This window comes from Silurus aristotelis, assembly GCF_946808225.1.
Source record: "Silurus aristotelis genome assembly, chromosome: 23".
Lineage (NCBI taxonomy): Eukaryota > Metazoa > Chordata > Actinopteri > Siluriformes > Siluridae > Silurus > Silurus aristotelis.
Genome location: NC_139596.1, coordinates 8553643 through 8842000, shown reverse-complemented (window position 1 = coordinate 8842000; position 288358 = coordinate 8553643). Strand labels below are relative to the sequence as shown.

Here is a 288358-nt window from a genome sequence, read left to right as displayed (position 1 = left end):
GAACCTTCAGTAACCACTGATCAGCAGTTAAAGACTACTCGGCCTAGTCGGTCAAATTCCTCTCCTAGCTCTACTGGTTGCTCCTAGTCATACCCAACAAATTGCACTGGTGAAAACCCTTAGTCCTTTGAAACAGAGGGTATATGTTCTTTAGTTGGGAAAGATCAAACTCCCATACCTGTTAAAATTCTTCGTGATACTGGCGCTACTCAATCATTTATATTAGCTGATGTTTTATCTTTTTCAGACAAGTCCTTCTGTGTAACACATGCATTTTGTAAGGGGATTACCATGCAGTACATTAAAGTTCCTATTTACTATGTGCACTTGAGCTCAAGTCTAGCTACAGGGATATATAAAGTAGCGGTATGTCAGTCTTTACCTGTGGAAGGTGTTACTTTCATATTGGGGAATGACATAGCTGGAGGTAAAGTACTTACAATCTTAGAAGTTCTGGAGAGTCCTGCTGGCAGTCTCTGACCAGATGGTCTGTAGTGTGATCACCCCACAGTGTTACCTGTAAGTACTGTGACTAGTGCTAAAGCTTGTTTTTTAAAAGCTGTGGTGTGTGTGTGGAGTCTGCTGTGTTGACTCCTCCCACTGCTTGTTCTTTAGACCCAGTGACTTCAATGAAAATTCAGAGCACAGATGCTCAACTTGGTGAGTTACCTATTAGTCGTTTACAACTTCCATCCATCCATCCATCTTCTCCCGCTTATCCGATGCCGGGTCGCGGGGGCAGCAGTCTAAGCAAAGATGCCCAGACTTCCCTCTCCCTAGACACTTCTTCCAGCTCTTCCGGGGGGACACCAAGGCGTTCCCAGGCCAGCCGGGAGACATAGTCTCTCCAGCGTGTCCTAGGTCTTCCCCGGGGTCTCCTCCCAGTGGGTTTACAACTTGTTGAGACTTAAATGGCTGATCCTAGCCTGAAAAAGCATTTTTCAACTGTGTGTAGTCAGGAAGAGTTGGCAAAGTGACAAGTAGCTTATTTTGTAGAGAACAATCTCATTGCGGAAATGGTCTTGCATTGATTCACCTTTTGACAGTGTCTTTAAGCTTGTGGTACCTTCAGATTATAGGCAGGGTGTACTTTAGGTAGCCAATGATCATCCTTGGTCAGGACACTTAGGCATCACAAAAAACTTATTCACGTGTTCTCAAACATTTTTTTTTGGCCTGCACTCAGGAAAGATGTTGTGCAGTTTTGTCGGTCTTGTCATGTTTATCAGTGTACTGGGAAGCCAAATTAAGTTATTCCCCCAGTAGAATTACTACGTTAGTGGTGATCAAAACACAAAAGGGGTTTAGAAAATGTTGTTGCTGATGCACTGTCACGCATTTAAATATTGTATTGTGGTTGTTAGTTGCTAGTTGTGCTGGTTGCTAGTTGTGCTGGTTGCTAGTTGTGCTGGTTGCTAGTTGTCTCTGTTATACTAGCTCACCTGGTTTGAGAACAGGTAAGAATGTGCACGCACATACATTCCACCACATAGGTTTTACCATTGTTTAGACACCCTAGGTAGAGGGAAGGTGCCACTGATTGTATTTTTCTGGTAGCGTAGCCTAGTGTAGTCAGTTAGTCAGTTGCTGTTTGTTAGTTAGGTTAAGCTTCCAAAATACAGCCTAGAGTAGACCTTTTTCTTATGTTAATTTCTTTGGCACTGTCTTTGTTCTATTGATGGTGTGAGTCTAGTCTTCTTGACTCTGTTGAATACTTCTGAAATCTGTTTGTTTCCTTACTGCACTTGACCATTAAAGCAATAACTGGTCTAAACTCTGGTCCTACTATTTTGTCCAAACAACCTGCAACAACTAAATGGGTATTGTTCCCACACTCCCCTAGGCCTAGCCAAGGTGGAAACATAACAAGCGTATATCCTGGGCCATCTAAACGAAGCAGCAGACCCCCAGTCGAGACAGGGCTTGAGACCCAGGGAATGGCGGCTTCACCCTCATGTGGTGGAGCAGATCTGGGATCAGTATCACTGACAATCTGTGTGCCTGCTATTTGGAAATTGGAAATTACATTTCCCAAAAGTTGTTGCATTAACAGGTAATTGCATTACAATCCACATTACAGTCGGTAATTGATCTGCTGAATTAGTCATTTGGACTGCATTTCATTGGTTTAATCTAATCTAATCTAATCTAAAAGTGATTGTACAAAATAGCATCATTCTTAGAAATAATGTGTAATTGCAAATCATAATAGATGAGGTTATTAAGTCACTTCTGACAGTCAAACAGAAAACCAATGAATAACTTCGAGAGGAAGTGCGACTGAAAAAGTAAATTTAACTAAAGATAAATCAACACTGATATGAAAGTGTATAAGAGGAGTAAACACAATCACACATTCAACTTATTCAAAGAATCTTCAGAGAATCAAGTGTGTTCAAGAGCAAGAGGAAGATGTCTTAATCCTCACCTACACCATTTTTAATGATATACAGGAATAAAGGAGTTGTAATCCTTTGCAAAATATAAAATTTTCTTCTGTTTACAGCAGGGGTTTTCAACCGGTGGGCATTGCATGTGGTCCGTGACAGCCTACATAATTTCACTATTAAAATCACTTTTTTTCCATAATTTATTTTTCCAAACATTTCCAGAATATTTGCACATTAGTGGGAAAACTAAATTCAATTTAATTTTAGCTTTTGTTGTTGTATCATTTATTTAAATTCTGACCTTTTACTATAGCAAAAGCAAATGACCTGGGAAGTCAGTTCTAGTTTCATTTCTTGCTTTCATAAGACAAAAACTTTCCCTTCACTTAAATTACACCAGTGAGCGAGCAATAACTGTTCCACTTTCTCTGTAATCCTATTATTTCTTAAAAACCCCAAGCAAACAATTTCCACTGTGAAATCAGTAGAGTAATAAATGCAGATAAATTCCAGAGCTATGAAAAGAGATATGAAAAAATATATGAAAAGATAAAAACATGTTTATTATACTATATTTATTTGTAGATATGTAGATAGCACTATAATTATAACATATTAAATGACAAAGTTTTTCTCCTATTCAAGAGAATGAATCAATTAGATTTATTTCTGCACCAAAATCATTAAACCTGGTATAAAAAAAAGCAGCAGTTATGCCCACACCTACTTGGGAATAACATTTTTGAAATATTTCACTGGGGATTTAGGCCCCATCATAAAACAGAAAGAACTGGTGACCTGCAATGAACTGCTAGGACCTGAGTCATGGATGGATCCTCCTTGCTAGACTAGAAAATGTTGTTGGAATTAAGAGAATAGCTCTCTCCTGACTCAGGTCTTATTTGACTGATTATCATCAGTTTGTTGATGTAAATGGTGAGCTCTCTATAAAAAAAAAAAAAGTTTGGTGTTCTGCAAGGATCTATCTTAGGCACACTGCTTTCTTTCTTTATTTTTGCTGCCTCTCAGTGAAATTATACATCAATATGGTATTAGCTTCTATTGCTATGCTGACGATACCCAGTTGTACGTTTCAGAAAGCCAGATGTGAGTGAGAGACATCAGCTTAACAATGTAGAGGAGCATGTAAAGAATATTAGACAGTGGATGGTAAGTTAACTTCTTTCTGCTTAACTCTGATAAAGCGGAAATTCTTTTACTAGGACCACATACAATTAGAAGTAAACTTTCAGATTACGTAGTACCTCTGGATAGTCTTTCTGTCTCAGTGTGTACAGCAGTCAAAGACGTTGGTGAAATAATTGACTCTAGCCTTTCCTTTGAGGCTCATATAAATAACATTACCAGGATCGCCTTTTTTCACCTTAAAAATATTGCTAGGATAAGAAATATGATGTCATTACAGTATGCAGAAAAAGTACTTCATGTTTTTGTTATATCTACTAGACTATTGTAATGAGAGAGAATTATGGGTGTATTCAGCCCAGAATATAGCATGAACTTAAAGCAGTCCTCCAATTTGTTCTTCCCACTTCCTTCCATTTGGCTGTTGTCTTAAGGATCATACCCAAATGTAAGATTAACTGTTGCCCCAATTTCTCCATGAAGCTAGTTCATATTCTAGAGGTAAACTGTGGGCCTTGGTTCTTCACAATTTTGTCTGAGTTGGCCAAATACCAGAATACATGTTTGGAGTTCTGCAGTGCCGATGGAGACTAGAAAATGGGAGCAGGTGCAGGGAAGTAAAGACTCAGTCTGTTATCAATCTGGCAGGTATAGCATTCCAGTGGGGCATGCTTTTTTTCTGTTATTTTCTGGTCTACTTTCCACTCTATGGTTTCAGTACCACATGCTGGAAAAAAAAATTTGTTCGGTTTCTCCTTTTACTTGGTTCACGTAGTGCATTTGATAGAGTGCATCTGTTTTGATGTTTTTGGAACCCCGAACCCAGATGTGAAAACAGTTAACTTTGGGCAAAAAGCAGGGAGCAGCATGCTTGGCATGGGGTACAGTGGGTCTCTTACCTGAATATTAGTAGTCTAGGTTTTTAATGATCAGTGTAGAAAATGTGCAGACTCCATTAAATACAAACAAAGTGAAAACTTTTGCCTCAGTAAATCAAAGACTAAGAAACACACCAGTTACAAGAAACCGAAAATGACGAGTAAGTGTGACTGAAAGTGCATCAGGGGAAGCAGGGGAAACACCGAACTAAGCGTATAAAAGAGGAGTTAAGCACACTTAGTCATTCACATCAACAGCAAGCATCAAGAAGAAAATCATTCAAAGAACTTCAGAGACTAGAGTGTTCAAGAGCAAGAAGAAGATGAAGACTGCTGCAGTTTTTGTTGTCTTTGCCTGCCTACTTATTCTACATGTACAAGGTAAAAGTCTTAATCCTACTTCTCTTTTAATGATATACAGGATTACACAGATTTGTAACCCCTCATGAATCATATCATTTTCTTCTGTTTACAGGACAGGCCAAGACTAGCGTAAGGAGGTGTTTGTGTCAGGGTCCTGCAGCTAACGTAGTTCGCATTAAAAATATAGAAAAGATTGAGTTTCATCCCGCCAGTGCATCTTGTGAAAATGTGGAAATCATGTAAGTTCAGTAATTCTGATATCTATAATAATGTACAATACAACATCATTTAGTTTTACTGAGTTATTAAACTTATTCTTTATCTCTGTAGTGTCATTATGAAGAACGGTGCAGGAAAAAGATGCTTGAATCCAAACTCTAAATTTACTCAGAAATACATCATGACAGCATTAAAGAAAAAGTGGGTACATTTGATTCAAATATAATAACATTCTTATATTATTATATTAGCTAAGTTTTTGATTCATGAAAACCCAAAATGGACAAAATAACAGTTTGTGAATCTCTGTGTGTTTTTGCAGGAATGCAGAGTAAAGCATGCAGTGTGTCATTACTGAACAGAAGTGAAGGAAGAAAGGAGAGAGGCAGCTCGCTGTGTATATATGATATATCTGATCGCTGTGTATATATGATATATCTGATCGCTGTGTATATATGATATATCTGATCGCTGTGTATATATGATATATCTGATCGCTGTGTATATATGATATATCTGATCGCTGTGTATATATGATATATCTGATCGCTGTGTATATATGATATATCTGATCGCTGTGTATATATGATATATCTAATTTATTAGATTTAGTTCTGTAAATAGCTGGATGTATATTGTTTTGAAAAACATTATATATTGTTTTTGTATACATACAAACATACTAAATTATAATAAACTTTATAATACACTACAATGTGTCAATATGTCTTATTAGCAAGATATCAAACACTTTTAATAATATTTGCCCGAAATCAGATTTCTGATCAGTAATACTTTTGTAGACTGAGATTAAAACTGAGGAGAGATACTGTAACCAAATCCACACAAACACACACCTACAGTACAGGAGAGATTCAGCAGTAAGCGAAACATGCCAATGCAACTTTAAAAAGGATATTAAAATGTAACACAGTTATGGGTGTTAACACGATACTGGGTGTTATGTTGGTGATGAGAATTCTTACTGTCTCACAGCTTGAAATTCTGCAATATGTATTAAACTACATTGAGATTTGATTTCTGTGAAGGTCATGTCCTATGACTGACATCATTTTCATCATCATATCCGTTTCAGTGAGTCTCAGTGACTGTACATGTGGGGGAGCATCATAGCAGGAATTTGAAACAGAAGATAAAATTTCTCTAAAGCCCTTTAGTGGCTGTCTGTAGAATTGTTCAATTAATTTTCAATATTTGACACATCCCAAAAGCTTTAAAGCTGTATTGCAGATGTATTTCTCAGGGTCTGCACTGCCTGCAAGTAGTAGGGATGTCTTCATGAATTCTGACTCTTACTCCAGTTGCATCTACAGTACATGCTCTGGGTCCAATTTTCTTAAAATAGTCAAATTTAATCCCAAGATAAATATTTGATACTGCACAGTGAGAGTGAATAACACCATGCTGTCCACTCATATATGCAGACACTGGTGACTCCTCGTGTATTGTAGACAGAGGCAGAGTCATTCTGAAAGAAAGCTCAGATTAGCAGAATGTTTGCAGACTCACAGACACCTGCTTTGTTAATCAAGACCCTGCTCCCATTGCTAAGTTTGGCCAGATGTCTAATGATTTTACAAAACCCTGTCTCTGAGCTCTGTAGGCATTTTCATTTGTAGGCTGTAGGCTTCTCTGTAGGCTTCTTTTTTGCTGTTATGCATTTTCAGCTGTAAGACCTTACATAATATAGACAGGTGTGTGCCTTTCCAAATCATATTCCTCCACTTATATTTTACATTTCAAATATACTTCCATTTAATTCAAAGCTTTTAGAATTCTACAATCTTAATTATTATTTTCTATTAACAGTAATAAATCCTGAATTATACTGGTATGTGATCCCAAAATATGATCTGGTATATGATATAAAATGTTGAACTGTAAAGGACACAAATGTGCAGTTTTTGGTAACCCAGTTCATTTCCACTAAAGAAAGAAAACAGGAAGTTCACATGGAAATTGATTACGCAATGGGAAAGTATGAATGCGTTGTTGTATATATATATATATATATATATATATATATATATATATATATATATATATATATATATATATATACATCACCATTAAAAAAAAAGTTGGGGCACTGTAAATTGTAAATTAAAAAGAATACAATGGTTTGTAAATCTCATAAACCCATTCTATTAAAAAAAAAAAAGTTTAAACAAAGAATATATGCTATTTAATGGAAAATTGGGGTAATCTTTTTCTGCCCCATTTCAAATATTTTATAACATGTTGCAGCCATCAAATTTAAAAATAATTATTTTTTTTTATTTAAAATGGTATGTTTCCTCAATTCAAACAATTTATGTTTCTCTGTTCTATTGGGATTGAAATATGGGTTTATGAGATTTGCAAATCATTGCATTCTGTTTTTATTTAAATTTTACGGAATATTTTAACTTTTTTGGAAATGGGGTTGTATATTGAAAATTCCATGCCTACATTTTTAAATGCATATTGTACATGTGTGTGTTTTACTGCTTTACCCATTTCACCAAAAGTTTTAAAATTATAAACTTGCTGTTCACTTACATCCACATTCATAGTGCAAAGAATTTAAATATAACCTTTTGCCACATTTGAGCTCTAATAAAGCTGCAAACATACAAAGTTTATAGCTCAGTGGTTAAGGCTCTGGGTTATTAATTAGAAGGTTGGGTTTTAAGTCACAGCACTTCCATGCTGCCACTATACGTCCTTTAGCAAAGCCCTAAACCCTCTGTGCTCCAGAGGCACTGTATCATGCCTGACCCTGAACTCTGACTCCAGCTTCCCAACAAGATAAAAAAAGAATGCAATGAAAGAAGGCCAGCATCTTCCCCACTGAGCTATACATCCCTAAGAGCTGATACCATGTTGAAGAATGTTCTGGTTAAAATGTCTATGGATATGACACCATTATGTATTGTGCATTTTGTCCTTCAAAACACACTATCTACATGTACATACTGTGTGATTTCAGAAAATATAATTACACACAGGTTCATCTGATTATTAACATGAGTGTTAAACAAATATCCCTTGAAAGTTTTTTAAAGGAGGTAAGAAAAAAACAAGTGATGTGATAATGAGCAAGAAAATATTTGAACTCATATCAAAAATACGATTTTATCTCTACTGGTCCATGGCATTGAAAAAGCTGGGGACCCCTGGACTAGAGCAAACGATTTAAAAAAAAATGTTTAGTTCAAATCTGTGACTACAATTATGGTTAAAACGAATGTGCATATTGAATGACCCAGTTAATTTCCACTGAAGATAGAAACAACAACGTTTCAGTTTCATTTGCCACTTTCAAGAGACACATAAAATTTCCACATATTTCCATTTCTCTTCCACGTAAATCACAGCAGTGAGCCGGCAAAAACTGTTCCCCTTTCTTTGTAATCCTAATATGATACTAAAGAAAAAAACAAACCTACAATAAAAAAATAAACCTAAAATAAAAAAACCTACAACAACCAGATTGCATAAATCTGCACACCCTTTAATAATGTGTGCCTCAATGTCCTTGAGTGTCAATGACCAGTCACATTCCAAATTAGATCTGTAGGTAAATGGCATTAATCTGCCATTAATTAAAGTGATTCTGTTAAAAACGAGATAAAAGTCAGCTGTTGCTTGGATGTTTGGGGTTGCATTCCACTAAGAGTTGCCAAAGAAACTGCAAGACTTAATTGTTAAAAGGTACCAGAAGAGGGATATGAAAGAATATCAAGTGCACTGAATGTAACATGAAACACCATCAATAAGTGGAGGAAATGTGGAACCACATAGACACTACAAAAATCAGGGTGACCCTCTAAAGTTGAGAGGATGAGGAGAAAATCATTGAGGCTCTCAAGAGGCCAACAGCAACACTAAAGGAAATACAGGGATTTTCCCAAAAAAAAAAAAAAATATGGAAAAAGTGAAAATAATTCAATCATAAGTTACCACTGACTTCAATTGAAGACAAACAAATATTAAAGTCAGTTTAATTTTTTACTTAGTTTGATTTAATATTTAAACATGTGTATATTTTAACACTTTGTATAGAGGAAATGAATCTGCCTATTGAATGACAAGTTCATTTCCACCGAAGAGAGAAATAACGATAATTCAGTTTCATTTGCCGCTTTCAGGAAGCTTATGCAATTACCCTCATCCACTTTATTTGCAATGCTTAGTCAGCAATAACTGTTTTTCTTTCTCTGTAAATCTACTATTCGATTAAACATTGAAACAAACAATTTCCACAGAGAAATCAAAAAAGAAGTAACTGCAGATTACATTTCATAAACAGTTTGAATGTGTGAATGTATGATTTACATAAGTAGATTATAAATGTATACATGGCTGTATATTGTGTTGAACTATTTCGAATGCTAATGAAGTCATTTCAAGCAAAATTAAAAAATCTGCATAATTATTTGCAGGAACTATTAGGAACTAAAATCCATGTGGGGATAATTTATGAATATTTTTAAGACTTTTTCTTACATACTGTAAGTAATTATTAATCATTTTTTACATTTCTACTTTAAAGTGAGTAAATAAATTGAATTGCTTTTTTAAGGCATTTTCTGTAAGTAATTGTGCTTTTTTTTGTTCTTAATTTTTATTTGTTTTACACTGATGAAGTCTAACAAAATACTCTAGATATGAAGTTTTGTCTTGCATCAGTTTAGCTAATAAAGGTGCAGACGACATTAAATGAAAACCCAAACAAACTGATGAACCTTTGTTTGGTCATGACTGATTATCAAACACACCAGTTCCAAGAAAACAAAATTTAGTTTGAGGAAGTGCGAATGAAAGTGAATTCAAGCCACAGGGAAACACCAAACTGAGTGTATAAAAGAGGAGTAAACACACTCAGTCATTCACATCATCAACAAGCATCAAGAAGAAAATCAATCAAAAAGTTTTTAGAACATCGAGAGTGTTCAAGAGCAAGAAGAAGATGAAGACTGCTGCAGTTTTTGTTGTCTTTGCCTGCCTACTTATTCTACATGTACAAGGTAAAGTCTTAATCCTACTTCTCTTTTATTGATATACAGGATTACACAGATTTGTAACCCCTCATGAAATATTTTCTTCTGTTTACAGGACAGGCAAAGACCGGTGTAACCAGGTGTTTGTGTCAGGGTCCTACAGCTAACGTAGTTCGCATTAAAAATATTGACAAGATTGAGTTTCATCCCGCCAGTGCATCTTGTGAAAATGTGGAAATCATGTAAGTTCAGTAATTCTGATATCTATAATAATGTACAATACAACATCATTTAGTTTTACTGAGTTATTAAACTTATTCTTTATCTCTGTAGTGTCATTATGAAGAACGGTGCAGGAAAAAGATGCTTGAATCCAGAATCTGAATTTACTCAGAAATACATCATGACAGCATTAAAGAAAAAGTGGGTACATTTGATTCAAATATAATAACATTCTTATAATATTATATAAGTTTAACTTTTGATTCATGAAAACCCAAAATGGACAAAATAAAAGTTTGTGAATCTCTGTGTGTTTTTGCAGGAATGCAGAGTAAAGCATGCAGTGTGTCATTACTGAACAGAAGTGAAGGAAGAAAGGAGAGAGGCAGCTCGCTGTGTATATATGATATATCTGATCGCTGTGTATATATGATATATCTGATCGCTGTGTATATATGATATATCTGATCGCTGTGTATATATGATATATCTGATCGCTGTGTATATATGATATATCTGATCGCTGTGTATATATGATATATCTGATCGCTGTGTATATATGATATATCTGATCGCTGTGTATATATGATATATCTGATCGCTGTGTATATATGATATATCTGATCGCTGTGTATATATGATATATCTGATCGCTGTGTATATATGATATATCTGATCGCTGTGTATATATGATATATCTGATCGCTGTGTATATATGATATATCTGATCGCTGTGTATATATGATATATCTGATCGCTGTGTATATATGATATATCTGATCGCTGTGTATATATGATATATCTGATCGCTGTGTATATATGATATATCTGATCGCTGTGTATATATGATATATCTGATCGCTGTGTATATATGATATATCTGATCGCTGTGTATATATGATATATCTGATCGCTGTGTATATATGATATATCTGATCGCTGTGTATATATGATATATCTGATCGCTGTGTATATATGATATATCTGATCGCTGTGTATATATGATATATCTGATCGCTGTGTATATATGATATATCTGATCGCTGTGTATATATGATATATCTGATCGCTGTGTATATATGATATATCTGATCGCTGTGTATATATGATATATCTGATCGCTGTGTATATATGATATATCTGATCGCTGTGTATATATGATATATATAATTGCTGTGTATATATGATATATATAATTGCTGTGTATATATGATATATATAATTGCTGTGTATATATGATATATCTGATCGCTGTGTATATATGATATATCTGATCGCTGTGTATATATGATATATCTGATCGCTGTGTATATATGATATATCTGATCGCTGTGTATATATGATATATATAATTGCTGTGTATATATGATATATCTGATCGCTGTGTATATATGATATATATAATTGCTGTGTATATATGATATATCTGATCGCTGTGTATATATGATATATATAATTGCTGTGTATATATGATATATATAATTGCTGTGTATATATGATATATATAATTGCTGTGTATATATGATATATCTGATCGCTGTGTATATATGATATATATAATTGCTGTGTATATATGATATATATAATTGCTGTGTATATATGATATATATAATTGCTGTGTATATATGATATATCTAATGTTTAATTTATTAGATTTAGTTCTGTAAATAGCTGAATGTTTATTGTTTTTGAAAAACTTAATATATTGATTTTGTATAGATGCAAACATAAATTATAATAAACTTCAGAATGCAATACAATCTGTAAATATGTCTTATTAGTAAGGTATCAAACACTTTAAATAATAATTGCCCAAAATCAGATTTCTGATCAGTAATGTTTTGTCGACTGAGATGAAAACTGAGGAGAGATACTGTAACCAAATCCACACAAACACACACCTACAGTACAGGAGAGATTCAGCAGTAACACGCCAGTGCAACTTCATAAAGAATATTAAAAGCATCAAATGCTTGTTGCATTTCTGTCATAATCAGTGATTGGGGTCTACACTACAGGGTCTACACTACCTGCAGATAGAAGGGGCGTGTTCATGAATTATGACGGGGAAAAAAGAAGTGGACCCCCTCTTCCTCCAGCTGCATCTACTGTATATGACTCCAGTTTTCCCAAATTAGCTCATTTTAACCCCAAAAAACTTTGAAAGTGCACAGTGAGAGTAAATAACACCATGCTGTCCACTCATATATACAATGGTGATTTTTCATGTATTGTAAATAGAGGTAGAGTCGTCCTGGAAGAAAGTACTAACATCTGGACAGAAATGATTCATCATAGGAAAAAGATGATCAGTGAGAAAAACTTCTTTATTAATTTTTGTATTGACTTTTAATTACATTACAATATTATTATGGAGTTTTCTGATTTTCCTTTCTCACATATGTGCATTCAGACATTTCTAAATATCTGATCATGAAATATATTTAAACAATTTCCTGTTTCAAAAAATTCAGTGCACAGGAATTTTATCCATAAATTGATCGTCTCTTTTTCAGTAAAAGAATTTTAATAAACTGCAGTCCATCAGGTTGAACAATGGGATATGCAAACACGATAAAACACAGAAAAAAAATCATAAAGTCCAAATAATTAAATCATTAATTACCGCTGACTAAAATTTATGACAAACAGTCAGTTTAAATTTGTGACATTTTACTTAGTTCTATTCAATATTTAAATATGTGCATATTTTAACTTCTGTTGCTGTAAGATTTCTATTACATTTTGAACACTTTGTATAGAGGAAATGAATCTGTCCATTGAATGAAGTTCATTTCCACCGAAGAGAGAAATAACGATGATTCAGTTTCATTTGCCGCTTTCAGGAAGCTTATGCAATTACCCTCATCCACTTTATTTGCAATGCTTAGTCAGCAATAACTGTTTTTCTTTCTCTGTAAATCTACTATTTGACAAAACATTCAAACAAACAATTTCCACAGAGAAATCAACAAAGAAGTAACTGCAGATTACATTTCATAAACAGTATGAATGTGTGAATGTATGATTTACATTAGTAGATTATAAATGTATACATGGCTGTATATTGTGTTGAACTATTTCATTTTGAATGCTAATGAAGTCATTTCAAGTAAAGTAGAAAAAATCTGCATAATTATTTGATTAATTTCTTAAATCTTCAGTAAACGCTTTATGTGACTGAAGTCACATTGGGAACACTGTATGTAAATCATAAAGTAAACTAAATCATAAAGTATCATAATAAATGTAATCTTTTACAGATATGACAGCATGAGAACGGAGCTATTTTTTAAACCATTACAGATATTTTAATGAGAATTAACTATTTTTAGTTAAAATGTTCACAAACTGATTTTTTGGATTAAAAAAAAGTACTAATTGTCTATCAGGAACTAAAATCCATGTGGGGATTGAGGCAGACATCTTTTTATATTATGAATATTTTTAAGACTTTTTCTTACATACTGTAAGTAATTATTGATAATTTTTTACATTTCTACTTTTAAGTGAGTAAATTAATTGAATTGCTTTTTTAAGATATTTTCTGTAAGTAATTGTGCTTTAATTGTGGTTAATATTTTATTTGTTGTACACTGATGAAATCTAACAAAATACTCTAGATATGAAGGTTTGTCTTGCATCAGACGACATTAAATGAAAACCCAAACAAACTGATGAAACTTTGTTCGGTCATGACTGATTATCAAACACACCATTTCCAAGAAAACAAAATTTGGTGTGAGGAAGTGCGAATGAAAGTGAATTCAAACCACAGGGAAACAGGGGGAAACACCAAACTGAGTGTATAAAAGAGGAGTAAACACACTCAGTCATTCACATCATCAACAAGCATCAAGAAGAAAATCAGTCTAAGAAACTTCAGAGCATCGAGAGCAAAAGGAAAATGAAGCCTGCTGCAGTTTTTGTTGTGTTTGCCTGCCTACTTATTCTTCATGTACAAGGTAAGAGTTGTGATCCTCATTTACACCTATTTTATTGATATACAAGACATTTGTAATCCCTCATGAAATATTTTCTTCTGTTTACAGGACAGGCAAAGACCGGTGTAACCAGGTGTTTGTGTCAGGGTCCTACAGCTAACGTAGTTCGCATTAAAAATATTGACAAGATTGAGTTTCATCCCGCCAGTGCATCTTGTGAAAATGTGGAAATCATGTAAGTTCAGTAATTCTGATATCTATAATAATGTACAATACAACATCATTTAGTTTTACTGAGTTATTAAACTTATTCTTTATCTCTGTAGTGTCATTATGAAGAACGGTGCAGGAAAAAGATGCTTGAATCCAGAATCTGAATTTACTCAGAAATACATCATGACAGCATTAAAGAAAAAGTGGGTACATTTGATTCAAATATAATAACATTCTTATAATATTATATAAGTTTAACTTTTGATTCATGAAAACCCAAAATGGACAAAATAAAAGTTTGTGAATCTCTGTGTGTTTTTGCAGGAATGCAGAGTAAAGCATGCAGTGTGTCATTACTGAACAGAAGTGAAGGAAGAAAGGAGAGAGGCAGCTCGCTGTGTATATATGATATATCTGATCGCTGTGTGTATATATGATATATCTGATCGCTGTGTATATATGATATATCTGATCGCTGTGTATATATGATATATCTGATCACTGTGTATATATGATATATATAATTGCTGTGTATATATGATATATCTGATCGCTGTGTATATATGATATATCTGATCACTGTGTATATATGATATATCTGATCGCTGTGTATATATGATATATCTGATCGCTGTGTATATATGATATATCTGATCGCTGTGTATATATGATATATCTGATCGCTGTGTATATATGATATATCTGATCACTGTGTATATATGATATATATAATTGCTGTGTATATATGATATATCTGATCACTGTGTATATATGATATATCTGATCGCTGTGTATATATGATATATCTGATCCCTGTGTATATATGATATATCTGATCGCTGTGTATATATGATATATCTGATCGCTGTGTATATATGATATATCTGATCGCTGTGTATATATGATATATATAATTGCTGTGTATATATGATATATCTGATCGCTGTGTATATATGATATATCTGATCGCTGTGTATATATGATATATCTGATCGCTGTGTATATATGATATATCTGATCGCTGTGTATATATGATATATCTGATCGCTGTGTATATATGATATATCTGATCGCTGTGTATATATGATATATCTGATCGCTGTGTATATATGATATATCTGATCGCTGTGTATATATGATATATCTGATCGCTGTGTATATATGATATATATAATTGCTGTGTATATATGATATATCTGATCGCTGTGTATATATGATATATCTGATCGCTGTGTATATATGATATATCTGATCGCTGTGTATATATGATATATCTGATCGCTGTGTATATATGATATATCTGATCACTGTGTATATATGATATATCTGATCGCTGTGTATATATGATATATCTGATCGCTGTGTATATATGATATATCTGATCACTGTGTATATATGATATATCTGATCACTGTGTATATATGATATATCTGATCGCTGTGTATATATGATATATCTGATCGCTGTGTATATATGATATATATAATTGCTGTGTATATATGATATATATAATTGCTGTGTATATATGATATATATAATTGCTGTGTATATATGATATATCTGATCGCTGTGTATATATGATATATCTGATCGCTGTGTATATATGATATATCTGATCGCTGTGTATATATGATATATCTGATCGCTGTGTATATATGATATATCTGATCGCTGTGTATATATGATATATCTGATCGCTGTGTATATATGATATATCTGATCGCTGTGTATATATGATATATCTGATCGCTGTGTATATATGATATATATAATTGCTGTGTATATATGATATATCTGATCGCTGTGTATATATGATATATCTGATCGCTGTGTATATATGATATATCTGATCGCTGTGTATATATGATATATCTGATCGCTGTGTATATATGATATATATAATTGCTGTGTATATATGATATATCTGATCGCTGTGTATATATGATATATCTGATCGCTGTGTATATATGATATATCTGATCGCTGTGTATATATGATATATCTGATCGCTGTGTATATATGATATATCTGATCGCTGTGTATATATGATATATCTGATCACTGTGTATATATGATATATCTGATCACTGTGTATATATGATATATCTGATCGCTGTGTATATATGATATATCTGATCACTGTGTATATATGATATATCTGATCGCTGTGTATATATGATATATCTGATCGCTGTGTATATATGATATATCTGATCGCTGTGTATATATGATATATATAATTGCTGTGTATATATGATATATATAATTGCTGTGTATATATGATATATATAATTGCTGTGTATATATGATATATCTGATCGCTGTGTATATATGATATATCTGATCGCTGTGTATATATGATATATCTGATCGCTGTGTATATATGATATATCTGATCGCTGTGTATATATGATATATCTGATCGCTGTGTATATATGATATATCTGATCGCTGTGTATATATGATATATCTGATCGCTGTGTATATATGATATATCTGATCGCTGTGTATATATGATATATCTGATCGCTGTGTATATATGATATATATAATTGCTGTGTATATATGATATATCTGATCGCTGTGTATATATGATATATCTGATCGCTGTGTATATATGATATATCTGATCGCTGTGTATATATGATATATCTGATCGCTGTGTATATATGATATATCTGATCGCTGTGTATATATGATATATCTGATCGCTGTGTATATATGATATATCTGATCGCTGTGTATATATGATATATCTGATCGCTGTGTATATATGATATATCTGATCGCTGTGTATATATGATATATCTGATCGCTGTGTATATATGATATATCTGATCGCTGTGTATATATGATATATATAATTGCTGTGTATATATGATATATCTGATCGCTGTGTATATATGATATATATAATTGCTGTGTATATATGATATATCTGATCGCTGTGTATATATGATATATCTGATCGCTGTGTATATATGATATATCTGATCGCTGTGTATATATGATATATCTGATCGCTGTGTATATATGATATATATAATTGCTGTGTATATATGATATATCTGATCGCTGTGTATATATGATATATATAATTGCTGTGTATATATGATATATCTGATCGCTGTGTATATATGATATATATAATTGCTGTGTATATATGATATATATAATTGCTGTGTATATATGATATATCTGATCGCTGTGTATATATGATATATCTGATCGCTGTGTATATATGATATATATAATTGCTGTGTATATATGATATATATAATTGCTGTGTATATATGATATATATAATTGCTGTGTATATATGATATATCTGATCGCTGTGTATATATGATATATCTGATCGCTGTGTATATATGATATATCTGATCGCTGTGTATATATGATATATCTGATCGCTGTGTATATATGATATATCTGATCGCTGTGTATATATGATATATCTGATCGCTGTGTATATATGATATATCTGATCGCTGTGTATATATGATATATCTGATCGCTGTGTATATATGATATATCTGATCGCTGTGTATATATGATATATATAATTGCTGTGTATATATGATATATCTGATCGCTGTGTATATATGATATATATAATTGCTGTGTATATATGATATATCTGATCGCTGTGTATATATGATATATCTGATCGCTGTGTATATATGATATATCTGATCGCTGTGTATATATGATATATCTGATCGCTGTGTATATATGATATATATAATTGCTGTGTATATATGATATATCTGATCGCTGTGTATATATGATATATATAATTGCTGTGTATATATGATATATCTGATCGCTGTGTATATATGATATATATAATTGCTGTGTATATATGATATATATAATTGCTGTGTATATATGATATATCTGATCGCTGTGTATATATGATATATCTGATCGCTGTGTATATATGATATATATAATTGCTGTGTATATATGATATATATAATTGCTGTGTATATATGATATATATAATTGCTGTGTATATATGATATATCTAATGTTTAATTTATTAGATTTAGTTCTGTAAATAGCTGAATGTTTATTGTTTTTGAAAAACTTAATATATTGATTTTGTATAGATGCAAACATAAATTATAATAAACTTCAGAATGCAATACAATCTGTAAATATGTCTTATTAGTAAGGTATCAAACACTTTAAATAATAATTGCCCAAAATCAGATTTCTGATCAGTAATGTTTTGTCGACTGAGATGAAAACTGAGGAGAGATACTGTAACCAAATCCACACAAACACACACCTACAGTACAGGAGAGATTCAGCAGTAACACGCCAGTGCAACTTCATAAAGAATATTAAAAGCATCAAATGCTTGTTGCATTTCTGTCATAATCAGTGATTGGGGTCTACACTACAGGGTCTACACTACCTGCAGATAGAAGGGGCGTGTTCATGAATTATGACGGGGAAAAAAGAAGTGGACCCCCTCTTCCTCCAGCTGCATCTACTGTATATGACTCCAGTTTTCCTAAATTAGCTCATTTTAACCCCAAAAAACTTTGAAAGTGCACAGTGAGAGTAAATAACACCATGCTGTCCACTCATATATACAATGGTGATTTTTCATGTATTGTAAATAGAGGTAGAGTCGTCCTGGAAGAAAGTACTAACATCTGGACAGAAATGATTCATCATAGGAAAAAGATGATCAGTGAGAAAAACTTCTTTATTAATTTTTGTATTGACTTTTAATTACATTACAATATTATTATGGAGTTTTCTGATTTTCCTTTCTCACATATGTGCATTCAGACATTTCTAAATATCTGATCATGAAATATATTTAAACAATTTCCTGTTTCAAAAAATTCAGTGCACAGGAATTTTATCCATAAATTGATCGTCTCTTTTTCAGTAAAAGAATTTTAATAAACTGCAGTCCATCAGGTTGAGCAATGGGATATGCAAACACGATAAAACACAGAAAAAAAATCATAAAGTCCAAATAATTAAATCATTAATTACCGCTGACTAAAATTTATGACAAACAGTCAGTTTAAATTTGTGACATTTTACTTAGTTCTATTCAATATTTAAATATGTGCATATTTTAACTTCTGTTGCTGTAAGATTTCTATTACATTTTGAACACTTTGTATAGAGGAAATGAATCTGTCCATTGAATGAAGTTCATTTCCACCGAAGAGAGAAATAACGATGATTCAGTTTCATTTGCCGCTTTCAGGAAGCTTATGCAATTACCCTCATCCACTTTATTTGCAATGCTTAGTCAGCAATAACTGTTTTTCTTTCTCTGTAAATCTACTATTTGACAAAACATTCAAACAAACAATTTCCACAGAGAAATCAACAAAGAAGTAACTGCAGATTACATTTCATAAACAGTATGAATGTGTGAATGTATGATTTACATTAGTAGATTATAAATGTATACATGGCTGTATATTGTGTTGAACTATTTCATTTTGAATGCTAATGAAGTCATTTCAAGTAAAGTAGAAAAAATCTGCATAATTATTTGAATAATTTCTTAAATCTTCAGTAAACGCTTTATGTGACTGAAGTCACATTGGGAACACTGTATGTAAATCATAAAGTAAACTAAATCATAAGGTATCAAAATAAATGTAATTTTTTACAGATATGACAGCATGAGAATGGAGCTATTTTTTAAACCATCACATTTATTATCATGAGAATTAACTATATTTTGTTAAAATGTTCACAAACTGATTTCTTGGATTAAAAAAAAGTACTAATTGTCTATCAGGAACTAAAATCCATGTGGGGATTGAGGCAGACATCTTTTTATATTATGAATATTTTTAAGACTTTTTCTTACATACTGTAAGTAATGATTGATAATTTTTTACATTTCTACTTTTAAGTGAGTAAATTAATTGAATTGCTTTTTTAAGATATTTTCTGTAAGTAATTGTGCTTTAATTGTGGTTAATATTTTATTTGTTGTACACTGATGAAATCTAACAAAATACTCTAGATATGAAGGTTTGTCTTGCATCAGACGACATTAAATGAAAACCCAAACAAACTGATGAAACTTTGTTCGGTCATGACTGATTATCAAACACACCATTTCCAAGAAAACAAAATTTGGTGTGAGGAAGTGCGAATGAAAGTGAATTCAAACCACAGGGAAACAGGGGGAAACACCAAACTGAGTGTATAAAAGAGGAGTAAACACACTCAGTCATTCACATCATCAACAAGCATCAAGAAGAAAATCAGTCTAAGAAACTTCAGAGCATCGAGAGCAAAAGGAAAATGAAGCCTGCTGCAGTTTTTGTTGTGTTTGCCTGCCTACTTATTCTTCATGTACAAGGTAAGAGTTGTGATCCTCATTTACACCTATTTTATTGATATACAAGACATTTGTAATCCCTCATGAAATATTTTCTTCTGTTTACAGGACAGGCAAAGACCGGTGTAACCAGGTGTTTGTGTCAGGGTCCTACAGCTAACGTAGTTCGCATTAAAAATATTGACAAGATTGAGTTTCATCCCGCCAGTGCATCTTGTGAAAATGTGGAAATCATGTAAGTTCAGTAATTCTGATATCTATAATAATGTACAATACAACATCATTTAGTTTTACTGAGTTATTAAACTTATTCTTTATCTCTGTAGTGTCATTATGAAGAACGGTGCAGGAAAAAGATGCTTGAATCCAGAATCTGAATTTACTCAGAAATACATCATGACAGCATTAAAGAAAAAGTGGGTACATTTGATTCAAATATAATAACATTCTTATATTATTATATAAGTTTAACTTTTGATGAATGAAAACCCAAAATGGACAAAATAAAAGTTTGTGAATCTCTGTGTGTTTTTGCAGGAATGCAGAGTAAAGCATGCAGTGTGTCATTACTGAACAGAAGTGAAGGAAGAAAGGAGAGAGGCAGCTCGCTGTGTATATATGATATATCTGATCGCTGTGTATATATGATATATCTGATCACTGTGTATATATGATATATCTGATCGCTGTGTATATATGATATATCTGATCACTGTGTATATATGATATATCTAATCACTGTGTATATATGATATATCTGATCACTGTGTATATATGATATATCTGATCGCTGTGTATATATGATATATCTGATCACTGTGTATATATGATATATCTGATCGCTGTGTATATATGATATATCTGATCGCTGTGTATATATGATATATCTGATCGCTGTGTATATATGATATATATAATTGCTGTGTAGACTTTTTCTTACATACTGTAAGTAATTATTAATAATTTTTTACATTTCTACTTTGAAGTGAGTAAATCTAACAAAATACTCTAGATATGAAGTTTTGTCTTGCATCAGACGACATTAAATGAAAACCCAAACAAACTGATGAACATTTCTTTGGTCATGACTGATTATCAAACACACCATTTCCAAGAAAACAAAATTTGGTGTAAGGAGCGATGAGAGCGCCGCATCCAAACCACTAGACCACCAGGGAACCTAAAAAGATTATCAACTACAACCCCAAATTATTTTTTTGTTTAATGATCAGTACTAGTCATGTAGTCAAGTCAAGTCAAGTCAAGTTTATTTGTATAGCGCTTTTCACAACAGACATTGTCTTAAAGCAGCTTTACAGAAAACAACAGTGAAGGTGAATGGTGTGCGTTTGTCCCTGATGAGCAAGCCGTGGCTACAGTGGCAAGGAAAAACTCCCTTAGATGATATGAGGAAGAAACCTTGAGAGGAACCAGACTCAAAGGGGAACCCATCCTCATATGGGTGACATCAAGAGTTTGATCATAAATCTTTCAACAATACAGAACAATTTGTGATCATCATAGATCCAGCATCAGCTTCTCCATGCCAGGGCCTTTAAACACTCGGCATCTACTTCTCCATGATCATCCATAGGTCCATAATCTTCACGAGGTGGGACGTGACTGGAGCTGGCCAAACCTCAGGATGCCTCGGGATGGGGAGAGAAAGAGAAGCAGTGGAGAGGAATTAGCGTAGCTGCTGTTCATGATATTAACAGCACAAGTTAATAATGTGCATGTGTGTGATGTGTGTTATGTGTAGGCTTTGCTAAAAAGATATGTTTTTAATCTGCACTTAAACTGGGAGAGTGTATCTGAAACCCGAACACTGTCAGGAAGACTATTCCAGAGTTTAGGAGCTAAATGTGAAAATGCTCTACCGCCTTTAGTGGACTTTGCTATTCTAGGAACTACTAGAAGCCCAGAGTTTTGAGATCTCAGTGTAGTAATGGAACATTTGTGCATAAATCCCATTTAAAATGACAAGTAAATAAAAGTAGGCAGGGTAGAAGCAACACTTATATCCTAGTCTTTTTTTGTCCTGTTCTTTCGCATTAGACAGTGCAATCATTTGTTTGTGTTGAATCAAAAAATACAATTACATTTAAAAAAATACATTAAAATTCCATCTTGCACGCCTCTGAAAATAAGACAGAACATTTCCAAGAAATCTGGTCAGATTAAGAACACAGAACTGCATTAAAACCGACTTCCTTCAATCAGATAAAATGGAATGTACAGTTATGAGGGTATTTTTGGAGTAAACATTCTTATGCAGTTCCTGTTCAAAGTAGCCTGAGCCATAATAAAAACAATGAGAAAATAAAGTGTGTTTCAGTGCTTTTTTTGCTTTTAAATAACAATGTTGTTTTCATTTGATCTTTTACAAGTTACTTCAATATAATGTAGCTCCTTTAATGATATAAAGTATTAAATGAATGTCAACTAATGACATTTTCAAGACCAATGCACGGAAAGATTCACTAAAGTTCAGTGGTAAAACTAGTCTATAATTATATAACAGTGTAAAAATGAAGTAGGCCCAATAGTTTTAATATTCAGAATATATATAGATATATGAATTTTTTTTACTTAAATATATTCCTAATATATTTAAGTATACAGTAATCCCTCAGTTAACACACATACAGTGCTGTACTGTATTAACATTTTACTTCATTTTATAATTATTATTTAAATTTTTATTTAAATATTTCATAATTTTAACATAAACCTCCATAAAAACAATTCCCTATAAGTATTTTGCTCTATCTTGCTATCCACGAGAGACCGGGAAAATCAAACAAATTAGAAATTTTGGCAAATGCAATTTTTTTCAATGGTAAAGTTGGGGATTAGTGTATTAAGATTGAAACTGATTGATTCATTACAATTTTTATCTTTATGCTTTTGCTCATATTAAAAAGGATTTTAAGTGAATGCAAACTGATCAATTACATTTTCTTTTGCTGGAAATGAGCAAATTCGACACCAATAAAGGAAATGTGCATCATCTTGACTATACAGCATTTAAAATGTTGCAGAATGTCTGGATTACTATAGAAATGCAAACAAAAGTGTGATATGTTTGCACCAAAAAAAGGGAGAAAATCTTTAATGAAAGTGTTTTTGCTGGACAACAATAAACACTAGGCCGGATGTCCTATTAAACCTGTAATTAATACATTTTCTTGTTCTGTTTGAGGGTAATCTGCAGAGCATTAGAGGTGTGTACAATATTGCATAATTCCTTCAGGAAATTAATTTTTTATGATGTATATTTTATGATGAGTGTAAGTTCTGCAGTAGGTAGGTTCAGTTGACTGAAAAAGTATTGTAACTCAAATGAGTACTCTTTAAAACTGTGGTGAGCTGAACAGCATCTCGGAAAGAACACCGAAAATTGAAGTGGATGATTTACAAACCAGAAGACACAATAGTGGTCACAGGTTCACCTCAGCTGGACAGTTAAAGATTTTTTTGGGAAAAAAGACCTGTTTTATTTCCCTGTTAATATACAGTTAATATATTTTAGTTAATTTCTACCATGTAGAATCCCTAGCTATACAGTGTAACAAAATTAATTTTTTGGTTGTTCCAGATGTGTTGCTTTCTTTTTAATGGGTTTTTTCCCATGAGGAAGAAAAAGAGCATGTGAAAATATCGTTCTCTTGTAAAAGTGACACAAATATTATCATCCTTCACACTGCCCACTCCTTTTGCTTAACTCCCATTACTTGACATTTTCACTCACATTATTTGTCCAGCCTCAAAATGAACAGTGCAACTCTCACAATGCTGCCCTTGATCATGTTTGCATTGACTACAATGCTTTGTGAAGGTAAGATAGTCTTTATCAGTATTCTTAATAAATATATTTATCTACTATTTCTATTGTGTACATTGCATTGATAAGATGTGGGAATTTTGCTACTGCAGGAAGGATGGGCGGAAAAGCAGAACGTTGTTTGTGCCAAATGAAAGGAAAGGAGAGGGTAAATCCTAAACTTGTGGAGACTTTTAAGATATTCTACCCAAGTGCCTCCTGTTCAAATACTGAGATACTGTAAGTATTCTTCAGTCACTGTTTAACTATTCACCCTTACTCATTCTAATGCTGTTTACACTTTATTCGGCCGTGTTGCCTAATACGCAACAAATAATAATGGGCTGATGAATTATAGTCTGTTATCACTTCTGTGCTCATCAGTTTGACTCTGAAGCAAGGAATGAAGGTCTGCCTGGACCCAAAAGGAAACCAAGGACAGAAAATCTTATTGTGAGCAGAAATAATACCATTATTACAAACTGAACAAAAACAAATGTATTGTGTTACTTATTAGGCTGATGCTTTTATCCAAAGAAAAAAGCTACAAATGAACATTTGATGGCTTTTTCAAGTAATAATGAAGGCAGATTGGTGCTGGGATTTTCCCAAAGCCCCTATCAAGACATACTGTACTGTAAATGACTAATGAGACCCAAATATTCTTAATATAAAATGCTAAACACAAAGGCATACTCATCATCTTTTTCTATTGCTTTCAGTGGATCGAAGCTAAAGAAAAACGCCAAGGGATTATAAGGCAAGAAGGAGAAGAAGAAATTTACAGCTGATTTTACAATACTCCCACTTATGTGATTATTCAATCATTATAATCTCTACTAATCAAAAGAAATGACAGTGTATTAATTGATAGCATGCACTTAGTTACGGTATGCATAAATATGTTACACACAGTGATATTACACAATGAACATTTTAACAGTAAATGAATTATTGATTGCTTGTTTGTTTGCTTGATTGATTAATTGATTGATTGATTGATCGATTGATTGTTTGATTAGTTGTTTGTTTGGTTTGTTAGTAAAATAATGAAATAAAACCCTATAGTTATGCAGTTGTAATACTGAAATGAACTGTGCTTTATCTATCTATCTATCTATCTATCTATCTATCTATCTATCTATCTATCTATCTATCTATCTATCTATCTATCTATCTATCTATCTATCTATCTATCTATCTATCTATCCATCTATCCATCTATCTATCTATCTATCTATGTTTTTGTGTTCCGATAATGTTGTCACATAATATGAGGGAAGTGGGTCAAAGTGGCAAAAAAATTGTTTTTTATAAAGACAAAAACATTGTAAAGTTAGAGATTATAATCACTAAAATAACGGAAAGGCATAGAAGGATTTTTCTTTCTTTCATCTCACAGCTGTTGTCACTCAAGGCAATGTTGTGTACACAAGCGTGTGATGGCACCCACACCTCCACACAACCATAACCCAAACAGTGTGATGTAATTTGAACTTAAAAACCACTGACTATAAACCAGCACATTTTATGGGAAAAAAATTAAACTGAACGGCTCTGGTGAAGCACAAATCAAAGCCACCTACTGGTGTAAAATTTGTAAATAGTCATCTTGTGGGATAATATTTATTTGAAGAATTGAGAGAATTTCTCAAATAACGGAGGGCAGGAGGGATAAAGGGATGTATGGATAGATTGATTGATGAATGGGTTTATTTAAAAAAATTTAAACCAGTGACTGTCAATATATCAATAATTTAAACAAACTTAAACATAAAACATCACTGTCTTAACTTCAAAATCTCAAAAGAGGAATCCTGCCATGTGCACAGATGCAGTGGCTGGGAAATAGAGCTGGGATTATCTGATTTGTGAGTTACTAAAAAGCTGAAAAGAGCAGAGTTTCCCGATAAAACAGGAGCCATGCCAATGGCCAATGGTGCTCAATTATGAGCCCAAAAAAATATAAAAAATTAAAAAAACAACAACAACAGAATAATGGATTAATTTTCAGTTGCTCCTGTTCATGTCCTTCACAGTCAAAAAAGTACAAGATGTACACTCCATGGTTTAATGAATAACAGCACTGAAGATGTTCACCACCAGTACACTTGTGGTGATGGTGAAGTGACAACCAATGTGACCAATGCCCATTATGATTCATTACAAATGTGATATGTGATGTAACTTCCACATCAATCCAGTCCATATAGCTAAAAAAAAATCACAATTAAAATACTTTCCAGGAAAAACAAACTATAAAAGGTAAACAAAATAGTGTTTATTTTATATTGTAATATTTCATCATAATGTAATACACATTCAAAAACACTGTAAACAATTTAATAACCAATTTAATAAACAACAACCAATGATTTGTAAATAATGAAGATCTTCCAAAAAGAATTACAAAATCTAAATCATAATTTAATAATTGTAACTTTTAATAATAAATTAATATTAAATCAAAATAAGGACTAAACTGTAATTTAGTCATTAAAGTAAAAAAAAAAAAATCATCAGTTCTCAGATTTATTCCTTTTACATGTATATGCTACACATATTTGCCTGATAGCCAGAAATAGATTGTGTACAGTGAAAGGAGGAATCACACTGTTTCAGTTTCCTTAGTAGTTTTTAGGAGAACCATTAAATTACTCACTTCCATCCTGGAGAACCCACCAAAGTAGTTCTTGTTTCTTAGTAATCATACTATTTGTTAAGAAATCCCATATAAATATTAATCCCCTTTGAAAGTCAGTTACACAATTGTATAGGACGTCTTTGGCATTATACAGTATTTTCCTTTTACTTGAACTTCACTTGAATTGTTTTTTGCAGTTTCTCATCAATGAAAAAAAAGTTCTATGCTAAGTTCTGTGGTAATATAAAAGAGATTGGAAGCTTGAAAACTTCATTACAAAAAAGATGACATGTTCATGGCATGTTTTGTCATTGCCTATTCAGCTCCATCTTTTGAAATTTGACAGATTTTTTCCCTCCTAAATGCATCTGTAATCAAATTTTTTAATTTTTATCCCAATCATTATAAGTAATATAAATTCTTATTACATTAAAATATTTTTTGTATATAAATAATATATGTATGTTATATTGTAAACATTTCTTGTGCAGTATTCTGTTTTATGAAGCTGCTCCACACAATGCATATCAAGTGAAAGTTAGCAGTAGTCACTTCTGTATGTAAATTTAAGCCTTTTCAAAGAAACAAGAAGCTGAAAGTGAATGTGGGCTGGAAAAAAAAGGCCAGGAGATTGTGAAACGCTGACCCGAGCGCATATAAAATGAGGAGCAAACACGCTCATTTGTTCACTGCTTCATACTCCAGGCTTCTGGACGAACATCTCCGAGAGAATCAGTCTGTCTGAGCAAGATCGAGAGGAAAATGAAGACTGCTGGTGTTATTATTGCAGTTGCTTGTCTACTCTTATGTACTTATGTACAAGGTAAGACTTATCATTTCATGCTTCAGATCACAGTCATTTCGCCTGCAACTGTTTTGTTCATAATAATATACCGGCATTCAACAAATTGGCATTTCTCTGCAGGTCAAGCAAGGACCAATTCCAAGAGGTGTTTGTGTCAGGGTCCTGTAGTCAACGCAGTTCGTCCACAACGGATCGACAAGATTGAATTTTATCCTGCAAGTGCAACTTGTCAGAATGTGGAAGTCATGTAGGTTCAGTAATCAAATAATATCTATAACAACATGTCTTACAACATATATACATTTCATACAGCTATCTAACTTGCTATTGTATTTGTTTAGTGTCACTCTGAAGAATGGTGCAGGACAAAGATGTCTGAACCCCGAATCTGACTTTATGAACTACATCAAGAAAGCTGTTAAAAAAAGGTAAGACCATTTTCTGCTATTAGATACTGCTACAGCATACTTTTATGAGAAAAAAATTACATTCTATTTTAAATACAGGAAATGTACAGTAAATTATTTTATTAACAATCTCTTGTTAATTTTGCAGGAATGCCGAATAAAGCATGTGCTGCGACTCAACTGAACTGATGTGAAACGACTCTGTGTGTGTGTTGATATTTTCAATTCCTGACCTGATAAATCTTCATTTATTACGATTGTTGATTGTCTATGAAGATTGTACAAATTGTACATTTCTATATCTGCTGTTCACTTTATAAGTCACACCTGTACATTTGTCCATTGCACATTGTACTGTAAAATATCTTTTAAATATTTCTTGCACATAATTGTTTTGTTTTATAATTATAATTTATTCTTTTGTATCTTCTATTGTGAACTAAGATACATGTGTGAATTAAATAAAAAAATACAAATAAACACAGTGGTTTCTTATCTTTTTTGAATTTCTTGCTAGTTCTGTTCAATTAGCAATAAGATTGTAAATAAAAAATAAACATCTTTTATGTTTTGGAAATAAATCATTTATAAATTAGTCTTATAAAGTACCACTAGAATTTTTTTTTTTTGTGGATATAAGATATGAAACATATTTAGCTTATTTTACTCTGTGCTAAATAAATAGTGTATATAAAACCAGTTTATATAAAACACAAACTGTACTTCATACATCTTTCTAGAACAAAATGCCTCATGTAGAAGTTCTTTTATTGTTCATTTTTCCTAGCAACTAAAGTGTTGGGACCTCTGACATTTCCAGCCATATGTGATTCTTTCTTAAACTGTTACCACAATGTTGGAGACACACAATTTTACAGGATGTTTTTGGATGCAGGAGCATTACATTTTCCCTTCACTTGAGCTAGGAGAGCCAAGCCTGTTCCAGCATGACATTACTGCTGTGCACAAAGCGAGCTTCTTGAAGATATGCTTTATATGGGTTGGAGTGGAAAATCTTGAGTGGCTTGCAATAGAACTCTGACCCCAACCTTATTGAACATCTTTGGAATGAAGTGGTGCACTGACTGCACCCCAGGCCTCCTCACCTTATATCAGTGGCTGACTTTACGAACGCACTTGTTGTAGCTGAGGGCGCACAAATCTAAACAACCACACTACAAAACCTAGAAAACCTCTTCCCTTTAAAGTGGTGGTTCACCTTATGACCAAGGTGCATAAATAGTGAAACGCGAGAGTAAACATTAAACATAACAGAGCTGTGGTGTGATAAATATGAAGTTATGTAGGTTATGTAAGAGTAAAGAGTAAAGTGCGAGTATGCGGTCAGAGGTAACCGTGTGTAAACGTATTCAATGTCCAATGTGCATATTTTAACAAAATCGAGCGAATGTATATAGAAAACATTTAAAGTCCCAGATTGTAGATGTCTGCAGGTGTTGCTAAATGTCCAATGTGGATTTTAAGTGCACAGTAAAAGTGGCTGAGTGGGGGCATGTTAATGTTCATTGAATGACCATCAATGTCCACAGTTCTTAGTTAAGCAGTTAGTAAGTAAGGTGATGGGTGGCACCAGAGTGTTCAGGGCTCTGTTGCAGAACCTTGTAGTGCGGGTCCTGATGCTTCAGAATCAGGCAGGGGCTTGTAGAGACTGTGATGCAGCTGGCTAGGATGCCCTCCATAGTTCCTCTTTAAAAGGTGGTAAGCATTGGTAGTGTGGGGATGGCTCCTTAGTCTCCTCAGGAAGTGAAAACATTGTTGATCCTTCCTCACAGTGGAGTTGGTGTTGCTAGTTTAGGTGAGATCGTCAGAAATGTGTAGACCCCGAAGCTTGGTTACTACTGACTCTCTCAACTACTGAGCCACTGATGAGCAAGGGAAAGTGGTCAGTTGATCCTTTCCGAGTGGTGTCTTTGCTTTGTCTACATTTGAAGACAGGTTATTGTTGTGACCCCAGCTCAACATTTGTTAAACCTCATCTCTGTAAGGGGTCGGACAGCACTGGGCTGAGCACACAGCCTTGGGGGGCACCTGTGCTCAATGTGATGGTGCCTGATGTTCTGCTGATGATATGCACTGACTGTGGTCTTTCTGTCAGTAAGTCTAGAATCCAATTGCAGAGAGGTGTGTTGAGGCCCAGTAGAGAGAGTTTACAAAGTGCCTAAAAAAAGTGCCTCAGTTCAGAATTTGATTTTACTCAGAATTACATAATCACACCATACACTCAGTAGTGATAATAAAATGTTAAAGAACATTACTTTTACGTTCATTATGCTTAAGATACATGGTTCTTTAGTAGCTGGTGACCAGGAGAGCCTTTATTTTGAATGTCAGACAAGGTGATCTATCAGTTTCAAGAGCATGACCTGTGAAAGAGCAACTAAAAAAATTAGGGTTATTTTAGGGGATCCTAAGTGGCATGGATATCTGTATTTTGAAAATAGGAGTTAACACTTTGCTCTTTGTCTTAGAGGAACTGTGTATTACCCATGTCGTCTCTCAGCTGATAGCTGTTGTGCAATTTGGGATAGCTGGTGAATGGGTGGGAATTGGGTAATAGGGATTTTTTTAAAATGCAATATTATTCGTATCAATGAGAAAACTACATGGGTCATGAATGATATACACAAAAGTCATGACATGAGGCAGGAATACTATTACAATCTTTGTATAGACTATAAAGGACTTTTTTCTTTTCTTTACAAAGAACTCACCTCTACTAGAGTCAACAAATCCTATGTGAATTTACATTGCAGATTGATTTTCTTGCTGATCAAAGTTAGGTTAAAAAAGTTTTTAATGAGGGCGTCACGAGACACAGGCGTCAGTATTACAGAGCGAGTGGAGCAAGGACAGAAAGTTACATTTGCAGTGTCATCATGCAGAAATCATGAGGCTGGGAAAAACTCTGCTATGTGACAGCAGAACATTTTCCACACTTGAACAAGGAAAATTAATATTTACAGAAGGTAAACTTTACCACCCTTTTTTTTTTATTATCTCAATTATAATACATTTAAAAATATGATTAATTATTATTCACTGATGAAGTATGGATTTGTTTTCATGAACCCTAAGTATATCTCAACATATTCTGGAGTCAAATTTTTACAGGGTCCACTTGAATAAACATGACAAGAATGTGGAAAAGAGGTAGTGAGAAGACACTCCGAACTGCAGAAATAAATCTTTCATAACCATTACATGTCCTAATAACCAAGAGATATAGACTACAGGCCGTATAGACACCTTAAGCAGGCATATGTTACTAATGGAGATATAGCTTAGAGTAAAGTATCTCAGAAGTTCCACCAGATGGCATCTCTTTTCATGGCATATATTTATTTATTTGCTTGTGTGTGTTGCATTTCCTGTCATTTGTTTGAGTTCTGGTCACTCTGCATCACTGAAATAGAGAGACCTGTACAAATTATTAACTAAAAAAAACATAAACTGTTGTGCTAAATAAAATATGTAACAAATGCTAAATTAATGTGTATTTTATAATATATACATGCAAATAAACATGTGTATATGCTCAATAATATTATTATTTTATATTGTATTATATTATTTATCATGCAATATTAATGTGCAGCACAAACATTAATTATTCCCCTGAACCTTCTGCAATTCATTCTTTATTAATTTTTTTTTTTCTTTTTTTCTTTTTTTTTTTTTTGCAACTCATATGCAGTTTGTCTAATACAAACACTACTTATAAGTATTATCTTCACTTTTTGTCTATGCAACCACAGCCTGTCATTTTGTTCTTTACTCAGTGTCAATAAATCTGTTTTTTCTCCACGAGGAAGGAATGTCATATTTAAATCTACGCTATCAGCTCTTAAAGGGAAAAAAGTGAAAGAACAGAAACGCCCTCCTCCCTGTTTTCTCCTATTGAACTCCAGGTCCATCATTTTTTTTCCCTCATAAACAACTAACCGTCACAATGAATGCTGCAATTTTTCCACTGGTGTTCCTGATCATCTTTGGAGCAACTGTAATGTTTTGTGATGGTAAGTTAGTCACTTACATAGAATAGTATAGATTTTAATCAAACATGTATGTTTACACCATTTATATACATTTATATAGCTTACTATTATACTTCAAGTGAGAAGCTAAAAAGAAAGCCACAGTGTTTGTTTGTTTTTTAAATCAAATCTTTTTCCTCAGGACGGATTGGAGGAATATCAGAACGATGTTTATGCCAAAAAACAAATCTACAAAAAAGAGTAAAGCTTCAACTTGTGGAGACGGTCCAGGTCTTCAATCCAAGTGCCTCCTGTTCAAACACTGAAATGATGTAAGTAATTTGTGCATCAGTCACTTTCATACAGTGGTGGACGAAGTACAAAAATCATGTAGTTGAGTGAAAGTAAAAGTAGAGATACACTCGGTAAAATATTACCCAAGTGAAACTTTCACTTGAGTAAAAGTACAAAAGTATTTGCCTTTAAATGTACTTAAGTATCCAATGTATGATTTATTATCTCTTTAATTTCCTATAGGTGTTGTGTCAATTTTGAGTCAGGAGTTTCTTCCATCATTTATTCATCTCTAAATGTTTTGTTTGCTGTTGAACTGATGCTGAACTGTATGTCTGTGCTAAGTAGATACCACCAAGCACCAATCAAAACAGAGCGCACGCTCTACCCTGATTGGTGACTTTGAAATGTAGTAAAGTTAAATAAAAATTCTCCCCAAATAGAAATACTTTAATAAAGTACAGATACACGAGAAAGCTACTTAAGTATAGCAACAAATTACATTTACTTAGTTACTGTCCACCACTGCTTTCATACAATTAGGCAAAATACATACAATCACTCTCATACTGACTCTATGTACCTGTTGTTTCACTGTACAAATGCAGAGTATGAACAGTGTATTTATACATTTAGTCTAGACAATGTTTAATATTTCTGATTATGTTGTACAGAATCACTTTGAAAAATGGAAGAAAGTTCTGTCTGGATCTAATAGGAAGACAAGGCAGAAGGATTTTGAGGTGAGAAGCTGCTACTGCTTGTAAGTCACATGATGCCTGGTTCACCATACTGTACAAGCCAGCGCTCAAAAGAATATAATTGCATGAAGTGCTCATTGCCCTTTTCTGTATGCTTTTAGTGGAAAAAATCAAAAGAAACAATCCAAGGGAAAGACAAATCCAAGACAAAAAGGCACGAAGCAGAAGAAGAACAAGCAGCAAGTCTAAAATGCACATCTAATCACCAAAGAAGTTTTTTTAGTGATTTAGTTTGATATGATTTTAACAAAAAAAAGTACAAGATGCAGTAACCATTTTAATTTTGAAAATATAACAGTGTACAATTGACAATTCGCTTGTTTAAAGAGAGAGAATAACTGAGGTTGTGTGTTTCTTGGTTTTAGCTAATACAACCTGTTTTTTTTTTTTATGTCTATAATACATGTATTACATAGTGTTATGTTTTTGTTACCCAGAAATATAATAAGATATAATAAAATGTGTTATAGCCAACATCCAAAATAGATATTCACTTATTATAATTAACGAGTTAGTTAGGCCAGCACATCATGGTACATATTAGTATAATGTAGTAATTGTATTTGATGGCTATGAATGCTGTAACAATAAACTCTAACATATTGTAAAATGCACAAAAGAACACGGATCTTATGTTCAGCTGTGTGCAAACTGACATGACTTATTTTTTATGTACAGTATATCCATCACATGTCGATTTTTGTTTTTTTCCAAATTTCATTATATCTTCTGATCCAGATTTACTTGGAAGTACCTGAATTTACCAATCCATAATAAATCACATGACTCACAAACAGAAGCTTTTCTACACTTTCCATTTATTGCACAATGGGAAATAGCTCTTGGATATTGCTAATGATTTATCTAACAAAGGCATAAGTAAATAGATTTAAATACAGACAGTATATAAGTATCCAAATGTAGCAGGTTTATATTTGATTTCTTTGAACTTGTGTTACTTCCATGTGTTTAGTTTATCAATATAAAAAATATTAAACAATAAATTCCATTTTTTTATTTGTAACCTTTTCTGAAATACAATATATTTATACAATTTCTTTTTAATTACAATTTCTTTTTGGTGGAACGAAAGCCAAAATCTTTTTCAGCGTGACACTGTAACACGCCTGTGTACAAAATAAGATCCATGAATACATGGCGTGCTCAAAGATAGAATGGAAGGACTTGCACCACATATTCACTAAGCAACTTGTGTTTGTGATTGTCAAGTGTCCACAAAACTTTTGCCCACTCGCTAGCTCTTTGTTACTTTTTGTAGATAGGAAATTTGTAAAATATAGTATATTGTTTCTTGAATCTTGTTTGTTAACATTAGCTTTTTTTGTTTTAAGGAAGCACATCATGTGTAGACTTTCATTACAACTAAACTCTATCACGGGGAAGTGACATCAACATGTGCATTATGTTGTTTAGTTTGTGGGTAGATGAAACTCTCTTTCATGCTGTAGCATGTAACTTGTTATGTTTTTACAATGTTGTCATTTAAGGTTGAGCATTGTAAACAGGATCAGCAGTTGTAAACAAGCTGCAGATGGTTCTTAAAGCCCACTTACCCACATCCTAAACGCCAACATGCACCACAATAAACCCTAAAAACAACTGACAATGAATGAATGATTATCATCAAAATCCATAAAGTCCTACACATTTAATGGGAACTGAAATTGAAATTGTCTTTCTGCCAAACAAGACCACTTAGTGGGGTGGGTGGGGGGTGGGGTTGGGATGGGGGATGGGCAGGAAAAGCTTTATGTGTAAATTCATTCAGTGGTAATCTCTAAAGCACCCTCTTAAATAATATTAAGAGCATACCAGACCATTTCTAGTACATTCCATACTGCAGTACTTACTTAAAGTGCATTTAAATACTTAATTTTATTGTATCACAGAAACTCTTTTTGCTTACGCAATCGTCCCTTTACATTGAGTAAATTTCTATTTTTTTTATTATTTATTTTGCTCAAGCTGATAGTTTAAAATGTTTTTTTGTTTTTTTTTTGCAGGGAGTACATCTAATTCTAGATATGTGCATTCATATGTGTTTTAGTCACTGGTGAGGGTAAAGCATTAGAATTTCCAAGAAATAAAAAAAAAAAGTAAAAGGGAAGTGAAAGTAAAAAGTGAAACAGGAAAGTGACGTAATCACAACGTTGTAAAATGGAAAACACCGACCTTGAAGCATATAAAAGAATCTCAGCACACTCATTCAGTTAGTCGATCAGATTCACTCATCAGATTGACTCTTCAGCTCCTCATCCAGAAGTGTGTTCAAAAGCAAGAGGAAAATGAAGTCTGCTGCAGTTTTTGTTGTGTTAGCCTGCCTGCTTTTTGTTTATGTACAAGGTAAGGTTCTTAATTCAATGAGATCTTAGTAAAGGTTTTTTAAATGCACAATGAATCGGATTTGTATCTGATTCTGATATCCGATTTTAAAAGTATTCATTTTTATTTCCTTCTGTTCCCAGGACAGGCCAGGACCAGTGTTAGGAGATGTTTGTGCCAGGGTCGTGGTATGAACAGCGTCCGAATCCAACGTATTGAACGGATGGAAATTTATTCTCCAAGTGCATCTTGTGAAAGTCTGGAAATCATGTAAGTTCAATAGCAGCTAATCCATATGTTCAACAATATACAGTAGTACAGCTTCATTTGCTTTGATATCTAAAGTATTTATATTGTTGTTGTTGTAGAGTTGTTCTGAAGAATGGTGATGGTAAAAAATGTTTGAATCCAGAGTCTACTTTTGTCAAGAATTACATCAGGATGGCCAGACAAAACAGGTAAGCACTTCATCAGTGTCATCAAAATTCATTTCTTATTGTTTTGACTTTGATCTGATTATATTGACTATAATAGGAGAGACATAACTCATTCTTCTTATCTTTTCTTAGGGCTCAAAGCAACAGTAAAGCAGCACTGCTCAGATATTGAAGGAAAAAAGACATGAATATATATTTTTTTAATTTCCCAAAAGCCAGTGTGTTTTATTTATTTTGTATATTTATTCTGTATTTATTTGGTATGTTGTATGCATTTTGTATGATTGATTTGATGAATGTGTAATTTATTAGCTGTCCCACTCGATATTATATATATATATATATATATATATATATATATATATATATATATATATATATATATATATATATATATATATATAAAAAATATATATATATATATTTTTTTTTTATTATTTTTTTTTTTTTTATAAGCTTGCATGTTAACTGTATAATGTGCTATTTTGTGTACTTGTTACTTGTGAAAATAAACGCCTGAAAAAAAACATCAGCATTCTCAGTATCATTTTTAACTACATTTTGATCTGATATTATTAATATTTACTATTATTTTCAATATAAAGATGAACGTTTATATTAGATTAGATTTATCTTAGTTGTGTATATATATATATATATATATATATATATATATATATATATATATATATATATATATATATATATATATATATATATATATATATATATATATATATATCTTCTTCTTCTTTCGACTGCTCCCATTAGGGGTCGCCACAGCGGATCATCCGTCTCCATACCACCCTGTCCTCTACATCTGCCTCTTTCACACCAACTACCTGCATGTCTTCCCTCACCACATCCATGAACCTCCTCCTTGGCCTTCCTCTTTTCCTCCTACCTGGCGGCTCCATCTTCAGCATTTTTCTACCAATATAATTCATGTCCCTTCTCTGCACATGTCCAAACCATCTCAATCTCGCCTCCCTCACCTTGTCACCAAAACATCCTACATGTGCTGTCCCTCTAATAAACTCATTTCTAATCTTGTCCATCCTCGTCACTCCCAACGAAAACCTTAACATCTTCAGCTCTGCTACCTCCAGCTCCACCTCCTGTCTTTTACTCAATGCCACTGTCTCTAATCCATACAACATCGCAGGTCTCACCACAGTCCTATAAACTTTCCCTTTCATTCTTGCAGATACCCTACTATCACAAATCACTCCTGTCACTCTTCTCCACCCACTCCACCCTGCCTGCACTCTTTTCTTTACTTCTCTAACACACTCTCCATTACTTTGCACTGTTGACCCCAGGTACCTGAACTCCTCCACCTTCTCCACCTCTTCTCCCTGCAACCGCATCACTCCACTGCCCTCCCTCTCATTCACACACATGTACTCTGTCTTACTCCTACTGACTTTCATTCCCCTTCTCTCAAGCGCATATCTCCACCTCTCCAGGCTCTTCTCAACCTGCTCTCTACTCTCACCACAAATCACAATATCATCTGCAAACATCATAGGGACGTGTCTGACCTCGTCCGTCAACCTGTCCATCACCACTGCAAACAGGAAAGGGCTCAGGGCCGATCCTTGATGCAGTCCAACCTTCACCCTGAACCAGTCTGTCGTACCTACTGCACACTTCACTGCCGTCACACTGTCCTCATACAAGTCCTGCACCACCCTCACATACTTCTCTGACACACCTGACTTCCTCATACAATACCACAACTCCCCTCTCTGCACCCTGTCGTACGCTTTCTCTAAATCCACAAATACACAATGCAGCTCCTTCTGTCCTTCTCTATACTTCTCCATCAACATCCTCAAAGCAAATAAGGCATCTGTGGTGCTCTTCCTCGGCATGAAACCATACTGTTGCTCACAGATGGTCACCTCTTCTCTCAGCCTGGCTTCCACTACTCTTTCCCATAACTTCATGGTGTGACTGATCAAATTAATTCCCCTGTAGTTACTGCAGGTCTGCACATCTCCCTTATGCTTAAAGATCGGTACCAGCACACTCCTTCTCCATTCCTCAGGCATCCTCTCCCCTTCCAGAATCCTGTTAAACAATCTGGTTAAAAACTCCACTGCCATCTCTCCTAAACATCTCCACGCTTCTACCGGTATGTCATCTGGTCCAACCGACTTTCCATTCTTCATCCTCCTAATCGCTGCTCTCACTTCCTCCTTACCAATCCTCTACATCCTGCTTCACCAACTCCAACTCCACATCCTCCAACCTTCTCTCTCTCTGATTTTCCTCATTCATCAGCTGCTCAAAATACTCCCTCCATCTTCTCAACACACTCTCCTCATTAGTCAACACATTTCCCTCTCCATCCTTTATTGCTCTAACTTGCAGTACATCCTTCCCAGCTTGGTCCCTCTGCCTGGCCAATCGGTATAAATCCTTTTCCCCTTCCTTAGCTGTTCCTTATACAGCTCCTCATATGCCCTTTCCTTGGCTTTCGCCACATCCCTTTTTACCTGCTGCCGCATCTCCTTGTACTCCTGCCTACTTTTCTTATCACTCTGTCGATCCCACGTCTGTTTTGCCAATCTCTTTCCCCTACTGCTCTCCTGCACTTCCTCATTCCACCACCACGTCTCCTTGTCTTGTTTTCTATTTCCAGATGTCACACCAAGTACTTTTCTAGCTGCCTCCCTCATCACTCCTGCAGTAGTTGCCCAATCATCCGGCACCTCTTCACCACCACCAAGCCCCTGTCTGACCTCCTCCCTGAACCTCACACTACACTCTTCCTCCTTCAGTTTCCACCATCTTATTCTTCTTTCAATCCTTACTTTCCTCCTCTTCTTCTTCGCCTCCAAAACCATCCTACAGATCACCATCCGATGCTGTCTAGCTACACTGTCCCCCGCCAACACCTTACAGTCTCCAATCTCCTTCAGGTTGCATCTCCTACACAGAACATAATCCACCTGTGTGCACCTTCCTCCACTCTTATACGTCACCCTATGATCCTCCTTCTTCTTAAAATACGTGTTCACCACTGCCATTTCCATCCTTTTAGCAAAATCTACCACCATCTGCCCTTCCACATTCCTCTCCTTAAAACCATACCTACCCATCACCTCCTCATCACCTCTGTTCCCTTCACCTACATGCCCATTAAAGTCTGCCCCAATCACCAATCGTTCTTTCCTAGGTACACCATCTACCACTTCATCTAATTCACTCCAGAATCTTTCCTTCTCCTCCATCTCACAGCCAACTTGTGGAGCATAGGCACTGATGACATTTATCATCATCCCTTCAACCTCCACCTTCACGATCATCACCCTATCAGAAACTCTCTTCACCTCCACTACACTCTTACTGTACTCTTCCTTCAGAATCACCCCTAAACCATTTCTCTTTCCATCCACACCATGATAAAACAGTTTAAACCCACCTCCAATGTTCCTGGCCTTACTCCCTTTCCACTTGGTCTCCTGAACACACAGCATATCTACCTTTCTCCTCTCCATCATATCAGCTACCTCTCTTCCTTTACCAGTCATAGTACCAACATTTAAAGTACCAACCCGAACCTCTACTCTCCTACACTGCTCCTTTTCCTGCCGTCTCTGTAGACGTCTTCCTCCTCTCCTTCTCCTCCTTCGGCCAACAGTAGCCCAATTTCCACCGGTACCCTGTCGGCTAACGATACCTGTGGCGGTCGTTGTTAACCCGGGCCTCGACCGATCCGGTATGAAATTCTCATTTGTGATCCGCATATTTGATTCGGCACATGTTTTACGCTGGATGCCCTTCCTAACGCAACCCTCCCCATTTACCCGGGCTTGGGACCGGCACTAAGAGTGCACTGGCTTGTGCCCCCCTAATGGCTGGGTTATATATATATATATATATATATATATATATATATATATATATATATATATATATATATATATATATATATATATATATATATATGCCAAATATTGGCTCATTTTGGATTTCATGAGAGCTACACATTCTAAAAAAGTTGGGACAGGTAGCACTAAAAGGCCGGAAAAGTTAAATGTACATATAAGGAACAGCTGGAGGACCAATTTGCAACTTATTAGGTCAATTGGCAACATGATTGGGTATAAAAAGAGCCTCTCAGAGTGGCAGTGTCTCTCAGAAGTCAAGATGGGCAGAGGATCACCAATTCCCCCAATGCTGTGGCGAAAAATAGTGGGGCAATATCAGAAAAGAGTTTCTCAGAGAAAAATTGCTAAGAGTTTGAAGTTATCATCATCTACAGTGCATTATGTCATCTAAAAATGCAGGGAATCTGGAACAATCTCTGTGCGTAAGGGTCAATGCCGGAAAACCATACTGGATGCCCTATAATACACAGTAACTGTCCACTAAGATTGGCCCAATGTTTTTTAAATTAAATAGCTAAAATCTTATATATCAATAATTATTACAAATGTGAGGGTGTTATGTGGTATTTAAAGATTTGTGGTTATATACAGTATATCACAGTGGTTCACCTCAGTAAATGTGGAAATATGTGGAATACTGAAAAGGTTGTGTTGACAAAAATTTTTGCGTCAATTTTGTAGTTTTTCAAAATAGACCCTTATTCCTCAGCAATCTGAATATTGCCATAGATTGTTACAATTACAGAACAAAAGTGTAATGGTAAAGACATTAGATTAGATTAGATTACATTAGATTACATTAGATTAGATTAGATTAGCGATACTGACAAGTAGACAAATACAAAGTAAATCTAAGTAATAAACCATGTCATAAACATGGCAGGGGTTCTGTTATTAATACTTTGATTTTACTTTTAGAGAGTTTTTTTGTGTCAGATATGCATTTAAACTATACTAGGATTTTACTTAAGAATATTTTAAATAGTTTCTGTTAGAATCTTTCGTACTCGAGTAAAGCCTCACTTGTATAAATTAAATAATTGTACATCATGTGGGATAACAGTGACAAATAAAATAAGTAAAATGCAGGTAAGTAATAGGCTTGTAAAAACTCAACATATATATAATGCTAAAAATATAAAATGCATGTATTTTAACAAGCTTTTGCTTATTTATTATGGCCCAAGGCAGGATAAAAAAAAAACATTCAGGAAAACAAAAGAAAAAAAAAAGAAAAAGGAACAAAAACTATAAACAGAAACTCTGATGCAACCTCATGAAGGGATTTGGAGATTACTGATCACATGTACATGATCAAATGTAAATAACACACACCTGAAACCATTTCTTTCCATCACCACTGTAATAAGATAAACTGAAAAGTACCAACTGGGCAAATTCTTTAAAAAAGTTTCACTTTGACACTGAACCGCTTCTTGTAGAAAAAATGAGGTCATTTAAGTACTGCGAATATTAGAATGAAAAATGTTCACCTTGTAGCAATACACGCATTTGTTTTCCATGGAAAGTGTCACTCTGAAGTAGGGGCAGTAGAGCAGAAATTATTGACCCCCAGAGTCGACAATAGTTCAGAATCTAAAAAACAAAAGATTTAAGCATATTTATGTGAAATCTATTCTGGTGGTGGATTTACGTGGCACAAACAAGCTTCATTATCACCAGTGAACATTCGGGGAAAGGACATTGTGAGAGTGGATTCTTACCAATACCTGGGCATCTGAACAGCAAACTGGACTGGACAGATAATACTGAGGCAATTTAGAAGAAAGGACAGAGCAGACTCTGCTGAGGAGACTTAATTCTTTTGGAGTGCAGGGAGAGCTACTGAAGACCTTTTTTGACTCAGCCATCTTCTATGAAGTGGTCTGCTGGTGCAGACAGGAAGAGACTGGACAAGCTGATCAGGAAGGCCCGCTCGGTCCTGGGGATTCCCCTGGACACTTTACAGTTGGGAGAGAGGAGGATGGTAGCAAAACCATCATCACTACTGCAGAACTACTCTCACCCACTGTATAAAACAGTTACATCTCTGAGCAGTTCCTTCAGTGACAGACTGTTACATCCTAATATATACAGATGGTTTTTCCTCCCTGCTGCTATTAGACTTTACAATCAGAGCTGCTCCCAGTGAAGCAGTCACCAAAATACATACTTTATTACGGTTTAACTGTGCAGTAAAAACAATAACAAAGTTTTATCTTAGCTTATCTTATTCATATCCTATGAAATTTTCTTGAGATATTTTATCTAAAATTAATGAATTCACCAAGTTTTCTTACACTAGTACTATCCATTGTTGATACTGATCTCTCTTTTTAGACTTCCTGAGAACATCACAAAGACGTAAGCTGCTCACGTCCTCATTTTCAAACACAGGCACTTGTTTGGAAATGTTCCACTGCCAGTTGAATAACTTCTACGATCTTTGTGAGAACAAAGACTCTGTAGACAGCACGGCCTTTTAAAACTAGGACACTAGTAGACAATACCAGAAACAAAAAACAAATAAGATCAGCAGACATTTCTTCTCACACTTAAATGCTCATTCATGCAATTCTCCTTAAAAATTAAAGGAAGGAAAAACACTGCCTGGTCCTTTGCCAATCTTTACTCTGCCTCCTCCACAAGTTTCAGCAAAGAGTGACCTTTTAACAAGACTATTCCCAATGCTCTTCACCTCAAACTATTTGTGTTCCCAACCACTGGCTTCCTGCATCTGTCCACATCAGATTGAAACAACTAAATCCAAAACTAAATTTACAAAATGCAATACAGACCCACTCCTAGCCAATTATCAAACCCTGCTGTGCACCACGTTTCCTTCTAGTCTTTATTCTCAACGTCTCATCTAGCCAGGGCATTTCCAAAAAACTCCCCATATTAAAATTAACCATAGACAGCATATCTTTTTGCCTGGACATTACGTCAAATCATATGTAATTCTCTACGGTATATGTCACAATAGCAACCCACTGCTATGAAAGAAAAGAGAACTAAAACCTAAATAATATTCTTTTAATATCATATGTCAATGTAATGGACACTGTGCATGTGTGTGTGTGTGTGTGTGTGTGTGTGTGTGTGTGTGTGTGTGTGTGTGTGTGTGTGTGTGTGTGTGTGTGTGTGTGTTTGGAGGGAAGTGCTGACTAATTGTTTACTAGTTAATGTAAACATGTTTGGGCTCTGACATGTAAGCAAAAAGTAGCCATTACTACAAGCTGTTTTAGTGTCATGCTGTTAACTGGACCTCACGTCAATTTAATATTAAGGCTGTCAATTGATTAAAATATTTCATCGCTAATAGTCACATGATTGCATGAGTCGACTCACGATTAATCGCACATATTTATCTGTTCTAAATGTACCTTAAAATTATACTTTTCGCGTTTTCAATACTCTAAGGAACATGGGCATGGAGAAATATGGATGCTTTATGCAAATTTATGTTTTTTATTAGTGAGACCAAACTCCACATGAAGCATGAAAAGAAAATATTCTTGTAAATGTATTAAAGTAATTCCCTGGTGGTCTAGTGGTTAGGCTGCAGCGCTCTCAACGCTGCGGCCCGGGTTCGAGCCCCGGTCAGGGAACCAACCCCAGCCATTAGGGTTGCACAAGCCTTAGTGCCGGTCCTTAGTGCGGAATTGTTCACAAAGCTTTGCGATGCAGCGTCTGGGTGCGAGAGCCAGGAAATGATTCACCAGTGGATAGTTTAAAACTAAAGTAAAGAGCCTGTTTTAAAAATGTAAGAAGTAGAAATGACAGATATTTGTGTAAAAATGTAATGAGTGAAAGTAAAAAGTTGTCTGAAAAATCAATTATGAAATTAAAATACTGATACCAGAAAAATCTACTTAATTACATTAAAGAAGTATTTGTACTTCATTACCTCCGACCACTGCATGTAAGACCAGCCTTTTAATAACACATTTATTATGCCATTTATTTCCTACCAAATTGTCAAATTCCAATTATGACTCTCATATTTAATTGGTTTTATATTTATTCTGTATTAAATTTGTATGTTGTATCAAACACAGAATGAATGATTTCATGAATTTAATTTGAGCTGTCACACTGGATATTGAATGTAAAAATATTGTATTTTTTTAATGAGCTTGCATGTTAACTGTATTTATTTATAATAATAATAATAATAATAATAATAATAATAATAATAATAATACTACTACATTAATGTACTTGGTTGAACAATACAAATGCCTGAAAAGAACATTAGCATTCTCAGTATCATTTCTAAATACATTTTAATATCTGATTGATATTATTCATATTTACTACTATTTTCAATATAAATTTTAATTTAGATCAAGATATAAAATGCCTATGCTTATTAAATCAAAGTATAATAAGTTTATATTAGATTAAATGTATGTATACATACATAGACATACGGTGAGAAAAATAAGTATTTGAACACCCTGCTATTTTGCAAATTCTCCCACTTGGAAATCATGGAGGGGTCTGAAATTGTCATCGTAGGTGCATGTCCACTGTGAGAAACATAATCTAAAAAAAAATCCAGAAATCACAATATATGATTTTTAAACTATTTATTTGTATGATACAGCTGCAAATAAGTATTTGAACACCTGTCTATCAACTAGAATTCTGACCCTCAAAGACCTGTTAGTCTGCCTTTAAAATGTCCACCTCCACTACATTTATTATCCTAAATTAGATGCACCTGTTTGAGGTCGTTAGCTGCATAAAGACACCTGTCCACCCCATACAATCAGTAAGAATCCAACTACTAACATGGCCAAGACCAAAGAGCTGTCCAAAGACACTAGAGACAAAATTGTACACCTTCACAAGGCTGGAAAGGGCTACGGGGAAATTGCCAAGCAGCTTGGTGAAAAAAGGGTCCACTGTTGGAGCAATCATTAGAAAATGGAAGAAGCTAAACATGACTGTCAATCTCCCTCGGACTGGGGCTCCATGCAAGATCTCACCTCGTGGGGTCTCAATGATCCTAAGGAAGGTGAGAAATCAGCCCAGAACTACACAGGAGGAGCTGGTCAATGACCTGAAAAGAGCTGGGACCACCGTTTCCAAGGTTACTGTTAGTAATACACTAAGGCGTCATGGTTTGAAATCATGCATGGCACGGAAGGTTCCCCTGCTTAAATCAGCACATGTCCAGGCACGTCTTAAGTTTGCCAATGACCATTTGGATGATCCAGAGGAGTCATGGGAGAAAGTCATGTGGTCAGATGAGACCAAAAATAAAACTTTTAGGTCATAATTCCACTAAACGTGTTTGGAGGAAGAAGATTAATGAGTACCATCCCAAAAACACCATCCCTACTGTGAAGCATAGGGGTGGTAGCATCATGCTTTGGGGGTGTTTTTCTGTAAATGGGACAGGGCGACTGCACTGTATTAAGGAGAGGATGACCGGGGCCATGTATTGCGAGATTTTGGGTAACAACCTCCTTCCCTCAGTTACAGCATTGAAGATGGGTCGAGGCTGGGTCTTCCAACATGACAATGACCCGAAGCACACAGCCAGAATAACCAAGGAGTGGCTCTGTAAGAAGCATATCAAGGTTCTGGCTTGGCCTAGCCAGTCTCCAGACCTAAACCCAATAGAAAATCTTTGGAGGGAGCTTAAACTTCGTGTTTCTCAGCGACAGGCCAGAAACCTGACTGATCTAGAGAAGATCTGTGTGGAGGAGTGGGCCAAAATCCCTCCTGCAGTGTGTGCAAACCTGGTGAAAAAAATACAGGAAACGTTTGACCTCTGTAATTGCAAACACAGACTACTGTACCAAATATTAACATTGACTTTCTCAGGTGTTCAAATACTTATTTGCAGCTGTATCATACAAATAAATAGTTAAAAAATCATATTGGATTTTTTTTTTTAGATTATGTCTCTCACAGTGGACATGCACCTACGATGACAATTTCAGACCCCTCCATGATTTCTAAGTGGGAGAACTTGCAAAATAGCAGGGTGTTCAAATACTTATTTTCCTCACTGTACATCCATGTATGAAGTTAACTCAGAAATTGAAGAAATAAAGAATGGAAATAAACCAGTGAAAAACCAGTAAGAAAATCCAGTGATTATCAGGTTACAGTTACACACAGTAACTGTCTGCTTAGTCGTATTGGCCCAATGTTTTCAAAATTAAACAGCTGAAATCTACAAAAAAATATTATGTGATAAAAATGTTCATGTTTAATTGTGTTTCCCATGCTTATATTCCTGAATACTCTTGGGATAAAACAGGAAATATATTCAGTCTAATTTTATGAGGCTGAGGAACACATTAGGAATTTCCCACACTGACAGTGATGACATACATTTACAGAATTGAACAGACCCCCCTTTTTTTTACAAAAGTGTGCATTCAGAATTACCAGCATCTCTGCCCTGACTTTAATCAGGAAAAGGGTGGGTGAAAATCCATCAAGGACATGAATGCTTTATTCATGAAACAAATGTCCTCGTAAAATCTGTAGAATTATCAGAAAACACTGAAAGGATTATATAAAGTCTCTTAAGATGTAGGTGTTTCTGTATTTGGCCTAGAGTAAAGAAGAGGTGCGATCCAAGCTAATAAAAGCACACTCAATTCTTTACACAAGCAAACGTGCAGTTACTCTTTGTTTATTAGAAATACATTTTATCATTGAGGACAAGCTTTAGCTTCATATTTTTTTCCGACATGTTTACGCAGAAAATCTGGGCATTTTTCCATTTACTTAAAACAAATACATACAGTGGTGTGAAAAAGTGTTTGCCCCTAAACCTAATAACTGGTTGGGCCACCCTCAGCAGCAACAACATTACTTATAATCACACACTCCAGTGCTCATGTTAGTTCTCAGTCTCCAGTGTTCTGTATTGTTGAAAGATTTATGATCACACTCTTGATGTCACCCAAACGAGGATGGGTTCCCCTTTTGAGACTGGTTCCTCTTAAGGTTTCTTCCTCATTACATCTAAAGGAGTTTTTCCTTGCCACAGTCACCACAGTTTGCTCATCAGGCTTTCAGACCTAGTTATTAGGTTAAGGGGGCAAACACTTTTTCTCACAGGGGCATGTAGTTTTGGATTTTGTTTTCCCTCAATAATAAAAACCTTCATTTAAAAACTGCATGTTGTGTTAACTTGTTATCTTTTACTAATATTTACATTTGTTTGATGATCTTAAATATTAAAGTGTGACAAACATCCACAAAAAAAAATCAGCATTTTTCCATTAGCCAGTATGCCAGTGGGATGTCCCTATGTGCTCTACACTGAAACAGCACACTATAAATGTTTCTTACTTTCATTGTTCCCAGGCCAGTCAGTCACGTCTACTGTTTGCAGCTGAGACCAGAGAGTGAAAGTTTTAACCATGAGCCGATTCATTTTGTTGCTTATGCTTGTGTGTTGGATGTGTGCTTCATTGTGCATGGGTACGTCAGGCATCTTACTTATATTTATTTATTTATTTATTTGTGTTATGAATTTTTTTGATTGATATAACTTTGAAGATGTATACTAAAACATATTGGTAAATTAATTCCAACCCGAGTGTGTGCCAATTTGTATGAATTTCTGAGCTACAAATAGCATTAGAACACAGAAAGTAAATTAATAAAATGTATCTGGGATGGCTATTTTTTCCTCTGCAAAATTAGAATAAAAATAAGAAAATTTACTGTACTAACAAGAAGTTATTTTTCTGTGCTTCAGCGTTCCGAATGGAGAGGTCAGAGCGCTGTTTCTGTAAGAAAATCTACAGGATCCACCCGAAAAAAGTCTTTGAATGGAAACTGTATTCTCCTAGTGCTTCATGCAAAGCTTATGAGATTGTGTAAGTTGGTCCAAGACCTGATCTGTCATTTTACTACAAGTGTAGAAGAACCTGAAAGTCTGATTTATGCCTATTTTGTCCTTCTACAGGGTGACGACAAACGCTGGTCGGAAAATGTGTCTCCATCCAGACTCGAAATTATGGAAAGTCATAATGAAAGGAGAGCGTGGAGCAATATAACGCCTAAAAGCCAGACTCTGGGTGTCAATGTCTAAGCCCAACATTCAGAAAATAGTCAACACTGCTGAATTTGATTATACAGTATATAAGTACTTGTTATATGTGGTGCCCTTATAATACTGCTATGTGTTTATGTTTATATGTATGGTTGAATGCAATGTGCTTGTTCGTGGCAGCTACACAGTCAAAATATTCACAAAACATGAAAGCATGGAAACCACCCAGAGCCACAAACAGCCCAAATAAGTTACATAACTATGCAGATCTCATCACACAGCTGTTGTGTCTGGAATAATCAGTATATAATTACATAATTGTGGACAACATTTAAACACAACATTTTCCTTTGTCTAAATGCATACCAGGGTTTTTCTATATGTATAATTACGTATACTACATATGTATATTTAAGTGTTATATGTGCAGTTACTCTTTGTTTATTAGAAATAAATTCTATCATTGAGGACAAGCTTTGGTTTCACATTTCTGCTGTCATGTTTACACAGAAAATCTGAGCATTTTTCATTTACTTAATAAAAATACATACAGTGGTGTGAAAAAAGTGTTGGCCCCCTTCCTGACTTCTTATTTTTTTGCATGTTTGTCACACTTTAATGTTTCAGATCATCAAACTAATTTAAATATTAGTTAAAGATAACAAGTAAACCCTCCATGCAGTTTTTAAATGAAGGTTTTTATTATTGAGGGAAAACAAAAACCAAAACTACATGGATTGTGTGAAAAAGTGTTTGCCCCCTAAACCTAATAACTGATTGGGCCACCCTCAGCAGCAACAACTGCAATCAAGCGTTTGCGATAACTTGCAATGAGTCTGTTACAGCGCTGTGGAGGAGTTTTGCTCCACTCATCTATACAGAATTGTTGTAATTCAACCACATTAGAGGGTTTTTTCGAGCATGAACCGCCTTTTTTAAGATGGATGTTGTTGTGAAGTCTTTTGTGACCTCTTGGATGAGTAGTTGCTGTGCTCTTGGGGTGATTTTGTTCGGCCGGCCCCTCCTGGGAAAGTTCTCCACTATTCCATGTTTTTGCCATTTGTAAATAATGGCTCTCACTGTGGTTTGCTGGAGTACCAAAACTTTAGAAATGGCTTTATAACATTTTCCAAACTTATTGATCTTAATTACTTTCTTTTTAATTTTTTTCAAAATTTCTTCGAATCTCGGCATGATGTCTAGCTTTCTTGATTGCGAACAGGTGTGGCAGTAATTAGGCCTGGGTGTGGCTGGAGAAATTTAACTCAGGTGTGATAAACCACAGTTTTAATAGGGGGGGCAAACAATTTTTTCACACAGGGCCATGTAGTTTTGGATTTTGTTTTCCCTCAATAATAAAAACCTTTATTTAAAAACTGCATATTGTGTTCACTTTTACTTATATTTCAATGAGTATGATGATCTGAAACATTAAAGTGTGACAAACATGCACAAAAATAAAAAAATTCAGGATTTCTTCCACCGCTGTAATACATCTGCCAAAAGTCACACATTAAATCCAGTTGCTAATGATAAGTTAAAGTCACCTTTCCTCAAAAAACAAAAAAAAAAATCTAATAGCTAAGACTGAATAACAGTCAGTGATATAAGATATTTAAATATTAGCTACTATTGTAATACATCCGTTATTAGCTGTCATTAAACAAATTAGCTTGTTGAATACAGTTTTACACTCCTAAGGGGAAAAAATAGGCCAAAACCAAAATGGCAAAATGTGAAGGCTTTAATGGTCTTAACAACAAACAATCAGTCAAGAATGTAACAAATAGATAAAGTTATTTAATAGAGAATAATGTCAATGTTGTTCTATTCAATGAGTAGTTGAAAACCAATGTGTACTCATACATGGGATGAATTTTACATCAAACATTACAAGTCCATTAAATCTTAATATTTTTTTAGTTTGGCTTGGCCCACTTGAGGTTGTCTAATGCTTAAAAAAAACAGTCACCTCTAAGACACCTTGAAGTGTCTGGAAATGTAATGAAAAGAAAGTGAATAGTTTGATTTGAAATATTGGAATTGATAAGAAAGCATGGAAGCAGTAGAAATATTTATGAATCCGATTGAATTACAGCAAAATTATTGTGCTTTATTGTTTTAAACTATCATTGTAATGTTGGTTTTATGTGATCTTCAGTGTCTATATTCTTTTATCTACGACTACACTAAAAAAAGGACGCATTGACAAATTTGGAAGCATGACAAAGGCAGGTCTATCACTCATATTGTGTGTGGATTTTTGTTTGTAGATGCCAGTTCTCCCTCACAAACCACAGCTTTAACACCTAAGATCGCTGAGCAGCTCAGAAACGTGGATGCTAATAAATTACATTTGAAAAAATGAGAAACTTACAGTCGGAATGACACAATATAGGCACCCCCCCAAACACACACACAGGCTATTTCAGAATTTTCACACTTTAATGGAAATGGAATGCATGTTGGAAAAAAGAAATTTTCCTTTGTTTGTACAATGTGGCAAAAAGATAAAAAAAAAAGTTTTATATTATTTGTTCTTCTTAGGCAAAAAGTATTTTTATGGTGCAAGATATGACAATAACAACCATTATACAAATCAGGGAAGGTCAAAACATATTTTAAAATGTGTTTAAATGTTATTGTGGGTGTCACTGAATCTGGAAGTAGCTTGACCATAATCTTCCTTTCTTGCAACGTGGATCGGAAATCATTTTTCCATTAGCCAGTATGCCAGTGGGATGTCCCTATGTGCTCTACACTGAAACAGCACACTATAAATGTTTCTTACTTTCATTGTTCCCAGGCCAGTCAGTCACGTCTACTGTTTGCAGCTGAGACCAGAGAGTGAAAGTTTTAACCATGAGCCGATTCATTTTGTTGCTTATGCTTGTGTGTTGGATGTGTGCTTCATTGTGCATGGGTACGTCAGGCATCTTACTTATATTTATTTATTTATTTATTTATTTATTTATTTATTTATTTATTTATTTATTTATTTATTTGTGTTATTAATTTTTTTGATTGATATAACTTTGAAGATGTAAACTGAAACATATTGGTAAATTAATTCCAACCCGAGTGTGTGCCAATTTGTATGAATTTCTGAGCTACAAATAGCATTAGAACACAGAAAGTAAATTAATAAAATGTATCTGGGATGGCTATTTTTTCCTCTGCAAAATTAAATAAAAAAAAAAAAAAATGTACTGTACTAACAAGAAGTTCTTTCTCTGTGCTTCAGCGTTCCGAATGGAGAGGTCAGAGCGCTGTTTCTGTAAGAAAATCTACAGGATCCACCAGAAAAAAGTCTTTGAATGGAAACTGTATTCTCCTAGTGCTTCATGCAAAGCTTATGAGATTGTGTAAGTTGGTCCAAGACCTGATCTGTCATTTTACTACAAGTGTAGAAGAACCTGAAAGTCTGATTTATGCCTATTTTGTCCTTCTACAGGGTGACGACAAACGCTGGTCGGAAAATGTGTCTCCATCCAGACTCGAAATTATGGAAGGTCATAATGAAAGGAGAGTGTGGAGCAATATAACGCCTAAAAGCCAGACTCTGGGTGTCAATGTCTAAGCCCAACATTCAGAAAATAGTCAACACTGCTGAATTTGATTTATATATATATATATATATATATATATATATATATATATATATATATATATATATATATACAGTGAGGAAAATAAGTATTTGAACACCCTGCTATTTTGCAAGTTCTCCCACTTAGAAATCATGAAGGGGTCTGAAATTTTCATCGTAGTTGCATGTCCACTGTGAGAGACATAATCTAAAAAAAAAAAAATCCAGAAATCACAATATATGATTTTTTAACTATTTATTTGTATGATACAGCTGCAAATAAGTATTTGAACACCTAAGAAAGTCAGTGTTAATATTTGGTACAGTAGCCTTTGTTTGCAATTACAGAGGTCAAATGTTTCCTGTAGTTTTTCACCAGGTTTGCACAAACTGCAGGAGGGATTTTGACCCACTCCTCCACACAGATCTTCTCTAGATCAGTTAGGTTTCTGGCCTGTCACTGAGAAACACGGAGTTTGAGCTCCCTCCAAAGATTCTCTACTGGGTTTAGGTCTGGAGACTGGCTAGGCCACGCCAGAACCTTGATATGCTTCTTACAGAGCCACTCCTTGGTTATCCTGGCTGTGTGCTTCGGGTCATTGTCATGTTGGAAGACCCAGCCTCGACCCATCTTCAATGCTCTAACTGAGGGAAGGAGGTTATTCCCCAAAATCTCACAATACATGGCCCCAGTCATCCTCTCCTTAATACAGTGCAGTCGCCCTGTCCCATGTGCAGAAAAACACCCCCAAAGCATGATGCTATCACCCCCATGCTTCACAGTAGGGATGGTGTTCTTGGGATGGTACTCATCATTCTTCTTCCTCCAAACACGTTTAGAGGAATTATGACCCAAAAGTTCTATTTTGGTCTCATCTGACCACATGACTTTCTCCCATGACTCCTCTGGATCATCCAAATGGTCATTGGCAAATTTAAGACGTGCCTGGACATGTGCTGGTTTAAGCAGGGAACCTTCCATGCCATGCATGATTTCAAACCATGACGTCTTAGTGTATTACCAACAGTAATCTTGGAAACGGTGGTCCCAGCTCTTTTTAGGTCATTGACCAGCTCCTCCCGTGTAGTTCTGGGCTGATTTCTCACCTTCCTTAGGATCATTGAGAGCCCACGAGGTGAGATCTTGCATGGAGCCCCAGTCCGAGGGAGATTGACAGTCATGTTTAGCTTCTTCCATTTTCTAATGATTGCTCCAACAGTGGACCTTTTTTCACCAAGCTGCTTGGCAATTTCCCCGTAGCCCTTTCCAGCCTTGTGGAGGTGTACAATTTTGTCTCTAGTGTCTTTGGACAGCTCTTTGGTCTTGGCCATGTTAGTAGTTGGATTCTTACTGATTGTATGGGGTGGACAGATGTCTTTATGCAGCTAACGACCTCAAACAGGTGCATCTAATTTAGGATAATAAATGTAGTGGAGGTGGACATTTTAAAGGCAGACTAACAGGTCTTTGAGGGTCAGAATTCTAGCTGATAGACAGATGTTCAAATACTTATTTGCAGCTGTATCATACAAATAAATAGTTTAAAAATCATATATTGTGATTTCTAGATTTTTTTTTTTAGATTATGTCTCTCACAGTGGACATGCACCTACGATGACAATTTCAGACCCCTCCATGATTTCTAAGTCGGAGAACTTGCAAAATAGCAGGGTGTTCAAATACTTATTTTCCTCACTGTATAAGAATTTGCCCTTATAATACTGCTATGTGTTTATGTTTATATGTATGGTTGAATGCAATGTGCTTGTTCGTGGCAGCTACACAGTCAAAATATTCACAAAACATGAAAGCATGGAAACCACCCAGAGCCACAAACAGCCCAGATAAGTTACATAACTATGCAGATCTCATCACACAGCTGTTGTGTCTGAAATAATCAGTATATAATTACATAATTGTGGACAACATTTAAACACAACATTTTCCTTTGTCTAAATGCATACCAGGGTTTTTCTATATGTATAATTACATATACAACATATGTATATTTAAGTGTTATATGTGTTGTGTTAATAAAATAAAAAAAACTAAGAAAACTTGTCATCATGAGCATCATTTAGAAATATGAGCAGTCTGAATTGATTTTACTACTCATCTCGAATATTATTCAAACAAAAAAGCTGCATTTCATTAGACGTGGGTCTGATAGTAAAGCATGTGACTATGAGTAGACTGTTACAAAAGGTGCAGAGTTCAGAGTTTACAGTGGCATTGTAAAGTACAGTAAGGGAAATCCCAGCTACCCTGCTCCAACGAATGCTATGAATCAGTGGGTTTTGTGCCTGACCTTAGCTTTGATTTGCTTCCACAAGAGAATAAGGGAGCTGTTGTTTTTCAGTAACAGAAACTGAGCTGTTCTCAGCTATCAGTGCTGCGGAAAACCATTTTTAATGAGGCCTAGAAATGTACCAACATATAAAGTATGCACGTATTGTTCCACAATAAAAGAGTACAATACAAAAAGAATAAAATTTTATTTAGTGATGGTATTAATGTTATTAGAGTATTTATTAGAGTATTTATTAGAAATTATAACAAGGTTATAAAGGTTTAAAACACGCACAACACAGGACACTTGTTCTAGAGCTTATTAATCTGGAAACCAGAACACACTGTAAGAAAAAATGATGCGGACAACGAAGATCGTAATGAAGAAGGAAGTTTATAACAGCGTAGCAGTGACAAAATACATGAAGCACTTTGGGGTCAGAAAGAACCCAGAGCAAACTCTGCCCAGATATTGTATATTGTTCTTTCATTTGAAGTGTAGATATGGTTTAGCTTTTAAATGTAAATAAAGTGTAGGAAATGAGTAAAGGAACACATGGCTGGGCGATCGAGCCGGAGGTAACTGTTGTTTTCACCTTTGCTGGTGCCAGTCCCCCAGAAGGTCAGGATAGGTTATTGTTTAAATGATAATGATGGTCTCAGACTTGATGGCTTGCTGCCTTTCCCAGACTTATTAAATTAAGACCATGATTAAGATTGATACAACTGAAATTCTTTATCAAACTACTTAACTACATTTGATCAAATTTAAGCCGTTTTGCAGGTGAGCTATATTTGATATAGCATGGGGTGGAATCTGAGTTGAGGAAGACTGTAATTCTTACAACACCTAAGTGCTTGGCTTCTCATCCCTTCAGCTCATTTATTTAATGGATCAGCAGTGTTATAAAATGTTGCAATAAGGTTAGACTGTAGTCATGCTGCAAACATATTCTTTGGGTTTTGTGGGCAATATTGTGAATTAAAGTTGTGAACCTGTCTTTCATCTTGTATTTTATTTGGAATATCTGTAGTAAATCTTTGTCTAAATAATTTTGGACCTTTTGAATGGGTGGTTTTGAATAAGTGAACTTTGCCATCATGATCAGATGCCTCACTTTCATGATCAAACTAATAATAATAATAATAATAATAATAATAATAATAATAATAATAATAATAACAATAATAATAAAAATAATAATAATAATAATAATAATAATAATAATAATAATAATAATAATAATAATAATAATGATAAAATTACAGGCCACCGAATGGAGCTTTAAGTCTAGGCTAAAAAATCAATGAAACTTTAAACTAAAAAGATACTACGCTATTTCAAGCATAATAACTACAATATTGATTTAAAAAGAAATCACATCCAGGTTTATAACTGTTTATAAATGCACAATGGCCTATTCTGAATGTGTACATATATTTGTAAATTTGTAGATTACAGACTGTTTCTGAGGACAAAAGAATTTCAGTATTTTAGTCCACGGGACTGTGCTACTTGAACAGAAGATGGTGCTGTTTAACTACACAAATAGTTTTCTTATGAAAGTAAAAGAAGTGGAAAGGGGAACTGGCTGAGTTCAATGAGTTGATGACTTTTTGCCCAAAACTTATCTGAATGGTGCACAGTTCCCAATTCTGCATTAACACTAGAATTGTTGCACTTTTTAAGATTTTAAAACACTTTATAACCAAATTGTAAATGTGAAGAATAGAACCTCAGGGCTGTAAACAGTCCACAAACCAAATGCAAATGCATCTCTATAAATGGATAAAGTAGTGCAATAATGCTGCAGAGCTGTAACTGTATAACACCCGCAAACACGTTATAGTCACCAGAGTAACGTCTGAGGGTCCTATGTGGCTGAGTTTTTGTTAAAGCAACGTCTTAGTAGTGAATTTTTAAGCCGCATTATTGTCTAATCTCACCCCCACACAAACAAAAATAGAAAGCTAATTAACTGTGAGGGTGAAATTTTTATTTGCATTGTTTACTGCAATAAAAGTGTGTCACAAAAATGTATTAGGTTTAAGGTGGGCTACAGGTGGACCTGTAATTTAATCGACTGTTTCTTTTTTTCAGGTCACACGTTTAAGGTTTTTATCTGACTAATCTTCACAATTAACAAGTAACTGAAGCATGATTTTTCATGGTATTATCCAATGTGTTCTTTAAATGTTAACAATTTGTTCTTGTCAAAAAACTGCCACAAATCAGTTAATGTTTAACATGTACTATATGGATCAAATATTGGGACACCTGACTTTTCCAGCCATATGTGACGCTGTATGACAATTCCCTGTATGAACAGATTTTGGTATGAATTGGCAAGAGGACTGCACCTCAGGACTCACCATACCACATCACCTGACTTTACAACACCCTTATGGCTAAATGAGCACAAATCTCTACACAACCACACTCCAAAATCTACTGGAACATCATTCCAGAAGAGTGGAGCTTATTAAAAACAAATAGGGAATAATTGTGGAATGGGATGTTCAAAAAGCACATACAAATCTTATCCATAACATCTGTGCATATAGTAGATAAAGCCCATTATCTAAAGGGCATCCCAGAGGATAACAAAACTTATTTTGATAATTGATTAGTCAGATGTCAATTTTTTATTTCTTCTTCTTCTTCTTCTTCTTCTTCTTCTTCTTCTTCTTCTTCTTCTTCTTCGATTAATCAGAGTGCATGGGGGATTTCTCACAAATTTCACAGAACAAATTCATTAATGCTGAGTTTCTCTTTTCTGTAAAAATAAATAAATAAATAAATAAATAAATAAATAAATAAATAAATAAATAAATAAATAAATAAATAAATAAAACAGCACTTGAGTATGCAAGGTGAAGCAATTTGTGTAAATCAGAATTTGTATTGTATTTCGCAGATAGCAAGTTGACAACCAGGCTTAAAAATCTATATTAAAATATAATACAACATTGTTTTAACAGTTTTTGTTCAATAAATACACAAATATTTTGTCCATTTGTGAATATATAAGCATTAAGAATAAATTATTCATTTGATTATGTATAATAATTAAATGATATATGCATAAATTAAATATACACACATTAAAAAGAAGCATGTGAAGGTAGTAAAGCCGCAGTAAATCAGGTTTTTACATACAGAAGTTACTGTTGTAGTAGAAAAAATGCTATCAAAAGAGAATGGAACGGAGAAACGCAGCAAGCTACCAGGCTTGATAAAAAAAGGGGAAGAAATGCATTGGTGTACAAATGCATAAGCATTCAGTCGAAACTACAACAGTGACCAAAAATGTGATCGATAACTGCTGCTGTTATTTGCTGCTTTTAGATGTAGTGTTTGTTCACGCGGTTTTAATTGAATCCATCACTATGCTCTGCTTTACATAACTTCCGGGTACAGTTTTCTTAGTTTCCATGAGTTGGGATTTATATCAAATGTTCTAATGGCTTGGATGACTCGGGACACACACTTTTCCTGCTGTCGGTTCACCCTGTACTGTCTGGCATTTTCGCACGTGGGTGTGTTCTCTTAGCGTTCTCGTAGCGTTCAAACCATTCACTCTTGCTTGATAAAAAATGCTGAGAAACTGCCTTTAGTTGCTCATTCTTATGAAATGACAAAACAAAAAACATAGGGGTGCAATGATTTTTGGTGCATCTGAGCTGGTGTGTAATGTCTAATCAAATGTAAAACCCTGCTGCAAATTATAATTATAGGATTGACTCACTGCAGCTCAGGAAAATCAGTGTGATTTATAACTGTTTTTTTTTTTGTTTTTTTTTCAATAATCATGTTTTCAGTTTTGATGCTTAGTAACTTCCCCCTTCTGACAAGACAAAAGTACGTCTATCATTGCCACAGGCAGGTAGAAGAAATCTGCAACAAGACTTCATGGCCTTTTGAGTGCATAAATGTACAAATGTTAACATTTATTTTTATTGAAAATCCCTCCCTTAGCATGAAACAGCTAAACACACTCTTGGCACCGTGGCTTAGAGTTTCTCCAAATATTTAGCTAAAATACTTGGCCATGCCTCTTGTCAAACCTCTTGATCCAGTTCATCCCAGAGCAGATCAATAGGATTTAGGTGCAGTCACTGGGCAGGCTATTCCATGATAGATAACACTCCAGACAACTGTTTGCTCTCTAAGATTTACAGAGCTTGGATAATTTGGATCATTCTCTTGCAGTTTGGTGAAGTTGGTCATCATTAGCAGCAGTTCAGATGAAATTGCATGGTGCTGAAGTATGAAATGGTAGCCATGTTGAGTCAGTATTCCTTTTACCTGCTATACCGTCTCTTTTATTAAAAAACAACCCCAAACCATAAAGCTTCCACCTCCATGTTTGACTGTAGGTGTGAGGCAGTCTGCTAACATCAGCCAAAAATGTCCAATTCGGACTCATCTGTCTACAAAACTTTCTCCAGAAATTCACTGTCCATTTCTTTCTTAGTTTCTTGCAAAAAAAAAAAAAAAAAAACATGCATATGTATCAACAAAAACAATAAAGAATTAGGTATGCATGTCCAAAGTAACACTAATAATATTAGAATAGCTTTGAAACTAAGTTGGATTAATTTCTGAGCTCCCATTCATGAATAAATATTACCCTAAATGCATTTCTTCCACAATTAAATTCACATGCCATTTTGCACAATTTATCGAACTCTCAGATCCAAAAACCATAAAACTCCTTGGCTAATTGTAGCCATAAGATACATACAACATCTATATCCTTATAATACAGTTCTTTTGAATTAGCCTTTTAAGCTGCACTGGAGATTCCCCTTACTGAACTGGGTTCAGGACTTATTCAGTACAATCACAGAAACCCTGTATGACCACCTAAATTAAAGGTAACCAAATAAAAAAGTTGTAGGTCAACTACAATCCATGCTACACACTTGATATGATAAATTACATCCTATCAATTATAATGGTATGCAGCTAAAAGAAATAGTGTTGCTCTATGCATAAAAGCGTAGCAGGCAACTACATAATAAGAGATTTACAGTTATAAGCTTATTTTATTAAATGCATTAGACTTTACTATTCTCATAACGGGGTAAGTGATAGAGTTTACACCTTTTTTTCATCCATAATTTTTATTTGGATTCAGATCTCCTCACTGACGTGACGTCACCCAACGCTTTTCTGAGTGGATGAGCGAGGGAACTTCTCTCGGTGGGTGCCGACCAGGTTAGTTCACCGTGACATGATATAATCATTGAAGCAACCATGCAAATAAGCAGTAAATAAATAAATAGAAATTACTATCATTTTCTTTTTGAACGCCCCGTGCCACTGCCAAGCAGCAATCAAAACAATTGAAAAACAGAGCGCACGCTCTAACCTGATTGGTGACTTGCTGTGTAATTGACCTTTTAAGTTTTATCCGCTCATAAATAAAAAGGAACGCTGATTTTGCGAAATGTAGTGGAGTAAAAAGTACAATATTTCACTTTGAAATGTAGAGAAGTGAAAGTAAAAGTAAAAAAAAAAGTGAAAAAAACCCAAACGAAAGCACTTGAGTAAAGTACAAATATGTGAAAAAATTACTTAATTGCATTTACTTCGTTACTGTCCACCACTGTATTATTCAAATTTTTATGCAGAGTAGGTGCCCAATTATTTGTTTCTAAAAAATGACATTCATGAATACCACACTTCGTGTAAATGCTGAAATAAAGAGAAAATTTAAATAAACTCATCTGTATTCAGCTTGATATATGAGGCTCGTTGTTTTTCTAAAACATGGAATGTTCCTACAAAATGTAACACAAAAACATTTTTTTAACAAAACTATACTATTCGCAGCATGTGACTTAAGACAGTAAATGTCACAATGCACTTTACATCAAAGGATATTTACTCATAGACTGTTGTGTTTTTTTACATTTGCAATCCTATAAATTGTTCCCCCGCAATGGTTAGACCACGTCTTTTCATCGTGCAGTACCTTCCACCCACACTTTCCCATCTCAATACACTCCTTTCCATAGAAATTCTTCCAATAACATGCTTTCATTGCATTTTTTAAATCAACGTCACTTCATTTTTTACTTTAAATAATGGATTATTACAAATGTATTAGAGGAAAAAAAAAAGAAAAATGTAATCTAATTAAAAAATCTAATTTATATATATATATATATATATATATATATATATATATATATATATATATATATATATATATATATATATATATATATATATACTAATGAATTTTGAAAAAAATTTCAATGAATTTTGAATTAATTCATGCACCTTGCACACATAAACTCGGGGAAATTAAGCACAGCCAATTTTTAAGAGATATTGGAAACTGTAGAACCCAAAGGGAACCTACAGAGACACAGGAAATAAGTTTTGAGAAACTCCATGCAATCAGTTCATGATCAGCCCTGAATGCTGTGAAGTGACATTTTCTATTTTACACTGTTTTATATTTATAGAGATAACAGTAAGCCCAAACATACACAAATCTCTTTGTTCATTTCTAAGTAAAGAAAAAAGGCGATTTCCTCTTTCCACATTTTTGTGTAATTTTATGTGTTGCAAATCGGCTGACAAATGCAAGTAAGCAGAAAGCTCTAAATGTGCATTTACAGCATGTTTGCCTTAGCTCATGTGCCAAGCTTTAAATTTTAGTATATTAAGTAAAGCACTGCTAGAAAAATATGTGCACTTCACTAGACCTTTCTTTGCCACAAGGGTGACAATTACATAACATACAGCCATTATTGTTAAAATAGTTGACAACAAAATTGAGTTTACCTTAGTGAACATGTCAAAACTGTGTCCAAAGTGTGAATATTGTGTGTGAGCACCATTGTTATCCAGCACTGCCTTATTCCTCCTGGGCATGGAATTCACCAGAGCTGCACAGGTTGTTGCTGGGATCCTCTTCCACTCTCACACTGGATGTTAGATACATGGTGCTTCCTCATCTTCCTGCTTGAGGATGTTCCACAGGTGCTCAATAGGGTTCAGGTCTGAAAACATACTTGGCCATTCCATTACCTTCACTTTCACCTCCTTAGCAAGGCAGTTGTCATTTGGCCTTGTGTTTGGGGTTATTATTATGTTGGAAAACTCCTATTCGGCCCAGTTTCTAAAGGGATTGCATCATCATGTTCTGCTTCAGAATGTTACAGTACATGTTACAATCCATGTTTCCCTCAATGAACTTCAGCTCCCCTGTACAAGCAGCACTCATTTACCATTTAGCCCCAGACCATGATGATACCACCACTATGCTTGACAATAGGCAAGACACAATTTTCTTAGTTCTCCTCACCAGACATGCTGGACACCATCCGAGCCAAACAAGTTTAGCTTAGTCTTATCAGACCACAGGACATGGTTGTCTTCAGAAAACTGTTAGTATGCTTTCTTGTGATCCAGATACAGAAAAGGCAATTTTATTCTCAAACCCTCTGAAAGTCATTTTGAACATTTAGTGGTCAGTATGAGAGATTGTACCCAAAGCACCAGATTTTAACTGCTGATATACAAGATATACAAATTTGTATGGTCCTGTCAAGCAGACAAAAACATGAACATGATGAATAGGATGAATAGGACATGTGGCTTTTCATTATATGACCTACACCTGTTATCACAGGGGGTACTAACCTTTGTTGCCAGTTATTTTGAGAATAATTTAATCATTGCTGTATATTGGTATTTTCAGAAGACAGTAAATCTCTACTGTTGTTCAAGCTGCATATTGACTACTCTAAAATATATCTAAGTATACATTTTATGGTATGTCCATATATATATATATGAAGAGAGAAAGAGAGAGAGAGAGAATTAAGTCAGTTCAAACTTATTTACAAATGTGTTTAAATATCAGTTTTGTTGCATCTGTGTTGTAATTTTCTGGACTTTCACTCATTGCAGTTCTCTGAAGTGTCCAATGCACGCTTCTGAGATTATTGTAATATACACACCCGATTCCAAAAAAGTTGTGACACTGTACAAATTTTGAATAAAAAGTTTACAAATAATTTACAAATCTCATAAACTTATATTTTATTCACAATAGAATATAGATAATATATCAAATGCTGAAAGTGAGACATTTTGAAACGTCATGCCAAATATTGGCTCGTTTTGGATTTCATGAGAGTTACACATTCCAAAAAAGTTGGGACAGGTAGCAATAAAAGGCCGGAAAAAGTTAAATGTACATATAAGGAATAGCTGGAGGACCAATTTGCAACTTATTGGGTCAATTGGCAATATGACTGGGTATAATGATTCTGTGTGCAATATTACCTGCAATACGTGCGTAACCAATTACTAGTGGTCTCTTTTTTTTCCTTATTTGTATTTATACATTGTGTTGTGTATATACTGTATAATATAGTATATCTCTATTCTTTTATATATTTGCATTTATTTTTTCTTTGCTGCTGTAACAGAGAAATTTCCCCACTGTGGGACGAATAAAGGTATATCTTATCTTACCTTATAAAAAGATCATCTCAAAGTGGTGGTGTCTCTCAGAAGTCAAGATGGGCAGAGGATAACAAATTCCCCTAATGTTGTGGCGAAAAATAGTGGCGCAATATCAGAAAGAAGTTTCTCAGAGAAAAATTGCAAAGAGTTTGAAGTTATCATCATCTACAGTGCATAACATCATCCAAAGATTCAAAGAATCTGGAAAAATCTCTGTGCGTAATGGTCAAGGCCGGAAAACCATACTGGATGCCCGTGATCTTCGGGCCCTTAGATGGCACTGCATCACATACAGGAATGCTACTGTAATGGGAATTACCACATGGGTTTAGGAATACTTTCAGGAATCATTGTTGGTGAACACAATCCACCGTGCCATTCGCCGTTGCCGGCTAAAACTCTATAGGTCAAAAATGAAGCCATATCCAAACATGATCCAGAAGCGCAGGTGTTTTCTCTGGGCCAAGGCTCATTTAAAATGGACTGTGGCAAAGTGGAAAACTGTTCTGTGGTCAGACGAATCTAAATTTGAAGTTCTTTTTGGAAAACTGGGATGCCATGTTATCCGGACTAAAGAGGATAAGGACAACCCAAGTTCTCTGATGGTATGGGGTTGCATGAGTGCATGTGGCATGGGCAGCTTACACATCTGGAAAAGCACCATCAATGCTGAATGGTATATCCAAGTTCTAGAACAACATGTGCTCCCATCCAGACGTCGTCTCTTTCAGGGAAGACCTGGCATTTTCCAACATGACAATGCCAGACCACATACTGCATCAGTTACAACATCATGGCTGTGTAGAAGAAGGATCCGGGTACTGAAATGGCCAGTCTGCAGTCCAGATCTTTTACCCATAGAAAACATTTAGCGCATCATAAAGAGGAAGATGCGACAAATAAGACCTAAGACAGTTGAGCAAATAGAAGCCTGTATTAGACAAGAATGGGACAACATTCCTATTCCTAAACTTGAGCAACTTGTCTCCTCAGTCGCCAGACGTTTGCAGACTGTTATAAAAAGAAGAGGGGATGCCACACAGTGGTAAACATGGCCTTGTCCCAACTTTTTTGAGACGTGTTGATGCTATGAATTTTAAAATCAACTTATTTTTTTTCTTAAAATTATCAATTTTCTCAGTTTAAACATTTGATATGTCATCTATGTTGTATTCGGAATAAAATATTGAAATTTGAAACTTCCACATCATTGCATTCTGGTTTTATTTACAATTTGTTCAGTGTCCTATTTTTTTTTGTATTATATTAAATATGTTGCAAGTCTGGAAAATTAGAAACAGGGAAATTCACTTCTATAATCCTTTTGTTTTCACAAGTAATGCTATGATAATAATTATATAATGTTAAATTGAACACATTATTTGGTTGAAGATTAATAAAAGCTTTGTTGTTTCACAACTTTATACTTCAAGGCTAAAGTTCAGCACTTTTAGTGATTGCTTTTTCTTTTTTTTGCCTCATCGTAATAAAATAGACGGATCAGCATAGTTGGCATCTTTATCTTCCTTATTCTAAAGACAATATAGGAAAAGGGACTTCTTACAAGAGCCCCACCTTTGTAACATGTTGAAACATTATTTGAAAATAATCTTGAATTTCTCTGTGCACAATTTTTTAAGCTTTTTCTTTCATTACATGCTTCTATGTAAAAGAAGAAAAAGTGCAAACACTGCAACAGGAAGCCAGCCTAGACACAAAACATGAAAAAAAACCAAATGGGTGTCCTATGAATGCTCATATCTGAACCCTGACCACAAATTTGTGGTGAATATTTTTAACACCTTGTTAACAATTTGAAAATTGTAGACGTATACAGAAATATTGATTTATAAAAAAAAATTTGATGATAAAGACATTATTCCTAAAAGCTACTGCATTGCATATGTGATAAACAACATAAAACTTATCATTCAGTTATTAGAAATACTTGCATGTAATTAGAAATACTTGCATTTATGGAAAGGAGTGTATTGAGATGGGAAAGTGTGGGCGGAATGTACCGCACGGTGAAAAGACGTGGTCTAACCATTGCGGGGGAACAATTTATAGGATTGCAAATTTAAAAAACACAACAGTCTATGAGTAAATATCCTTTGAGGTAAAGTGCATTGCAAGTCATGTCAATCATCTGGCAAAAGAAATAAATGTTCCAAAATGCTGAATGGGACATTAAGGACTGTGTTAAGCCTAGTCAGCAAAATCTTTTCCAAACCAAAAAAAACCCAGATATACAGTATATACCTGCCCCTGTCTGTGCCTGCCCCCTTTTCCAGTCAGAGGCTCCCTATTTGGTCTTTCCTCTATAATTAACAGTAATTTGCCTTACTTCCTTTTTTGAGCATTTTATAAACCGAGCAAAGCAGCTTGTTCGTCCCAGATCCAGTCTTCTGACACCTGAGACATCATGCCACTCAGTGCCCACCTTCTGCTGGCTGTAACTGCCCTCTTCTGCTTTGCCAGCATATATGGTAAGAGACTATTATGCATTTATTTATTCTCATTTGTTTAGTGTATTAACGATTGCTTGAAAACAATTATGAGCAATGGTTTTATAATTCATCTGCAACATTAATAATGTAATTCTGACAGATTTATAGTCATTTGTTATTACATTAAGTAATTGATGATTGCAATGAAATGCTACTTTTTGACATTTGGAAGACTTCTGCAACTGTGCCTTTTTATTGTCTTACTTCTTTTTGTAGCTATACCAATGGGAATGACCAGTGGGCACCAGTGCCGCTGTATAACCACCACAGACATCCGAATTAACCCTCGATGGCTCCAGAAAATGGAGATCGTGCCTGCCGGGCCGCACTGCCGCAACACTGAAATTATGTGAGTCAAGAGTAATTTTATAGGGCATACTTTGGAAACACTGTTTACAATACTTCCAATGTTGCACATCAGTGGACTGATATATTTAATATTACAGAATACGATTTTGAACATAGTCAATTTTAGTCAACTGTTGTGGTACAATGGGTTTTTTTTTTTGTATACCTTTTACTATATAGTACATGCCAATCTAGTGGTGTACTATTCGAGCTAGCTTAACTAGCATTAGAGTAGCTAGCTTGAGAATTACAATCAATGCTAGGTATAATTGATGACTTAAGCAAAACTTAAGCAAAACTTAAACAACTTAAAACTTAAACAAAACCAGTCTATTTCAAAACAAGTGTGTTGGACGTTTATTTGTGTTTATCTAAATCCATTGAATGTTAGCATTCATAGCTTTTTAAAACTTTTTTTTTATCTATTTCCAGAATCACGCTGAAGGACAAAAAAACGGTGTGTGTGGTCCCAGAGACTCAGTGGGTCCAAAACATCATCAATAAATTATATAAAGGGTAAATATTTGATACTGGAAATAATTCTGTCAACAGGTTTGCCAGTATTGTTCAGATACTTAGCAAACATCATACAAGCTTCGGCTCCCATTCAGTTCAAAGTAAAGGCAATCAATCATGTTTCTTACTATTTTAAGCAAAAACATTGATTGATTGATTGATTGATTGATTGATTGATTGATTGATTGATTGGTTGATTAATTGCAAATTATGGCAGGAGTCTCAAGGATGAAGTTCTTCACATTAAAGTCTTCAGGATGGGGCAAATTTTTGGTTCCTCAATAACATGACATTTATTTTGTTTTATTAACTTAAATATTAAAGAAAATATACTTTTTACTGCTGTTAGAGCATAGGTGATACAAGGAACCAACTTGTTTCATGGACATTACAACATTTTAAACTTTATATAGCAAACAGTATACAATGACATTATTTAATAAAATAATAAATGCTAGCTATGGCAACTTGCTGTGGTATAAGAGGTATAAAAATTATAGGATGCACTGCTGCTGTCATGTCAGACTGTAGGTTTCATGTGATAGACATTCAGTGGTGTAACCAGGGACCAATGTATAAGTGACTTTTTCCCTTGTTGTTCAGTAGCTAATGTGAGTTTCTTTTTTACGCAACAGCAAAGGTGTGAAGAAATGAGAGACGCCGCCTGCGCAGCCTGTAGATGAAAGTGAATTGTACAATTTCTCTTTACTCAAAATGAAAGCAAGCTGAGAATTTGATTAAGTATGATTAAGTTGAAACTGATGAAACCTGCTTTTGCGTTTTAAAATACAGCTACACTGCTGAAAATGGTTTTGATTTGATGCAATTAATAAAAAACAATTGAAAAAAATTTGAGTGACTACTGAATATGTTTTAAGACAGATGCAAACATATTGGGTCTCTGTTTATGAGAAAAAGTATTAAACTATACATCATTATAGCTTCCATGTAAATCACAAGCACATTGAAAAAAAAAAAAAAAAAAAGAAGTATGCACTTATCTTCAATCTATAACTGAGTAAAGAATTTTAGAGAAAATGCAAACATGGATAGACATCCTTTTATAGTACAATCTCTTTATATAAGATAAATAACTTCAAATTTGAGATATATATATAAAGTCTTGTGTATTAGTATTTTATCACAAAAAAAGATGAAAAAATAGGTGCAAGTGAACAACAGTGATATAAATAAGATGTGAAGCTACCAAAGTATAAAATACATCATGCACATTAAAGATTCAGCACAGTGTATATGCAGTGAACTGTTCATCGACTTTGGTTCTTTTATTAATGAGAGCTACAGGAACTTTGTTCTTTTGCATCTCATTGCTTTGTAAAGTGCCTTTAAAACCGCACATAATACCACATTAAAAATTCATTAAGCAAACACTACACTATTTCCCAATTTTTTCTCTCAGTGGTACAATATCACTTTGTGCTCATTTGCTGCTGTTTGTTTATTTTACCGTCTGGGCATTCTGGTGCTATTTCATATGGCCCAAGTTGTAAAGATTGGCTGATGATCTCATCTCATATATAAAATACACACTATTGGTGAAAGTTTGCGGACACCTGGTCATTAATATAAGTTTTCTGAGCATCGCATTCCACATTTAGTCCCAATTTGCTCTTATATTACCTCCACTTTTCTGAGAAGATGTTCCACTAGGTTTTGAAGTCTGCTTGTGGAGATTTGGACCCATTGTGCTTAAACAGTTTTAGTAAAGTCAGGTACTGAAGAGGGTTTGGTGAGGAGGTCTGGGGTGCTGTCAGCATTTCAAATCATCCCGAATATGTTCAATAGAGTTGAGATCTATTCTCTACATCAGGAGATCTTCCACTACAACCCATGTAAATCATATCTTCATTGAGTTACTTTGTGCACACAGGTATTGTAATGTTGGAACAGGTTTGGGTTTTCGAGTTCAAGTGAAGGGAAAATGTCACCCTACTGTATCCAAAGACATTTGTGTGCCTTCAGCTTTGCGATAACATTTTTGGAAAAGAACCACATATGAATGGGAAAGTTAGGTGTCCCAATACTTTTTTCCATAGAGTGTATCTCGATTATCAGACCCAAAAGATTTTGTTATATTAAAAATGATGACCACTTTCCACTGGTACTTGCTACTGGGAATTTAGCGATAAAGGTTTGTGGACACCTGACCAATAAGATTTGTATGTGCATTTTGAACACTTCATTCCACATTTACTGTGATAATAACCTGCAATTTTGTGGAAGATGTTCCACTAGATTTTGGATTGTAGATTTGTGTTCATTTAGAAGCAAGGGCATTACTAAAGTAAGGTATTGATGTAGGATGAGGCCTGAGGTGCAGTCAGCATTCCATTAGATCCCAAAAGTGAACAATAGAGTTAATGTCAGATTTATTTAGCAGGCAACTCAAGAACTTACAATCCAATCCATGTAAAGCATATATTGAATGGTGGTGTGGTGGGTCGTCTCTATAATCTATATCCTTCTCTTCCTGTCACCCTCTTTTCTCTCTCTCTCGGTCGAGTTAAACATGCTCCTGAGGTTCCAGTGACCACTGTTCCAGCCCCTCTTCCCTCCGTGGATCTTCCCACTTCGTCCAGGCCTGCCTCTGGATAGTGTCCTCTACATTTGGAGGCCACTCTGTGCAGCTGGACACGGTTTCTCATCAACACCTTGGGTGGTTCCATGAAATTCCGAAGAACGGGTGCTTTGATTATGGATTTGGACTGTAGTTAATGTCAACAGTCTCCTACACTGACTCAGGACTACAGTTTGCTTCTGATCACCATCACTGTACTCCGCAACATCGTATATATGCAATAAATGGACATTCAGTGCAACCCAGATGAGGATGTGTTCCCTCTTGAGTCTGGTTCCTCTCAAGGTTTCTTCCTTATGCCATCTCGGGGAGTTTTTCCTTGCCACAGTCGCCCCCGGCTCACTGATCAGGGACAAACTTACTTATAAAGAACATATAACATTTTTATCACCACATTATCTGTGTAAAGCTGCTTTGAGACAATGTTCATTGTTAAAAAGATATAATTAAAAATATCTTCAGGGAGCTCAATTTGTGCACTGAAACATTGTCATGCTGGAACAGGTTTGGGTCTCCTAGTTCAATGCTACTGTATCCAGAGGCATCCTGTAAAATGGTGTGCCTCCAACTTTGTGGTAAGAGTTTGGTGAAGAACCACATATAGCTGGAAATGTCAGGAATATACTTACACTTGTCTATCTAGTGTATAATGGAGTTGACAAACTATATCAGGCTTACCTAAAAAAAAAAAAAAAAGACTACATCCTCTCCACACTATAATCATAAACTAACATGACCACAGTATAGGTTTGGTGACAGACAGCTGTTTTTTACTATTTCAGAATCTGCAGGTTTCCTGGCAGTTTGACACACAGCTGTATAAAGTTTTCAGAGAATAACGTGAAAAACAAAAAACATCCAGTGAGCAGAAGAGCCTGTTGGTGGGAGGTTTCAGTTTGAGCTGACAGAAATGCTACAGTAACTCTTTACAATTGTGGTGACTAGAAAAGCATCTCAGAGCTCAAGCATCTCAAGTCATCAAAGCTTGAGGTAGATGAGCTTTAACAAGAGATAATTAGAATCGCTTTTTTTTTTGCCTTTATCTTTGATTGGAAACAAACTCAGTGCTCAGAGCCTAGGTGTAGATCCTAAAAAAGATTTGGCCCATGGCCAGACTGTATAAAGGAAAAAAACAATTATTGGTCAAACAGAAACTTAAAAAAATATATTTTCAGTTACTTCCTATAATTAAATCTATAGACGTTCTTAGAAATGCACAGGCACAGTTTATGGGAAACACAAAAACACACACAGAAAGACATAGAGCAGCTAGGTTAAAATCAGTAGGGCTGAGTTCCTTTTTAATGGTGTCCATATAGGACATCACAAAAGATTTTGCATAATTTCTGACATTGCAAATATAGGAATCTCTCATCTTGCTTTGTCCCGTTTCAGGCACGTATCTACCATAATCAAAGACAGAGATAGATGGGGGATTTTTGTAAAGTACCGGATGCTACACCAAACAGAACATACAATAATGCCATTTTTGTTTTTTTGATTGTTTTGCATAAATTATTTTACAAACGGCATTTCTTCTATTCCAATGGATAAAACACAAGAGGACATATAAAACATGATTCCTGACAAAAATAGAAAACACGTTGCACACTCTTTTAGTGGGATGTTTTGCTACGTAAAAGACATTTCCATCTTTAAATATATATGTGACAAACACGAACACTGTATCAGTGTAGCATATTTGATCTCAGAACAGACATTCAAGTCATCGACATGGACATGAGAGCTGCTTTTGGATTCAGTCGTTGGTATCAAATGTAGAACCCCAACCCTAATTTTAGTATCAAGCTTTTTTCTTCTTCTATAATGCTGGAAAATGTACCAGTACAATTCTGTGCAAGGGTTAAAAAAGGAGTGATTGGGGGAATTTTCACTCCTAAGTGACGTCTGTAGAAATTTTGGGATATGTCCGTTAGCGGAGGGTGTTCTTCTTCCATCACTACCTGTGGATGGGTAGGTGCAATCCGTTGAGAGACGATAAGGGAGGGTGGTACTCCAGCTGAGCCAAGAGGGAGAAGTGATCGGAGGGGATGTGCGGATGGGGGCATCCGATAATGCAATTATCCACCAACCATTGGGTGTCCAGAGGACCAAGCAGGCCCAGCACATTCATGTGGGTCTTGGAAAAGAAAATATAATCGATCACACCCTGGAACGAAAGAAGTGATGGCTGTTAAAGAATCGGTTAATGTATTTTTATTTTTATATTATTTATTCATTTATTGAATTATTTGTGAATACCGCTTTCATTATACTACTCAAGTACTGATGGTGTGTGAAAAAGAAGAACTCTACAATACAGTGATACAGATGCAAATAAATAAATAAATAAACAATGGTGACGGGATAAAAAAATTAGACATCACCAAATTGAGCTAATTGGACAAAAATTCTGGCAAACAGGCTAAAACTCTTTTAACCCTTTTTTACGCGATATGGATTAATAGCATATCAGCATTCTGGAAGGATTTTACAAGGATTTCTTTGAAAATATCATGAGGAGCTATCACAGATTCTTCCTATCGTTCGTTCCTACCAACATGCAGCGTAAAAACGAGAAGTTGCTATAGCACACATCAACAATCAGTGCTGGAGAAAATGTTTGCAAGGCAAGCAAAATCAACACATCAGAACTACCAATGTGGTTAAGGTTGAATTAATCTCTGTGGTACATCTGATCAAAACGCAACAAAGCATTTGAGGTTTGCCAGTAGTTGTGTGTGGGGAGCAGGTTTGTGTGTGTGTGTGTGTGTGTGTGTGTGTGTGTGTGTGTGTGTGTGTGTGTGTGTGTGTGTGTGTGTGTGCGCGATTTTAGAAACAAGTAGAAACAGTATATATCAGTACTTAATAATCATAAGCATAACAAAACAATAAACAGTAGCAAATTAACAATATCAATAGTTAGAAAGACAGCAACTATTTTCAGAAGTTACATTCTTCACTTTCAACACCTTATTTATAAGCTATTTAACTTTGGTAAAGCCGGGAATCGAACTCGGGGCCAGTACGCTAACGACGTCATAACGAATAGTTCACGCATAGCACAAAAAACTAAACATTTCCTAGCGTAGTCAATGTTGTCAAAAGGCACAAACAATTTATGAACGTACATAATGAAAACAATGACACTTCATGACACGCTTAAAATAAAGAGGACAAATAAACAATTATAATCATGCCACCAGATAATAGATTTGGTTGGCCCACATAAGCCATATTACTATACAACTTCCCGAATCGTAATTACGGTTATAACCCCTAAACATCATGTTAAGGTAAATATGATCAAAAGCTAATTTTCAGATGCACACATTGTTGCATTTTGATCAGATGTACCACAGTGATTAATTTAACCTGAACCACATTGGTCACTTCGTAACATGCCCTTTTACCCAGTTTAATGTTCTTGATGAATGGCTACTATTGGTCCTTAACAGCAAGGGATTCTGATGCAAGGCGTTAAAAACATAGCCAATCTAACTTAATAGACTTGTGTATGAAGACGTGTATGCTTTACATGGCATTATTAAATTGAGCGGATATAAACAGAACTAAATGATATCCCTGACTGATAAATACTAAGTAGGTTACTCACTTTGGTATGAAAATCAGTATTGATGAGTACCATGTACTTGTACTATAATAACAGATTTAATACTCAAGACAGTATGGAGGACACGGCTTTGAGATTTCAGTTCTGGAGACCCAGAGTCTAGCTCAGGTTTCAAACTTCAGCAGATACTGTATGTATGAAGGTGGAAACCAGAATTGGGAAGCCCTGATATATAACGCGGCCCTTCACCTTAAAGTCATAGGTGTAATTAGTGTAAGGCATCAGATTGCTCTCATAAGCGCTTTTCAGCTGGAAACTGTGAGTGATGCTGCCGTCCGGTTTGCCGTTCTTGCCGTTGCAGCTGAAGTTGTTCAGGCATTCGCTGTAGCGTAGCTCTTTGAAGTCTTTGTGATTCTCGGCGACCCCGCCGTTGCTCAGGTATTCCACCACACCTTAAAAAGCATGACAAGTAACGCATTACAGCGCAATCCAAAGCTAGAATCCAGTTAAGCAACAAAAGGCAATTTTTAGACAAAAAATATTTAAAAAAATTAAATCCAGTTCTAGTTTCATTACAAAAGGAACATGAAATAGAGAAGCACCACAATTTAGAGCAGTTAGTTACACTAGTGGTTTTTATTGTGGTTTGGTTTAGTCAAGTGGGGTCTAAATAAGGCTTGGAAATGTCCCAATATCCAGTAACACATGCCCTTATGTAATACTAAACACCACAAATTGCTATAAATATGGCAAAAGGAAGATTTATAGTCCAATGTACTTTTGTCATTTACTGAAACATGCTGCCTTGCAATAGCTACTCAAATAAAAAAACTTTGTGTTTTGTGGTGCAGGAGGTGGCCTTTCCTTGCCCATATAAGATCATCTTACATCTATTTTGATCATACCAGAGTCTGGGAGTGAGTTAAGGTCAGCACACAGGACAATAGGAATGGAGCTGGAGTCGGAGCTGCCTGAGGTAGACCCAGTGGAGCTTAATGCACTCTCTACGATGCTCTTCAGCTCTGACAGGAACATGACTGTCTGGATGAGTTTGACGTCCGAGTACTCGGGGTCCCAGTGCATATGAGCGTTAGCCACCAATAGAAGCTGCTTGTCTGCGGGTGCTTTCGAACCTGCAGTATAAAATTAGTACAATATCCTTAAAAAGCACATGGACAACATGAAGTGTTCGAAATCTGTTAAAGGAAACTCCTCATTGACTACAATACTCTTTACATCAGGAGATTCCAGAACAATCACATTTCCTCCTCGTTCTATCAAGAAGGAGATACAGGAACATACGCACCAGAACCAGCAGGTTAAGGGACAGCTTTTTTCCATCCACCATCACCCTACTGAACTCTACACTACACCATTAGATCACTGTATAAACACTGAATATAACTTCTGTACAATTAAACATTCAATGTACATATTACATACTGTATTTCTTTTATACTCCTCTTTCTCTACACATATTGTGCTTTACGTACTTCTGCTTTATACACAATGCTCAGGTCTTACCACAGTCCTGTAAACTTTCCCTTTCACTCTTGCATTCTCTTCTATCACAAATCACTCCTGCTATCACTCTTCTCCACCCACTCCACCCTGCCTGCACTCTTTTCTTCACTTATCTAATACACTCTCCATTACTTTGCATTGTTGATCCCCTAGGTACCTGAACTCCTTCTCCTTCTCCACCACTTCTCCCTGCAACGGCACCACTCCACTCCCCTCCCTCTCATTCACACACATGTACTCTGTCTTACTCCTACTGACTTTCATTCCCCTTCTCTCCAGCGCATATCTCCATCTCTCCAGGCTCTTCTTAATCTGCTTCCTACTCTCAACACAAAACACAATATAATCCGCAAACATCACAGTCCAGGGAGACTCCTGTCTGACCTCGTCCGTCAACCTGTCCATCACCACTGCAAACAAGAAAGGGCTCAGAGCCAATCCTTGATGCAGTCCAACCTTCACCTTGAACCAGTCTGTCGTTTCTACTGCACACTTCACAGCTGTCACACTGTCCTCATACATGTCCTGCAACACCCTCACATACTTCTCTGACACACCTGACTTCCTCATACAATACCACAACTCCTCTCTCGGCACCCTGTCATACGCCTCCTCTAAATCCACAAACACACAATGCAACTCCTTCTGTCCTTCTCTATTCTTTTCCATCAACATTCTCAAAGCAAATATTGCATCTGTGGTGCTCTTCCTCGGCATGAAACCATACTACTGCTCACAGATGGTCATCTCTTCTCTCAGCCTGGCTTTCATTTCTCTTTCCCATAACTTCATGATGTGACTGATCAACTTAATTCCCCTGTAGTTACTGCAGGTCTGCACATCTCCCTTATGCTTAAAGATCGGTACCAGCACACTCTCCTCCATTCCTCAGGCATCCTCTCACCTTCGAAAATCCTGTTAAACAATCTGGTTAAAAACTCTACTGCCATCTCTCCTAAACATCTCCACGCTTCTACCGGTATGTCATCTGGTCCAACTGACTTTCCACTCTTCATCCTCTTAATCACTGCTCTCACTTCCTCCATACTAATCCTATCCACTTCCTGCTTCACCAACTCCACATCCTCCAACCTTCTCTCTCTCTCTCTCTCTCTCTCTCTCTCTCTCTCTCTCTCTCTCTCTCTCTCTCTCTCTCTTTATTTCCCTCATTCATCAGCTGCTCAAAAAACTCCTTCCATCTTCTCAACACACTCTCCTCACTAGTCAACACATTTCCATCTCCATCCTTTATTGCTCTAACTTGCAGCACATCCTTCCCAGCTCGGTCCCTCTGCCTGGCCAATCTGTATAAATACTTTTCTCCTCCCTTAGTGTCCAACTTCTCATACAGCTGCTCATATGCCTTTTCCTTGGCTTTCGACAACATCCCTCTTTACCTGCTGCCGCATCTCCATGTACTTCTGCCTACTTTTCACATCACTCTCTCAATCCCAATTATGTTTTGACAACCTCTTTCTCCTTATGCTCTCATTTCACCACCATGTCTCTTTGTCTTCCTTTCTATTTCCAGATGTCACACTAAGGACCTTTCTAGCTGCCTCCCTTATCACTTCTACAGTAGTTGCCCAATCATCCAGCACCTCTTCACCACCACCGAGCCCCTGTCTGACCTCTTCCCTGAATCTCACACTACAGTCTTCCTCCTTCAGTTTCCAGCATCTTATTCTTTTTTTTAGTATTCACTCTCCCCCTCTTCTTCTTCACCTCGAAAACCATCCTATAAACCACCATCCGATGCTGTCTAGCTACACTGTCCACCATCAACACCTTACAGTCTTCAATCTCCTTCAGGTTGCATCTCGTACATAGAACATTGTCCCCCTGTGTGCACCTACCTCCACTCTTATACGTCACCCTATGCTCCTCCTTCTTCTTAAAATACGTGTTCATCACTGTAATTTCCAACCTTTTAGCAAAATCTACCACCTTAAAGCCGTACCTACCCATCATCTCTGTTCCCTTCACCTACATGCCCATTGAAATCTGCCCCAATCACCAATCGTTCATTCTTAGGTATAACATCTACCACTTCATCTAATTCACTCCAGAATTCTTCCTTTTTCTCCATCTCACAATCCACTTGTGGAGCAGAGGCACTGATGACATTTATCATCACCCCTTCAACTTCCAGCTTCAAGTTCATCAGAAACTCTCTTCACCTCCACTACACTCTTACTGTACTCTTCCTTCAGGATGACCCCTACACCATTTCTCTTTACATCCACACCATAAAAGAACAGCTTAAATCCACCTCCAATGTTTCTGGCCTTACTCCCTTTCCACTTGGTCTCCTAAACACACATCATCTCTACCTTTCGCCTCTCCATCATATCAGCTACCTCTCTCCCTTTACCAGTCATAGTACCAACATTTAAAGTACCACCCCGAACCTCCAGTCTCCTACATTTCTCCTTTTCCTGCCGTCTCTGTAGACGTCTTCCTCCTCTCTTTTAAAGTGTGACAAACATGCAAAAAATAAGAAATCAGGCTACACCACTGTATATACCTTACTGTACATTCGGCCTAATATTTTACATTAATGAATTATATAATATATATATGGTGGACTTGTTTATTCAGCTTGCACATTTTTTATGCCATAACCTTAGAACCTTCTACTTGTACTTCTCAACAATGTCCTCACATCTCTGCACTGCTATGGATTCTGTCTGTCTGTCTGTCCTTTTGAAAATGTCCAAATTGCTTTTTGTACTTATTATCAGTAATTGGAAAGCATTTACTTAACATTAAAATGTTTTAACTATGTCCATAAGAAACTAAACACCTTGTCTTTATAATTCTTCTCATTTTCACATCAATTACATTATTCTTCTCTGTTCTGGAATGAACCGGTGGTGGAATGAACTTCCCCTAGATGTCCGTACAGCAGAGTCCCTGGCTATCTTTACGCGAAGGTTGAAGACCTACCTCTTCCTGAAACACTTAAATTAGCACTTTCCAAGTTTGCTTACTGAAAATCAAGAGTTATAGTCTGATTTATATTAAGTTTGTAATCTAGTGTACCAGTGTGGATTTATTCATTGCTAGAGACTTAAAGCACTTTTGGACAAGGACGTCTGCTAAATGCCGCAAATGTAAATGTTTTATTCATTTATTTTTTTTATTTGTGAAAACATTTTTTTGATATTATTCATCATGATGATGATGATGGTGCAGATGAAAGCACCATAGTCTCATTTGTGAGAGTGACACATTCTTCCATATCAGAACTGATCATGAGTAATTATCATAATGGGAACTGCTGAAAGCCCATAAAAGAGTAAAAAAAAAAAAAAGCATACATAAAGAACTACCTTTACCACATTTCTGATCAAACTGAAGTACCACATTGATACTAGATTGAGGCAGATGATTTCACCAAAGAACTTGATTCTTCCCTGAAACCAAAAGTTCCACTAATAAACCAAGCTGTCAACCGTAATGCTGGTCTACAGACAACAGTTATTTCCTGTGTGGTCACATTATTATAGCGATCTGATGAATCTGATGTGAATGTCAACACTGATTAGCAGAGGAGGTGCTATAAGTGGTTCCTCTGTGGTTCTAAAGCAGGATGATTACCAGAAGTTACACAAAGTGTTAAATGACTCAGTAATGCCTGAGACAAACGGAGCAGGTTCACACCTCTTCATCTGATGCTGATCAAGTATGTGTGAAACCTGCTTAAAAATGTACAGTTGTCATATATATATATATATATATATATATATATATATATATATATATATATATATATATATATATATATATATATATATGTCCCCAAATTTCTAACTAATTCACCTAAAATTCCTGTAATTTCCCATTAATTCCTGGTAAGTTTTCAACTATTCAATATTTCCAAAATTCACCAGCTGAAGTTCTTACCCCTTTGTGACCCTACTCCGCACCTGACACCAGTGCCTGACCTCAGTAATGCTCCTGTAGCTAAATGAGCACAGATCCCCAATCATCTAGTGACAAAATGCAGTTATAATAACCAAGCAAAGACTAATCTATAATGGGATGTTCAACAAGCACCCATTAGTGTGACTGGTCAGGTGTCCACATACTTTTGCTATATAGTGTATGTGGTTAGATTTAGCAAACATTATCCTATTCATCATATAATCAAAAAGACAGTGACCACCCCTAACTAAGGTCAACGACACAGAGGTCTGAGGCATGCTGATGTTACCTACTAATGAAAGTTTTAATAAGAAATGCTGGAGATGTTATTTACTGCCATCTACTGGGAAATAAAACAATTACAATATTAGCAGATGTCACAGAACAAAAAAAATGGAAAGTAACCATCCATAAATTCACACAGCCAGTCAGTCACCAACAGTCATGACACTGATGTGAACATTATCCAAAGCTTGATTTTATACACTGCATAATAACTAATAACATAACTAAACTCCTAATAACGTTCTGGGTGAATTTCTTACTCTATTCCTGCCTGGTTTAAACTGCATGACCCTTTTGTAGGTCTTGATTAAAATCGTTCCACGAGTTATATGCGTACCTCCAAACAGCTCTTTCTTCACCTCCAACACCACGGCTACTCCGATGTTGTCTTTGGTCATCACCCGATTCAGCATGACCTCTGAGCCTTCCGAGTTGGCCATGGCCACTTGATTAAACTCTACTGTGTGTTTCTGAACCAGTGCAAATCTAAAAATGACCAATTTAAAGAGAAAACATCAATAAAAGCACTGACATTTCCCCCATAATAATAACAATATAATAACAGCAAAAACATGGACTCACTTTTCTGTTTTGAAGAACACAGCACAGCCGTCCACATGCTTCCTTTCCTGCTCGGACACGAGTTTGGCACGAGACTTCGGACAAAAATACCCGTCATATCCACGCTCCTTTAGAGTTTCCAAAAAAAATGTGTAGTACTGCTCTGTTTCCACCTCCTGCACAAGACCAAACGATTATGGGCAAAAGCTCAGATGCTTCGAGAATAAGGCATATCTACTATATTTGGACAAAAGTTTGTGGACACCTGACCAGAAGATTTCGACATTTACAATTTCTATTGTTATAATGACCTCGATTTCTCCAGGGAGATGTTCCAAAATATGTTTGGAGTGTGATTGTGGAGATTTGTGCTAATTTAACCACAAGGGTTTTAGTAAAGGCAGGTACTGATGTAATGTGAGAAGGTCTGGGGTGCAGTCAGCGTTCCAATTCATCCCAATGGTGTTTAATAGGGTTGAGAGGTCAGATATTTATAGCAGGACACTCGGGATCTTCCACGTCAACTCATGTAAAGCATGTTTTCATAGAACTCGCTTTGTGCACAGGGTCAATGTCATGCTGAAACACGTTTGGGTCTCCTAGTTCAAGTGTAGGAAAAATTCAAATGCACATCCAAACACGTCCTGAACAATTGTGTCCAACTTTTGGTAACAGTTTGGGGACGAACCACATACGGCTGGAACTGTCAGGTGTCCCAATCCTTTTTGTCCATATCATGTATATTAAAAGATTTACTTTACAGCTAATTATTTACAATTTTTCATGGGCTTTATATCCACCGAAGCTCATGCCTATAAACTTTAAAATAAACTTTCTTTCGGCTTCTCCCATTAGGGGTCGCCACAGCGGATCATCCGTATGTTTGTTTTGGCACATGTTTTTACTCTGGATGCCCTTCCTAATGCAACCCTCCCCATTTATCCGGGCTTGGGACCAGCACTGAGAGTGGCTGGGGTCGGTTCCCTGACCGGGGATCGAACCCGGGCCGCAGCGGTGAGAGTGCCACATCCTAACCACTAGACCACCAGGGGACCTTAAACTGGCTGCTTTAATAATTGTAATTATTAATTATGGGATATATACAGCTGTTTTTATTTTGGCTCACATACCTGCAAACTGATGATGTCAGCATCACAGCTGGTGATCTCCTCCATGATGCCTTTCTTCCTATACTCCCAGTTAAGAGCCCAGGAAGGACAGTAGCCGTACAGCTGCCTTGTTGCATATTTATCACAAAGCACGTTGTAGCACATTACAGTGAAAACAGCTGGAGAAGAAAAGTTCAGAATATGATTTTTTGTCCTTTATCATTTAAAAAACATGTAAATAAAGTAATCACAAGAAATAAAGCACGATAATACAAGACACAAGGAAGAAAAACAGTGATGTAGACATGCCCCTGTTATTATAGATTAAAAATTAGACATCAGCATTTACTGAAGTCCAGTTAAACCGTAATTGGATGATCATAAGCAACATAAAGATCTTATCATAATATGCTTATTAAGATAACAGAATGCAATAAATACTATAAATAATGTTATATATTGTCAATCTACTCTATGGTGCTATTGCTTATCTACTTCACACTATTATACCCAAATCAGCCACATGTGGTGAAATCTTTTGAAAATTTGAGCTATTTAATATTTTATATTTATGACATTTACATGTTTTATTGCTCTTCACTACGATGTTAAACCCCTATGTAGTAAACACGTACATGCACAGGAACTCATTTGGAAATCAACTATGATGGAGGAGCGCAAACAAACAAACAAACTGCAAATAAAGAATTTCATACAAGCGAGAATTAAATTAGAGAGCAATGAGCGTAAGTACAAAGACGAAAGCATTAGGGTACTTTGGTTAGGTTGATAACTAAATTACAGTGGCTATTAAAAGTTTGGAAACACCTAATGTTTTTTTTTTTTAGACACAAGTATCTGCAAGAGTAAAAGGGAAAGTTTACAGGACTGTGGTGAGACCTGCGATGTTGTATGGATTAGAGACAGTGGCATTGAGTAAAAGACAGGAGGTGGAGCTGGAGGTAGCAGAGCTGAAGATGTTGAGGTTTTCGTTGGGAGTGACGACAATGGACAGGATTAGAAATGAGTTTATTAGGGGGACAGCATGTAGGACGTTATGAAAACAAAGCGAGGGAGGCGAGATTGAGATGGTTTGGACATGTGCAGAGGAGGGACATGGGGTATATCAGTAGGAGAATGCTGAGGATGGAGCCACCAGAAAGAAGGAAAAGAGAAAGACCAAAGAGGAGGTTTATGGATGTGGTGAGGGAAGACATGCAGGTCGTTGGGTTGAAGGAGGCAGATGTGGAGGACAAGGGGTTTGGAGACGGATGTTCGACCCCTAATGGGAGAAGCCAAAAGAAGAAGAAGAAGAAGAAGAAGTATGTTCCTTTTGTTGATATACAACAAATAAGGTAACACACAAAAACTGGACAGTGAATGAAATTTCTTTGGACAGATGAGAGCAAATTGGACATTTTTGCCTCTGAGAGATGAACTTATATAAGACAGAGATAAGGAGATAAGACTCTTACACCTACAGTCAAACATGAAGATAGAGGTTTAATGTTTTCGGGTTGTTTTGGAGCAGGGAAGGTTGGAGACATACCTGCATAAAATAAATACTGAACCAACTGGACTGTGGTTACTTCATCATACAGCAAGACAGTGATCTGAAGCATACATCCCAGTTCTATAAGTGTTATTTAGAGAGCAAACAGTCATTTTGTGTGTTATATATCATGGTATGGCCTTCCCAGTCCTGGTATGGCCTTCCCAAATCCTACTGAACTGCTCTGGGATGAACTGGATCGCGAAAAACGCGAAAAACTAGTGAAGAAAACTGGTAAGTTTTACAAGAGGCATAGCAAAGTATGTTCAATGAATATTTGGAGAAACAAACTGTCTGCATGCCAAGAGTGTATAAAGCTGTTAATCATGCTAGAGGAGAAAAAGTATAAAGTATAGCATATGTTTTGTCAATGTAAAGCTTCATACTGTTAAGTTACGTCTCTTACAGTGATAAAACACTGGGTGTTTCCAAACTTTTTACAAGCAGTGAAAATAAAAACAAATTTAAAATGAAGTTTTATGAAAATAAAAAAATTACAGGTTATTACAGGTTAAATAATATGAAACGCTCACGAAACAAATGCGTAATGTATTTAACTATCTACAGTTAAGAAGCTAACTCTTATGCTTCTGTTGTTGAACTGGTGCTGTTATGTAAAGGAAAACAATTTCACATAGCAGAAAAAAACATCTAAATACTTACTAATCCATTAAACTTTTTGGATTTTTAATGGATTTTACTCAAAATAATTGTTTCAATAAAATACATACTGAAATGTTTTAATTCAGTATTAATGAGAGTGTATTTCCCGTTTGTTTGTTTGTTTGTTTGTTTGTTTGTTTGTTAAGTGTGCTATAGGTCCTCCCAACAGAGTTTTAGGCTGATAGTAATCCAAGTTTGCGATCTAGTGGATCGGTGTTGATACGTCGCTCTGGATAAGGGCGTCTACAAAATGGCATAAATGTAAATGTAAATGCAAATTTAATGGAGTCAGCAAAGTTGTTGTTGAGGAACATATGGAAGAGCTGGCAGAATGAACCTGTGGGCATTGTTTGGTCTCGTTCCCTCAGTGTGATCCAAGGTCTTTGAGGGAGTTGTTCTGGGTGGACTGATTTAAAAAGAAATAAAACCACACACACACACACACACACACACACACACACACACACACACACACACACACACACACACACACACACACCCCAAAAAGTAAGTATTATTCATGCATAATTAAAACTAAATGACCACTGAAAAGATCTGCCTATTGTTAAGTATGTAAACTCATCAACAGAGACATCACCTGCAAGATTGTCTAGCATGTAATTCAATAATTTTCTTGTTCCATCAGGCTCCTGGTAGAGGTTGAGAATATCCTGGGACAGTGGGTTACCTGGGATTATTAAACACCACATTAAAAAATTTGTAAAATGATTAAAGCTGCACATAAGCTTTAATAATATATACAGTAGAACCCCGATGTACGAGATGAATTCGTTCCTGAAAAACGCTCGTTTTCCCATATTCTCATACTCGCATGTTAATTTTCCTATAAGAATTAATGTAAAAGCAATTAATCTGTTCCCAGACCTCAGGCGATCGCTAATTTCAGACCTTTAAAAAATGGTTTATGCTCAATTTAACACACAAATATACTTGCGACAAAGTATAAACATGAAAAATAATACATTATAAACGGAGAAATAAATAACTTTTTGTTCTTTATTTATTTTAGTACTTACTGTTGAACCCTATTTATTTCTTAAAAAAAAAAATTTAAAAATGAACTACACTTTTTGGGAATCTATGATGCAAAATTTATAGTGAATTAAAAAAAAAACACTATAAAAAGACAAAAAGCATAATATTCACACAAGAGAACGACGAGAACGCACTCGAGACGATGTCTATGAAGCGAGTGGGCATGAAGCGTGGGGACGGAGGTGACGAGCGACGTGCAGAACCTGTGACTGGAACCAAAGGCGTAAAAAAAAATGCTCGTCTTCCCGAAATACTAGTAACTAGTAACACTAATACTAGATTTTTTACTAGTAAAACGGCTCGTACACCGATATTCTCATACTACATGGCACTCATACACCGAGGTTCCACTGTATACAGTTTCTAAGTGAAATAGGAAAAGACCTGCCTTTGAGGCCGAGAGTTTGTAAGCGAAACAGTCGCCCAAGTTCGTAAGGCAAAACCCGTAAACAGTTGTTGTTCAAAAGTAATTCCCTGTGGAAATCATGAAAAGAGCTTTATAACATACACAAGAAAGCATTCATCAGGAATCCAATGGTTCTTTTTGACTGTATCATTAATTCATACAATTTTCCCCAAACCCATTGACTGTTATGAATATATCAATATAACTAAATTAAACCGCTGTTTTCTAGATGGGTTTTTTTTTTGGTGTTTTTTCAAAGCAGCACAGTGACTATAACGGGTATGCTTGTATGACATATAAATGGCACACAGTAATCATAACATGTTCATGCACGGCCTTTAATATGAAGCTGTCTCTGGAACGTACTCGACAAGAGACAGACTAAATACTGTGATAAGTCGCTCTATCAATCATTAGAGATTAAGCTGTTTGTACTGTATTTGGTTTACTGGCAGATTAAACAGCAAACTTACTGTGACTATTTTTCTGTCTGAACAAGTCCTTTCTGTCCATAAATACACTCCTAAACATCCCCTTAATATATACATGATATTTGCTAGTGTAATATAAAAAGTATTTTAAAAAAATATTTAATATCCTTTCATTATTTCATTTCAGCATAATTTCCTACTGGTCCAGCATTCAGGAGATGTGAGCACATGTCCTAAATAATTGATATAATATATCCCAAATCAACTAAATGATAATAGAATGTTGATTATGCTGAACACTAAACGATCTGCTTGTACCTGAGAGACACCATGTTGCCAAGTTCAGCTGGCAGGCTGCGTAGTTTGTTAGAAGACAGGTTCAGATAGACCAGGTGAGGGAGCTTGGCAATTTCAGGTGGAAGTCGGCTGAGGTTGTTGTTGTTGATGTGCAGCGCGGTCAGATGGGTGAGTGTCCATAGCGAGCTGCTCAGGTTTCTCACACGCCCTGTGCAAAATCATCGATGGAAGAATTGAACTTTAACAGGCTATGAATTAAAAATGAAGAATATTCTGACATAACAGAAATGTAAGTCGTTTTATCAATTCAGTACAAGTTAGATTTTACATATCTAACAAATGGACTCGAATAGAAAACAAAAAACAGCAGAAGTACTAACCGGTAATCTCTAACTCGGCCCAGTACGACTTCTTCCCACTGGCTGCCTCCTCTGCTGACATGATAGTGTACAGCCTGCGTGGGTCTGGAGGCTCATATTTCTCCTTTGGCATACCTGTTAATCTGAACAACGAAAAGAACATAAAACCTGTGCCATGTGCACACATAATCTATACAAGTTCTCTGCTTAAGTCTGCAATCAGACAATAGATAAGACAAACTATGTGTTTCTAAGAAAGTTCATTATACATATTAATGTTTAGTCCCAGCCTTGGATGCTTCAAACCCAGGCCACAGATTGTCACACCTTTCTGGCTACTCTGGCTAACGCTGCTATATGACTGACTCTAGGCATTTACGTGTATACAAAACTTTGAACATTTGTTTAAACAAAATTCTGGTGTGGCAGGGTGACATTACAATAGAATAATTTCACAATATAGAACTACATATTGAACATTCTGCCTTCAAGTGCTGGTTAGATCAACAGTAAAAGAGTTGGAAAAATGGAGAGCTATCCAGGTTAATGCAAGTAAATTATGGGGTGCCACAAGGTTCAGTTCTAGGACCCCTGCTTTTCACAATATACATTCTTCCCTTGGGAAATATTATTAGAAGGCATGGGATTAGCTTCCACTGTTTCACATTTAGCTCCTAAACTTTGGAGTAGTTTTCTTGACAGTGTTCGTGGCTCAGACACACTCTCCCAGTTTAAGTGCAGATTAAAGAAGTATCTTTTTAGCAAAGCCTACACATAACATACGTCACATATCATAAACTTGTGCTCCAGTAAATGTGATTAAATGCACATTATTAACTTGTGCTTGTTAATATTATGAACAGCAGCATCTTCATAAGTCCCACCTTATGAAGATTGTGGTCCTTTAAAGAAGTAGATGCCGAACTCGCAAACATCCCGAACCATCTAGAGATGTACCAGTGCCAATTAGATCCCACTTCATGTGGAGTTTGGACACTGGACCTCCTTGAGTGTTTAAAGGCTCTGGCATGGAGAAGCTGGTGTTGGATCTGTGATGATCGCAAATGTTGAGCTATTTTATGAGTTGCTCAGTAGCTCCTGGTTCCATAATCTCAAATGACTGTATAAGACTGTAGAAAGAAAATTACTCATAATCTTACATTAAAGTGCTCATGTTAGTTCTCACTCTCTGGTGTTTTGTATTGTTTTTAGATTTATAATCACAGTCTTGATATCACCCAAATAAGGATGGGTTCCCCTTTTGAGTCTGGTTCCTCTCAAGGTTTCTTCCTCATAATATCTAAGGGAGTTTTTCCTTGCCACAGTCACCATGGCTGCTCATCAGGGATAAATACACATCGTTCACCTTAACTGTTACATTTTCTAAAGCTGCTTTGAGACTATGTCTGTTGTGAAAAGCGCTATAGAAATAAACTTGACTTGGCTTATCAATACAATCCAAATAAATACATTTTCCATTACACTGTTCATTATGTAAACATTTCAACAGCTGGGATTTTGTTCATTCGATCTCGAAAGTTTATGTTTATGTACTTGCACATTACATGCATGAACTAACAAACTTCTTGGTAATTTACAATCAGGTATTCTGAATTTTCCGAGAAGATGGTGTAAAAGTGGAATGTAATATTACGCAAAATGAGAATAAGTTAATGCACTTTCGGAAACCAAAAACTTCATAAACATTTTGCTGGCTGTAAGATAATAATCCACATCTTGCTAGGAAATCAGAACGGGCTCAAGATACACATAATTCCACACCCAAGTCAGGTTTTATCTTATAAACTGAGGTCTGACATCTGAAAACCTTAAAGAAAAAAAAGGTACTTGCATGCATTTAAATGTAGTAATGTATTACATGTGTAATAAAAATTTACTAGGCACAGCAGACAAATAACTTGCAGTCGTATCTCTTTCTGTATTTTCGATTAGTTAAGCAGCAGGCTGCTGCTACTACAACTGTCCAACTGGTCGATATGCAAGAAACTACAAACAACACTTCTAAACACTGCAAGTAATTGCCTCATTTGGAAACAGGGGAAGCTCATAAAGCAGTTTGAGCAATATGAGCTCATTTACTATGCGGCTCTCCAGGAGTCGTTGCATAGCAGAACAAAAAATAGACGCAATTACAGGAGGCAAAATCCACGCTCAGCTTTAGGCCATGTGAAACGTTTCCCCAACAGACTCGTTTCATCTGTACACACTGTAACCTGATTGGCCGGATACACACACTGGGCACTAATGCTGGACGACAGCTGAAACCTGATCGCAGGAGTTTCAACAGGTCAGGGGGCTTAAAAACAAGCCCATGTAAAGAGTTATATATAGATTATATATAAAATATCAACATATAAACTACATATTACTATCAGTAGTCCTTCACTTACTCTTAGAATCCTATATATGGCTTTGTGTTCTGTTTTAAACAGATGGTCAGCTTTTACCATTGCACATATGCTTTAAATACATTCAGCTACTAAACCTTTAAGATCCAACACATTGTCAGTGGTAAATGTTCCTCAATTTCTAAAACAGGGATGTGATTGTGGATCTGCAAGGCTCTGGAACAAACACACGTATTTCTCTTTGTTATTTGTCAAAACATATTCCATATGCTTATAGTCTTTGGGAAAGTGTAGCTCATATGTGTTTGTATGATTTATCTGGTTATTTATTTAGTGCATGCCAAGCTGGTAGGACTATGTTGACCAGCTGATAAAGTGCTGGGAGAATTAAAAGCAGTTTTGTATTACTGCTGTGAACACAGGTTATGGTTAATAAATATTATACGACGGTAATAAAGGCTCAAATATGGACTTATCAACAAAAAAGGTGCAACACATGATTTATCCCCTTCACTTGAAACAAATAACCTACCTGATGAGTAAAGTATTATTTACGAACACAATCAATCAAGGTGTGACCTGAGGAAAAGTGGATTAAGTAGCAGAGAATTCCTGTTTCGCCATGAAGGAGATATTTATAAACAGCAATGGATAAGGATGTCTGCTAGAATGGCATAATTGTTAATGAAAACTGACGTCTGTTTGGAAACGCTTAGTTTCCTACTATCCTGGGGCAGAGCTTCAAAAAAGAATGGGGGAGAGTCGTTATAATATAAGGGTTTCAGCATGGACAGTTTGACCCACTTGGTATATATTTTGGCAAAGGATAACTTATAACTGATGGATTTTTCAGCAAAAAATAAAAAGTTGCACTGGAACACACATTAATCATACAAAGACAATGTAAAGGCTATTTCTCTCTCTCTCTCTCTCTCTCTCTCTCTCTCTGTCACTCTGTCTCTCTCATATATATATATATATATACACTGTATATTACATTCATGGATAAACGTTTGAGGAACCCTGACCATTAAGGTTTGTATGTGCTTTCTGAATATACCATTCCAATGTGAGTTCTCAATTTGCTCCTATAAGAACCTCCACTCTTCTGGGAAGATGTTCCACTAGATTTCGGAGTGTAGTTGTGGAGATTTGTGCTCATTCATTGTGTTAATAAAGTCATGTACTGATGTAGAGTGAGGAGGTCTGGGGTGCAGTGAGCGTTCACGTTTATCCCGAAGATGTTTAATAGGATTGGAGTTCAGAGCTCTATAGCAGGTCATTCAAGATCTTTCAACCCATGTAAACTATATGTTCATGAAGCTGGCTTTGTGCACAGGAGCATTGTCATAGGTTTGAGGCTTCTAGTTCCAGTGAAGGAATATTTAATAATGCTATGCAACCAGAGTCTTAAGACTTTTGTGCATATAGAGTCTATGTGAAATTTAAGGGCATGTGCTTATAAGTTATAAGTTAAATACTTTAAGGAAAGTGGAAGTGAAGACAAAAAGTTTTTTGAGGTTATTTGGTCACCAGCCGATGCGGGACACGTGAACTCATACACAGACAGGCTGTTGGACAGGCGAATAAACCCCCAAAACTATATGTTTCTATTTATTTTTTAATATTAAATAACCCGAGAGCATTGCCCAGGTCTCTTCCTGCTGTCTGGTGGTTACAGGACACTTGTACCGTTAGCTAGCACGGCTAAGTCTCTCCTCGGGATCAGTTAGGCAGAGTGACAGCTGCAGGACAGCACACAGCAAACACAAACAGCGTCCTGGAGCTCAGCACTATATGTGTACCTGCATTGGGGAGATGGAAACGCAGAAGCTGGGCTGAGATCTTTCCAGACATGCAGCCGAAGCTCGTCTTCTCCGCTCTTCAGGCTCCTACCCAGACAGCTGGAAGGACAACAATCATGGCTTCAGCTCGACTCACGTCACTTTTTTTCCCCACCGCATCACGCGTTACACACTCTGATTGGCTGATGCTTTGTGTAAACACGGAGTGACATTTCCCATTGGGTAAAAAGCACTCAAGGATGCGCTCTCAACCAATCGCATCGTGGATGGCGGGGTTTTCCGGAATGCGGGTGTGTAAAAATAACTCGCTGCATTCCCAGGTTCTGAAATAGCCACTGGGAAAAGTTAGTAAACAGGCAGCACTGTGTTTAATGAAGAAATTAAATCCTACACAATATATTATGCAGAATGTTCATGGAAATGGTTGATAGTCCATTTATTTAAATCTTCGAGTTGAATATATTGAAAATATTATACAACATTATAGAATTAATTGCTTTTTGAATGACACTGTTGCCAAAAATAAAGGAAATAGTTTTTTCTTTCATATACGATACTTTTTTCTCGTCTTTTACGCTAATAACAGACATCTCTTGTGACCTTTATCCAAAGTTAAATATCTAAGTTTGTTATATATTTTGTTGTACCGGAACTATTAAACAGCTTATTTTGCGCACACACGGAACGTTAAAACAGCGGCACCGGTAAACATGGCAGCCTCCGCGAGGAGTTTAATGAGAGGTCAGGTTTATGGATTTCGTTTCTTTCTGTTGTCAATGATATTGTAAACACTTTGTATTTGCACATTTCTTGTCTAATTTAAGAATAAATGCGCCGTTCATCATATCATATATTTCCACATTTTTTCATATAGATGTTGTTTGGTTTATTACAAGCACATGATCCAGAACCACGAGCTGTCTGACATGCTGCATCCCTACAACGTGTTTTTAATTTATTTTATAATAAATATTGAATGTTTGGTTTCAACAGTGTTGGCTGGGTGTCAGAGACAGATCCTCATCTCCAACGCTGCATCTTCTCTATGTCCGTCTCAGAATGCAGCAAGAAGTCATTCTGTGAGGACCTACGCTGCAGCAGCCAAGTGAGCATTCTTTATAGCAGTGCATTTAATAGAATAAAGGGGATTCGAGGGAAAAGCAGAGCAGTTATATGTTTCAGTTTGTAAGAACTAAATATACACCAGCCTGGCATAACATTATAGCTGGTGAAGGGAATAACACTGGTTATCTCTTCATCATGTTAAACACCTGTTAGTGTGTGGGATATTATTAAGCAGCAAGTGAACATTTCGTTCTCAAAGTTGATGTGTTAGAGGCAGAAAAAATGGGCAAGAGTAAGTATGTGAGCGAGTTTAACAACAGAAAAATGTTGATGTCCAGACGACTGGGTCAGAGCATATCCAAAACTGCAATTGTGGGCTGTTTCTGGTCTGCAGTGGTCAGCATCTATCAAAAGTGGTCCAAGAAAGGAACAGTGGTAAATCGGCGACAGGGTCGTGGGCAGCCGAGGCTCATTTATGCATGTGGGAAGCAAAGACTGGTCCGTGTGGTTTGATCCAAAAGATGAGCTTCTGTAGCTCAAATTGCTGTAAATGTTAATGGTGTTATTGCTCGATGGATCAGGACTGTTTTTGCAGCAAAAGGGAGACCAACACAATATTAAGCAGGTGGTCATCACGTTTAAGCCCCAGTAGTGCCAAGCTGCCACCCTTGAGCAATTCTCTTTACTCCCTGTGCTCCAGGGGCGCCGTATCATGGCTGACCCTGCATTCTGACTCCGCGCTCTGACCCGTTTAAGCAAGCTGGGATATGCGAAGGAAGAATTTCACTTTGCTGTAATGTAAATGTTATCATAAAGTTACACCTGGTTGGTGTATAATTTTTTTTTCTTATATTTTGTAAAATATAACTGTTTTGTTGTTTGGAAATTTGGACTCGTTCCTCGTTCACTTTTTTCCATGTTCACTTCACTACGCTCGATGATTTAATATTCTGCCCATTAAGAGCCGTGTTACTAGGTGATAGCAATGAGAATCGCAGTCACAAGCTTCTAACTTGTACTTTTTTTTTATTTACCAATTTTTGGCATGCATGAAACAAATTGTGGACCTTTTTTTTTTTTTTTTAGCAGGGCGTCTAAGAGGGAGAGAAAAGTCGAAAAGGGGGCGGTGAAGGAAGTAAAGCAAGAAGAGAAGAAGAAAGAGAAACAGAAAATCGACGACACGGGTCGTCATAAGCCGTACGGCCTGACAGCCTGGGAGCCCATCGATGACGTGTACGTAGCGAGACATTATCCCAAACAGGTGTATGATGCGGGTGTTGCTGTGGACATGTTGAAGAGCTTTCCGAAGCTGGATTTTACCCCGGAAGATCAGCCTCTTTTCATTAATCTGAAGCTGGATATGAAACTAGAGAAAAAGGTACACAACACACAATTTGTTCTTTGAACTGGTTCTTTACACAGTAACACAATTCTTTACACATGTCTCACATTACCAGACTGGGGGATGCTGAAGGGAGAATGTTTAGAAATATTTAAATGTGATTAGGTGCTTGGGTGATGTGGTAATGTGATGAAATGCTAGAATGTGACCGGAATCATGATCAAGTGAAAAAAGGGTTTTTGACATAATGGAAAGTTTAAATGTTTTTTTTTTTGTTTTTTTTTAATCCTCAAACAGGCTCTCAGTACAGTAGCATTTTTTTTTCTAAAAAAAACTGTTCTTTCCCTTTCCAGAAATCTTTTTGTCACTGTTGGATTATGCATATGAAATAGAATAGAAAAAGAGACTCTGTATGTTTTAAAAATACGTTTTATATCCCATTCGAACACCAAAAATATGGATGTTTTGCAGCTTTATGGAGACACACTGAAGCCCTGTGGCATTCAACCACAAAACAAACTCTCCCAACATATTATACATAATCTGATAGTTACAAAAATAACTCCCTTTTTTTCTTTTCTTTCAGAAAAAAGTGGACCCCTTCGTTAGCACGGTTCATTTACCTCATCCATTTAAAGCCGACGCGAACAAAGTCGTCGTCTTCACAGAGGTAAGTATCTGCTTGTGTCTGTGCTCTCTGTTCAGCTGAGTGTGATTTTAAATGGGATTGTAAGTGTCCTGATTGTAACAGGGTTCTGTTGTGTATCTGATGGTCAGGTTTTTTTTGTTTTGTTGTTTTAGGATCCAGAGGAAGCCAGAGTGGCTATAGAGCATGGAGCAGATGCAGTGGGAGGAGCTGAACTTATTGAAAAGGTGTGACATGCTAACATTAAAATTAAAACCTCAAACAAGTTAATCAATTTTCTTTTTAAGAATGTATTAGCTGCTCCAGGAGGGTCTGTAAATCCGTCAGTCCACACTTCAGTCCATGTTTTAGTCCAATTTTTTTTCCCAGTCCAAGGCCTCAGTTGATGTCAGTCAAACGATCAATTAATTATAAAAAGTTCATCAGTGATTCAAATAATCTTTTACTTATTCCTTCAATCAATTAATACACCAACCAATCAGTCATTCAGGTCAGAAAACCAACCAGTCAGTCATTATATCAAAACCATCAGATTTTAAAGGTAATTTGATTACCACCAACTCAATACTGTATACATAAACTGCAGCTTCTTTTCTTGGGTGTTCTCATAAAAAAAGAAATTTGCCTTTAAAACTGCCTTAATTTAAACAATGTTTATCTCAACTCCAAGAAAAAAAGAATAATTGTATCAATAAGTTTTGTAGATTGCATTGTAGAACGAGTTTCTACAGAAGCAGCCTTTAAATGATGGATAGCACTGAGGAAGCTCTTCATTAACAGTTTTCAGTGTGTTTAAACTTTATTTGTATTCGGTGGTGGTGTTTGTGTTTGACAGATATAATACAGAGGAATAATGAATGCAAATATTAACTGCAGAAAAAAACGTCTACTGAGTTTCAGGTGATATTTCAGCCTGCAGCTGTACTGCTACTACTGTAGAAACGTACACTCACTGACATTTTACTACATAGAGGTTACGTCTTTAACATCATAATTTTATCCTTAATTAATAGAATATTGACTGTGGAAATAAGACGAAATTATCAGGAATGTCAACATTTGCTTTAAATATCTTAAAAATAAAATAGGAAAACGGCCTGTGGTGCTAAATTATATCGTAATTCAACTTTGCTTTGAATGGGAGCTTGTAAGCTTTTATATGGACAGTGTACAGATAAGGTAGTGTGGGACAAAGCCATCAAAAATGTCCTCATTCACTTGGATACGCTGGTAAACAAATGCTTTAATAAGCGATTTTTTTTTTTTTTTTTATGGATTTTCAAACGAATATTGTCTCTGGAGTGTTTCGTTATTATATCACATCACACTGCACATGGACACTTTAAGGACAATCACTAAATCACTTCAATTTGTACTTTCAATATCTGTCATACTCATTCATGTATATACATATAGTTTCATATTTTATACAGTTTATACTTTTTATTTATCTACCTTTTTTTTTTTTTTTTTTTTGGTTTATTTTTACCCTTAATTCTATTCCTTTTTATGTTTAAATGCTGGACAGTCGTAAAAAGCGTTTCACTGCATGTGGTACTCTGTATGTATGTGTATGTGACGAATAAAATTTGATTTGATTGAGTTTAAATGAAACATTATAATCATCAAAATGTACCGTAGACGTGTTGATAAATTACCAGGAGAAGGAATGTGAGATTGCAGTGTTATTAAGTTGATATAATGACAAGGTAATTGTGCACAGAAAGTGGTTTTGAAATTCCATAATCACAATGAATTACACGCACTCGTTTGTCTTGTACCGATGCAATGTTTTCTTTTGGAATATTAATTCCAGCAAGAAGCAGCATTTTATCCAATGCTACTGTAACAGTTTAGCATATCCTCTATTTCCTTCTGATGCATGTTCTAAGCATCGTATAGGCAGCTCGTTTCTGTGGAACGGCATTCAAGGGCAGTATTAAATATTTAAGCATAACATTATGAACGAAACGAATTGGAGACACCAAACCGAAGCGGCGAAATAGAAACAGCTGTTGATGCCAAACCGATGTCTGGGTTTGTTTCTTGGTAGATTTTAGAAGACGAAATCACCGCAGATTTTTACCTGGCTGTCCCTGACATCGTCCCGAAGCTCCTGCCTTTAAAAAACAAACTGAGGAAGAAATTCCCGAAGAGCAAACGAGGTCCGTGTGTTTCATCCTCTTTTCTGTTGAATGTAAATAAAATGATATCAGATTCTCATTTCAAATGAGTAAATGACTGTTTTTTTTTGTTGTTTTTTTCGGTTCAGGGTCAGTCGGAGTGAATATTCCTAAGATGCTGCAGTTGTTCAAGAGCGGATACGAGTACATGGTGGAGGGGGACGCCTACGTCATCACTCAAGTCGGAACGGTAAACCTAAACTTTATAACATAGCAATGTAACCCTAACCCGTAACCCTACTCACATTTTTATAGTATAATCAATTCAGGTAATCTAATAATTAATAATATATAAAGGCTTTTAGGCATTTGAACATGTAGTAATAGTTACACTCGAACCGAAGCAGGAACCTTAATTATAAATTCAAATGTATACCACTTTATTTCACTGAAATGAATGGAAAGGATTTTTTTTTCCAAACAGCTGGACATGCCAAAGGAGCACATCCTAGAAAATATGCGGGTCATAATTCAGGACGTCGCTTCCCATAAGCCGGCAGAATTCGGTGAGTTCATTTTGACGGACTTTCCTACAATTAAACACTTTTATGAGCAAGAAATGAACATCAAATAGGTGACACGTCCGACACTATGCAGTTTTTTTTTTTTTCTCCATTAATGGAAATGGATCCGGAAAAAGAAATGCTTTAAAGCAGGACAGCGAGCTGCTTCTGAAATGTGTTTGTAAAGTTCTCTGATGCTGCGGTTAACTCTTCTATAGTAACCGTTGTAACTATAGTTACCGTTCTGTGAGGAATTTTACATGGCGAGCGGAGGGATTGACTTCTGAAGCGTCTCTTATCCAATCATATGAGTGGACGTGCTGTATGAATACTGTTTATGACTTATGAGTTGTGGTATTGTGATGAAACGTATGATCCTCTGTGTCGGGGAAGTGGGAGCTCAGTGGTTAACCCTCAGTGCTTCAGGGGCACTGTATCATTGCTGACCCTGTGCTCTGACCCCTGGCTTCTAACATCAGTGGGATATCCAAAGAAAGACTTTCACTGTGCTGTTAAGTACCTGTACATGTGACAAGTATACAGCTTCTGTGTGTTTGTTCAGAGGTGATGCTCCTGTTAATGGTTTTGATGTTATGATTATCTGTTTCTTTAGGCTCAATAATCGAGAGAGCCCTCACAAACAGCATGACGAGCGAGGCTTTACGCATCAAATATCAACCGTTTATACAGCAAGAGGTGAAGGAGGCGTGATTACAGCACCCAGTGTGTGTATATTTCATTGTGTAATGACATGTAATAAAGATTCTCCGAATATGCAACAGTCTGGTGTGTAGGTTTTGTCAATCAGATGTAGGGTTTGATCCTGAGCTTTAGTTCTTCTGCATGTTCTCCTCATGTCTGAATGGATTTCCTCAGGGTTGGACATTTATATCTTTGTCATCCAAATTACTTTCCGATTTAATGACATTGTAGTACCTTCAGTCAGCACCAGGTGGCTTTCTTACGTCACTTGCTGCATCATAACCTGCAAGTATTTAACTGCTCTAACTGACTAGCAAAAGCACTTATTATTCATAATCACAATTAATTAATTAAATAATTACTTATAATTTTTATACAAATGGGTCTGTGTAAACATTTAAAATGTTATAGATCTTTGCATACAGTACATTTTAGTGCTGTTTGTTACATTAGATAGGTTTATATAAAATAAGGCATAGAATACAACACACACACACACACACACACACACACACACAAAAAAGAGCTTCAACAGCCATGATACTGCATGTTCCTATCCATAGGTGGCAGAAATGGTCACAAACTCTCATATTCCTCTCTAGATATTAAGGCACATCAATAGCATATGCTACTATTTAGTGTGAAATTTATGATCGTGTCAAACTCCTACAGTCTTTGTATTAATTTGTATTAGAGCTAGTGCCTGATTCCCTGTCAATGTTGCCAGGTCCATGGATTTTCAGCACTTTCCTACACTTGTGCTTCAGATTAATATACCCCAATTCCATAGAATTCTCTAATCTGATTGGTGGGAAGCTGTTGATTCATTTTAAAGCAGCTCTGACTGAAATTGCAGGCAAAATAATATAATTCTATAGCAAATACATAAACAGGGACGTGTATGTTAGAAATTTCATATAAAGAGATTTTCAGAAGCTGTGGTGATCAACAATTGCAGCTCTAAAACTACAGTCACAGTGCTATGAGAAATTTACAGATTTTTTTTCTGACACGAGAAAATCTTCATGACTAAAGAACAAAAATCATTGATACATTCATTAACAATTATTCACTCAATGTACACCTTGCAGTCTTACAATAACGCTTGAATTGCTATCAATTCTACTAGAGTTATTTGTTGTACATTTATTTACATAGTAAAAAATTAAATATGTATTTGCTCTTCTGGTGGACGTGAAACGGCTTTCTATATTTATACAGTTTGATGGACAATTTGGACATTTTTTTTGTTTATTTTTTTAACGTTTACTGCCAATTGTTCTTTATTAAACTATGGTCTACTTGCCTCAGACTGGTACTTGTAGTATATTAATTTATATCCTATGATACAAGTAATATAACGTTGTAATAATAATTGTTCATATAATGTTTATACCTATTAATACACTTCCCAACCAATTCATAACATCTATACCAGGGGTATCTTTCCAACCAAGCAAGTCCACACCAAATTCTAATGGTTTTTTTTTTTTCAGTAGGTGTGTCTATTGGTTGGTTGGAATGAAAATCTGCACCCACTTCCCCTTTGTGGAAAAGATCTGGCACCCCTGATCTTTACAGTGTTGGCACTTTTATTTGAAAGAATGCAGATTAAAGGTTTAATTATCTATTGTTGCCCATTGTGTACCTGTGTACTCCCACCCTCATCAACGTTATATTCTTCACATATGCACTGGTATGCTATGAGATCTTGGTGAAAGAACAATATCCTGGAATGCTGCTTTATTTATGTCATATGATATGTATATTAGATTGAACACTGGAACCTCAATCTGGGTATTGAGGAAACTATTTGAGGGTTTGGTGAATTTATCACGAGGATCTCAGATCATTTCTCTTGGGAGGTTTTTAGATAAGAAAAAGAGTAGAAAATCCTGAATGATCACCAAATCTCTGCCTGTATGACTGAATCTTCACAATAGTGAAAATATTTCTAATTATTTATATTGATGCGAAATTTTTTAATAGAGCAGGCGAGTTCAACAGGAACGGGTGCACGAGTGCGCGCGCACGCAATAAACTGGAAATGCATATATGGGAAACACTTTGCACGCACGCACGCATGGTCTTTAGTAAAAACTTGAATGAGCTTGGATGCAAGCGATAGTGCACTGACTGGTGCACCGGGAGAAGTGGGAAAGGGGGCGTCCCAATCCTTCATCAATCCTCAACTTCACCTAGGCAGTGTTCAGGGGTCTGAGTCCTCAGCGCGAGCCTTCTCTCTCTCTCTCTCTCTCTCTCTCTCTCTCTCTCTCTCTCTCTCTCTCTCTCTCTCACACACACACACACACACACACACACTATAATTAACCAGACTAGCGAGCCTTTTCACTTTGGCTTCACAACCTTAAATCAGACTGGACTTCATTTCCAAGTAGGAACCGAAGTTGTGTGGATAAGTGGCTCGCACCGGAGCGCGCGCCTCGACTTTCACCTTCTTCTTATAGGATTCTTGCAAGCGAGCTTCCTTCTCGAGTCCTGGTGCGTCTGGTGCACACCTCTGGAGACTACGATGTTGCACGACAGTTTGGATACATCCTCCAGCTAGATACTATTTTGTGGTTGTTTTTATCTTTGTTATTTTTTTCTTCTTATATTTAATGATTGAACATTTCCGAAAGTCCTAACCATGGACCTTGTGTGGATCGTCCTGATCGCGTGCACTACATTTAGTGCAGGAACCGAAGGTTTGTGTCAAAGTTCGTTTAGCTTCTTCTGTATTACATGCAGCGCTTTTACAACGTCGATATCAACAACAACAAAATCGGGTTGTTTGTAAATTTCGAGGTTGTGCACGTGTGCGGTGAGTGCGCGCGCTGTGACGAATACCTGAGCCGGGTCTTTTGAACTACCGCAACATTTTCTAGTGACACCAAACCTCCAACCCCCCCCCCCCCTTTTTTTTTTAAACCCCGAATGCATTGCTCTGACATAAAATGCACGTATTCGAAGTGTGAAAAAAATGAAAGTGTGCTTTATGTGTGTGGCTTTGTTTCCCTAATGAAAAGTAGAGCACGTGCAAAACACACGTTTGCACCCAGTGCAAATCGAACAACGACTTAATCCCATGATTTCTTTTTTACTTTATAACATGCAACATTGGATCAGTTCATGACTCCATTCTACCCTAGAGCTGTGTGCATTCACACTGAAGAAGAGCACTGTATGGTATAGACACTTTTGGGATTTCTGTACCAACTTTGATCTTTCAGTCTTTAATCAGATTTATAAATAATGCTCCATGATATTGCTCCATGATATTACACGCAAGCTTTAAAAAGAACCAAAACTCTTGTGCTTGGTGCATGCTAATTTTGATTATTTGCTTTGTTTGCACAGAAAGATCTGCATGTATTTCCTGATTCACTGTCATGTATATCTTCATCAACAATAGTCTGAAGTGTTCCTTTAACCCGAGCAATCTTACTTTTCTGTCTTTCACTAATAATCTTTACATTTAGATTTTTTGTCTGGCAACCTGTGTAGATTTGCTCAAGAAAAGGATGGAATGGGTTGGAAATGTGCTTCAGCATCTACATTCAGTCTAATTATATTTCTACACTGCATTGTTCAGTAACCTGATAAAAAAAAAAACATTTAGAAGCTTTAATAGGTTTGTTCATGCTGCCCATATCTGTATGCAAAATAATCAGTTTACAAAAATTCCTTTCAGATAAACATGGCATCCTGTAACAAGACAGCAACTCCATACATTCGGCAAAATGAACAGAAAAATGGCTTGAAAATAACTATTACTTTGATAATCGATAATTGTAAAGAAGAATGGGGAGAGTGTCATAAAGAAAGTGAAATGCAATCTGTTAATATGTTAATATATACTATTTGTTATTGCAGTAATCCCCCGTTTATCCCAGGGTTAAACGGACGCCACCCAAAAAATGCTATTTTATGTATACAGTACTGTACTGTATTACATTTTACTCCATTATATAAATATTAATTATATTTGTTTTAATAAATGTCATTATTTCAACGTAAAACTCTATAAAAAACAATTCCTTATAAGTTTTTTATTTGTCTATGGTGCTATCTGAGAGAGGCCGGGAAAATCAGAGAAACAAATTAGTTATGTGGGAAATGCAATTCCACGATTGAACCGCGGTAAAGCGGGGGATTACTGTAGTTGAGATGCTTACATTGTCTTCCTTAGGGGAAATTGAACTATTAATTGGTCTATAAGTAGCTGGTAAAATTGCTCTGTATCATCAGTTGTCATAGTGAGGAAAATATTACCCTGTTATAACCATGCGCCATTTATTTGAGGCGAATCCTAGTGTTTATTTAGGAAAGCATGTTTTCTAAGTTGCCTATAAAGCTTATTATGTCACTAATTGACATGTTGCTTTCCCCCCCCACCCCAACACCCCATGTCCTTACTCATCTTTAGGAGCATGCGTCCACCAAGGAGTCCTGGTTGCGGTATGTATGTGTTAGTTATTGTCTTTGTCGGAATCAGACTGCTGTATCTGGTTCAAGCATGTTCTTGCAATTATCTGAACTTCCAGCTGTAATTGTGCTCGATTTACACAATCTGAACTTGGCTGTGTTAATAATTCAGGAGATGTGCATTATCAGGGCACCGCCTCTGACAGCTGCGGGCTGATAATGTATCAACGAGAAGAGGCCGAATATCAGTGCAGATGAACAGAAGTGCCTCGTGAATAATGAATGCAAGCAGACTTTATGAATGTTAATGCGACAGGGAAATAAGCGGGATTCTATTTCGTGATAAATGGATCACTGTCTCATTGAGAGGCATCTCATTGTGAGCAGGATATTTCTAAATTCTTGTAATTAAAAGTTTGTGACCAGAAGTCTGGTTGGATCTTGAAGCAAGATAACAACTCATCTGATGCCTGAGCTCAAATAATTCTCAGCTTTTTAAATATGGCTTATAGCTGAGTGGCAAACTGTGGTCAAGGTTATACCATAAGTATGATGCCACTTCTGGGGGAAAAAGAGTTTCTTTTTAAATCCCTGAAATATTAACCTTTGTAAGAACTCTACAACATGGTTTCCTAGAGGAATCCCTTTAGAATACATGGATGTCTCATCTAATCATGTTGTAGACCAAAGAAATCTGACTGGTTGTAAGATTTCGAAGATCTTAAACACCTTTTCTTTCTGTGCATTTTTTATACATGGCTTTGGGATGAATGATAAAATCAAGATCGTAGCACAGACTCAGATCCAAAAATTGGATCTGAGTCTGTGCTACGATCTTGATTTTATCATTCATCCCAAAGCCATGTATAAAAAATGCATGGCTTTCTTCCAACAATATTATTTATTGTTGGAAGAAAAGGTTCTAACCCTAGGTTTGGCAATATAAAGTTAGAGATTTCTTTTTTTGTAATCCTTAATCCAGAATTGTGGAATTAGTTTGCATATATTTAATAACTAAGTGGAATCTTCAATTTTAACAAATGGTGGTCAAGTCCCAGGCATTTAAAAAAAAAAACTTTAGTTTAAATGCCATGTTTTTTTTTATTTTATTTCTTCTTTTGAGTAAACATTCCTTTTATCATACTGTAGTTCAAAATATGTACCTCTAGAGAAGTCATGAGCCTGGTGAAATCCCTGTAAAACCGTTTGGTTTTCAAGTTGGAGAACTTTAATAAGATCAAACTCGTGAGGAACCATTAAAGACAATGTCTGAGACATTTAAACATCTTTCTAAGTAATATGTTTGTCTGACAACTGTTTTTGTGGCTTTCTGAGCAGTATAGAACAAAAAAGGAATTGCTTTTGAGCTGCCTTCCTTACCCGTGTTTTGCTTGAAATTTTACTCACCACCTGTTTTTGACTCTGAAATTTACACTACTGGTAACAACTGCTGTTATTCTGACATGCTTTTTAAAATTCTCAGAGTTACTACCCAATTTTCCACAGCTTGTAATGGTGGGCCATGACTAATCCCAGACTATGAAGCTTTGAAATACTAGCAATTAGATTGAAGGTAAATATACAGCAGCAGATTCACTCCTGTGTTGGCTTTCTGTTAACCGATAGCTTTGAGAACTAGTGGTATGCGTCTATAGTGTGCTACAGCGTGTCTCTGACCTGAGAATGGGGAGGGTTCGTGGAGAAAGAAAGAGGCACGGAGGGGTAGGATGATAGATTTGGACAGGTGGAGACATGCTCATACTCATTCAGGAAGAGGCCCTTTTCCAGTTCAAAGAGAAAGGCTGCTCAAACACCTGGGGAAGAAGTCAGTTTATATCTATAGAAATAAGGACACTGGGAAGACCAAAGACCTTCAGTTCACCATCAAGTCATTATTGTAGTCTCTGGAACATTAGCACTGATAAAGACTGATAATGAGCAGACATGTTTAAGAGAAGTATTTGCTAAAGAAACTTAACTTCATGTATTGACTGGGCCTAGTACACCATAGCAAAGGTATTCCTACATGGAGAAAGACTATAAATATCTCCTAGTGAAGCAGTACTTGCCCTTTCTGTAATACAACGTACACTGCAGTACAGTACACCGCAACCAAATATAACACTTGTGCCTCGGGGCACAAATTCCTGGCATTGCAAATAGTCATCCTTGAAGAAATCAAAATCTAGGGCACTTGGTAAATAGAACTGTCTAAACAGAGACCTCTGGAAATGACACATGAGTATTTCTTTTTTTATTGGTAAGCTTGTGGTAATTTGGGGCAACCTTTTCAACCTGTCAGGAATTTCACGTTTCTTCTCAGACTTCCTGGAAATTAAAGGGATAGTTTGCAGTTCAGTAGCTTCAGGCAGGCGCATGGGTTTTCAAATGACATGATCTGCTTTTAACTAAAAAACAAACTTAAGATTAAACTTTCTCCAAAAGTTATCAATAATCAAATCAAGGTACCTTCAGCAGGTCATTTACATTCCTATTAATTCCAAACAATTTAAAGTGGTATTTTAGTTAACCTTAAAAACTGTCTGACTTGTACATTTAATTGGGAAAACTGTATTGAATGTAGTAGTAGTACTTTTTAGTTATATTCTCAGTTTAACTTAACTCTTTTTCCTGTTGTAAATTACTTCATGGTTTATCCAGTTCAGCTGTTAAAATCCCATTCTGGCCCAGCAGTGAATGCCTCACAGCATTGATGTACCTGATGACTATCCAACCCATTGCACGGATACTTTCTGTAGAGAGAATTAAGGGGTGTTTGACTTAACCTGTGATAATTTCCCACGACTCTGACATCCCAAAGAGTCGTAAAACTGCTTCAACTTATATAGTTACAAGCCCAGTAGCTCAGCATTAGCAAGCACCAACTTTGTCTAATAGACTACAAACAAATCAGACAGACATCTTTTCTCTGTCTGTTTGCCCAGAGGCCCTCTGGTTTTGTCTTGTAGTCCATTCTCGGTGTTAAGCCCACAGCCCTTAGCCAAAAATGTTTACACTCTGTCTTTTGGGATGAATAGATTTCCAATTCTGTTTGTGCTTTGTTAGGAGACAAGTCAACATTTTAAGCTTGATTGCATGAAATTCATTGGTATTTGGTTGAACACTAAATAGAATAGATTACACATTCGGATATGCGAGATACTCATATATACAATGTCCAAACACATAAATACATAATATACTGTGAATATAATACTTAATTTAATTGCAATTCTTTGTATCTTTTTATGAATTCTGGTAACATTATCACAAAGAATGATGGATGTGGGCCAAAGTGAAAGACCCGATGTAGCATGTCCTTGAGAGGATTACAGCAAACAATGCTGATGTATTCAACAAGAATTCCTGAGACCAACACTGAAGACTGCCTTAAGCAGCACTTGAACATAATTTTTAGCTTGTGTGCTTCAATCCATTTCATAGGATGTCGGATTCTCAGCTTCCTTGTCACGTGTCATGCCTTTTGTAAAACGAGAAGCAAGCTACGAAAACGAAGAACCGAAGCATCTGCAAAGAATATCTGCTGCCAAAAGTTAACTCAAATGCCACTCAGTGATCCATCATACAGGTGGATGTTTTTATTGTTCTGAGGTTTTTTCCCCCAAATTCAGCAGTATTCACAAACTTACCTTCTGCTTCATTATGAACCATACATGATGGATAGCCTCATCAATCAGGAAACATATTCAGATATATAGTTCTGAACATAGTATGATGGTTGGGTGAAAAAAAAACAACTATTGTTTTTTGCTTAGGCACATTTTGGAGATTCCCTAAGTGTAGCTCGCCATCATTAATCACTTTGAGTTGGCATATGGTTTCCTCTGTGAATACCACAAAGATAGATGATGTCAGAGTGGCGTGTGGCAGTTTCGGGAAGATCAAGATCCAGACCAGGCCTGTCTTTTCTTTCCTTTGTAACTTAATTTATGGTCTTTATTCATGTTCCTCCTTGTTCGTAAAACAAAGCAGAATGATCCTTGTTTGGCTTGACTTGAGAAAGAGAAGCAATAACTTCATACCTTAGTTAAGCATACTAAGCATACCCCACAGGAGGTTTTTTGGGGTTGTCTTACTGAAGTATTAGTGAAGGTAATGAAAGATTGTCTAAGCCTGCTCACATGCTAATTTAAGCTTATTGTGTCCTCATCTTCTGTGTTTTCTTAGCATTTTAATATTGTAGAGTGGAGTAAAGCAACGTGCAGAGTGATTCCTACTTTTGTCTCGTGTCTGTGCCCTGTAGTCATGTTTCAGCTCGTGTTTTTTTAAAACAACTAGCTTGTCTTAAGACACAGAAGGCTCAACTCATCTACCTTTTCATTATCACTGAAGATTCACTGGCAGAACGTTAGGATGTAAATCTGTGAACGAAGCCATCATAGCCAGTTTAACATAACGAAACGAGCCATCCACAGTCCCATTTCAGTGATTTGTATTGGAATCAGCTGCTTCATTGTATTAGTCTCATCTGGGCAGAAAGTAAAGCAGGGTTCCTATTTAAAACAAATACCATGAATTCTTCAGCATGCGTAGAAAGATTGCACTTGCTTGTGTTTTAGGAATCTTTAGAGAACACTGCACCCCCACAGTGTTTTCTCGTTTGCTTCTTTTTTACTGAGTGTATCGTAGTCCCTCTCAAGTCCTCTAATCAGGACGAAATTCCTTTGCTGGGGGAATATTTGATGCAACACTTCCTTATCACAATGCACTATTTGAAAACTATGTGAAATTTGACCATGATACAAGTGTAACCTCCCCTTTCAAGGATACCAGTCACAGGGAGTGAGAATGGAGCTGCTTTAAGGCATTAGGGAGTGAATAAAGCACAATGGAAGTGCAGGGTTAAGTGAGAATTCCGGAGGTGAGTGACCCCATGCCATTATTGAACCTCCCACGCTGCTTTTGTGTGTGTGTGTGTGTGTGTGTGTGTGTGTGTGTGTGTGTGTGTGTGTGTGTGTGTGTGTGTGTCTGTGAGTAACTTTTTCAGATCAGGCATAGTCATTGAATGCATCATTTTAAACTTTTGTACATTTTGTCTCTTGATGTAAAAATCTGATGCAAATTTTAGCACTGGAATGTAGTAAGTGTGGCTTTGGAGCACAAACAGAGTGATTCAGAATTCAGTTGCATAAATTTTTTTAACCTTCCTGAGTTCTCCCACACCCTCATTTGGCTTTATGTCGCTGCCTGCATCAGATTTAAAACACTGATGCTAGTCTACAAAGGCAAGAGACCAGCACCCCTCTATCGCTCAGCATTTATCTCATCTCATACTGCACCATACTCCGCTCTGATACTGGCCTTTCTGTGTCTCGGGGCACAAGGAAGACATGCTTCAAGACTCTTTTCTGTTCTGGCACAGGTGGTGAACAAACTTCCACTTGCTGTCTAAACAGCTGACTCACAAGCGGGCTTCAAACCTTCAAGACCTTCCTCTTTCTAAAGTACTTAAATTAGCACAAAAATGTTGTTGCTTTTTTTTAACTATATTTTCTACCAAAAAAGTTTTTGGATGGATGCTAATTTTAGTCTTTTTTCTAATAAACCAGTATTATAATATATGTATTGATAGAGATTCAAATCACTACTCATCACTTTCACTAATCACTTTCATGCATGCGCAAAACAAATCTTATTTCCGGTACGGAGTGAGTATGTTTTCAAGTTTAATAATAATAATAAAATAATTCGCTAAAAGTCCAGAACAAACTTGCGTTCTGCCACTTAGTTAAACCCTGAGTTCCTTCAGGAACGTATTATGTTCCTCTCATAAAAAGGATATATTATTAATTTATACACCAACCACGCATAACATAATGACTATCACATTATGGCCGGTGAGTGAATAACACTGATTATCTCTTTATCATGGCACCTATTAGTGGTTGTAATATAGCCAGCATTGAATATATATATATATATATATATATATATATATATATATATATATATATATATATATATATATATATATATATATATATATTCATTCATTCATTTTCTCCCGCTTATCCGTAATTCGGTCGCGGGGGACGCAGTCTAAGCAGGCCCCCGCCTTCGACTGCTGCCCAATCCTCACAGCACCGTCCCTTACGGTCCCTCCTGCAGGTGGTGAGCCCATCGGAAAATAAGTATTTGAGCACCCTGCTATTTTGCAAGTTCTCCCACTTAGAAATCATGGAGGGGTCTGAAATTGTCATCGTAGGTGCATGTCCACTGTGAGAAACATAATCTAAAAAAAAAAATCCAGAAATCACAATGTATGATTTTTTTACTATTTATTTGTATGATACAGCTGCAAATAAGTATTTGAACACCTGAGAAAGTCAATGTTAATATTTGTTTGTTTGCAATTACAGAGGTCAAACGTTCCCTGTAGTTTTTCACCAGGTTTGCACACACTGCAGGGGGGATTTTGGCCCACTCCTCCACACAGATCTTCTCTAGATCAGTCAGGTTTCTGGCCTGTCGCTGAGAAACACGGAGTTTGAGCTCCCTCCAAAGACTGGAGACTGGCTAGGCCACACCAGAACCTAGATATGCTTCTTACAGAGCCACTCCTTGGTTATCCTGGCTGTGTGCTTCGGGTCATTGTCATGTTGGAAGACCCAGCCTCGGCCCATCTTCAATGCTCTAACTGAGGGAAGGAGGTTGTTCCCCAAAATCTCGCAATACATGGCCCCGGTCATCCTCTCCTTAATACAGTGCAGTCGCCCTGTCCCATGTGCGGAAAAACACCCCCAAAGCATGATGCTACCACCCCCATGCTTCACAGTAGGGATGGTGTTCTTGGGATGGTACTCATCAGTCTTCTTCCTTCAAACACGTTTAGTGGAATTATGACCCAAAAGTTCTATTTTGGTCTCATCTGACCATATGACTTTCTCCCATGACTTCTCTGGATCATCCAAATGGTCATTGGCAAACTTAAGACGTGCCTGGACATGTGCTGGTTTTAACAGGGGAACCTTCCGTGCCATGCATTATTTCAAACCATGACGTCTTAGTGTATTACCAACAGAAACCTTGGAAACGGTGGTCCCAGCTCTTTTCAGGTCATTGACCAGCTCCTCCCGTGTAGTTCTGGGCTGATTTCTCACCTTTCTAAGGATCATTGAGACCCCAAGAGGTGAGATCTTGCATGGAGCCCCAGTCCAAAAGAGATTGACAGTCATGTTTAGCTTATTCCATTTTCTAATGATTGCTTCAACAGTGGACCTTTTTTCACCAAGCTGCTTGGCAATTTCCCTGTAGCCCTTTCCAGCCTTGTGGAGGTGTACAATTTTGTCTCTAGTGTCTTTGGACAGCTCTTTGGTCTTGGCCATGTAAGTAGTTGGATTCTTACTGATTGTATGGGGTGGACAGGTGTCTTTATGCAGCTAACGACCTCAAACAGGTGCATCTAATTTAGGATAATAAATGTATTGGAGGTGGACATTTTAAAGGCAGACTAACAGGTCTTTGAGGGTCAGAATTCTAGCTGATAGACAGGTGTTCAAATACTTATTTGCAGCTGTATCATACAAATAAATAGTTTAAAAATCATATATTGTGATTTCTGGATCATTCCTCCATGATTTCTAAGTGGGAGAACTTGCAAAATAGCAGGGTGTTCAAATACTTATTTTCCTCACTGTATATATATATATATATATTTGCTAAATTATATTAAAATGTTGTTTGCTTGGTTATACATAACTTTTAAATTTGCCTCTATGCTGTTAATCCATAACTTACTTTTGAACAAAACTGTGGAATGAAGTTGAGTTTATCCTTATTTGAACTGACTGTGATAAAGTCTCAGCAAGGATTATTTTAGCCAAGCTTTAGGGTCTTCTGTAATCTCAGTTTGTTGATGTGCTTAGATGTAATAATAGCAAACAATTACTCCTTCCCCATTCTCAACAACTTTTGTGTCTTCGCGTATACATTTGCTTTATCCTAAGTTCTTAGAATCCCGAATCAGCAAAGCTAGCTTCCGTTTGTGGCAACCACACATTGCCCTTAAGCATTATAGGTGCAGCAAGACATGAATCATTGATCTCAGCAGCCCAGGTCTGACCTAAATAGTGAACTTCAGCTCCAGAGCTGTGTCCTGCATTGGCTGTGTTACCTTTCTTGTAGTTCTGTTGGTCGGCTGTCTGAAAGAAGACTAGTTGCAGAAAAATAACTTTACAGCCAGACTATAATGTCACATTTGGATTATACAAAAAAAAATATAAAATGTTGGTAAATTACACATTACAGGTGTAGCTGTAATATATCTATATTGTAGATAATAAAATACACCAAAAAGCAGTCAAATGACATATTTAATCTGGAATGATCTGTACATTTGAACTCGCTGAAATACACTCCAAAATATTACTACATTGAAGTCCCACTCTTATCCCTCAGTCTCACAAAATGTAGAATGTCTTGAGTTTGTTAATGGGGAAATAAATCTGTCAGTGTTCAAAATTTTAAATTATATTTTTATAAGTACAGAATATTTGAGATTTTAAGTAGGGATGTCACAAAATAGTGGAGAGAGAAAAATGCTGATTTGCAGGCCTAAAAAGATTGATTAGGCCCAGTACAGGTATAGCCTACATACATTTTATGAGTACTACTACTATTACTAATCAACATATGCAACAACAAAACCCTTATAAGTGCTTATAAAGTGCTTATAATAAAGATTACATATACTTTGTCTAGGGTACATGGAATGCACGACATTTTTGTGTGTGTGACTCTGACACTCTTTGGCAACATTAATGAAATGTCCAGAAATCTTATCCCATAAGGGGATAGTATATTTTTTTGACTTATACCAAGGTTGCTTCACTCTTATAATGCATTTTTGGACAAGAGGATCCCTGCTACCGGAATAAGATAAGCTTTTTTAGCCTAAATATAAAAATAATATATACTTTTTTCCACTGTAACATGATTTTAGGTCAAGAATAATGTTTCATGTCAGACCTACACATGCGGCTAGTTTTTTTCCCTCAGTGTCTGTCAGTCTATGGCACAATGCCTCAGTGCCTCCCGGATGGCTCTCAGCTGAAAATAATGTCCTTGTTCTTTGGCCTGTCTGTCTACAGCTCTAGGTCTAGCGCTGGCTAATGTCCAGGAACCAAGCGATAGCTGATGATTCACACACAGGCAGCGGTGTGAGGCTGGCAGCACTTAGCCTCAGTGAGCTCTCCCTGTTGTTATCTTTTGTACTGTCTCCTTACCGCCTCCTCTGTCATCTGCCTCGGCATCAAAGGAATGCTACAATTAGCCTTCATCAGGTTCCGGTGTATTACAGATGTAACAAACAGATTGTTACAAAGGTGAAACACCTGGAAAGTTGCTGCAAGGTACAAACTATAATTTTCAAGGAAAGAGCTGAGAGCGGAGGAAAATGGTAGAAAGGAAAGGCGGCAGAAGTCTGTCCTTCAAGGGTTTTTTATAAGCAAGCACCCATCTGTCATTAGGTCAGGCTCTGTAGTCATTTCCCAGGCATGCTGAGGGAAAATTGTTGCTGACAAACTGCTATGAGGACTCATTTCTTTGGTGTAGAAGGTGTATACTTACACACAGACCTGTAAACTTAAGTTCTTGAATGTTTTTTTAAGGTTATTAATATACAAACTAGGAATAAAAAATGTTCCAATCTGTGTCTGTATCTGTTTAGTGCTCCAGATGCCAAACTGTATTTGTGTTAAATCCATGTCTGAGCTAGGAATTGCAAAAAAAACCCACAGATGCCTCCATGCTCCATTTTTGTTAGCAACACACTGGCCATATAAATGTTGATTGTCATGTATTAAAGTTTCCTCCTCGAAATCTCAAGCTGTGTAGTCAGTGCTTTACTTTTAACAAGATAATATGTAAGTATGTTGAATAATGCACACTTATATAAACAGCAAAACGTACTTATTTTACTGTTTATGTTAATTCAAATGCTGAACATAAGGTTGAAGAGACCTTTTTGAAGGTTGAGGTGTTTTTTTGTGTTTGTTTGTTCATTTATTCTAGCTGGAAGTAAGACTTATTGCAATGCAGCTTGCAACTTTTATCTTGGATCCTAGTCACGATCTGCTTTTCTACTGTCAACCAGATGCACTGTGTACCTTTCAGGCAGTCAAGAAAAACTTTCTCTGTTCATTCAGTATAATGTATTTGTATGTGGACAGTTTATTTCACTTTATTCTGTGTTCAAGTGAAGACAAAGCAAAAAGAAAACAAAACACCACATTGTTCATTCTCTATTTTGAGAAGGTGTTGATTAATTTTCTCTAACAGCGTAAGCAGTTTTTTACACTGCAAGGCAAAATTTTATTCCCCACCACAGTTGTATTGATTTTGAAATGCAAACTGGTTGACTTTCTGTGCTTAATCGTCATCAGAGAGAAATGATGTTGAGTTTCTGCTTATGAGATTTTGTGAATTTCTACACAATCTATACAGTGCCAAAATTATCCACTCATAAATTGTTTTACATTCAGTCCAGCTTTATGGGATTTGACAGGAGAACTTTATTATTTTGTCATTAGGTCAAGAATAATGAACACAATGAAAACACTAGACGAATAAAAATAAAATTTAACTACTTAGTAAAGGGATGAATGTTTAGTCTTTTTTTTGAGGACATCCACAGACTCAGCTGTTTGTACAGCCAGGGGAAGTTTCTTTCTACCACCTATGTGCCATGACAGAGTAAAGCCTTGACGCTATTTTTGCTTCTCTAGGTGTTCTTTTACAATTGAACTTTCCTGCAGTCAGTTAACAGCAATTAATTGCGACATGTTTAAGTGTAAACGTGAACCAGAGTTACAATAGCTGTGTGATGGGACGTTCAAGGCTATTGTAAATATGTACAGCATATACAGCATTTGCAAGTGTGAATGACACACAGCCCAGCATGACTGATGAAGGTATGCCAGTGACCTTCCCATTATTTTGGACGTGAAAACACTACAGAGGTGTTTAAAGAGAACAGCTGTGAGGACAACGGGTGGGGGCATTTTATCACACGCCTCAGGCAGTTTTCACGCCTCTGAGTCCCATTTAAGGAAGCAGTAACGTATTTACCCCTAGACGAGATCTGACTTGAAATGATAGAAGTGTGGATTCGGTTCATTCTCAAGAAGTTTAAAAACTATATTTTTTATTTTGGTTAAAGCTCAATAAGAAATAAACCAGCCGAGCTCAAACTCTCACTGTGCTTTTTCAGTGTGCAGGATTAAGCGCCATTTAAAGAGATTTCATTTTTATTATATGTGTATATGAATACCACTGTCATTCCTTGGCATCACATTGATCCTTTATGTCAGGCCTAAAATCCAGACAGTCATTTCACTCCCTGCCCCAGATAGACACCATGACAAAACCAGATTAAGGATTTCTCAAGTCTATGTCTCAAATGCCCCCCCCCCCCCCGCTTTGCCCGTCCAGGAGGACAAAGAGCTCATTCTATTATCATCCATTAACATTATCATTCCACTATCTCTTTTCTTGTCCCCTGTAAATTAGGGAGCGGTGGAAGAGGGGGGAACAAATTTATGTTGATACTCAACAGGGGATCTTGTACTGATTCTTTTCATTGAATGTTTTGTGTCAACAGAGTAAATTAGAAATGTCACCTTTTGTGAGAAGTTCGCAGCCTTACTCAGAGACAAGCACATAACTCTTTCTTTTCCTGGCTTTTGTGATCAGATTAGGCTGATGAATCATGAGCTTGGTTGAATTGCTACTGGATCTAAGAATATTTTGGGCTATTTGTAAGGCTTATATGTAAACTGTTGTAAATTATGCAATTCTTTGTTTATAAATAAGGTAATTAAGCGGTGAAGGAATTGTTTTTTTATTAACTTATTTTTACGAGGCTGGACAGCCAAAGACGTTCGTTTTGAAATGATTAACTGTCCGTTGTAGTCTCAGATTTCTGTTTCTGGCTGATAAGAGGGCAACCTGATTTGGTTCTGTGCTGTCGTAGTCAATCCACCACAAGGTATGATGTGATTTATATTCTGAAATGCTTTTCTGCTCATCATGATTTTATAGAGTCGTTTTACCAACCTATGGGAAAGAACAAACAGTGGTAGTTTTTTGTTGTTTTTATAGTTGTTGTGCATTAACATACCGGAAGATCAGCAGTTTCTGAAACACCAGTCGTGCAAATGATCAAAATCACTAAGATCACACCTCCCGCATTCTGATGTTCGACACGAACATTTTGACTTAGCGAGGTATTACACTGTTGCCACATTTCTGTTGTTGTTGCTGCTGTTTCATTGAGCTCTGTTATTAATAAAAGGCCATTGCCATGTTGTATTAATGTCTTTTGTAGTTATGCTAAGTTAGTTTGGCTCTAACCTTTGCTATAAAGACAGGACCTATTTAACAGTACAGTTTTGGTAAACATAAAAAAGTAATTAGTGGAGAAATCCCCATTTGAAAAACAAAAACTTCTCAGAAGAGCTGAGCTCATTAATACAAAACAGAAAGGTTTAGTTACAAGGCTGGTTTCCAGGAAGAGAATCCAAGTTTGCATGTGCCAGTTTTTTTTATTTTTATATATAAACAATCTAACAGTAATATTGTTGTCAGAGATTGTCCCTTTTCTTGCCAAGAGCACTATGCCAGCTCGTGGAGAGTTAGCCGGCTTGCAGCGCTACCAGACTTCAGCATTCTATTTCATTATCATGTCATTATCATTGTTATGTCTCCACCCCTGTCTTATCACTAGTCTATTTTTCTATTCATTTACAGATGTTTCTACACTAATTTTATTAACGTGTGATTAATGCAACTCACATTTATTTTGGACCATTTTTACTAAAAATTTAAATAAATAAGTATAAAAGAGGAAAAATGTAAAAACTTCAACGCAACACAAATTTATTTACAACGTCCTTTCTTTACACAGATATATATAAAAAAAAACTCCAATGAAAAATCATTTTTAATCACCAAACATTGCGCTAATGATGCGCTAATTCACAAATTGAGCACCAAAATCCGCCATGATGCACACATCCGGCATTTAAAACCGTCCGTGAGGAAACATAGCAAAAGTTCCGTTTGGTGTCCCGATGATTTACGTAATTGAAAACACCATAATTACTTTGAAACATTTAAAAGGGATATTTTGTGTCCTTGCTCTATTTTAAGTTTGGTTGCACTAATAATAAACATATATTTGCATAAAGCATCCATATTTGTCCATGCCCATGATTAAAGCAGCGTTCCCCAACCTTTTTTGTGCCAGCAATGGTATGGTATTTTCTAAATATAATAATAAATGTGAATCCACTGTGTTGTTTTTTGTTCATTTTGTTTGCTTGGGGGTTTTAATTTAGCGGTAATGTATTATGTGTTAGCGGCCGGACCCCCTTTAAGAAGGTAGTGGCTGGAGGTAAGACATGTGACCGAGGCATCATGACATGCATCAAGAATGAGTCATAGACAGATGTGGTGGAGAGAATCGGGTAATTTTCCAAAATAAAACCGTTCAGAATCAGATAATAAATAAAACGGAAATAATGTAAGTTATGTATTGTTTCTACGCGGCCCGGGGATTAGAGTATTAAAAACTTAAAAAGTATTAATTTAAGATACATTTAGAACAGATAAAAATGTGATTAAGTTGTGATTAATACATTAATCACGAGTAATTAACTCATGACAATCATTTAATATATATATTTATATATATACACACACACACACACACACACACACATGCACCATAATTACTTCGTTGTTATTTAATTATAAAAGTAAAAAGTACAATTTACTAAGAAACTTGATAGAATGTGATTGAGGCTTGATAAAATTTCTTTTGCAAAATTCTTTTTAGTGGACTTGGACAAAATTAGTAGCATATGGTTTAATGAGTGAGAGAGTGAGAGAGAGTTTTTGAGAGACAGTTGGTATTCAAAAATTGGTATTTAATAATTGGCCAAAACAAGAACTTTACGAATCCCTACATAAAAATGATATCCATAATCTTGCTGCATCCACTGAATCCCACACTATTGGATCTACAAGTGTTCCATTCTGAGCATTTACATAACCATGACTGTAGTGTGTTTTCAGATTAGTCTAATTTGCAGATTAGGCACTTGTGGGAAAAAGTGGGTCGAGGGAAACTGCCCAAAACAGAAAGGATACGTATGGGATAGAGGAGACAAGAGTACTGTAAACCTCTAATATATCTAACAGAAAGAAATGTTTGGAGGTGAGATGTGTGTGAAATCCTTCTACAGTGTGTTTGGCTGGTATGCAAGAAGCAATTGTTGAGCTCGTGAAAGAAAATTCTCCCATTCAGCCATACTTTATGTGCACTGTTTTCTAGCCTTTCTTGTCAAGACTCAAATCGATAAAGGATGTATGTGTCAAAAAATGTGGGTTGCAATAGCAAGGTCCATCAAAAAGCATGTCATTTAATGCAATTCTTTAGACTTTACTGTAATAGATGAAGCTCAGAGCTCGCAGTGACTTGCTGATTAGGAGGAGAAATGAGAAAGGAATGAGATATTAGGAGATTTTTTTATGATTAGGATTGCCAAACTGTGAACAAATTCGACCAGAGTTCTGAGTTTCAAGCATTCCATAGTTTACTGCTTTTAATGTTTAGCTAGAGCGTTTTAAGCAGTATTGGGTTTGGGGTAGTAAGTAAGGAGGGAAAAACACATGATGCTTTTATAGGAACATAATCTATCCAGGGTGGTGTGATACAGCCAGATGTAAAACAGAAATTAATTTATTTTTCTTTTCCTTTACTTTTCTGCTCACACAACAGTCCAAGGTTTAATTTTTTATTTGTTAATGAATGCCACATTGCGTCCTTTAACCGTTAGTTTACATTAAATGTTGTGTGAGACAAAATACTGCTATCACTTACATCAAGGCTTTCCTTTCCAGACACACCAGATCATTAATTAATCAATAGAAAGATAGTAAGAGTCAGGACTCAATATGTGAATGTTAAATACATGTCTATTCACAGAAAGCTGCACCATATCAATGATTATACTGTTTTTTGTTGTAAAATAATTGTATTGACATTGTGTACAGAGCCAGTAAAATGCTGCTAGCATTTTTTTGGCAAAGTGCAAATAAACATAGAATATAAAGTTAAACATAATAGTTATATAAATGTGTAGGTTTGTGGTAGTGGTATGCATTGTACAGGGTAATTATATATATATATATATATATATATATATATATATATATATATATATATATATATATATATATATATATATATATGTATGTATGACTAGGTGACTGTACATAGACTGTACATACATGTCTTAATTTGGACAAGTTTGAGAATAAGGTCTTAGGCAGGTAATAGTACAGAAATACAGAAATAGTATCCAGAATGCAAACAGCATTAATAATATACTTTTTTTTTTTTTTTTTCTAACATGGGCCAAATGTGGCTGATTATGTTTAGATTAAGTTGCGTATCGTCCATAGAAGTCTCTGTAAACAGGTGTTACTATAGAAACAACATTTTCTAAGAACAAGGTATATGATAGAAACTATGATTAATGTTACAGCCAAAAATAATGTCAGTACTGCTTTTAGAACATTAATCCACATCTAACAGATCAGTGGGTAATGCTGTGGGCTACTGATCAGAAGGTCTGGGATTCAAGCCCCAAAACTATGAAACTCCAAAATATCTGCTCCAGGGGTATGGTACCATGACTGACCCTGTGCTCTGAACTAAACTTCGTTAATTTGTGGTGATATGCAGCAAATAATTATTTGGGCTTAATGCATATGTGACAAATAAATGCTGTTTCACTGGTGTAAATGGTGACATGAGGGACACTTTGTAGCATTATATTAAATACACACATTTATCTGGGTTAAACAAATGCATTGAATACATCATCTAATGGCTATACATAGCATAGGAATGAAGTTTACTTAATACATTAATGTTTTTAATATACTTTTAAAGGCTTGTTCAAGAATTGGCAAAATCATATAAAGGCTTACAGTGAGGTTAATCAAAGTTGATAGGATAATTAATAAACAGTTATGTATCATTGTTATAAGCCATTTGGCAAGTGTTTACGCTCATACTAGAAAGAATGAGACAATTCTTGTTGGTGTTTACTGGAACACTGGCGCTAATCCAGCATACCATCTGCACCTCTTGTGTTTATTCCAGCCAATACACACTGCTTTTAGCCCTGGCATAAATAAAAGCATCAGTTGAGAGGTTAATATCATGTTTCAGACATACACACTATCTCTGTAAATGAGTCATTCTTGAAGAAGAACAGAGTCAAAGGAAATAAAAACAGCTAAGCAACCAAGGCTAGTCTTGGCTGCTAGCTTTGTGAAGTGATGCCAGGGCCTATCTGGCAACTGTTTTGTCTGACCAGGCTTAGAGAGAGGCCTGAGTTTTTTTTTGGAGTAAAGCCACAGAGCATCGTAGTGTGTACCCAGGGATTTAAGTAATGCCTGGCACTTCAACATGCCAGGTGACTGCTTCGCTGGCGCTTATAATTGACGCCATGCTCGACTGGCTCTTGAACTTTTGAACTCTGGAACAGGGTCACAGATTGGACCTCGAGCCTTACCATCCTTAACTTATCCCAAACAAACAATGATTTACATGGTGAAATCCTGAACCTTTTCTCTTTGTAGTGCATAAATAGAAAAGCAGGAAGTCACAACAGTGATTCAGTGCCAACATTGTCCAATGCAAATTTCTAATTATGGGCATCTTTCTGGGACAACTAGAACAATTTTAGTGTTTGTTACTAACATTCTATGAATACGCCGCACCTGTCTATAACCCCCAGGTGTCTACATTGAAACTAATGAACTTTACACAGGCTTTAATTAAAGACAGTGCCTGTTACACGACTTGTATCTAAACAGTAGCCTACCAAGAAAGTCATTGTTCACTGTCTTCCTCCTTCCTTTCACAACAATTTCTCTCGAAAGTTTTTCTTTTGGCATTTTCGTGCGTTTAAAAATCACCGCCGGTGAATCTTTTCTCCCGATGCCGTGCAGCTCAGAACACAGGTGAAGTGCGGTTTTTTTTCATGCGCGGTTGTTTTCAGCGTGACGAATGATTCGCAACGTTTTTTGTTTTGAAACTTGTGAAACCGGGAAAAACCCAGGAAAAATCCATAAATTAGCCGATTCGTTGTTTAAGCCGCGGGGTTCAAAGTGTGGGGAAAAAAGTAGCGGCTTATAGTCCGAAAAATACGGTAGGCTATTTGCAGTTTCGTGTTTTGTTTTGTGTTTTTCACACTCTTAATTCTAATGGCAAGATATACATTATGTGGATAAACTTTTAATAAAACACGAGACCCTCATAGCCACATTTGGACCCCTAAGTTCAGCTGAAGAGAAATTGTAATGCTACAATGTACAAAGACATTTGTACGTATCAGGACAAAAACAAATGCATTTTGTCAAGACCCTGGATTTTTTTCTCCAAAACGGCAACTTATTCTTGTATTGTCCTAAGTTTTACACTTTTACAAAAAAATTATAAAAAATCATACTGAGCAGCAGACACAAAAGGCCTGACTATGAGCTGTTTAAATTATATCGCAACCCTTTCAATTAGATAGACCTCAAGGGGAGACTTTGAAGGGTTTTCCTTTTAGATCTCGGGCACATGAGCTCTTTGCTTTGGTCCTGATATAAAATAATAAAAAAAGGCTTCAATTAGAATTAGTTTTCAATTAGTTTTATTAAAATTTTCAGGAAAGGACCACATACTGGTGGGATGGTTCGGTGTCCACAGATCTGAATTAGCTTAAATCTAATCACATAATTCAGAAAAGTGACGGCTATTGTCTTTTATCAATCTTTTACTGCCTAGAAAGCTAAGATTCATATATTTCATTCTAACAGAAACGGAACCTGTCCTTTTACTCTTGTAGCCCATCTGCCTCAAGGGTCAGCATGCTACAGCTGTAAAGAGTAGTTACTAATATATGAAGTAGCTATTTGGTATTGCATTCAGCAATGTGTTGTGCTCTGCATTTAACAGGAAACACCTCAATATGTTCAGGTAAACCTAACAAACCTACATAAAATAACTTTATTCAATCTGTGAAGGTGTTTACCCATATTAAGCAGTGAAGAAATGACAGATGGCATTATGAATTATTTACTAGTGCTTTTAAAATTCAGCTAGAATTGTTGCTTAGAGCAACTCCTTACACAGACCCTCATCTTTCCCACAGTGAGCTGTTAGGGAGTTGAGCCCATGGTGACATAATCAGACAGCGAGAGGTAGCACATAATTGCAGATAATGTCCAGAACCTGTCCTCCCTTTCCTCTCCTCTCCTCTCCTCCTCTCTCTCTCTCTCTCTCTCTCTCTCTCTCTCTCTCTCTCTCTCTCTCTCTCTCCCCCTCTATCCCCATCTTTGTTTGCATAGGCAGTTTAGTGTGCACTTAACTCAGTGGGGGAGGTGAAGCAGAAGGTCAGGAATCTCGCCTGCATTAACATGACTCAGTGCACTTAAAACACACTGCAATTAAAAGCGAGGGATTTGGGTTTTAGGAGATTGCATTCTTGCAACACCGCCTCTGAGGAAAGGACCCTCATCACTCCCCTTATTGGAGACAGTCTAAAAACATAAAACTATTAACAGCAAAGCAAAGAGCTCATGTGCCCGAGATCTAAAAGGGAAAACCTTCAAAGTCTCCCCTTGAGGTCTATCTAATTGAAAGGTTTGCGATATAAATTAAAATGCTCATAGTCAGGCCTTTTGTGTCTACTGTTCAGTATGATTTAAGTGTTAAACTTAGGACAATACAAGAATTAGTTACTTTTTTGAGAAGTAAAATGTTGGGTCTTAACAAAATGCATTTGTTTTGGTCCTAAAATTTTTATATTTTAAAAAATTATATAAATATATATTATAAAATATTAGGTAATATATAAATGTAATTATTGAAGTCTTTAATACTCCTCCTTTTCCTCCTCCTACTATTAGAAGTAATATACTATTACTACTATAATGATAATAGAAACCACAGCAAAGTGTCTTACTTTAATATCCATTAATATCTAAAGTAAGTTACAAGAAGAGACTCCTTCCCGAACCAGTTCATTTAATGTCTCCTTGCAGAAAGCTTCATTTTATTACATTTAAAAAAACAACACATTTATTGTTAATAATAAAAAGAAATCTTAGCTTTTGGCACGAATGCCATACTAGTCCTTGTGCAGCAGTTGTTACTATGGTGGCACATAAGTTAAAACCTGTGATTTGCCGTGTCGTCTGACAGAGCAGTGACACCGTCTGACTAATCCGATTCATCAACATCAGTGTGATATAACTAGGTGCTCATTCACCTGCCAAAGAGCTTCAAACAGCACCACATTAAATGAACAGGACAGGGTACAAAGATGCTATACACTGAAACTGTCATGACCTCGATTTATGTGAAAATGATTCGCAATTTGTAAATGTGGAACCAGTTAAAATTGTTACTAGGAAGTAGCATTACTCATTTTAGAGAAGAAAAGATTATTCTTGCTTTTCTGCCAAATGTTTGAGAGTAAACGCACAGCTAGGATTTTAACATCCACAGTATTTCAGTTGTCATTAATCATAATGATTCTTAGCCTTGGGTGATTTGTGTGATGTGTGATGTCTATTGTGGTTAATGCAGACCAGCGTTTAACATTCTCATTGGTCCACATTTTTTTTTTTAACATGTTTCATTCTATATGATAATTATGATGCGTAGAAATATTACAGTACTATGCTATTTTGTACATATAGGACAACCCTACTTTATGATTTTAAAGATAGAAACTTAAAATAACTTTTATATGCTGTACTAAGGAGTATTTAGGCTAAACTATTCAGCTATTTGAAAAGAAATATTTCGATAAAATAGATGTTACATTCATTAACTGAATATTATTGTCAATTTGGCACTTAGTATTTTGTACTTTTCAACGGTCAATTATTCAAAGTGAGTTATTTAAGCATAAGCTGTACCTATGGCCATGACACCATCTCACGTTCTCTCTGTTTTGTATCCCTGCCCTTTGACCATGTTCTCATTGTTTAATTTGTGAGAGTTTAGTTAAGCAAAAAAATATATATATTTTATTTATAACATTAAATACATTATTACTAATTATTTACATAATGGTTTGGTATTACATAAGGGATGGTATGTATTTAGGAAATTTGAAGTAGTTATATTAATGTTATGTTATGTTGGTATACACATACCTTTTCCCAACTGGCATTCTTTACAATAAATATCTTTCAATCTGTATCTGAGTCTTACTCTTTATCTTATGTCTATAAGTTTTACACACAGTTTTCTCACAGTTAATTCTCTCTCCCCCAAATAGTTCCTGATATCTATTCAAATCATACACTCAGTCTTCATTAATATTCATTAGTATGCTGTTAGTCTCAGGAAAAAAGAGACTCATTAGTTGTTTTGCATATCCATATAGGCTTTTTAGATGTCAATATTTCGTAACCTGTTGCTGTTTCAAGCATGCTGATTCATTGTTAATTGCAATGAACCCATAACCAAAAACATGCCAAAAAGTGGTTAAACTGCCTCTAGGTATGTGAGTGTGGATTTATGTGTGAATACAGTGCCAATGCGCTGGTATCCCATCACCAATTTTCGACATGAAGCCCAGTGTTTCTGGGGTAATAGAGTCATATTGACCTTTTTTTCCACCCCTCTCAATTCTGTCTTGAGAGAAATGGCCTGTTTTGTGCTGTTTGGCCATTTGAAGAACAAATAAAAAAAAGTTTTTATTTGCTGCCCTGCATCAGGAATGGATTTCCTTCAGGGTCTCATCACTTGTCGTTGTGAGTTGGTGTTACTACCCACATTGACTGCTGAGCGATGCAGTATGCAATGTACCCAAATCAGCACTAGTGTACTTCATAACGTCTTTATGTGATGGAGTAATTGTCTTTTAGATTAACAGTAAGTGGTTTGGAAAGCACCCTGTATGGGTGATTGTGCTGTAATGGGCTTGTCACAGCAAATTATTTAGTGCTGTATGTTAATGTCCCAATCACAGTGGGTTACTTAAAGATTTGTGACACTAATTTGCACTAAACTGTGCATTTCTGAAACAAAAATTTGCCTTATTTTTTTTACAGATCTCGCAATGTTCCTTTTTAAATAACGATCATTTGTTTTGCATTTATCCGAACCATGAACTAAGAAAACTACACATTTCAGAGTGCTGATTCTGGTGTAAAAAACATGAAAATGTCTCTTTAAACAACCAAATGTCATTGAAAGAATTCACAGAAAATGCTTTTATGTGTAATTATAATAACATATTTCTATCTAAGGGTGAAACTCACAATCCGTTTAGAAAATAATCTTTCTTTAGTTGCCCATTTTGAATAATAGTAAAATCCTGAATGAAATTGTATGCAGGTACTTTATAGATATAATGAAAACTGTGATATTGGTGAGAATCCACTGTTTGCTACTATACCGGCCGAAGTTTTTATATAGCAGAAAAGTATTTAAATGATATAGCGTTATCTTTATGGGGACGCGAATAGCTCACTAGCGATATCATGTGTGCAGCTTATAATATAAGCCAATCCACAGAGACTGCAGCACAGCCACCAGCAGTCATAGCACTGCATCAGCAAGAGAAATGAAGCCAGCGCTGAATGAAAAAACTACCTATTGTTATTCATTGTGTGTGTGTGTGTGTGTGTGTGTGTGTGTGTGTGTGTGTGTGTGTGTGTGTGTGTGTGTGTGAGAGAGACTTTCACCCCTCTGAACTGATTTGAAGTTTTGGAATTGACTTTGTAAAAACATTTTGCACTTCAACCCAGGGAAAGTTGTGGGTATTTACAGGGCAAAAGTTTCACCCCCATGGTAACAGAGTAAAAAAAGGCATACCACAATACAAATTATTAGTGTTGTCAATATTAACGCATTAACGCAAAATAATTTTAACTGCTCTAATTTTATTAACGTGCCATTATTGCAACACACGCAACACAAGTTTTTCACAACGTCCTTTCTTTACTCAGATATAAATAAAAAAATTATAATAAACTAAACAGAATTTTTTTTTTTAATCACTAAACATTTGTTTTACTGATGCGATAAGTCTCAAATCAAACACCAAAATCAGCCATGGTGCACACATCCGGCAATTAAAACCGTCCGTGTGGAAAAATTGGAAAAAGTTTTGTTTGGTGTTCTGATGATTTGTGTAATTTAAAAAAACATTATAACTTTAAAATTTTTACAAGTATATTTGGTAACATTTTATTTCAAGGATCAGAAATTAGCCAGTAATTATTGACTATTAATTGCTTTTGTTAATGACTTAATTATGCTATTACATAATGTATGCTATTACAACCTATAAAACATGTTCCCTGTTCTAAAGTAAACATTTGTTGTTTTTAAATAATTAGCAAATGCTGTGCATACAATAAGAAAAGAGAAATTAAATACTTCATTGAAGAACTCAGTCTTTATTGTTTTATAGTTCAACAAAGAAACAGACATCTTGAGTTATCACAGTTAATTTGCAGTTTACAATTTACATATATTTTTAAATGTAACAATTTTAAATAAATTAATTCAAAGTTAAAGTACTTCTTTAGGTCAATTGTAACAACTATGCACATAGAACAGGAAACACATTTTATATTTATTTCATACATATAAGCTACACATTCACACAGTGAACTGGGAACTTATTAAGTGTGTATTTTGACCTATACAAGCTACTAGTACATTATATTCCTAGGTAACAAGGTCATCATTATGACAGAAACAAGTGTCAAGGGGTTATAAGACAAAGAATAAGAGAGTAACCAATAAAGGCTTTATAAATCGTTTGTAATAGCATACACATCCTTAACAATAATTAACAAAAGCAGTTAATAATCATTAATTACTGGCTCATTTCTGATCCCTTAAGTAAAGTGTTAACAAATATTTAGTGTTCATGTTCTATGTTGAGTTTGGTTTCACTAATCATAGACATACAGTTGCATAAAGCATCAAGATTTGTCCATGCCAATGTTGATTAGAGTATTAAAAACTTGAAGAGTATTAATTTAAGGTACGTTCACAACAGAAAAATGTGCGATTAATTTGCGCTTAAATATATGAATTGATTGACAGACCTACAAATTATATGACACAATCTTTAATAATTAGGAAAAAAATATTTAGAAAAATGGTTCCCTTATTGTGAAAGGAAACCTTCATAATGTCTTGTCAATCCCATTTATTTAACTTATTTTATATTTTGTCTTAAGGTTATGCAAACATTTGCACCATTGAGTGCACAGGGGTGTATCTTTGTGTGTGTTGGGCATATTACATATCTTCACTTGGAATGATTTTCTTGTAATATACAGTTACAACACAGTTAAAATAGACAACACATTTTGAGTATGGCGCTAGTGGCAGCTGTATGACTTGAAAGCCGGAACTCTAAAATAATCTTCAGCTCGTGTGGTTAATGCATCAGAGGCTTTACTAAATATGGATGGTGCTGAATTAAATACAGTGTAACACATGCTTTAGCCATTTATGAAGTGCTGGAAATACTTTTAAAACTTGCTAGTTGTATCAATGATATTAAAATGATTTTTGCTTTATGATGTAATGGAATTTATTATGATTTTAGTATTTCATGACTGCGTGAGTTGGCTTTTAGTTAGCTTTTTAGACTATACTGATACGTTTGAGGTTGACCTTTTTGGAAATAGATGGAATAAGCGATCAAAGAGGTGGACAAGTATTCGATTTACTCATTTAGAAGAATAAATTAAAGTACAAGCTCCAGCAACATGACTAGAAATGCTGTTCTAGGAAAATAATAAATTGTTGGGAATGAATAATAATCCAACTAATCTAACATGGAAATTTGATGATCCTGTTGTGTTGTTATGGCGATTTGCCAACAGAAAGCAATTTTGGATTTTTTTTTTAAGTTCACAACTTTTTGTCCACTGTGCATTCATTAATAAAATCTTTTCTACAGAAATAAAAATATGTAAGAACAATTTCATTACCAGAAACCTGTGAAGTGCTTTGCATTCAGCATCAACAGTAGATGTCTTTGCATCTCCGGCCCACCGGAGCAATCTCACCGTTATAGAAAACAAATTAATTTTGCTTTGGTTTAAAAGAAAACAAATGCTGGCAGCATTTAAATGATGACACAGTTACACTTTTGGAAAACAGAATCCTTTCTGTAGGCCACTTGAATGCAAGCCATGCATTTCAAAACAGCGGCACAGCTGTGCATTATACATTACAATTTCATACAACACTTTCATAGAAAAGACCAGTACATTCTATCAGGCTCTAAATAATGTTTAGTAAAAAAGCTTAGTATGGTTTAGCAAATATACTGAGTATAGACATCAACATTATACTTTTAATATATTGTTTAGATAGATAGATAGATAGATAGATAGATAGATAGATAGATAGATAGATAGATAGATAGATAGATAGATAGATAGATAGATAGATAGATAGATAGATAGATAGATAGATAGATGGTAAGTAAGTAAGTATACTTGGAATGCAAGTATATTTTTTAGTGCAAGGCTAGTATGGTACAAGCAAAGCACCAGAAACCTGTATAACAGGGGTCTTCAATCTTTTCCAGAAAGGGCCAGTGTGGGTGCAGGTTTTCATTCCAACCAATCAATAGTCACACCTGATAGTCATTGAAAATGAAGATCATTAGATTTGAACAGGTAGAATTTGGTGTGGACTTGCTTGGTTGGAATGAAAACCTGCACCCACACTGGCCCTTTCTGGAAAAGATTGGAGACCCCTGCTGTATAACATAAACTCAGAAGCCCTTTCTATCCTATCACCCAGATGGATTGATGAAGTAATCAGACCCAAGCAGCACCATGTTCCTGTAGTTACCTGTAATGGGCTGTAATGGGGGAAATTACAGCAGTATTCAGAGCCAGTTGGCTTGTATTCAAATGGTTTGACTCCTTCTGTCATTGCGTTATTATTTACAGATTACATACTGCAAATTAGCCAGCCAGCTTCTTTCTGTGTAGTCACCATGCCTGGCATGTTGTCAATACAAATTACTGCTGAAATGAACCCGAAGATTGATCTTCGAAGCCCCAAACAGGGCAGTATATGGTGTTTAAAATCGTTTGAAAAGCACGGGTTATCCACAAACTTCCAGTTCATGCCTCTTTAAAGGGAAAACCACCCCTACACTCTAGCACATTTACTCTGCGTTTCATTAAGACATTATAGATCGATCTGCTTCAGGACATTGTATTTTTTTGGCAAATGTGTGGTTTAGGATTGTGAGCTCAAGATTTCAACAGGCAGCAGCTGAGTTTCAGCAGGATTCAGGGTGATTTATTGCTTTCTCACATTCCACAGCCTCGTAGAAAAAGATTAAAGAGGCAAACTTGACATAGGTAACAGTTTTTACAGACTAACTGCTTTTATTTTAGCCATAACTCTATGGATTTGAACATTCAGGAGATGGCGATCTCATTTATTCTGACACAAGTCGAACATCTATCTGAAGACCATGCATTTATGATCAACAGACCTGTCTGCATTCTGAGTTATTCAGTAATTGCATACTCCTAACTTACACACCAGCACATGCACTGGCTATCGTGTTTGACCTCTTATTGTCTCAATTGCCTAATATATCAGTCCTTGTTCATAAAACACTTATCCTATGGCAAAATCAAGAGTTTGAAAGACGAAATTTCATTTATGATAATAGGAAAGGTCACTGCATGTTAATAGCTTAAAAGCTTACTACCTTTTTAATGCACTGTAATTATCTTTACAATGGTAATGGACTCAACTGGATTGTAAGGAATCAATTAAGGCTTTAATTTTGCTTTTGTCTCTAGAATGGAAACGATTTGAAATGGCTGTAGTCAAACTTTGTTAAAAAAGATCATTTAGGAGATTAGAATCTTTGGCTACAAGTCGTTTATACACATAAAGTTTCAACATGGCATCTTGTGCTTTATGACTTATTCTGGCTATAGATTATAAATGATCTCAGCATAGCGCAAATCAGTGGATTTATTATATCTAAGTCATTTATTGAAGCTTAGAAAAGTCAGTATATATAAAAATAATTGTACATATTTTCACTTATTTAAAATAACAAGAACACAAATCTTCAAGAGGAAATTGGTGTGACCTTTAGGTGTCAGTTAGCCGGGTTTGTTGCAGCTTCACAGATACGAAGTAGAAGAATTAAAAGGCCCTTTTTCCAAATCCAACATTAATATGCTAATAGTAAAACACTAAAATTATTAGTGGATATTAGTTTTAACCCAAATACCAAAGACCTCTATTTGTTTATCAAAAGAGCTTGGAGGATTTGTACACTGGAAGTTTATTCTTATACAAAACTAAATTCCTTTGTTTATATTATTTAGGGGAAAAAAAAAATTATATTTTACCAAAAAAAATCCCATTTTCACAGGGATTTATAGTCTTTTATATCTACTGTAATTTGATGTTTATTATAAAAAAAAAGGTTTTAGATCTGACCTATTAAATGACTTTTTGATTTTAACCTATGTACACTGTATGGACCTGATTTCTTTTTTGGCATATGTGGTTCTTCCCTGAACTGTCACCACAAAGTTGAAGGCACACAATTATATAGGATGTCTTTGGATGTGATAGTATAATTTCATTTTTGCTTCACTTAAACTAGGAGACCCAAACCTGCTCCGGCATGACAATGTCCCTGTACACAAAGCAAGCTCAATAAAAAAAATATTCTTTGCATGGTTTGGAGTGGTAGATAAATTGGAACGACTGCACCCCAGGCCTCCTCACCCTACATCAGTACCTGACTTTACTAACAGCTCTTTTGGCTAAATGAGCACAAATCTCCACACACTCCAACATCTAGTGGAACATCTTCCCAGAAAAGTGGTTATTATAACAGCAGATGGGAACGATATGCATATGGGGATGTTTAAAAAGCAAATACAGATCTTATGACCAGTTGTCCATAAGCTTGTTGTCAATATATTATATACATCGACCAGGCATAACATTATGATTATCACATTATGACCGGTAAAGTGAATAACACAGATTATTTCTTCATCATGGCACCTGTTAGTGTGTGGGATATATTAAACATTTTGTCGTCAAATTTGACGTGTTAGAAGCAGGAAAAATGGGCGAGCGTAAAGTTTTGAGTGAGTTTGACAAGGACCAAATTGTGATGGCTAGACAACTGGGTCAGAGCATCTCCAAGATGTTCCAAGAAAGAAACAGTGATGAACCGGCGACAGGATCATGAGCGGCCAAGGCTCACTGATGCACGTGCGGAGTGAAGGCTGGCCCGATCCAACAGACGAGCTCCTGTAGCTCAATTTGCTGAAGAAGTTAATGGTGTTAATGCTTGATGGATTAGGACTGTTTTGGCAGCAAAAAGGGACCATTACAATATTAGGCATGGGGTCATAATGTTAAGCCTGATCGGTGTATACTGTTGAGAAACAGCTTTTTGGATTAAGATTTTCATGTACTAATCCGATCTTGTGCATTATTTACAAATGTAATGGGCAGTGGAAATTTTATTTGTATTCGCTGGAGCTAATTGGATATTATAGTTGAGCACAGCCGGTCCTATAATATATGAGGTATATTAATCATGCATGGCTTGTTTAAGGAGATAATCTAAACTTATTTATTAACCGAAATGCTTTATGTCACCTACTGTAAAGCATATGGAAGTTAAACAGTGCAAACTTTCCATTGTGAGCATTCTTGTGTTACAATAACTGTTCGCTCGAGGCGGCTCTTGCTTTAAATCCACATCGTTCATATTTACATTGTGATTCGGAGAGTCAGCTGGCTCTGCCCACTTCAAGCACATCACAGCACCTGCACTCACTCAAGTGTTTTGAATAATTTAGCATCTTTTCCTTGTTCCCACATGAGTCTTGTGGATAACAGTCTCCATAGAGAATTCAGTTTAACAAAGTAAAGGTCCGGGTGTGTATGAGAGGTAAAGAAAAATAAAGAAGTTTCTTTTTCTGCTCTTCTATTAAGTTTTACTGCATGAATTATTCACTCGAATGTCTACATTCTGTTGTTAGCACACTCATCTGTTCACATCACGACTCTTAGTTTAGTCCGATTCATCAAACAACTGCAGCTTTGCATTCTGCACAAATTGTGAATGTTTGGAATGTTTATACTTTAAAAAGGTTCTGGTGCAATTGGACAGACTGTGTGTTGAGAGCTTACTCAACACACAAAGTCTGTCCAATTGCACCAGAACTTTTTAAATGTATAAATATTAGAGAAACAGGAAGCAAGATGAAGTACAGATAAAAAAGGCGTACACAAAAAAAATAAAGATCGATTGTGGCCTACAACTTAGTAGGCCACACTCAATCTTTATTCTTCTTTTGTACGCCTTTTTTTCCTCCGATGCTCCGTCTTGCTTCCTGTTTCTCCATTTACTCAATCAACACAGTTTGGGATCTAAGTGAATGTAGATACCTGTGTTGCAGTGTAGCAATGTTTGTTATTTAAAGACATGATATTAATGCCTACTTCTATATTTAAAGGTTGGCCTATAGTTATAGTTGGTGGTTTTCCAAGCCATTTACAAGGGAATCTCCCGAGTTAATGCCAAGTTCAAGACAGAAATATGGTGCTGAAAAATGTTGCTGTGAGTTCATCTTACCATCATTTTTGGAATGCATTACAAACGTAATATTAGAAATGTATCTGAATCAGCGTGCCAATGTGATATATTTTTTTGGGCTGCATCCATTTCAGCTGTTCCGCATCAATTTATTGGGTGGGAAGATAAATGCCTCTGTGGAATTGTAGTTTTGGTTGGAAACATTAGTCTTAATTTCTGGTCAATTAGTCTGCCAGGCTCTCACAGAGACACTGTGTTTCATTCTCAGCAAGAAAACAGATTGCATTTATGTTTGCATTTACTTATTTGGCAGATAGTTTATCCAGTGTGACGCAGTGAGGCCAAATACAATCCAAACAAAGAGCTGCCGAAGTAATGCAAGTACTGCCAGGCTCAGCCTCCACTGACTGACTAGAAACAAGCACAGGAGAGTTGTAACAAAAGATGATAGTTGAAGGAGGAGCTACTGCCCAGGAGTGATACAAATACTAGCTTCAAACAAAGCTCTACATTATCAGCAAGTGAAAGTCAACATGTCAAAGTAAACCAACCTTTAATAGAAAGGCAAGTCATCAGTCACATCGACAGCTAACAGCAAGACGAAAGAAATCCATCCTGTAACAGTAGTTCATTTACATGGTTTCGTTTGTTTTTGTGTTTTTTGTTCGACTAAAATGTTCTTTAGGGTTGTACTATAACACAAAGCAGGATTTCTCAAGGCTTTATGAGACTCATTTAATTGTAAATTTTAAAGACCCCCCTCAAAACCCTTAATATAATTTAACAAACATAAATGAAATGTGCATTAATATTTTGTCTATATATCAGTGACCTAGGGATTTTTCTATTGCTGAGTTTCCCAACAGAACACAGTAATTCCCAGTTAACATTGTTGATTGAGACTATTTTCCATAAAAAGTTTTCAATAAATTAACTATAAAAAGTTAACCAGAATTTAACCTTGTTGATCTCTGCTGTTGAAAATTAAGAAGGAAAGACCAATTACAGATTACAGTTGTCTGTTCACATTCAGAGCTGTTCATTAGGGGAAGGGCAGCTTACAATGGGGCTAGCACAAGATACAAACATTTCACCAAATGCCTTTTCTGACAGATGGCAAAAATTCCTTGTGAATGTAGCCTTGAGGATACACCTACGTGCAAACACACACACACACACACACACACACACACACACACACACACACACACACACACACACACACACACACACACACGCACACACACATTCAGAAGGAAGATAGTTAAAAGTGTTGAAGTACCATTTCTGAACCATTACATCACCAGGCATCACTCATCAGTTTGTATAGTGAGGGGAAATGCAACATACAAAAAGTGCTGAAGACCAAAAAATACATAAAATTCTTCATTATGACCTTAAATTCTATGTAGAGGAAGAAGCTTACAACTTTTAATAAATTCGAGATTTTAGCATCCCTTTTTAATATGTATCTTTCCTCAAGATATGTGAAAACAGTATACCTTTAAAAATGTAAATGTTTCAATTGTAAATGTACCAAAATGTACCCTATTTAATAAATGCACCTTTTTAAGCTTAATTAGGAAAAAGGATAATGTACTTTCAAGAAATTCTAAAAGTTGTGAGCACCACTCCAGTGTAAATGCCACATTTTACCAATTCTTATCCTAACAGTCTAATGTCCATCAGCTTTCTGAAGCCTATAGTAAGCACTTACTTTCCCAGAAATTTGCATGTAATCATTCTAGGTTAGCATTGTGGTGATATACATTAAAGAGAAACCAATTTAAAGTACAAACACTGAATACATTTGAATGTTTTAATCTGTACAGTGTAACTGACTGACTTCCTGCTGTGATAAAAACATTGCGTGACACATTTGTATTTTTAGGTTATTGAACTAATGTATTGACACATTTAGGCAAATAATTTCAGGCAGTAATAATGAAAATTTGTTCTTCACTTTCCTTGTGAACTAAGGCATATACGTGTCACCAAAGGGGTTTGATATGCTAGTGTCATCTGCCCCAATTCTGTCATCTAGCTGTCCTCGTTTGCCCTCGACTTGCTGTGTATGGTCACAGCTTCCAGTCCTTCTTAACTCACATTGTATATTGATTGACTCTTACCATGGTTGTTTTGACCTGTTGCTTGTTTCCCTTCTGCAATATGAGAATGTTTATGGTATTTGTGTTACCCTTTTTTTTTTCCTCGTGTTTATAAAGCAATTATTTGACAAGTTTGACTTACCTGCGATTTTTGGATAATCAAACAAGTTTTCAGTCTCAATTTTTACACCTGCTATGCTCTTTAAATATATCTCATGCATTAATGGGTATTGTACCAGCTGTATATAATGGAAATAACAATAAAAGCCAATTGACCCATGTCAGCTTTTACATTTTTTCCCCCTCATGGCCATTTTATTTATTTTTGTATCAGAACCAGCATTGACTTCTTCAGCAATTTGATCTACAGTAGCTTGTTATTTACTTTTTCACGGTTCTTGGTTTTTAATACACGGTTCAGTTCAATTTCAGTACAGTTAGGGGGAAGAAATGAAAAAACAATTTTTATTAAGATTTGTAAACAATTGAAAAAATCTTTCATTGAATTCCTGCTTGGTTAAATAATATATAAACTAATAGTTTATAATATTTAATAAAAAATACAATTAATTGATTAAATGAATGCAATACACTTTATTTATTATATTGTTTATCGATTAAATTGGCACAAATTAAATGGATTACATGAAATTATAAATGAAAAGACCCCATGTTAATCCCAAAGTTGTTAGACCCGATTTGGGTAAAACAGATGTACATATGCGTGTGTGTGTGTGTGTGTGTGTGTGTGTGTGTGTGTGTGTGTGTGTGTGTGTGTGTGTGTGTTTTTCATTTAATATTTAATTTTCTAAAAAATACATTTTACTTAACTGTTCTATTTATTTCAGCAGACCAACAAATGTATTCATTCCTTCCTTCCATCCTTCATTCATTCACTCCCTCGATATGTGGAATTGTCAGTATTTTCTATTGTTAAGAGAAATTCTTGAAGCTGGACACAAAACACTAAAGAATCCATATCGCTAGACTGTTGTAAAAAACTAAATCTGAGTTTCACAATGCTCTAAAATCGTATTTCAGCGCACTAAAAATCCAGTATTTCCAGTATGGAGTGAGTAGCCACAGTGAAACTGCACTAACTCCAGTTTCTTTTTATGCCTCTGGCATTGTTGTGAATGTTTTCACGTTTAATATTAATAAAAAAAATAGTCTTTGTGCTCAAAGTGCAAGTTGGAGACTAAACAAACTTTCCGTCTGTCACTTAATAAATTCATGAGGGAAAATTGATTTGAACTATGTTCCGCACATAAAAAGGATTGCCTTGGGTACCTATGTGCACTGTACCATTACAAACCTAATATATATGAAGAGAGAAAGTGCGAGCTAATGATTTGTTCTTTTCTGTGAATGCTTTTTTATAATCTAGTCTTCATAATTGTCTCTTTTCTAATCGACAGCTTTACTCGTAATAGTAATTCACAGTCAGCTCTCAGATTGGTCAGCATATCTAGTGAATTAGTGTGAACAGAGTTTTATCCTTTTTATAGAACTTGTACCCAGTTGTGAAGTTGTTGAACTGGACAACTCATGGTAACTAGATAGTGACTAAGGCATGGTGGGAGGTGTTTGTTTGTTTTTCTGTGTTTTTGTGTTTCTAACTCGCTAAAATTGGATGAGGGTGAATCATTCAGCATCTGCCTGCCCTCGTGCGTGTATATTTATCTGGCTAGTGCTTAATATATCTTAACAAGCTGGAAATCAAAATACACAGAACAGATAATAGTGTTATATTGAAGTGTATTATTATTTAGCTGAAGTTTAATAGACTTTTTATTTTAAGCAATTATTATTAAGACAAGTGAAATAAATTGCAACTGGTCATGATGCAGATTTGGATTTTCACCCTAAAATCCCCCAAAAAGATGTCATTTCTTTCTTGAAATTGATTTCTCAAAGGTGCTCCTGCAGCCAAACTGGAACATGGTCTGAATATATATTACGGCGTGACCTATGCCAGCGGTGCTTCCTCTCGCTTAACTTAAACATGTCATGTAGACAGAAAGCAGATAAAAGCAAAGGCTGTGTGTTTATCCAGGACATAGAGAAGAGTAAAGCCTAGTTTCACCAGTGATGTATTGTAACATATTAATACAGACAAAGCCTGAAATCGTTTCTTGCATTGACTCTTACATTGCGGATCGCTAACCCCATAAACATGTGGCTTATGATTCAGTTATTCAAAAATGTTATTCATTATCTTCTAGGAATGATTACACTACAGTACATTGAATAGGAAAGCATGGACTGCCTGAGTTTAAAGAGTTAAACATTACTTCATACATTGGCAAGTTCAAAGTCTGTACTAAATATTATAAGAGCATTGAAGATTTTTCTGTCAGTTTTTAATTCCATCTTCTGAGCTAATCAAACAGTAACATTGCTGCTATGTAGCAGGTTGACAGGAGGAGTGGTGGTCAGGGAAATCATGTTTTCCTCTTTAGACTGATAGAGACTAGCAGCTGGCAGAAAAAGAGCATTAATTACCTTTAATTTCCTCGCCACTATCTTGCCAAAGAGTACTTTTGATCCTAGTGGAATCTATTTGGAACTCAATTTGAAACAGAATCCGGTTGAAACACTCTTAATTTATACAGTGATATAGTGATTGTGGTGACAGCTTTTCACTAAAACATTTGCTGTGATCTGAAATGTACCAGGCATGCTAGAAACAAATGCTAGAGTTATTTCTTTTCCTGACAGTAAGTCTAATTTTGTCACTCGATCTCTGGCGCCACAGTAAGGTCATGGATGTCAACTAAATGTAGACCAGCAGTCTAAGCGGTTATGTTTAGCGCATGTTTTTTTTTTGTTTTTTTTTTAGGCTCCTCTCCAATGTATGTAAGCTATGTCTGAAATGACAGTTAGATATGCTGGCTCAGCAAAAATACTGCATAGAAAACCTTTTTCCAGGTTTAATAGAATAATTAGATCGATTCTATTTTGTTTTTGAACCCTACAAATTAATTTGTAGTAGGCACATCGTAATTTTACCGTAATTTCCGGACTATTAGGCGCACCCATATATTTGACAAAGATTTTTGAATTTGACAAAGATTTTTATTTTAAACATAAATAAGCCGCAGGTGTCTACACTGAAACTAATGAGCTTTACACAGGCTTTAACGAAAGACAGTGTCTGTTACACGGTGTAACGGGGTGAAATATGTTGTGGCTCCTTTAAGAGCAGAGCGGCATTTTGGGAATAGCCTGGAAGTTTTTCTCCCGATGCCGTGCAGCTCAGAACACAGGTGAGGTGCGTTTTTTCGTTTACGTTCGGAAATTTCATTGGTCTAATGTTATGTTGCTCAGTTTTTTGGCTTGAAGCTTGTGAAACCGGGAAAACCCCAGGAAAAATCCATAAATTAGCCGCTTCGTTGTTTAAGCCGCGGGGGTTCAAAACATGGGGAAAAAAGTAGCAGCTTATAGTCCGAAAAATACGGTAACTTGAGAAACTGTGAATGTAATTAAGGCATAGTAATGCTAAATAGTTTTGCTGTTCTGACTCCTTTTTCAAATCAAATTTAAATTTATTGGACCCAGTGATTGTTTAATTAATTTGAAATTTGAGATTAGAACATGCTATTTATTTTATTTACCTGATGATCTTTGAACTGCAAATAACAGTGTATTTGTTTTCTGGCTAGGGTTCTTCATAATCATAATTTGTCTTATATATTACACACAAACACACGCGCACACACACACACACACACACACACACACACACACACACACACACACACACACACACCTACACACTCCATTAGCTTTTAGTTACGGTATATGTTGCACACACAGAAAACAGCAAAACAGCTAGCTAAGTGGCGGCTCTGTCATAACACATAACACATAAGCAGCCATTAAATATTTATTCACTATACAGACCTCTCATTCATATATATATATATATATATATATATATATATATATATATATATATATATATATATATATATATATATATATATATATAAAAAGGTGTAACGGTACACAAAATTCACGGTTCGTTACATACCTCGGTTTTTAAGTCACAGTTCGGTTAAATTTTGGCACAGCTAAGGGGAATTTTATGCTAAACATATAATTGCTTTAAATAAATATAATATAAAATAAATTGTTTTTTATTAACAGTTTATTATTATCAACATATCCGATCATCAAAATCTGAACAGTATAATATATTAGAATACAATAATCCCTACGTTACCGCAAATCTCGTGCCCTCTGTTTATCGCGGAATTGCATTTTCCAGATAACTCATTTGTTTGGCTGATTTTCCCAGTCTCTCACAGACCAAAACACTTATAGGGAATTGTTTTTATGGAGTTTTATGTTGAAATATATGATGAAAATATAATTATTCATTAAAAAATTAAGTTAACACAGTATAGTACTGTATACATAATATAGCATTTTTGGGTGGCATCCGTTTATCGCGGTTTTACATTTATCGCGGGCCATTTTGGAACGTAACCACCGCGATAAAAGAGGATTACTGTATTTTATAAAAAGAATATATTTTATTTTTATAAAATATTCTAAAATATTATTTTGTATATTATTTAACCAATCAGACTTTAGATTTAAAATAGTTTTAAAAATGTAAACTGTTGATATGCACAAATGGTAATAATAATGATCTGTGACAAGGAATTTCTTCCCCCTTCCCCCTACTTAAAAACCGAGGTACGTAGCGAAATGTGAATTTTATGTACGTTACACAATATTCCCTTCATCTGAACAATGAGACCAAACCTGTTCCAGTTTGACAATGTCCCTGTGCACAAAGCAAGCTCCTTTAGGATATGATTTACATGGATTGGAGTGGAAGATCTTTAGTGACCTGCTATAGAGTTCTAACCTCACTTCTGTTGAACACCTTTTGAATGAATTAAAATGCTGAAGTGTTTATGTGTCTTTTAATATTGTAGTATATAGTATGTAATAAACAATTAATTTGACACCTATAGTCAACTGTATTTGTGTTAAGTAATCCAGCCATTAATGCATATTAGGAAGTGCAATATTTTGGGGTGAGTATAACCTGTATTTACCATCCCTAGCAATGCCTTGAGATGTTGTCAAACAATACGAATGTAAAGCCAGGCTTCTTTCTCTGTAGTTCTTTTTATACTTGTGACGAAAAGCAAACGAGTGTCTGTCATTAGTCTCTTAAGTTCTAGCAACTTGCTACCACTTTACCAAATGCCATTCTGAGTTTTATTAGCAGTGCTGAATTCCCCAAGGGAAAGCATTCTTCTGTTCTCCATGGACTCCGTTTTACTTGTGCAGCACAGATGGTGCCTCTGTTTCAAATGAGATTCATTACTGTGTCCCATACAGTTTATATTAAACCAGGCGACTCAATTTTACCTGCACATTTTTGGGAATTACCCATCGTTCTGCCTCCAAACTGTGCTAAAACATCAGTACACAGGTGTTCATACGTGATGCTAAAACTAGAATGTTCATTAAAAAAAGTCTACCCAGGATGGTTATCTTTGCTTTGTCATCTGCAAATTCTGCAGATTCTGCAAACTCACATATATCTTAATTGCCATATAAATATGAACAGTAAACAAAGTTTGTTTTTAAGATTAATGTCTCATAACGTAGTGTTTTTGGAGCATTGAAATGCTGTCATTAATTTTATTAGATCAGTACCACTTGCACAGCAAACAAATGCAATAACAACATAAAATGTACATCAGATCCTCGCTGGCTTTTTTCCACTGGGATTTTTAAGAGTCTGTGTTCTGTAAGTGTCTGTCTAATTTGGTGGCCGTCAGTGATCTGTTCACATTATTCTCTAATTTTAATACCATTATAAGCATTCAGACAATGCACAAGTAATAGTTCTTTTTTTTTTTGTTTGCTAAAGTTTGGCATTGGCTATCTTTTGACTTTCTGATGTCAGAAGCACTAATGGTGTGGAATACTGATACAGGTAATAATATGATAACTGTCAGACTTCCCACTGGGAGGACTTTCCACATCACCTTCAGCGCACTGCTGCTTTTCAACTTACTGAGTGTCAACATGTCACGACGGACCATTTCCTCCACCATCAAACTACCATATCATGCATTTTGCTTTCTTTCAATCCTCTTTCATATGTTTTTTTTTTAACCCCTTTAACACCATGGAGGGTCTACAGCTCCTGACTTTCATTTCTCACTCTTGAAACACAAACAATTTCTGTGTTATATTACATGCTTTCACACTGTAGATAATAAATAATTCGTTATGGTTATTAAAGATTATGTATCTCCTCTTGTCCTCATATCACCACTTGAAAATTTATCCTGAATATGCAATATTGTATTAATTAAAGAACATCATAAATTTTTTACCATTTATCAATTCATAAAATGTTCTGAAAGAATCCAATTAACAGTTTAAAGTCCAGGTAGATAAATAAATTAAAAGCAAACAATCCAAAAATGGAGGCATAAATATAAACATTGAACAGCCAAGGGTAGGTGAACAGTGTATAAATCAATAAGAGGAGAAACTGTAAATGGGAGAAACAAAATAAGATCAAAACTTAGAAACATGAGGCATGGAACAAGGAGAAAAAACAGTTTGGTACATGTTAGCTATATTAGTATAAGTTTATTACTATGTAGAAAACTAAAAACATGTATTCAGTCATAAACAAAATTTGGAAGGGGAGGCAGTTGTGTATAGGAAAACAAATACAATTCTTAATTAAATTATTAGGACAAAATGATTGTATTTAATGGTATTTCTCATGATTTTTGTAAGTGATTTATTCGCTAAGCAACCCTGAACACCCTTATGTTAATCATAGAAACATTGGCTGCGGTTCTTTATAATTTAGTGACACATGCTCCAGGAACTGCGATATTACACAGCAGCAGCTTGTACAGATGAGTATGTAGCCATACCCGAAGCTGTCTATTTATTATTGTCTCTGTTTGACTCATTACAGAACAATACGTCATGGAAACCAGACGCTTGTCAAGACTGCACCTGCCACAGCGACGTTGTCATGTGCAAAGCTACGAAATGCCAAAATCCTCAGTGTGACTTTCAAAGGGTAAGGCGGACTTTTTTTTGTTGTTGCTAAAATCGATTCTATAAGTGAAGCAGGTAATAGATGTAAGGATGAGTGGCTTAATTGATTGATTGATTGATTGATTGATGGAGCAAATAGAGTAAGTTGGATGGATGGATGGATAGACGGATGGATAGACGGATGGATAGACGGATGGATAGACGGATGGATATATAAGATGGATTGACACAGGAGCCTTTGAGATGAATAAATGGATGGCTCCATTAGCCAGACTGCTCAATACTGTATATGCATGCCTTTTCAAGAGACATGCTTCAAGCTCATTGAATTCCTCTACTGCATGTAATTAAGTGAAAGCAACAGATTTATATTCCATTTTGTACTTCGCTGCACTATGCGATCAAGTAAAACTTTGCAAAGTCAATCAATGCATCTGGCATCTGTTTTCATGCTTTTTTATTAACGCTGTCGCTAAAGCACTGCTTGTCATGCTCAGTGAATCACAGCCTGGTATTAAAAATCCATCATTAAGTCTCACTGTCCTTTTTTAATAATTTCGGAAGTCGATAGTCTGTCCGCCTTCTGCCGCATTGCAATCAACGAGTCATGTCTGGACATTTAAGGGTCTCTAACAATGCTAATGATATTGCGCTAACATAGCGGTCTGTATGTGTTCCCAGGGAGAGCGTTTGAGAATCCCTGCAAACAGATGCTGTCCGGAGTGTTTCCCACAGTCGCTCGCCTCCTGCCAGCATCAGGGAGCAGTGTATGGGGTAAGTGACAATCCTGTGGACGGGGCCCAGTAAAACATGCCAAAAGCTTCAGACTAGACTCTTGGTAGATCCTGCTACTTCTAGAGTGTTAAGTGGCCAGTCAGTGCACAATTGCTTTCTTGTTAGCGCCCCAGTCTTTTCTAACAGAACTGGCCTCTTGTTGGTCTTCCTTTGACAGGCTGCTTGCTGTTCTGCTTAACATTCTGATGGTGTCGCTTCCAGCCGAGTGGCGTTTACTTAGAGAAGCTGGCTATGTTGGCACAGGGGCATAATTCCGCAGCTAATGAACTTGCCCCATTGTCCGTCCAAATTTTCATAGAAATGCATTTTAGAAGTATGTTTTAGAAGAATGGATTCGAATAAAGACTTATATTTGATCCATTTAAACAAGTTATCGGCAGCCACAATGACTGACAATACCAATATCATGTTCAAAAAGCAAACAGAAACTGTCCCACAACCTCATAACCTCTCTTTCTGTCTCGCTGTCTTCTTGTCCAGCATGACAGCCAGTGGAACGAGTCCAAGTGTTCAGTGTGTACATGTGCCTCTGGGAAAGTGACCTGTGTCCCTCCTGCCTGTCCTCCCCTCAGCTGTGGCAGAGGACAAACTCCGTATGTCCCAGTCGGAGAGTGCTGCCCTAAATGTGCCCGAAATGGAGGTAAGAGTGCAGAATTACTGAAACCTTTCTAAAATGGCAGAGAAATAACTTAAATAAGTACAACTTTAGCTTTAGCTGGAAATCCTGACAATCATGGAGTTTAGTATATTGTTGCTAGTTAAATTAAGTCTCTTTGACAGTCACATGTTCAATGTATTCACATGCACATTATACACAGCCTGTCCTTCATAACCATATTTGCATGGCATTCGGCAAGAAAAGGTGACGCTTCCTCACCTCCTAAATTCCAGATAAAACATTGCACTCATTCAGGTAAATTATCACTTCCTCATAAATGAAATAGTGATTTCATTTGAAACAGAATTTACGAGTCAATTTACAATGCCATCATCAATAATTGAAATTGCTGTGTGTGCGCAATCCATTAATACCTGGTGCACACTTTTTTCTGCATCAAAATATCTTATCACACTTTCTCACAGAAACAAGAGCAAAGAAACAGAAAGAAAGAAATGGTTTTAGTTATGTTAAAACTGTACTATACATCTGTGGGGCCCAATATTGTTTCATAATTGATATGCTCTGTCTCCGAGCTCTAGATCCTGCTCTTTCTTATAAAGTTGAGCATTATTTTTTTACTTGATGTACACACTTTCGCTTCACAATTGTATCTGGAGCAGTCTTGTATCTTGCTTTAATCTCTTGAGCAACATCACTGTGTCCTTATTTCACTCCTGGCTCTCTGAAGCTGAATATATAAAACAGAACGACAACAATAAACAAATGAAAGTACTTACTTTCACACATATAGTTGCAGATGAATGTAAACATTATAGCATAACTTTTTTCTTTTTTACAGCTTCTTGCTCCTGGGAGGGAGAAGAGCACAGGGATGGAGAGTTATGGAGTCCCAGTCCCTGTACAAGGTGTGAATGTAAAGATGGACAGACACAGTGCTCGGTCGCAGAGTGCCAACCCATCACATGCAAGCCGGTAATTACAGTCCAAACAGTTTCACTTCCAAAGGCAATTTCATTTATTGTCCTAATTTTATTAGTATTTCAGCTGCAAGAAACAGTGATGTAAAAAAGAAACAGCACAACGTAAAAAAAATATTGCATTGCTCTAACTAGGCCCTATTAGTAAGTATATCTAATATAATGTAGCTTCACAAAGAGTGCATAAAATTGGTCAATGACCTAAAATGTCAGAAAAGATATAAGCAATCATCACACAGAAGCAACTGTTGCTGCTTTAGTGGGTTATAAGGCTATTTTCAAAAAAATAACCCTTTCTACATTGAAGTACACCAAATATACCAGGACATTTTTAGGACATTTTTTAAACCATTGTGTAATTCAAGGAGTGACATTCTAGCACATTAACCCCAATGTTTGATATGAGAAGCGACAAAGAACCCAAGCGCTGAATTTTGAGTTTTGCTGGCTTCTTTACTTTAAATGTTATATCAATTTTTTTTTTTTTTAAAGGATGAAAGGAATTAAGCTTGTTATCTCAATAAAAGAAAATGCTAGAATGGTGTAGGTTTGCAAAGTTAGAGCAGAAAAAAGTCTGAAAAAGCAATTCTGAAACACAGACCTGCGGAGTATGAGATGAAATTGGAGATTTGTGCTAATAATGCAATGCTCGATTTGGTGGAAATAAAACATGGCATAGCACAAAAATGCCCTTTAACAACTGTGAGGTTGAATGGTGGTGAAGAGTTTGTGCATTCATTAAGCTGAAAAGAAACTTTTTATATCAATGCATTTTGGATGCATTTATGAAGCTACTGTGTATGAAAGCTGATGCAAGACCAAAACTGGGTCATGCAACAAATCCAAACACCTTTAAACCTTTAAACTTCAAAAACATTCAGGTGATGTAACAAGTTTAACTGTTGGAAATTCCACCAAAATCATGTTATATGTTTATTATGATTATACTTCATTATTACTTAATTATATATTTGTAGAGCCTGGTTAGGACCAGATGAATTTTCTTCTTTAATATATCAGGATTTTCTCCTCACTTTATATGACATGTTATGCAATTGTAATACCCATATAAATCATATTTCTTTGCCCTTTTCAGAATGAAAACCTGGTAATCCAGCCAGGACAATGCTGTCCTCAGTGCATCTCAAACCCATGCATAGCTGGCAAAGAGTACAAGGTACATAGAAAAATATTGCTATTCCAGGTCTTGAGAGCAGAGCAGAGCAGTGTAGAGGGTCAATATTCTTTCAAGACAGAGGCAGCTTGAAAGAAAATGAGGTGTTAAAGCAGCACTTTATGTGCAGAGCGTTCTCATCATGAACACCCTCTTTAATTCTGTCTCTTTTTATTTTATTTTTATGCTGTTTTCTCTGTCTACAAATTCCTCTCCTAACGTTTGCATATGACTCATCGATTTCTATGATGTACATGTAATTATTGAATCATCGAAGTGTGGTCAGTGATGTGTCATGTCAATCATAATCCAATGAGGAAAAGGAGTTACAGTTGATGAACAAGCACAGTATGAAACGTTTCTGAAGTATATTAATTCTCGATCTCTAAGGACTTTCATCTGCATGATTTGTTCTTTTATTAATCGCGCATTAGATATTAAAGCTGTAATGACTAGCATATTGGTTACAACTGTGAATAATTATTGGATTTCACATCGGCAACAATAAAATCCTTTAGTATACTGTGAACAACCTTTTTGAATGATAAAACTGAAGCAATATGTGGCTGATTTGGAAAGCTAGAGTTCTGCTTGCCAAGGAAGACTGTGAGAATTGTTTTTTCTCTACTGCCTTCAAATCTGAAATCATGTCTTCTCTCACCAGGATGGTCAGCAGTGGCAGAAAAGCAGTTGTACCACCTGTGTGTGTCACCGTGGCCAATCGCGGTGTCACACCGAGAAATGCCTCCATCCCCAGTGTGACAAGGTCATTTAAAAGCTATTACACCAAATGTTTCCTCTATTATACACAATAACACACAATAATCTAGTCATGGGCTAGTTTTTGTTTTGGAGTAAAATAACCCACAGCTAAAAAATTGTAAAAAAATATATATATTTTTGCTCTAATTGTAATAACATACCACATTTCAGGTTTTAGTGAAAGGCTTTGTATAGCTGTGTTTGACATGTTTCTTGAAGTTGTTTCTTGTGTAAAATTAATTTTTCTCTGGTCTACATTTGTGTACCAGAAATAAGTTTACCAAGATTTCATGTTTGAATCCAGATGATTACAGAGGGATCAAAATTGGCAGTTCTTTCTGATGTCTCTTTGTGCTGCCACTGACATGAACCAACCATAGACATTTGTGAGCTCTTGTATGTGGACGTGGGCAGATACATGCTTTTCTCTAAGCATGCTGCTGTTTGACACAGCATGAGCAGCAGCTAGAAAACCTGTTGCTGGCTACAGGTGTTGAGACAAATCCAGTCGAAAGTCTAGAGCACATGAAAGCTGACTTTTTTCATATACAAAATGGAATAATTTTCATGTAATAATGACCCTCTAATATCCAAAAGTTCAAACTTGATCTGTATTGTGTGTTCTGTCAGGGTGAGATGAAGGTGAAGCGGCCCGGCCAGTGTTGTGAGGAGTGTGTCTCCACCAAAGGCAGCTGCTTATACGAGGGTACAACACGTTATCATGGAGACATGTGGAACGGTACAGGCTGCGAGTTCTGCACGTGCCAGCGTGGCCAGGTTTTATGCCAACATGCTGAGTGTGCCAGGCTGGAGTGCCCAAGGGTAGGCGCACCACATGGTGTATCTATATTTATATACATGGCTTAAATACTCCAAATAGTTATTTTAAATGTTAGACAAGAATATCTAAGAACATGAGCTATAATGCAGCTTTACTTCTGAAGGGGTTTTAGAATGAATATTGAAGAGGTTATCCAACGTGACGACATTGTCAAATTTGTCCAGAATTATGCATAAGGTTTTGCAGACGTGCTTTGAAATGTGACCTTTGAAGGATTCTTACATCCTTTAGTGTGCACTTTTCTTTATTATGGTATGGCCACTGAAGTATAACCATATGAGAGACGGGACTGAGGTCAGCTTTCATTAGGATACAGGATGAGTGCATATTGTGCCTTTTGCCTTTTCTGGTCGGGGTCCAAAAATGGAACTGACCTGAATTTTTACCAAGGAGAAACGACCGCATCCCTCTCCAGATTTATATACTGATTTATGTCGCAAATATGAACATTCACACATCAAGGCATTGAAGTGTTGCAGCTGTTAAGTGTGTGTGACTGGACCAGGAAGTGTTTGGAAGATAATGTGAGTGTAATGTATTTATCATTGATGGTACAATGGATGCATATATCTACTATTTCTAATGAGAAATTCTCAGCATCATAGTCAGCCAGTGTTTGAGTGAGGGTGAGAGGAGAAAGCTTTTATAATATAGTTTCCATTACTAAAGAGATTTGATCTCTTTCAAATAAGGAACAAAGTGGTAATCAAGCAATCTCTTATAGAGGCCTTTCTCGTGGATGAAGCCGACCAACACTAGCAAGCAGCATAAAATGCTACAGTAATAGATTGCATGTTGCATTATTGCTATGATTTGACTGACTGTCTGATTGTTGATTGATTGATTGATTGATTTTTTTTTTTTTTTACACATTGTCATTGTGTCCCAGGGGGAAGAGTTGCTGTATTTAAATGGGAAGTGCTGCCCAGAGTGTAAACCATCAGTCAGTTTTTGTGTGTATATGCACCTAGAAAATCAGGTTTGGAAAATAAATACAACACATCAGCAATATTGTGCTATAGTATAAAATATATGCTGTACGTTATTATAAATAATCCAAACTCCTGACAACTATTGTATTCTTCAGAATGAGAAATCCAATGTGAAGAGTTTCAGACGTCTTGCCGTAAGTCAATATTACTTCATACACGTTCCACTGTGTTAGAGATATTTTGTCAAAGATGTGAAATGCCTTTAAATAGTGGTGTAAGGAGATGGTGATGTCAGATACAAGTGTTTCTTAAAGGATTGACATATTTTTGTGTGTGTGATTCAGAATCTGGAGAGTGTAAGCGATGGTCCGTGTCGGGAGTGCCAGTGTCGGGATGGTCAGGTGACTTGTTACCAGCGCTCCTGTCCCACATGTCCTGTTGGCACACTTGCTATGCCTCAGCAGGGAGAATGCTGCCAAGAGTGCCATCCAGGTGAGATGTGTTTCCGAATGTAAGCTGCAGTTGTACAGATAAAAAATAATGGCATTTATGAATGAAATTATTTCCAATTCCAGGACAGCATTGATCTTAATTCAGACATACTTGGGATTTCAGTGAACAGATGGCATTTGACACTAAACCAGAAAGAACATTGCAAATTGCTTGCCACAATGCACTTCACATTAGCATTGCTCTGCTCATGCCAGTATTCACATACATGTTATTTATGAGTCTGAGTATACAGATGTGTCCGTGCTTACTAAAGTTCACGCGACTTCATGCTAAGGCACCTGTGAGAACTAACAAGAGGCAAAACAACAGAGCAAATGAATCTTGTGCTTGACTGTGGGAAGATAATTGGGTTTTTTAGTTCCCAACAGAGTTCTTTGAGAAAACAGTCCTTTCCCCCTTTTGCATTCAGCACTCTTCCAGTTAATCATACTTGATAGTGGGCAGCATGCATCTGATAGATAGCTCCTGCTAGCATGCTGGGATTCTGGTTAATTGATTCATTGTTGTGATTGTGCACCAGTGTGGACCTCTATTACTTTTTACCTTGCTCTTGAATTTTATGCAGAACTTTTGTGTGTTATTTGATTAACAATATTTGTTTGTAAATCATGTATATGTTCATGTATCATGGCTGTATCAGTGCCATTTGAGCAGTTTACTGGATATTACCTTTAAATTGATTACATCTTTAGTTATACCCACAAATGTAATCATGTCTATTTGATTAACAATATTTTTTTTAAATTATTTTTTTTTTTTTAATTTATGCTATTTTGAATGCACTTACTGTTGTGTAACCGATTTGTGAAATCATTATATGTTCCGATTTTTTTTAATTCCTGTGTAGTTCTTATTATTTTAGGACAATAAAAAAGGATTCAAGCAATGTGTTACTGTATAAATCAACACTGCTTCTGGTCCTACACCATTGAGTCCGCTTATTAAGGTCTGACTCAATAGTGGCGATAACTGTTATTCACACAGCTGGTGAACGTCTGCTGCTGTTGAACATGCAGCCAGATATTGTCTGCATCATTACATTCAGCATCCCAGTGTTATCTTGCATTCCTTCACACCCAGTCCAAAAAGAAATGACACCAAATAGGTTTGCTGTAAGATATTTATGTGCTCATTATTTAGCAGGGTCTTCAATAGTAAAGATGGAATATATTTGTGTAGTAGCCGTTTTTATTTTTTTTTGTTGCATGGTTCAAAATATACAATAGACAAATAATATTATTTCTTCAGCCCCTTTCACTGTATTTTACTTTTGCTATTTAATAGCACAAATTTTTAATTTGGTTAAGGTCTGTGTTAGGGATTAGAGATGAAAAAGATATAGAGAGTCAGTTTACTACTGAAGAACGAGCTCTTCATGTATCTGTTTGTAAATCATGTATGTATTTATGTATCATGGCTGTATCAGTGCCATTTGAGCAGTTTACAGTTTACTGGATTACACCTTTAAATTGATTACATCTTTAGTAATACACAAATGTAAGCATGCTGAACATGCATCAGTTTTTTCTTTTCTAACAGCATGTATCTCTTTCTCGTGCGCGCTCTCTCTCGCTCTCGCTCTGTCTCTCTCTCTCTCTCTCTCTCTCTCTCTCTCTATATATATATATATATATATATATATATATATGTATATATATATATATATATATATATATATATATATATATATATATATATATATATATGTATATATATATATATATATATATATATATATATATATATACAGTGAGGAAAATAAGTATTTGAACACCCTTCTATTTTGCAAGTTCCCCCACTTAGAAATCATGGAGGGGTCTGAAATTGTCATCGTAGGTGCATGTCCACTGTGAGAGACATAATCTAAAAAAAAAAATCCAGAAATCACAATATATGATTTTTAAACTATTTCTTTGTATGATACAGCTGCAAATAAGTATTTGAACACCTGTCTATCAGCTAGAATTCTGACCCTCAAAGACCTGTTAGTCTGCCTTTAAAATGTCCACCTCCACTACATTTATTATCCTAAATTAGATGCACCTGTTTAAGGTCGTTAGCTGCATAAAGACACCTGTACACCCCATACAATCAGTAAGAATCCAACTACTAACATGGCCAAGACCAAAGAGCTGTCCAAAGACACTAGAGACAAAATTGTACACCTCCACAAGGCTGGAAAGGCTACGGGGAAATTGCCAAGCAGCTCGGTAAAAAAAGGTCCACTGTTGGAGCAATCATTAGGAAATGGAAGAAGCTAAACATGACTGTCAATCTCCCTCGGACTGGGGCTCCATGCAAGATATCACCTCGTGGGGTCTCAATGATCCTAAGGAAGGTGAGAAATCAACCCAGAACTACACGGTAGGAGCTGGTCAATGACCTGAAAAGAGCTGAGACCACCGTTTCCAAGGTTACTGTTGGTAATACACTAAGACGTCATGGTTTGCAATCATGCATGGCATGGAAGGTTCCCCTGCTTAAACCAGCATATGTCCAGGCACGTCTTAAGTTTGCCAATGACCATTTGGATGATCCAGAGGAGTCATGGGAGAAAGTCATGTGGTCAGATGTGACCAAAATAGAACTTTTGGGTCATAATTTCACTAAACGTGTTTGGATGAAGAAGAATGATGAGTACCATCCCAAGAACACCATCCCTACTGTGAAGCATGGGGGTGGTAGCATCATGCTTTGGGGGTGTTTTTCTGCACATGGGACAGGGCGACTGCACTGTATTAAGGAGAGGATGACCGGGGCCATGTATTGCGAGATTTTGGGGAACAACCTCCTTCCCTCAGTTAGAGTATTGAAGATGGGTCAAGGCTGGGTCTTCCAACGTGACAATGACCCAAAGCACACAGCCAGGATAACCAAGGAGTGGCTCTGTAAGAAGCATATCAAGGTTCTGGCGTGGCCTAGCCAGTCTCCAGACCTAAACCCAATAGAGAATCTTTGGGGGGAGCTCAAACTCCGTGTTTCTCAGCGACAGGCCAGAAACCTGACTGATCTAGAGAAGATCTGTGTGGAGGAGTGGGCCAAAATCCCTCCTGCAGTGTGTGCAAACCTGGTGAAAAACTACAGGAAACGTTTGACCTCAAACAAATGCTACTGTACCAAATATTAACATTGACTTTCTCAGGTGTTCAAATACTTATTTGCAGCTGTATCATACAAATAAATAGTTTAAAAATCATACATTGTGATTTCTGGATTTTTTTTTTAGATTATGTCTCTCACAGTGGACATGCACCTACGATGACAATTTCAGACCACTCCATGATTTCTAAGTGGGAGAACTTGCAAAATAGCAGGGTGTTCAAATACTTATTTTCCTCACTGTATATATATATATATATATATATATATATATATATATAGTGGAATCTTGAAAGTTCGGAGTAACATTTCAAAACAGAGTTTGTACTAATAAATTGCATAAAATGTTTAAATTATTCATTTAAAGTAGTAAATAAAACATTTATGACAAGTAATTTACAATTTTTGTTGAGTTTACAGTACAGTACATGTACAATTCCCTTTGAAAAAGAAACCATCAAAAGGAGAGTCAAAACCTCACATTTGTTTGTTATTCACGAGGAGTCATAGAACGTATCGAGGTTGCACTGTATGTGTGATGTCTCTAAATATGTATAAATAAGAGAAGATTTTAAAGCAGCAGTCTGTATTATTAGAGTCCTCTATTTCCCGAGGTTTTAACCAAAAATTATTGATTGGATTGTTAAAATGATCCTTGTGCATGCTTCATCCATCACTATTTATGGGAAAGAGGTGGAGGTAGTTTCTGGACAAGAGAAAATTGTAAACAGCAAAACACTGGCAAGCTTTGATTGCTTATTAAAGGTCTAAAAACACTTGTGAACTTTAAACTGGTTTTAGTTCTATAGTTTATTATAATTTTCATTCATACAAGTTTGAATTTTCTTTTTGTAGCAATCACAAATGAAAAAGGAAGAAAAGACATTGAAGCTTGCTTTGCATGATTAGAGATCGTTTGCCAGATTTTGGAAAAAGTGGGAATAAAAAAATGTAAAGTTTAAAAGAAATCGTTATGAGTTTACCGGCACCAGAGTCCAGTCACCTTGATTTGCTGCTATGAGAGAAGTTGTTTTAATGCGCTGTTCTTGTGTGTTTGTGTGTGTGTGTGTGTGTGTGTGTGTGTGTGTGTACAGCGGTCCAGTGTCATCCAGACTGTTTGGCATGCTCCACTACCCCGGATCAGTGTAATAGCTGTAGAGACCCTGGAGCTTTTCTCTGGAAAGGACACTGTGTGCACGTTTGTCCTCATGGTTTTTTTCCTAAAGGCCGAGTCTGTGCAGGTATCCTTAAAGAGTTTTTCTTTTATAGAACCTTTCATAGGTTTCAAGGCCATTAGATTGTTTTCTACATTTGTCTCTCATTTGCAGCTCATTTACATTTAACTGTTTTATTATTTTCTCTCTCTCTAATGCTTGTCATTGAAGAGATTCATCTCGCTCCCTCTCTCTCTCTCTCTCTCTCTCTCTCTCTCTCTCTCTCTCTCTCTCTCGCTCTCTCTCTCTCTCCCCCGCTTTCTCTCATTCTATCAACAGCACTCATCTTAGTGTTCACAGCAGTGTTTCAAAACTAAAAAAAAAATCTGTTTCTCAGCCATAAAGCACTCCATGCATGATAAAGGTGTTAACGCCACCTTTTCCTGATGTCTTGGTTCACTAGGTCTGGGTGTTTTAAAAGGGTGTGTTTGAAACATCTCAGACCAATGCACATTAGTTTAACACACACACCTGCACACACCCTGAGCCTACATAGTCAGGCTGATAAGCAGTATATGCGTATGTGTATGAGTGTAACTTGAAAAGAACAGGTCAAAACGTGCTGTTTTTCTCTTAAAAATATCCCCTTTTCATTCTGAGGTCAGAGGTTGGAACACCACTTGCTGGGCGTCTAATACGCCCCAAGAGTGACCTTGGATTTTATGGCGTAATCACATCACATCAGTTCCTGTCCTGTCCTCTGTTTTTCTGCCGTACCTCTTGCAGTTTGAGTTGAAGTTCAGTGTAGAATAAAAATGAAAAATGGAAATGTTAATTAGGTTGACACAGCAGGTTTAATAGCGTCTCAATCTGTCATGGATATTTTGGTGACTCACACTCATTCTCTTTCTTTCTCTCCTTCTTTCTCTTTTTTTCCCCCTTTATACCCCCCCTCTCACACACACACATGCACACTTTAAATCTCTTGTGTTGTCTCCAATTGTGTTATGCCCTAATTTATTGTCTCCTGCTCTCTCCCACTCTCATTCTCTTCTTCTCTCTCTCTGTCAGCCTGCCACCCCTCCTGTGTCACCTGTGAGAACGACTTTGAGTGTACAGCATGTGGTGGGTCGTTGCTGCTCAGCGGTAGGCAGTGTGTGGCCGCCTGTGAGACGGGACTATACCAAGACCACACACAGTGCCTGAGTGAGTGATCTTCCATCTTCTGTGCTTAAAAAAAGAGAAAACCAGAAAGAACCCCACACACATGACAACACACACAGCGTATCCTTTCATAGATGACTATGAAAAAAAAACCCATGCTTGTGAAATGCAACGCTATTGAGTTCTTCATTTATAGCTGTATATTAACAGCTGTTTATCTCAGATATACTGATGGGATTTGTTTTCGAGCTCGAATTCGTTTTATAGCAGGGTTCAAAGATTGACATTTTGAAAGACACATTTTTAAATGTATTCCTGATACGTTCACAAATTCTCATTCAATCATTCGGTTTTCAGATATTCAAATCGCTGTGCTCAGACACCAACTTTTGTTTCAGATAATGATATGATTTTAAAACCTTGGAGTACCAAATGAGATTGATAGCCATCCGAATTTTAATTTGATTGATAGATAGATAGATAGATAGATAGATAGATAGATAGATAGATAGATAGATAGATAGATAGATAGATAGATAGATAGATAGATAGATAGATAGATAGATAGATATGAGGATTGGATAGCAAAGATTTTATTTGGAAACCAATGCAAACATAAAGCTGATATTTTGTTAGGAATATTAGGAAGATGTAGAAGAGTAGATAGCTTCTTACATTCATCTAGAATATTCAGTCATTTCTCTCGCACAGCATGTTTCTCTAACTTGCATGAATATCAAGGGACCCAAACAGAAGCCATGCCTGCCCTGACAAACTAGCAGTCCATAGGCATTTCAATTCAGAAGGGACTGTGCAGCAGCGATGGTGTTAACTGGTGTGTGACAGGAGCATTGGACCAACCAAAAGCCATTCCAGCAGCTTGTTACGCTGTTTCATTTCCGTTAGTAATGAGCTCGGACCAAAAATTGGACTGGTCCAAATTTACAGAGCGAGTGCAGGTAGAATCTCCATCTCAGAGGCAGCATTTTAGTGGGTTTAATATGATTGAATGTTAACTGATGAGAAGAAATACACGGTAGCATTCAAATCGACTCAAATTTATTTCTCCAACACGACTGTTAGCAGCGAATATTGTCACTATGCAGCTTTACAGAAATCTCCTGAAAGCAAACTGAGTCTTGGGCATCAATTATTTTTGGAAAATCTTTAGAAAGCGAGTCGCAAGTGAAGAAGATGAGTGGAGGTCGAACTTTGAAACGAATCAGAGCCACAGATGTACAAATGTGTTTGGGATTTAGGGATGGGGAATATATTAATAAAAAAGTATGATATTTTAGTTTTTTATGTGAGGGTGAATAACCATCTGAATGAAGTGGAGGATGTGGGTAAAAGCACATCCTGGAGGATTTACAGGATTAGGTTGCCAAAAATATATATATAAAATATGCAAAATTATTAACCATACAAATCATTGGCATTTTTATTATTTAATTTTCATTTTATTTCATCCTTTTTTTTTTTTTTCATTTCACAAGTCTTAAAAGTATGACTTCATAGTTAGAGTAGCAGCAAGCATATTTTGTTGTGGAAAATGCTCTACCTCTTAAACCAGACTTATTTTTTACTTTATTTTTTACAATAAACAAAAACACTGCACATGGAAATAAATTATTATTGCAAAAATTGAATTTTTATTTTCATTGTGATTTTATTAAGATGAACTAAAAATGTTCTATACTACAGTGTAGTGATTTAATCAAATTTGGATTTTAGTGTCATGACACCATTTTTATCGTTTGAATGCAAACAGGAATAGTGTTTACTGTTTACTGTTGTTAAACGCTTGTGGTGTTAATCATTTTTCATAATTATTTGAATAACAGCCAATTGTTAGGTAATAATCATAATTACATTTCAAAACTAACCCAAGTGACAACATGAATAAAAGGATAATTATTAGACCACCTCTGCTCACATCATGTGTCCAATGTAACCATATTTGAAGGATCAATCCCAATTTATTACATCTTTATAAGTTGTCAGTCAGGAGGGACAGATAATTATACATGCACTTATGTTTATTATAAGAGATCTTGCATCAGAACTTGCATCTGCAGCACTATATTCATTCAATCTGCCTGCACCATTATATTTTATGCTGCACTAGTTTTGGGGTCTGTTTCTCAGGGGCTCGCCGCTTTTGAAATGAGGCTTTACACATTAAACAGATTGCTCCTTCCAATGCCAGGAATTCAACAAACAATCCACAATGAAACCTGATTCTCAGGCACAACATTCCCGTAGATGCTGTAGGAATGAAAAATCTTCTATTGGCTTGCAATTTTAAGCAGTGTGAATAAAAGAAATAGCAGAAAAAACTATTTTTGAGGTGTTAACAAGCCGTCCATATACAGTACAGACCAAAAGTTTGGACACACCTTCTCATTCAAAGAGTTTTCTTTATTTTCATGACTATGAAAATTGTAGATTCACACTGAAGGCATCAAAACTATGAATTAACACATGTGGAATTATATACATAACAAACAACTGAAAATATGTCATATTCTAGGTTCTTCAAAGTAGCCACCTTTTGCTTAGATTACTGCTTTGCACACTCTTGGCATTCTCTTGATGCCTACTTTGAAGAACCTACAATATGACATATTTTCAGTTCACTTTTTTATGTATATAATTCCACATGTGTTAATTCATAGTTTTGATGCCTTCAGTGTGAATCTACAATTTTCATAGTCATGAAAATAAAGAAAACTCTTTGAATGAGCAGTTGTGTCCAAACTTTTGGTCTGTACTGTAAATATATTATATATATAAACTTTTGGTCTGTACTGTATATATATTATATATATAAACTTTTGGTCTGTACTGTATATATATTATATATATAAACTTTTGGTCTGTACTGTATATATATTATATATATAAACTTTTGGTCTGTACTGTACATATGATGTTCGTCTAATAGTTTGTAATAGTGATTAAAAATATATGATCTGTTATGGTGCTACACACTATTCATACTATCATTCATAATATTTGGCTGGAGATAAAGTGACAGATGGCGAATTAAGAAACAGGGGAAACTCCAAACTCATCACAACTATACAGTGTGTCTTTATTCTTAGTTATTTTGCTATTTGGCTAAGAACCATCGACAAGGCCAACATTCCTAAACCTCTAATACATTTACCACCATTTTTGGTTTAGTCTAAACTACTTAATACTTAAATTAATTCCTGTCGATAATTTTATAATGTATTACATGAAATCTTTGGGACTCCTGTTTAATATTTCATCCGTTTAAGGCCAGCTTTTTATAGAAACTAATCCAAAATGCACAACCTGAGTCAGAAAAAAGTAATTACACTTTTGATTATAGTTGCTGCTAAGAGCAAGGCAATTTAAGGTTAGATCTCAGTGGGTCGTCTATTATCCATGCAAAATCTGGGCTAATTTAGCTTCTAGTCAGCGTTTTCTGTATTAGATTAGATAGACGTCTCACTGTGTGGTTTAGTGGGGACCGTGTGAAAAGAAGGTACTGTAATTGGGCCGTGTGTGTGTTTGTGTATATATGTGTGTCTGTGTGTGTGCATGTTTTATAAAGCCTGGGTTTCACAAAAAGGTCATCTTTTGTTCCAGTTCGCACTGGCATGTAGTCTAAGTCACGCTTCTGAAAGTTCTCACCACGGCTTATCAAGCAGACTTTATCCCTTTGAATAGACGCCGCTCGGATTCTGAATAGCATATTTGACCCCTTTTTCTGCAGGTTGCCATGACTCCTGTTCCTCATGCCAAGGGGCGGGTCCTCAGGACTGTCTGTCATGTGCTGACCCAGCCTATCTGCTGAAGAACGGCTTTTGTGTGGCAGAGTGTGGGTCAGGCTTCTATGTCAGTCAAAGCCAATGTCATGGTAAGCAATTGTTTTAAACATGTCACAGGATTTGTTCATTCTGTACAAATTTGCTGCTTCACAATGTATTATCCTATACCCTTACATGATTTATACATTTTTTCCATAGAATCCCCTAAGCGTGTCATTTTATATGAAAAAAAGCCAAAAAAAAATCTTATTTTAATGGGGCCAAATTAATGAGAAACAATAGCCCTTCAATATTTTTGTTTCTTTTTGTTTTTAGCTATGTCTACTGTTGTTGAATGTGAGTGAAATTATTAACTTCACCATTTACTTTACATTATCATTATCTTCACATTTATTTAAACTGTTTACTTTACATCAGTTACATTACATTACATCAGCTGTGCTATACCAGCTATTACCGTCCTCTTGTTTCTATCCCCTTTTATAATAACAAATTAAATGACATTTTATAAAAGCAAAAAATATGCGCTTATATATGTTATCAAGAAATCCCCAAACCCTGTGGACTTACCTGTGCCTACAAAAATCTATTCTTTACCTTTGACTTTACTTCTGACACTGATGACTCCTTTCAAAAATACATAAATAAACATCTCCTGACTGGAAAAACAACTCCTGACCCCTCACCGTTTGAGCAATGACACATTTTCAATTTAAATCTGTTTATGTAGACCATCTTTCGGTATGTTACTATGGAAAGCATAACATATAAGCATGAACATATTACTGTAAATCTGATATTTATCTCGCTACTGTCTAAGCGGCTGTTATTCAAAATGAATCAATGCGTTCCCCTAATCAGACTTGAGAATTAAAGAGATTTATGACTGTAACATATATTATCATGCCTTTTTATCACCTCAGACAACTAGCTTGCATGAGCAGCGTTTGCTTTACGCTGTCATATTAACAGTAAAATATTTAAAACTAGCCAAATGTGATAAAATATAAGCATTAACAATGGAGAATTTTTTAGCAACATAGCTAGCTTTGTTGAGGCTTAAAGTTTGTTGAAAAAAAAAAAAACTTTTGATCTATTAATCTTGATCCGAACACTTTTTTTTGACACTGAATAATTCAGTATAAACATAAAAAGCCCGTTTTCACAGGAGCTGATTTTTTTTTTTCCAAGAACAAAATCTGCATCCAGGCAGATGTTTAGTGTTGCTAGTAGCTCAGAATTCCACAGGGGGCTTAGTTTCAATCATCTCTGGTCAAAAGTAGGTGCACAGACATGCAGGAGGGTCTGTGAAGAACCTTCAGGCTGCAGCGTGACAACAAAATCACGAATGTCAGCTTAAAAACTGAACGTCCGCTCGGATACCGTCAAACTCGAAGAGGTTTAGCGCGTTTATACACGGCTCCCTCTGCAACTGCTGTTGCTGATTTGTGTTGAAGGATGTCATGCTTGTCTGCTTACGTCGCGGGAACACGTTGTGCACCTTGTTTAGACACGCTGTTGATGATGACAGCTGTGAAATCTGAAGTGTTAGCTCTGTTATTTCTGCCTAGCCATCTCATTTCGTTTTAATAAACAATTTCGATTCACTGGAATTTGTTAATGGACATGTGTCTTATGATGCAGCATGCGACTCGTCCTGTGTCACCTGTAAGCCTGATAACCCCAGCTGCAATAGCTGCCCCAGTGCCTATGCACTGCATCATGGGAAATGCATTCCTGACTGTCCGGATCAGCATTACAAAGACAGACACAGCCGCTGCCAATGTAAGTATATTTTTAAAAGGCATCCACAGTAAAAGATTTTGTCAAACACATTAATTTATCAGTGTACATACACAGTATGGACAAAAGTATTGGGACACCTGACATTTTTAGCCATATTTACTTGTTTCCCAAAATGTTAAAACAGAGTTGGAGGCACACAATTGTATAGGATGTATTTAGGTAGCATTACCTTTTACTACAGATCCAAGTCTGTACTGGAGATCCAAATTTGTTCCAGCATGACAATGATCCTGTGCACAAAACAAGCTCCATGAAGATATGGTTTACATGGGTTGGAGTGAAAGATCTTGAGTGACCAGATCTTGAGCTCTGACCTCAACTCAATTGAACACCTTTAGAATGAACTGAAATGCTGACTGCACCCTCGTTTTCCTCACTCTGTATCAGTACCTGACTTTACTTAAACCCTTGTGGCTGAATAACCATAAATCTCCACAACTACACTCCAGAATTTACTGGAACATATTTCCAGACAAGTGGAGGTTATAACAGCAAATGAAGAATACATTTACAAAAATCATATATGAATTTTATGGTTAGGTGTCCACAAACTTTGGTCCATATAGTGCACATTGTTGTATTAAAATCTGTATATCATTTCCCCCCCCCACATATGTTGCACATTTTGTATTACAGTTTTTACATGAGCTTGAGCTGCACATTTATAAAAATAAAAAAAAGAGATATAAATAATAGTTGAACACTAATTTGCTCTCATACACTGATTATTGTACACTGTATTTATTTCAAGCTTGTATAAAGAAATGCATTTCATATGACATGATTTATTCCTATATTTTGGCATGTCACTCAGTGTGTCACAGCTCGTGTGCATCCTGCTCTGGCTCCTCGGCGACCCAGTGCTCTTCATGCCCCAGCTCTCTCCTTCTGCACGGTGGAGAGTGTGTAGAGTTCTGTGGAGAGGGTCTGTTCAACAGAGATGGACGCTGTTATAGTAAGATCTCAGTTTTTACCCTCAGTTATACATGACGTTTAATGAGTAATAATAATTGAACACTTCGATTATTGAATAGTAATAATATTGAAAGCCCTCTAGTACCCAGGTTATGTAATCTATTGTTGTAAGTTATTATGAAACCTATTTGTGTGACAGTGTCAGGACTCTGAAGATATTTATGAGCGGTAGCAGCTGAGATAAAAAAAAAAAATGCAGATGGCAAACATAAACACAAGTTACTATGCCACAGGGTTGTGTATGAACTGAATTCAAAGTAACAGATATTAGTGACCCAGTGGAAGAGCTAAGCCAGAGACCAAGAGCCAAGGATGTGAAGATGTGTATATCACAAAAGCTGTATTAACACAGCCAGCCTTTTCCCCCAGCTTTTCTTCTATTTTCTTTCTCACTATGACTCTCCCTTATCCCTAACATCCCTTTTTTTGTTCTACTATTCTCTTTTTCCTTCATACTTTGTCTCTATCTCTGCAGGTTGTCATGTATCTTGCCGGGCGTGTGTAGGCCCCGAGCTCTCAGACTGTGTACGGTGTGTAAAGCCAGAGGAAGTGCTGCAGCCTCAGAATGCACATGTCTCTTATGGCATGTGTTTATCTTCCTGTCTGTCACAACATTACCTCGACTCAAATCTCATCTGCAGAGGCAAGTACACCGAGCCAAGATCTTCTTTTCCTATACGATTCTCACAATGATGCGGGAATTACTCATTTCAAATCAACATACAGCACAATTTGTGATATTTTTTAACATTGTGGTAATCAACAAAAGCGCTAATATGAGAATTATGATAATATTGTCATTATTGCTGTGTAATATGCAGCGCTTCAGTCTTACACTTGTTTTTTTTAAATCTACTCTAAATCTTTTTAAAGCTTTAATAGTAAAGGTGTGGTCTCTCTGGACTAATATAGTGTAGATATCCAGATTCTAGGTGAAGTTGAAATGTAATTAATTGTCCTTGGCGTCCTGGGAGAAAAAAATGCAACCCATTAGAGGAAACGCATATCTACGTTTCGCTTTGTAACTTATCAACTAAGGTGACAGGATGCATATGGTAGAGAAGCATTAATAAAAATGGGTCTCAGTAGGCTAGAAGGCTGTATACAGAAAACTAGCCTAGAGGTGGTTTATAGTGATAAATGTACAGAGAAATGAATGGCTCAGCAAATTGAATGGAAATGGAAGTTGTGTGATTATCAATATAAGAGTTAACTCCAACAATCTTCATGATTGGCAGGATGGGGGTAAGGATGAGGTGTAAAAATTAAGTAGCTTTTCAGTAGATTATTAGTAGCTTGACATGTCCAAAAACCAGTTATAGCGAGGTCAGTGTTGTGGGAGTGCAATTCCACATGTTTAATTCTAGCTAATAGAAAGAAACAGGTCAGCACAGATTGTTTCTAATCTATAATAGAGCTGGTATCTAAAATTTCACTGGCAGAAACCGGGAAATAAAAAAGATTAATAAAAAGAAGAGAAGTTTTCAAACTTAGTCCACATTTGAACTCATGGGTTCTTTGAATGGGTAAAATTTAGCATTCTAGCATAGAATGGGAAAAATCTTCTAGCATTACTTTCCTAGTAATAGGATTCTGCATGGAATCTTACCTTAAGCATGCTGTTTGGAGAAAAGTACTAAAATCCTCTCCCATCTGTGAAGCTTAACAGTGGGAGTATAATGGAATTGAGATGCTTTGCTGACTAAGGACGTGTGTGAATTGCAATAACTGGAAAACAAAAGAAGTCAAAGGGGGTTCCACCTGGCTGATCCTGAGCCAGTTTATAATTTGTGGAGTTCTCTGCTGCTTATGAGGCAATTTGGCATTGAAAAGCATTTCTCCCAAACCCCTCCTACAGCACCATAGTCTGTGAAACTAATTTCTGTCTTATAAATGATCTTTTAACCAGGCCTGTTCTGGCTGAGAGCGGAGCTAAATTTAGGACCTGAAGCGTAAAAAGAAGCTCGAAATTAAGAAACTGGTTATATTTATTGTGTAGCAACTTTCTAAACTGTAGGTGATACAAAACCAGAAATGGTTTATAACATTACAAGTCTCAGAGGCATCATCATGTTAATTTCTAGCTACCAGGCTTTTTGCTAGCCAGAAAACAGTGAAATTGGAAAGGAAGCTCTTTGAAAAGGCAAATTTTGCTTCTGCTATGTAAAAACATGCACATGTTATGTTTTTTGTTTTTTAGGATTTGTCTAAGGTTGTGTGTAGGATTCTTAATGGATAAATATTTGCCCCTGGGGTATTTTTTGCTTAATACAGATTTCCTGGATAGGCTTTAAAGTTCTAGAAACCTGAGTGGTGCAAGTTACCACTGAGTCATAGACAGTTTCTTGTTTCTTACAGATGCATAAACACACCTCCGTCAGACATAAAGAGGGCCTGGAATTCGCTTCTCACTGAAATGTCAATGTAATTCATGAGGAGACTTGAAATATAATGCTTGGGGTTCTGCTATTGAAACAACTGACGATTGCATAAATGTATGCATGTAAGCATATAAATTTATAGTGACTCGGGATATCGTGGAATGAATTCCCTGCCTACGATCTTAACCAATATGTTTGATGTACGAGGCTTTGGCACACTCCGCTGCACATCATCAACTATGATATTGTAGGCTGTGGACATTCAGCTCTGGGCTACCATCAATGAGTCCACTGTAAGGGTCCACCCTAACCCAATGATAATATGTCCTCTTGACATCAATAGCATCCATTGTGTGAAGCTCGCATGCTCAGACAAATCATCAGCTTTCTCCAGGAAAGCAGCTGAGCTGTAGGGGTACATATATGAGCTTGTTTTTGTGTGTGTGTGTGTGTGTGTGTGTGTGTGTGTGTGTGTGTGTGTGTGTGTGTGTGTGTGTGTGTGCTGGCAGATCAGATGTCACAGTGAGGAAGTTCTAGTGTGTAAATCCTTTTCGTGTTTCCAGTTCAGCAGCTTGTCAGATGACGTGTGCGTGCGTGTGTGTGAATATATTAAAACCAAACTCACATTAAAACTTTCCACACAGAATGTAAGATATTTTCATGTTTGACATACAGGTGCATCTCAATAAATTAGTTGAAGTAAAAGTTGATTTATTTTAGTAATTCAATACAAAACGTAAAACTCATATATTATATAGATTCATCACACACAGACTGATGTATTCAAGTGTTTATTTCTTTTAGTTTTTGAAGATTATGGCTTATAGCCAATTAAAACCTAAATTTCATTATCTCAGAAAATGTGTTCAAAGTGAAAAAAGTTGTGAAAAAAGTTCATTATTAGAGGCTCGTGGTGTCACACTTTAACCAGCTAAATAAATCCAAACACCTGCAAAGGTTTCCTGAGCTTTTAAATGGTGTCTCAGTCTGGTTTAGGCTACACAATCATGGGGAAGACTGCTGACTTGACAGTTGTCCAGAAAACGATCATTGATACCCTGCACATGGAGGGTAAGACACAAAAGGTCACCGCATAAGAAGATGCCTTTCACAGAGCACATTAATGGAAAGTTGAATGGAAGGAAAAAATGTTGTAGAGAAGGTGAAATGAAGCCCATTCATGAATTTAAGGAGATTCACAAAGAGTGGACTGCAGACAGGAGTCAGTGCTTCAAGAGCCTCCACACACAGACGTATCCATGGGCTACAACTGATGCATTCCACTGTCAAGATGTCACGCCACTCCGGAACCAGAGACCACATCAGAGGTGTCTTACCTGGGCAAAGGACAAAAAGGACTGGACTGTTGCTCAGTGGGCCAAAGTCATCTTTTTTTCAGAGAAACGAAAGAACGTTTTGCATTTCATATAGAAAATCAAGGTCCCAGAGTCTGGAAGAAGAGAGGAGGAGCACAGAATCCAAGTTGCTTGAGGTCCAGTGTAAAGTTTGCACAGTCAGTGGTGGTTTGGGGAGTCATATCATCTGATGGTGTTGGTCCACTGTGTTTTATCAAGTCCAAGGTCAGCACAGCCATCTACCAGGAAGTTTTAGAGCACTTCATGCTTCCCTCTGCTGACCAGCTTTAAGGAGATGCTGATTTCATTTTCCAGCAGATTTGGCACCTGCCCACACTGCCATAAGCACCAAAAGTTGGTTAAATGACCGTGGTGTTGGTGTGCTTGACTGGCCAGCAAACTCACCAGACCTGAAACCTATAGAGAATCTATGGGTTGTTGTCAAGAGGAAAATGAGAAACAAGAGACCACAAAATTCAAATGAGCAGAAGGCCTCTGCCAAAGAAACCTGGGCTTCCATACCACCCCAGCAGTGCCACAGACTGATCACCTCCATGCCACGCCGAATTGAGGCAGTAAATAAAGCAAAAAGAGCCCCTACCAAGTATTGAGTACATATACAGTAAATGAACATACTTTCCAGGCACACCATAAGGGCATTAGCAAATTACTGATGTAGAAGTAGGAGGGCTGGGATGCAGTCAGCATTCTAATTCATTCAAAAGATCTTTAACTCTAAATTTTAATGGAGTTTGCTTGGTGCACAGGGGCATTGTCATGCTGAAACAAGTTTGGGTCTCCTAGTTCAAGTGAAGGGAAAATTAAACGCCACATATAAAACATTCTATATAATTGTGTGCCTCCAACTTTGTGGTAACAGTTGTGGTAACATGGCTGGACAAGTCCAAATAATTTTGTCCATATAGTGTGTGTAGTTTGATATCATTGCATGCTATTGTCATCTGAAATATATTTTTAATCCACTTATGGTTTATAGATTTTTTTCCCTGTGTTTCTTTTGTTAAAAATTCATTGCAAATTACTTTTTATTTATAGACCTTCAGTTTTTGAGGCTTTCAATTAGCACCTCATTTATCAACACATCAATTGAATTTCTTCTAGGGCTTTGGTTATGACTTTGATTGAATCATATTTCAACTGTCCTGAAAATGTAAATTGATCAATAGGTGAAGCAAAGGACAAATTAATCAGAAGTGGGCTATGAAATTGTTTTACCTACATCTTTATAGCATCTGTTTGAAGAACACGGTTTGAAAATGGATTGTATTTAATTTGCTTGCTGTTCTTCTTGGGGGCATAAACTCAAGTATAATTATAGATAGATTATTTCTGCTGCCTGACAGTGTGAGCTGCATAGGTTGGATATTATACTAAAGTGTGTGTGTGTGTGTGTGCTTGCCTGCATGCCTGTGTGTGAGTGCGAGGGATGAAGAGAAAATGTGACATTTTGCTCGGAAAACACAAAAGGTCTCGTTTTAGTATTAAGCTACATTAATGAACAATAGGGCACTCCTATATTTACAAGAAGATATGTGTTTCTAGTGACAAGATACTGCATGCGTGCTTGTGTTTTTAGTCAAAGCCTTTGTTTTACCCTACCTGACATGGGTTCCCCCTCAAGCACTTTTCCAAAAGGAGCCAGAGCTTGCTGTCGAGTGCCCTTTATATAATGGCATGATATATTGTCAGTAATGGGCATGAGCCAGGCTTAGATCTGCCTTTTTAGCATGTTTGTGTTTGAACGCAAATGACTGCATTCACCATGGATTCTGGATGGGAAAAAAAGACAATTTGTACAGTTTATTTACACATAAATAGAGTTTAAAGATCTTAAAATTCAAGATGACATCCTTCAGTGAGACAACAATCACAAGGATGAATGAACAGAAAATCTATTTTGCCATGACACTTCTTCACTTTTAACTGTGCAAATAGACTAGAAACAGTTATTAAGGCAAAGGGTGAGCATGCAAGTTTGTAAAAATTATTTGTACTGCACTATGGATTGGTTAAGATGTTGAAAGGTTTATATATTAATAAAATTATATGAATAAAACTCTTTGTGATAAAGATTATAATCAGTATTTGCATTGGGCTTCTGCAGTCGCATCTGATGATGTTTCATTGAGGTGTTTATTTCTAAAGTAAATTTTTCTTTTCATTTGCTTAATTTTCTTTACAAGCTTGTGATAATAAAAATACATCTGTAAAACTTAAGATGACAATTTTAGGCATTGAATGTTTTAAAAGTCTCCAAATGTTTTGTATCCAGTGCGTAGATGTTCAAACCTTTTGTGAGCAAAAACTCAATGCTGTAGAAAATGAGCTGCTTGTTCTCCATGTTTAAACATCTTCTTACTAGAAGCTTGATTTCCTTCTAGAATGCCACGAGTCATGTTCACATTGCGCAGCAGGAAATGCCAACAGCTGCACTTCTTGCCTTCAACCCGGTGTCCTCTACAATGGACAATGCCTTGATCGGTGTCCTCATGGTTTCCATGTCCAAGACAGCACTTGCCATGGTAAGAACAGTCCCAATCTTCTCAGTTTTCTTTAGTCAAACCCATCCCTTATCAAAGCCAAAAGTTTTAAATCAGCTTTAGAAGATAAATGATCCTGTCCCTTTTTAAGAGTTACCTTGACTACCTTCTATTATGAGAAAAGAAATGAACATGAATCAATACGACTACCGAGACACTGACAGCTCTAAAAAGCAATATATGTGGCGGAGTATTGCCGTTTGTCAGTAAGATTCATTATAATGTACGGAGGGGATTGTATTAAAGCTTTTCAGCAACACATGCCAATAATGGGGTGTAATTCCTGATGCGAATCCGGCTCCCTGTACCGCTTTTTGGCTCAGCACTTTAAACATCGTTTAAGAGTCTGTTGGATTCCACGCTGTAGGCATTTTAAAGATGAACTACAAGCCAAGAAGAATCCCACGTACTTAGACTTAATGGCATCATAATTCCTTGTTGGCCACCTTTTGAAGATAAACCATTAAAAATGTTGAGCCAAGGCTAGATAGTGAATGGCTTCAGTGTCAGGCTCATTTAGGAAGGCTAATTGAGCGTGCTAACCTCTTTCCAGTTGGCTAACCCAAGTTGATTTGGTATCAGCCCCAGAGATTTTAAATTATTTGCTTGACATTAGTGATGTAAAGGAAAAATCTGTGGCAGTGTGATATTGTAGGAGGAATTTTGCTAGCGTCCATGAGGTCTGTTTTTCCTATACCGAAAGTCCTTGCAAAGTTTTTCTAATGGAAACTTCTTTATCCGATGATAGAACAGTTTTTTCTAAAATATTTCAGTTCTGCTCTCTTCTTACTTCCCACATTTGTGTCACTCCCTCATTTTACCTTCTCCACTGCTGTTCACTGCAACTCAAAACATTTATTAGTATAACTATGCCCTAAGGTGAACACATCTAAAGCACTGTACTTCCACTGACTCATCTCTCTATACATGACCAGCACTTGACTGCACTGCCCCTGCCACAATGTGTAATGTGTATTGTTTTTTGTTCATTTTGCTAACTTGGGGGTTTCAATTTAGCGGTAATGTATTATGTGTTAGCGGCCGGAGCAGCCCCTTTAAGAAGGTAGCGGATGGAGGTAAGACATGACCAAGGCAAGCATCTTGACGTGCATCAAGAGTGAGTCATAGACAGATTAGGCAGAGAGAATCCGGTAATTTTCTAAAATAAAACATCGTTCAGAATCCAATAATAAATAAAACGGAAATAATGTAAGTTATGTATTCTTTCTGTGCGGCCCGGTACCAATTAGCCCACGGACCCAGGGGTTGGGGACCACTGCTCTAAGTGATATTAGTTCAAATAGTTGTATGAAAGTTATTGTGCTTATTTTTTTTTTTTTTGCAGCTTGCCATCCAACATGTAAGGAGTGTTCTGGTCCCTCTCAAGCTGACTGCACAGTCTGCCCATCTCATGCCAGCCTTCACAACGGCTACTGCCGTACCAGCTGCCCTGAGGGACAATACCTAAATGCTATCGGATACTGTAGTGGTGAGTAACTCACGTTATCCTCATATAATCCTCCAATTTTGTATAGTGCATAATATGCTTGTAATAAAAAGTTGTATTGCTAAGGTCAGGGGTCACCAACCTTTTAAAAACTGAGAGCTATTTCGAGTACTAAGTAATACGAAGGGTGCTGCGTGTTTTTTGGTTACTTCTGGGTGCTAGTAATTGAGATTATCATGTAGTTGGGGTTTTACATTAAGCAGCAAAGATTTTCTTATTTTGAACAGACCTGCAAACATGCTTTTGCCTTTTTCTTTTTTTTTTTTTGGTTGATTCAGTGCTAAACATTTTCTATGTTAAGGGTTCTGTGTCTCAGTTCTTGTGAAAGGTTGTGTCTCAACAAGCATGAAGAATCATAATAGACCAATAAACAGAAAATAGAAAAGGAATGATAACAAGTCTGAACACAGATAAAAAAAAAAAAAAAGACTAAACTAAACAAAAACAGGCATTTAGATCAAACACAGAAGGTTTGGTTTAAACAAATGGATTAATATATTCAGGTTTTAATTATACCATTTTAAAACGAGATTACAAAAGAGGCTTTTACTGGATTTCTATCTTTTCCTCAGCTCAACTCATTTATTAAGGGATGCCTGGTGGGATTTCTCGGACAGGCACTTTTTATTATTCTTCATAATCAGATGTTCTCATTCAGAATCATCAAGATAATGCTTTATACTGTACATACTGTATAAATACATTTTTAATAATTTATTAGACTGTTTAGGTTCAGCTTCGAACTTTCCGCATGTCCTCAGAAAGAAAGAAAGAAAGAAAGAAAGAAAGAAAGAAAGAAAGAAAGAAAGAAAGAAAGGTAAAAAAAAATTTATATAATTCTAAGGGCAGTTGTGTTTTCAAAAATTTGAATCCATTTTGCATTTGAAATATTTGACTGTGTAACACAGGAGACATTTTTTATGAAATAAAAACCATAAGTGAATGAGTAGAGTCTTCCAAAAGCAGTTATAAGTTAAGTTATATATATTCTTATTTAATTTACCTGAGGCACTTTAAAATAAATATTGTAGAAATATTTTCAAAGGTTATTAAGGTTTTTTGCCAACCATTTATGATTAACTGAGCCACCAATGTATATACTTTAGATTATGTTTGCTGTGCTGTACAAGCTGTCCAATTCCTTGAAGCTAAAATTCCAGGGATTCTCATCTTTGCTTACAAAAACCTTTAATGGAATTCATGGAATCATACGAAAAAGATTTTTGGTCTTTTTTTTTTGTCTACCCCAACACCTGCCCTTAGACTTCCTTTATAAGTGAGTAAACAGGTTTTTAATTCTTTTCTCAATACATAGGTTCTGACTGTGGTAAACACGCATACATGATAAAAGATAGACATCGGGGTATAAAGCGCTGGAGTATTCCTTTAAGAGGATTACAGCTGTTTTAGGACACTGGACAAGGACAAAGGAGATTTTCAAGGTTTCATCATGCTGTCAGTTTTGATCTCGGCTGTTAATCCATTTTAATCCATAATCTATTATATTCATTTTACTTGTAAGAACACAGAACGGACAAAGTCAAGATTTAAGACTGTAATCATCTCTTCCGTAACCTTCTGGACTCCTTTGTCAGAATGACACGAAAGGTGAAATCTAAACGGTAGTAGACAGACTTTAGAAGAACAGTGAATATTGTGTCTGGCACTGTTCTGCCAGTGACATTAAAGCTAATTAGGTGATCTAGTTGCAAGGTGACCTTGGCCGACTGGCATTATGGTAAACAACAGGAAGAGGGTGGCTGTTTAATATTTAAAAGGATGCGGTCTGAAGGGTTTATATGCAATAAATACTTGGCTGCAGATTTTGAACGACCTCCACTCAACCCTATTACTCAGAATGGCGTACTTCAACTTTTATAAGTAAAACAGTGCTAAAAATAACGTGTTTAGGACAAATTTGACATATATTGTATATAAATCCCAGTTAAGTCCCTTTTAGTTCCAAATTGTAGAAAATGTTGGAAATTTAAAGTGGTTGAAATTTGAAAATTATATAATAAATTACTGTATACAGAGAGGAACAGTAATATTATTGTATATTATAGTATATTATGGTTCTTTCCCACTTTCTTTTCCCCAAACCCACCTAATTTGTCTGTGTGTTTTTCTTACACATATTAAGCTGATCTCGGAAACACAAATGCATATGTATTTTTTCTTTCCTTGCCATGAACCTACAAGAAGTTTTCAACAGCTCACATAAATGTTCATATGCCCGAGTTGTCTCTCTTTTAGATGCACACACACTTATGATATGAATCACTGTAATGCATCCATTCTCCTGCTATCAGTGGCTGAGGGCCTGCTTTCTGCCCCTTATCAGATAAGAAACCAGGGTAGAGCATGATGAAAAGATCGTTTTTTTTTTGTTTGCTGAAAACATCTGTGGGCAAAGTAATGGCTTATTGTGAGACAGAGATTGCGGTGCTGTGATTTCTCACCTTTTTTTTTGTTTACGTTATCTCAGTTCAAAGCTCTATCCTGATGCGTGCATGGGTAAGCGAAAAAAAAAGTAGTATTTACTAATAATGCACACATTCTTCTCACCTGCAGAGTGTCAGGAGGGCTGTCAGCGGTGCACGGCAGACCTTCAGCTCGGCTCCGGCACTGTGTGTTTGTGGTGTAAAGGCTCTCGGATGCTGCTGCTGGGAGATCACTGTGTGCAACATTGTCCACCGGGACACTACAAATACCATGGAGCCTGCAAGAGTGAGTTTGGCTGATGCTTTTATCCAAAGTAAGGCAAAATCTAACCAAGCGAAGAGTGGAGCAGATGAGAATTAAATGCCCCAAGAGGCCCTAAAATCCCTTTTAATGTCTCTAGTGAGATTTAAACTCACATTAAGACTTCTGTTCACTGTGCAAACACAGAACTCTGAATTATTGAGATTACACTGCATTACACGAACAGATCCTGGACAGGCACAAACACAGAAACGCTGAACACAGACCATCCCAAACACAGAAGCACTTGTCATAGTGAGGCCTAAACACTGAAACCCTAGCTACTGAGTAGAGTGGAGGGTACTTTATTAATCCCCGAGGAGAAGGTTGGTGTCACAGCAGCCACAACATGGGAACAACAGGGAACACTAAGACTTAACAGTTCTCAAGATTTTTTAAATGCACAATACAACTTACAATATAGAAAGACCCATAATCAGTCAGTAATGAGAGAGGCTCAAACACAGTAACTCTTGTCATGCAGAGGCTTAAGCCCTGCCTATAGAGTGGCCAAAACACATAACCTTTGCCTACTGAAAAACCTAAATGCATACCGTATTTTTCGGACTATAAGCCGCTACTTTTTTCCCACGTTTTGAACCCCGCGGCTTAAACAACGAAGCGGCTAATTTATGGATTTTTCCTGGGTTTTTTCCGGTTTCACAAACTTCAAGCCAAAAAACTGAGCGACATAACATTAGACCAATGAAATTTCCGAACGGAAACGAAAAAACGCACCTCATCTGTGTTCTGAGCTGCACGGCTTCGGGAGAAAAAACTTCCACCGGTGGTGATTTTTAAACGCACGATGATGCCAAAAGAAAAACTCTCGAGAGAAATTGTTGTAAAAGGAAGGAGGAAGACAGTGAACAATGACTTTCTTGGTCAGCTACTGTTTAGATACAAGCCGTTGTAACGCGTTGAGTCTGGGTGAAGGGAGAGCTCGCTAACTCCAGTTGCAACAGAAATCATATAAGCACAGACAGGTTTCCAAAACTCGTGCTTTTTTATTATTCTTGGCAACAGCGTTATGGGTTAGTCAAAGAAACTTAGAAATGAAAATAATAAGGACATAATCCTCGGTCTTGCACACATGCAGTAATACCGGAAAAATGTGGCGGCAGGCAATTCCAAAATGCCGCTCTGCTCTTTGTCAAATTCAGTGGGTGCGGCTTATATATGGGTGCGCTTAATAGTCCACAAATTACGGTAACTCCTGCCTACAGAGAAACCCAAACCCTTACAACTGTAAGGCCTAAACAGTGTAACGTAATGTAGTCCCTTTGATCCCATAAATATAAATTGAATAGTAAGGTATTAGAGCATCTGCCAGTCTGAAGTGGGTTTATGTAACATCATAATATAGCTTAAAGGCTTCTAAGCATTAGGCTTAACCCAATGCTAGATAAAACTGAAATATGTTGAGAGAAGTAATTGGAACAATTTATTTCTCAATCAAGACGCAACCTTGAATAAACAGCTGCTGCTTCACGAAACAACATAATCACATAGAGCTGATACCCGGCATTACATCTTCAGCAAACAGCTGCTCTCCTCTCTAACATCCGTGTGCAGATATAAAGAAAAAAGCCCTGAATGAAATAGCCTTGTGTATAGCCTTGCGAAGTCTAAAGGTTTGCGCCGGGTGAATGTTTTGAAAATGTCTTATGAAATTGTACTACATTCTCCTGTGTACTAAATGAAGTTCTATAAAGAAAACCTCCAAGGTATTAGTTGCCAGGCTGCACCAGGCTTTCAGCTTTGAAAATGTAACTATTGCAGTACATTGAGAACAGAGCTTTTTTGTGCTTATTAGCAAAGGCAAGTAGCCCGCATCTGGCTTTACATTTACACTTATTTCTTTGGCAGACACTTTTATTTAAAGCACCATAACAGAATCCAGAGCAGACACAGAGCTGTTACAGGAGCTGACACTTAGTTTGTTTCAACTATGAAGAGCCACACCTAAACCTCAAGGGATTGAGCAACACATCCATGATGTAAACACCAGCCACATATCTCTTAGTTAATTATCACAATTGGCCTAATGTTGTCCTAATTTAGTCAGTCAGTCGCAGCACGACTGCTCAAAAAGATTCCTATCACACAACTATAAATCTATGATAGTCTGGGCTAACATCAGAATTCAACATTGCCTATTATATCCGAAGTTTCACCAAACCATATTTCTGCTCATGTCTACAATTTCCAGAATGTCATTCATCCTGTGCAGACTGCAGTGAAGAAGGACCTCTGTTTTGTAGTTCCTGTACGGCCCCTAATGTTCTTGCTCCATCTGGTATGTGCATCCCTCGATGCCCCATTGGATACTACGCTGATGAACACCAAGTGTGTCAAAGTAAGTGCTTCTGTATCCTTATGAATTATGACACATTTACAATATTGTAATTTATGTAAGCTACAGTACATTACTGCTCTGTGTGTGTGCATTTTATAGAGTGTGACCGTCAGTGTCGGACTTGTGAGATGGCAGGAGTGTGTACGTCCTGCAGGGACCCGGGGAAGGTTCTACTCTTTGGCGAATGCCAGTACGAGAGCTGTGCCCAGCAGTACTACCTCAACACCACGACACACACCTGCAGGGGTGAGATAACATTACAGAAGCATAGATCATGCTCTATTTGCTGAGGCTTTACTGCATATTACAAATATTAAGTCAAAACCATTTGCAATCTTATCTGTGTAGTTTAGTGATGAACGATATGTAAACTGCATCAAGCTGTCTTGTATGTGAGTGTCATAAATAGAGATAAGAGTTTGACTGAGGCTCCAGTGCTTCTCCAAAAGCTATCAGTAGGTGGATGAATAAGAATTTGTATATGGTAGTAGCAATGGTGAATCATAAAGAAAACTACTACTAATGAACAGAAATGAAATGTATTTGTTACATCAAGCTCACACTAAAGAATATTATTTATGCAGCCCAATTTTGTGCATGAGCTCTATTCACTCTGGTAAGTGACGTGTCATAGATGACATGAGAGTTTTCCTTTAACCCAGTGGTGGATGAAGTACACAAAGCATGTAGTTGAGTAAAATAGAGATACAGTAGGTAAAATTAAAAAGTAAAAGTGCTCCCTTTAAACTTTCACTTGAGTAAAAGTACACAGGTGTCTGCCTTCAAATGTACTTAAGTATCCAGTACTATGATTTATTATTGTTTATTATTATTTATTATATATCAACTAGGTTTATGTGAAAAGACTCTAATGCACACCAAACTATTAATAGAATTAAATTAACAAGTTAATACTGAGCCCAAAACCTTATTTTTTAAAAATTGTTATATAAATATTACCCTAAATCAAGTCAAGTAGGCTTTTATTGTCATTCTAACCATATACAGTGCAGCACCCAGTACAATGAAACACTGTCTCCCCAGGACCAAGGTGCTATTTTGTACTTAGTTTAATAAAATATTTAGTTTCAGTGCATGACGCAAGAGAGGCATGCAAATTGGAAATTCAAGCTTCTACTTATAAATAATGTATTCTTTAATAATAAGTATCACTAAACGTGTGCATATTTTGAAAAGTGATGGCAAAACAGTTCCTGAACTGGTTTCCTGTGTGTGTGTGTGTGTGTGTGTGTGTGTGTGTGTGTGTGTGTGTGTGTGTGTGTGTGTGTGTGTGTGTGTGTGTGAGTGCGCGCAGGAGAAAGCATGTCATCTTGTGCAGCATAATGATTGTTTTTCCCTCTAGATACTTTCTTCCAAATCCATATTCATAACAACTTATTTATGGGAATCTTCTCTACAATAGCCCATTATAGTCACAATATCCTGTGATACTCTAACTGTGTTGTTAAAAGCTAAAACACACATTACAGAGCTGTTTGATTTTGGTGGGAATCTTTGTTGTGTGTGTAATGAACAAAAGAATGTCTGCTCTATCATTATTATACAGCCCTAACTGTTTTGTAAGAATTTTGAGCACATTCTTTTTTAATGCTGAGCCTTTGATGTGAAAGAAATGACTTAATAAGATTTTCTTCTGTTTGGGATTGTCCAGTTCAAAGTGCCCTGGATGCATTTTAGAGAACAGAGAGGAGAGAGAAAAAAAGAGAAATTGATTTAGAGTGTTGTTGTAGAATGTTGAGGAGGAAAAGAGAGAGAGAGAGAGAGAGAGAGAGAGAGAGAGAGAGAGAGAGAGAGAGACAAAAAGAAAAAATATCTGCTTGATATGTATACAAATGATTTATATTCATTTGTTAAATAACTGGAGCTTTAACTAGCTAGCATGCAGATTAGCTAGCTTGATGAGTAGCTACCTCAAGATTCATCAGATAGAATCTGATTTGAACAGATGAATTCTCTGAACGCAGTTCACGCTGGTTGGAAATGTCTAGACTAGAAAAAAGAGATGTACATATGAAGAGAGAAGGGTGACACAGTATATGAAATGGATTTCTTTACAACCAATCTGCCATGAAATAGAAGAGTAAATGTGTGCAGGGTGTTTTAGATTTGTTTAACCCTGCATGGGAGAGAGAGGAAATGTTTTCCTGGATGGTGAATGGATCAGTTCGAAAATCACTGTCAATGCATTTGGTTTGATTTTTGTTTTCTAGCCCTTGTGAAAAAATGTGTGCTGTTTGGAAGAGAGATTCGATGGGCCTGTCTGAATTGCTGACTTTTTTTCTTCAGCAAAACTGCAAACTGGCAAAGACAAGCACATCTCAGGGGGAAATGGGAAAATCTGAGAAGACTTTACGCTTTATAGACATAATGGATACCAAACTGGGAAAAATAAAATAGAAAATGAGTTTGTCTTTTAAAAACAATGATTTAGCTCCAAAGACATCCAATGGATTTTTACCAGCTATGAACCTCTTTTTCCTTCTTCTTTTCTTTAATGAACTTCCTCTTTTTCTCTGTCATTGTATCTTTCTATCCTTCGCTCTCATCCTGGCTGTTTTGGTCTGTGTGTGTCTCAGAGTGTGACTGGAGCTGTAACGCGTGTCGGGGTCCTCTCCGCACTGATTGTCTGCAGTGTATGGAAGGTCACGTCCTGCAGAATGGAGTCTGCGTTCCCGCCTGCTCTCCGGGGTCCTACCAGGATGGCGAGAGATGCCTGAGTAAGTGTCTGACCAGATAATAAATTTTTCTATATGGATATAAATTTCACACATTTTCTGTCTGAATACATTTTAATTTCACTCTCAGTGCTTATGGACTGAAGACAGCTGAGTCTGTGTGTGTAGATGCCAGATCCAGTGATCTCACTCTGCTAAGTTTTAATAGCAGTGCTTAATGCCAAATAGAAACTGGGCAATTCTATTTTTTTCTTCAGAGTACAATTTTTTATTGTATTTAATGCCACAAATGGGACTAAGAATTTTGAAGTATTTAGCCAAATAAATGATAACAGATTGAGTTATGCAGGCAGTGGTACAGGCAGTGGTACAATGTGTGCATAGCTGGCATTAAAGACTACATCATAAGTATAAACATAACATACCAATATTGGTACATAACATACCAACATAGCATACCAAATATGCCAAAAAAATGCATTGTCATATTGTGTTGGGATAATCAGTTTTGCTGTGAGAGGCAAGATAATATAATAAAAAAATGACATTTTGAAGAAAATGATGTATTAAAATATAAAACAACTATTTAATTCCCTAAATCATTCAACATATGTGAAATTGTGACTACATCTGTGGTGTCCTTTGTGTCCATGATAATCCCAAATTCATTTGACAGAGCAATGCCTGAACACCCAAAGAAGGTCTCTTCCCTCTTAAGATACTGTATAGAGATACATACAGTCCTCTTGTCCACACTCTAGATTAGCCTAGGATGAAAAAATTCTGATGTATACCCTTAAGATGTGTATATTCCTCTTTTTTTTCCCTTTTCCCCAGGTTGTGATGATCACTGTAAACAGTGCCAAGGTCCTGGACGATGTCTTCAATGTCATCTCCCTTACGCCTCTTTAGATGGCCTGTGTGTGCTGAACTGCGGCAGCCGCTACATTCTCGACGCGGCCAAACAGCAATGTGTCGGTGTGTAATTTACAATTTGAATGAGATTTTTCTATCAAATTCAGTTTTAATCAATTTCCATATTCAGCCCATGATAATGCAGCTGTTGTATTTAATGAGCTGCAGCTAAACAGAATAATTATATTGATTAGATGCTGCAAATATCGTACACTGATTGTAAAGCCTTTTTTTCAGGCAGAAAAATGTCTTATATTACAATAAAAGATTTATACAGTTTTATAATATATATGACACCTATCTATCTATCTATCTATCTATCTGTCTGTCTGTCTGTCTGTCTATCTATCTATCTATCTATCTATCTATCTATCTATCTATCTATATATATATATATATATATATATATATATATATATATATATATATATATATAATTATGATTTTTTTTTTGTCTCTGCCATATTTCCCAGCATGCCCATTTAGTTGTGTGGAGTGTGTGAATGTGGGACAGTGCCGCATTTGTGCTGAGAATATGTTTGTTAAGAATGGACAGTGCACACCTAATTGTGGTCGTGGATACTACGCTGACAGGAAGACCAGAGAATGCCATGGTAATGCTGCACTTTAATCACTTTTTTGAATAATTCAAATTCATTTGTTTAATTTGCTTGCGTTTAGACTGATTTTTTAACAAAGCCAAAAAGAAAATATACCGTATTTTTCAGACTATAAGCCCCCAAGGACTAACTTCAAGCCAAAAAACTGAGCAACATAACATTAGACAAATGAAATTTCTGAACGGAAACGAAAAAACGCACCTCCGCTGTGTTCTGTGCTGCACGGCTTCGGGAGAAAAACTTCCACCGGTGTTGATTTTTAAACGCACAACGATGCCAAAAGATAAACTCCAGAGAGAAATTGTTGTAAAAGGAAGGAGGAAGACAGTGAACAATGACTTTCTTGGTAGGCTACTGTTTAGATACAAGCCGTTGTAACACGTTGAGTCTGGGTCATGGGATAGCTCGCTAACTCCGGTTGCAACAGAAATCATATAAGCACAGACAGGTTTCCAAAACTCGTGCTTTTTTATTTTTCTTGGCAACAGCGTTACAGGTTAGTCAAAGAAACTTAGAAATGAGCATCAGAAAATAATGAGCACGTAATCCTCAGTCTCCACACGCACACACGCAGTAATACCGGGAGAATGCAGTGACGTGCTGTTCCCAAAATGCTGCTCTGCTCTTAAAGGAGCCACAAAATATTTCACCTGTTACACCTTGTAACAGACACTCTCTTTCGATAAAGCCTGTGTAAAGTTTGTAAAATTCAGTGGGTGCGGATTATATAACGGTGCGCTTTATAGTCCGGAAATTACGGTATATCCAAAGCCAAATATTACCTTTAAAAAGTCTTCGACACTGCACGAGTTCTAATATATTTCCTTGATTTATTTGATGTTAGTAAACAAAGCCATGGTTTTGTATGTGCATATTAAATTATAATTAAGTATAATGAAAAAATAAACAAAGTCAAGGATTTAGATTAAAGCTATTTATTAATGCTTGGTAGGCAACATACAGGCATCATGTTGGAGACCAAACATACAATACAATTGTTCATACCATTAATGTAAATAAATATAAATGTCTATCTATAAGAATCAATATTTAATTACTAGAATCTCTAGAAAGATCCCTGTTTTTTGCATCCAATCATAATGATCTTAATGGTCTGTTTTTATATGCTGTAGTTTTAATTGTCTAATCTTTTTATGTGGCAGTATTATTGTGAATATAAATTAAAAACATAATAAAAAACTGAACACTTTCGGTCACTACATTTGTGTGGCTATAGTAGGGGGGAAAAAAACTTACTGGTATATCATATAATTCATGGTCATCTGTTACACATATAAACTTTGGGTCTGTGTTTCTTTCTTTCTTTTTTCATTTTCTTTTCTTTAAGCCAACACTCATGCTCCATCTCTCCACATCAACGGTTCATTTCTGGTTGCTATCGGTGGAGTGACCCCTCTGGAGCCTGCGCTCCTGTCAGTCACAGACTCAGACAGCCAATCAGAGAGCCTGCTCCTACAACTGGTACAGCCTCCAAGTAATGGCCAGCTAACAGTACTGGAGCACAGACAAGAGAGAGCTCTGCACAAAGACGACACATTCACCCTCGCACAAGTGAAAAACAGAGTTGTGCGCTTTGTCCATACTGAGGCCCAAACCAAGTGAGTGGACCGAAGTCATTGCAGTTTGGCCACTTTTTTTATTTTTACTTTCGTTGTGGTCTAGTGGTTAGAATGCGGCGCTCTCACCGCTGTGGCCCGGGTTCGATCCCCGGTCAGGGAACCGACCCCAGCCACTCTTAGTGCCGGTCCCAAGCCCGGATAAATGGGGAGGGTTGCATTAGGAAGGGCATCCAGCGTAAAAACATGTTCCAAATCAAACATGCGGATGATCCGCTGTGGCAACCCCTAATGGGAGAAGCCGAAAGAAAGTTACTTTCATTTAAATGTGTAATATTTAGATTTTGCATTTTTTTTGTATGATTATAACATGCAGGTTATGTACGTGTCAGCTCACATTTACATTAAAGTCATTTAGAAGTGATTTACAGTTGAGCTGAAAGGGAAGGGACTTGCTCAGGGACCTTACAGTGGCAGATTGACAATGCTGTGTGTGAGTGCATTTATTTAGATAGAAATGTATGATTTTGAAATGATTTTGCACTGGGTCCCCAATTTAGAGGCAGATGTCAAGCGATGTGTGTGGTTTTCTTTTTTTTTTTTTTTTTATATTCACACACTTAAACACAGTTAGAATTAAAATTCTATAATATTGAACGATTTATGATTTTTGTTTCAGGGCTGGCCAGTTCACTTTGAGAGCGGCGGATCCACAGCTGTTCTCTCTACCTCAGACTGTTAATTTACAGGCAGTGTCTCAGCAGGTACTTGCCCACACACATACACACACCCTTACTCACACAGACTTACACATCTGAAAAGTTACATAAAATACTTGAGTAAGTAATGGTGGTTTGATTGCGAGAGTTCAGGCAGAAATAAAATATGCATTGCAGCGGTCTGCCTGTGTGTGTGTGTGTGTGTGTGTGTGTGTGTGTGTGTGTGTGTGTGTGTGTGTGTGTGTGTGTGTGTGTGTGTGTGTGTGTGTGTGTGTGTGTGTGTGTGTGTGTGTGTGTGTGTGTGTGTAAGATCCTATTCTGATTGAAAGCCTCTTAAACTTCACATAGTGCTAGCTACAGTAACTCACCGGCATTTTGCAAACGAACAGATTCCCTCTTTCTTTTTCTGACACCTTCCTTCCTGCTATCTGATTACATTTGCTAAAAAATATCACTTGCATCTTGCAGTCTCCTGAGGCCTGGCTATGCATCTGTCTGGCCTCATGTAACCTCACACTCATATACATACATGAAGAAACTCAAGCTCTCTGGACTGGAGGCCACTGCAGGATCAGAGGATTGTAACCCCACAAAATATATTACTACCCCTTCTGAATTGATTATATTTGAACCTCTTCCCAGAGCACTGTGAATCTTTTTTATCATTTCATCTTTTGCTGAGGAAGGAGTTATTGCTTATATTTCGTGAACAAATTCCTGCAGGAAGGGCGGGAGGGAAAGAGAGAATGCTGAAAAAGAAATTGTCCAAATTGTAAAATGTTAATTTGGCTGCTTAAACTTTAGTTAAATTGAAAAGGCTTGCTGGTATATCAGTGACATCCTTTGTCCAATATTTTTCCTGTAAATGAAAGCGTGAAATGAAAACCAGGCAGCGGATGAATAAATGAATTTGTGAATTTAGGTTTTCCATGCATGTATTAAGTCGTGGCGAAAATGGCACTGACATTTCCAGTTGAAAATACCGCATAGAATAATGTTGCACATCATCTGTTTGTTTATGTTCATCTATATGTACATATAAATTGATGCAGCAGGGTTGTACTCACACACATACACACACACATGCACAAAAAAAACCCATTCCACTTAAATTCTTGTCTGCATACAAATGACATCTGGACGTGTTGGCTCCTTCAAGACAGTGGACAAGAATGATTATATAATTAAGAATACATCATTATTTAACAACAAACCTTCCACACAGTTTTTCCTCTAACATTCTCCTGAGGCCTTTAGTTTTCCTCTCGGAGCCATACAATTTAAAATCTTTTGAAAAGAAATCTGTATATGGGGGTCGTCCATCTCTAGTGGTGGATTAATGAGGTAAATGTCATTCGTAACTGTACTTAAGTAGCTTTTTCACATATCTGTACTTTACTGAAGTGTTTTCATTTTAGGAGAATTTTATTATTTATTAAAAGTAAGATATTCGACTTTGAAATGTAGTGAAGTTAGACAGGTACATTTTGCGAATGATTTATTTGAAGTAGTTAAAAAGAAGGTTTTGGGTTAATGATCATTTCCAATAGATTTCAATCAGTGTTTGACTCATTAATATCATTCTCTTAAATAGATTGGTGTGCTAAGAGTAACATTTGAGTCTTTTCACATTAACTGAGTTCATTAAGCAAAGAGTCATGTGACAAAAATGATAGTTGGTCATTATAGTCATAATAAATCATAATACTTTGGATACTTACGTACATTTATAGTACATTAGAACATTATTTGAAGGCAAATACTTTGTTTGTACTTTTACCCAAGTGAAAGTTTCAAGGGAGCAATATTTAATGGAGTAATATTTCACCAAGTGTATTTCTACTTTTACTCAACTACATGGTTTATGTACTTCGTCCACCACTGTCTATCTCAGATTCTTGTGAATGTTGTTCCTCAAGAACGTTTGTTTCATGGAATTGTGATCGTACCCAGCAGATGAACTTGCTCCATCTCCACTCAGCAGATAATTTTTGGAATCAATCCAAACAGAGTCAAGGTCACAGCAATGTCAAACACTTCCTTCCTAATTTATGTATATTTTAATGACATACAAATTAATGATGACAATGAGACATTCAGCAATTGAGGCATCGTTCTCAATACTGTTGATGTCAAGATCTACTTGGTCGAATTTTTTTCTCAGTTTCATAATTGTTTGGCCTGAAATATACAAACATAATAATACACAGATTAATGGATAATCCCAACCATACATTCAAAAAGTTGGAGAACATATCGTCAGTTATCATCTCAGTGTCAGAACTCTTTCCTGAGTTGAAGCATTGTATGCACTAACCTAGGAAGCTATTATTTAGTAATATCTTGACCTTGCTGAAATTTGTACTTGCAAGCTGTAATAGTAAATAGGTACCAAAAAAAACAAGTATAAATTACAGGTGAATGTTATAATTTAAACATACAATATCAGTGCAATATGTGCTTTTATATGTGTATAGGATGTCTTTGGATCCTGTAGCATTAAATATCCATACTCAGTAGACCCAAATTCTGTTCCAGACTGGCAGTGTCAAAACACAAGCTCCACAAAGATATGGTTTATATGGGCTGAAGTGAAGGCTCTTCACTGCTATAGAGCCCTGACCTCAACCCTATTGAACACCTTTGGTATGAATTGGAACACTTGCTCTACATCAGTACCTGATTTTACTAACTGAGTGAGCAAATCTCCACAATCACATTGCAAAATCTAGTGAAACATCCTCTCAGAAAATTGGATGTGTAATGAGATATTCCAGAAGTAAATAACAATTTTACACATACACATTTTTTTCATTTAAAACGAATTACACACATCATTAAATTTACTTTCGCATACCTGCCATAATGCTGTTTAGATTCATTTATTAAATCAGTTACACAAAATTAGCTCTATTTTCTCAGTCACAGGTTCAGCTATGAAGATTATTCCAATTCAGTGAACATTCAGAGCAGATCTCAGGTGGTGATTAAAAACATCATTATTGCTTTACCCCCCTTTTTGTTTGCAGAAAACATTCAATATTCCTCTGTTTCAAAGCTTCACTTTTATTTTCGCATTGTTTATGCTCTATAAAAAAAATATCTAAAGGCGATTTTAATTAGCCACTTATCTACTTTCAGTCTCTAGCTGTGAAATGTGGAATAATTCTGGGTGGTCTTTTGCAGCTCACAGCACAAGCCAGTCAGGAAAAAAAAATTAACATGCTTCTCCTTAGAGCAAACCCCATGATTTCTCTTCATCTTATTCTCCTTCTTTCCAATAGTGAAAATTGTTAATAATGGGCCACAATATCAAAGGAAAGGGGAGAAACAAAGATGAATTATCTGTACTTGAGAATTATCTTTACTGTTCTTTCATTTTATAATTGAAAATTTAACTTATTCACATACAAAAGAAGAACTTCAAAATTCTGCTCACTTGACTATAAACACTGCTTCCCTTTTCTCTTTAACTATTAAGCTGAAAGTTTAGTAGCTAATTTACAGAGAAAATCACAAGTTTACAGACCTGACAGCAAAGATATATAATACTATCACTATTTCTACATTTACATTTGCGGCATTTAGCAGACGCCCTTATCCAGAGCGACGTACAAAAGTATTTCTACTATCTACTGTATCTTTGTATTAGCAGTCAGCTATATTATCATGCTAGCTAACATTTGAGATTAGCAGTAAAGCTGTTGTTAGTTACTTAGCACTACCTGCTTGCTTGTTAAAAAAGAGGCACCTATCTACTGTCAGAAAAATAAAGCCAGTGCATTTCTTTTTATACTTCAAGTATGAAAGTATTTCAAGTACTTAAAGTATTTTGAATCTGTGTAGCTTTAATTCAGATTCAGCACAGTGTTTGTCAATGAGTAACAACACTTACAATTGTGTAAATAATTAGTTATGCAGTGAAAAATGATTTCCTTGCAAGTGAAGATGATGTGACTAGATATATAGAAACAATTATCAAATTGTTCTCCTTATGAGAAAAATTGAGATGTTAAATAACAAATTAATTAAAAATTAACATTAATCATATTTTGAAAATATTTAAAAAAATTTAGAAATGTGCTGTAAAAGAAAATAAGATATTTTCTAATTTCAAATAAGTAAAAAATATTCAGAAATGGGATTAATAGTTGTATATTTGGTTAAAAAACAAAACAACATTTTATGGTCTTATATTCAAGATATTCTTACATTTGAATTTTGCCTTTTGAATGTGTGTGTGTTGCATACTTGATATTCTGACGCGTTTATTGTATTATTACTTATTTAGAATTACCATCGCTTCATCTTGAAAGAGTTTATTCCAAACATTCTACTTGGAATGGTTCTAAAAAGATTTTATAGTTATTTTTCTTTTCCACAGCCACCTGTAGTGGTTACCAACCAACCCATTTACATTGAGCCCAGTGAAGCGTTCATCCTTACTAGGTCTGTTCTTCACATCGAAGACTATGACAACCCTCAAGACGTTCTCATAATGGTTCTGGAGCCTCCCCAACATGGCCGCCTGACTCGAGTGCATGGAGATGGCCAGGTATCTCGTTTTAAGCTGGAAGAGCTGGTGCGTGAGCAACTACAGTACGTTCACGATGGCTCCAGCGGAGAGCAGGACACACTTCTTCTGCAGATCAACGATGGACACAGCTACCAGAATGTCCTCGTCCATGTCAACGTTGCTCAGAGGGTAGGTAATTGTTAATAAAAAAGATTGTTCACAATGTCACGTAAAGAAGCAGAGGACAGGTGAAAATGCGGACAGATTTATGTCAAGTGTTTAGATAAATATATGAAAAAGTGTATAAGTACATTAAGAACAACAACAATCATTAGAAGGCATTTATGGCATTTAGCAGCCGCCTTTGTCCAGAGCGACGTACAAACGAGTCTGTATCAATGAATAAATCTGGTACGCTAGATTACATAAAGATAACAAGATAAATCAGCCTACAACTCTGTTGACGAAGAGTGCTGTGAAACCTGACACTATATACAAGTGCTTATTAATAGTAAATGTAATTCAGGCACAGAGATCATATGGTGTGACACATGAGGGTGCAGTAGCTAATGGAAAGTGTAGTCTCCGTTCATAATCCCGAATTTGTTTCCAAAATTAAAAAATCGTATATATAATACGGTACAATGCGTCTTTGACAGAAGTGCCAGCATTTACAGTATTGCTGTAGCATCTGCAGTTTTGACTACTCACTTGGAGGTACATAAAAATTTGGCTTTTCTGCTCTTTCAGTTAAAGCAGTGGTCAGACAGTTGGCACTTGGCATGGAGGGAAAGCCATTTCTTTGAAGGGAAAAAGATATATTAAATCCATGATACAGTGATTGACCTGTGAATTCAGTTTGGGTGGGGCTGCTATCTCTGGTCAACAAAGGAACAGGATAGAATGTTGTGCATATCATTTATGCTGTTATCACTCAGCCGTCTCATCTACCAACACACAAAAGGGTTTTTGTGGTAAACGTTTTTTTTTCTCTCTCTTTCTCTGCCTGCTTTTGGTTGTTACAGAAAGTAACCCAAGACTTTCTAAAAACAATCACACTTAGACCGTGTTCAAGCTGTTAGTTTCTCAGGATGGTGTCTAGAATAAAATATCTGCTGTATGATTAACAATATTACATCCCGGAAGGGTTTACTTCACACATGTTGGGAAAATAATATAATATATGAACTTAATTTGAGAAAACTACAATTAAATAGTGGCATATGGGAACATAAGGAACATTGCATATTATAATGCTGCTATGAGGCAGTAATGTAGATATTCTACAGGCAAAGTTCAGATGTTAGCTTAATGAAAGACAGGGATATTATCAAGTATTTATTTAGCCTTTATGTACCCTAATAATATCTTAACAAGTCTTTCTAAAATGCCGCAGCATTTTGTATTGCACTTGAGGTGTCTTCACAAACACAAACACACACACACACACACACACACACACACACACACACACACACACACACACACACACGCACACACATACTCACTTCCACATACACAATACTATCATCCTTTATTCAGATGCTGTCAGCTTCCGGAACAAGACCAGACACGTGTCGCCCTCAGCCCCGCTGATGTCTAGACTGATAGGAGCGTTTCCCCATTTTGGTCATGGTCCAAACACCACTGTCTCCTCCTGTCTTTATTTTCATCCCTTTAGGCTCTAGTGCCTTTCTTCTCCATGCTGACTCATGGATCTCCCCCCTTATATCTATCAAATTACATCTCACCATATTAAATCTACATAAAACGCCATAGTCTCTTTAAAAAAAAAAAAAAAAAACTTTTTTTCGGGTGTTTATTACCAATGCTTTGAATTACACAATAAAGCATCAGACTATGTAAATGAAATCATGAGAGAGACTGCAGCCATAAAACAACAATGGGCCAGCATTTAGCTGATTGATTGCACCTTTAGCTCAGGATGTGAAGGATTTTACCTATGGAACAAGAGCAGGTGCTCATTCAGTTTGTTCACAATTGAATAGGGAAAAAAGAAAGAAAAGGTGGAAAGCTTTGAATTAAATGCAACTAAAAGGTGGAAAGCTTTTGGGCTTTCTGAAGCAAAGCAGGGTGTTTTGTTGGCTGGTAGCAGTTATTAATCCCTGATTAAGGCCAGGAAGGTCCTTGGAAGACTCTTGAAAGAGTTGAACATTTAATTATTTGTTGATTTGAGCAGAGCACAAATTCTGCCAAGTTCAACACATTACAAATAGTTATTTTCTCCCAATGTTCTCCGTAAATCAGTTTGCCCTCTACCACATGCATGAGCTCACAGATGCTCACAATTGTGATTGATGGCAAAATTGCTCCCTAGGCCCCCAAAGGATTAACTTGGGAGTCAGTTTTCCAGGTTCCTGGCTATAGGGCAGATTTACTTTTACACTCTCAACCAGGAGATACTACACTATTTTTGGTAAAGTTTGAATACATTTTTTAAAAAGCCTAAGAGCTGTTCTTAGAATCCCTGATCTTTGGGGCTTTAAATGGGAAAATGTATTTCTAAAGTCCTTTTGTACACTAAGGTAAAATTATGACAATAATTAAAATGATGTAAAAAGAAAAACACAAATAACTCTTTCCAAAAAAATATTTTTTACTTTTTTTTTTTTTTTTTTTTTTTTTTTTTAAGATGAGTGATGATTTGGTTATATGTTACACCTGATGCAGTTCATCAAAGGCCTGATATCAATTTCATAAATTGACCAGGATTGATAGAGCAGGAAGCATCTACAGTAATCGTTTAAGTCCTGATATATTTCTGACTAATAAACTTTATATTTTTTTGCTATTTTGGACATTTTGTGGTTTTTCATGCCCAAAGACAACCAAAAAAAGCATGTTTTTCTCCACTGAAAGTAATAATAATAATAATAATAATAATAATAATAATAATAATAATAATAATTAAAAAAAAATGTAAAGGTTTGGAAATTCTCTAATTTGAAAGCAAATGTATGATTATAAACTTGGCACCCACACAAATCGAGAATCTTTCCTGGGTGCAATCTTCTTTCTGGCCCAGTATGAAAACAGCCTTAGACTATAGACTTTCTGATTCATCATTGGCTTCACCTCACATTTTTTTTGTTCCCACACTATTTTGGGATTTTTATTATAATGCCAAATATTCATTTATTATTAGTCCACATATCGCACAGTGGTTGACAGATTTTTTTCAGGACACACAGTATCTTTTCACACCTGAGCCAGTGTGTGTGTCCGTCTGAGTGTAGTTATGTTAGAAGTGCTGCCAAGGCATTTCCCTTGAGCTTTCATCTCTCCATCCTTCTGAGCTTTTGATTATCGTCTAAGCAACGGATCATATCAGAGGTGCTCAGATACTCAGAACAGAGACATGAAGTGATGTCTTACTTATCAGGGTGTAGTGGATGTGAGAGATGATGGGCTGTATTTTTCTATAAGTCTAGTTTATATAGTGAATTTCTCTAAGACTAGCCGGTACAACAAAATGGATTTGTGTAGCATAGCTTTCCTACTTTGAAATCCCACTACTGTTCTCTTTTAAATCTCAACACAAATATTTCTTATTTTTACCTCTTTTTATTTAATTTTTTACCTGCTTTTCTATGAAAAGTCCTGCGTGTAAAGAAGGAACTACACAAATAAACGAACCGAGGAATTTGTTTGCGTTCAATAATATTGACAGCTTTAAGGTTTAGAAGGTTTAAATGTTTCCTTTTTTTTTAAAGCGTCTGCTTAATGCCATAAATGTAAAAGGATTTATTATAAAATGAAAGTTCAACAATAGTTCATGCAGTGGAGTTCTGGATCAGTAGAGGTTGACTGAATGTGTGCAGGTCATGTGTATTAGCATTTGGTATTCAGCTGCTTTGAGACAATGTCAATTGTTAAAAGCGCTACACAAATAAATTAAATGGACTCATTCAGCCAACTAACGAGCAACAATAATGTTTTTTTCTCCTATTGATTTTATACATTTATACTATTTACACCATATCATAGAATTTGCTATTGACTGATAATATTCCATGGAATCCAATGCAGTAGTGAAGAATAAGATAGTATATTTACTTTTTCTACTATGTTTAAGTAAATTATTAAATATCTGTACATTCATTTCGGGAAACTTTTACTTTACTGCAATTCACACAAATATATATATATATATATATTCCTGAAACTTTAAAATAAATTCATAGAATGTGATGAATGATAACCTGTCCATAGCCTGACGGTTCTCACAAAAGAGTTTGTGTGGAGTAACAGTACTTCCACTGTGCAGCTGTAACAGTACAATAATGTCCTTCAAAGATATGATGTATGGAAGAATATAACATTGAATTGCCTTCATGATTAAAGAATATATTTCTGATAGGTCAATAACTTTTCCTTTTGATTCTTAAATATTTTTGTACTTTTAGTCAAGTAGAAATAAAAAAAGAGTACCGTATTTTTCGGACTATAAGCGGCTACCTTTTTCCCACGTTTTGAACCCCGCGGCTTAAACAACGAAGCGGCTAATTTATGGATTTTTTCTGGGTTTTTCCCGGTTTCACAAACTTCAAGCCAAAAAACTGAGCGACATAACATTAGACCAATGAAATTTCCGAACTGAAACTAAAAAAACGCACCTCACCTGTGTTCTGAGCTGCACGGCATCGGGAGAAAAAACTTCCACGGAAGGAGGAAGACAGTGAACAATGACTTTCTTGGTCGGCTACTGTTTAGATACAAGCCGTTGTAACGTGTTGAGTCTGGGTGAAGGGAGAGCTCGCTAACTCCAGTTGCAACAGAAATCATATAAGCAAAGACAGGTTTCCAAAACTCGTGCTTTTTTATTTTTCTTGGCAACAGCGTTACGGGTTAGTCAAAGAAATTTAGAAATGAGCATCAGAAAATAATAAGGACATATTCCTAGGTCTTGCACACATGCAGTAATACCGGCAAAATGCGGCAGCAGGCTATTCCCAAAATGCTGCTCTGCTTTTAAAGGAGCCACAACATATTTTACCCGTTACACCGTGTAACAGACACTGTCTTTCGTTAAAGCCTGTGTAAAGTTCATTAGTTTCAGTGAAGACAGGTGTGGCTCATTTATGTTCAAAATAAAAATCTTTGTTAAATTATATATGGCTTATATATGGGTGCGCTTTATATTTCTTTATAGAAATTACAGTACTTACTTTTGTTACTTTTATTTTTACTGCAGTAGTAATTGTTGAGGGGGGGGAAATTTCACTTTAGTACAGGAAAGTTGTATTTCATTACAGCATATTTGGTTTGTTTCTGTAGAATGGACTTGCTCCTCACATGCGCTCAATCCCTAAGACCTGGGTGAGAGAAGGTGGAATGGTGCAGCTTTCTAAGAAACACCTCAAGGCTGAGTATAAAGGAGCCAGTGATTCTGAGATCCTCTACACCATCCAGTCAGACAAAGGACAGACACAATATGGTACCACACATCACCTCCGACCTCACCCAACTACAGCCACCTGCCTTCTGAGTTTCTGTAAACTGTTCTGTGTACTTCCCACAAAGAAAGTGTCATTTGCAAGATGTAGCTCAGATTATTCACTTAGTTTTTTTTTTTTTATATCCAGACAATGGACCTATAATGTGGGCAAATGTTGCTGTAACCAGTAAAGTTAAGAGTCAGTGGGAATCTGGAAGTCAATAAGTCATGAGTCATGAATATTAACATTAATATTAACTAAAAAAAAATGGGGGGGAAGATGTTTTTACTCCAGATATTTTTAACCTGCTATTTTTCCTTTATGCTGATTGTAAAACAATCACATTAAATTGCTTATTTTGTTATTGTTTGAAAGTAAGTTTAAACTTGCACTCAACCATATTTAGTCGAGGATGCACTGTATAAGTTATACTTTTCAAAGAGAGCTATCCTTTCCCTAGATAATATTGATGCCTTGTATCAGTAACCACACTGTTACTATAAAAGATTTTTTTATTATTTATTATTTCCTGATGATATGTGTGTTCTTAGGTGAGATTGTGTTGGTGTCAATGGCAGCTGATGGTCCAGTAGAAGCCTGGCAGGCTTTTCCAGAGGGCAGAGATACAACACCAACATCTTCATTCACCCAGCGGGACGTAAATGAAGGCACTGTGTGGTACCGCCACTACGGAAGAGGCACTCAGAGAGACACCTTTCAGTTTCAGGTTGCTAACACACACACACACACACACACACACACACACACACACACACACACACACACACTGTCTTCATCTTAATGTCCTTTTTGTCAAAGTTTCTCATATTAAGTTTAAAGAGTTACATTTGTGCCCATACCTTGATCTATTTGTTTATGATCACTCAGGTGTAAGTTATGTTGTTAAATATGTTACATATATGAATAAGTAATGGTATTTGCAACTTTTTTTTCATAATGACGATTATACATAAAGTTTTCAGTGTATTTAAAATCAACAAAAAAATCAGTACTAACTTAAATACTCACCTACAGGAACTATCATGCCCAATGTGTAGTGTTTGCAATACAATGAATAAAAAGCACTATATCAACTCTTTTATAGTATATAATATATATATAATAGTCTTGACTGTATAAAAGACTTAAAATGTTCCGTCTGATTACGAACTCTAGGCTAAAAGTAACTATGGCCAAATTGTTGCGTTTGTTTGTTAAAAACTAAGCCTAAATTGAAATCTTAGCTGTTAGCAACACTTTTCATATATTAATTATACATTTTAGAGTGTAAATCTACCTTTTTCTTCAGTAGATATCTAACTCATCCCTGTGAAAAGATTGTATTTGATTGTATTTGAAAGTCGAGAGGCCCAAACGTTTTGTATATTCATAAAATGAATTCATTCATAAAGAAGAAAGTTATGTCTCATCACTTCTTAACTATATTTTCTCTTCTTTTCTAATTTTCTAATTTGGAGTTCACTTTGTTCCAGCCTTCAAATGTCTCACTTTTTCTTGAAGGTTTCTCTCGCTACACAGTAGTGTGTCCCATATGACCCAATTTAATATTAAATCCAAACCACTCAGACAGTGAAACGTTTTGTTTTGTTTTTTCCACCCAATAAATACCCTTGAGAAGTACCTGAGATAGTAGCTGTTCTTGGATCAGTTTTTTCCTAAGAGTTAACGTATCACCCTTTTTTAAAGGATGTGTTCTTGCAAGAAAAATGATGAACACTGCAGTTTAAAATTGTACGTGGATAAAATGCTTCATTAAATATTTGATGTGTCGGAACAAGACCGAAGCGGTTTCTAACTGAAATGATCATGCCTCTGAGTCTGAATGAAGATAAATGTAGTGATGTGGGAATGACTATCATTATGTGGAATGAGGTTCTTGAGAAATGTGTTAATTAATTCAAGCTGCTTTTTTTTTTACATTCTGCACGTTGTGAAATTGAGATTAAAAACGCTTTATAAAGCATCTATGAATGGATTCAATTTAACTAAATGAAGAGTATTGACACAGGTATTGTATGTGAATGAACTGAATCACATACGCCATGTTTTTCTCTTAAATATGATGTTGCAGGTGTCTGCTGAGGCTTTTCCAGACACACTCGGTGATGCTCAGACCTTCACGATCGGAGTGATGCCTCAGAATCCAGGTTTCCCTCAGCTCACGCCAGGAGCAGATCTCCAGATCAATGTAATAGACACATCATAGAGCACATAATCTCGGGTTTAGTTTCACTGAGTGTAAAAGTTTGCATCCCCAATGGCTTTTGGAAATAAAGGGTAGCTGTAATTTACTTTACAATTTGTCTAAATGGACCAATAGCTGCTTATAGAATCTGATAGAAAGGAGGCAAAGGATGAAAATGAAAGTTACCAAGAAACACTGATGTTGCCTTCCAAAAACTTTGATTATATAACATTTAGATAAAAAAAAAAAACTGATTGCTTTCTTAACTTTTTTAAATATTGAATTTTTATTTATTTTTTTATTTATTTTAGGAACATCTTTAAAACGTAATTTTCTTCATTATGTCCTGAGGGGATTCAGATTTTTGTACTGTACTGTGTTTTTAATATTTTTAAGTCATAAAAGGTTAGTTTGAATACATACATTTACTGTCTACTCTCAAGAACTAAAGGTATAGAATTTCATGACATTTTTCCAACATCATTCTTCACCGATATACTGTATGTCAAAGGTGTTTGATATTCTTTTCCTGAATTCGTTATGGAAAGGTTAATAGACTACAACAAATTTAAGATAAAAAAAAAATTGTGCCAATATCAGGTATTAGACCATTCAATTTGTTTGAATGATACTATTGTTGCCATTTGGATCAAATACGTAGTGAAATAAAGGTTGCCTAATCAGATTAAAAAAATATTTTAACACAAGTAAAAAATGTGTTTGTCTCTGTTTAATCCATTGTATAAGATGAATATTCTCAAATTAAATCAATAATTAGAATAATCTTTTCATGAATAAAATGCTTCTTCGTATTGGAGTCAGACTTTAAAACCAGTTTGGACTAGACTATATTAAATCCAATATTCATTTTGGTTCAGGTGTTTTATATGTGCCAGGCTTTGTGTGTGTTCTCCTGCCTGCTTTTTAGATGTGTAATCAATCTGATTTAATCTCAGCGATCTCCAGACATCATGTGGGTGATTTTTTTTTGTTATTGATGGATGTTCTGTATGTGTGTGTGTGTGTGTGTGTGTGTGTGTGTTTGTGTGTATGTGTATGCACACATTTTCAGGCACTGGAAGATCGTGTTACCCTGATAACACCCTCCGCTTTATCCTTCACTGATTCAGAGACGCCAAGCAACAAGTTGATTTACAACATCACCAAGCTGCTACCTCCAGGCCATGGTAACCTGAACCTCTGTTATAGCATAATATGATTCACACCAATAACTCTGACAAACACCATGCCAACTAGCTGTGAAAGGACATTTAAGAGATTACAATAAGTGAGAAATTCAAGGGGTTATTTTCTGCACGTTTTACACTGAAATTGGTGTTTGAGTTCTTTCAACTACTTGAGTTCATTTAGTTTCTTTTTGGCTGCAAAGCTGAAGCATGATCTTCAGTTGTTATTTTTACATTGAGTTGTAAGAAGTTCCCTATATGTGCTTTTGGAACTGTTGATAACTCTGGTCATTCATTACCCCTTAATCCCCCAGGACCTGTTTGTAGGTCTACATGACATTCCTCACTCTCAAAAGTACATAACTTTATTTGTCACTATAGTTACTGTCTAATAGGTTTTAAAATCAATAATCTGAAATTAACCTGAGGGGAGATGGTAGCTCAATGGTTAAGGCTCTGGGTTACTGATTGGAAGCCCAGATATCCACAAGCTTCCACTCTTGAGACTCCTGAACACAGCTCTTAACCCTCAGTGCTTCAGGTGTGCTGACCCTGCACTCTGACCCCAGCACCTAACATCACTTGGATATGCGAAGAAAGTATTTCACTGTGCTGTAAAGTACATGACAATTATAACGCATATTTCTTTTTTTCTTTACTTCAAAAGGTTTGCTGGTTTCCTGTATGGTCAGGAAAATATAAATATATACACAGTGCAAAGTAAAACAAAAAAGAACACTGATACAAATATACATACAATGACAGCTTCTCCCAGATGGATTAAAAAGTATTGGACAGCTACTTTTTGTTTTATAATGATTTAGCATCTAATTGCTCTGGAGATTCATTCAGAACACTGTTTGTTCGTTTTAGGTACTTTGGAGCACGCTGACAGGCCGTACAGTCATCTTCGCTTTTTTACACAGGCTGATGTAGACACTGGAAAAATCCTCTACAGACCACCACAAGCACCTTCTCATATGCAGGAGCTTTACCAGTACTCCTTTACTGGTAGGTAACTGGCAAAATATGACAACTATTTCAGAGACTTATAACTTAGCTTTTGAATGCTGTTTAGGTTCATATAAGTGTTAGACATGGTAGATAAAAAAAAAAAAACAGCAGAGTTATTGTTGGTGTACCTACAGTAGTAGGAGGAGGAAGAGTAGTAATATTTACAGTAGTAGCAGTACTTGTAGTAGTCCTGAAAGTACTGTTAGTGAAACTATTATTATTGTTATTCATTTGTGTGTGTGTGTGGGTGTGGGTGTGTGTGTGTGTGTGTGTGTGTGTGTGTGTGTGTTAGTAATCGAGCACAGGTTTGCTCAGTCAGTAGCTCGATGTACATTGTGTGAGGTGTAGTCTGTGGTAGCCATGATTGTAGGCTTTGCCGCTGGCTGAGAATCGGAGATTTAGGAGTTTTTTTAGGAGGATTTTGCTGAGATCTGGCAAATAGTAGTAGGGTTAGTAGCAATAGTTTTATAACCGTTATGCTTTTAAAACTTATTTTTCATAGTATAAATGCTGATATATTTTCTCAATCTATGCTCAGTTTTATACGCACTTGCTGCACTTATATGAAATGAAGAAAGTAAATACTTACCATAACATTGTAATACTGGGTTTAGAATGCAAACACAAAATGATACTACTGAGTGAAAATTTAATCAATGTTCAAAATAGCCTTGAACCAAGACTGCCTTACTTTGTTTGAAATAAACTGTGTCCTGACTGCATTATTGGCAATTTTAAACAGTTATTGACTTTTGAGTGTACCTCACTGGCCCTGAAAGTTCTGTGTTTCTCCACATCCACACTATTCACAATGTTTCATTTCTGCAGGCCTGCCAGAGTCATTGAACTTCCATTTCACAGGTATATTGCCTCAGCAGCTTTCTCAACTCCCCTTTTCATCTCTTTGTCACTCTCCCTTTTTCTCTCTCTCTCCCTCTCTCGCTTATTGTATTCATCTCTGCCAGCCTTCAAGCCTTCCTTCACACAAAGTAACCTAATCTTTCTTCGGCTTTCGCTTCCATGGTCATTATATGTGGGGCTTGGTCTGGGGGATATGGCTAATTTTTCTTCTTTCATTTTTCTTCCTCTCCGTCTACTACTATACTATATGGCTCTATTTGTATTCTATCTGACAGCAGAATACAGCCATGTATCCCTTATTCTTACAGGATGGCTGCGAGTTTGAGCCATTTGTCTGGAAATTTTTCTGCGCATTTCTAAGACTAACTTACGACTCAATAGGGGTCCAGATTCCTCAGTCATGTAATTGAAAATCTTTCCTTTAATCTTTGCTGTAGTTAATGAATAATTTGTTGTAGTAAATATATGATAAGGGGAAAAATGGTATAAAATAAATTGAATATTATCTTTAAACCACAGGTGAAGACCGACCTGTTCCTGAAACACTTGAGCTTATTTTCCATGTTTTTCTTTTCATTTTTTTGTTACAAAACAGTGTGCAGCAATTACTCCCATCAGAGTTTTAGTCTGGTGGTGTCCGAAGTTCGCAATCTAGAGATCCAGTGTTGATTCATTCATTGATAGAGACTTTTGTACCTCAATAAGGGCATCTGCTAAATGGCGTAAATGTAATTATAAAAGGGTTTGTAGGTACAAATAGTTGCAACATTTATGTTCAAACTGTTTGTTAAATGACAAACCATTCAATTATGGGCAAATTATACTTTTTCATATCATTCTTTGGAAAAGTTGAATTTAATGTTAATCAGTTTCCTTGTGACCTGTTTCTGTTTCCAGGCTTGAATTTAGTTTCAATGGAGTAAAATAGACAGTTCCAATGCATGTCTGCAAGCATATATTATACAAATTATCCACTGCTCTTTGTTTTATTGAAAAGTGCACATGGCAATTTTGTTATCTATAAGAGAAATTTGGTCTCTTCTCTGCTGGTCATTTAAAGATCTGATGTATAGTGATATAAACTCCATATACAGTAATATGTATGGGTCTAATGTAAAAGACAACTCTTGCTGATTTTTCTTTTTAGATTCTCATTTATCTTTCTAACTGATCTTGCTCTCTTTGATATTTTCTTTATGAAAAGTTTATCTTGCTTTTCTGAAAACCCTTTTTTTTCCCCAGAAATTATGATTTTCACAAATTATGAAAATTCGGACTGCTGTATATTCTTAATTTAGAGGGAAATTCTGCAATATAATTTTGTTTAACAGTTGTATCATTTAAGCCAGTGCCGTGTTACCGTTTATTAGTGTAAGGTAATCTCTTAACCATTCGGCTTACATGTTCTAGTATCTGATGGACATCATACTACTCCTGAGATGGACTTTTCCATCCTGCTGTTGACCAATCATCAGCAACCTCCAGTTTTTCAGATCTTGGACCCGGTGCTGGAGGTTAGCCTGGGAGGCAGAGCACCGATCGGTAAAATAAATCTTTAACAACATTAATCATAGCTTATTGTTAACTTGAGTCAAACTGGACAAATTTGTGTAGTATGCAGAAGTTCTTTACTTTGGGCTAAAAATGAATGTGATTTTCACAAAGACAGTGAGAAAAATGAAGTATGATTAATATTGTGATCTGCCCCTCTCTGTAGGTGGTCAGCAGTTGGCGGTAACAGATGCTGACACTGCACCAGATGAGCTAGAGTTTGAGCTGGTGGAAGGTCCAGTGCATGGAACCCTGCTCAGGGTGGATTTTGGCTCTCAGACACCAATGGTTAATGGTAGGCTTTCTCAAACACCATCAATGCTCCTTGCAGAGAGCCTTTAATTATCCAAAGAAAACACATACAGAACAATTTGTAAGAGTATATTTTCTGTGGTTTTGGAAGATTTAGAAATTTTGTAAAACCTAATTTAATTGTAGTGTCTATCTGTAGGAATTTTAGAACAATCTTCCATTAAATTTCCATAAACAACTAAAAAAATTATTCTTGGTTTAACTCTAATTTTTGTACCAGGCGACACCTTTACCTTCAATGATATCACCAGGAATGTGCTTCAGTATGAGCATTCTGGTCTTACCACTGAGGAGGACACCATGATCTTCTCAGTAACAGATGGAATGTCCATGACATCCACCACGGTGCAGGTGACTGTGTTAGAGGTCAAAGGCGATGGCCCGAGACGAGACCCTAAGGCCTTGCTGTCGATGGAGGTGGCAGAAAAGAGCAGCACTGTCATCAGACGTTCACATCTGGCATATGTGGTGAGTTCCCATGGATTATGTGGAATGAATTATTTATAATCAGGTGAACCTTGTGTGCATTCTTGCTTTTTATAGGTTTTAAACAGTAAATCTGTTTTCAAGCAAGATTTTGAACACTTTATAAGTTCATTTGTTCCATATGTTAATACATCTTCAGGACAATGACTCCTCGGACAATAAGATTCGCATCCAGCTTGTTTCAGTTCCCATGTATGGGATCCTTACCAAGACAAATTCTGCTTCAGACCATGAAGAACTCAATGAGTATTCTTCCTTCAGCATGGAGGACATCAATCACCACAAGATACGGTACAGTTATATCATTTATTACATTAAAAAAGTTTAACATTTACATCAGCATTACATTTAAAAAAATGAAAAATAAACGTTTCATGCATAAACATGGTTTCTTTTGACAAAGTCAAAACATTATGTTCACTGCTACCTTTCAGCTTATATCAGTTATAGTCATTAGTATTTGCATTACATAAAGATGAATGTACCCCACAACTGATTAAATAATGCCTGCTATTAAAAACTGAGACATGTAGTGAGTGTTGTTTGCGCATAGAAAGAGAAAAATAAAACATTGTTATTCACCCGTCTCATTATATTTAGCACTATTATGTGAATGCGGGGAGATGCAGAGTAAATTAGCACAATGGCCTCAAAATTGTGTTAAGCACTACTTCAATGATGTGCTAAAAGCTGCTGAGATTCTTTTTTTTTTTTTTTTTTTTTTTATGAAACCCAAAACATATATGCACATTTATAGATACCCAAGCTGAGCTGATAATTGGTTCTAATGCAGCTGAAATAGAAAAAGTGAAACAAAACATTCGATAGGTCTTTGGTATGAAAGTTACGCTTTTAGATATGATATTTTAACTATGATATTTCCAACATATAGTTCTTGATTTTTCTTTTTTATTCATAAATGTTTTTTTAAAGCTGTCAATTAAAAGTAATTTTAATAACTATTGAATTGTATCAATTAATTAACTATATTTTTTGTTGCAGTCATTTAATAATAAGTATCTATACAAATACAATTAAATTAATTTGGCACAAATAAATCAATTTTGTATGTGCACTGTAAACAGATATGTTACATCATTTGATACCGGTAACCAGCCCGTCACCGATATTTTCCACTTCATTGTATATGATGCTGAGAACAACCGCCTGGACAACCAAATGTGCACCATTACCATTACAGCTGTGCAGAGACAGCCACCTGTAGTCACTGTACGCAGTGGTATCAAGGTTAGCATTCTCTCTTCCCTGCCTCAATGGGTAACTGTCTTAAATGCTTCAAATCAAGGGAGACATTTTTTGGGGTTTTCAGGTCCAGGAGGGAGGTCGAGTCCAACTGTCAGCCAATCATATCATCGCGACTGACCCTGACACATCTCAAAAGGATCTGCTTGTGTGGTTGATTAGTCCTCCAAAGTATGGCTTTATTGAGAATACGCAACGAGGTGGGTTTTAAATATGAGTTCTTTGCATCAGAAAGCTTGCTTTAAGACACACAAATACATGTGAAATATATATCGAAAATGAAACTAAATCTGATGAGTTATAAATGAGGTCCTACAGTTCTAACCATCATGTTTTTTATCAGGTAATCATCATTCAGTTGGTTTTATTCTGCATCTCATTGGACTATTAACCCCCTACATAGTCTCGCCCAAAACCAGCTTGCTTGATTGTCCCTCCATTAAAGAGCAAGGCTATAATGCACCACATATCAGTTAAACATTGTCCATGTTTTCTTGGTCAGTAAGTTCCCTATTCTCAGAGTTTCAGTTACTAATTTGAGTTCAGTTTTCTTTCAGCATAACTTCCTTGATCTGCCTTGGTGATTTTTTTTCTTTTTTCTTTTTACCCCTCTTGTCCCTGACTTGCCCATTAGGACTTTGAGTTTCTGTTAAAGTTGCCTTTGTTAATCGTTCACTGTGAAAATTCCTTTAGAGATCGAATTGTAAACAGCAGTTTCACATTCATTGAAGTTTGAAAACTGAGCTTTAGCAATTTGTCCATGAATAGTCGGCTCACTCACAATGTTAAGGAAAATAAATAAATAAATCATGGCGCAAGAACTTTTTATTCAGGGTTTCTGTTTGGAGAGCTGAATATGAAAGGAAACAGAGGGTATGAATCATAAATCATGAAAGGGTACTGAATCATATGGCCTTTTTTGTAGAAAGCTTAAAAGAAAGCTAATTTTTTTACATCTTGCGTTCAGAAGGAGTTCTGTCTGTGATATTCTTCTGTGTTTAATAGTTTTTGACAATCGTTTGGTATTACTCCTTTGACCAGTTTCTATTTTTCTTTAATGATGATAATATATTATCATATATATATATATATATATATATATATATATATATATATATATATATATATATATATATATATATACTGTCAGAAATGTATTTTGGTCTTTTTCTTTGTTTACTTGTCTCCTTATTTTGTCTTCCATAAATGCATTTTGATTGAAATTGTTGTGTAATAAGGTCACTAGATTAGTGCCTCAATCTTAAGGTTTCGTGTTTTAACTATTTGCACTCCCTGTTTGTGAACAGCTGGATCAACGGGTGAAGCTCGTATTATCAATCCTGATGTCCCGTTCACAATCGAGGACCTCGTCTCTGACCGCATCTTCTACGTTCAAAATGTCCACCAAGCAAATGTCCACCAAGATGTCTTTAGCTTTTACATCAGTGATGGCTCCAGCCAGACAGAAGCGTTCGATATCACCATTGATATCCAGGTATCTCTTTTTAATTTGATTTCTCCTCAAGAGCTTTCAAATAGTGTAAAAAAATACATCATATCCAAGTTTGCTGGAAACGTCACACTCAAAAATCACACACTCGCAGATTCTGTAGCAGGACCGAGGGAGTTCATTTACTAAGTTTTATAATTACATTCTGATTTGTGTAAAAATTTCAGCACACTAAGGAAGACAAAGTCCCAGTTATATCTGTGAACAGCATCCATGTGGAAGAGAACACAGGCGTCGTCATCACCAATTCCTCCCTCAGCATATTGGATCTCGATACGCCCGAAAATGAGATTATGCTTACTATCATCAAAAAGCCTTCCTACGGTCTGTTTCTTTTTTCTTTCAGTTTTTTGCTTTTTCTGAAACATCTTTATAATTAATAATAGACTCTTTATTTGTGCTGTAGGGTTTGTTAGATTATTCTGTGCTCTCGGCGTATTAATGTGTATTGTAAAACGTAATTTCAGCATCATATTACAAAAGTCTTTACAGAAGCTAAGTGCATACAATTTAGAGGTCTGAAAATATTTCTCTGATACTGTTACTGTGTGCTTTAGAAGAGACCTTGAAAGTCGGCTAGTGAAAAGGTCACCATTATTACTTTTATGGCTACGGTGTTGGCGGTAGAGGGGGGGTGTTTTTTTTCTTATGAAGTATGTATTTTGGAATATTAATGAGAATCATTCCTTGTCATCTAACAAAACAAAGGCCTATAGGGTGAGAGCGAAAGGTTGATGAGACAAAATCAAGGCTGGATGGTAAAATCTTATTCAGCTACATACACTAGGGATTTTGGGTTTAAATTCAGTTATTTCTTAATGCCTCAGGTTTTCCTTGTTAGCTTTAACAGCACTTCTGCGTAAACGTTAATGTTATTTGTTACCAATTTCAAGTTCTTTTAACCCATTTCCAGGCAAGCTGCGCAGGAGACAGTTCTATTCGCAGCCTCTAGGGACTGGTAAGGTGCTCCAACAGGGTTCCACATTTACCTACCAGGATATCTTGGACGAGTTGCTGGTGTACACTCCTGACACACATGGATCAGTGACTGACGAGATTCACTTCTCTGTAACGGATGGAGTGCATACGCAGACGGGACGCCTGGAGCTCAGCATGGATGTCAAAAAGACTGACGGACCCCGAGTCACGATTAACAGAGGCCTTCAGTTAGCAGCAGGTCAGTATACAGTCACACTGCACTAATTTATGTGGGTTGCCACATTTGCAAGATATGGGAAATATCTTTATCTGGTCACTTTGAAGCAATTTACTGCCAATAAAAATATTATTTATGGTTAGAACTTCTACTGCCGATAATGAATCCAGAATTTATTCAGAAATAAATGTAATTTATTTATACATTTATTACAGAATAAGAGTGCACTGATATGGGAATTCTGGACCATTGTCAGTAGCCAATATTTCACCTGTATATAAGAAGTTCTTGATGGACATCTGTATAATGTATACACATTTGAGTTCTGTAGACCAACCATTCTACACAAAGATCACAAATGACAGTTGCAATCCCAATGTGTTACCAAATAGTACAATTCACTAAAATACAGAGTGCATCATCAAACTATGGCTTGGACTATCAGTAAATATTATGCAGTCATCTTCCACCTGAATAATGTTTTACCTGCATAGTATGAAAAAAAAGATAATAATAATACCAATTATTTTTCAATATCAATATGATTTTGTTATAATTGTGCTACAGCCTAAACTATAGCCGGTTTCTGACTTAATACTTTGTTTCTTATATATTAACAAATTTCTGCCCATGCCTCAAATGATCATTTCTAAATTATGATACACTATTTGTATTACATTTCCACCAGGTTATTCATCTAAGATCACAGAGCAGCAGCTGAAAGGTACAGATATTGACTCTGACAACCTAAAACTCAAATTCACGGTTACTAAAGATCTCAGCGTCGGCACACTTCAGCTTCACAAGGACAGAACCAAAGTCCAGATCTCTGCCAAAGGACCAATCAGAAGCTTCACCCAAGACGACATCAACAAAGGTTTTTCCTTTCTATTAACCACAATTGCATCGCACCACATACTGCATGACCCTAGTTACTGGCAAATGTTTATTCATTTGCAAATTACCTATTACTCCTTGGATCTCAATCATGTTAAAGCATATAATTTAGATACTACGTATACTTCAAAAAGTTATTCCAGCAGTGTTTTGTAGACAGTTATGGGTTGTTACTTTGCTACACTGGTTGTAAATTTATTTTGGTAGGCAAACCCAAAGCTGTGGGGCGAATAATCCCATAGAACACATCTGGCTTGAGCCTTTTCCTTCTAAGTGCTCTATGATTCATTATCATTCATTAATACTATATTCATATTTAATCAAATAGAAAAAGAATAAGAATTATTATGACTCACTGATGATGGCTCATGGGATTTGTTAGAGGTTTAAATCAAGTGAAATATTAATATGTAATATGTATTTTGTTGCAGCAATGAACAGGATGATAAAAAAGGGTTCTAATGCAGTATTATGTTTATAGCAATTTTTTCTAGAAAATGCTAAACGAGGTTAAAACACAGTGACAGTTTTCTAAAACACGCTCTGAGTCTTAATAAATTCATAATACATAACACGGTTGTCATGAGAATCAATGTTCGCGCACAAGCACCTGTGTTTCAGTGACTTAGCTTTAAATTATTTACCAGACATTCACAGTGAAGTGCAAAAGTGCAGCAAGAAAAAGTTGAGCTGAAATTAAAATTGCAACTAGTCTCCCTATAAGTGTACAGCTTGCATCAGTACAGATTTATATTTATTAATTTATTTTAACTCTCTAATATTAAGATTGCTGTTGAAATTTGTGATTTATATTCTGGTTGTTGTTGTTTTTTTTAAGTTATATAATGTTTTATTCTAGAACTTTCTACTCTACAAAATATATTAGCAAAAACATTCGAATATTATTTTTAGCTACTTGATCACGTAGGCCATTATCAAAATTATTATATAGATCATATAGTTTTAAACTAAAGGGCCAAAATGACTTTTTTGATTATTTAAAAACTGTACACAGAAAACTGTTTTAATGGAAATCGATTCTAAAATATATAAATGAATGGTTTGGTATATGGTACTTACCAAGTCAGGGCCATATAAGAGTATATTGTTTCTGTTGCATCAGGCCTTGTGGAGTATATCCATGAAAAAGGAGAGAGCGGAGGCAGCTTCTCTTTTAAATTCAACCTTGAAGATCCAGAGGGCAACAAAGTGATCGATGAGTCTTTTTTCATCACTGTTCTCGGTAGGAAGTTTTCCTTTCTTTCATTTTTGCTTTTTGGATCTCTTTGGCTCTAAAATTGGGCATAACATTTCTGCCATTCTTTTATTGCACTCAGAGGACAGACTTCCCCCTGCAGTAGTAGTGAATAAGGGTTTGGTGCTGGACGAAAACTCAGTGAAGAAGATCACAACTCTGCAGCTGTCCTCCACAGACCAGGATAGTGAGCCTGGAGAACTTGTTTACCGTATCAATAAACAGACCCAACTCGGCCATTTGGAACTTTCTACTAATTCAGGTATGGACACTAATCATACAGGCCTTAGGATCATCAAGTGAAGGTTATTATAACAGCAAGTGAGAATTAATTGTAGAATAGTAAATGACAAAAAGCACATAGGAAGTTTATGGTCAGGTGTGCACAAACTTTTGTCCATATTGTGTATTTGTGTGTCTGGGTATGTGTATGTATTTAGTATGTATATATTGAATACAATGTATTAGTATAGCATATGGTAGTGGATAAGGATGCGAATTATAACTATATAACTAATTATAGTTCTGTGGTTCTATTATTCAAAGATTGGGATAACGTTAATGCTGATTCTAATGTTGCAGGCAAGCGCATCAGCACGTTCACTCAGGCTGACTTGGCCTCACGCAATGTGCAGTACGTCCACACTAGTGAAGAAGAGCATTACTCAGATGACTTCACATTCACCGTGTCCGATGGGGTTAATGAGGTACACACACACACACACACACACACACACACAAATATGCTAATAAGCACAAGACATGCTCGGACACAAACAAACTCCTGAAAGAGATTAACACAAAGCGAGAGAAGCAATCAGCTGAGCCTGCTCAAGTGGAACACTCTCCTCTGCCAAAGGAAGTGGCACTTCACAGAGATGAGAAGAGAGGGAGACAGAGAAAGAGAGGGAGGGAGCATGAAAGCACAGAAGTATAGAGCACAGGATCGGCACACCCAATTAGAGCTTTTGATCATAAATGAGCCAAATCTGAATGAGTTAGAAATGGGTTCAATTACGATCTCATTATTTCCTCTTTTCTGGCATAGCTATGCTTTGTCCATTTGTACAGGTGTTTGGTGAATACATATATATATATATATATATATACTGGTGCCCGGTAGAGGGGGTATGGAGTGGCCAGAGCATGAGAAAGAGCAGGGCGTTCTGACTCTGCCACGGTCACCCTCGGCTTGTAGGGGTCAGGGTCTTCCTGCCGGAATGCTGATGAGTCTCCCTCACTTACAAGGCATTGCGAGGGTCTGGCGGGAATTCCTTTTCTGCATCTGCCGTCTTTAGCCTGTAGTTAGAGAAAGCGGGGAGAGAGCCGCTATTATTTGGGAAACCGAGGTTCTCAACCTCACTGTCCTCCTGGCCAGTCTCATGTATTGTAAGGACGCCACGCCTCATCGTTTGCTGCGCTCCACTCTATGCTCCCTAGCAAATTGAAGCTTTTTCCGATTAGCCTCAGTGATAAGTGGTTTTCTAAGGGCTACACAGCTGTTTAGTCCCAATCCCTTGAGTTCCCTTTGCATTGTGTGTGTGGAAATGCTCTTAATTTTACTATCAAACATAGCTGTAAGTTCTACTGTTGTTTTTTGCAATGGTTCCCTACTATCCTTTTAGTTTTTAATAATGCATTGTACTGTTTTTAAACCAAACTTAGTAGTTTCAGCAATCTTCTTAGATGTTTTCTTTGCTTGATGCATGCTAATAATTTGACCCTACTGAAACAGATTATCTTTTCCCCGACCATAGAATGTGTCTTCCGACATGGTTGTTTAGGAAATGAGAAGCTACTCACTGACTCAGTTAGGGATAAATAACTTGTTTACAGCTGAAACATTATCATCCATGCAGTAATTATCTAATGGGTAGCCCTTACCTATTTGCTTAGTTAAATCCAGGTGGTGACTTTATTTTTTGGATTTACAGTGCAACCTCGATACTCGGGTTACGTTCCATGACCCTTCGTGAGTAACAAAATATTGTGAGGTTTTGATTCTCTTGTTTTGATGGTTCCTTTTTCAAGGGGAATTGTACATGTACTGTACTTTAAATTCAACAAAAAATTGTGAATTACTTGAAATAAATGGTTTATTTACTACTTTAAATGAATAATACAATAATTAAATAGTTTTTCAAACTCTGCTTTGAAACGTTACTCTGATCTTTTGAGCTACTCGCAGCTTCTCAGGAACTATCAGGTTTTTCCAAATTAAAGATGTTCCAAATGAAAAGTCACAAAATATCTAGGTCGCAAGTATCGAGGTTCCACTGTGTATGTATGTGTATATATATATATATATATATATATATATATATATATATATATATATATATATATATATATATATATATATATATATATAAAACGGTACACAAGATTCGGTATGTACCTAGGTTTTTAAGGTTCAAAATGCTAATTATAAAATTGCTTGTCATTTTTTTATTAACTTACAATATTATTCATATTTGTGATCATCGAAATTTTCAAAAGTTTACATTTTTAAGATAAAATGCCTGCTTGGTTTAATAATATATAAAATAATATTTGATAATATTTGATAAAAATATAATAAATCAAATTAATTACATTGAGTAATCAGTTAAGTTGGCACAAATTCAATTTATTCAATTAAATAAAATTAATGGAATAGTTTTTGTTAGACCCTATTTGGTTAATACAGATGTGTGTGTGTTTGTGTGTGTATGTTTTAAAGTTTAAAGGGAATATGTGTATAGTTGCACCCCTTATATATATATAAAGTATACACAGTACCACTTAAAAGTTTGTTTGGACACTCCTTCTCCTTCAGTGTTTTTTCTTTCTTTTTCTTTTTTTTTATATTGTAAATTAATACTGAAGTCATCCAAACGCCTTGTTGCCAGCTCATGGCATTCACTCATTAGATTAGGTACAGGTGAATAGGTAGTCACGTGGAATGGTTTTCAGGTCATGTGTGTGCCTTGTCAAGAGTAAATTAGTGACATTTCTTGTCTTCTTAATGTGCTTTAGACCATCAGTCATCTTATTCAGAGGAAAGGGTAAATAATATAGTTCTAATAGTATAGTTCTATTAGTGCTACTCCAACTTCTGTATTCATATTATCCATATTATGGCAAAAACACAGTTAACTAAAGAGAAAATACAGTCCATCATTACTTTAATAAATAAAGTTAAGTCAATCTAAAGATTTTCAAGAGCTTTAAAAGTATCCCCAAGTACAGTCTCCAAAACAATCAAATGCTATGATAAAACATGCTCTCATGAGGACCATCCTAGAAAAGGAAGACCAGGAGTTTATCAGAATTACCAGCCTCAGAAAACACAGATTTACGTAAATGCCTTTCGGAGTTCAAGCGGCAGACATATTTCGACATCCACTGTTTAGAGGAGAATGCTTAAGTCAGGCTTCCATTGTCAGCAAAGATACCATTCTGTGGAAGAAAAACAAGCAGAGCAGTCTTGCTTGGGCAAAGAAACACAAGGAATAGACATTAGATCCGTGGAAATCTGTCCTTTGGTCTGATGATCCACCATGTATAAGCCATGTGAACAGACAATACCTACTGTGAAGCATGGAGGAGGAGCTGTGGAGGTGCTTTGCTGGTGACACTGTTGGTGATTTATTTAAAATTGAAGGCACAATTAACCGGCATGACTACTGCAGCGTTTTGCAGCAACATGCCATCCCATCTGGTTCGCAGTGTGTTATCATTTGTTTTCCAAAAGAACAGTGACAACAAACACACCTCTAGGTAATGGAGTGCTCTATCAGTCACCTGGCCCCCACAGCCACTCGATATAAATCCAGTTGAGATGGTTCGGGATGAATTGAACTGAAGAGTGAAGGAAAGCAGCCAACAAGTATTCACCACATCTACGACCCACTCAAGATTTTTGGAAAACCATTCCAGGTGACTACCTCTTGGAGCTGACTTAGAGACTGCCAAGAATGTGCAAAGCTGGGTTAAATATTCTGGGTTATACACTTGTTTAATTCATAATTCTATACATGTTCTTTTATAGTTTGGACGTCTTAAGTATTAATTTATAATGTGTGTTGTTTTTTATTAAAATGCATGAAATTTATTTAAAATATATTCACAACATACCACCACCATGCTTCACTGTAAGAGTGTGAGCCATGTCTGACTTGGTAACATCAGGTGAGAGAATATTTTCCAAGTTTCCACATTTTCTGAGCCTCATAATCTGACGCTTGTGTCTCCCCATAACCCATAAAGCCCAACTATGGCTGTGTGCTGGGGGTTTTGTCCTGTGAACGGCTTTCATGGACATTTTTTATTTTGTGAATAATAGGCCCCAAGTGGATAACACAAGTGTTCCTAGTTTGTAGTAAGTAGTTTTGCTTGCAGTGAAAAAGTATAGGCAGTTCAAAACTTTATAATAAAATAAAACATTTAGTACAAAGCCCAGTTTTTAATATTACCCAATTAACATTTTTTTTTCTAAGATGGGTTTTAGTAATGCATTATCACCACACATTATGTGGCCAACTGGCCTCATTACATGGTGACTTAAAATACCCGATCTATCAAGCACAGGCTTAGCCAAGCATGACAGACCTCTAATAACATCTCTGTGCGCTTACTGCTGATTAGGAATTTATTTGGAAGTTATTAACATGAAAATGTGAAATGTATTTGAGCAAATGTGTTTAAATGAGCAATTAAAAAAATATATGGTTTTACATTCGAACTTATTGCACAGAATCATTTCTAAAATAAAATCATAAAACCCTTTCCCTGTGGAGGTGGATTGAAAGTCTAGTGGGAGCTGATCTTTTGAGCTGAGCTTCTGTAAAACTCGTAAGATGAAAGCATTTACAAGAAGCCTAACAGTTTATTCAAAACACAAGCACGCATTTGAAGGGGTTTTGGTTGTAGTGCTTGGTTTGCTGGTTGTGCTATGCCTCCAGCTTGTTGAATTCAGAGTGGGTACATTTTCAGAAACTCAAACATTACCCTGGTCTCCAACTTATATGAACAATACTACAGTGTATTTTATACATGTTCACAGTGACACAAGAGTGTTGGGTATATAACTAAAACCAACAATAAATAACATTACATTGATGTGTCTTGTGTGTGTTGCAGATTTCACAGACATTCTACATCACTATCCGACCAGTGGACGACTCCTTGCCCATGCTGGCCATGTCAGGGATGAGGGTGCAGGAGGGAGTGAGGAAAACCATCACAGAATTTGAGCTCAAGGCTACAGATGCAGACACAGAGGTAAAGCTGACAAAAATAAGAAATATGCCAGCAGATGCTTCAATGAACACAGTCTTCACATTTTAAATTCTACTTTATCCAAAAGTAGTTAAAGTAGAATACAAAATGTAAAATCAGTTTGTGTTCTTTGAAGCCTAAAAAGAAGGGTTTTTTCCAACAATTTTTATAAAGATAAAAAATGTTTTATGGCAGAATATCTTCAAAATCTCATCTAGAACATAATTGATCATAATTAGAATGATTTAAGTTTAATATACTATACATTTACATGTTTAAGGACTTCTAAATGGTCTTGGTGTTTTGTCACAATACAATGCATTCAACAGAGACATCACATCAACACATCAGGTTGGGATGCTGTGTGAAATGTAAATAAAAACAAAAGGCATTGATTTACAGAACAGGTATGATTCTGTCATGGAAATCACAGCATGGGCTCAGAAACACCCCCAGAAAACAAGGTTCACCTTTTCATCCACAAATTCAGGTTAAAGCATCACGCAAAGAATAAGCCATATGTGAGGCTGAGGCAAAGTGAGAACCTGTTCAGTGGTCAGATGAATTAAAATTAGAAATTATTTTTGGAAACCATATACACCACATCCTCTGGACTAAGGAGGAGAGAGACCATCCAGGTTGTTATCAGCACTTTGTTTAAAAGCCTGCATCTCTGTTGCTATGGAAGTGCATTGGTGCCTATGGAATGGGCAGCATGCACACCTATGCTGAAAGGTATATACAGATTTTTAGAGCAACATATGCTTTCATTCAGAAAATGCATTTTTCAGAGAAGGCCTTGTATACGTCAGCAAGACAATGCCAAACCGCAGACTGCATTTATTGCACTAGCATGGCATCATAGTAGAAGTGTCTGGGTGCTGAAATGTCCTGCCTGCAGTCCAGACCTTTCACCATATGAAGTCATTTGTAGCACCATGAAACAAAAAATACGACAAAGAAAACCCAGGACTGTTAAGCAGCCAGAATCTTGTATTGACACAAATAGGACAACATTCCTCTCTCAAAGCTTCAGCAACTGGTTTCCTCAGTTCCCAGACATACACAGTCTGTTGTTAAAAGCAGAGCGTATGCTAGACAGTGGTAAACATGACCCTGTCTCAACTTTTTTGAGACATGTTGTTGCCATCAAATTCAAAAGTACCCTATTTATTTCTTATAGTTGGCATTTCCGCAGTTTAAACATTAGTTTTTTTAATGTATATGACATTATGCGACACACTGATTCCTGACATCTTCCACCCCTCTGTCTCACTTTCACCTTTAGGAGGACTTGATCACGTTTACCATTGTTCAGGCTCCTCGTCATGGCACCATCGAGCGTACCAGCAACGGTCAGCACTACCGGCAAACCAACACCTTCACCATGGACGACATTTATCAGAACCGCATCAGCTACCATCACGACGGCAGCAACTCCCTGAAAGACCGCTTCACTTTTACTGTCAGCGATGGCACTAACATGTTCTTCATCATCGAGGAAGGTGAAAAAGAGGTTAGTCTGATGACTTGTTCTTTTAAAACACCTTTGCTCATAGACTGACAAAATGGGAGCTCTGCTGTGACTTTATTTAATTTGAGAGCCTGCAATCTGAGAACAGATCTTGTGAGGTTGTGTGCTAATAGTGTGAACAAGGAAATTATAACTTTCAAATGGTACGATGGATTTATATTCATGGTGAATTTTGATTGAATGTGTTTGCTGTTTCAGGTGGTTACTGCTGCACCTCAGAAGTTTAAGATTGACATCCTACCTGTTGATGATGGAACGCCTCGAATCATCACTAACCTGGGCCTGCAGTGGCTGGAGTATATGGACAACAGGGTGAGATATGACTAAAAGAAAGAAAACTCAAGACAGACATCCCTTAAAAATAATGCATTCCCCTCTTGAACACAACAACCATTTTCTCTATCTGTATAATGCAAAAGTTTGTATGCCCTTAAGACAAAATGAACACATTTATAGAAGTAAGTAGTCATTGATGGCTACACTTTACAATTAATAAGGCTCACCAATGTGTGTGGGTCTAATCATCTGTGTGTGTGTGTGTGTGTGTGTGTGTGTGTGTGTGTGTGTGTGTGTAACTGAATATTTAACTGAATAATTGTGAACACTGCGAAACGTCAGTCATAGAACATCAAGTATCCGATTAAAGGCAATAGGGCAGGGGTGGCCAACCAGTCAGGGACCGAGAGCCACATTTGTTTACTGTGTTACCGCAAAGAGCCACAACATACACATAGGCAGACATGAACATCACCCATCCCTTCCTCTAACACACACAAACACACACACACACCTCTGCTCAGCCAGATTTATTGTAAATGTCACACACCAACATTCATTCATTCATTCATTCATTTTCTCCCTCTTATCCGTAATTCGGGTCGCGGGGGCAGCAGTCTAAGCAGGCCCCCGCCTTCGACTGCTGCCCAATCCTCACAGCACCGTCCCTTATGGTCCCTCCTGCAGGTGGTGAGCCCACGGGAAGGACACACCAACATAATGACAGAAATTGACTCCTACAGTTTTAAGACCACAGGACAGTCATTTTCAACAATGAACATTGTGTGCACTGTCTCACACACACACACACAAACTCTCAGTTCAACCAAGTCCACAAACAAAAATATAATAATTTACAATAGCGTTTTTCTTTTGCTATGCATGTTACTTAGTGGGACTTTTGGCATTCCTTGCTTTAAACAATCCTCTTCAAATCTGCCTTGTATTCCGTTGTTGCCACTCGAAGCAATTCTTTCACACGTGTGTCAGTCAGAACAGATCGATGCTTTGATTTCACGTGTTTCAGGGTAGAAAACACAGACTTTGTTTGTGGTTTTTTTTTTTATTTAATGTGCGTGTTCACTTCGCTTGAGTTCAATACGGTATTTTCGTCAAATGCGCATGTGTGTGAGATAAATATACCGCAAAGTTTCCCAGTAATGGCAAGAGCATTTAAGTCTTAAAAATACCGTATTGAACTCAAGCGAAGCGAACACGCACATTAAAAAAACACAAACACAAACTTCGATATGAACGTAAGAGCCGCATGAAACCAGCCAAAGAGCCGCATGCGGCTCGCGAGCCACGGGTTGGCCACCCCTGCAATAGTTCATGTTCAAAGTTCAGAAATTGTAGATAATTATAGGCTTGAGTGTTTATCATGTTAATACCAGGGCTGTCAATCGATTATAATATTTAATCCTGATTAATCACAACTCAACCCAGCCATTAGGGGGGCACAAGCTAGTGTACTCTTAGTGCCGGTCCCAAGCCCGGGTAAATGGGGAGGGTTGCGTTAGGAAGGGCATCCAGCGTAAAACATGTGCCAAATCAAATATGCGGATCACAAATGAGAATTTCATACCGGATCGGTCGAGGCCCGGGTTAACAACGACCGCCACAGGTATCGTTAGCCGACAGGGTACCGGTGGAAATTGGGCTACTGTTGGCCGAAGGAGGGAAGGAGAGGAGGAAGAAGTCTACAGAGACGGCAGGAAAAGGAGCAGTGTAGGAGAGTAGAGGTTCGGGTTGGTACTTTAAATGTTGGTACTATGACGGGTAAAGGGAGAGAGATAGCTGATATGATGGAGAGGAAAAAAGGTAGATGTGTTGTGTGTTCAGGAGACCAAGTGGAAAGGGAGTAAGGCCAGGAACATTGGAGGTGGGTTTAAACTGTTTTATCATGGTGTGGATGGGAAGAGAAATGGTGTAGGGGTGATTCTGAAAGAAGCATACAGTAAGAGTGTAGTGGAGGTGAAGAGAGTTTCTGATAGGGTGATGATCGTGAAGGTGGAAGTTGAAGGGATGATGATAAATGTCATCAGTGCCTATGCTCCACAAGTTGGCTGTGAGATGGAGGAGAAAGAAAGATTCTGGAGTGAATTAGATGAAGTGGTAGATGGTGTACCTAGGAAAGAACGATTGGTGATTGGGGCAGACTTTAATGGGCATGTAGGTGAAGGGAACAGAGGTGATGAGGAGGTGATGGGTAGGTATGGTTTTAAGGAGAGGAATGTGGAAGGGCAGATGGTGGTAGATTTTGCTAAAAGGATGGAAATGGCAGTGGTGAACACGTATTTTAAGAAGAAGGAGGATCATAGGGTGACGTATAAGAGTGGAGGAAGGTGCACACAGGTGGATTATCTTCTGTGTAGGAGATGCAACCTGAAGGAGATTGGAGACTGTAAGGTGTTGGCAGGGGACAGTGTAGCTAGACAGCATCGGATGGTGGTCTGTAGGATGGTTTTGGAGGCGAAGAAGAAGAGGAGGAAAGTAAGGTTTGAAAGAAGAATAAGATGGTGGAAACTGAAGGAGGAAGAGTGTAGTGTGAGGTTCAGGGAAGAGGTCAGACAGGGGCTTGGTGGTGGTGAAGAGGTGCCGGATGATTGGGCAACTACTGCAGGAGTGATGAGGGAGGCAGCTAGAAAAGTACTTGGTGTGACATCTGGAAATAGAAAGCAAGACAAGGAGACGTGGTGGTGGAATGAGGAAGTGCAGGAGAGCATTAGGGGAAAGAGGCATATGAGGAGCTGTATAAGAGGTTGGACACTAAGGAAGGAGAAAAGGATTTATACCGATTGGCCAGGCAGAGGGACCGAGCTGGGAAGGATGTACTGCAAGTTAGAGCAATAAAGGATGGAGAGGGAAATGTGTTGACTAGTGAGGAGAGTGTGTTGAGAAGATGGAGGGAGTATTTTGAGCAGCTGATGAATGAGGAAAATCAGAGAGAGAGAAGGTTGGAGGATGTGGAGTTGGTGAAGCAGGATGTAGATAGGATTAGTAAGGAGGAAGTGAGAGCAGCGATTAAGAGGATGAAGAATGGAAAGTCGGTTGGACCAGATGACATACCGGTAGAAGCGTTTAGATGTTTAGGAGAGATGGCAGTGGAGTTTTTAACCAGATTGTTTAACAGGATTCTGGAAGGGGAGAGGATGCCTGAGGAATGGAGAAGGAGTGTGCTGGTACCGATCTTTAAGCATAAGGGAGATGTGCAGACCTGCAGTAACTACAGGGGAATTAAGTTGATCAGTCACACCATGAAGTTATGGGAAAGAGTAGTGGAAGCCAGGCTGAGAGAAGAGGTGACCATCTTTGAGCAACAGTATGGTTCCATGCCGAGGAAGAGCACCACAGATGCCTTATTTGCTTTGAGGATGTTGATGGAGAAGTATAGAGAAGGACAGAAGGAGCTGCATTGTGTATTTGTGGATTTAGAGAAAGCGTACGACAGGGTGCCGAGAGAGGAGTTGTGGTATTGTATGAGGAAGTCAGGTGTGTCAGAGAAGTATGTGAGGGTGGTGCAGGACATGTATGAGGACAGTGTGACGGCAGTAAAGTGTACAGTAGGTACGACAGACTGGTTCAGGGTGAAGGTTGGACTGCATCAAGGATCGGCCCTGAGCCCTTTCCTGTTTGCAGTGGTGATGGACAGGTTGACGGACGAGGTCAGACAGGAGTCTCCCTGGACAATGATGTTTGCAGATGATATTGTGATTTGTGGTGAGAGTAGAGAGCAGGTTGAGAAGAGCCTGGAGAGATGGAGATATGCGCTGGAGAGAAGGGGAATGAAAGTCAGTAGGAGTAAGACAGAGTACATGTGTGTGAATGAGAGGGAGGGCAGTGGAGTGATGCGGTTGCAGGGAGAAGAGGTGGAGAAGGTGGAGGAGTTCAGGTACCTGGGGTCAACAGTGCAAAGTAATGGAGAGTGTGTTAGGGAAGTAAAGAAAAGAGTGCAGGCAGGGTGGAGTGGGTGGAGAAGAGTGACAGGAGTGATTTGTGATAGAAGAGTATCTGCAAGAATGAAAGGGAAAGTTTATAGGACTGTGGTGAGACCTGCGATGTTGTATGGATTAGAGACAGTGGCATTGAGTAAAAAACAGGAGGTGGAGCTGGAGGTAGCAGAGCTGAAGATGTTGAGGTTTTCGTTGGGAGTGACGAGGATGGACAAGATTAGAAATGAGTTTATTAGAGGGACAGCACATGTAGGATGTTTTGGTGACAAGGTGAGGAAGGCGAGATTGAGATGGTTTGGACATGTGCAGAGGAGGGACATGAATTATATTGGTAGAAAAATGCTGAAGATGGAGCCACCAGGTAGGAGGAAAAGAGGAAGGCCAAGGAGGAGGTTCATGGATGTGGTGAGGGAAGACATGCAGGTAGTTGGTGTAAAAGAGGCAGATATAGAGGACAGGGTGGTATGGAGACGGATGATCCGCTGTGGCGACCCCTAATGGGAGCAGCCGAAAGAAGAAGAAGATTAATCACAACTCAATCGCACATTTTTATTTGTTATAAATGTACCGTAAATTAATACTGTAATCAACATTGGCATGGACAAATATTGATGCTTTATGCAAATGTGTTTATTATGAGTGAAACCAAACTCAACATAGAGCATGAAGACAAAATGTTCTTGTAAATGTTTTAAAGTAATTATGGTGTTTTTAATTACGTAAATCATCAGGAAACCTAACAGAACTTTTGCTGTTTCCACGGGGACGGTTTTAATTGACGGATGTGCGCATCATGGCGGATTTTGGTGCTTGATTTGAGACTTGGCGCATCAATAAAACAAATATTGATAGTTTAGTGATTGAAATTACTTTTCAAGAATTTTTTTTATATCTGAGTTAAGACAAGACGTCGTTAAAAAATGGATTGAAGGTTTTAAATTCCCCTCTTTTATATTTATTTATAGTTTTATTAAAAATGGTCAAATAGAAATGTGCGATGCATTAATCGCGTGTGTATAAAATGTGTTCAAATTTGTTAATTAATTAGTTACAATTGTTGTGTTATTTACCGTTGCATTTTAACAGCCCCAATTAATACATATAATATAGGAAGAAATACTTGTTGACGTGCGATTGCCATCTCAGGTGTGAGGGTGTGGCAAATCTTGAATTAAAACACAGTTTTCCTGTAACAGCATGAGGTCATCAATTTCAGAAAATGTATCTTTATTTTCAGATACTAAGACATCAATTTAATAGACTTTCCATTGTAAAATCTCAGCATGTAATATAAAATCTTCTCCTTCAAATTACGAGCTTTTGCAAATTTGTTGCCTGACCTTTGGTGCTATAAGTTTTACTTATACAATCACTGTTCTGGAAATGATTTCCAGACTGTAGTAAATCACAATTAAATCTGTTCACACTTGCACCTCCACGTATTCCACAGTATATTTGGGTTTCGGTGCGTTGGGTGTCGTAGTTGTTTCTTGGTTATCAAAATAAAATAAAAAATAGCAATAAATAAATAATAATCTTGTTTTTTCCACTCTGCTTTTATTACTGCCTCTAATCTCTCACATTTTTTTAGCGTTTAATTTGTAATAGTCACCCCATTCTTTTAGAAATATGTGTCAGGCATGTAAAATATCATTCTGCCCATTCTACTATTTGGTTGAATAATATTGTAGACTGCTGTTTTGATATCTAATATGACCATGTTGCATTTTAAATCAATGGAAGCACGTTTTTTTAATATAAATGAGCATTAAGAAGTCATGTGGTGTGCAGATTTTTGCATTTAGCTCCATCAAACATTGACATGGACAATAATGGCACTCTACTGCCCCCAGTTGGCTGTAGGAAACATGACTACAATCACATTTTGGTCATTTATTGCTAATACAACTGAACAATGCCTCGTTCTGCTTGTCATACTGATCTCTGTGACATTTTGGCATTATTCTAAAATGGCTACTAGGCAACAAACCTTATCTCGAAGAAGGAGCTTCTCACCATTGATCCAGACACGGATGATGGTCAACTGACTTATGAAATCACAGCAGGACCGAGATATGGTTATGTGGAGAGCAAGCTGAAACCAGGAATCCCCATTACCTCTTTTACCCAAGGTAACACTCACACTATCAGACATAAAGAGTTAACTTTGTATGTACGTAAGCCGTTTGTGTCTGTAAAGATTTTTTCTTTGATTGCTCTTTCATGCCTTTTTCATGCAATTTAATCAATTGGATGTTTCTTTTTTTTAACTGATTATTGATTAGCAACCTAACAAACCTAATTTTAATTAATATCTTTGCAGTTGAGTGTATTGTATTTTTTTTTTCACAGCGGAAGTCAACCTTGGTGTCATTCGCTATGTTCTAAATGACAATGGTGTCCAGGAGACCATGGACAACTTCAAGTTCCTGGTGAAAGACAGCAAACCCAACATCGTCAGTGACAATGTTTTCCACATTCAGTGGTCCCTTATCAGCTTTGAGCATCGCAGGTGAACACTAATACAGACCCCAAAACACAAATACTTTCATAATATGAATTCATCATTGCGTTTGATAGAGGCCATATACATAAACCATTAAAATTCTTTATAAAGCTTAAAATCTTTGTAGGTTTGCGAAGTCACCTTATAATACTCATGTGCTATAATTTGCTAACTATAATCATTTAATGATGCACATGTGCTTTTAATGTGCAGTCTTCAATCTAATAATGACAAAGTGAATGAGAAGTTATAAACCTTAAAACAATATAAAATTACATTGCAAAGACCTGATTAAAATATAATTACCTAATATATGTATATATGTATAATCTAAAATATAATGTTCTAATATATTCACAGCAAAAATATGAGGACACACACACACACACACACACACACACACACACACACACACATATATATATATATATATATATATATATATATATATATATATATATATATATATATATATATATATATACAGTGAGGAAAATAAGTATTTGAACACCCTGCTATTTTGCAAGTTCTCCCACTTAGAAATCATGGAGGGGTCTGAAATTGTCATCGTAGGTGCATGTCCACTGTGAGAGACATAATCTAAAAAAAAAATATCCAAAAATCACAATATATGATTTTTAAACTATTTATTTGTATGATACAGCTGCAAATAAGTATTTGAACACCTGAGAAAGTCAATGTTAATATTTGGTACAGTAGCCTTTGTTTGCAATTACAGAGGTCAAACGTTTCCTGTAGTTTTTCACCAGGTTTGCACACACTGCAGGAGGGATTTTGGCCCACTCCTCCACACAGATCTTCTCTAGATCAGTCAGGTTTCTGGCCTGTCGCTGAGAAACACGGAGTTTGAGCTTCCTCCAAAGATTCTCTATTGGGTAGAAATCATGGAGGGGTCTGAAATTGTCATCGTAGGTGCATGTCCACTGTGAGAGACATAATCTAAAAAAAAAAATCCAGAAATCACAATGTATTATTATTAAACTATTTATTTGTATGATACAGCTGCAAATAAGTATTTGAACACCTGTCTATCAGCTAGAATTCTGACCCTCAAAGACCTGTTAGTCTGCCTTTAAAATGTCCACCTCCACTATTTTGTAACTAATCAAGAAGAAAGTATTTAAATATTATTATGCACAAATGACATTACTGAAACACACTTTTATAAATAAATAGAAAATGTTAAATAACAAATATTAATAACTTAACACAAGGAAGAATTGAATCAATTATCTTTTTAATTGACTACTTTATACCCTCAATAATACTAATACTAATAATAATAATAATAATAATTATATAATGTGGTATAACTAATAATGAGTCATTATATGTTATAAAGTTATGTATGCAATTAATCACATGTAACTTTTAAAAATCACTGCTGTATTAGGTGAATAATTGGATTATATATATATATATAATATATAATATATAATATATATAATAAAAATATATATATTTCAAGCAATTCCTAAAAACATTTTTTTAAATAAATTATAGCTTATATTAACCTTTACTTGTCTACAAAGATGTTGGACTGGTTATAGAGATTTGTGCTCATGATAGTTGGGGTGCTCATGAGGGCGAGGAGGCTTGGGGTGCATTTAGCATACCAATTTAGCTCAAAGGTGTTCAAGGTCAAGTTGAGGTCACAGCTCTATAGCAGGCCACTCAAGATCTTCTATTCCAAGCCATGTAAAGCATATCTTAATAGAGTTGCCTTCGACCACAGGGGCATTGTCATGCTAAAACAGGTTGGGGTCTTCTAGTTTGAGTGATGGGGAAATTTAATGAATCCACATCTAAAAACATCCTGTACAATTATGGTAACAGTTTGGGGAAGAACCACATATGGCTTATCAATATAGTGTATGTGATTTATAGAAAGCTTTGACCTGAATTAAATATACATTATAGGTTATTTGTTGACGTTTGTATTGTATTGTATGATTAGACTGGTTTTGAATAGTATGTTGTTTGTCATATGTGCAGCTATAATGTAAGTGAGAAGGCAGGGACTGTGGCAGTGACAGTAAAAAGGACAGGAAATCTGAACCAGTATGCCATTGTGCTGTGTCGCACTGAGCAAGGAACTGCCACCTCCACCGCTGGCATCCAGCGCGGAAAACATGACTACGTGGAGCATGCGGGACAGGTACAAAGCCCTAGACCTTATATACTGGCACATATTTAACATTTTTATCATTTTATATACAATATTCTGTTTTCTTCCTTGCCTCAGTGAAGCACTAGCTTTGTTCTTTATTATATACAGCTCTGTTTCCAAAAGAATTGGGATGCTGTGAAATATAAAATGCAAATAAAATCTGAATTCAATGATTTAACCCTATATTTAACACAGAGTATTGTTTAAAAAAGCGATGATGTAACACAGTGGTAAGCATGCCCCCTTCCCATTTTTTTTTTAATATGACGCTGGAGGCAAATTATGAGTTTGCATATATTTTTCAGAAAACAAGAACATTTTGACCTTTCTCAGATTTAATATGTTGTCTTTGTGCTATTTTAAATGAAATCAGCCATTTTAAGTCTTAAAGCCATTTGCAACTCATTGCATTCTGTTTTTGTTCTCATTTCGAGCACCATTCCGGCTTCTATGGAAAAACTGTTTAAAAGCTCATTCTGTTTAATTAAAGCTAGTTATCCATCCTGATTCTGCAGGTTCAGTTTGACGAGCGTGAGGACACCAAAGTGTGCACCATCATCATCAACGATGATCAGGTGTTTGAGAACATGGAGAGCTTTACGGTGGAGCTGAGCATGCCCGTGTACGCTCTGCTGGGTCAGGTGACCCGAGCCAAAGTGAACATTAATGATACAGAGGATGAGCCCACCTTGCAGTTTGACAAAAAGACCTACCACATCAACGAGAGCAGTGGCTTCATCCACGTTCCCATTGAGAGAAAAGGTGCCTTATCATGCTTTTTTTCCATGATTGGTTCTGTTCATTGTATTAAATGTCATAACAGACAAGAATGGAATGAAATCTTTACTATTTAACTATTAAGATTGTATTTATATAATAGAATGTTAGTAGTTAGAAGGAGTTGTAGTTATTGTTCTGTGTCTTCTTATTTATTTTGTGTTTAACTCACTGAATTATTTGAAGCTACTTGAGTCACACTGGCAATCAATCTAATCAGAGCACTCATTGTATTACTCTCTTATTCTCTTTATCCCTTAGGTGACACCAGCAGCACCGTTTCTGCTCTTTGCTACACCATTCCTAGGTCAGCACGAGGCAGCAGCCTCCACGCTCTGGAGTCAGGCTCTGACTATAAGAGTCGCAGCATGAGCACAGAGAACCGTGTTGTATTGGGCCCCGGGGTCAGCATGTCTACCTGTGATGTCACGCTGATCGACGATAGCGAGTACGAGCCGTCTGAGGAGTTTGAGCTGGTGCTCTCGGATGCTTCTGATAACTCCCGCATGGGGGACATCACAGTAGCAAAAATTATTATTGACGGCCCCAATGATGCCTCTACTGTGTTTCTTGGCAATGCGTCTTTTAGCTTCACTGAGGATGCAGGTCTGTAGTATTGTTTTTTATTGATCAACTATCACAAACTATTACAGTGGGTCAACTAATGAAATTAAGTTAAGAATTTAAGAAGGAACCATGTCTCTCATCGTGTTAAGTTGATTAGGTGGCATATCTAGTTGACAAAGCTGATTATCTTCAGAATGTTGTACCTAAAAAAAGCTGTTTTATCTGTAGGCACAATTGAGATTCCAGTGTTGCGTCGGGGCAGTGACCTTTCCTCTGTAGCATCGGTATGGTGCGCCACTCGTCCAGCTGACCAGGACTCTGCCACTCCCGGCGTGGACTACATCCCTAGTTCAAAGAAAGTTGACTTCAAGCCTGGAAAGACTGAGGAGGTATTACAGCAAATCTGCTAGGAATTTTTTGCATTGATAGAAAATTGTACACACTAAAAACACCTCTTTCTTTTTCACCAGACTTGTAGTTTGACCATCATGGATGACATCCAAAACCCCACCATAGAAGGAAAAGAATCTTTCATCGTCTTCCTCAGCTCTCCTAATGGCGCTGTTCTTACGGAGCCTCACGAAGCTTCGGTTTATATCACTGACAGCACACAAGATCGTATGTAAAAAAATATATATATAAAAATTAATTTACACTCAGTCCTTTAACTTTTCTAAAATAAATCTTAAAACTAAATTTTTTTTTTACCAGTTCCCAGTATGCAGTTTGAGAAGGTGGCATATACAGTCAAGGAGAAAGATGGAGTCCTGCACATCCCCATCATCAGGACGGGAGATTTGACTTACAAATCTTCAGTACGCTGCTTTACGCGCACCATGTCTGCCATGGTGATGGATGACTTTGAGGAGAGGAGGAACGCAGATGTCTCTCGTGTGGTTTTCCTTAAAGGAGAAAAGGTACCGTTCACTCCAGCTTTTACTTACTCAAGAATGCACGTGATCTCAATGATAAACATAGAAGAAGTTATTTTTTTTTTTTTTTATTCATCCTGTGAGTGTATTCAGAGTTATGCATGTGTAGTTAATATAGAAATTGCTACAACTGCGGATCTAAAACAGGGGCCTGTCAGCAGTGTTATGTAGCAATACTATATTTCTATCATTTTGAAATGGTTTTTGTTGCGTCGTTTAATAGCAAAGGGAAAAAGCGCTGAACTCAACGTTCTGAATTTAAATACAGCTTGTTGTGAATCATCACATTGCAACAAACTGAACTTGAATCGTTCCATTTGCAGGTGAAGAATTGCACAGTGCACATCAATGATGACTCCGTCTTTGAACCAGAGGAAGAGTTCCAGGTTCACTTAGGCACACCACAGGGGGATCACTGGAGTGGAGCAATGATTGGGGTCAATGATATTGTCACTTTGACCATCACTAATGATGAAGATGGTAAGGTTTTTCATAGCAAGTACTTTGCAAATTTTCTTACAGACATGTGGGATCTGTATAAAAAGCATTTATTTGACAAGTTCAGACTAAGCTTAATTAGTTTTTATGACTTTTATACAAATAAGACAACGTTGATTGATCTTCATTACTAAACTTATTCGTAGTCAATCACCAAAGTTATTAGATTAAGTGTTTAAACAGGAACATTGATGGTAGCTTTTCATCCACATTACTGAGGCACGATGCAACATAAAGTAACTACATTGGCGCAATGCTGCCTGGTAATATTTATTTTGATTGTACTATAGTATTGATTTTATTGTATTTAAATCCCCAATCTAATTAATTCTCTGTAACATTACACATAACAGCGCCAACGATCGAGTTTGAACAAGCTTCTTACCAAGTGCGAGAGCCTCCTGGTCCAGACGGCATTGAAGTCCTGAATATTAAAGTCATCAGGAAAGGAGACTTGGACCGCACCTCCAAGATCCGCTGCAGCACCCGGGATGGATCAGCCCAGTCCGGAGTGGACTATAACCCTACAAGTCGCGTCCTCAAGTTTAGCCCTGGTTTGTTTAAAAAAAAAGTTATTTATCTGTTTAGTAGCATTATGGGGTGGTGGTAGCATAATGGTTAAAGAATTGGACTTTGTATCTGAAGGTTGTGAGTTTGAATCCCAGCCACATGAAGCTGCCACTTCTGGGCCCCTGAGAAAGGCCCTTAACACCATAGCTGCTCAGTTGTATGAATTAGATACATTTCAGTGGCTCTGGATAAGGGCCGTAAATTTCATTTAAATCTGTGAACTTTCTATAGTTTTTTTTTTTCATATAGTATACTTTGTGGCCTTTAAAAGTCTTTCTCTGATTGTGTCTTAGGTTTGGACCACATTCTTTTCAAGGTTGAGATCTTGTCCAATGAGGAGAGAGAGTGGCACGAATCTTTTTCACTTGTCCTTGGCCCTGATGACCCAGTGGAAGCTGTTCTTGGAGAAATTACCATGGCTACTGTCACTATTCTTGATCAGGAAGCTGCAGGAAGTCTAATCCTCCCTGCCCCTCCAATTGTAAGATTTGAGTTTCAGCACTAAATATATTGTAATTTTGTGTATTGTTGTGGTTCTTATTTACAATATTTCATATTCATAATCTTTCACATTTTCAGTGAATTTGATCATGTACAATACCCCTATTCAAGATAATGCTACAAAATCTTTAATGATTTGTAAGGACATTTGAGCACCTGTAATGTTCAAATCATTCTCCCATTCTCATGCAGGTAGTGTCCCTCTCAGACTATGACTCTGTCCAGGAGGTGACAAAGGAGAAGAGTAAGAAGTCGCCATCTCCAGGTTACCCTCTGGTCTGTGTGACCCCTTGTGATCCCCATTATCCTAAATACTCAGTCATGAGAGAACGCTGCGAGGAGGCCGGCATCAACCAGACCTCCATTCACTTCAGCTGGGAGGTTGCAGCACCAACTGATAGCAGCGGATCCAGGTCTCCATTCGAAACTGTCACGGACAACACACCCTACACAACCGTCAACCACATGGTTTGTTCTCAGATATAGTTCCATCTACAGAATACAGAAGTTTGAGTTTTATTTATATGATTCTCTTAAATGTTTTCCTATTAACATGCTATCATTGTTTTAGCTCCATATAGACAGGTCTTTAAGCATATTTAAGTTTAATCTTTTTTGAAGTGTTTGCAAATAATGTTCTAATTGACCCAAACCAGTAATATCAGAATATGAAAATTATTTTATGAGGGCTTTTGTTTTTCATGATTACACTTTGTTACACACAGGTCCTGGACAGTATCTACTTCAGTCGGCGCTTTCATGTACGCTGTGTGGCTCAGGCACGGGATAAGGCTGGACACCTTGGTACACCACTAAGGAGCAATATAGCCACTATTGGAACTGAAGGTTCTATATGCCACACCCCAGTGACCACTGGAACGGCCCGTGGCTTCCAAGCCCAGTCCTTTATTGCGACACTAAAATACCTGGACGTCAAACACAAAGAGCATCCCAACAGGTGGGCAGGTCAAGAAACATTAACAAAACTTAGACAAACAAAATATAGACTTGCAAGAATAAATAACCACAAATATGATTTGCCCTGCAGGATTCACATCTCAGTTCAGATCCCTCATCAGGATGGAATGTTACCTCTGGTGTCCACTATGCCCCTACACAATCTGCACTTTCTGCTTTCGGAGTCTATTTATCGTCAGCAGCACATTTGCTCTAACCTAGTTACACTTAAAGACCTGCAAGGCATCTCTGGTAAGCAGTGTTTATTCCCGGGATAGCCCACAAACCAAAAGGCATTCTATCAAACTCCTAATGTTAATCTTTTGGGTAATCTTGGAAATATTACTCAAAAAGTACTGACTTGACCTTTTATATTTTGTTCTGTTGCCTTTCTGTTTTTCAGAAACTGGCTTCCTGGATGATGTGACCTATGATAGCATATCCTTGGGTCCCGGCTATGATCGTCCTTACCAGTTTAACCCCAACATCCGTGAGCCTAGAACCATCCAGCTCTACAAGCATCTCAATCTGAAAAGCTGCATTTGGACTTTCGATGCGTACTATGATATGACCGAACTGATCGACGTATGTGGGGGGTCGGTCACTGCTGATTTCCAGGTTAGCCACACTAGTACATGAAAAAGCATTGTTCATTTCATACAATGTGCACACATTAGCACGTCCTTTATTAAGACTAGTATATAGCAATAATATGTCAGTGTCAAACAGCAACATACTCAAAATCTCTTATTTTTTGTTTAATTGTTAGCAGTACAAACTATTTTTATTGACACCCTAACACATTCATGTGTTTTTGGGGATGCTCAGTCGATTGTTTATTTTTAAAAGCCTAGTGCCTTTTAGAATAGTTTTGGAAGCAGACAATTTTTTGACCTAATTGAATTTCAGACATTTTTCCCCCCAATTTCAGTTTTAGAAATTGTTCACCCACAGAGGAAATGTCAGAGCAGAACAAATGGATCTGATATTTGGCCTGGTTTACCAAATGTCAAATCAATGCATTTAATAAATCCTGTAACTTTGCTTCTGATAAAATATATATATATATATATATATATATATATATATATATATATATATATATATATATATATATATATATATATATATATATATATGCATATTTTTTCATGTGAAGTGTTTGCCAGGCTGCCACACATGACAATGTGTGTCACATGAAAGGAAGCCCTTTGTTAAAGAGTAGGACATTTGAATGCCATTTGTCTCGTATCCTATGCAGCAGGCTTCTGGACTTGACTATACTGAGATTAATTTGCTTGTGGTCAGTTCGGTAATGGTATAGTTTACGTTTCTGTTTGTTTCAAAAGGTGAGAGACTCGGCACAGTCATTTCTAACAGTGCAGGTTCCTCTCTATGTGTCCTACATCTATGTGACCGCACCTCGAGGCTGGGCCTCCCTCGAGCACCACACAGAGATGGAGTTCTCCTTCTTCTATGATACTGTACTGTGGAGGACAGGTGTGTATCGCGTTAGTAGTAGTTGTAGTGATGCTAACTTTTAAAAATGCTACTTCATTTACCTCATTCACACTAATATAGACTTTATCTAGAATACATGTATTGTCACAGAGCTATTTTATAATTATATAATAACTTGATATCATTCTAAGTACTTAAATTCTACCATCTGCGCTGTTTAGTGCAGATCTTTCTGCTGAAGATAAACGTATCTGTTCTTGTTCGTCCTCTTGCAGGCATTCAGACGGACAGTGTGCTCTCAGCCAGACTGCAGATCATTAGAATCTTCATCAAAGACGATGGACGGCTAGTGATCGAGTTTAAAACGCATGCTAAATTCAGGGGTGTGTTAACATTTTGATGTATTTTATATACAGATTTGTCAGAATCAGAATGTTTAAACAGTGTGTAATTGGTGTTTTTTATACATTTGACCAGTCACAGAAACCTGTGAAGTACCACAACAAAAATCGCACTTAAAAATCTTTTGGAATCTTTGAAGTTAAAACCCCTAGACCATTCATTCATTCATTCATTTTCTCTCGCTTATCCGTAATTCGGGTCGCGGGGGCAGCAGTCTAAGCAGGCCCCCGCCTTCGACTGCTGCCCAATCCTCACAGCACCGTCCCTTACGGTCCCTCCTGCAGGTGGTGAGCCCACGGGAAGGCGGCCCCACGTCACTCCGACGTCACGGACCTTGATATTTCCCTCGTAAGGGACCCCCGGAGCATAGAGGGTTAAGGGCCTTGCTCAAGGGCCCAAGAGTAGCAGCTCGGCGATACCGGGGCTTGAACCCCAGACCTTCCGATCGGCAACCCAGCGCCTTAACCGCTGGAGCCACCACTCCCCCACACCCCTAGACCAAATACATTTTTTAAAAAAAAATTATTTTAAGGCTACAATTTATTCGATTTTTAAACATGCACTGTATAGAGAGGGGCATTGGGACACTTGACTTTTCCAGCCATGTGTGTTTGTTAAAACTGTTACCACAAATTTACAGACACACAATTGTATAGGATGTCTTTGGATGTGGTAGCATTATATTTTTACTTCAGTTGAACATATGGTTTACAAGGGTTTGAGTGGAAGGTCTTGAGTGGCCTGCTATAGAGGTGTAATATCAACAATATTCAACAATTTTGGAATGAGTTGGAATGATGACTGCACCCCAGTCCTCCTCACCCAACATCAGTACCTGCTTTAAACAACACCATTGTGAATGAGCCCAAATCTCCAAAAGCACACTCCAAAACCTAGTGGAACATCTCCCCAGAAGAGTGGAGGTTCTAATATTATATTATTTATTATAAACTTTTGTCTATATGGTGTACATTGGTCTCTGGGGGGTACTTACATTTTTCATTCCCCTCTGTAGAATTCATGGCACAATTAAAACCAAAGAAGATATGACTAAATGAAACTAGTATTCAACTTTTTTCAATCGATGTAAAGGATGTCTAAAATAATATTTCAAAAACAGCTACAATATAGAATATATTATTGTCCTACAGGTCATTTTGTTCCAGATCATCATACTCTTCCTGGGCACAAGTCTCACTTGATGGCACCGGACCACCTCGGGGGAATCGAGTTTGATTTGCAGCTTGTTTGGAGTGCACAGACCTTTGACTCACCTTACCAGCTTTGGAGGGCTACAAGCTCCTACAGCAGGTACCAAACATAGATCCTGTTCATTTCTACATACTGGAGTTCCTAGCATCCCAAGTTGATGAGGTATTTTATGTGTTCCAGGAAGGACTATTCTGGGGAATACACAGTCTTCTTGATTCCCTGCACGGTGCAGCCCACTCAGCCATGGATTGATCCTGGAGACAAGCCTCTTTCTTGCACCGCCCACGCTCCTGAGAAGTATGTTCTCTCCTAATGAATACATGCTTCATATTGTTTAGCCTGGTGTTACAATAACAGAGAAATAACATGTTCGCTCCCTGCCTGGTTGACAGGTTCCTGCTGCCCATTGCGTTCCAGCAGACAAATCGACCTGTTCCTGTGGTCTACTCTCTCAACACTGAGTTCCAGCTGTGCAACAATGAAAAAGTGTTCATGATGGATCCTGCAACCACAGACATGTCTATGGCAGAGATGGACTACAAGGGAGCGTTTTCAATGGGTACATCTTACTCATACTCTCCAGGATATTTACTTTCAAATGGAAACTCTTCGTTGTTATTTCTATGCTTTCATTTCATTTCATTTCATCTTCTCCCGCTTATCCGTAATTCGGGTCGCGGGGGCAGCAGTCTAAGCAGATTCCCCAGACACTTCTCCGTGTCCAGGGATTGGGCTGTCAAGGCCCCCGCCTTAGACTGCTGCCCAATCCTCTCAGCACCGGTCCCTTACGGTCCCTCCTGCAGGTGGTGAGCCCACGGGAAGGCGGCCCCACGTCGCTCCGACGTCACGGTCCTTGGTTTATTTTTCTCGTAAGGGTCCCCTGTAGCATAGAGGGTTAAGGGCCTTGCTCAAGGGCCCAAGAGTGGCAGCTTGGTGATAACGGGGTATAACCCCCGACCTTCCGTTCGGTCACCCAGGGCCTTAACCGCTGGAGCCACCACTCCCCGTTATTTCTATGCTCTTTTTTGTATTTCAGTTAAAGCCTTTTTTCAACTGTTTAAGATTGCCGTTGCTCTCACAACCTGCATTGTAACTGTAAAAACCTGTAATAGTTGTAATTAGTTATCAGCTCACAAACTATTCAAAATTACTTTAGGTGCAGTGTTTGCCTTCAGTGTAGCTTTGAAGGAAATCAAATCAAGAGAAAAGAGGTGCTCGTGCATTTTAAAGTATATGCCGCTAGTTACATTGGATTTTTTTTTTTACATTGATGTGCCAAAAATAGCTAATAAGATAAAAATATTTTAAATGAAGTATTTTTTATCTTATTGCAACCTGCTTTCAATTCAACAGGTTGTAACTTTCCTTTGATTTACTCACTAAAAAGATTCAGTTCCCCCAATCAGCTTTTGTGATTGGTCAGGAGAAAAACTGATATTACTTTTATGGAAGGTTTTCTGATCAAGTTTTTGTCTTGACCATGCCAACTTTTTATAACATGCACACCAAAAGTGTATTCATGCAGCAAATAACAGCTATAAACACCAGTACTTGTTTTATATATATATATATATATATATATATATATATATATATATATATATATATATATATATATATATATATATATGATTTTTTTATTGAAGTTCACAAATATAAGGTATCACATCAAATTGTGATACATAAAATAAATACATAAATAGTGGCGATGTACTTTATGAATGCATATGCTATAAGTGCAGTAATGGCTATACTAAATACGCATCACTTTCCTGTGTTCTGTAGGTCAGACTCTGTACGGCAGGGTGCTGTGGAATCCTGAACAGAATCTGAACTCGGCTTACAAGCTGCAGCTGGAGAAGGTTTATCTGTGTACAGGACGCGATGGCTATGTTCCCTTCTTTGACCCAACGGGCACTTTGTACAATGAGGGGCCTCAGTACGGTTGTATCCAGCCTAACAAGCACCTCAAACATCGCTTCCTGATCCTGGTACGTCCACACAAGTCTCTGCACTCTGTTAATACGGTCTGGCAGCGTCTTTATGCTCTCTACCATTATGTGTTACTTGAGCTGGAGGAGGTTATTGTTTATATTTGGATTAAGGTACACTTAGATTTTTAAATTGTGACTATTTAGATGGCTATAATATGCATAGTTCTATATAATTGCAATAACTGAGATTATTGGTTACGTTTGAAAGTTCTATAGGCTTTAGTGAGAGTTGAACTTTGGGGTGGCTGTGCGCTGTCAAAGTCGGTTTTCTGTATTTTTATGTTAAAGCGGCTGAAAGATATCCTAGCGATTATTGCTAACTAACACCAGACTATTTAACCACTGAAGGACTTCACCATCCTCTTTACACTATTCATTAAACTGTTTCACACATGAAATTAACATTTAGTGGAAAGGCAGAAAACGTCGGAAATGTTTTGGTTTTCTAGAGCGATCGTTTACAGTACAACCTGAATTCAGGAAATTTTGGAAAGTTTTTTTAACACGTATAAAATGGAAAACCCGATTCCAAAAAAGTTGGGACACTGTACAAATTGTGAATAAAAACAGAATGCAATGATGTGGAAGTTTCAATATTTTATTCAGAATACAACATAGATGACATGTCAAATGTTTAAACTGAGAAAATGTATCATTTTAAGGGAAAAATAAGTGTAACATTTCTCAGTTTAAACATTTGTTATGTTCTCTATGATATTCTCACATAGAACATAGAGAACATAACAAATGTTAAAACTGAGAAATTGTACACTTTTATGCACAAATTGAGCTTATTTCAAATTTGATGCCTGCAACATTTCCAAAATTCGGGTTGTAGATTCTTCATTAATCTTCTTTCATTTTCTTCTTTTTTTTTTTATGTGTTTAAATTTAAATATTTATCATACTTTTTGATGAAAAGCTAACTTCTTTAATAGTTATATTTAATGTTGGAGAACATTCATTAAACACGTTAGTTCCTGTCATCACTCGTGTTATAGCAGCTATAAACAGTCATTCTCACACTAGTTCCTCTCTTTTGAAATGGAGAAGATTAAAAAATCCTCTGTCCTAAAGACTCTCCTGTGGCAAAAAGCATCTGACTTCCAAAATTGCACAATATACAGTTTGTCTGTGTTATTAACATATTATCATGATTCTGTTTATTTTATTATTATATGTCTTGTCTGTCATACAGGTCTCCTGTGAATGATACTATAGAAATAATGTCATTAGAGCAAGTGTATTAATTAACCCATAATTTGCCATATAGTCAGCATTACATATTGATACCTAATAAGGTTTGAACCAGATATCACCCATTATGTGGCATCATGATACATACAATGCCAAGCTTCTTGTTGCATTTATAGATATCATTACATTCGAGAGAAACATTGCATAAAACATAATCAATACGGTCTCTAATAGTTGAGAATCAGAATGATGGTCAAACAGTTTTTTTTTTTAATCTACTAGGATCGAAAGCAGCCTGATGTCTGTGACCGCTACTTCCATGATGTTCCATTTGACGCCAGCTTTGTGTCAGACGTCCCCGATCTGCAGTCCGTAAGCACAATGCCTGGAGTGGATGGCTTTACCATGAAGGTTGATGCTCTCTATAAGGTCAGTGGTCAGACTTGGTATTTACGACACAGAGTTTTTCTGAGCCTAACATTTCATGCGTGTAAAATATCCAGACAACAGATTTCAAATTTTGCCCTTCAGCCATTCGCCTCAGTCTGTTAGCTTCTCTAAAGAGCCAAGCCTTGACTCCATGTCCTTGGGGAACTGGCAATGGCTCTGCATCCTATGGTTTAAAGGAACCATTGTGTTTGTCATTGAAACTTAAGACACCCTAATTAACATCTTATATTAGCTAACATCAAGTAGACTTCTTGATAATGTGGTATAATTGTTTCTCATTATTGCATCATAATTTCAGATCTTTTGTATATTTGCCATTTATGTCGTACGCTCTTTTTCCCTTACGTTCTGATAAATTGTATCATAGGCTGCTTGGAGGATTCACAGTGTGTATGGTGTAACAGACTGTTTTCCATACATGTGAATCTCAAAGAACTCTTGAATTTTTGCTGGAACTGTGCACTTTGTATTTCAGCTCCTCGTCTTCACACTTTTATGCATATGTTTGGGTGGACTTTTTACAACCTCCTGGGATCTTGATGTTATATTTCCAATTACTGGCATGAATATGTATTTTCAGTTGAATTTTATGGCTGTATTTAATGGTCAAATAGACATCCATTAAGGTGCAATTAACATGGAGGTTAAAGTAAGATCACGTGAAGTGCACTGAATGGTGAATGTCAAAGATTTTGCAAGCGACTACAATATGCATGTTGAAATATCTAAAGTAAATATTATTGTATTTATCACTCAATTATTTTAAAGCTAAAAAGTGCTACTTTTTAATTCAACTCACTTCAATTTTAAATATGCAGGGGGATGTAGGATTATAAGTAATGTCCTTTCTGCAGTCTTATACAGTCATTTGAGATTATGGAACCAAGAGCTACTGATTTTGTTTACTTTGTTAACATTACTTTGTTTGCTGCTGATACTGTGCACAGCCATGTTGTTGTGATGCCACGGTCTCAGCTCGGAGTGGAATCCATTCCAAGTTCTTGACTATTTTGAGTTAAGGGGGTGTTTTCAAAGGTTTTTTAGTCGTAGGGTGGAAACAAATGTCAAACATTACCCAACATGTAGATAAGAGATTTCAATTACACCATTGAAGATCATATATTAGATGAATCATAAAGATTCATATGTTATTTATTTAAAGAAGTAGTTCAGTTTGAATATTTTTGTTTGTGATCTTTCAACTTTGTACCAGGTGGAGGCGGGACATCAGTGGTACCTCCAGGTCATCTATGTCATCGGTCCGGAGTCAATCTCCAGCCCCAGAGTGCGTCGCTCTATAAGCTTAGCATTAAAACGTGACCTGAGCGAGCAGTCGGTGCTGGACGAGTCGCTCATCTACGACAACGAGGGCGAGCAAGTAAAGAACGGAACCAACATGAAGGCCCTGAAGCTGGAACTCGAACCCTCGGCCACGTTCGACTCCCACACGAGCGGCTCGGTTGGAGGTGGTGTGGCAGCCATCTTTCTGCTCGTTCTGCTGTTCCTGTCTACTTGCTTACTGTTCAGGAAATGCCGGAAGGTGGACAAAAGGAAGCCGGTGAAGAACCCCAACATGGAAGAGTATCCTCTGAACACCAAAGTGGAGGTTGAGCGCCTCGAGAAGAACCTGAAGAATGGCAAGTGCAATGTTAACCTTCTCAGCCAGAGCGCAGACACCTGGAAGGTCAACGGGGTCAAGGTCAAGCAGGTCAACCTGGAGGTCAAACTACACAACAACCTTAATGACGGTACTGAAGTGTGATCTGTTCAACACACAAGAACAGAAATGAGAGTATTTAATAGGATGCTGTAAACACAACTATTTTCTATTACTGTCCAGAATAATGCAGGGGTGTTGCTGTAGGAGATAAGTATATTTATACGACCCTGAGAGGTGTGTGTGTGTCTGTGTGTGTCTGTGTGTGTCTGTGTGTCTGTGTGTGTGTGTGTGTGTGTGTGTGTGTGTGGGGGGGGGGGGGGGGGGGGGGGGGGGGGGGGGGGTTCTGTTTGCCAGCTATGCAGTGTAAAGAATCTTGCAACTGAGCTACCTCAGGAAGATGTCATCATATTAAATGATCTCACTCTAATCTCTGTCTGGTTTTCAGTTGCAATCCATATTTTTTGTTGTTGTTTATTTGTGTCATTGTTATTGATACAGCAATCAGTGGTAGCTCAGCCGCCTCATCACTTTATTTAAATGCAGTTTTTTTTTTGCTGTTTTTCGTTTTAATCCATTTTAGTCAAATCACAACGAAAGTATTAAGCACAGGTGTACGTGCCACACTGTTCTGAATTCGTAAACGATGAAAATACCTTTTATAAAGTGCAATTACAGGATGACCTACAGGATGATCATCTCTCATATCTGATTTTTTTATTTCTAATCTTATCGCTCGATCACGATTGTGCCACACTAACTTTTACCAACTGCGATTTTTGGAGTCTGAATCCAAATACTGCAAAAACGTTATTATATATTGTATTATTGACGATTGCTTTTGCAAACAGTACTGCTAATTGTTTTTTTTTTAAACCCTGAAGCCGAATGGAGTGTTTTGTGTTGGACTGTTTCTCCTTCCTGTGTATATATATATTTTTTTTTTTACACTGTGGATTTGTTTTTATTTGCTTAACTGCACATACAAGATCCATTAGTATCTGGTGACATTGTTGATGAGAGATTATTGCCATATTATCTTACTTTATTATTATTGTTTTATTATTATGATTAAATATTATGTCACGCATATATTATATATGTTTAGTACATTCAATGTAACGTTCTGCACAAATGTTTTTCAGTGTTGTGTTTTATATGATTTTGTTCCATATCACGTTGGTGCTCATGTGAGACAGAGAGTCTGCAGTCAAAGCACAGCATACTGTTTTGTTTCTACTTGTTTGGGGGTTTTTTTGCCCGTTTTCACAGAATGCAGTGCCTATAACGCAGTAAAGAGAACGTACGGTGCTATGAGTTGTAAGAAAATGATGTAATGATGTAATGCCTGTAACTATGTGCCTTTTTAGTAATAAAAAAATAAAAATCTGTAAAAAAAATTTGCATTTATGATCTCTTGTTTTTGTCATTTTTAATTATTTCTGTTCTGTGCTGTGGGTGTGAGTTTGTGAGCATTTTTCTAGGAATAACTTTCAGGACTGTAGTCAGTTTTCATACTGGCAGTAAATTTTACACCGCTTTCATCAGGAAGTAGGTCCCATTTAATATTTTACCAATGGGAGAATGAATTTGTTTAATCGTGGTGCAGCCTGAATACATGAATAAACAAAAAGGAATAAGAAATCATTTTGACAGGAATACTAGCTTTGCTGTTAAGTCTGCTTTCATAAAAAAAAAATCAAACCAGTCCTTCATCTTGAAAAAAATGCAGTTGCAGCAATGACTTCAAGTTACAAATAGTTTGAGATAAGAGACAAAATTGACTTTTTTAAATTACTAGAATATTATACTATATTCTAAAATATACTAGTTATATTTAGCATGCAATTAGATGAATAACAATTTATCATACTTCAGCCAATTACATAATTATTAATATAAAAAAAACTATAAATTATGCCAATAGTAATCACCACTGTAACAGAATCTATTCTCCATATTGGTGATGATTAACCAACAGGGGGCAGCATGTTCTCAGACTCAGAAATGGGAAATTTGAAGTCTCAGGTTTTCCTTTGTGAGACTCATTTGGAGGGACTGTCGTGGTCACGTGATCACCCTTTAATATTATGCTTTTTTTTTTTTTTTTTTTTTTATTATTTATTTACGAGCCAGAACTGGTAACTTGATACCGGTATAAAAACTGCTTCCTCTTTGATGGGATGGTTGATGTTCCTAGATGTGGAACAGACCTGGTTTATTTACAGGATGTTCAAGTAAAAAATAAAAAAATCGACCTGTTTTTTAGTGTCATGTGAATAACACATATACATATATAAGACATAATTATCATTTTTTACATATACATATATATTTTTTTTTAATAGTTGTGTATTCTGCAACAATAATTCAAAGCATGAGCAGTGTGAGGAGGAAGTGCTAAACCATACAGGTTGCTAGGCTGATGGGTCTAGATACAAATTCTAGCAACAGTCTAGACATAAAACTAACAGTTAAACATAACAAATAAAAAGAATTAAGGTTGTAAAACTACAACAATAGTAGGACTTTAACAATCGACATGTATTGGTGCCCATGACATTCTGGAAACCTTTGCTTTTTGTTCTTGCTTTTTATTGTTCATTATATTTCAGAGAACTTTCTCCTGATGTTCCCAGAACAGTAGCCGGTGATTTACAAAAAATATACTGAAACTCAACCTTTGGTGAATTTCCAGTACTTCCTATTAGAGAATAATACAGAAGTGTTTTTAGGGGGTAAAAGCAATAATTATAAACAACCTATGGTGAACTTTCAGAACTTCTCCGAAAAGATTATTACAGGAACATTTGAGAAACTTGAGAAAGTGAAGTAAGAGAATGTTACAGGGAACATTATTATTAACATGTTGGGTTGTGGTTACAAACAAAAAGTACATTAAAGCAAACCTTATCAAAGATTCCTTGTGTTGACTTTCTTAACTGAAATATAATGATCTCAGAATGTTATAAGACTAAAAAAAAAAAAAAAAAAAAAGACGCCAAATGCTTAAAACAGTCTCTGTATTTTCTCTGCTGGATGCAATAATGCCAGTAAACCAGACATGGTGCAATGCTGGTGATCACATAGATGCATAGTTCTCGAAATGGGGTCTGTGATGAATATCTCATGTTAGGCTTAGGGTTAACCATGAATGCATCATTTAATGTATTTTTGCTTACATTTGATGGATGTTACTATCACCTAGTATCAAGTTATTATAGTGCTACACTTATTTGCAAGAAAACCTAAAAGCAATGTGGTTATTAGTGACATTAATGCAAAATAATCTACAAACAAGTAGAAGATTTAAACTTCAACCTAACAGGGAAACTTCACTGAATTCAGGAAATGCGGTTTATTTAGCTAGATGTGTGAAAAGTGTAGAAAAGGAAACATCTGATGGTGTCATGAACTTCATTAATTAACATGAGGATGTATAATATTGTTCTGTGCAAAGATCATAATTCTTGCATGGAAGTTGTTTTAATCTGGAAAAAGTGCACGATGGCAAAGGAGAAGTTTGAGAGGAGCTAATATGGTGGATCAAGTCCTGACCGTCCTGTTTAGAACAGATCTGGGGACAACTTTGATTCCTTATCTATTTACTTTGGGTGGTCCACCAAAAATCTAAGTGTGTGTGTGTGTGTGTGTGTGAGTGAGTGTGAGAGAGAGACTGCGATCAGGCAGACGGTCAGCTGCGACGTCCCATCAGAAAACGGAGCGTGTGTTCACACACCAATCGTTACAATAGCACGGCTCGCTCGCGCGCGCACACGCACTTTCGGAGTTTGGTTGGCGCGTGCTGAGCCACAACAAAACCCTCCCACTTCCCTCGGTCACCGGAGTTCCGGAGTTTTTGGTGGAGGAGCGAGTGGAAAAGCCAGGTTATGGTCGAAATAAGCGGCGTTCGTCGCCAAGCTCGGCCCAAGCCGCGGGTCTGGACTCTGTAATGCCCGCTTTATGACCCGAGCTGTCGGTTGAAAAGGGGCGTATTGTGTGTGTGTTGTTTAGGCGGGCTTATTGCAGCGAAGGAGCTAGGAGCTAACTCCGGACGGGGAAGTAGGGAGGCGTTTTCTCTCGTTAGCTCGCCGACCGTTTGCTCAACACACACCCACTCGAGTGCTGTGAGCACGAACCCGGGCCCGGCTGAGTGTTCTGCCCCGCGCACTTCTTCTCAACGTTTTGCTGTTAGCTACCTGGGGGGTTCTGCCGTCAGTCCGTGGGTGTTAGTAGCTGCCTAGCAATCCGCTGTGTGGCGTAAGGAGCGGTACGCTAACGGCGTAAGATACGCTAAAGGCGGACCGTTGTTTGGCTCGAGCCTGGAGGAAGACTACCATGGTGTTTAAGTGACCTCTCGCAGGATTCGAAGAAAAACAAACAACAAAGAAAGGGTGGAGATGAGCAGATAGGAGTGGTGAAGTGTTGTTGTTTTTTTTTTTTTTTTCGTTTGGGAAGGAATCTATTCGCTTTAAAGAAGCAAGAATGAAGAAGTTTTCGCGTATGCCGAGGTCGGAGAGCGGAGGACTGGGAGGTGGTTCAGGCTCCGGCTCCGGTAGCGGGGGCAGCAACTTCATCGGGAGAGTGTTCGCTATCGGGAGATACCAGGTCACGGTGGACGAGCTCATTGCGGAAGGTAAAGACGGGGGGTGGACAATTCACTTATTAAGTGTTTTCTTGTTGGAAACATTGATACACAGCGTGGTTGAAATCTTTCCTGATTATTAATGCGGGATACTTGCGTTAGTATTTAATTATTCGTTAATGTAGTTTATCCTTGAGCTTTTTAACCATCCTAATTTCTTAAAAAACACCCCTTAATATCCCGAGGTGTGAACTGGTTGCCTGCTCCCTCTACTCCACCTGCCAGCTCTTCACACGAGGTTTATCTGTGATCTCAATCCGCTTTAACAGCTGCTTCTCACTTGGCAGCTCTGTCTGAATAATTGATCATGTTTCTATCTAAGAAAAGAACAACAGTTTAGACTCTAATATGCAGCCATGTTTTTCTTAGTAGCTATAAATTATTCATTTACTACAAACAGTGAAACTTATGTGGGTCATAGATTCTTCCAAGGAAAAGAGAAGTATCCAGTAATCACTTGTCACCTTCACAGGAACATTTGGGGCGTTCAGTTATTTGAATAGGATTAACGAAGTGGAAAACATGATCCAGGAACACAATGTTCATCTAATCATTGTCCTGAAATGATATTATTATTATATACAAAACCTCATCCTATGATGGGGGGAAAAAACATCCAGCATTAAAGTATATAAAGAAGCGTGTACAGGAGTCCACAGTTAAGCCAAGAATGCTGAAAAGCTAATGTAATTGTATAAAAATACACCAGTATATTATCATTTCGACTTATTGCATGTTAAGCCTAATAGATGTAAATCATAAACATAGTAATCCAAGTCACCAGAATGATTACAAGTTTGGAAAGTTCAGTATCCTAGAGGATGAACTTTGACCTCTGTCTTCCTAGCATGTGGCCATCCTGTTGTTGCAATCCCACGCACGTCAGCTGCTTGGCCTTCATGAATCATGAAGTCAAATCTCTGACCACACATTTGTCAAATTCCCGTTTTAGCAGCCAAGAGCACCGGACAAATATTTTCCTCTCCATCATTTAATGAAAGCAATCCGGAGCCGATTTGTCATGTCATGTTTTGTTTCGTTTTTTTTGCACATTTTGTGTGTTGTGTGAAATGACTTCAGAAGTATTTAAAGCAGTCGTGTTTTTCAAGCACTTCATATCCTGGATATGATATTTGAGCTTAAATTGACTTGCAAAATGGCAAACATAATGACGTGTTGCATGATCTTCGGGGAGAATGTAGCTCGGAGAGATATTAAAATACATATTTTACATGTAGTTTTTCCCTGTTTTGCATACAGTCTCAGCAAACAGAGAATCTTCAAGAACTTTGTTCAGCTTCATGATGAACGTAAACATGATCTAAAACAAAATAAGTTAAATAGTGACTTTTTCTTGTGAAATTTCAAGTGAATATTTCCTTCCTTGCTTGCAGCTGTATTTAATCTCTATGTGGGCTTGCCCTTACTGTACGTTATAAAAATGATTAACCACCTACTTACAATCTTTTCCCCATAACTCTGTAAGCCTGTGAAGCTTTGCGTCAGATGCTCTTTCACTTAAATCCAGACTGTGTTCAGCCCTCGTCTTTTTCATGTAATGCAAGCAGCAGAGTTTTCCTTTTCTGCAAAAATGTCGTTTTGTGTGTTTCCAGCTAAAGAGTCCCTACACTGTGAAACTTGCTGACTGCACACTATTGTGAAATATCTTTGCCAGTGCAGAGCTTGAGCCACACAAACATCTGTGGAGTTGGACTGAGTCTTGCAAGTTCCTTTTTCTCGATTCCTTCCTCCTTTTGCACAATCAGGGGGATGTTAGAGCCAAACAACCATTATAGCTGATTCTTTTGGTTCATGGTTGTGTGTTTTGAGCATTTTATAGAGTTTTCAGACTAGTTGGATCGCTTTGGCCAGTGCAGATACAAAAACAAGGCGAAACTATATATATATATATATATATATATATATATATATATATATATATATATATATATATATATATATATATAAAGTGGAAAAAATTATTCATTAATTTATTAGCTTGTGAAAACTCCCATGATTGGTTGGCCAGAAACCTAAAAAAAAAAAATACACCTAAAGTAGTCGTCCTCTAACCGGAACACTTGCTATCACCATTGTCACCGCTCTGAGCTGTGCTGCTTTTCTCTTCTCGTTGCACATAAAATATATGGATCAGGTCTGACCAGCAACTTTTGTATACATCGTTTAATTAAACTGCATGCAGGAGACACCGCTGTGCGGGAAACGTTTCGTCAATGCGCCGTAATACCTGTGTTCATCTTATTGTCTTTGTATTATCTTTTGTAGCTGATGGTTGGATTTAGTGGATACTGAAGTTACAGCATAGAGGTGCATCACATGTTTTTATTTGCTATGCACATATAATCATGTCTCATAAAGTCAATTAGGTGCGGCGTATTTCTTAGACACCGGTGAACACCTCATAAGCAGGTTACTGTACAAGCAACCAAAAAGGCTCTTACCAGTCATAGTGGAGTCGGAGCACAGGATTGGCTATGAGTTAAAGGCCTTGCTCAAAGCCCTAATAGTGGCAGCTTTGTGGGGGCTTAAACCTCCAACCTTCAGATCAGTAACCCAGAACATTAACCTTTTAATAATAAAACTAAAAGCCTTTACGCAGCTTGTCCCGGGTGTTTGGGCGAGTGATTTATCGATCCAATTGCAATACAAAGTACTTTATTTTAAACACAGGAATGCAGCATATATGTTGTACACGGTCTTAGTCATTTGGAACACAGCAGCCAACACAGCTCTGATTATGAGGCTCTTTTTGCTGGATGTTCTGCAGTTGGAGCATGTGACATATTTTGAGGTCATGGCCTTAGGTGTGTATATTTGTGGCCCCTGTACTGAGGACACCTCTGAATTATGTCTGTGCAACACCTTTCTCTTCGAGTTAAGCAGCATGCCAAGATCCGCAGAAGACTTTTAGCCGTTTGTTCAGTGTAAATTTGACATAGGTTTGATCGTGCTGACATCATCTTCCTTTTCTATCATAGACTTGTCAGAGCAGATGTGAAACTCGTATATGTTTCATTAGTCATCCTTCACTTTAATGCAGTCTGACATGTTTATCGCTTTCCTGATTAATTCGTATAAACCCAGTTGCATCTGACGGCATGATGATAACTTTTCCAGTTAGTGCAGTTGTTGATTATGAATGGGCAGCTTGGAAATGTGGCCGAGTCAAAGCTGAATTCTACATTATCTGCACGCCATGCTGGAGATGAATGGGAGGATTGTGTGTGCTTTTGTCTCGTTCTAGCTGCTTATAAAAGAATGCTGGTACGAAGCAGCACGCTGTGCCACGATGGAGCTCACTTCCTTTGTGTTTGCTCACCAAACCCCACTGTTTTTGCTTCTCTCATGACCCTTATGCCCGATTTTGTTATTTAAACATAACTTTAAACATAGTTTTAAAGCATATATACTGTGTGTGTGTAAAATATATATATTATTCAAGTCACAGGATTATACCAATAACCTCATTCTAATATGTTACTGGGGGTTTTATATTATATAGTGAATACTTGACATAATCTAAGATTTCGTAGCAGTCACCTAAAGCTATATGCAGTTAAAGATTTAAAGCTGTTTCAAGACGCAATTTTGTTTAGTTTTGTCTTGTTAATTTGGAAATTATATTTTATGCTTGTTGAATCTTCAAAATATTAACAAGAGTGGGTGACACATTTTCCCATATTAAATATATGTATAATTATAAATAAGAAGAGTGACCATGTAGAAAATTGTCCTCGTTGGGAAATTGCTTTTGTATTCGAAAAAAACAAAACTTTGGTATGTGGTGTTTTTTGGAGTGTAATCAGTTGCAGGTTCGTGGTAACGTAACCCTTTTTTTCATCACATTACCCTCCTGTTGATTATTTACCTAATACCGTTTTGTCTTTTATTATTGTGTTTTTATTCCTCTCACAACCAGCCGGGTTCGGATTTAAACGTTTATCCGCTGGAGTAATGAATAAAACTCTGCTTTAGTTACGTAACATATTTAACACACTACAAGTGAAACACTACTACCGTACAGTAAGCACTGCAGTAACTGGGTGAGATGGTAAATAATAGTGTAGCGCTGGCTGCAGAAAACAAAGCCACTGATGACTAAAACCGAACTGCTGCTCTCGGAATTGTGAGAAATAAACTCGGAATTGTGAGAAATAAACTCGGAATTGTGAGAAATAAACTCGGAATTGTGAGGAAAAAAATCAGAATTGGGCAAACTTTTTTTTTTTTCCATGTGGCGGAAATGGGCTTCCATAGTGTTTATCTGTCCAGTGCACTCCAGAGTTTAGCAGGTGGTGCATCAGTAATAATGGTCCGTGGCCATAGTATTATACCTGATCGGTGTAGTTTTAAACCATAAACAAATAATTTAATATTTGCACTGCTCATGTATTTCTATACACAGAGCTGCATACTGTGCCATTCATTATCTCTTTAATGGTATTGAGTTCACGAAAAAATGCTTTTTGTAGCCCGTTAGGGGTCGCCACAGCGGATCCTCCGACCGTTTTGATTTGGCGCACGTTTTACGCTGGATGCCCTTCCTAACGCAACCCTCCCCAATTTATCCGGGCTTGGGACCGGCACTGAGAGTGGCTGGGGATGGTTCCCTGACCGGGGATGTAAATGTAAATTCTTCTAAAAAGGAAACAAATCACATGTACATTTTATAAGACCTGTTTTATTTCCTCGTGTGTGTGTGTGTGTATATAGTATCGCTCTTTAATAAAGTACTTATCTAATTACTCGATTAATCGATGGAATAATCGGTAGAATACTCGATTACTAAAATAATCAATACCTGCAGCCCTAAATTATAGTATTCCTAGTCATTGTGGTTTAAATATTTGTTGTTGTTGTTGTTAGTCTTGTTAAAGCTCTACCAACCCATTGTGATCTAAGTGTGTTTGTATAGCTGTTGTGTATATAGTCCTAAATAGTTTTTCTCTTCCAAGAGATTATGCAATGACTGGGAGAGGCCTGAATGTCTGAGCGTGTGGTTTGGAGATGTGCTCAAGCACAATACTGGTGGTGTCTTAAAACAAACATGTTTGTATCTACTGCCAGGAGTAATAAAGCAGGGGGCCATTTTTGGTTCATGGTGACTTCAGCAGCAGGGGGATGTTGCCGCATTATTCAGCTGACCTTGAGTTTTTACTTTTCCCGAGCAAAGGAGGGGATGTAGCTTCAAAACCTCAACCTTCAAATGAGACACTGTGTGAAGGCCAGTTTTGATAACGAACATCTCACACTGCAGTTAATGCACTGGAGCATCTGCTTCTTGTATAAGTCTAAGTGCACACCTGAGACTAGGCACAGAGAGGAGAAATGTTATAATATTAGTTATCAATGAACTATAAAGTACTGCAAATTCATTCAATTCAAATTCAGTGTGCAGCTTATATTGCAGTCCTCTTAAAAATACATCAACATACAGCCATTACTGTCAATCGCTGCCAACAAAAGTAAGTTCATGTTTTTGTCTGCTTGACAGGACCCTACAAATTTGTGTATCTTGTATTAGAGCAGTTAAAATTTGGTGCTTTGAGTACATTTCTCTCATACTGACCACTGCATGATCAACATGGCACCTCATGGTAAAGACTCTGAGGATTCGAGAATTAGAATTGTTGCTCCCCTCAAAGGCTATAAGAAGATTTTTAACACCCTGAAACTGAGTTACAGTACAGTGGCCAGGGTCATACAGAAGCTTTCCAAGACGCGTTCCATTCAGAACAGGCCTTGCAAGGGTCTATCAAAGAAGTTGAGTCCTTGTGTTGTGCATCAGGTGCAGAAGCTGGCTTCAAAAAACCGTCAAGCATGGTGGTGGTAGCATCATGGTCTGGGGCTGCATTAGTGCTGCTGGAACTGTTGAACTGTGGTTTATTGAAGGGAAACGTGGATTCCATTATGTACTGTGACATTCTGAAGCAGAACGTGATGCCCTCCCGTAAGAAATTGGGTCGAGCTGCAGTTTTCTAACATAATAACGACCGCAAACACACCTCCATGGTAACTGCCTTGGTGAAGGAGGAGATAATGAAGTAGGCAAGTATGTAACCAGATAATTATTTTTCAAATATAGTGCTGTTACTTTATAGTTTATAGTCATTATAGTGTTTAACACTTTGACGACTTGGCACTCGTTTTCAAGGTTTCGCACGGTTACTCAAAAGATTTCCATTTCCAGAAAATTGTTTGTCAAACTCTTTCTCTTGGTTGGAGATTAACCTCACCTGTACCTCGTAGAAACTGTTGCTGTAATCACAAAAAGGGTTTCCCGTCCTGATCTTAGCACTCACATTGTTTCAACACGTGTAATACTGTTTGACTTTTAGTCCTTATGCCTACTGCGCTGATTCAGAATCACACTCCTTGTTGCGCAGAAGTGAAGCAATTCACTTAGTCAGTTTCCTGCTAAAGTAATCAAGTCAGGATTTTTCCGCGGCTCGAATCTCCCGTTTATTATTTTATTTTTTTTGCGGAATCACATTTGCCACATAACTGATTTGTTTAGCTTAATATTTGTATAGCATCATAGACCAAATAACTTATAGGGAATTGTTTTTATGGAGCTTTATGTTAAAATTATGGAATGTATTCATAAAAATCTAATTAATAATTATAAAATGAAGTAAAATGTTAATACAGTACTGTATACATAAAATAGCATTTTTTTGGGTGGCGTCCGTTTAGCGCGGCCTTTCGTTTATCGTGGGCGGTTTTGAAACGTAAACACGCCGATAAACGGGGGATTACTGTAGTCCAGATCACTATAATACGCCATGATGATTGAGGCTCTAATAAGCCAGTGTTATAATTATATGAACTTTCCAGATAGTGTGGTGTTGTTGTTGTTGTTTTTTGTTGGATTGTTGGATTGTGTGCTTAAGATCATGTTGTAATTATGAAATATATTATGCTTTTTTTTCTCTTCCCTTTTTCAGCCAGTTCTCATGCAACATCACAATTTACTAATGGTGTCATAAGATAAGATGTCAGGGAAGTGAGCGAAGCATATTCAGGAAGTAATGGTGTGGACCGCTTCACGCCTCAGCAGATTAGTGCAGAAGATATGGAAATATCTATACGATTTCAGTATTTTTAAGAACCATCATGGTTAAATCTTTTTTTGGTCCTCTAATATTTGACACCCTCTTGACAGCAGTGCTGAAGTTAGTTGTTGAATATGTGGAAGACTCAAGTCAAGGTAGTTGCCCAAGTGGCAAGAGAATCTTGGTTTTACAGTGATTAACACACACATACACACACTCACCCCGCGGTGAGAAAATGGGTCAATCAAGTCTCTGCTAGCGATAATGTTTCTATCTCGCCCTGTGCTTCGGTTTAGAAAGGTTTCTTAAGTGATTTACCTGTCGAAGCACTTGTCTTCTCAGGGTATTGAGCATAGCATAACCAAGCAGACCTAATTCCTTTTGTCTAACCGAGTTTCTCTCACGCTTGATAAGCCTTGGAAAGCATTCGTTTCCCTCTATTTCTAGAATCTGACCTGGCCTGCTTCTTTTTCTGAACAATGCACATTAATCACAAGAGGATCGGATGCCACTAAATTTCAGGGGTTTCTTTTGAGGGATTCTGTTTTCAACTTCAGAGCACGGATCTTATGATGGCAGGTAGAAGGTATTATAATTGTTCTTATCATTATTAGTATTTCAGTATGTCTCTACTCCGATTATGCAGAAGGTGGGAATTTTTTTTTTATGGCATCAGCGTCACCGTTCAAATCCCAGGCATATAATAATGCACTCGTACAAATATGCTGTTATGTCTCATATAGTGGATTGTTGCAGACATTATCTTAGCTCATTTTAAATAAAGATGTAAGTATCCTCTAGAGATTTTCTGCCCTGGGAAGGTCTTCGTGTGTGTGACTCGGAGATCTTGACGTTGTTAGTAGTTCCGAGCCAAAAAAGCTAAATTGGCGGTGCGCTTAGGGCCGGAGTGATGGAGTGTACGCTCTTTTCTGTCACTCACAGCGACACTAGCCAGATCTGGGCATCTTTGGTGATCACGTATGTGGAAGAAGGTCTATAGCACATTTGTATGTGTGAATATGAGAATTAATACATCACCATATTTAATTTTTTACGTAATGCTAATTTTGTTTGTCTGTTCAGATCGATATTTCAGATGTCGCGTCTGAAATGCTGCAATTTTCCATGTATTTTTTTTTTACCTGCATTTTGACCCAGCCTAAACATTAAGGCTCACAAGAAACTTCAGAAACATATCATTTTCAGATGTAAACGCAGCGTTAGGGGAAAGAGCAGAGTCCGGAAACAGAAGATGAATTGTATTTATTCTTCCTCCCTGAAGAGGTTTGTTAAATGCAGCTGATTGAACCTCTTTAGCTGTACGTCTAAACATCAAATGTTCCAGTGAGTTGAAGAAATTATTGAATCGTTTTGCCACCAAAGTCATTCCAGGACATCAGTAATCTCTCTCTTGTTGAGTTTTATTTAGTTTGACATTTGGCAAAGCATTCGGATCACAACTATTTTAATGCAGTAGTGACCAGGGTTTTTTTTTTTTTTTTTGGGCCTTGCTTTGGATATCTTATCATCAGGTTCTATAGCTTGGAGGAGTACAGAGCGGTTATCCAGATTATTCACATGACCTTTCTTTTCTGTGCCTGAGCGCCACAGTGATGCTAACCAGATGCTCTGGAGATCTTTGATACTAGCAGTTACTGACATGTTTTCAGTAAAAAGAAGAGGATGAACTCCCTGCTAATCAGTCACCTCCTCAGAGACAACTTTGCTTAGCACTGGGAACAGAAACTTTATGGTGTGCTGCTTAGGAAGTATGCTGTCATGGGGGTTTATGTAAAACACAAAAAAATCCCTCGTCTAAAATCCCACAGCGAGCCACAGTGTGTGTCTTTCTAGCAGATACTGGAACTCCCCAAATTTTTGCCTCATGTTTGTAGTTTGTGTCAGATATTTGTTCAACATTTGGTGCACAATGACTCCTTTCTTTACGGTCCATCATTCAGTTTTGTTGATTGTCAATTAAATCACTTGAGCTTCACTAAGACTCGTAATCTTGCGAAAGTAAGCAGGGAAGCCTGAGAATATTATTAAATGCTAGCTTATTTGTTGATTTCTATAACTTAATTTCAATTGAATTATGTGTTGGATGAAGGTTTGGATAAACATTGCCTTGGAAAATCCCAATCTTTATCTGTCCAGTGATGACCAGCTTGTGTCCTGTGTAGCCTCAGATTCCTTGCTTGACAGGAGTGGAACCTGATTTCTGTTCAAAGAAATCTGCCTCAATTGAGAGTTTGTGCATTTATTTACTTTTTTGGAGGCGTTTCTCTGCTCGCCGCCGTTGTAAAGAGTGGATATTTGAGCTGGGCTTCCTGCTTGTCTGCGCGAAACCAGTTTGGCCGTTTTCTTCTCATCTCTTATTTCAGCAAGATGCTTCTGCAGAACTGTTTTTCTCCTGCATCATCACGTGTAGATTCTAAAGACTGCTACGTGTTTATGAAAAACCCACAAGATCAGCTGTTTCTCAAATACTTTAACCAGCCTTTTTGGTGTCACAATCCATGCCACAATCAGAGTCACATTTCAGATCATTCATTTGATGTTTGGTATGGAAATGAACTGAAGCCTACATCTGCATGAAAGGCTGATTTTGATCATTGCACGCATCAGCATGTGTGCATTCGTTCCTATTAAACACAGTTTTTCTGCCTAAAAAAACTATATAGTAGAAATTAATGGTTAATTTTAACTTTATGGTTAAAGTGTCTAACAGCTATTTTACAGCTTAGCTCTGTTTGGTGCAGGATTGACGGGGGATTAAGGTACTTTATCATACCTCTTATTTGATTTTAAAGAAGAGTTAGTAGTATATCATGCCAAATTTAGAGGAAGTTATGGAAAACAGTCATGTACTCCTGATGATCTTGTTACAGCATTCAGTCATGGCCATGTGAATAATAATTCCATTTTGTTTCCATAATTCCTATGATGTTGCTCTTGCATTGGTTAGGCCTTTCTATTGTATAACTAGTGTCTTGTCTGTCCCTGAAAGACTCGCGATGTGAAAAGGCAGTACTTCCACATTTATTTGCCTTATTTTAGTACAGCAATGTTACTCGCTTCTCTCTGTGCTTTAATTCACAAGTTCCACTTTTTATTAGCATTGCAGAAGAACATTCTCATGTACACATCAATCTTCAGCAAAATATTAAAGGCAAATTCTTCCCAACAAAACGGTCGTAACTTTCCAAGAGGATGACATTCATCCGGCTGTGCTGTCAGGGGAAACCATCACTTCGTACAGAATCTCAAGTGTACACCAAAAGTGAGCACGACTCTATTTTTAGCACAAGCATGCATTCAGGCAGATAAGGTTGTGAGCATCATTGTGGTGTAACTTTTGCTTATATGGGAAACCGAATAAAAAGTGTTCTATAGCAGATAATTTGTAAGTTGTAGGTGGGATTGTTTTAACTGGTCTATTAGTGCAACCACACGAGCAAAAACAGCAAGGGTTTTTTTTTGTTGGTTTATTTTTTACATCGTCATGCTCATTTCCAAACGTGGGTAAATGCAGTCTAGTGCATCAAACGTCATTACAGATCGCATACTGACATTAGGTAGCGTTAGAAAATATAAATGAAATAACTATTAACTACATGTGCATGACTTCAAATTGTTCAATCCTTCAGAAAGCATACTAGGAATTTAATTTCACTGTTATTTAATCAATGTGTTTACATGAATTTTCTGGTATTCGGGCACACTGATATTAAACTTGAGTAAATATTTATTGCGGGGAATATATATCGTATTCCGCGTAGTTTAATGGAGAAAAATTCTGCAAGCCCAAACGTCCTTGGAAAAGTCAAATGAAATGTCGCCATATAAGAACTTGACTATGAAGAGCGGTTAATTGTATTCAGCAAGGCCAAGTCTGTATTTGGTGTGACCACAGCTTGGTTTTAAAATTGCTTCTGTGGTTTTTAGGTACACAATCATGCAGTTTTATAAGGAACTTAAGATGGTAAGTTTTTCCAAGTTTCTTGGAGAACCTGCCACAGTTCTTTCACAGTTTTTGGCTATCACGCTGGCTTTCCCCCTCTCAAGTAAACCACAGTTTCCATTATGGTCTTATTTGAAAATTGGTCTATTAGATAGCACTTTATTTTCCATAATAACATGCACTCTATGGACAAAATTTGTGGAAGCCAGAACATAAGATTGGTATGTGCTCTTCTAAAAAAGATGTTCCACTAGATTTTGAAGTGTAGTTGGAGAGATTTGTGCTCATTCAGCCACAAGGGTGTTAGTCAAGTAAGGTACTGATGTGAGGGTGAGGAGATCCTGGGGTGCAGTTAGTGTTCCAATTTATCCCAAAGGTTGGGTTGATTTCAGAGCTCTATATCAGGCCACTCCAAATCATGTAAAGCATATATTTATGGAGCTTGCTTTATGCACAGGGGCAATGTCTTGTTTCAACAGGTTTGGGTCTCCTAGTTTAAGTGAAGGGAGAATTTTTATATCACCATATCCAAACAAATCCTATGCAATTGTGGGCCTCCAGTGTTGTGGTAGAGGAGGAACCACACATGGCTGGGAAAGTCAGGTGTCCCAAAAACTTTTGTTCTGATAGTGTGTGTATATTTCTTTCAAAGTTTTAACTGTGCATAAATTTTTTTTTTTGTTGCTGCACAAGACTTTTGTTCAGTGCTGTTGTACTAATTGTTGTTCAAATTATATTTTAACAGGATAAATGTTAAGATTTCTGATTCCCAGCAGATAAACCCTGGGAACAAACGCCTAATAGGTGCTTCAATAGTGATTTGCTCTTGTGCTAATAGACATGTTGACGTTAAATAGTGTTTGCAGCTGCATGTCAAAGGCGATTATTTCAGTTGAGGAAGAATCCGTGTGGAATACAGAGCTCTATGGGGCCTTTTCTCTGTCTCGTGAGGCATTCCTATGGAGACGTGAGGCCAGGCTGCGTCTCACCGGGTGCTGAGGGCCGTGCCTGTTGTTCTTGAGTGGACACCTTACTCAGTTCCCTGAATTAATTGGCACTTACCTACCCTTTTCCAGACGTGTTAATTTCACATCTTTAACTATACTGTTGACATTCAAAGTTTCCTCATAATGAGCTGCTATGGGAAACTGCTGGTGTTTTGGTAAACAAAATATTCGAGAAGTGATGAGAACATGTTTATGGTAAGTACTTGCAAATAAGTTGCAGGGGTGGACCATTCATATATTAAATAACAAGCCCAAGGTTTTGTGCCTAGGCTCAAGTGTTTCACCAGTAATCTAGCTAATTATTTTAAGTGCATTAATGGTCTAAAGTGAAGTGAACATGTGTGAGATGCCCTGCGCTTACATTAGGCTTTAAAGATATTTTATGCATCTTGCTTTTATCAAATGAACTAACTTTCATCCTAATCTGTCCGGTCACAGTTGTTTTAGCTGTTCTATCCCAGCCGTTGTGTTTGGTGCATCATGCAGTGGGGATCGGAAGTATTTGTGTTTGCTGTAGTCACTGCGTTGAGTTGCGTTACAGCAGCTGTTTTAAACAGCAACACCAAAATGCCTTTTGTGGAAAGTACTAAGGAAAATGGTTTCTCTCTCTCTCTCTCTCTCTCTCTCTCTCTCTCTCTCTCTCTCTCTCTCTCTCTCTCTCTCTCTCTCTCTCTCTCTCTCTCACACTTGTATTAACTTTTTTTTTTCATTTTTTTTTTTTTTTATAAATTATGTAATGTGATTGTAAGGCTGGAATACTGATTTGTTTTACTTTCTACTTGAAAAGCCTGGTCTTAATCCAAACTGTTCTGTTTCAGTGATCCTGTGCCCACTGTAGCATAAGATTCCTGTTGTGAGAGAGAAACCTGAGTAATCTACATCGATTGTAGCTTAGCCACCTCAAAGTTCAATGTGTTGCATGTACTGGGTTGCTTTTCCACTTATCACTGTGGTTATTTGGTTACATGTTTTCTGTCAGCTCAACCCGGTCACGCAATTTGCCTATTGTCTATCTTCTTACTAAAGGCATTTTAACCCCAACATTTGCCACACACTGGCTATTTTTTGTCAGTGAGGTGAACAATTCAAATAATCTGTAAATAGTTTGAGGCGATTAGTAATGCAACCTCAAACGCTTGTAGGGGTAGTTTCTCCAAAAGCTTGGAGGCAGGGAGGGGAGCAGTGCAGCAGGACAGCCTATGTGACAGATGATATCACGGGCCGGAGAGAGAACATCTGCGTAAATGCCTGATTAAAATCCACTGATCCATCCCTCTGCCCACTGGTGCTTGTCTAATGATGCAAGGATTTAAACACCATTTTTTTTTTCCAGATGGATTTCGTTTATTTTTTCTTGTTCTTAGTCAGTGGTTTCTCTCTGTTTAGCTTTTGGATATAATGGGGACTTAAATATCTGATTGTTTTTCTATTCGAACTACATTGCTGTGTCGAACTAGCACAGTTCAGATATCAGCATTAAAAATCATGTATCTTTCATATGGAAAAGTTTGTTATTGAGCGTGTTGATCAAACTACAAAAGATTCTTCTGCTGCTGCCTCAGGAGAATCTCCACTTAAACCTGCTTGGCAACACACACAGGGTTTATTCATACAGGTGCTCCAGTGCTGCATTAGCCATAAAGCCAGGAATCACTGCCTAAGTTGGATTCGGTACATTGCTGCAGAAATAAAGGCTGCTGCACTCTTTTCTGTGCATATCATCAATAATTTCTGTTGTCCCCCAAGGTGTTATTGATGAAACTGGCTGAATGCACTTTCCTGCTGTTAGACCTTGGACAGAAAATCCTTTCAGCAGAAACTCCCTGTTCATGAATGGCTCTTCTAGCATTGGTCCTCTTACATGGGATTTCCCTCTCTCCCTATAAAGTCTCAGCGTCTGTCTTCAGCCCAACAAGCTCATCTTCTGCTAATGTGGCCATGCTCTGCCCTATAGTGCTGACTGGTAATGAGGCTGCTAGGAAGTCAGCACTCTTCTGGTGTGCAGGACACATTAGTGGATTTCAGGTGAGGCATTTTATTGTTTAACTGGAACTACATCATCCGCAGAGACTCCCAAACACTTTGGCACGCGCTCTTAAAGGATGCGATTGACACATAGAAGTGCAACACCGAGCTGAGTGTGAAATATTGTGGTCTGTCACTGGTGGACAAATTACACATTTATTATTAGCTGGCCTGCAAGACAAGTCAAAGCTCCAATGTGTTCCCCAGACTATCATAATGAAAGGAAATTAGAATAGCAAGGCAAAAACACAATGTAATATGGGTAGCTGTTTAGTAAATTATTACAGACTAAAGGAAATGAACAGTTCTAAGATCATCAAGCAGATCAAGTTTGCTCCGTCAATGAAAAGATTACAAAATCTTTGGCTATTAGTTTCAGTTGACTGCTGTGATGCGCATTACACGTCACGACTAAATACCAAATGAAGGTCAAAAAGGCTGTAAGACCACTATAAATTCAAATCACACAATCTGCTAATATTTTGTCCTTTTCTGTGTTGTTAATGATGAACTGATAACTTTACTTCCTGTTTTTTGGTACAGCAGTGATCAGTTTTTGGCTATGTTGCTGAACAAGCTCAGAGTTATAAGAATGCATATAAGAGTATAATCTACAAATAAACACTGATATGTATTTATGTCTTATTCACAGGACAGTAATTTGCCCTCATTGTCCTATGACTGTAGGCCCTCTCTTTCCAATTAATTCTACACTCCTTACACTCCCGTTTCCTCAGAGTTATTAAGGCATGCGGTGCTTTGTCTACATAAAGCACTCTAGAAGAGTGGGAGGAAAATTCACAGCACAGTGATTTATCGAGAACTTGATCCTGGAGCATATGGACTCTCTCTGAGGGCGGGCAGCGCCACTGGGACTGAGAATGCTCCAGCTTTCTAAGCCACTTGCTGTCCCAAGACTCTTCACCTGTGGGACCGTAGACAGACACGTGACAGCTGTGTGTGTGTGAGGGAGGGATTTGGTTTGTAGAATGGTGGAGGCTGGGAGTGAGGTTTTCCAGGCTTAGTCTAAAGCAATTGAGTTAAGCGAGTTGTCCTGCCATAACAACAATCTTGGGTTCTTTACACTCATCGCAATCCAGAGATGACAAAGTAGAGCTCCTTTTGAAGTTTCAGTTATTCAAAAAGGAGCAATTTCTTACTTGTTCTATGCAATTTCTGTTATCCCATCTATAGCGTCTGGCTCTAAGGCAAAAAGTTATACATTTGTTTACTTTGTGGTTTGTTTGTTCTGCATGTAACTAATCAAACCAAAAAACAACCTATATTTCCTTAGAGATGTATAGGAGCAAATAAAGTTGGACTTAAGGCAATAAAGATCAGTCAGTGAAACATTTGTGAACAAATTGGTTGTGGAAATTGTAGAAAAGAAAATGGTATCACAATATCTTTCCAAATAAAAGAATATGTTTAAGAAAGCCTTTGCCGTAAACTTCTAGTATTTTTCACCTAGTTGTTTTAAGTGATTGTGAAGGGAAAAAAAGGTGGCGCTTTAAGGAATAAAAAGACCTGCGGTTTTGCATACCTGTGGCTTTTGTCTGCCTGATAAAGTTATAAACATGCTAAGAGTTACAGCAGAGGTAGCAGTGCAACGTGATTACAGCAGTAACAGGTCATGCAGCCTAAGGGTTTCAGTGCAATAGGTTGCTGTAGATATAGGAGTCTAGAGGGAGGGAGTTTTTGCAGCACTTTTGCCAAGTACGATGGAAAAGCAATGAAATAAGGAAGCTGATCAGGTAGACGTTATTAAGCAGAAATGCATTTTTCATACTGAAATACACACAAATAAAGAATTGTTGAACATGAAAAACACAGGCAATCATGAGCATGGAGAACTGAGAATCTGTACTAAATAACTTATTAAATTATCATATAAGTAACTACTTTAACCTGACCAGCATCTACAACATGTTTATTTGTTGGAAGAGGCTAAATAGGTGTGCATTTGATCATCTATATTGCTCAGATATGTGCGTGAGGGATACACGTGTGATCACAAAACTTGGGAAAAAAATGGAAGTGGAAATGGGAAAATATTTTTTAATTCTGACTCTGTGTTGGCTGTTTGCCACTGCATGTGCAGTCCATCGCACACACCGGTAACATATGCTGATAACAGTCCATTACAGAGATTTTACATAATAAATCTATTAACAAAACGTGCGAAAGGAAGTTCCGTACCTCAGTATGTGGTGAGCGAATTATGTATTTTGAGTTCATGGGCAATGTAAAATCAAAAGCTTGCTTATGGCTCCATTTATGATTTTATTCCCTTTTGTTTAGCATTGAAACTCAGTTGAAGTTAAACGGCTTTGAATTAGTTGTAACTTCACGCCGAAGATTAGTATTTCCGTGGTTTTGGATGCCTCACTTAGCAAAACAAATGTGCGGAAGTCATGGTGGCACATGCAGCTGCTCTGCTGGACAATTGGTATTAAGATAAATAAATCATTTGGGTCTGTTTTTTTTACTGACTGCTCTTCAGAGATTTCAGTCCCCACCAAGTTCTCTTGTTCCTCATTTAAAGGCTGACGATAAGCCTAGTTAGATGAGCACGTGTGTTGCGACACTGGAGGAACAAAACAAGACCTCACACCCAGGACATGCTGAGGTCACATACTGCATTTACATTAAAGCCCCAGCTTCAGGTTTTTAAAACTACACTTTATAAAAGGTTATTTTAGTTTAAGTTTAGATGTTATTAAAATAAAAGAGAATTCAGAGAGTATGTTTTCTAATTGCCTATGAAACTGTCATTTTGAGAAGCATGTTGAGAATTTCACGGCTTCAAACACAATAGTTCCTTTCTTGCAGTTGAATGAATGAATCAGGTTCTTAACATTTTCTTGGAGACTTGGACCATGAAAGGGGTTTTCTTAGTAGCTAAGCTTTGATTTAAATGGAAGAATTACTGCATGTGTACATAGCCACTGAAATGCTCAATCGTGTGTCTCACTTGTTTTGTCCATTAAAGTCAGTTTGCTACTTAATTACTGATTCAATTAAATCATCAGCTTCAGATCGCAGTTTTGGGCTGGAGATGTTTGTGTCTGAAAACACAATTTGATTCATAATTGTGATGACCATCAACTTGGATCGTTTAAATGTTTATTGTTTATCAATCTTTAGAACTGACAAAAAATAATTACTTGGGTAATGAGCTTAGTGACATTACGGTCACTGCTGTGAGTATTTGTGTCGAGCCTACAGTGCTTCTGACCTGGTTACACTTCTCTAAACCATGGTCCGATTTAGGTCAAGGCCAAGGCTGCTAGTGCTTTTAGCTTGGCAACAGCACGGTAAGCCTTCTGTTTTTGGATCAAAGCGACTCGACTTTCACGAGACACTTTGTGATACCATGTACATTTTTTTCTCTGCTCTGCCTGTAGGCTGGGTTTTATGGGTATGCCCAGGTTTCTTGTAAATTCCTGGAGCTGGTGACTTCCTTTTCTGGAAAACATTTCCCCTTATGAGATTTAGACCGCTTTCCATTTAAGCATTTCATGTCAGGTGCTTTTGTTCCTGTCTATTTAGGATGGGTAATGTCTATATGCAAATTGCTGAGTGAAATTTTCCATCTGCCTGAACAGTTCACAGATTTCAAATTGTGAAATTTTAGGGACTTTTAACACTATAGTCTGTTTGTTGAGTCCAGGTCAGAGTGCAGATGAGACATGTGACACGGTTCAAAAAGAAGAAGAAGAAAAACAGGTGGTGGTAATTACGACTACATGGTGTTAATGGGAAATAAATGATTAGATAATTGTATAATACATTATTATTATATTTTTTTTTTATAATTAAACACACCATACTGCAATTCTCCTTCAGCTGAGTTTGTGCATCACGGTCAGTTTAGAAGCAAAATGCACATGGTTCACTTGCTGAAGATAATACAGGGGTCAGATCAAATCATGCTAGGCTGTAACGCGCTGTTTAAATATGTCACCCGACCAAACCATTTGTCAGGAAAACCACAGTTTACAGTGTGTTTAGTTTGGAGAACAGAACACTAACATTTCGCACACGGCTGCTGGCATTCACCCGTACTACAATCCACTTCTGAGTGCACTCAAAGCAGCTCATAACTTTTATTTAAACCAGTTGGGTAGATTTCAAGCTTTTAATAGTTCCAGTAATGGTCCCTCCAGATGTGTTGAGAATGAAATAGGTGAATTCTGCACTCCGGTATAATAGGAATATTCTGATTTCTGTGCAGAATGTCAAGATCATATAAACTCCAGCCAAAGTACTAGAGAGATTGGATTTACTGATTTGTCAATCACTCATAACTTTATCTACATCAATATGTTAACTTGAAACTGTTGAGAAATTTAGGCTATAAGCTTTGTGAATAAAAATATGGTTGGCGCTGTGTGTTCAGAATGTAATATGGCCGAGACCGAGACATGATGTTTAGGTTGGGGAATGAGCATGCAGCTGCTCGGTCACCCCTGACACATTTTTTATTTCTTTTTTTGCTGTGTGAGATGGAGCACTTTTGCTGCAGAGCATAACTTGGGGTTTGCCTTGCCTGGGTGCTAGACTGAGTGTGTGTGTGTGCGTGTGTGTGTTGTATCTGCAGTCTGAGTTGATTAGCTTCTCACTGTAGCATACAGAGATAAGTTTATCTCCTGAGGGGTAACGACACAAATGTGCAGCGCAGTTTGGCTTGTGCTGGCCTGGCTTGTTATCGTAAAGTATAAATAATTCAGCAAGCAGAGCCATGTTTTGCAAAATAGAAAAGAAAAAAAGCTGTTATTAAAAATAATTAAAGACACAGTAAAGTTTGCTTGGTGCATGAATACAACCTAGCGTAGCTAACTATGGTTACCGAAGCCTTGCATGCAACGCAGTGCTTAAAATCGGAATCGAAAAAGGCTGTGCAATATCTCACAGATAAAAGCGTATTCTAACTCGCTTACTTTTGAATCACTTAACTGTAGCAGGTTGCTAATTCTTCCAGCAGGTTGATGAGGATTCACGATGAGCTCTAGGTCTTTCTTTATTACAGCCTCTGTGCTTAAATAAAAATTAAAAGACCTTAAACTGTAGATAATCCCCCAATCCCACATCCACTTTAAATTAGATCCCTATATTAACCCGATCACAGACATGATGCGATATCAAAAAAAAAAAAAAAAAAAAGCAGCATTAAGGGTCTCCCTTTTTTCCCAGGTCTGTCCTGCTGGCTCCAAATATGTTTCCTATTCAGGTCAGCTAAGAGAGTTTGTTAGGCAACAAGCACACCATTGTAGGCTCCGCTTTGTGGGTCCCACAGTGTGACTCAGCTTGGCGTTAATGAGAAATGGCTGGCAGTTCGGATGCTGCTACGGTTCATTCATCCCTCCTCAAATGGGCCAGACCTTGTGGAGGCATGGCTCTCTGTGCCATCGTTTGCCTGTTCCTGAGATCACTGAGTTCTCTGTGTGAAAGCTTCACATTTCAGATGGTGGTAAGAAGCACTAGTTTGATCAGAGAATTTTATTTATACTTTTTCTCAGGGGATGGTGTGTCCTGCTTTCACTTCTCTATTTTTCCTCTTACACTATATAAATAATACATACACTATATAAAAAAAAGTTTGTGCACATCCTTCCATTATATTCTTGTGGTTTTTGAACATCCGTTTCCACATTTAGTCATCAATTTGCTGTTGTAGTAAACTCGACTTTCCTGGAAAGATGTTTCACAAAATGTGTGTGGTTTTGAGGATTTATAGTCATTCAGCCACAGGGGTGTTAGTAAAGTCAGGTACTGATGTAATGTGAGAAGGCCTGGGGTGAACTCAGTCTTTCAGTTCATTCCAAAGATGTTCAATAGGGTTTGAGGTCACATCTCTATAGAAGGCCACTTAATATCTTTAACTCCAACCCATTCAAACCATTTCTTCCTGGAGCTTGCTTCATGCACAAGAGCATTTTCATGCTGGAATAGGTTTTGGTCTCCTAGTGTAATTGAATAGATTTAATTCTACCAATTCCAAAGACATCTGTTGTAACAGTTTCAGGAGGAACCACATATGGCTGAAAAAGTCAAGTGTCTTAATACTTTTGTCTAACGATTATTTTCATAATCGATTAATCAGACGATTAAAAATAATAATTTAAAAAAATATATATTTTTAACCCAATTTAGGGTATTTATGTGTAAAAGTATATGTAAAAAAATGCAAAAGCCACATATTGAGTTTACTTTGAATTAACTTTAATTTTGACATTTTGAAGCATTTTAAAGTCGCTGCTTGTTGAGGAGTGCATGGGGGATTTCTCCTTCGAACAAATTTACTCGTGCTGAGTTGTTTGCATAATCAAATGCTGTTTTGATTTGAAACAAAGTGATAATGGAATAGTTGAAGTGGCACGTTGACAGCCATGCATAAAAAACTCAATATAAAAAAAACTGAAAATTGTTTTGACAATTTTTGTTTAAAAACATAGGCATTTTGTTCAGTTGTGAAGATATAAGCATATAATTAGATTGTGTATAATAATGAAATGATATATCCATAAATTAAATATACAAATATTGAAAATAAGCACTTGAACAGAGTAAAGCCGCAGTAAATCACATTTGAAAACAGAAGTTACTGTTGTAGTAGAAAAATGCTATAAAAAGAGAATGGAACGGAGAGAAACGCAGCAAGCTACCAGACTTAATAATAAAACAAAGGATTGGTGAACAAATACATAAATATTCGCTTAAAAACCACAACAATTCCAAAAAAATATAATCGTTTACTGCTATTAGATTTAGTGTTTGTTCGGAAGAGTTTAATTGAACTTCAGGACAGTCGCATCATCGGGTGGCGCAAACAGTTTACACAATAGCACTTCATTAAACTACACCATTTTCACATGTTAAGAATTATACAGTTTCTGCTCACCGTGCTGACGTTTCGCCCTCCTCCGTGACACCAGTATGTTTTCTTTTCATGTGCTCGTGCATCATTGGGGTACTCCCGTGCCACACAAACTCCGCTTTGCATAACATCCAGGTAAAGTTTTCTTTATTGCGTTTAATATAAAACGCTCTCATGACTTGGGACGCACACTTTTCCCTTCTGCCGTTTAACCCTGTACTCTCCGCCATTTTGTGTTCTCTTACCGGCACGCTAAACTTGAGCAGCCCAACCAATCGATAACGGCATTTGTTGACAACGAATTTCATTATCGATTATTTTGGATTTTATCGATTAGTTGTTGCAGCGTTTCTTTCGTCTGCATATTGTTGTTTACATTTAATAAAGGCTGGTTTGAAGTTTAGGGGCATGTCAATAAAATTTAAAGGAACTAAAACCATTATCCATTTAGTCTCCTACAAAAAAATGTTTATCAGAAGCTGCTAAAAGTTTTGAATGGCATCGTGCTAAAATCTGTTTGTAGTCATGGTAACTGGATTTGTGACTTATATTTTGACACATTCAAAAGCTTTCAGAATCAAATGAATACCTTTATGTGGCCATAATCTTTAAAAACCTTTTCCTGAAAAGGTGAACATTGTACTTTAAGGACAGTTTCTTTTTTTTTTTTTATCAAACCTGTATCTTTGATGTCACAAATTTAAAGGCACAGGGGCCCAAAACATTTTAGCAAAATAATGTCCCTGTGTACAAGAGTTTGCTCGGTGAACATGTGGTTTGCCACGGTTGAAGTGGATGTTAAATGGGGTGTCATTTCAAGTTAATTCCTCTGGTTTTGGAATGGGATGGGACTTTGCACTACATTAAACATAATTATAAGTGGAAGTAATTAAGTGTTGACTTTTGAACAAACAGGTGTTCACTGTGAAATTACTGTGGTAAAAAAAAATATTTCTGGTATTTGCTGTTATTGGGAAATAAACTTTGCTTCACTGCGTCACTATACTTTTATTATTTGCCTATAACATATTTACCAGTGCCTTTACTAACCTCTCAGACAGATACAAAACATAATGTCCTCCTAAAATCAATAAGTAGTTTAAAGATGAAGTCTATACTGTATAGCTAAATAAATGAGTCAAGACTTGGGCAGGATTTGGATTTGGAAAGTGCTGAAGTCAACCTGACATCTCTTGTGCGTGATTTCTCGTTAGCACTCCTTTCCTGTATCTTCAGCAGGTAATGAAACTTTAGCATGGCTGATGGAGTGGACTCGTATGAGTGTGGAAAAGATGTGTCCTCTGTAACGTTAATTCATACATCTTGCACGACAGCTGGCTTGGACTTTGACATTAGCTTTGTGTATTGCTGTGACACACATTTCTAATAGCATCACGTGCATTTGCTTTGTGCGTTTGTGTTCCTAGGGGGTTTCTCCATGGTGTTCCTGGCACGCACCCACAGCGGAGTACGGTGTGCTCTGAAGAGGATGTATGTGAACAATGTACCTGATTTGAACATCTTCAAGCGAGAGATTATGATTATGGTAAGCGGCTATAATAAGCAAACCCTGCGCATCATCTTATACAGAACACTCAGCACACCATGAACTTCACAACACAATATTTAAAACAAGATGTTTCATTATTTATACCCAGTATGCACAATCGTTCAGAATGCTTGATGGTGTTTGTGATAAAATGTGTTCAATTATCATTTAAATCATATTGATTTTATTCTCATGAATTTGTAATGTGAACTTCCTCTCTGTTGGTGTCCTTCTCAACCTCACCTGCTCCGTTTGTCTAAACAGAAAGAGCTGTCAGGCCATAAGAACATAGTGAGCTACTTGGACTCCGTCATCAATGCAGTAGGAGACAGTGTATGGGAGGTTCTCATTCTTATGGAGTACTGTAAAGGTCAGACACTCTGCTTTATTCATCTATTAAATATAGTACCCATCTTTTTGCCCATAAGAAGCAATTTTTTTTAATTAAACCATAATTAACTAATTAATAGATGGCCTTCTAAACAAAGTTCAATTCCCAGCACCACCAAACTGTCCCTACTGAGCCGTTGAGTAAGGCCTTTAACCCTCAACTGCTCTTTTGTGTAAATAATAATTGTGTCGCTCTGGATAAAGACGTCTGCCAAAAAGATTTTCTTTACCCTTTTATAATGGCTGTAATCAAATTGTTCATAGTATGTTTTACTTTAAGCTCATGATTGCTGTTTTTTTGCCAGATAAACAATGCTATGAGTTAAACATGCAAGTAAAATAAATCATGTCAGTGCTTATTATCACAATAGTCATGCCCTTCCTCCCCAGCGGGTCAAGTAGTAAAACAGATGAACCAGCGGCTGAATTGTGGCTTCTCTGAGGCCGAGGTTCTCACCATCTTCTGTGACACTTGTGAAGCCGTGGCCAGACTGCACCAGTGCAAAACTGCAATCATCCACCGAGACCTGAAGGTACTACTCAGTACATGGAGATTTAGAGTAAAATATAAAGAGGTTTAGGTGCCAAAATCAACAATCCAGGCCTGCCAACATATTATCTTTTGTATCTTTGTTAATATTGGCATACACTTCAATTATTGATGTTTGTGTAGGCTGCAATCTATACAGTAGTCTCTGAAAGTCTTTAATATTGACACCACACACACACCGCCGACCCTTAACTCATTAGTAATTGTGTGTCTTAATTGTCTTCATTGTCCTTTTCTGTCTCTCTGTCAAGGTCAAGGAGGAATGTTCAAAATGTATTATTGATGCCACCAAACAATACTCTAAATATCGCAAAAACGCATCTGCTCTTAGTTCTTTAATCTGGTCCATTTTTTATTTTATTTTTTCCTTTGTCAAAGCTCTTGGCGTCTCTCCCTGCTCTGTGTATTTATACATAAACGTTGAGGGAGTAAAAGCCAAAAAGAGGAAAATAAATGCACTTTGCCCCTGACCAGGAGTTGTGCTAACTGACACCAGGCATTATTTCCCAGGATGGTTATTCTCTCTCAAAAACATTCATAGCCACATATTTTTAGGACAACCCGAACATGACACGCTTATTAGGCTCAGCCTTACAGGATCAAGGACCTGTTCTGTCAGGCAATCGTGAGCCCTCCACTCTTGTCTGTCATCAGCACTCCTCAAACACTTGTCTTAATGCAGGTGGAAAATATCCTCTTGAATGACCAAGGGAACTATGTGCTGTGCGACTTTGGAAGTGCCACCCACAAAGTGTTGCACCCGCTCAAAGACGGCGTGACGGCTGTGGAGGAGGAGATTAAGAGGTAAGCCCATGTTTATGTTATGGAAGTAACATATGAAAATGTTGACTTATTTGATGGGATGGGTCTGCAATCAGATTAAGATTGGTAATGATTTATGAGTTTTCTGTGTTCTGAGAAACTGTTTCTTTTCACTTCACGATTTTAGTCACGAGGAACGGCTAAGTGGAACTGAATTACTTTCTAGTCTTCTTGTTTTGTTGTTGTTGTTGTTGGTGTTGTTGTTTTGTTTTTCCCAGAGTGGCTTCTGACATGAACATATGAGTTTCAATCCATTTTTATTTTAAATAATTTATTATGGAATTTTTTATTTTTTTTTGCTACCAGTCATAATGTGAAACATTTCTGTTTTGAGCTGAAGCATAGAAACTAAAATGCATTTCTTTTAATATAAAATATATATATATATATATATATATATATATATATATATATATATATATATATATATATATATATATATATATATATAATATATATATATAATATATATATATTATTATTATTTTTATTTTTATTTTTTTTTCAACATTCAAAACTTTGTACATAATAGCATGCAATATATATCTTTCCAATCAATTGCATATTCATCCACTAGTCATCATTAATGGAGCAAAACAAGACAAGAGCACATGGACTTTAAACAGTTGTTAAGAGAAAATTATTTCTTTACAAACCACTGGCTTCACATTATCAGCACCCTCACAATTAAAGCTCTTCCTGTCCTGGAGTAGATAACAAAACCAATAAATGTCTGACAATGACAAGGCTGGAGACATTCCTCTATGTGCAGAAAGTGTAAAAAAAATAAAATAAAAAATAAAGTGTTTTTATATATTTTTTTTCTTCTTTGTTTCCATTCAGATCACAAGTTTTCAGTATGAGTTGAATGTCTGAGAATGTCTTAGTTGCATGTTTGTCTTATTATCTTTTTGAAAGTGTTATATATGCCAAGTTTGATCCTCCTGGCAGAGAGAACCATGTTTAAAGCTGGTTAAATATATAGCCTAAAATATCCTGGATTTATGATGTCATCTGTCTTTGCAAAAGTCTCTGATCCACCAGCCACAAAACAGCCATAAAGCAGCAATGATGCACAACCACACTTCCCTCCGAGTTATGTTGTCATTTATCAGGAGTTGGTGTGCTGGTGGGGAACGCAAACTAGTAAGAACCTTTGATCCTCTCTTCTTTGTGTGCAGGTACACAACCCTGTCGTATCGAGCCCCAGAGATGATTAACTTGTACCAAGGGAAAGCCATTACAACTAAGGCTGATATCTGGGTAGGAACAAGCACCTACCCGCCCACACACACACACACACACACACCCCCTTTCTGTTCTTTGGTGTCTTATTTAAACTCACTGTTATGCTGAAGATCTGGTTTGATGAGGCAACAACACAAACCCTGAAGCCAAACCGGTTTCTTTCAGAAATTAGTTATTTAATTTTCAGTTTAATTCATTTGTTTGCTATGTATAAATATAGTGGGAGCTCAGTGGTTAAGGTGCAGGGTTACTGATCGGAACGTCGGGGGTTTAAGCCCCGGTATCGCCAAGCTGCCACTCTTGGGCCCCTTAGCAAGGCTCTTAACCCGCTGTGCTCCAGAGGCGTCGTATCATGGCCGCGCTCTGACCACAGGTTCCGAGCAAGCTGGGATATGCGAATTTCACTCTGCTGTAATGTTTATGTGACAAAGACTGTTCTATTCTATATAGATCCCATGTACCACGGGGGCATAGGTGGGCCATGGAAAAATTGTCTGAGGACTGAGTTTTTGTCCACAAAACTTTGTTGAACTTTTTCTTCAGAATGAATTTTGTTTTTGAATGAATTTTAGTTTGTACTAGTCACGCTTCTTAGCGAAAGAATGAACAGAACATTGAAAGAACGTCAAGGACCAAACTAACCCACAACCACGTCTATTCCTCAGTATCCAGTATTTGTTTATAACATACTGTTCTGTTGTGCCGTTTGCCTCCACCCATGATGTTCTAATACACCCTTAGTACAATTTCTGTAATTAGTAATGTAAACAATGTTTGAAATCGGTACCAGAAGTCATGAGACATGACTTTATATGTTTGATATTTAATTCAGTTTTCAATATTAATATTATTAGTTCATGTAATGGTCATGGAAATAAACAGTTTTAAAGTAGTTGTGCTTCCCTATGTAGTTCATCTGATGGACATTTGCTGATTTCCCGGTGCTGCTCTAAAGATAAATGTGGTGGCCTCTAAGCAGAAAGCCTCCTCTTTTTTTTATACTTGATGCAAGGCAGGGAGCTTGCTGCTCCACACTCCACTAACCAAGCAAATGTCTTACGAGAACTAGATACAAGATTAAATCTCTCAGGAAGTTCAAATGCTTTATAATGGTCAGGGCCTTAGCCTAATGGTGTTTGTTAAAGCAGGCCATAGATCAGTAAAAGAAGTGATTTTAAAAATGTGAAGAATTGTGTAGTTGATCCATGATGAAGGAACCCTAGTGCTTGTTTCTGTACTTTCATGGTGGTCAGTGTGCACTTTGAGGCGAGATCCCTTGTTTGTTGTGGTGCAATTATAAAGGAGTTTACATTTCACTTTCTCTACCTCTTCTCTACCTTAGGCTCTTGGATGCTTGTTGTACAAGCTGTGTTTCTTCACACTTCCATTTGGGGAGAGTCAGGTCGCCATATGTGACGGAATCTTCAGCGTTCCAGATAGCTCAAAGTTTTCCTCTAAACTGCACTGCTTAATCAGTAAGTGCCAGTGCATGTCTGTCAAATCATATATCTCTTCATGCAAAACTGTGTCTTTGATTGCACATCTGGCAACTGGAAGGAGCTACATTTTAAAAATTAAAGGGTCAGCCTTCAATAATATTTACTGTGATTGTACTGCCACCTCCTGGTAGTTATAAAACACTGTCTTTTCAGGTGTTCATTCACTAATCCTTCCATTCACATTTTCTTACACTGGGAAGAAATAATGTATGGAACAACTAAAAAAAAAAAAAAATTCTCAGCTTTATGTAACTTAGTGTTTTATTTTCCATAATTGTAGGATATATGTTGGAGCCTGATCCAGAGAAAAGACCAGACATCTATCAAGTCTCTTACTTTTCCTTCAGACTAGCTGGAAGGGAGTGTCCAGTGCCAAATCTATTTGTGGGTTCTGTCATTATAATATAGAAGCATTACATTCAAAATTGCATGCCAGTTTGCAATGACGGTGAATTTTTGGGTTCTGTTGTGCAGAATTCCCCCATTCCCACCTCGCTGCCAGAGCCACTAACGGCCAGTGACATCGCTGCTAAGAAGAGCCAGACAAAAGCTAGGTATATCAAATTGCACACTGTGATTTTATTTAAATATTACTTCAGTAAATTCTGTGAATTTGTGGTAACTAAAAGAGCAACAGCTTAATTTTCCATATGAAAATCATAATAAGTAGCATCATTTAAGATTGTGCTGAATTTGTGAATGATTATCTTTATTTTTTTATTTTTGCAGAATAACAGATTCTGTTGGGCCCACTGAAACCTCGATTGCTCCGAGGCAAAGGCCAAAAGCAGCCAATAGCAATGTACTGCCACTGCCCAACTCTGTAACTCCTGTGAAAATGAGTGTCCCACCTGGGACAGTCAGCAACGGCCAGAAACGTATGTCTTTGTTTTTTGTTTGTTTGTTTTGTTCAAATTGCTCTAGTGTATACTTTGTGTATACTTTATTTTAGAATTTGTCTTATTTACTGAATTTAGTAAAAACTATATACAGACACTCCCCACTTTACAAACTCTTGCGGATACAAACAAACCTGTCCTCAAAGTGAAATTTGTTTGTAGTCGACGTGACGAGTCTACATGATGCACACTGGACTCGGGGCGAATGTTCTTTTTTTTTTTTTTATTAATTTTTATTATTTATTTATTGTATACCAATTTTTTTAATTTAGATTTGTTTTAGTATATTTTGATAATTTTTTTTATATTATTTTTTTATATTTGATAATATTTATAGCTCTCACATCATTAGGAGATATGCGTAGTTAATAACGAATACAGTAACAACTTGCGAACAAAAATGAATGGTATAAACGGTCGTTTGGAACGTAACCCGTTCGTTAGGTGGGGAGCGTCTGTATCTGGGACACGTTTAGCATTAAACCCTTACAGTATGGCGGTGGTTGTGTTTGTGGCTTTATCAGCCCAAGGAAACGGGCAACAGGCAGCTGTGCAGATGCAGAGCAGCAATCAGCACAACAGAGTGTTACAGCAGCTACAGCCTGGAGACCTGAGACTGCAGCAACTCCATCAACAGCAACCGCAACAGCAGCAACATAACGTGCAGCACCAGCAACAAGTTAGTCCACAGCAGCTACAGTACATTCAGGTAAGGCAGTGTAGGGGTTGAATAAAGCTGTTGGATTTTAGTAGTTGCTATGGTGTAGTAGGTGCATTTATAGTGCACTGTAAACTGCTCATTAACTATCTCTGTACATAATGATTATATAACTTGCATGCTAGATGAAAGAGATGAAGAAGCCATGAACTGTAATATATATATATTTTTTCTGGTTTTCTCGTGATCTCTCAGCCCATAGTTACATTAATAACCATAGATTTGTTTCTGGTTTGTCAAAGTGTACAACCCTAATATGCTAAATTGTAGAAATGATCAGGACAGGATTATAGCAATAAAATGCTAAACGTACAGTTTTCATTATCCTATTAGGAAACTTGCTCATCTAACGTAAATGTTAGATACCAATTTGTATATTAGGTAATAAATTAACTATGAGTTTGTGAATATCATACACTATGATCTTTCACTTGCTTGGGTTGCTAATAATTTTATGATCAATCTTTTTTTCTTTACATAATTTGCTTTCTTGTACTATTCAAGCCATGTTTAACAAAACCCCTACTGGCAGGTATTCAGAATATGTTATGGTATGTCAAAATAGCTGGCAACAACACCCTAAGTGATAACAGCTGTACGTCATGTGACCATGCAAAGCCACATGTCTTATTTATCGTGTTCGTGTTTTCGTCTGCTTGACAGGACCATACAAATTTTAGTATCTTGTATTCAAGCAGTTAAAATTTGGTGCTTTGAGTACAATTCTCTCATACTGACCACTGGATGATCAAGAACTCTGAGGATTTAAGAATTAGTCTCATCAGACCACCAATAATTCTAAGATACAGTGGGGGAACTACCGATAATGATTTTGTGATATTTCTTCTAATTTTTTATTTTTATTTTTCAAATAAATTAACTGTCTATATTTGTTAGGTTTATTTTAACAGAGAGACAGAATGTAAAAAAAATAAAAATCTATAAAAAACATTAAAGAAAGTTTATAAATTAACTATATTTGATTGAGTGAAATAAGAATTTGATCCAGTACCAAATTAGCAAGAATTCTGACTCCCACACACCCAAATTCGTCCTGTTCCTTTAAGAAAGTTCTCCTAATATCAACTTATGTGTATAAAAGACACCAGTCACAGAATCAACCTCTTCCATTCAAACCTCTCCACCACCAAAGAGCTGTCAAAGGACGTCAGGTACACGTTTGTAGACCTACACAAAGACATGTTTGATTCTCTGACGTGTCTTTTTATACACATAATGAGTGGATATTAGGAGTTATTTTCTGAAGGGACAGGACTAATTTGGTGGCGTAGAAATCAGAATTCTTGCTGGTCGGTAGGGGAGCAGCAAAAACGTATTTATCTTTATCAAATACAAAATAATTTATATTTAACATTATTGTGTGGGTGTGTGTATGTATATATGTATGTATGTGTATATATATATATATATATATATATATATATATATATATATATATATATATATATATATATATATAAATATAAATTCTTATTTTTTTTTTTTTATTGTTTCTCTCTCTCTCTCTGTTAAAATAAACCCACCATAAAAATTCTTTGTAAGGGGGTAAATGTGCAAAATCAGCAGGGGATCAAACAATTATTTCAACTACTCTTAGCAGTACTAAATAAACAAGAGAAAATTAAACAGGTCTCTTAAAATGAAAAATAATATATATAAAAAATTTTTTAAAATAATTTTTATTGCTGAAATTGCACACAAGAATATCTGTAAAAGATCTAAACCCATTTTGTGCATTTATTTGCCATATTACATCAAATGCAAATACAAATATATAAATAAAAAAATAAATAAAAATATAAAAAATAATTTCAGATTACTTTTTTAGATTACTTTTTACCAACTTTTTCTCACAATTCTGACATTATTTCTCGTAAACATCTGACATTTCTGTGGCATCCACCGGTAACCATGTTGTGGGTCTGAAATTTAAGCTGTTGGTGTAGGAACGAGGCTCCTCCTCTGTTTCGTCTCTTTCAGAGCTGATTGCTAGACAGAGTTTTCTCCAGGAATCGGAGGCTTAGTGTGATACCATGCAATTCTATTGATTGTAGACTATTTTCATTTTCAATGTGTAAAACTTTCTGGCACTACAGAGGGAGTGACTCTGCCCAATTGTCTTAAAAAAATAATAAAAAAAAAAAGTCGGATTTGCGAGAAAAAAAGTCAAAATAGAGAGAAAAGGTCAGAATTGACAGAAGTCGTAATTAGGCCCCTTTTTTTCTTGTGGCGGAAGCGGGCTTCCATATGATTCTGCAGCGTCTTTGGTGTTTACTTGTCCAGAGCGCTCCGAAGTTTAAAGGGGGGTGCGTCATTAATAATGGTGCGTGGGGAAACACTGTGTGCAGTTCATACAATGAAACAGCTTCTGCTGTAGTTATTTCTTACCTGACCCCACAAGTATTTCTCTATATTCACTACTTTGGCAGGTTTTGAAACAAATTGTAAGGGGATCTCTTTGAATGCTGTAGCATTACAATGATGTAAGTGGCCAAACATGTTTCAGCATGAGAGTGTCTCTTTAAACAAGTGAATTCCATGGTAACATGTTTTGCCAAGATTAGAGTGGATGGACTTTAGTGTGTCCTATCATTGGGATGAACTAGAATCCCACTTGTGCACCAGGCCTCTTTGCCTGATACTGCTAGAAGTTCCTGTCTTGCTAAATTAATCTCAGTGAAATATTATAAACCTCAAATATACAAATAATATATTACTGATATAATCATATGATTTAGATTAGTAATACATTCAAGGTCTCAAAACCTTGTAATTAATAAAGACTAAATGTGTAAGCAGTCACTACAGCAGTACTATAAGCATTATTTTTCGGTTTGCTCAAAGACCGAATTATTATTTGCATGCATTTGAGTGTTCACAGTCCTATAATATATACTGCTATACTGAACTACATACATAACATATATAAACATACATATAAATATCTCATCTCTGAACAATATATAATCTATAAAAAGTTGCTACAGTTGCCAATGTAAATCACTAGGAGGTGGGGTGGTTATTGTGTACACACCATTGAACTTCGATTAGTACATTCTGTCTTGAATTAATGGAAACAGACTGTGCCTAAAGCGGACTGTTGGGCACGGCTATTCTAGATAAGTTTTAATATTAGCGTGCTTCATGGAATGTCCCACATGTTAATTGATTTAGTGTCGGATTATTGACTCTGGCAGAGTTTTGATTTTAGTTATTTCAGACACACACAGACAGATGGCAGCATGGGCCATGCTTTTGAATGAGTACCAGACAGTATTTGGGAGTACAGCAGGTGGTCATCTGGTTAATTGTGTATTTCTCTGTTAATGGGATAGATGGCCTAACACAGCTGTCTTACGACTGCTAGAAAGCAGCTTTCTCTCCTCGTCCGTTCGTGACCGGGACATGTGTTCGGTATTAACTGAACGGGGCTTATCCCTGATCGGTTCTGCTTTATTTATTAAAAACGGATCAGCATGTTATTATTATTTCCCATCAGGGTCAGTAATTAAGGTCAAGAGCTGTGTGTAATAATAGAAATCTGTGTTTGCTCTGTGTGATTTCTGTGAATACAGTATTGCACATACCGCAGATCCAATTAAACCCTTAATATATGCGTTTCCTCATAGACGTTCCGTCTTTCCTTTTGCCTCATTTAGCAGTATCGGGCCATGCAGCAGAGCATCCAGATGCAGCAGCAGCAGCAGCAGCATATGCTTCAGCAGCAGATGCTAATGCAACAGTCCATATATCAACCACAGCAGCATCATTATGCAACTCTGGTGAGTACTCACACATTTACACAGCTACCAACATTCTTTTAAAAGAAAAAAAATAGCCAACATTATAGCTTAAACTAATCTAATTATTAATATTTATTAAGAAGTCATTTAAACATCTGTTTATTAATTGAGTTTGGTTATTGGTGTACTAGAGTTTAGTACCTTTCGATAGAACATTGTCATGAGCGCTGGGTTGAAACACCAACATGTGAATGTATGCAGATATTATTCACTTAAGAAAAGTCCAGTTGGATGGCAGCGCTCTGCCTCAAATACTAATTTGGCCGCCTGCACGCCATGCAAAAGCTCTTTGTGCCAAACGGTTGCTGAGTCCAAGTCGATGCCAGTCGGTCGCATCCATCAGTAATTCCTCCAGAAACGTATTTACGCTAAACACGAAGGCGACGCAACCAGGCTTCCTCTAAACACATAATGTTAAGGCGGCACAATTTTTAGCTCATTTTCCACCGAATGGTTACCATCTGTTTAATTTCAGCTGCAATCTGCTCCGTGCAGAGCCATCAGGGGATTGAATGGGGGTGAAATCGACCGATTCTCTGTGTTAAATCGTAACATATGAAGCAATTACACTGTAGGGAAATCTAAGCAGTTATCCATCACTCTCTCGCTGTCTTTGTGTCCTGAACGGTCACTTTGAGTTGAAAAGGACCTGGTGTACTTTTCCCTTTTTGACACCAAGCATTTGTGGGAGCTGTCTGAAAAAAACCCTGCCTGTGTGAAGTAGATATCAAAAAGGCGTAGTAAAGTAAATGAATTTGAATAATTCATCACTTCAAAGTGTATCTGATGCCGTCCTTGTCGATGGATGTTTGTGTGTCTGTGGATGTTTGTGTGTGTCCTCACATGTAGGTCACACAGAATCCCACAGTCCCAACTCTGTCATTATAGTTCATTATACTCATATTATGAGCCTCTTTTTCCTCAATAACAGATCCATCAGTATCAGCAGGCGTTTGCTGGCCAGCAGCCGTGTGCGCCAACACAGCAAGTCCCCTACGTTTCCCCCCTAGAGTTTCATACATCACTGAGCGCCTATAATCCGGCTGGAGCTTCACCTGTGGATGCCCCCTTCAGCAACACAAGGTAGTATCTCCACCTCCTTTCATCACTGGACTTTGTCTGTAAAAAAAGGCTTTTAGTAACAATACACACATTTTCTCCTCTGCAGAATGACCATGCCTAGTTCAGAGTTGGTCAGTCCGTCTCTTCAACCTGTGAGTAACCCGCCTGACATGTCTCGCTGGAACCCGTTTGGAGAGGACAACTTCTCGAAGCTCACTGAAGAGGAGCTGCTGGATAGAGAGTTTGACCGTCTCAGAGCAAGCAAGTGTAACAAATCTTTTTCATGGCAGGCCTGTCGACTTTCATGCACTTTGCACAAGAGCTATTCATTTTAACATTATAATACACTGTTCCCGAGCCTTCATTTAAACATTACGTTTCAGTGCATGTTTCGTTTGCTCACGTGTAGCATAAGGAATATATTCAGCATATCATTACTGAAAAAAGATTGAAGGTCATATTTAATTCAGTGTTGCCCTGTGCCTGAAATAACACTCTCTTCCTCTCCAGCAGATAAAGTAGAGAAAGCAGCAAGCTTGCAGGCAGGTGGCACAACCCTGCTGCCAGAGGACCCATTTGGCTCTGTGCCCTTTGTGGCCAACGCAGGCAAGTTCTAGAGGCTATGCCCCAAATAAAGACTCTGACCTTCTTATTGTCCCCCTTCTGCTTATATACTCTCCACCTCCTCAACTTCCCACTGAACCTTTCTGCTCCTACTCTCTGGATTTACTCCAAGTCACTTCTGGATCCGGGAGTGAGGTGGGATCGGAAGTCCAAAAAGTACAGAGATGGGCTGATGAGTAAGATGAACAATCAGGCCCTGTAAGCATGACACGTAGGAAAATGTTACATAGCAATAGGAATAGCCTTTACAGACTGCAAAAATGTGTATAATATATAGGTCTCTTTTTATACACTGAACTACATGACGTAGACTGCATCACGGTTTGTAGTACTAATATTTCTACTTTTTTTTTGTGTGCGCGCGCTACGGGAAAAGGACCACGCTTTTTGTATCGCAGCAATGAACAATGTAGTGCCTCCATGCTTTTTAGCTTGACTTTGACTTTTGTTGGGGAGGCTTCTGCACTTTATTGTTATAGGACAACAACTTAATTTTCTTTAAAAAAAAAAAAAAAAACATCTCTAAACAATTTAGCTGTGTACCAAAAGCGTCAGACTATTTTATTAAAGCAGCACATTGTAGGACTAAAATTTGTGCCACTTCAGTGTAGGTAGGGTTTATGTTTCAAATACGCTCATTTTTATTATTAAGTTAAAAGGAATGAGTTTTGGGAATCCATGAATATTTCAGCCACAAGTAGCTTTATATTAGTAAAGTCTAACGTATTGGGTCGCACTTCATCATATAAAGTGCTGCTAATAAAAATTTTGGATTCATTCATTTTGGCAGTTTTTACTCTCAATTGCATCAGTTTGGCATGAAAGAACAGTCCAAACCGTTTTTTTTTTCACTTATATTAAATGCTACATATTTTGTGTCTCAATTAGTAACTTTTCTTTTTTTTTTTTTACTTCATGTTGATAATTGTTGCGAAAGCCAGGATTTCTCAGGTACACACTCATGGATCTCACTTAATGAAACATTTCCAGGGATCTTCATAGCCACTGTGTTTACTTGTTCTGAACATGCCAATTTTGCATGAAGTTAATCACAAGTTTCTCTCCAGTGTTAAAATTGGCTTAGATTCCCTCATTGAGCCTTATCCCTATTTTTTTTTTTTTTATTTTTTTTTTTTACTGTGAAGATACTTTGCGTTGCCAATTTATGGAACGTTGGCAGATTCATTACGTTAGGATGAGTTTAGACACATAATCAGAGGACTGTTGGAGCTGTGTAGGGATTTCTTTATTTTTTTTTTTATATAATCTCAAAATGTGATGCTTTGCTATGTAGCCTATGTGTGTATGCATTCACTTTTACTTGTTCACTTGTTACTTTGTGCCATTGAACCAGGCTGTGTCTGAGAATGCATGCAATTTGTTACAAGAAAAGAATCGTACACATGCTATACTTCATTGCTGCTTTCTCATTCATTCATTGATAAAAAAAAAAAAACAAAAAACTTTTACTGACCAAATACTGAAGTCGCTTTAGTAATTACTCAATGGGAGATATTTAATAACCTACTAACTTTGTGTGCACATACAAACATTCTCTTATCAACTATTGCAGTAGGAATACCTGTTAATTCATGCTAATATCCAGTCAACCAATCACGTTGCAGCAAAGGAACTCTGGAGATGCAGTATGCTAGAGTCGATTTCTGTTTCTGCTGTGCATGATTGGAGTGGAAGTTGAAGTGGCTTTATTGGCTGTAGGCCATCTGTCCTGGTTAACTGTTTATTCTGAGCTGCTTTTCTTTTAACCATGATTGCAGAGTGGCTACTTCAGTTACTGCAGCCTTTCTGTTAACAGTCACATAATTGCCCACAGAAGTGCTGCTCAGTGTGGTTTTTTTTTTGCACTTTTTGGAGTAGACCTGTCTCTAGAGACTGCAGGAATGAAAAAGCCCAGGAAAATACCTTTTGACCTGTTCGATTTCATATGATAACTGGATAATTGCATGAATGAGTAGGGTAGGTGTTCCTAATAAAATGGCTGCTGAGTATGTTGTATGTATTGTACTGGTAATTTAATAAGTCGACAGGGTGAGAAGGCTGGATTTCTGAGCACAGATTCAGGTTACTCTTGGATTAATCTGTATCGAGGATTCTTTTTTAAAACCCCATGCTACATATAAGACGTGTGCAGAAAATAGTACCTCTGACGTATCACCTCTTTTTTGTTTGTTTGTTTTGTTTGTTTTAACCAAAGGTAAGTTAGAAAATCCATGTTCTTGATTCATAAATCTTTTTTTTATTATTATTTTGATTATAATTCTTTCATCTCATCTTGTTTACTTCAGTTCTGTCCAGCATCAGAACATAAATGGTACATGTTTTATCTGATGTGGTAGATAAAGACAGCCATTCTCAGAGACATCTTGGTCTAGTGGGACACTTTTTAAAATTTATAAACGATAGAGGAAAATACAATGTGATCTGAGCCATATGTTACACCAGAAACATTCATGCACATAACAACAAAAAGGTACAGTTCTGTGGTAAGTTAAGAAAAAAAAAAAAGAGATTAAGGGCTGTTTTGTCGACTTCATTATTAGGTGTCGGCTCTGTTCTATGTCCTCGTGTTGTCTCTGAAAATAAGGGTGTAGTTTAGCCCTAAGGGATTCGTTTATTGTAGCCACTCAGCTTCCAGTGTTTGAAGATTGTTGTTGGTGCAGAATGGCTAATAATTGTTACGATGTTATAGCAAACCAACAATCATGATGGTAGAATTAATGTAATACACCCATTCTGCCATTTAAAGATAATGTGCTGTGGTGCTTTTGGGAGTCCAAGATGCTTCCTAGGACAAATATTTATAATCGTACAGCAGAAATATAGGACAATAGGCTTTTCACACACTAATTAATATATATATATATATATATATATATATATATATATATATATATATATATATATATAAAGCATAGTTTAACCAGGTGTTCAGAATGTTCTGTTCTCTTCAGACAGAAATGTAAATGCTCATGTATCATAATGTAAACAATGTATTTCTTTACAAACTGCTAATGATGAATAAAATGTATCCAAAAGCAATAAACACTTTTTGTTGATTTTGTTATAAAAGTTCCGGTGTCTCGTGGTCTGAATTCTGTACCACATAAACAAGATGTTTGTGATATGGTGAGCATGGCTGTCTTTATCTCATACATCAGTCAGAAAATGGCATTGAGCATGAAATGGACTTATACCACAGCGCAGATTAATTTTTCTTCTGTAATTTAAATTGCAGATTTATTTTATTGTGCTCATTTTAATACACGTTTCGTTTGGTGAATTCTATAGTAGGTCATTCACAGAGAGGTTCAGAGTAAAATGTATGATCACTAATTCAGTAACGTTTTATATGAGATGTGTGGTAGTTTCCCTACAATCCTTTTTTTCTGGCTTTTTATCTCCATAGGGAGGAAAAGCAGAGTCTGATGAGAGAGCGAATGGCTTATTTTTGAGCAATAATAATAATCATTCTTTATATATAATGAAAGGAAAAATGCTGTGGTATAAGAGAAATCAGGGTGGTAACCCCCCTCACTGATTTATTTTTCCATGCGTGCTCACCCTGTCATGTTTTATTGCTTAATAAGTCTCAGTCCAGGAATTTCGAATGAGTTTTTAAAGCATTGTTGTTTTATAGACAGTTATTGAGTAATGCCATGTTCCAGTTCATGTAATAGCACATTTTTAAAATCTGAAGAATTCTGTGCATTTTCGGAAATTTCGTCCTGGAAGCACTTCCAAATTTGGTTAATAGTAAACGTAAACAACCCGAATGTATGTTTTATACACGGCCGCTATATACACATTCATTATCCAATCCTAATATCTTTTTAAACTGTCCATAGGAGTCACATGGTACATGTGTACAAGTCTGATTATTCGTTTTCATATAACAGGGGCACAGAAAACACAGCAGCCAGTTGAGCATCTGCTGACCTCAGAGAAACAGCCCCATGTAATACGTGGGTAGTCGTCGTAGTGTAATCTCATGTCCCTGCAAAAGAACATCACGCAATAAATTTCCAGCTTTAGATCTCATATGATTAAACTTGCACTGCCCTTGAAGTACCTGCGTTCTGAAATTTCAGCGTAATTACACAACAAAAAAAAAAGGTTGTAATCTCAGTAGTACAGGCAAAACAGATGCTGTGTTCGACTTCTGCCCTGCTTTCATGCCAACTGTTGTTTTAAATAAATAAATAAATTTGAATAAATAAATCCGTATTACTTTTTCACTTTACCCCCTCCAGCTCGCTTAGCTCACCCTCCTTTCTAAACTTACTTGCAGATAACACTATGTTTGGCTAACCCTTTGTCTAGTCTTGCCAGTTTGGAGAGTTTAGATGGTAACAGATTTGCAGATCTGCCTGCACAGCATGAGGTATGGCTCTGACCAGCTATACTGAGGAGTAGAAATGAGAAGGAAGTGGTGCAAATTGGCTCAGTATATTTGTGTGCATACATACACACACATTTTATGTGTATATGTATGTATATATATATATATATATATATATATATATATATATATATATATATATATATATATATATATATATGTATGTATATGTATGTGTGTGTATATATATATATATATGTATATGTGTGTATATGTATATATATAATGTGTGTATATTTATATATATATATATGTATGTATGTGCGCACATGCACAATGTATATGGGGACGTACTAAACTATCCTGTCCTATTTGTGACACACGTTGCAGAAACTGCTGATCTCCAGGGAATTTAATGCACAACTTTCTCTAGCATTTGCACAGAATAGTATGAAAAACAAAAAAATGCTGTCATAATACACTCTAGAGACTGTTTTGCATGAAAATCCCAATTATGGAAATAATCAGACCAGCCCATCTGGTACTAACTGTCAAAATGTAAAAAAAAAAAAAAAAGAAGCATGTCCTCTACCCCAGGAAAATATAAACATTTCCTGATGTCTGATGATTTTATGCATTGCACTGCTACAGCATAATTGTGTAGGTATAAAGGTATTCCTAATAAACGGATCGGTAAGTGTCTATTATACACAAACCACAGTATTGTATTCCACATTGACATGGAACTCAGAAGCATCTTTGTTGCTCATACTGATTTGCTGATGGACCCGGTGTAGGCATACATCTGTTTAATAAGTATTTGTCATTTATTGCATTTTGTCCTTGTTTTAGTCTGCTATTTGTAATAACAGCTGTTTGCGTGAGCTTCACAACAATATTGTAGAATAAACTTGAACAGGATTTTTTTTAATCCTACTTTTTCTGTTCTTGCCACTGTAACTTCTAGTTTTCAAATCAATCCACATCCCATCTCCAACACTGAGATGGTGAACGGCCCTAATTTTTTTTTACAGGTCCTATCTTGGTGTTATAACATGAAAACTGTAGACTTGCAGACCCTAATAAATGCTGCTGTGCTCATCCCAGGACTCACAAAATATTCAAACTGAACCACTGCTATTCAATGCTGTTTGAAACCAGATCGAGTGATAGTATATTTTATACTGTAAAGTCAGTCAGAAGAAGATGGGCTTCGCTTTGAGACTGGTTCCTCACAACGCTTCTTCCAAATGTCTCTGGCAGTTCGCACTTTTTCATGCTTATTAGGGGTTTTCTTTAACACTTTTATGGGATTATAATATAATTTGCATATGATTTTACCTGTTTTCTTTTTCTTTGTTTCTATCAGGACCTAGTCCTCACACAGAGCAACAAAACACAGAGTCTGGTCCTGCTGCTACTGTTGCCACAGATGAAACATCTGTTCTTGAAGTTGATGTCCAGCTAGCAACTACGAGAGAACAGAAGCCTGTGAAAAAAAGCAGCTCATCTAGTCCACTGCCTCATAAAACAGGGGAAGAATCAGAGAGTGACTTCGAGTCGGATCCTCCTTCACCCAAAAGCAGTGAAGATGAGGAAGGGGGAGAAGAAGAAGAAGGCCTTAACAGTGAGCATGACACTGAGCCTGAGAACCTGGGCCAGAGGCCACTGCTTATGGACTCTGAGGAAGAGGTCGAGGAAGAGGAGGACAAACACAGCTCTGACTCTGACTGTGACCAGAGGAAAGTGAAAGTCAGTACTAGAAGACTGCAAGGAGACAAAGGTTCTGTCTTTATTCAGGGAAATGTCAGCAGTGAACCTGAAACTGATATAATCACCCCCCCTGACTCACCAAGTGTTGCCATGACCAGTGCAAGTGAAGTGGATGTATTTGGTGCAGTGCCCTTTGTTGGTGGTAATCAGCCCAGAACACCATCAGAGAGCATAGATGTCTTTGCTAAGGCCCCCTTCAGACAGGCAAGCCAGGAAAATACAGCAGAAGAGATAGATGTGTTCATCAAAGCTCCCTTTAATAGAAATCTGTCCAAGTCAAGCAGAAGCAGTGATGCTCCCTCTGGACAGACACCCCCAATCTCTCCAGCAAGTGTAGATGTTTTTGGTTTCTTGCCCTTCCAACCCAGCCACACAATGCCCACCTCCACAAGCCAGGAAGACGTATTTGGCCCAATGCCTTTAGAGGAGGCCCAAAACCCACAGCAGCAGAAACTAAAGCAGCGAAGCCTTCAGAAACTCTCCTCACGCCAGAGGCGCACCAAACAAGAGGCCAGCAGTGGTAATGGAAAGCGCCACCATGGTACCCCAACAAGTGGGAGGAAGAGCAACAAGTCCAGCTTCCGTACCCCAGAGCGTGCACGGCGGCACAAGAAAGTGGGAAGAAGGGATTCTCAAAGTAGCAATGAGTTCCTTAGTGCCTCTAAAGAGAACATTAGCATCAGCATGGGAGAAGTGAAAGAGAAAGGGGCACCTTTGCCTTCCGAAGATGCCGTGTTGGATCCCTTTGGCGCCAAGCCTTTTCATCCACAAGACAGTGTTCGACACCCAGGGCTGGGGGACAACAAAGCTGATGCCAACTCGGCCAGTGGCAGATCAAGGACTGGCTCTCTGCAGACCACATTTGATAGGAATAAGATAGATGACTTTGGGGCTGTGCCCTTTACTGAAATGGTGGTCGAAAGCAGGCCTCAGCAGCCCCCACAAATAGATCTTGACCCTTTCGGAGCTGCACCTTTTCCCTCGAAGCAGTGAATGTCTTGTCTTCCGGCACACACAAGAGTGCACTTGCACAAATGCTGCTACTTTATGCAAAGTCAAAACCACACTTTGAAATGTATCTAACAGATGGCAGCTGTGTGAAGCGATCTCGGGCTGTGGCCCAAAAGATCACAAGCCTTTGTTCTGGTTAAAAACCGGATAACAGCTTTTTAAACCATTAACACCGAACTTGACATTTGAGTAAGATTTTTTTTTTTCCTGAACTTGACTTGAATCTATGTATGGATTTGATTTTTTTACGCCTTTTTTGCATTACCCGATTGCTGAGTAGCGGATTATGCTGCATCACAATGTTCTCCAAGAAATATCAGCACAAAGGTGACGATGACCTTTTGAGGTTTTTTTTAAACCCCTGATTTAGCAATGAATCGATTCTATGCGCGTGCTCAATCACGGACCAATTATCAACGGTCCTTGCGTAGGTTGTTGCTTCCTGCATGATCTACTTGATAGGTCAGTTTCACACCATATTGCCTTATATGGGTATGCTTCACCTTCCTTATTGTACCTCAAATACACAAATGGCTGTTTTGGAGCCTTTGTGTCAACAGAATCATTTGTGTTGGCCACCATTATTCTTATTTCATGAACCATTTTTCTATGCATAGTGCATAATTTTAAATGCCCACCATTGTTTTCACCCAAAGTCCCAAAAAGAGATACCCAACAAAATTATACACAGCTTTATCACAGGAAATAACTTTGTAGGTTGTAGATTGAAAGGACATGTAGGTTGTCATTGCGAATGTATTCTGTTCAATTTTAATGTGTACAGAATAAGGAGTTCAACTCGACTAACACAAGACAAAGCATATAAACATACACACAATTTAACTGGAACTGAGGAGAGAGTGATGTTTTTACAGAACATATAAATGGGACAAAGACTTTTACAGCACAGGGGACATCACTGACTACAGAAAAAGTTTTAGCTTCTTTTATCAATTGACTGACTAGCATTGCAATATTTACTGTCTTTATTTTTCATTTGTTTGATTTGTCTTGCTACACTGATCTCTAACAATGCAATAAAATATTGAGTTCTTATTTAGCAACAGTCTTAATTGTGTTATATATGTGTGTATATAGTGTTATTATTTAACAAACTTAATTAAAGGAATCTCTCCAAGTAAAAGGTAGAATAATGCTAGGACAGCCATCTTTCTTTAAGACTACAAACTAACACGGAAAATGTATGCTTTTTGTTTTGTTTTTTCAGAATTACCTATAATAACTGTGGAAAAATAATAATATTGCACCCAAAACAGTTTTAACAGTACAACAGCTGCAATATTTTAAAAAGCTGCAATAGTACAATTTCTTTTGCAGTAAAAGGCAGATGTCTTATTAATACAAAAGATTTTTTACTTATTTTTTTTCAAGGTCCCATTGTATATTATAGCTTATGGAAATCCTTAAAAAAAAATGTCAGTGCTACAAAGAACCTCATGTAACGTACGTTTTGCGGATTTACAATTAGGTACATTTTTGTTTTAAAAAAGGGATCGTGGTGACAAATTTCCCCATATTGATATCACGGTGAACTAACAGCTGTTGATTTCATTTCCTTCGAAGATTTTAAGCTCCAATGTTGCAGCATCTTTGGTATAATATTAAAATACCACTGGGCAGTTTATGGACAACACATTTGCAAGAAATATCTTTAAATATTAAACAATCCTCGTATATTTCCCTCTACCCCACTCAAAGTTAGTGAAACAGCCTCATCGTTTCTAATAAAAGTACTGATGATGAACATATGCTTATCATTCACTGAGCCTGATGGAATAGTGATGAATACTGCATTGCCACTCTGATGTGTTTTTGAAAAAAGTACTTCCCATCTCATCAGCTACAGTAGGATGGTCCTATCATTCACTTTAAATGCATCGGATAAATTTGCTAGGCACTTTTCTACAGTATTTACAGAACTAATTGTTTAACAGGACAGGAACCTATTACATTTGAGACTCACTAAAGACTCTCATAGTGACCAAAATGGCCTGTAGTCGTGATTTAGCATTAGCAACAGAGTCAGGAATTAATCTCACCTGATATACAATCGCTTGGCAAAAAGAAAAAAAAGCTGTGCGTTAAACTAAAGTTCCTCTCTTGTGAATCATATTCCAGTTGTGCGTCTGTCTCAGAGCTGATGATTCTGCCCTAAGCATGCTGGAGGTAGTCAGGGCAAGGGTGTGAGTGTCTGTAGTTAGTGATGCACAGTGCAGACTGATGCCACCAGTAGAACATGAGCACCACCAGTATGTGCCAAATCTGGTGGCTCGAGCCGATGTAGTTCAGCTGACCTGTAGGTAACACGACATTGGAATAGATCATGTATTGCAATTAAAACCCACCACAGTAATAGTGCGTACAGATGATCTGAGTTTTGCTGACTGAAAAAGTGCTTCGTACAAACGAGAAGCATTTTTAGCATACGTTTTTGTAGGGGTACAATGTGATCAGGACAGGTTTGGAAACATCCGTAAAAAGAAATGATCCCCATTAGTGTATCACGTTTCCACGTTTGTCACCTCTTGCACTTATTTAACATAACAGGCAACAATTCTCAGCACTTTCTAACAGTCAGCAGGTTTTTCACTAAACAGATGTCTTAAGGATCGCACTATTAGCACTAGCACGCATTTTCAGCTAAACGTTACACCCCCCGGTCTATTTTTCCCCACCTTCTCCAGGAGATAGTAAGGTGAAAAGTAAACTAAATAAATAAATTACATTACATTACATTCATCATTTGGATAAAGCATTGTACATTTCACAATTTGTACAAAATTGCTGTGGTAAAAGGGATATAACATTTTGGGGTATTTTACAAAAATGAAATTTGGAGCCATGAATGGGTGAAGTAAAATAGCCATTTTTTGGAAGAAAAAAAAAAATGATGTCCCCAATTTTTGAAGCCATTTCTGTGATGGATACATGGAGGTGGGGAAAATCATCCATATGCACAATGTCTTTTGTAACCAAGCATACTGTACATGACATATAATTATTCACTGATGTCGACTGGATACATTTGAGTATTATATACTTTGTCTCCCATTTTACCTGGAAAGTAGCGCTCTGGAACTTTGGAGACATAAAAGATGAAGGCAACTGTAGCAAGCAAATACAATATGAGCACTCTGGGAATAAAGTCCTACAAACAGAGAGAGAAAGAAAGAGAACAAAAAGAATTTAAGAATAATTTGGGATCATAAATTAAATTATTAGATTGTCACATTGTAAAACTATAGCAGGTGCAATGGATATTGTATTCAGTAACATATACCCTGATCAGGCATAACTTTATGACCACCTGCCTTATATTGTGTTAGTCCCCCTTTTGCTGCCAAAACAGTTCTGACCCATCGAGCATTTACTTCTTTAGCAAGTTGAGCTAGAGGAGCTCGTCTGTTGGATCGGAACACATGGTCCAGCCTTCGCTCCCTACGTGTATCAGTGAGCCTCGGCCGCCCACGACCCTGTCGCCGGTTCACCACTGTTCCTTCCTTACTTTTGATTAATAAGGACCACTGCAGAATGGGAACAGCCCACAAGAGCTGCGGTGCTGGAGACGCTAGACTCAGTCGTATAGACTTCACAATTTGGCCCTCGTCAAACTCACTCAAATCCCAACTTTGAGGATAAAATGTTCACTTGCTGCCTAATTTATCTCACTCAATAACCGGTGTGTGAAGAACACTGATTATCTCTTCATAATGGCACCTGTAATAATGTTATAATGTCAACGTTATGCCCGGTCAGTGTATACATCTTTCACTCTAATATAATAGATCATTTGCTTTGTCCATTTCATCGAGTCACTAAAATGTTAGATTCATAATCATTACATTTTACAATGCCAATAAAGTGAATTCTCATTCAGAATGTACTGCCACCCTGCTGCTTTTAAATACCTGCACTATTTCTGAGCTGAAACCTCCACTAAGCCAGATCCAGTGGATGGTAGGGATGAGGCCGTAGGCCACTACAGAGCAGAAGATGACGGAGCGCAGCTTCTGCCACTTCTTTGTCAAGTAAAGTGGGTGTATCTGGGCAAAGAACTCCGCTAGTGTCATTGCCAGAACCATAACCAGATACACCTGCCGCCAGTACTGAAAAACATCAGAGAGCAGAGAATGTTAAAATATACACTGACAAATACACACCACACACTGGAAACTATACAGTATAAACACAACGGTAAAGAATGAAGTGGCCTACAGCAGTTGGAGGATCTTGTCACTGGGTCAACACTAGAGAGTGGTTTTGGAGAACAGAACAGTGTATGTATGTATGTATGTATGGATTTATGCTCTTAATAAACTTCCTTTTGGAAGTACAACAAAGCAGTACAGCCTAAATAAACTTCCTTGATTTCTGGATAGAGAAAATAATTGTGAGAAAATGCAAGAGAGAGAGAAAGAGAGATAGAAAACAGTCTCTCTTTCTCTTGGGGGACTTGGCTGATTGAGTAGTCACCCAAAAAGCAGAGCTAAACACTTGGCAGGGGTAGAGTGGAGATGGCTCACCCACGTGTGTGAATGTCATATGGTGGGGAACAGGAGTGACGGAGCGGGTCCTCGAACATGGCCATCTGCTTTGGGCTGGAGCAGATTTCCGCCGCATTCTGGGGCACAATAAGCCAGCACTTCCAATATGTGGGGGGAGGGTGTGTGCCGTGAGTATGTGTGCGCAGAGCGGCGTGGCCAATCGCTGCGGCCCTCCGCAAAGAGCAAGTGGGAGTTGGGGGGTGGGAGGACGAGAGTGAGCAGCCTGCTCAGGATGTTCCAGATCCAAGTTTCTCTGAAAGCTCTGCTCATCACTTGCTCGAGACAAAAGATACTCTGTTCACAGCCAAATCTGTTTAGTCAAGTAGTACTTTAGAAGAGAAACTCTAACAAAATATTGAATGCAAGTTGCATCAGAGAGCGAGAGAGCGAGAGCGAGAGCGAGAGAGAGATATTACACACATCACATATACAACAGTTACACTACAGTGTTCCTGTGCACTATAGAAATAGTTTCAACACGTACTAACTTCATACACACCACCTACAGGATCCCACGCACGTGTTTTCCTACACAAACGCTTGAACTCTTGCTCTGTATCTGTTGCACAGGTACCGTATGCCCACAACAAAAGCAGGCCGACCATCTGCTACCACACCGCTTTGGGACGATGCTTCTCAGGCCAACTAATTAATCTACCCCAGTCTGAATCTCACCCCACAAACGCGTACATACACACACTGCAGGCACAGTGTAAACACTCATCTTTTCATGTCAATCACATGGGACTGCTTATTTCTGTGTGAACTGGATTCAAGCTATTTCGCAGTAGTACCCATATCCAGGCTAGTGACACGAAGTTAAATTCATCCAATTGCATTGTCATTTGTAGGTGAGGCAACACACAATCCATAAATATCTAGCAGTATGTGACATGATTATTGTTTAGTGGTTGAGGTAAGATCCACTCCCAGAACTATTAAACACTGTTTGATAATATACAGTCAACCCCCGATAATTTGCAGTTAACAGCAAGTTGCGGATTATCTTAAAAATCGCATGAACTACAGTGGGTACGGAAAGTATTCAGACCCCCTTAAATGTTTCACTCTTTGTTATATTGCAGCCATTTGCTAAAATCATTTAAGTTCATTCTTCTTCCTCATGAATGTACACATAGCTCCCCATACTGACAGAAAAACACAGAATTTTTGACATTGTTGCAGATTTAAAAAAGAAAAATCACATGGTCCTAAGTATTCAGACCCTTTGCTGTGACACTCATATATTTAACTCAGGTGCTTTCCATTTCTTCTGATCATCCTTGAGATGGTTCTACACCTTCATTTGAGTCCAGCTGTGTTTGATTATAAAGATTGGACTTGATTAGGAAAGCCACACACCTGTCTATATAAGACCTCCAGATCACAATGCATGTCAGAGCAAATGAGAATCATGAGGTCAAAGAAACTGCCTGAAGAGCTCAGAGACAATTGTGGCAAGGCACAGATCTGGCCAAGGTTACGAAAAGATTTCTGCTGCACTTAAGGTTCCTAAGAGCACAGTGGCCTCCATAATCCTCAAATGGAAGACGTTTGGGACGACCAGAACCCTTCCTAGAGCTGGCCGTCCGGCCAAACTGAGCTATCGGGGGAGAAGAGCCTTGGTGAGAGAGGTAAAGAAGAACCCAAAGATCACTGTGGCTGAGCTCCAGAGATGCAGTCAGGAGATGAGAGAAAGTTGTAGAAAGACAACCATCACTGCAACCCTCCACCAGTCGGGGCTTTATGGCAGAGTGGCCCGACGGAAGCCTCTCCTCAGTGTAAGACACATGAAAGCCCGCATGGAGTTTGCTAAAAAACACCCGAAGGACTCCAAGATGGTGAGAAATAAGATTCTCTGGTCTGATGAGACCAAAATAGAACTTTTTGGCCTTAATTCTAAGCGGTATGTGTGGAGAAAACCAGGCACTGCTCATCACCTGTCCAATACAGTCCCAACAGTGAAGCATGGTGGTGGCAGCATCATGCTGTGGGGGTGTTTTTCAGCTGCAGGGACAGGACGACTGGTTGCAATCGAGGGAAAGATAAATGCGGCCAAGTACAGGGATATCCTGGACAAAAACCTTCTCCAGAGTGCTCTGGACCTCAGACTGGGCCGAAGGTTTACCTTCCAACAAGACAATGACCCTAAGCACACAGCTAAAATAACGAAGGAGTGGCTTCACAACAACTCAGTGACTGTTCTTGAATGGCCCAGCCAGAGCCCTGACTTAAACCCAATTGAGCATCTCTGGAGAGACCTAAAAATGGCTGTCCACCAACGTTTACCATCCAACCTGACAGAACTGGAGAGGATCTGCAAGGAGGAATGGCAGAGGATCCCCAAATCCAGGTGTGAAAGACTTGTTGCATCTTTCCCAAAAAGACTCCTGGCTGTATTAGATCAAAAGGGGGCTTCTACTAAATACTGAGCAAAGGGTCTGAATACTTAGGACCATGTGATATTTCAGTTTTTCTTTTTTAATAAATCTGCAAAAATGTCAACAATTCTGTGTTTTTCTGTCAGTATGGGGAGCTATGTGTACATTCATGAGGAAGAAGAATGAACCTAAATGATTTTAGCAAATGGCTGCAATATAACAAAGAGTGAAAAATTTAAGGGGGTCTGAATACTTTCCGTACCCACGGTATGTTTTAAACTATGTTTTTACTAACAAATTTAATATATTTTTTTAAAAACACATTATTGTATTAAAGTGACAATGTCTAGATGAAGGGGGGGGTAAAGTTAGTAAAGTCAGGTACTGATGTAGGTGAGGACACCTACATGACCTGCAGTCAGAGTTCAAATTTATCCCAAAGGTGTTCAGTAGGGTCGAGGTCAGAGATCTATAGCAGTAGATCTTCCACTACAAACCATGTAAATCATATCTTCATAGAGTTGGCTTTGTGCTCTGGGGCATTGTCAGGCTGGAACATGTTTGGGTCTCCAAGTTCAACTAAAGTGAAAATGTTAATTGTGTGCCTTCAGCTTTGCGATAACAGTTTTGGGAAAAACCAGCATATGGCTGAAAAATAAATAAATAAATAAAATAATAAAAAATAAATAATTAAATAAATAAATAAAAGGTGTCCGAATGCTTTTGGCCATATAGTGTATGTTATATGTGATAGCATTTGGCATTGATGTTTGGGGTCACAAATATAAGGAATATTTTCTCAGTCAAATATTCCTGAGCATTTTAGGTATTTTGGTCTTTTCTCTCCCGCTGTGACCAGCATTTAGAGTCGTGTCAGTGACATGCGATTTCTTTCGTAGTGTTTCAAATGAGAGTGGAAAGAAAAGAGCACGCAAATGCACATGAACTCGGATGAGATTATTCGTTTTCTGCATTCGGTCTTACGGCACTGTTTGGCATGTTATGTGTTATCTATATCTATCTATACGTGGCAAGTGAAATCAACTGGTCGGTTTCCTGTGTTCTTTAAAACCACCTCAAAACAGTTTCACTTAGTGCAATAAGAGAAGCACTGCTTATGTCACTAACGCGTTCACTATACTTTACCATTCTAGCCTGGTGCAGACGTGTCACTTTATAACGTTTTGTACTGCTGGTTATGTAAACAGTGTATCAAATGTCGCAATGCTCCTAAAAAAAAAACAACAAACCAGATGTACGTTATGTTACGTACGTTATTGCAGTAGAATGCGTAGAAGACACCTGGAACGTAGCAGCCCAACGTTCCGATAGAGACCCCTGCGTAATCCAGTGCCATCCAGCGCCGGCTGTTTTTTTCCGAACGGTGACAGCAGAACAGGTGATATCCCACTGAGCACAGCATGCACACCTAAACAAACCAGACTCCATGATTAGACTCCATGTAAGCCACTTAAAAATAAAGATATTTAACACGCCAAGTTCATGTTTTCAAACAAGCGCCCACTGAATTGTGAATTTCAATGCAATGCAATATGTATCGCCCACAGATCAGATCATTCAATTATGCGATTATCTTAAGCCTACCTAGCATGCACACAGTTATATACGAACTGTGATCTTGTTTTTCTCTTTCCGATTATTCTGGCATTATCTTCCAAATGTATGTTCTGGGAATTAACACAGTCTCTAAGCTACATCCTTATGCTTGAGAGAATAAGTGCCAAAATAGGAGGAAGCTCTAAAACTACTGAAAATAGAACTATGGCACACTAGCAACTACAAGTATCCGATTAGCTGACTTCAAAAGGTAACAAATTGAAAAGAATATGTTGTGCTACTCGGCCATAACATACTTAAGCAAAAATCTTTAACTGCTTGAAAACCTAATACACAATTCATTCATGGGGGAAAAAAATGACTCTGATATTTTAGAAATTCCTTAAAAGGTTCTTATGATGTGTTAAATCACAGAGCACATGCGAGCCAAAGGTAAATAAACACACCTGGAAGCAGAAGAGGCTTATAGAGTAGATGACATAATCTTCTCTGGAGGCTCCGGCCATAGGCAGCACAGCCACCATGTCATACACTCCCAAGGAGAAGAACAGGAAGAACCCGAGCAGGTGACTCCAGATGTTCACAGTCTCATTGGAAAGGATGAAAAGACTAGAAAGTAAACAGGATTATCAGTACACCTGGGGAAAGCCACAAACTTACACGGTTTATTCAGACAATGTTTGGCTAAATTTGAAAAGATATATTATTAAAATTTGTGATGACTCAAAATGTGAAATCCCATCAAAATAATTGATAAAGTCATGCAATATGCTCCGTTAAAACTTCTAGTTTATTTATATTGTATTGAATCACTAGCAACAATGCACAATTCCAATAATGAGTTACAGTTTAGGGATTTGGAGACCCTCAAATTGTAATAGATCAGATATGACGTTTTCCAACCTGAATTTACTGACCTATTTTATACAATGAATATGTGCAAGTTGTTATTTGAGGTAGTTGCATTGTACCATGTCATCCTCCAACTTTTAGGTGAGCATTATAGTAGCTCTCCAACTCCAAAATCTTCTGACATTGCCAGAACAGTCTCCTTTGGTTTTCGGTTGGAAATGGCATGCGTGCAACTCGCTTTTTTTTATAACCGAAACCACAAACCACGTGCTAAGTTCATAGATTTCTTTTCAGAATGTGTGATTTTTGTCTGTGGTGTCAAAATTCAACTAAAAAGTTGCACAATTTGTATGAGCTACACTCAAAATGTCCTAATAAAAGGTCAAAAGCTGGTAATAAAAAGAAAAAAAAAAAAATTATAATTTCCAACGCTTTCAATTATACCCAGACGAAATGGATGTTTATGTAAAACTCTCACTTATGTGCTTATGTTTTGAATCATTACAACAAAAAATAGAAAGAAAAATTGTGATCGTGGATATCACACATCCGTAGCTCAAGGATGTGCAGTTAGATCTACTCGGGTTACTGTCCGTCTATAATCTCCTGGTGTATATGTCAGTTTTCTTACGGTTCTCCACGTTTCTCAAACATCCCAAAAACATCGCTGGGACATGAACTTAATACACTACATCACTCCTAGATGTGAATAAGCAAACACCACCCTAAAAGCTTTCTATCAGGTTTCCAACGTGAAAGCGTTTATCATGTATTTTTTCGATACCCAGGCAAATTATTATATCACATAATATAATAATGTGTTAAAATCAGCATATTCGAAGCTTGAATGAGCACATTGTACTTTGCTTTTTACTTCTTCAGGGGTGATCTGTCAAGAGTCATAAATGTCTAGAAGAATAGATGGTCAGGATTTGAGATGGTTTCCTTGTTAGAGGGACAGGAACAGGCCAAAGCCTGGACCAAGAATAAATCATGTTACTAAATAGTGATGATGGGGTTCTGCCACCATTATTTTATCAAACTGGAAAGAACCTAGCTGTTTGAAGAAAATAGTGGTGGATGGGTAGAGAGAAAAGGTATTTTTTTGGACCGATAGATAATTGGGTTAATAGTGGACTAACGAGTTCAATTTACATTTTAAAACCAAGTCAAGCTGGTTCAGGTATAGTAGGCAATAGAGAATTCTGGCATCTCTGCCAATTAGGCTTAAACGTGTCTATTAAACTTATCTATTACATTCTGTTGTGCTCCTATGCACATGCTGTAGCACACTGAGGAAATCTTTACATTTACATTTATGCCATTTGGCAGACGCCCTTATCCAGAGCGACTTAAAACTGAGCAGGGGAGGGTTAAGGGCCTTGTTCAGGGGCCCAGCAGTGGTGGTGGGATTTAAACCTGTTACCTTCCAAAGTCCAATGCCTTTACCACTGAGCTACCCCTTTACCAACTCCAATCTTTCTCTCTCTCTCTCTCTCTTGCTGAAGGACCTTTTTATTTACAAATTGTGCTTTATGCACCTTTTTCTGTTTGCTTGAAGGCATTAAAAAACTGCAGTACTAAAGTTCAGCAGCAATGACATAACTTTTTTCCACATTTTTTAAGCGGTATAAGCGGTAGCGGTATGCATAAAATGGAAACAATACCCATTCCTAGAGGTTTGGAAAATTATAAAAGATGGGTGTGAAGAATAAAGTCTGTGCATTGGCTAAATGAATGAATGAATGAATGAATGAATGAATGAATGAAAGAATGAATGAAAGAAACAGACTGATTGATCAATACAGAGAAATTCCTTGCATAGTACAAGTACAAAGCAACGAAATGCAGTTTAGCATCTACCAAAAGTGCAAACAGCTGCAATGTGCAATCTGACAAGGGCACAATTATAAATAACAAATAAATATAAAAGCTATGGTCAGTGAAAAGTCGGTTTCTTTTGTTTTTTTTTTACTTTTGCTATTAATTTCCCACGACATTCCTGAAGAAATACATGCTTGTGGTTTTCTCGATCTTGTGTAATCTGATCACTTACCTTTTAATACACAGTCTGGAGGTGAGGTAAGCTCTGTAGCCGTCAGTGATGTAGGGGTTCTCCCTCAGAAAGCCTGGCACTTGCTCATAAGTGTACAGTCTGATTCCTCTGGGCACAAGCACAGGCCAGTACTGATAACTGCCCAGCTCGATGTACTGCGTGTTCTTCAGCACCTTCGCTGAAGGCATCGTGGATTTCCACAGTTACGCTACATAGAGCTGAAACACAAGTTCACACGTGGATTACTCAAGTTTATATATACACACACACACCTTTCTTTCAATGCCACGTAGTCAGATAGCTCGAGTAGCTAAAAAAAAAAAGAGCTAGCAAAACTAATCCTACCAAATATTTACTGTCAAACTCAACACATAAACACGACTTTTAATATGATTATACCTAAGTGCATATTTACACTAAATATATCGAGTTAAGTCGTTTCCTACTATACATCATTTACGGCTAACTCTAAACCGAGCTAATAGCATTAGGCTAAAACTAGTTTTCAATGAACGTCGTGTAATGCTAGTCAGCGTTAGCTTAGCTAAAATAAATAAATATACGCATGACCACGGGTTATCTTTTCTACCTGGAATAAAACCAAATAAAAAAACACCCCAGGGACAATCCAACAATAAATATAGTACATAGTTATCATGCTAATTACCGGAGACTCCCATTGCTAGCATAAGAAGATAGCTTGTTATTTCAGTTTTATTGAACACAAAACACAATATGGTCACTTTATGGCGTGGTTACTTACCACAGAATTAGCTAAATGTTTGTACCAAGTAGTCCATTTGTATATATTTGTGTGGAGGTCATTAATAAAATCCTAAAGCTCTTCCCCTGGTGAAAGCTAATCTCATCATAGCCGGCAGTTCAGCTGTAAACTCGCTAGCTAAATGCTAATTGAGGCTGTGTGAGGTACAGCAGGCTACATACACTACAGACCTGCATGTGTATCAGTGCTATAGATAGTGTCCACTGACTGATCCTGGTGTATTTATCACCATGTAATGTCTCATAAATGCCCTAAAGCTATTCGCATTTATATTAATTTATTTCTTGTCATAATAGTCATGTCATAATCCAGAGTGATTTACATTTGAGCAGTTGAGGGTTGAGCGCTTGTTGAGGTTTAAGGGCTTGTTCAAGGACCCAGAAGTGGTAATTTGGGGGTGCTGGGATTTGAACTAATCACCTTCTAATCCAAGGACCAAAGCATTAACCACTGAGCGATCACTGACTGTGCAATGCTACACTACAAATAATTTAGAGACTGACCATTGAATCTGTATGTGGTTAAATTCTTGTCACAATATAGAAAGAATACAATTATATAGGATGTTTTAGAATGCTGAAGATGTGTTCCTTTGCTGGGACTAAGAGGTCTAAACATGTTTCAGAACTGCATGTTTGTGCACAAAGCAAGATCCATGAAGACATGGTTTTAACAGGGTTCGAGTTGAGGTAAAGTGATTTGAAAAAAAACCCTGACCTGAACCTCTTTTAACATCGACTAAAACTCGAACACTGACTGCACCCCAGACCTCAACCTACACTGAACTCTAAATCTAATGGAAAGAGACGAAGAAGAGTGAAGGTTATTATAACAGCAAAAAGGAACTATGTTCAAAATAGATTACAATATAATATAAGATATTGATTCTTAATATATATATATATATATATATATATATATATATATATATATATATATATATATATATATATATATATATTTTTTTTTTTTTTTTTTTATTTTATTTTTTTTTTATTTTGGCGACTTTTCTGTACCACGAGCCTCAACACTTAGTGACCCTGTTCTGTGACATGGTCTCAATATGAGCTACTATCAATTTGGTATGTAACAACAAACACAAAAAATTATCAGGAAACCACTGTGTTCAAGTGTAATCTCCTTTATTACATTTTTTACAAGGTTTTTTTTTTAGATTTCAAAGTTCAAATGTCATTCAAACATATTGAAAAGTGTACTTAAGTAGTTTAAAGTTATTAAAATGTCCAAGTAACTGAGCCAAGAAAAATATACAAACATAGCATTTAGGTGGACTATTAGAGTACTACATAAGTTGCATAACTTTCTACCACAGGGAAATGGTCATAAAATTTGGCTCTTGCTAGAAGAAAACTTTCCCTGTACCATTTTTTTAATTGCAGTAGGAAAAGGGCCAGAACAGGACCAATTTATCTTTTGTTAACTGTCATGAAATAATTGCTTACCATTTAATGACTTCACACTCTGCTGGTGTGCAAGCTTCCTCTGTGTTTTTGGATGTCTAATTATCCACATGCTATCTGCTCTTCTCAAAACTCTGGGAAAGTATAAATAAATCTACATTTTATCATGTTACACCATGGCAAAGAATCAGCTTGCAAGACCATATACAGACCTATTGCCTGTCCTACGCTCTGGTTCTAAGGTCCTTATCGTTACGTTTCCCAGAGAGTCCATCAAATTATTCCACTGACCTAAGCAGAATTTTTCAGTCAAGCACCTACAACAGATTTACAAGCATTCATCAGCAAGTATGCTTCTGAAGCAAATTATTTGTGCATTAATGCTTTAAAGTGAACCCCTGACTGGAAGGCTTTTTAAATGACTTCAGCTCAGAAAAGCATGATTTTTCACTGACTACACATTGCCTCCACCTAACAGTTCCAGATTTAAAAACTCTATAGTAGTTTTAGTTTTATTCATTTTTATTAGGGCTGTAGCGATCAATTATTTTAGTAATTGGAACAATTATTCCAACGATTAATCGAGTAATTAGATAATAAGTATTGCGTGATGGAGAAGTACAGTATGTGCCTGCATTTTTCAGCATTGAGGACACCATTAAAGAGCAATACTAAATTATACAAGAGGAAATAAAACAGGTCTCTTAAAATAAACTAGTAATTAGTTTCCTCTTCAAAAAATGAAAATTTTATTGCTGAAATTTCATACAATAATTTTTGTATAAACTAAACCCATTTAATGCGTTTAATTGCCATATTACATCAAATGCAAATACAAATACATTAATAAAAAAAATATTAAAAATACATTTTAGATCACTATAAAAAAAATAATAAAATTGTGTTTTCTTTATGTTTCAGTTTGAAATGACTTTCAGTCATTTCCTTTGGCCTGAATCCTATGGAAGCCCATTTCTGCCCTAACCCTAACCCT

At 36.8% G+C, this 288358-nt stretch overlaps 11 protein-coding genes and 3 long non-coding RNA genes across 26 annotated transcripts; 12 read left to right on the top strand and 2 right to left on the bottom strand.

Annotated features, from left to right (window-relative positions):
* Positions 1–9909: 9909 nt before the first annotated feature.
* On the top strand, positions 9910–10650 carry LOC310718163 (C-X-C motif chemokine 11-6-like). Its single transcript, XM_083526744.1, has 4 exons — positions 9910–10029; positions 10118–10244; positions 10336–10425; positions 10547–10650. Exons 1-4 carry the CDS (start codon positions 9972–9974, stop codon positions 10557–10559), a joined length of 288 nt encoding a protein of 95 aa, XP_083382870.1. The 5' UTR covers positions 9910–9971; the 3' UTR covers positions 10560–10650.
* Positions 10651–14045: 3395 nt separating this feature from the next.
* On the top strand, positions 14046–14807 carry LOC310718009 (C-X-C motif chemokine 11-6-like). Its single transcript, XM_083526464.1, has 4 exons — positions 14046–14189; positions 14277–14403; positions 14495–14584; positions 14706–14807. The coding sequence occupies exons 1-4, from the start codon at positions 14132–14134 to the stop codon at positions 14716–14718; spliced, it is 288 nt and encodes a 95-aa protein (XP_083382590.1). The 5' UTR covers positions 14046–14131; the 3' UTR covers positions 14719–14807.
* Positions 14808–20598: 5791 nt separating this feature from the next.
* On the top strand, positions 20599–21379 carry LOC310718126 (C-X-C motif chemokine 11-6-like). The gene is made up of 4 exons (XM_083526698.1): positions 20599–20742; positions 20830–20956; positions 21048–21137; positions 21259–21379. Exons 1-4 carry the CDS (start codon positions 20685–20687, stop codon positions 21269–21271), a joined length of 288 nt encoding a protein of 95 aa, XP_083382824.1. The 5' UTR covers positions 20599–20684; the 3' UTR covers positions 21272–21379.
* A 3031-nt stretch (positions 21380–24410) lies between these two features.
* Positions 24411–25618, top strand: LOC310718741 (C-X-C motif chemokine 11-1-like). The gene is made up of 4 exons (XM_083527724.1): positions 24411–24562; positions 24661–24787; positions 24932–25000; positions 25270–25618. The coding sequence occupies exons 1-4, from the start codon at positions 24496–24498 to the stop codon at positions 25304–25306; spliced, it is 300 nt and encodes a 99-aa protein (XP_083383850.1). The 5' UTR covers positions 24411–24495; the 3' UTR covers positions 25307–25618.
* Positions 25619–27859: 2241 nt separating this feature from the next.
* On the top strand, positions 27860–28897 carry LOC310718125 (C-X-C motif chemokine 11-1-like). The gene is made up of 4 exons (XM_083526697.1): positions 27860–28014; positions 28117–28243; positions 28338–28424; positions 28552–28897. Exons 1-4 carry the CDS (start codon positions 27954–27956, stop codon positions 28562–28564), a joined length of 288 nt encoding a protein of 95 aa, XP_083382823.1. The 5' UTR covers positions 27860–27953; the 3' UTR covers positions 28565–28897.
* Positions 28898–32270: 3373 nt separating this feature from the next.
* Positions 32271–34252, top strand: LOC310718111. The gene is made up of 4 exons (XR_014531048.1): positions 32271–32440; positions 32601–32730; positions 33367–33435; positions 33555–34252. It is a non-coding gene; the product is annotated as an uncharacterized lncRNA (long non-coding RNA).
* Positions 34253–47458: 13206 nt separating this feature from the next.
* Positions 47459–48599, top strand: LOC310718117. The gene is made up of 3 exons (XR_014531050.1): positions 47459–47596; positions 47877–47997; positions 48087–48599. It is a non-coding gene; the product is annotated as an uncharacterized lncRNA (long non-coding RNA).
* Positions 48600–50957: 2358 nt separating this feature from the next.
* LOC310718118 lies at positions 50958–51788 on the top strand. The gene is made up of 3 exons (XR_014531051.1): positions 50958–51096; positions 51418–51538; positions 51628–51788. It is a non-coding gene; the product is annotated as an uncharacterized lncRNA (long non-coding RNA).
* A 13093-nt stretch (positions 51789–64881) lies between these two features.
* Positions 64882–66781, top strand: cxcl13 (chemokine (C-X-C motif) ligand 13). The gene is made up of 4 exons (XM_083527589.1): positions 64882–65038; positions 65276–65408; positions 65840–65923; positions 66559–66781. The coding sequence occupies exons 1-4, from the start codon at positions 64975–64977 to the stop codon at positions 66575–66577; spliced, it is 300 nt and encodes a 99-aa protein (XP_083383715.1). The 5' UTR covers positions 64882–64974; the 3' UTR covers positions 66578–66781.
* Positions 66782–69796: 3015 nt separating this feature from the next.
* Positions 69797–88604, bottom strand: cnot6l (CCR4-NOT transcription complex, subunit 6-like). Of its 2 annotated transcripts, none has more exons than XM_083526988.1 (12): positions 88444–88604; positions 84291–84412; positions 83932–84118; positions 83165–83250; positions 82319–82408; positions 82058–82126; positions 79527–79684; positions 78418–78572; positions 78173–78321; positions 73002–73229; positions 72346–72548; positions 69797–70692 (listed from the first exon to the last, which is right to left on the bottom strand). In XM_083526988.1, the coding sequence occupies exons 2-12, from the start codon at positions 84400–84402 to the stop codon at positions 70483–70485; spliced, it is 1647 nt and encodes a 548-aa protein (XP_083383114.1). In that variant the 5' UTR covers positions 84403–84412; positions 88444–88604; the 3' UTR covers positions 69797–70482. The 2 variants fall into 2 exon arrangements, with proteins under 2 accessions (XP_083383114.1, XP_083383115.1); XM_083526989.1 differs by having other exon boundaries at positions 87699–88595.
* A 452-nt stretch (positions 88605–89056) lies between these two features.
* Positions 89057–94961, top strand: mrpl1 (mitochondrial ribosomal protein L1). The gene is made up of 9 exons (XM_083527039.1): positions 89057–89184; positions 89437–89548; positions 90598–90886; positions 91437–91520; positions 91652–91723; positions 93550–93661; positions 93769–93869; positions 94104–94185; positions 94796–94961. Exons 1-9 carry the CDS (start codon positions 89154–89156, stop codon positions 94891–94893), a joined length of 981 nt encoding a protein of 326 aa, XP_083383165.1. The 5' UTR covers positions 89057–89153; the 3' UTR covers positions 94894–94961.
* A 2495-nt stretch (positions 94962–97456) lies between these two features.
* fras1 (Fraser extracellular matrix complex subunit 1) lies at positions 97457–229201 on the top strand. 2 transcript variants are annotated; one of them, XM_083526763.1, is made up of 74 exons: positions 97457–97592; positions 99314–99345; positions 137094–137201; positions 137861–137953; positions 138455–138614; positions 139435–139568; positions 140670–140750; positions 141412–141513; positions 142140–142331; positions 143240–143329; positions 143438–143476; positions 143627–143774; positions 147989–148135; positions 149120–149254; positions 152961–153104; positions 154660–154800; positions 155636–155776; positions 156272–156439; positions 161935–162075; positions 163439–163582; positions 166175–166330; positions 168558–168704; positions 168804–168950; positions 171302–171442; positions 172238–172378; positions 172789–172929; positions 174284–174554; positions 175192–175276; positions 179616–179936; positions 185046–185205; positions 185758–185933; positions 187299–187415; positions 188485–188599; positions 189473–189610; positions 190442–190474; positions 191885–192016; positions 192192–192320; positions 192558–192805; positions 192963–193114; positions 193909–194071; positions 194154–194286; positions 195394–195581; positions 195764–195920; positions 196510–196773; positions 197441–197629; positions 198773–198892; positions 198987–199166; positions 199487–199611; positions 204029–204169; positions 205455–205682; positions 205899–206012; positions 211911–212061; positions 212282–212441; positions 214452–214614; positions 215142–215388; positions 215665–216009; positions 216199–216359; positions 216441–216588; positions 216682–216887; positions 217226–217382; positions 217754–217954; positions 218264–218451; positions 218664–218939; positions 219197–219429; positions 219520–219680; positions 219832–220046; positions 220778–220928; positions 221165–221272; positions 222443–222602; positions 222684–222800; positions 222896–223062; positions 224289–224494; positions 225977–226123; positions 227358–229201. In XM_083526763.1, exons 1-74 carry the CDS (start codon positions 97535–97537, stop codon positions 227904–227906), a joined length of 11967 nt encoding a protein of 3988 aa, XP_083382889.1. In that variant the 5' UTR covers positions 97457–97534; the 3' UTR covers positions 227907–229201. The 2 variants fall into 2 exon arrangements, with proteins under 2 accessions (XP_083382889.1, XP_083382890.1); XM_083526764.1 differs by lacking the exon at positions 190442–190474.
* A 2343-nt stretch (positions 229202–231544) lies between these two features.
* bmp2k (BMP2 inducible kinase) lies at positions 231545–274787 on the top strand. 10 transcript variants are annotated; one of them, XM_083526830.1, is made up of 17 exons: positions 232292–232437; positions 233707–233756; positions 254826–254944; positions 255212–255317; positions 255728–255870; positions 256570–256691; positions 257891–257972; positions 259300–259432; positions 259737–259840; positions 259931–260010; positions 260186–260334; positions 260880–261064; positions 264754–264876; positions 265829–265980; positions 266066–266226; positions 266470–266565; positions 272313–274787. In XM_083526830.1, the coding sequence occupies exons 3-17, from the start codon at positions 254837–254839 to the stop codon at positions 273707–273709; spliced, it is 3141 nt and encodes a 1046-aa protein (XP_083382956.1). In that variant the 5' UTR covers positions 232292–232437; positions 233707–233756; positions 254826–254836; the 3' UTR covers positions 273710–274787. The 10 variants fall into 10 exon arrangements, 9 of the variants coding, with proteins under 9 accessions (XP_083382955.1, XP_083382949.1, XP_083382952.1 ...); XM_083526829.1 differs by lacking the exon at positions 233707–233756 and having other exon boundaries at positions 231545–232437; positions 264757–264876; positions 266066–266220; XM_083526823.1 differs by lacking the exon at positions 233707–233756 and having other exon boundaries at positions 231545–232437; positions 264757–264876.
* paqr3a (progestin and adipoQ receptor family member IIIa) lies at positions 268433–286165 on the bottom strand. 2 transcript variants are annotated; one of them, XR_014531082.1, is made up of 8 exons: positions 285923–286165; positions 285160–285377; positions 282698–282860; positions 281947–282102; positions 277657–277854; positions 276806–276896; positions 275788–276042; positions 268433–270598 (listed from the first exon to the last, which is right to left on the bottom strand). XR_014531082.1 is itself a non-coding variant. In XM_083527045.1 (7 exons), the coding sequence occupies exons 2-7, from the start codon at positions 285345–285347 to the stop codon at positions 275900–275902; spliced, it is 939 nt and encodes a 312-aa protein (XP_083383171.1). In that variant the 5' UTR covers positions 285348–285377; positions 285923–286165; the 3' UTR covers positions 274480–275899. The 2 variants fall into 2 exon arrangements, 1 of the variants encoding a protein (XP_083383171.1); XM_083527045.1 differs by lacking the exon at positions 268433–270598 and having other exon boundaries at positions 274480–276042.
* Between the last annotated feature and the right edge of the window lie 2193 nt (positions 286166–288358).

Bases quoted from the DNA above. Each gene is read 5' to 3' on its own strand.
- LOC310718009 (XM_083526464.1), top strand. From the start codon at position 14,132: ATGAAGCCTGCTGCAGTTTTTGTTGTGTTTGCCTGCCTACTTATTCTT. The intron at 14,190-14,276 runs GTAAGAGTTGTG...TTCTGTTTACAG, and splicing joins ACTTATTCTTCATGTACAAG to GACAGGCAAAGACCGGTGTA. The intron at 14,404-14,494 runs GTAAGTTCAGTA...TTATCTCTGTAG, and splicing joins TGTGAAAATGTGGAAATCAT to TGTCATTATGAAGAACGGTG.
- fras1 (XM_083526763.1), top strand. From the start codon at position 97,535: ATGGACCTTGTGTGGATCGTCCTGATCGCGTGCACTACATTTAGTGCA. The intron at 166,331-168,557 runs GTGAGTTTGGCT...TACAATTTCCAG, and splicing joins ATACCATGGAGCCTGCAAGA to AATGTCATTCATCCTGTGCA. The intron at 190,475-191,884 runs GTATATTGCCTC...TACATGTTCTAG, and splicing joins ATTGAACTTCCATTTCACAG to TATCTGATGGACATCATACT.
- cnot6l (XM_083526988.1), bottom strand. From the start codon at position 84,402: ATGCCAAAGGAGAAATATGAGCCTCCAGACCCACGCAGGCTGTACACT. The intron at 82,409-83,164 runs GCAGGTCTTTTC...TAATAATCCCAG, and splicing joins ACAAACTCTCGGCCTCAAAG to GTAACCCACTGTCCCAGGAT. The intron at 70,693-72,345 runs GTGAAGGGCCGC...CTTTCGTTCCAG, and splicing joins ATTACACCTATGACTTTAAG to GGTGTGATCGATTATATTTT.
- LOC310718126 (XM_083526698.1), top strand. From the start codon at position 20,685: ATGAAGCCTGCTGCAGTTTTTGTTGTGTTTGCCTGCCTACTTATTCTT. The intron at 20,743-20,829 runs GTAAGAGTTGTG...TTCTGTTTACAG, and splicing joins ACTTATTCTTCATGTACAAG to GACAGGCAAAGACCGGTGTA. The intron at 20,957-21,047 runs GTAAGTTCAGTA...TTATCTCTGTAG, and splicing joins TGTGAAAATGTGGAAATCAT to TGTCATTATGAAGAACGGTG.
- mrpl1 (XM_083527039.1), top strand. From the start codon at position 89,154: ATGGCAGCCTCCGCGAGGAGTTTAATGAGAG. The intron at 89,549-90,597 runs GTGAGCATTCTT...TTTTTTTAGCAG, and splicing joins ACCTACGCTGCAGCAGCCAA to GGCGTCTAAGAGGGAGAGAA. The intron at 91,521-91,651 runs GTAAGTATCTGC...TTGTTGTTTTAG, and splicing joins AAGTCGTCGTCTTCACAGAG to GATCCAGAGGAAGCCAGAGT.
- paqr3a (XM_083527045.1), bottom strand. From the start codon at position 285,347: ATGCCTTCAGCGAAGGTGCTGAAGAACACGCAGTACATCGAGCTGGGC. The intron at 282,103-282,697 runs GTGTGTTTATTT...TGGTTTGTTTAG, and splicing joins TAAGCCTCTTCTGCTTCCAG to GTGTGCATGCTGTGCTCAGT. The intron at 276,897-277,656 runs GTATTTAAAAGC...CTCTGTTTGTAG, and splicing joins TCAGCTCAGAAATAGTGCAG to GACTTTATTCCCAGAGTGCT.
- LOC310718741 (XM_083527724.1), top strand. From the start codon at position 24,496: ATGAACAGTGCAACTCTCACAATGCTGCCCTTGATCATGTTTGCATTG. The intron at 24,563-24,660 runs GTAAGATAGTCT...TTGCTACTGCAG, and splicing joins GACTACAATGCTTTGTGAAG to GAAGGATGGGCGGAAAAGCA. The intron at 25,001-25,269 runs GTGAGCAGAAAT...TATTGCTTTCAG, and splicing joins CAAGGACAGAAAATCTTATT to TGGATCGAAGCTAAAGAAAA.
- LOC310718125 (XM_083526697.1), top strand. From the start codon at position 27,954: ATGAAGACTGCTGGTGTTATTATTGCAGTTGCTTGTCTACTCTTATGT. The intron at 28,015-28,116 runs GTAAGACTTATC...ATTTCTCTGCAG, and splicing joins CTTATGTACTTATGTACAAG to GTCAAGCAAGGACCAATTCC. The intron at 28,244-28,337 runs GTAGGTTCAGTA...GTATTTGTTTAG, and splicing joins TGTCAGAATGTGGAAGTCAT to TGTCACTCTGAAGAATGGTG.
- bmp2k (XM_083526827.1), top strand. From the start codon at position 232,287: ATGAAGAAGTTTTCGCGTATGCCGAGGTCGGAGAGCGGAGGACTGGGA. The intron at 255,318-255,727 runs GTCAGACACTCT...CTTCCTCCCCAG, and splicing joins TCTTATGGAGTACTGTAAAG to CGGGTCAAGTAGTAAAACAG. The intron at 265,981-266,065 runs GTAGTATCTCCA...TCTCCTCTGCAG, and splicing joins GCCCCCTTCAGCAACACAAG to AATGACCATGCCTAGTTCAG.
- cxcl13 (XM_083527589.1), top strand. From the start codon at position 64,975: ATGCCACTCAGTGCCCACCTTCTGCTGGCTGTAACTGCCCTCTTCTGC. The intron at 65,039-65,275 runs GTAAGAGACTAT...TTCTTTTTGTAG, and splicing joins CTGCTTTGCCAGCATATATG to CTATACCAATGGGAATGACC. The intron at 65,409-65,839 runs GTGAGTCAAGAG...ATCTATTTCCAG, and splicing joins TGCCGCAACACTGAAATTAT to AATCACGCTGAAGGACAAAA.
- LOC310718163 (XM_083526744.1), top strand. From the start codon at position 9,972: ATGAAGACTGCTGCAGTTTTTGTTGTCTTTGCCTGCCTACTTATTCTA. The intron at 10,030-10,117 runs GTAAAGTCTTAA...TTCTGTTTACAG, and splicing joins ACTTATTCTACATGTACAAG to GACAGGCAAAGACCGGTGTA. The intron at 10,245-10,335 runs GTAAGTTCAGTA...TTATCTCTGTAG, and splicing joins TGTGAAAATGTGGAAATCAT to TGTCATTATGAAGAACGGTG.